This window comes from Engystomops pustulosus, chromosome 1 (genome assembly GCF_040894005.1).
Source record: "Engystomops pustulosus chromosome 1, aEngPut4.maternal, whole genome shotgun sequence".
Classification (NCBI taxonomy): Eukaryota; Metazoa; Chordata; class Amphibia; order Anura; family Leptodactylidae; genus Engystomops; species Engystomops pustulosus.
Window position 1 is genome coordinate 242,673,337 of NC_092411.1, and position 276,599 is coordinate 242,949,935.

The window sequence follows — 276,599 nt, forward strand, 5'->3', positions numbered from 1 at the left end:
AGATATTACAATGATATGAACATGTAAACTGTGAAAAATAAAATTACTACAATATGTGACCTATGTTTCCTTCAAGAATTTTGGAAATGTTCTAATGAGCAAATTTAGATTTATAAGAGCCCGTATACATATTTGCAACGCCTAAAGTCACATGAGACATCCTTTATAGGTAACTGGTGAGATCATGGACCTTTCCCAAAGTACAGCATCCAAATATAAGCACTGTTAGACTTCATGTCTAAGCAATGCTGCAGGAATGTTAGCCTGGCATTGCTGCCGTACCCAGTACAGATAGAGAGACCACTGGTTTCGTACTGTTTTATTCAGGGCTAGGGTATGTGTAAGCTACTGACACGATAACCTTGCTGATACTTTTATAGATAATCATTTGTTGGCTCAGGTTCAGTGGGTTTAAATTGGATTAGAGTGAATCTATAAACAGGTCTCATCCGTCAACACATATCAAAGCAGATTTATCAATAATGTTGCAGGGATGGGTTTGGTGCTCTATCATTCAATTGAGTGATGTTGTTAATAAATTCTGAACAAATGTCTGTAATTTATTCAAATTCTGGTAAATATTATATTTTGTCTTTATAAAATGGGGGCCCAGTTGCAAATAATGTTTGTCCCCTTCAATATCCAAAACTATAACCCTTAAGAAAAAATTAATTTTCTGGGGTCATGTATGTTCTCAAGAAGCCTTGTAAAGGTTTCAAAATTACACAAATGAGATGTTTCTAAACACATTTTCAAAGTCAGCAAATGCTAAGGAGGCAAAAGGCAGTTATACCCGATGTAACCCATACTTTTATAAAGTGAGTGTCAGGATCAGTGGTAGCGCATCCTCTGGACCACTGCGGATGATGACGTAAGCCGACAACTGGGAGCGGGGTCTAAGTGGTACCCTGTTTTCACCAGAGCCCGCAGCAGGTTAGACTTGTTGCTGTGTGGTGCCACCGGGTCACTCCACAGGCACTCCACAATCAATGGTGAGCTGGCCCTTAAAATCCTCAGAAACTGGCGTGTGCGGTGTAGGAGACAGTGACGCGTGCCAGACTGCTGAAGCAGGAGCGAGGATGGGTTAGTTAGACCACTGGGGCGCTGGGACACGGAGGGGAGCATGAGTGAGTCTGCGCCCCGATATGTAGGTCGCGGAAGTAATACTGACATTGAGTTTAGGATCAACCAAAAGTATTTGGTGCAGAAAGGAAATTTATAATTGAAAAAAATCTACCGGTATTCATAATAATAGCATATTAGTTAGAGAATAGTTTAAAAGGAAGCTGTCAAATTAATGCGATTCCAAGCTGATACCATATGTCATATGTACATACTGCTCAGTTGTCATCGATAATCCATAGCAGTTTGATAAGAAGCATGAACCAACCTGCAGGTATAAACCAGCACAAGCAGGGGCAAGCTAACCAAGTTATGTTAGACCTCTTCACCACCCAAAGCCAAAACCCTTTGGGAAAATTAAAATTTAAGGACCTCGTAGGCACTCCAAGTCAAATTGAGTTGACCTGCTTCTATGCAGTAGAAAAAAAGACAAGTGCCTAAAAATAATTCAAGCACCTCTAAGTTTCTCTTAACACCTTTTTTTGTTTCTGTTTTGTCCCTAACTTCAATAAAAGCTAAGAAATATTTAAAGGAATTTGTATGTGACCAGCTCAGTCATATTCCTAATGTTCATGTACTAAGGCCTTTGCTGAGTGTATATGTCTTTTCATCTTGTGTGTCCCACAGTATACAATATATACTGGTCAGATGGAAGCAAAAAGTGCACCTCTGTCTGCCTGTATATTTTTATAAATATTTGGTGAGAATGTAGCTTCACTCCGCATGCAACTCTACAATTCTACAGTTTATATCCGGACCATGCATAAAATGACAAAGTGGGGTCAAAGAACAACACAGATTATGTGTAATGTTGACAGTGTAAACAGGTGTTGCAGAGTTTTGTCAATACAATAGTCAATATTGCGGAACGTCTTTCCTCTCTTAATGGGGTTATCCCATCGTAGCAAGTTGGGCCCTTTTCACAGAATAGGGCCTAGCTTGCTGGTCTCTGTCACCTCCATAGAGATGAAAGGGGCAGCCCATGAATGCGCAACTGGCGCCTACGGTCATCTCGGAGTGAAACTTGGGTACATCGGACCCCATTCTCCTGATCCATGGGGGTCCCATTACTGTGATCCCCACCGATCAGCAGGTTAGGCACCATCCTGTGCATAGAGCCTAACTTGCTACGATGGGCAAGCTCTTTAATAATTTGGAGCACGTGGGCAATTCCTTAAGATTTTCTACAAAAGATATGGAGGACACATGTTAATATAATTTTTTTAAATATTTTTTCTAATAAATCCCATTCCTAAATGATTATCAAAGCATTAGGGAGCGAGTAAATAAATGCACACGTTTCTGCTGGTGCCCTCCTTGTTGCTGCTAATGTCTGAGCAGAAATAATAGGCTTGGTCAGCCTTCACAAAGCTCACAGTTCACTTTGGCTCTTAATGCGCCTAACAACAAAAACAAATAAGCACAGGCAGGATCGCCCATTGTGAGCATGGATGGGAAAAGTTGTCTAGTTATTTCTGGACGATTAACAATGAAAGACAATTTGCGTGGCTCAAGCAAATTTGTATGAGAAGTTTGCCTAGAGCTTACGCACACATTCTTGTTACTGTACATGTATGCCTTCAATGGCCGCATTCTTCAGCACGTAAAATATGACCGCTATTTATTCACTGTTTATCTGGAATCAATTAGATGCAATTAAAATGTGGAACACATGTGACTTGTTCTGTCCTAGATAACTTATAGACACATTATAATGTACTCAAATAATGTACATAATAATATATTCTTCATTATTCTTAATTATCTACTAGAGATACAATAAGATAAAGTAGAATGTTGCAGAAATTATTTATACTTCATATATTAACACGTGATGAATTCATAGTTTATTTCTATTTTGACTTTGCCCCAGTTTTCTATTCATTTTGCTCCCCTGCCCTCAGCGAGGTCCTAATTATTTGCAGAAAATGATTGGCTGTCCTGTCTGTTATGGTGAAAGGGCTGTGTAGTTGGTGAGTGGAGCAGAGTGACATTTAAGAGGGGACATGGGACTTCAGCAATGGGAGTCGAATGGGGTCTATGACTGCACTAGCCCTGTGTGATGAAAATGTTTCTGCTCAAACATGTTGGTACTCAGTGGTAATTTAATGAAGAAATGTAAAAACTTGAATTCTATGTTGCAGAGACCAGTTAATTTTATATGATGACTGTTTACCGGCAGGAAGTCTCTGTGTGAGCTCATCCTGGAATGTAAGGGTGGGGGCTATAGGCTAGAGCTCAGCTGAGTGCAGCATCAGGCAGGAGAATAATATGGCTGCCGACCCTAAACTGAGAAAATCCAGGGTTGGGTACAGGGACAAGCAAAATTGTGCACACCAGGACTGATAGAGACAATTTGGAATTCTATTTGTGAATTGCTGTATTTTTGTTAATAACAGTGAATTAGAGAATGTGTTATTTTGTTATCCTGAGTATATTTAAGAAACTTGTCTTTGTGGGAATTCCCCTTTAATCCAATTTAGATGCTGTGGCATGACCTTAAAAAGAGGTTCATGCTCAGAAATCCTCCATTGTGAGTGAATTACAACAATTCAAGAAGAATGGTTTAAAATTCCTCCAGACCGATGTATAAGACTCATTGGCAGTTATTATAAGCATTTTCTGCTAAGGGTTGATAATCATCTTTCATATGATTTTTTCATTCATTTTTTAATTTGTACCATTTTTTTCAAGCTTATTTTTATTTATAAGAGGCCCCCCTTAACCGGATAAGGACCGGGCCCTTTCCTGTTTTTTCATGTTCATTTTTCACTCCCCACCTTCAAAAATCTATTACTTTTTTATTTTTACACGTAAAGAGCTGTGTGATGGCTTGTTTTCTGCGTAACAAATTGCACTTCATAATGATGGTATTAAATATTCCATGCCATGTACTCGGAAGCGGGAAAAAAATTCCAAATGTAATGAAAATGGTGAAAAAACACATTTGCGCCATTTTCTTGTGGGCTTGGATATTACGTCTTTCACTGAGCGCCCCAAATGACATGTCTACTTTATTCTTTGGGTCGGTACGATTAAGGGGATACCAAATTTGTATAGGTTTTATAATGTTTTCATACATTTACAAAAATTAAAACCTCCTGTACAAAAATTTTTTTTTTTATTTTGCCAACTTCTGGTGCTAATAACTTTTTTATACTTTGGTGTACGGAGCTGTGCGTGGTGTCATTTTTTGCAAAATTTGATAATATTTTCAATGATGCCATTTTATACTTTGGGCGCTATTTTCCGTTACGGGGTTAAACGCATTGAAAAACCGTTATCATATTTTGATAGATCGGGCATTTTCGGACGCGTCGATACCTGATGTGTTTATGATTTTTACTGTTTATTTATATTTATGTCAGTTCTAGGGAAAGGGGGGTGATTTGAAATTTTAGGTTTTTTTATTATAATTTTTTTTTTTTAAACTTTTTTTTATTTTTATTTATACTATTTTTCAGACTCCCTAGGGTACTTTAACCCTAGGTTGTCTGATCGATCCTATCATATACTGCCATACTACAGTATGGCAGTATATGGGGATTTTCTTCCTCATTCATTACAATGTGCTATCAGCACATTGTAATGAAGGGGTTAAAACGAAATAGCCTCGGGTCTTCAGAAGACCCGAGGCTACCATGGAGACGGATCGCCGCCCCCCGATGACGTCACGGGGAGCGGCGATCCCAGGTAAGATGGAGGCGCCCATGCGCCGCTATCTGTTTGAGGCTGCCGGCAGCTTTGCCGGCAGCCCACGCAGTAAAAACACCCGCGATCGGTGCTAGCACCGATCGCGGATGTTACCGGTAAGCCTTTGCTGCAATATGCAGCAAAGACTTACCGGCTATGGAGAGGGCTCAGCCCGTGAGCCCTCTCCATGCAGCGCGACGCGACTGCCGCCGTGAATACACGGCGGGCGGTCGCGAACCGGTTAATGTCCAGCAGCAGAGCCCCCTTTACGTTCTGCAGCAGAGCCCCCATGCCCAGCAGCAGATCCCCCTTTACATCCATCAGCAGAGTTCTCCTAATGTCCAGCAGCAGAGATCCTCTGTCCAGCAGCAAAACCCAACTGTCCAGCAGTAGAGCCCCTTAAAAATAATAAATTTAGCACTTATCTTCGGCACTCACCCCCATTGTCCTCTTCTCTTGGTGGCTTGTCTTCTCCCTGTATCTCTAGCTTCCCGGTAGTGCGGGCTGAGAAAATATAGATGTGTCTCTGCCGCCCTATCCTACTTTTAACTTTTGTGCTGAAAAACTTGGCTCATACGTCAGTATATACAGTAACCTAGTTCCTATCACTGTTCATAAAAACATAATAGATCTATGATTAATAGCTGTATAATTTACTTTAATCTTGATAAGCATCAATAAAAAAAAATCTTAATTTTCTGGAAATGTTATTGTTTATCCATGTTTATTAGTCGTGAAACCACCTCTCCCATGATGGTTATCGACAAGCATATATGGGCTTGGCGTTTCTTGGCGACTGTCTTCACATTGTAATTGCCCAGTGAAGAAGAGTTATACCAGTTCTATAAGAAGGAATGGGCCCCAATTCCTACCAACTATTTTGAGAAGCTTGTGAAAGTATATCCAAAACATTTGACCAAAGTCATACAGTTTAAGGTCAATGGTACTAAGTACTAATGAAATACAGGCAGTCCCCGGTTACATACAAGATAGGGTCTGTAGTTTTGTTCTTAAGTTGAATTTGTATGTAAGTCGAACTGTATATTTTATCATTGTAATCCCAGCCAGAACTTTTTTGGTCTCTGTGACAATTGGAATTTTAAAATGTTGGGTTGTCATAAGAACCAGGATTAACAATAAAGCTTCATTGCAGATACCTGTGATAACTGTTATAGCTGTTTGTTGTAACCTAGGACTAAAGCACAATAAATTACCAATATCCAGTGGTCCATTTGTAACTAGGGGTCGTAAGTCGAGTGTTCTTAAGTAGGGGACCACCTGTATATGTAAACTTTTGACTTTGCAGAAAGCAATTTAATGGCTTAAAATTTCTTTATCTCTCATTATTCTGGCATTTGGCAAATATAAATCATTTTGGTAAGCCTAATTGACCGAAAACAGGAAAGGTTCATTCTGATTACATGTCAGATAGTAAGAAAGACTTGTATATATGACTTTTTATTTAGTGTATATAAACTTCTGCTTTCAACTGTATATAGATAGATCATAGAGAGATGTCCAAAACTACTATATCAAATTTTGCTCATTACCTGTCTAAATTTCAAACCCATTGGGGTTACTTGGAACTTGAAAGCCAATTCCAATTACTTAGTTATTCCCTATTGCCTGTATTTTATTACTAAACCCAGAAGTATATTGTAGCCTCATTTCAGTGCAATCATTGTGTTTTCTAATAGAATACATGGGATCATGTCTCATTATTTCCTGTCACCAGATCCATGGCACTACACACTAAGTTTGGGAAAAGGGACCTTTGAATGCTGCCCTTGTCCACCCTGTTGGTTGAAGTTCATTTCTGTCTAATGACTAAGTCTTTTATATGGACTATGTTCATTTTAAATACTTATTATGAAACAAAGTAGCAGCATTATAGGGGTACTCCCATCGCTGCCGTTTTTAGCCGAGATGAGAATAGCCCTGTCTCCGCCACTTTGAGGTCGACGGAGCTGAAGACAAAGTCAAATACAGTTCTATACATTATATGTAATATCCATAGAGGCCATAAGGAGTTATGGAAACACCATAGCACAGAATTTACAGTGTGTCTCGTTCTGTTATCCTAAATCCGGAACTAAATTTCATCTGCGTTTTAGAGTTTTAATTGTGCAAATGAAGCAGAGCTATAAAAATGCCTCTTAACATTTTATTTCCCTGTAAATGCAGCAACCCAGATAAAATACTTCTCATGTAATTCATTCCTTACAGGGAACATCCCAAAATTAAAATACCCGGGGCATAATGTTTACTTTTTTCATTTCTCCCCAGAAAACATTATTAAAAGTTAATGAATGAGTTATCTTTATCCCAAAATGGTGACATTAAAATTTGAAATGACAACCTCCTCGTGGGAGGTCCGAATCAGCTATGAATTTGCATGTATCTATGGCTAATAGAACCGTCTCATTGCTTGTCATTTATCTGTAGTCAGAACATTTGTGTGTTTGTCTTAGCGTTTTCTGGGTTTTGGACTTGCTTCATTTATCTTACTGGGTGATATATCAGGCATGTGAGTCTATTGTTTTTTTTGCAACTTTTTTATAAAAAGTTGCAAGCCCTTCTAAAATTTTGCCTGCGTCTGCTCGGCAATAAAGTTGGTTTACACTAAAATTGCAAAATTTTCATACGTTCACATCTGGATTTTAAACATAAAATTCTTGAGAGGCTAACTTTTCTAGGAAAGTCGCAAATTTAGTCGAAAATATATCAAATGTAATAAACAAGTCGCAAAAAGACAATTGTAAGATAAATGACCCCCAAAGAGTCATGAGACTCATGAAGAGTAATTTCTCTCAAATCGGAGCTGGATAATAGGTCCCATGATAATCCATCTCTTTAGTAAAATAAATCTGTCACTGTTTAGTGCAGATAGGTCTCTTATCTCATTGCCTCCTAGAGCTGTAATTCTTATAGTCCAATAGTACAATATACACCTCGCCTCCTAAATGTTAAGTCTAACTGCTTCTAAGAGTTTACAGTCTAACATAAAAAATACATCCTTCTTCTTAGAGACCACAGTCAAATATACAATACAACAGGTTTCCAGGCTGTGACTACAAACAGTAATAGATCACATACCCTTTTTCAGTTTCTGACCCAACCGGATCAAAATAGCTGACAACAGAGAATTATAGATTTTGTCCAATTACTTGTTTTGTTTGTACACCAACAATGGAGCTTCAATGAATGGTCTCAACATGTGACTCTATTAAACACAGAGGCGAGAAGCTATGAAGTTATCTCAAACTCTAGAAAACTCAAATGACCAGGTACTACATGGTTGCCCTTTCTTCTGAAAGAAAGTCATGTTACACATTGGTTTGACTCGTAGGGGGACATTTATCAGGGCATGTACAACAGTTTTGCTCTTCATGGCATCATCAATGATGTGGCCTCCTGACTGTTACCGGCCCGCATGAGATCAGTGAAAAATTTGAGCGCCCTGTCATTAAATAAATATGTAATTAAGTTCTCCAAATTTTCATTGGATAATTGTCATGTTTTATTTATGTTTTTTTTTTGTTGGGATAGGTTCTATACTGAATACATCTATAGGCAATGGGTAGAACTGAGTTAAGTGTATTAGTCTGGCCTACTAAAACCTTTCCAATTTCTCATGCCGACCCATAGGAAAATGAATTGCTCACCCCTGATCTAGCCTGTGCCCCCAATTCAGTTGTATAATTGCACAAAACAAAAATGTTTGAGTAATATTTCTGCCGCTACAAAATGGCTCTGGTGATATGAATGTCATATACTTCATTCAGAGCCTTCTTATTTGGTGGAGAAAATAGTGTTATTACAAATGAAGTACCACCATATTGGGTCTCCCCGGTACCAGTCATGTACCAGATCCAGCAAAGTGTTGACACAGAAGTATTCACACACATTTGAACAAAGCCTAAGTGAAAGAAATATAATAGGTAAACATCTTCTGAACATCAATCGTAACGCATTGAGCTATGGCAAGTTTCCATCTTTCGTCATAATTTGGCTGTTGATTTACAGTAACAGCTCAAGTTTAACTGGTAAGACATGTAACTGACTAGAACTCCTGTCTGAACATCCTGACATTGTTTACCAGCTAAAAAGTGCATTTTCGGGAAGTAAGGAAATCCCTTCTTAAGTAAATGCTTATCCTAAGCACAACATGACATCCATGGTAAACTCAGATTCCTATGATATGGTGAGATTGTATTACACATACTGTATACATTATTTTTTCTTGGTTTGTGTATAAAGATTATAAAGATTATTTATATTGTCGCAGTTGCATTATGATTGGTGACTGTAGAGAGCCATGCATATGCAGTACATGTTTTCCATTCATTTCCCCATGGATAAAGGTCAGGGGAGTCCCATTCTGGGGATAGGTGCATGTCTCAGGGGTGGACATCTTTGCCATATCCTGCGTGTATAGTGTAGGGTAAATGTCTAAGATAGGAAGTCGCAACGTTCATAATTAGGGGTATAAATAGGAGAGGCAGAGCAGTGCCCCCTACCCCTAAAAAAATTTACATATTTGTTTACTCATACATTTATACACTCTTACACACATATAGAGCATAATATGTATATAATGGTGCACATCCTTTATTCTTTAGTGTGTCAGGTCAGATGCCAGGGCCCCAGACACTGTGGGCCCCATATCAGCTGCTATGGCTGCTACCGCGGTAGTTACGCCCTTGTTCATACAGGGTCTTTGCACTTCACTATGGTTTGTGTCAGGAAAGTCTCAGTCTAAGGTTTTTAAATTCACAACAGCATAACAAAACCTTTTTAATTTCACTCATATACAAGACTTAATAATACTAGGTAGCAAATTTTACATACTATATATTAAATTGATATCAATTTATTAAGAATTCCTCTGTGTTACCGTACTATCTTGACATATTACAGAATTGATTTATCTGCAATATTCTAATTTTCTCTCACCAGATTCAATCTGCAAATAGAAAAAATCTGTAGGGAAATCAAATTCTCCCTTCAGCCCCTTAAGATCCCGCTCTCCTTAAGCACATAATCGACCAACATAAGTGGGCACCAGGGATATCAATGCAGAATGAATACATGTATAGTCTGTAACTATCATTTTTAAGAACTCAGAATGTGCTTGTCCTGCCACTACTAATATACAAGTTCATAGACATATATGGGAAACCGGTATATAACATGTTACTGTACATATTATACCTTATTTATTAGGATAATTATATGAAATTTCCTCAATCTGACAGAATATTTCATATCCTGTTGAGACACAAGTAGAAAGTCTATGCTAAGTATTCTGAATTAGTATTATGTGGTTAGCATCATGTTTTCTAGTGGGAGAAAGCTGGCATGCAGGAAGAATTCATATAGGGTGATAGTAGTTGTCCTCTGGTGACATGATCCCAGTGGGACAGCATGGCACACTTCCAGATGGTAATATTAGGACTGGCATGGGTCGGGCAAGTGTAATTGTCTCATTTCCTGCATGTCTGAACATGTAATGTATTGGTGACTCAAAGTATGTGGACTTCACTGCACTTTTTGGATTGGCGCTGGTGTGAATTTAACACCTCCATTATTAATTATATATGGAATCTGCTGTGTCACACTTCATGTAACAGAGAGGCTAAATTCACCTTTTGTATCTATTGTGTCACCTAATATAACATGACAGAACAATCATTTTCTTTAGCGTCTGCCTTGGGATAAAAAATGACCCTGGGCAGTTTTCACCTGTGTTACATATACTGTCAGGATTTATTTGAGCTTGCAGCTAGTTCACAGTATAAAAGAGTTTATAAGCCTACACAAACTATAAAGAGCATAATAAAACCTGCCACCTCCAACAATATTGATTTACCTCTGCACTCATGAATGTTGCTGGCGTGCTACTAAGTCATTATCTACATTAATTGGATTTCCAAGAAAATGCACCACGAATTCAGTTTTTCTTGCTACAAGAAAATGGATAATTAACAAATAAAGTAAAGTAAAGGACACTGCAACAATGCTACAACGCTGTACGTTTACTGCCCGTGTAAAGTGGCGTGGGTTCGATTATACATTAACTTAAATTGATTTATATATTTTTTAATTGATTATTTTACATTTTGCTCACAAAAATGTGCTTTTGGAAATTTTCTTGACACACAAACTCACACTTAAAGTGAAAAAAAATGACAATATACAGTAGACATAGAATAAAAGATAGAGCCAGGACAAAGGGTAGGCAAGGCACGGCGGTAGGGATAGGAACATGACTAGAAACAATAGGGTCCAATAGGCAACTTTTTTAGCTTCAGACCCCCACCCCTCATATCGGTGTTCAGAGTGCTATAGAAGTTACCAGGACACACATTTTGCCTTCACTTGTAGGAAAAACACTGTAAAATTCAATCTGCTGAGTTCTTTTAACCTCTTTTATACCAATGAAATTATCTTTAAAAATAGATTTCATGCCTTGTATGGCCAATTCCTTCTCTGTCTAGGGCACCAAAATGTCTCATCCTCTCCCTAATACAAGGTCATTGCATTATTTTATGAAAATACGCCCCCAATCACCATTAAAAACATATACAACAGAAGAACGGTTGTCAAAAATGCCTTGTGCCAAATTTATTAAGGGTTTTAGGCACTTTAGTACCTCAAAAGGGTTGTGGTCTCAGGAAGGGGGTAAAACTTTACATAAAAAAATTCTGCAAATGCACCAGCATTTTAGTGTCGTAAGCTACGCCAACTAATAGTGATAGATCAGGTGTAGCATAAGACTGTAACTCTACAGTTTCTTTGCATTACTTTGGAAAAATCTCCCCGAGTGTGTTAAAATAAGGTCTCAGAAGGAGCAAAACCAATTACAGTAAAACATTCATGTCTACTCATATGTAAATGGCCACATATTAGATTATAAAAATAGGGCTCTGTCCACAAGTCAATATAGATAATTAGTATTGTGGCTTTTTCCATGTGAAGATGGCTCAGACAAAGTTGATTGAATTGGGTATAAAAGTAAAGTGACCAGATTAATAATAATAATAATCTTTATATGGCGCCATTAAATTAGTATTTTGTAAATTACCACTATCAGTGTTTAGTGTAGTAATCATTGTCCATGATTTCATCTTCTTTAACTTTTAATTACATAAGTAAAAGTCCCATTCAGGCCATTCACTTTACTGTATTTATGGTCTCTCAATTCCATTACTATATATAGTAACCCTTATACATCTATTATTCATGGTAAAAGAGCGATCAAACATTCTCAGCCTGGAGCTGAGGTTTAGGGCTGGTTCAGTTAGTGCTAATAATGCTGACTCTAAGGTGACTGTACAGAAATCTCTAAAAACATCTATAAACCCAAAAATGAGTTTTTATTTATCTAATATGGAATGAAAAGACATACGGTATGTTTCTTCGTAAATTCCAAAGGTGAGACAAACTGTAAAATTTTAAACAGTTGCTAACATTTCTTCTCTTCATCTACACAAAATGTATAGGAATCGAAACGTTCTCAGTCTAGAGGCCATGTGTGCACATATTTGCCTCTATAATTTATTGGCCCGTGTGCTGTCACAGTATTCAATTGTATCCGCTTCCTGGAATCACCAGTAATATTGAAAGAAGGAGGGGAGATTTAGATCATCCTTACAGCTTTCCTCCAAGGTGCCACAAACAATAAAAATTAGGGGGGCCCAGAGCAGGAGCTCCAATAGTTCCAATGATAATCCGACTCTGTCTACCATTCCTCACTCTTCCTACTGTCCCGGACAGTGGTGGCGACAGTGGTGGCGAACCTATGGCACTGGTGCCAGAGGTGGCACTCGGAGCCCTCTCTGTGGGCACCCAGGCCTTCACCCCAGCATGAAGTTCACCAGACAGAACTCAAAGTATCTTCCTACAGAATCTTCCTAAAATGATAGGAGAATTTGCCCTCCTCCTTTCAACTGTGTTGGTGCCCTAAGAAGGCTGGACGAGTGCCAGTTGTCAAAGAACAAGGAGAAATAAATTACTGCTGGCACTTTGCAATAAATAAGTGGCTTTTGGTTGAAGTTTGAAGGTTCGCCATCATTGCCCTAGGATGTGGCACTTTCAAATAGCGCTGAGCATGACTGATTGAGGTGACTGGGACTAGAAGAGAGGCCTTGAGGTGAACAGCAGTGATGGCTTGTGTAACTGCATAGCGGGTTCCAAGTACTTGTAAGTTTCTCACTATTGGGGAATAAACCATTCATACTTCTTTGGAGTTTTGCTTCCTTGGATTCTTCATTTAAGATATTTGCTCTTAAATATGTGTGTGGCTAACATAGGGCTTTACACAATCTAAAATCTGCTAAACATCATAGAAGTTAACAGATTTGAGGATCACTTTAATTAATCTTCACATTATAATATGAAATAAGCTTTTTGGTAATGAATATTGTCAGATATTTGTAAGCTTCTTCTCATGGTTTCTGACTCATTTACTGTGCACAGATGCTTATTATATCATTAGGAGATTTGATTGTCTTCATTATTGTGCAATTAATCATCAACTTCAGAAAGTAAAGAGATGCAGATGTTTTATCCTATACCGTATTCCACAGTGGATGAAGGACTCGACATAAAGCCCTATGTTTAGATGAAGGGATTGGTAAAAACATGGCAAAAAATTATGACTTTGAAAACCAAATTCAATCTCCATCCAACTTTTAGCTGGAGACTAAATCTACCAAGCAGTTCATTCAGTTAAGCCTGAATGTCATAATCAATGTTCTTTTCCTGTGATAAGATTTCCATCCAGTGGAATGTAGCATATGGGTATGTGGGATCCAACAAATATCGGACAGTTGGTACCATTAGTCAGTAATGGATTGCAACAGGTTTTAATGGTTAAGAACAGGATTATGCATTTCAAGAGTGACCATCCTCTTCATCAGATCCATAGAATAGGCGTTGGAAAGATTCAAACTGCGTTCTTTTGGGAAGGCAAGTAAAATCCTTTAAAGTCGAAAGAAAATGGGAAGTGGTTCAGTGTCTACACAGCCCACAGTTTTATCATTCAAAACAACATGGCTAGGAAGTGTTTGTCATTTGGACATCGCTGAAATTGAGTAACCTACCCAGATGCCCTTACGATCTCAGATGGAAATAGAAAAGGTGGAGTTCCCATTGGCAGAGTATGAAAAGAGCTCTTGGACTGCTGTGTTACAGATGGGGTTGGGGACAAGGGAGGTGCCAATTGACTGATTGACCCATGACAACAATGCAGACCATAGAGTAGAGCCCTTTAAGACCTTTACTGACCTTATAGAAGAGATGAGACCACCTTCCAGCCCAGAAGAGAATGAACCACCTGAATGCCAATTTATATTTCCTGGTTCTCAGTTCAATTGGGTTATACAATATGAGGGAATGATATTTATTTATTGAAGGGAGTGACTACCCTAATTAAAACTGAGAGAAAGCGTAAGGAGAGCAATACATATTTCCAACAACTGAAAGAATTATGTGTATTTACCTTAAAGTTTTTACCTTAGGTTTCTTAAATATACTCAGGATAAAATAATACCATATTCACTAATTCACTGTTATTAACAAATATACAGCATTTCACATATATAATTCCAATCTGTCTCTATCAGTCCTAGTATGCACAATTTTACTTGGCCTTTGACCCGAACCTGGATCCTTTGAATTAATAATCGGCAGACATCTTGTTTTTCTGTTTGAGGCTACGCTTAGCTGAGCTCCTCTCTCCCTCTAGCCCCCACCCTTGCATTCCAGGACAGGCTCACACAGACACACACACTGACTTCCTGTTGGCAAAAAGCACATCAGATTGTGAGGAGAGTAAAGCTACAGACAGATAAGATCTTTATCCAGGGAAGGAAGGTATACAGCAGAATAGTGTGTGTTATAGGTGAGTTAGCAGAGCTGAGAGTGTCATTGTGTGTTATATGCATCTCATGGATCTCATCATCTATCATCTCTGATCTGTCTCATGGCCATTTCTATATGTCAGATACTAGTACATTGTTCAGAAGCTAATTGAAAGTGTATATGAAGCTGTACCATTATAATTTAAGCACACTGTATCTCACAGCACTAGAGGAATCATGAAGTTTCTGGTTAGAAAGTCCCGCGTCTACATTCTGGAATTTTATACTTACCATCACTGAGTTATAGGAGCAAAAACAGCAATAAAATTGTAAAGTAAGAGGTAAAAAATGATCTTTATTTTGTAAACATCACTAATGAATTGAAATTTGAGAATTTTCTTTCATGGGCTAACCCATGAGCATAATAAACTACGGACATTTACTCATAGATCCAGGCACCGTGACTATGGTAATCTTCTCATATTTGTTATCCATGAGCTCCTTCCTTCTAAAAATCTACTTTTAAAATGATGCTAATGAGTCCAATGGGCTCTGGGGGAGCATTACCAGCCCCTACATGTTCTGCCATTGTGCAAAAATTTGCGACTTTTTCATTCTTCCACATTTGGATTTTAAAGCCATATGAGATGCAACACATAAAAAAGGTCAAACTTTTACTTTTTTTGTAAAAATATAGATAATTAATCCCCAGTGTTTGTTGACAGCCAAGTTCTTAGATGTTTGTACATTAAAAAAGCCCAGGACCAAAACATATATTGGAACATAAAATTTGATACATAAAAAAATAAAATAAAATCTCAGTATGGGGATCAAACAATATAGCAGAAGCACATGTGACAAGGATTGAGTGATAAGATATCATGGAACATCTTACATGTAGCTGTTCATTTATTATTCTGTTGTTCCTTTCTCCTTTTATTTGTGTATGTTATGTGGTGGTATGCTTTATTATGTGTGTTTCCTCTATTCTTTGTGTATAGGTTTCCATAGAGTTCATTAGATGCCACAGCTTCCAATTTCTCAGCATTTGCTGCCCATAACAAAGACATAGTTTTGACATTACTTCCTTCAATCTTGTCCATAATACTTCTTGTCATACTGACATGCATATACAACAATCCCGAGGTAGGGGGTAAGTGTGCCTGGTAAGTTATGGTTTGTACTAAATGTAGTTTGTGTCATTTTGAATTTGTGACAAATCTGCAGAAAATGAAATCTTATATTTTTCTTATATATTAGACTGATAATAAGACAGACATATACACATAGAAACAAGGCACAGCACTATTGGCAATTATAGCTTTAACTCTTTCAGCTACGAATTACAGACGTGGTTTAAGAGATTCTGCTCATCCCTCACCAATCACATTGATGTATGGAAACATAAAGAAGATTAAAGCTAAGTAGAGGCAGGAGTCTGAGACTGTAATTAACTCTACTGTAAACTAGACCGTAAGGGTACATTCACATGTATCAGTTGACATAAGTGTTTTTTAACTTTATTAATAATAATAATAATATTCTCCTGTAAGAATAAAAAACGAATGCAACCGATCCTATACTGTATTTCCAATCTCCGTTTACTGCAAAGTATCATAGTAGTATCACAGTAGATGTGACGGTCCATCAAGTGAAACCTATAAATCCAACATTATTGATGGGAAAAAAAACTTAAAAGGCCTTTTGGCCTGTAATAGAAAAAACTTCCCAACAAGAGTAGAGCAGACCTGTAGGTGTCATTGGGGTCATTTGGCCAAACCAGAAACACAAAACTACGGGTCCGTTCATCTATATTCCCAACTACAAATATATGTTCGAATAATTCCCTGGTTCAATATCAACTATTTACAAAATATTTGGTTCTAATAAATTTTTATTAGAGGATTAAAAATGGCTCTTGTGTACGTGTATTCAGTTCAGGAACAGATGTATGAGGATTTCATGGGTGAAGGTCTGTCTCAGTATAAAATTCAGTGGGTGGTTAGGGTGGTCATGGGCCCCCTAGAAGTTTTGGGCCCTGGGCTACCGCCCAAACTGGCTGTATTATAATCCACTACTGCTGCTCTATTCTGCACCCATTCTAGTACACCTATGTCCTTTGTATACCCTGGAACTTAAAATGATGCACTATGTTTCATGTGAATTGAATTAGCTATACTATGTCTTTGTCTTGAACACCTATACCTCTCTAGATACATCCCATTATTTTATTAGCCCTAGTAGCATCTTCTTGGCTGTGGTCACTAAAATAAGGTTGTGCTTTTATTTACCAGTCTGCTATATACCTCTTCTCTTTTATACAGGTAGGTTCACTGCTATCTTACATGCAGGGCTCCAGCCAACTCTCTGTGGTCCCCTTTAAAAAGATGTAATGATACTTATTACATTGCGGGATCACTCATATTATGGCAAGTAAATAAATAAGAAGGAATTCATAGCAAGAAAACATGAAGACATGGTTCCAAATGCTAACTCCTCCACATACACCTACATACATTGCTCATTCAGTGTGGCACAGATTGTGGATTTGTCTCAGATCACTGATATGACCCTCAATATTGAAAATGCTTTTCATTTTTTTATTTCAACTGATGCACCTTGCTCTGGGTAATGTGCATGGCTTTCTATGTCAGAGCAAAGGTAAGTGACTCTTAAATTAAATGTCAAAATAATACAAAAATAATACAATACATAATAATACAATATACATTATACAGGCAGTCGCCGGGTTACGTACAAGATCTGTAGGTTTGTTCTTAAATTGAGTTTGTATGTAAGTATACTTTATTACTGTAACCCCAGTCAAAATTGTTTTGGTCTCTGTGACAATTGGATTTTAAAAATGTTGGGTTGGCATAAGAACCAGGATTAACAATAAATCTTAATTACAGACACCTGTGATAACTGTTATAGCTGTTTATTATAGCCTAGGACTAAAGTACAGTAAATTACCAAAATCCAGAGGTCCGTTTGTAACTAGGGGTCGTATGTTAGTCAGGTGTTCTTAAGTAGGGGACCGCCTGTAATTCAGAGAGGAGAAAGAAATTGCACATTCTTTGTGTTTTATGTTTTTACTTATTAGGACATACTAAAAAAAGACATCTGGTCCATAGACCCTTAAAAACAAGGGCAGAAAAGGCTCTAAAGGGATTGTCCGGAGGTCGAAAAACATGGCTCAATTTCTTCCAAAAACAGTGCCACACCAGTCCTAGTTTGTGCTAGCATTGCAGATTATCTGTAAAGTTGAATAGGGCTAAGTTGCAATACCACTCACCACCCATGATCAGGTGTGGTGCTGTTTTTGGTAGAAAGCATCCACGTTTTTCAATCGTCAGACAACCCCCTTAATATCCAGGCATTATGTAAAGTTCATTACTTCATTTTGGTGTGCGCTACCATAACATTTTTGCAGCATTTTTTTGGTGACAAATAGGGCTAGTTAAAAATTCACAAATTTGGGGTTTAAGTTACAAATAATAAAAAAAATTTTTGGAATTATTTCGTCATTTCAAGTGAACTAGAATTCAACTTTAAAAACAAATTAACTGTTGTGTAATAATAATAATAATCTTTATTTATATAACGCCGTCATATTCCGTCACGCAATGGTCATTTTCATATATAATATGTAGAATCTTAAACAAACGATATATTTATTTATATTTTATGTGTGTTTGCTTAATATTGAATATGATCCCCATGAGATCATTAAAGACCTACTTACAAATTCTCTAATATTACTGGGGCATCTGTAAGAGCTGCAGTTTGAGGGGGTAATGATCCCCTCTGGAGGCAGGTGTCTGATCAGAACCAGCAGCTTTGTTTAACTCTTTCAGATGCCAGTTCTATAAAGGCTGTGTAGAAAGGGGAAGGCAGAAGCGGTAAAAATACGTTCTCTCTAGGTCTCCTATTGCCTCTGACAGCCGGAGACCCATCCCTGCTCCTGCAATCTGTGCAGGGACTGGAAAAAGTACAGCAACGTCGAAAGACACTGTTGCAGACTTGGAACCCGCACAGGGGTCAGGCGTAAACAAGTTACAGGGGACCTGTCAGAAACATTTAGGATATTAAAACACCCACAGGTGTGCCATTGATAGCACATCATTTTTCTATGGGTTACACATTCAAACTACAGCAGAAAATCCTAACAAATTTGCCAAGTCATGATAATTGCATGATAATTGTTAAAGGGAACCTGTCACCAGGGACCTCATTTTGACTAAAGACAGGTTGCAAAAGCCCTTTACAACTACATTGCATATATGCCTTTCTGCTTTCTCTAGGCTTTTGCATTACAATATAATTGTGTGGTATAACTTACCTTGCATCCTGACAGAATCCTCTGTGTAGTACCAGTGGTTGGGCTTTGGTTTGGATGTATTTCAAAAACAACACATGGCTTGTCTGTGCTGCGGACTTCTCAGCTCTCAGCCCCCTCCTTTGTGCTCCTGTACAGCCCCTCCATCCCCCGCTCCTTCACATAGCTCACAGCCTGGTGACCTGTCATCAGTGGGGAGGGAGGAGTTGTACAGGAGCACAAAGGTGGGGGCCAGGAGCTGAGCAGTCTGCAGCTCATACAAGTCACATGTTGTTTTTTGAAATACATCCAAACCAAAGCCCAACCCCTGGGACTACATAGAATATTCTGTCAGGGTGCAAGGTAAGTTATAACACACAATTATATTGTAATGCAAATGCTTGGATAAAGCAGAAAGGCAGATTTGCACTGCAGCTGTAATGGAATTCTGTAATCTGTCTTTAGTGATAATAAGGTCCCTGGTGACAGGTTCCCTTTATTAAGGGCAACAGGGAGTTCATGTGGACTGCTCCACACAATACTACTTGAAGTTTATGAATGCATTTCCTTTAAATATTCCTACATTTTAAAAAGTTAAATTACAATGTGCCAATAGTCATGAATAACTCTTTGGTTCACATGGTAATATGTAATGAGAGCATTGAAATCATTACTACACAATGATTTTCTAAAAGGGGATTATAGGCACCCACCCAAAATGGCTTAATGACTCATGTATTGTTTCCCAAATCACAGACTTTGGTCCCATGGAATACAATATGTAAGGTTGGGGGTAGTCTATTGAATAGAGCATTGTACTGGAGGAAGCTTCAGCATGCAGCGCCTGAGACAATGGATGTATTACTAATCTTATTACCTCATTTTTGCCTACTGGTAAATCATGTATGGTCATTTTAGACTTCCTGGCCTAATTGTGAAGATAAATCTGTTTTATAATGACTTATTACTAGATGACTTATTCTACATTTGTATAGCACATTGGTCTGCTGACTTGTGGCCTTGTGCTGCTTTTTTAAGGATCTTACTGTATTACTTTATTCTGCATAACTGCATTTATAATCATCAGGTAGATTTCATCTTTTTGCCATGTTGGTAAAAAACAAAATGACAATGACAGGAAATAAATAACTTTCATGTAAAGTGTGAATAGAAAGGTGGGAACAGGGAAAAGATGCTAGAGGCCATCGCAGTAGAGGGGATGACAGGGAAGCACTGGAGGCTACAAACACATATTACTCATTATATAAACTCATTTCATGAATTTACAACTACATAAATGGATTTTCCAGTTAATAAAAATTATGCTCACTGCTCCCTACTCCCTCGCTGCACTCCACTCTCCACTACTACTCCCTACACCCTCGCTGCACTCCACTCTCCACTACTACTCCCTACACCCTCGCTGCACTCCACTCTCCACTACTACTCCCTACTCCCTCGCTGCACTCCACTCTCCACTACTACTCCCTATTCCCTCGCTGCACTCCACTCTCCACTACTACTCCCTACACCAGGGGTAGGGAACCTATGGCTCGGGAGCCAGATGTGGCTCTTTTGTTGGCTGCATCTGGCTCTCAGACAGATCTTTAATAAATAGTGATGGCTGCTGTGTCTCTTAGACTGATGACTGGACACAGGCAGGAATGTTACCGCTACCTACGTCCTTTGTACGACCCAGGTGCCATCACTGCCATTGTCTAAGCCTGGGTCAGAGAGAAGAGTGAGGGAGCGATGAGGGGCACAGGTAGATAAATATTCTTTTTTTTTTTTGCTGTGGTTACCTATCTACTTGAGGGCATGTGCTGTCGCTACCTTTCTACTTCGGGGCATGTGCTGTGGCAACCTATCTACTGGGAGTATGTGCTGTGGCTACCTATATACTGGGGGCTTGTGCCGTGGCTACCTATCTGGTAGCTGCCAGTCTTTATAGGAACCCGGGAAGTGGGCAGCGCCAATCAGCGGCACACTGGCCCTTTAAAGTGCCGGTCGCGCACGCTGGCCAGCCGCAATGGGAGCCGGAAAGTGGTAGGTTGAGTGAGCTCGGAAAGGGGCACAGCCATGGAGAGGGGCATGGGTCTGCCTGCGATCCGGGACCTAGATCGCAGGGGCACTTGTGACTACCTATCTACTGGGGGGCATGTGTATATGGTACGGCTCTAACGGAATAACATTTTAAAATATGTGGCGTTCATGGCTCTCTCAGCCAAAAAGGTTCCTGACCCCTGCCCTACACCCTCGCTGCACTCCACTCTCCACTACTACTCCCTACTCCCTTGCTGCACTCCACTCTCCACTACTACTCCCTACTCCCTCGCTGCGCTCCACTCTCCACTACTACTCCCTACTCCCTCGCTGTACTCCACTCTCCACTACTAATCCCTACTCCCTCGCTGCGCTCCACTCTCCACTCCCAGTTTCTACAACAGGGATCGGGAGCGTCAGTACCAAAGTGACTGGTAACTACTCTTTTTAATATTTTATCTTTAAAATATTTTTTAAACTGTAATATCCCTTAACCCTTTGTTTCTGCGTAACAAATTGCACTTCATAGTGAAAGTATTTAATATTCCATGGCGCGTGCTGGTATACAAGACCAAAAAAAATTTCAAATGCAGTGAAATTGGTGAAAAAATGCATTTGCGCCATTTCATTTTGGGTTTGGATTTTACAGATTTCACTGTGCACCCCAAATGACATGTCTACTTTATTCTTTGGGTCGGTACAATAAAGGGGATACCAAATTTATATAGGTTTTATAATGTTTTCATAGAGTTATAAAAAAATTAAAACCGCCTGTACAAAAAACCCTTCATTTTGCCATCTTCTAGCGTTTAGAACTTTTTCATAATTCAGTGTATGCAGCTGTGTGTGATTTCATTTTTTTTGCGACTATTGATGACGTTTTCATTGCTACCATATTAAGGACTGTAAAGCCTTTTGATCACTTTTCAAAGAATTTTTAATATTTTTCAAAATGGCAGAAAAGTAGCATGTTTGACTTGAGGCGCTGTTTTCCGTTACAGTGTTGAACGCTGGGAAAAAATGTCATTATATTTTGATAGATAGGACATTTTGGGATGCAGTGATACCTAACATGTTAATGATTTTTACGGTTTATTTATATTTAAATCAGTTCTAGGGAAATTAGAATTTTTAGGTTTTTTTTATTTATTTATTTATTTTATTTCCTTTTAAATTTTTTTAACTGTTTTTCAGACTCCCTAGGGCACCTTAACTCCAGGTTGTCTGATTGATCCTACCATATACTGCCATACTAAAATGGAAGGGTTAAATTCAGACAGCCTCAGGTCTTCGTATGACCCAAGTTGTCATGAGACCAGATCGCCACTCGCCAGTGACATCAAAGGGAGCAACGATCTTCACCAAGATGGCAACACCCATGCACCGCCATCTTTTTGAAGACGCCGGTGGCGCAAATACCATTAATCGGCGCTAGCATCAATCATGGGTGGTACCGATGGGTGTTTGCTGCAATATGCAAACATTGCCAGGCCACGTGTGACATACTAATTTAGATGTTTTAAACATGGTATGCAGCCTAAATCCAAAGCATTGCAGAACAAGCTGACCCTCAAACAAAGCTATGTTATATGGGATAGTGAAAGGTAAATATATAGATAGTTACTAGAGATGAGCGAACATACTCGTCCGAGCTTGATGCTCGTTCGAGCATTAGCGTACTCGAAACTGCTCGTTGCTCGGACGAATACTTCGCCCGCTCGAGAAAATGGCAGCTCCCGCCGTTTTGCTTTTTGGCGGCCAGAAACAGAGCCAATCACAAGCCAGGAGACTCTGCACTCCACCCAGCATGACGTGGTACCCTTACACGTCGATAGCAGTGGTTGGCTGGCCAGATCAGGTGACCCTGGGATAGACTAGCCGCTGCCCGCGCTGCTCGGATCATTCTGTGTCTGGATGCCGCTAGGGAGAGAGCTGCTGCTGGTCAGGGAAAGCGTTAGGGTGTTCTATTAGAATAGTGTTAGGCAGGAGTGATTCAACAAGAACCCAACAGCCCTTCTTAGGGCTACAATAACGTTATACTTTTTTTTTTTTGTTTGCTTGTGGCTGGGCTTGCTGGCACTAGTAGTGCAGCTAGTACCATATTGTGAGGAATTTGCAGGGGGACTTGCTACCGTTGTGTTTAGCTCTTAGTGACACACATATCCACCTCAAACACCAAAGTGGGAAAATTTATTAGGGGTTTGATTTCAATTAGGCACAGTCTGCCATTTACTTTTTATTTTAAGTTTATTTTTTCATAACTCAGCGTCATCTCATCAGTGTGCTTTCATACTTGGCTAGAAAATAGCCATAGGAGAATCCAAACGGCTTACTTACGCCTACAGTAGCGTTATATATATTTGATTTCTGGTTGATCTGCTGGTGGCTGTCCTTGCTGCAGTGCATCTACTAGCAAATTGTGAGCAATTTGTAGTGAGACTTGCGACCGCTGTGTTTTGCGCTTAGTGACGCACATATCCATCGCAAAGACCGAAGTGGGAAAATTTATTAGGGGTTGGATTTCAATTAGGCACAGTCTGCCATTTCCTTTTTTATTTTACGTTTATTTTTTTAATAACTCAGCGTCATCTCATCTGGCATAGCAGTGTGCTTTTATACTTGGCTAGAAAATAGCCATAGGAGAATCCAAACGGCTTACTTACGCCTACAGTAGCGTTATATATATTTGATTTCTGGTTGATCAGCTGGTGGCTATCCTTGCTGCAGTGCATCTACTAGCAAATTGTGAGCAATTTGTAGTGAGACTTGCGACCGCTGTGTTTTGCGCTTAGTGACACACATATCCATCGCAAAGACCGAAGTGGGAAAATTTATTAGGGGTTGGATTTCAATTAGGCACAGTCTGGCAGTTTCTTTTTATTTTACGTTTATTTTTTCATAACTCAGCGTCATCTCATCAGTGTGCTTTCATACTTGGCTATAAAATAGCCAAAGGAGAATCCAAACGGCTTACTTATGCCTACAATAGCGTTATATATATTTTATTTCTGGTTGATCTGCTGGTGGCTGTCCTTGCTGCAGTGCATATACTAGCCAATTGTCAGGAATTTGGAGTGAGACTTGCGACCGCTGTGTTTAGCGCTTAGTGACGCACATATCTATCGCAAAGACCAAAGTGGGAAAATTTATTAGGGGTTGGATTTCAATTAGGCACAGTCTGCCATTTCCTTTTTATTTTATGTTTATTTTTTCATAACTCAGCGTCATCTCATCAGTGTGCTTTCATACTTGGCTAGAAAATAGCCAAAGGAGAATCCAAACGGCTTACTTACGCCTACAATAGCGTTATATATATTTTATTTCTGGTTGATCTGCTGGTGGCTGTCCTTGCTGCAGTGCATATACTAGCCAATTGTCAGGAATTTGGAGTGAGACTTGCGACCGCTGTGTTTAGCGCTTAGTGACGCACATATCCATCGCAAAGACCGAAGTGGGAAAATTTATTAGGGGTTGGATTTCAATTAGGCACAGTCTGCCATTTCCTTTTTATTTTACGTTTATTTTTTCATAACTCAGCGTCATTTCATCTGGCATAGCAGTGTGCTTTCATACTTGGCTAGAAAATAGCCATAGCAATAGGATAGCATTGTTTGGTTTTAAAAACTAAAAAACACAAAAAAAAAACTAAAAAACACAAAAAAAAAAAAGTTAAAAAAAAATTAAAGTTATAACTTTCATTTTCAAAATGTTTAACCCGAGGGCTAGGGGTAGAGGACGAGAACTACTGCAGGAATCAGGGGCCGTGGTCCTGGGCGGGGTGAGACACCACCTGCTGATGAGGGAGCAGGGGAACGCCGCAGAGCTACACTCCCTAGGTTCATGTCTGAAGTTACTGGGACTCGTGGTAGAGCACTGTTGAGGCAAGAACAGTGCGAACAGGTGATGTCGTGGATTGCCGACAATGCTTCGAGCAATTTGTCCACCAGTCAGTCTTCCACGCAGTCCACCCATGTCACCGAAATCGGCACTTCTCCAGCTCCTGCACCTCAGCCTCCTCCCCCCCAGTCTGCCCCCTCCCAGGAAAATTTGGCATTTGAACCGGCATACTCTGAGGAACTGTTTTCTGGACCCTTCCCACAGTCACAAACCACTTGTCCGGTTGCTGCTGAGCAATTTTCCAATGCCCAGGTTTTCCACCAGTCGCAGTCTGTGGGTGATGATGACCTTCTTGACGTAGTGGAAGAAGTGTGTAAAGAGGTGTCCGAGGATGAGGAGACACGGTTGTCAGACAGTGGGGAAGTTGTTGTCAGGGCAGGAAGTCCAAGGGGGGAGCAGACTGAGGGATCGGAGGATGATGAGGGGACAGACCCAAGCTGGGTTGATAGGCCGGGTGAACACAGTGCTTCTGAGACGGAGGAGAGTCCTCGACCAGAACAGGTTGGAAGAGGCAGTGGTGGAGCCAGATGGAGAGGCAGGGCCAGACCTGGTGCATCAGCGCCAAATGTGTCAACTAGTGAAGCTCCCGTGGCGAGGGCTCCTGCGGCGAGGGCTAGATTTTCAGAAGTCTGGAGGTTCTTTAAGGAAACACCAGATGACCGACGGACTGTGGTGTGCAACATTTGCCAAACCAGGATCAGCAGGGGTTCCACCACTAATAGCTTAACTACCACCAGTATGCGCAGGCATATGAATGCTAAACACCCCACTCAGTGGCAACAAGCCCGTTCACCTCCGGCCGTGCACACCACTGCTCCTTCCCCTGTGTCAGCTGATAGTCAGCCCCCTGCCCAGGACCCTGCCACAAAAACCCCATCGTCACCTCCACGATCCTCCACAGCATCCACCAGCGTTCAGCTCTCCATACCCCAGACGCTGGAGCGGAAACGCAAATATAGTGCAACCCACCCGCACGCCCAAGCCCTTAATGTCCACATCTCCAGATTGCTCAGCCTGGAGATGCTGCCCTATAGGCTAGTAGAGACCGAGGCCTTTCGCAACCTCATGGCGGCGGCCGCCCCTCGGGATTCGGTCCCCAGCCGCCACTACTTTTCCCAATGTGCTGTCCCAGCCCTGCACCAGCACGTGTCAGACAACATCATCCGTGCCCTGACCTACGCCGTTTCTGACAAGGTCCACCTGACCACGGACACGTGGGCGAGTGCTGCCGGGCAGGGCCACTATATATCGCTGACGGCACATTGGGTTAACTTGGTGGAGGCTGGGACCGAGTCTGACCCTGCGGCTGGTCATATACTGCCGACGCCAAGGATTGCGGGGCCTACCTCGGTCCAGGTGTTTCAGGCCTACTATGCCTCCTCCTCCTCCCACCCCTCCTCCACCTCCTCCTCCGAACTACCATCCGTGGGCATGGCGCCATCAGTCGGTAGCTCTAGGCACAGCAGCAGTGCCGTCGCTAAGCGACAGCAGGCGGTGCTCAAACTGCTGAGCCTAGGCGATAAAAGGCACACCGCCCAAGAACTATTACAGGGCATCACGGCGCAGACTGATCTGTGGCTGGCACCGCTGAACCTGAAGCCAGGCATGGTTGTGTGTGACAACAGCCGTAACCTGGTGGCGGCTCTGCAACTCGGCAGACTGACACATGTGCCATGCCTGGCCCATGTGTTAAATCTGATAGTTCAGCGTTTCCTCAAGACATACCCCAATCTGTCTGATTTGCTCACGAAGGTGCGCCGCATCTGTGCGCATTTCAGGAAGTCCAGCACAGATGCTGCCACTCTCAGGGCAGCGCAGCGCCGCCTCCAACTGCCCGCTCACCGACTGTTGTGCGACGTGCCCACGAGGTGGAATTCAACACTGACCATGTTATCCAGAGTTTACCAGCAGCGCAGAGCGATTGTAGACTGCCAGATGTCAACTTCCACCAGAACTGGTAGTCAGGTCAGTCAGCTTCCTCAAGTCTACAATGAGGAGTGGACGTGGATGTCTGATATCTGTCAGGTGCTGAGTAACTTTGAGGAGTCAACACAGATGGTCAGTGGAGATGCCGCCATCATCAGCCTCACCATCCCGCTGCTTGGCCTGTTGAAAAAATCTCTGATCAGCATGAAGTCGGAAGCTTTGCACTCGTCACAAGAGACGGGGGAAGAAGATTCCCTTGTTGATAGCCAAAGCACCCTTAGGTCTGTTTCTCAGCGCATATCGAAGGAGGTGGAGGTGGAGGAGGATGAGGAGGAAGAGGAGGAGAATGTTGGCGAGACACAAGAGGGGACCATTGTTGAGTCCTTCACTGTTCAGCGTGTATGGGCAGAAGAAGAGGAGTTGGAGGAGGAGGAAATGGACAGTCAGGCCAGTGAGGGGAGTGAATTCTTACGCGTTGGTACTCTGGCGCATATGGCAGATTTCATGCTAGGCTGCCTATCCCGTGACCCTCGCGTTCAAAGAATTTATTCCAGCACCGATTACTGGGTGTTCACTCTCCTGGACCCACGGTACAAGCAAAATCTTTCCACTCTCATCCCTGGAGAGGAAAGGAGTGTGAGAATGCATGAATACCAGCAGGCCCTGGTGCACAAGCTGAAACAGTATTTCCCTTCTGACAGCGCTAGCGGCAGAGTGCGTAGTTCTACGGGACAAGTAGCGAGGGAGAGTAGGCGAGCAGGCAGCTTGTCCAGCACTGGCAAGGGTACGCTTTACAAGGCTTTTGCCAGCTTTATGTCACCCCAGCAAGACACTGTCACCTGTCCCCAGTCTCGGCAGAGTAGGGCTGATCTTTACAGAAAGATGGTGAGGGAGTACGTAGCTGACCATACCATCGTCCTAAATGATCACACAGCTCCCTACAACTACTGGGTTTCAAAGCTGGACATGTGGCACGAACTGGCGCTGTACGCCTTGGAGGTTCTTGCTTGCCCTGCCGCTAGCGTCTTGTCCGAGCGGGTTTTCAGTGCAGCTGGTGGCATCATCACCGATAAGCGTACACGCCTGTCGACTGACAGCGCTGACAGGCTGACTCTTATTAAGATGAATAAAGCCTGGATTTCTCATAATTTCCAATCTCCACCAGGTGAAGGAAGCTCAACCTGAATAATTTATCCACTCCTCCTCCTCCTCATTTTCCTCCTTCTCCTCCTCTTTGTACAGTAAAGCAGAGGAAACTGGGTATTTTTTGACAGGGCCCACTGGCTCTAGCTATAGTACTTTATGCATTTAATTTTTCTGGAGGGCCACCGACCCGGTCCTCTGTTTTAAACAATTTTTGGGAGTGCCACATACAGGCACTCAATCTATTCCATTTTTCTGGAGGGCCACCTACCTGCTCCTCTGGTTTGAAAACATTTTTGGACTGCCACATACAGGCACTCAATCTATTCCATTTTTCTGGAGGGCCACCTACCTGCTCCTCTGGTTTGAAAACTTTTTTGGACTGCCACATACAGGCACTCAATCTATTCAATTTTTCTGGAGGGCCACCTACCTGCTCCTCTGGTTTGAAAACTTTTTTGGACTGCCACATACAGGCACTCAATCTATTCCATTTTTCTGGAGGGCCACCTACCTGCTCCTCTGGTTTGAAAACTTTTTTGGACTGCCACATACAGGCACTCAATCTATTTCATTTTTCTGGAGGGCCACCTACCTGCTCCTCTGGTTTGAAAACTTTTTTGGACTGCCACATACAGGCACTCAATCTATTCCATTTTTCTGGAGGGCCACCTACCTGCTCCTCTGGTTTGAAAACTTTTTTGGACTGCCACATACAGGCACTATCCAAATTAAATTGTCTCCATAGCAGCCTCCACACGTTGTCTCCATTGCTACCTCCAAAAGTCATCCATATAGCTGCCTCCATACATCGTCCCCTTATCAAACGAGCTGTGTCAGGCAGAATTTTGGGTTGTTTTCATGGCTTCCACAACAAACTTGTTAACTTTGTCGCCACCCTGCTGTGTAATCCACAAAATATACTGGCAAACTTTTATCATTTACCAATATTATTTCAGCGCTTCTTGCGCATCTGTTTCCATTCCCCTCACCCGCCATATCCTAAACTTATAAGAACGCTATTACACTTGATCTTATACAAAAGGTTCTTAGAAGTGCTGTTTGGGGAGTAGCCTAGAGACAGGGGCTTGGATTGGCGAAAGCTCGCCTGGCAGCGGAGCGCCAGCTCCATGCCAAGATCCAACTAACATAGTTTTAACTGCAGCACCTTTAATCTACTACTAGTTCACTGCCTCCATACATGGTCCCCTTATCAAACGAGCTGTGTCAGGCAGAATTTTGGGTTGTTTTCATGGCTTCCATGTTAACTTTGTCGCCACCCTGCTGTGTAATCCACAAAATATACTGGCAAACTTTTATCATGTACCGATATTATTTGAGCGCTTCTTGCTCACCTCCTTTGGTTCCTCTCTGCCACCCATTGGTTTGAAGCCTGAGTCCATTTAGGGTATGTCGCCATGCCACTCTCTAGCCTGCCGCTGTTGCCGCTGCCTCTGCATGAAGTCCCCTATAGTGTCAGGGTCAATTATTGGATGTTTTAGATGCTATCTAGCTTCATTCTGTCACTCTGTCATGGCCATGCTGTTGCCCATAATTTTGGCATAATGGTGCGATTAAGCAGCCTCAGAGGCATCCATGCATGCTGCCCCTGCTGTTTCCTGTCCATTTCCGTGGTGTTTCCATCCTTTTCTGAGGTTCCCAGGTGTTTGGCCAAGCTTCCCTGTGCAGATCCTTGGTCCCCTTGAAAAATGCTCGAGTCTCCCATTGACTTCAATGGGGCTCGTTATTCGAGACGAGCACTCGAGCATCGGGAAAAGTTCGTCTCGAATAACGAGTACCCGAGCATTTTAGTGCTCGCTCATCTCTAATAGTTACATATTAGGCATGCAGCATCTCAGCCATACTATGTTCAAGTCCCAGGTCAACATCTGCAAAGAGTTTGTATTTTCTCTCCTTTTTTGTGTGGGTTCCCTCTGGGTCCTCCCACACTCCAAAACATACTGGTAGGTTGTTTAGATAGTGAGCCCCATGGGGACAGGGACCAATATGACCTGCTTTGTGCAGCCCTACGTAGTCTGTAGGCGCTATATAAATAGAGAATTATTATAATATGTAAGACATTATGAAACAAACTCCCTAGTTTATTTGGGAGATGCCATTAAAGGGGTATTCCCATGAAGACAAGATTCTTAAATACACTCAGGATAACAAAATAACACATTCTCTAATCCACTGTTATTATCAAAAATACAGCATTTCACAGATATAATTCCAACCTGTCTCTATCAGTCCTGACTATGGTCGGATTCTTCTCATGAATAGCTTCTCTTATCTGCACACTAGAGTGCTCTCTGCCTCTCCCCCTCCCCCCTGCTTTACATTCCCAGCTCAAAAACAGGCAGTTCCTGCCAGCAAGCAGTGGTGTGCAGAGACTTACTCTACAAGCTACGGACAGATAAGCAGAGCTGATTGTGTACATTATTGCACAGCATTTGAAAGCACAGAGGAAACATGAAGTGTCTGCTTAGAGAGTCCCCACCCACCACTGGATTCTTACAATGATTCTTACAAAACAGCAGTAAAGCTGACTAAAATTGCAATGTAAGTGGTAAAAATTATCTTTATTGTTTAAACATAACTAGGGGATTCAAATGTAAGAACTGAAAAGTGCCTAAAAATTGTCTAAAACCCATGATAAATGTGGTGCATGACATTTCAGAGAGTGTTTAACGCAAATGACTCCATAATTCTGGCTCAGACAGTGTAATAAATCTTCCCCAGTGCCAATATTATTATTTCCTGGGCTCCACTAACCCCGTGTTTGTTATGAAAAGAAAAGGTTATAGCTAACAATGAGTGGACCCGATGGTCTTGTTTGGTGTTTGGGTTCAGCCAAACTGGAAATATTGCTGGACTGGTGGATAAACAGTCAATTTGGAAAATTGACACCCCTAGCAACTAGCCAAACCTATGATTGGCCAGGGGTCTGCCGGCCGAATCCAACCATTGGGTCCACTCATCTCAAGTTACTGCTCCTGGCTAGCATGAGAGAATTCCCAATAACCTTTTATAGGCAATAGCTTTTGAACGGGCAGAAGGACTTTTTTTTTAAGTAATTTGTAAATGTTGAACTCAAATGAGACATATTGGGGCACATTTACTTACCCGGTCACTGGAGTTGACAGAAAGTGCATTGTCCGACTACAAAGCAGCGTGCGGCGATTCAATGAGATCATGCGCCCGATATCCTGCATATGTCGCTTCCCCGCTCAGCTCCGAAGTTCACCTTCTTTTTGTGGTGCCGAAGTTCACCTTCTTTTTTGTGGTGCATCTTAGGGCTAGGGCTTGCGACACAATTTAAAAGTGAAATATCACGCTCATTCTGAATCAGTCGTACAGTCCGATTGCACATCCCCTAATTTGTGTTGCATAGAAGCCTAGCAAGCAAACTTCTTAAATACCTGTCCAAGCTGTTTTATCCCCAAAAAAGGTGAACAATCAGACAAAAGTGCATGTGCGACCCTTAGTAAATGAGCCCCATTATTTGGCATTTTGTACTGAACCTTTGAGACATTCAGGGAGCCTACAACCCCAGCAATCAGTTGTTTGTAGCAATGAGTGAATCTGGTCTATTTGTAATTTAGTCCCATTTAAATGAATGGGTCTGAGCTGCAATACCAAACACAACCACTATACAATTTACGGTGCTGTGCTTGGTAGATTGTGAAGTCCACATATATGTGAGACACAGGACTAGCGGTTCAGACAGGAAAGCATCATCAACATGTAGAGTGTAGGGCAGAGATGTGTGATGGACAGGAGCAAGACACTGGGGCAGATTTACTTACCCGGTCCATTCCCGATCCAGTGGCGCGTTCTCTGTGCTGGATTCGGGTCCGGCCGGGATTTATTAAGGCAGTTCCTCCGACGTCCACCAGATGGCCCTGCTGCGCTGAAGTTCCCTGGAACGCACTGGAATACACCGAGCCGGGCTGAGTGAAGTTAAGTGCAAGCTCCGTGACACATTTTTTGTTTTAAATGCGGCGGTGTTTCCCAATCCGTTAGGTTTTCGTTCGGCCATGCCCCCCGATTTCCGTCGCGTGCATGCCAGCGCCGATGCGCCACAATCCGAACGCGTGCGCCAAAATCCCGGGGCAATTCAGGGGAAATCGGCGCAAATCGGAAATATTCGGGTAACACGTCGGGAAAACGTGAATCGGGTCCTTAGTAAATGACCCCCATTGGGTACAGGTAACACGATTAATATCCATATACATACTCATTGGAGAAATTGTAGCAATACTTTTTCCAAATAATATATATATGTTGTCATTTGTGCTTGTTATGCCTGCACTCCTATAGGCTCATATGACTGTACTATATTTATTGTTGATAAAACACATTAATAAATAAATTTATAATCATAAGTCGAACAATAAATGAGCATATAATAAGTATTTTCTCTGAAAACTGAAAACAATGCATTGTACGCCTTCTATATTATTATACCTTGCTTTTCCTATACTTGATGAATGTATCTTCTCCCCAGTGAGGATGTATCCCTGGAATCCATATGGAAACAAATATCTGCTCCCTGCTATTAGCATATGTGGAAACGATACAATTAACAAGTTAACAGACCCGGATAAAGCTCAGTGTAATTGAAAGAAATTAGCATTCAGGGCTGCTGACCTGCACATGGTCGGCCATGCTTGCCGTGTAAGCCTGTCTGTTGGCTGTTTCTATAGTTACAAAAAGCCAGTGCAACCCAATGAGCTATCGGCAGCACTGCTGGAAGGACCAGCCATTTTCCTCCCAGGCAGCAGTGTGCTGTGTGTTATGCCCGGCTATATCCTTTATTTACAGGATAACATCTCCTGAGGGCTACGCCAGGGCACGAGGACATCACCTCCATAGCTGAGCATGTCTTCCAGCCCCTGTGTGGATGAGGCCGCCTGTGCTCCGAGCTGATTCCAGAAGATGGAATGCAGGCTGATAATGCTGCATATCCTTTATCAGGCGGTGGAGTAGGTTTTTTGTCTTGTAAAGGCAAGGTTCCCCTGCAACGTTATCTGAAGGGCTCAGTATTAGCTGCTCACAAGGGAAGCTTAGTGACCCGAACAAAGGGTGTTGCCCTTTTTGTAATCTCTGCTTCTTTTTTTTCTTAATACAAGAAGACAGCAGTAGTGAAGAAGCAGGTGTATCACTCATCTAGGCTCTCGGCTACAATACACAGCTCTGGTATTACCTTACTCTTCCTGGATACTCTCACCTGGGGACCAAGGTGCACCTCACTACGATTTATACCTACCAACGAACAAGGTAAGAATTTATCCCGTACAAAACATATATATATATATAGTATTCTATTCAATGAATTCCAATGTTCTGCTGTAATGATCTATAGCTTCAAAGATTCCATGTTTTTGATATGCATATCCAAGTGATAAATGTATTAGTATCTGATGAGTCGTATAAATATCATCAGTGCCGCATCATATCCAAAGATACAATGTCTCATATAAAAATTCTGTACAAGTGTCAAAGCACTTGGCCCGGAAGAGTGTTCTCCTGCCTCCCTATTGTTATGCGATTTGGGTCAGGCAAGCAGGTGGCATGTCTTAATATTTAGCAGGGCATTGCGCTACCCTAAAAGTTAATGAATTATTTTCCAATCTGTGGAAATAAGAAAGTGTTTTTCAAACAATCGTAAATGCTGCGGGTATGAAAGGGTTAAACACATCCAGCATACACCCCACCACTCAGCTTAGCACACCCACTGGGCTTCATAGCATGGAGTCAAAGGGAAGAATAGACAGCCGGCTGGGAGTGGAGCACATACAGTGTGATGCTATTATATTATGCATAGCGTCTCACTCTCGCCATAGAAAACAGGATCTATTACACAATGAAATGAGTTTCTTACTCCTCGGATATTCCAAACCGACAGCATAGACCAACACCCACCAATAAATCCTTCTCTACCATCAATGGTCTCTTAGGGACACTCGAGCTGTCAGTATTGGTAAAGGTCAATAGAGGCAGAAATAACAGCAATTGGTTAGTGATTACATTGTATAAAAGGGAAGGGACACAGTTACAGGGACTTATTCGTCCGCAGGGCACAGGGCACAGATCTAAGTAATCAGAAGGCAGAAGGGCGACATTTGCTCAACTAGTTGCAATCTCAATTTCCTCCCTGATAGAAGACGTCTTCTTTGTTCCGTTTCTGTGCAAACATCCACATCTCCATAGAGTTGTCCAGGTGACCTGCCTGATATAACGTATCTGAGCAAACAATGAGGCTCAAGTTCTAATCACAATAGGCACATTGATGTCACTGTCATATCCTTTAGATAAACTTTATTGACATAAATCTCTGTGCACAATGATTACAACATGGTTTTGTTGTCTCAGGGTTCTGATCTCATGCAATTGATATATACTGTTTCCATTTGGATGAGTATTTAGGTCTTTTGATGACCAGGGGTTCTCCTCTCCTCATCTCCCGATGTGATGCTATTGATTCGCTTCCCCCCTCCCCCATTCTGTAATGCTGCATGCTATTTTTCCTCCTGTGCCATAGATTGTCCTGAACATCCTTACATTGAACATGTGAATGCATGAAATGTGGAGAGTCAAATAAGAATATACACAGGTAGCCCAGATTTGTCATCCTATATAAAAGTGCAAATCAAAAGGAGGTGTAAAAATCTGACGCTGGGTGTGTAAGAGAAATCTGCTTTTATTACAACCTTCTGAGAGAAGATGTGAAGGTGACAGACATGAGGCCCACCCAGAAACATGTCACAATGGCAGCACTGAAGGCTTCACTGTTTACAAGGGTTGCACCTTAGCTCTTGTCTGTAGTATTATAATATTCTATCATAATAGCAGCAATGTCCTGCCCTCAATGCTTTTATTAACAATGATCACTGTATGTATAGAATAATAGAACAATTATGACAAACATACTAGACGACTCTCTTCTTAGCAAAATAAGTAAAACTTCCCCGGATACAACATGCATGAAATTAAGAACTCAAGTAGATTTTTCTAAATGGCTCATTTTATGCTATGGTTATAAGGTATGCAATATATGTACCCCAATATACAGTCTGTTTACCTTTTCTATAAAGGGTCACCCCAGTAATACTGGAAAGCCCCATGGCTCCCAGAGCAAGGGTGTAAAAAATAGACTGTTGTGTTGTATCTTGTGGTCCCTTGTTGATATGTGACCACTGCGGCCTCAGTGGTCACAGGAGGGAGTACAGTCACGTCACTGTTGAACATTACTCTTCTCCTTCCTATGACCAGTAATCACATGGTCAGCCAGAGTTATTACTATAGAACCCAGAGGCAGCAGTGGATCATATTATAGGAGGTTTGGGTGGTAGCCCGAGGCCCAAGGCCATCAAAACCATCCACCAAATGTTATAGTCAGAAGGACCTTCAATGCTCTCAATACATGTGAATGGCCTCCAAAGGTCCTGAAACCGCAAATTGAAAGCAGGTGGAAGGGACACATTCTCCGTTCCCCAAGAAGCTTGGTTTTAGTACTACATGTAGAAGTGAATTCCGGACTTTTAAGGGCTATAATATTCATACAGCCCAGGGCCCATGACAGTCTTAATCCGCCTCTACCCAGAGGGGTGCACTGCAGGAATGGGGAGCTGTAACTAAAAACAGACCTTAAAATTTTATGTACCATCCTTAATGCTTTAATAATTATAGAGTAATGTACTGCCCTAAATCACCATAGAGATAGAATAATAAGTGAACCTGCCCCTTATAAAACATAAACTACGTGGAAACTAGAGACTCAAGTAGATTTTGCTAAGTGACTCTTATTGTGCTATGGTGGCAAGGTATGCAAATATATACCCCAATATAAAGTCTGGTTAGCTTTTCTATAAAGGGGTTCTCCAGCAATACTGGAAAGCCTCAGGGCGGCCAGAACAGGGGCATAAAAAATAGACCCCTGCTCCCTGTTGTACCTTCCTTCTGGTCTCTTGTTGACGCGTAACCACCGCAGCAAACCCTTTTAAGCAATGGAATTCTAGAATTATGACCAAGCACAGGCAGATTTATTGCTCCTGTCTACAATTCAGACAAAAGCTAGACAGTCCAAAAATGCAGCAGGCTTATAACAGACGATGCTGGATGATAAATCAGGTGCATCCTCACCTATCTGATACTATTTCACCTTCATGAATGTGGAGCCAGTTCAGAACCCCATAGGTTGTGCGCCAGTTCATTAAGCCTTTGCGCCAATATCGAAAATCCCAGTCTAATAAACTGGACATTTCATGTGCCAAAAAACAGTCCAACTGATGAATACCCCCGATTGTGTCATATGGTTTGAATTTGGCAGTAGAACAAAACATTGAGCAATTTGCTGCCAACAATCTTAAAAGGTTCATAAAGGAAGTGATTTTCTACACATTTTAATAGTTAAATTTTGAGGAACAACCATGGCTTGGAATGATAGTTCCCAATTATTGGCCCAATTATAAGGTTTTGCAAAGACAAGCAACCATGTGTGTTTTCGAATGTAATGTTCAACCACAATTTTGCTATAGAGCCCAGTCTCTCCTGGTTATTCCCCTGGTTATATTTAGCTGCCCTGCCATAACAAAGGTAATGACCGCTTGCATCATCTACATTTACTATGACATTATTGACATACTATGGGCCGGATTTTTCACAGCTTATATGCCTGAAAACACAAGCCAGGAATTGCTAATTCTCTGCCCTCTACGCCCATTGGGCGGAGGGGGGTGGTGCCGGGCCATGCAGTAGACTGGTGCGGGGCATTTCTGCCTCGATATGGTCCTTTTCCAGGCCCATGCCAGAGGGCGGGGGCAGCTTCATACCCTGGGGCACTCAGCACCAGTCAATGATAAATGCGTCCCTATACCTTCTTCTCTTTCAGACTTTGTCATGTTTAATAATTTATAGCAGTGGTGGCAAACCTATGGCACGGGCGCCAGGGGTGGCACTCGAAGCCATTTCTGTGGGCACTCAGGCCATCGCCCCAATTTCACCAAACAGGACCACATCCACAAAATCTTCCTGCAGTCCCAAGAAACTTAAGCGATGCCACTCTCAGCGCTATTTTAAATCAACACTTCATTGGTTGTTTGAAACTGCAGGAAAAGTGAGAAGGTTTTGACTGAACTGCATTGTCTTTGGAGGTCATCCTGATGGTCCCACCAGTCTTCCTGGAGGAAGCTTCAATGATAGTCTGAGTTTGCCCACCTTCTTTCAACTGTATTGGTGGCCTAAGGAGAACCAATACAATTGAATAATTTTGAAGAACAATAGCAATAAGTTACTGCTTGAAATGCCATGGTGGCACTTAATGGTAAATAAGTAGATTTTGGTTGTAGTTTAGGCACTCAGTTTCTAAAAGGTTCGTCATCACTGGTTTATAGCATATAATCACATTTACAGAGATGTAACAGGACAACAGTCCTGCAAAGAGACTATGATCTTCAGTGTCTGCTCTGGGCTTAATGGTCACATCGAAGCCAGGACCACAGTTTTGTTTGGTAAAAGTTAACACTGAGTTAACAAAGTGACTGAAGAGTGACTAAGTTCATTTTCAGGTGTCATTGTCTTTTATAATTGTTATCAGATGATAAGACAGTGATTTATTTTATGATATCCTGTGCTCTGGTTAAAAATTAAGATATGAAAGCTAGTAAAAATTATGATTTATATACCCAAACAGTATAGTGTCTACTATAACCTAAACATAGCAATATCGTCTATTTTGAAGAACGTTCCTTAGTTTTTAATACATAAATGGGGGTAAGTTTCCCCTGGCTGCCTGCCATAGTCTGCCATGGTCTTGAATGATTCAGGAGTTGACGATAGGAACAAGTAATGAGAAACCAAGTCTAACAATCACCTTCTGTATATCATATTATACAGTAAATGGTCCAAAAAAAAGGTCCTGAATACTGATACAGACAAGGAAAAGAAGAATGGAAAGAGCTTTCATGTACATGTAGCTAGCACAAACTCCTCTAATCTGAATGTAGTATACACAAAAGGGACTATAACACGTTTTATAATAATTATGCTGAGTGTGGCTATGGAAGGGATAATGGAAATAGGGTATTGTTACAATGGCTGTAAGCTTTCTTAAAATTCCATGAGTTTTCAGCCTCATAATTCTGCACACAAATTGCAGTTCTCTGAGGGCATAACATAAGGCTGAAAAGCTACAGGAAAAAAATCTTCTGTAACTTAATTTAACGCTTTAAAGGGTTTGGAACTAGTGCATATTGTCGGCAGAGAAATTGCCATGGTGATAAGGGATGGAACTCTTGTCTACTATTTAGATGGCATTAGACTAGATATTATAAAAAGAGGCCAATTTAGTGCAATGTCTTAACCAATTCACGTTGCAGCCTTTTTTCGGTTATTTTTCACTCCACACCTTCAAAAATGTTTAATTTTTCCATGTACAGAGCTGTGGGTGGGCTTATTTTCAGCATAACAAATTGTACTTCTTAGTGACAGCATTTATTATTGCATGGTGTGGACTGGGAAGCTGTGGTAAAATTGGCAAAAAAATGCATTGGCGCCATTTTCTTGGTACTCTATGCTTACTTTATTCATTGGCTTCATACGATCACATTGTTACCAAATTTATGTAGGTTTCATAGTGTTTTAATACATTTTAAATATGTGAACAATGTGTACAAAAGCTATTTGACACTAATAATTTTTTTTTTCACAATTTTTTTAGACCCTCTATGGTACTTTACATTAGACAGTCTAATTGTTCCTACCATATACTTATAAAGACCCAAGGCTGTCATGACAATTGATTGCCGATCAGGGAGCAACAATCAAAAACAAGATGGCAGCTTCCATGTACCACCGTTTTTAAAAAAAATGGCAATGAAATGGTTAACACCCGTGATTGGTCCTAGAAAAGATCGCAGGTGTTAACCATTTGATTGCCATTGTCAAAATCTGGTTGTTAGCGGTGGGTGTTTGCTGCAATATGCAGAAAAACCCACATCAGTATGACAAAGCTCACCCTGTGAGCCCTCTTCGTACCTCCCTGACAGCTCCATGCCATAATAGTACAGCGTGACGCATTAAGATTTTAAAGAAAGAGGGCAATGACTACTGTAAGTGGGAAGTGAGTATGCTCAAATGATGGGGCATATTTATTAATAGTGAGGCAAACTGTAAGTCCCAGTTCCAGGGGGTCATACCTCTGTCTGTATACCTCTGGTTATAGGACATAACTTGTGAAATTCTGAGGTCCGAGCAGACCATTTATTGGCCAAACGGAGTCATTTGACTCCTAGAATTTCCAGCTGGGAACATGCTTTGATGACCTGAAGTCCCGGAGCAACGTCGGAACTGGGAGCAAAATGTGTCTGAAACACATAAAAAATGGGATGCACAGTAGTTTAGAGCTCGGATGGTTTCTTTTTATTAAAACAAGAAAATGCTGGTCCATTGTATAGAACCATTTATAAAAACTCTAAATGTAAGTGTTTAGAATTTGATATAATCAGACTAAAACTAATTTATAAATTCAGGGAAATCCTTGTACAAAGGCTGATCTAAGCATCGGCTTATTAAATGTTAATTATTTTCATCTCAAACGAATTAAAAAGAGTAGTGGAAGATATTTCAGACTGAACATTAGATAAGACCATCAAAGGAATTCACTGTCATTGGCTCTAAGGGATCTGTTTTTCATCCCTATGTCTTTGTCATCATTGTTTTGTAATTCTCCCTGCTTTATATGGGAGTTTGCTTATTCTTTTATGCACACGATTAAGCAATAAAAAGGATTTAGTACACGTTCGGTGAACAATTATTTGTAATAAAGGCTTCCCGCGAGGTTTGCATCTGGTAGCTGTTAATATAAAGTATCTAATGAAACAGAAACACTGAGTAGGGACAAGTTTAAATTATCATAATTCACTACCATAAACTATTTTAAAATTTTAGAAATTTACAGAAATCGAATATAAGAAATCTTGTATGATATCTTATTTATTTCCGAACATTGATGGGGCCAGTGACGTCCTATAGTGGTTATTTACAGCTAATGTGACGTTACTGATGCAGTCATTATATACAAACAGTCTGCATAACTGCAGCCGAGCGGTTCTGTCATCTTGGTGCTTGGATTGATTATACAGCAGCCCTGTTGTGTAAAATTGAGCTATAACTTGCACCAAGAAGCTGAACAGTTAATGGACCAACTCCATGTCCACTTGGCGTTCGGATGGCTTACAAGTGATGATATATTCCCGGCATAGTGCTGACTAGAGGGTAGAAGTAAGGTAATTATTAGGTAATTCGTTATATCCACGCTGCAGTGATTTTTCATTTTGAGAGTATGTAGGGTAGCATCCAACTGGAAGAATCTACAGTCAGTCCCCTTACCATCAAGCATGACTTTCAGGAAGTCTACTGACATGTTGTGGGATTAAAGCTCAAACCAGTGTATCTACACAGATTTCTAACTGTAGACAGCACTGTTTCGACCTTGTTGCATTTGCTCAGTACAGTGTAGGGAATTTTGCAGTATTGGCGTTCAATGGGAAATCTTAAGAATACATTCAGAAATTGTATTCAGATGGACTACACAAAAGCATTGGATAGGGTATGGTATGGGAATATATGGGCCCTGGACTGTATGAAAATGGTTGGCATTTAAACTTGATACTTAGTTATAGCACCAGAACCATACTGTCATTTTGTGCAATGCTTATGCAACATCCCCCACCGGGGCCTAGCCTTTTCTTGGAGCCTAGAGGCAGCTGGGGCCCAGAATACTGGAGTGGCTGGTGGTTGTGGCCATGTCACGGTGCTTGGTATGGGGACCGGAGGGCTGTCCTACAGCCTGGCAAGTCTGGCAAGCCTGGCAAGTCTCCAGCAGGTGGTGTGTGCAAGAAAGATGGAGGGAGAGGCTGATGTACTGGTTCTCTTTGGGGAAACCCCTGATTGTCCGTAATATATGTCCCTGGGTGATGGATGGGGAGCCCTTGGTGGTACAGCTTTATCCAGGCAACAGACGGAGGCAACATAGTGCAAAATAACTCACAGTTCTTTATTAGAACAACTGCAGGCAACAGGCCAGAATGATCTTGGTACAGATTCAGGATTACTGGAGATTCCAGATTACTGGAGTGGTCATGGAGAGTGGTCCTTAGGAATTGGTTCGCCAGCCTGGTAGCAGATGCAGGCTGGGATGGAGCCGTGTCCACTTGTGGAAGTTGCAGCTCTTGTCCTGATGATGCACAGACACTATTCCTCTCCTCTATAACATGATGTGTTGTATAGTGAGAGCTGAGGCCTAAGAGGCCTGTGGTCAGAGCATGTGCTCTAAGATCTGATCTCTCTGGTAAGAGGTGGCTGGAAAGAGGACTTGCCCCTTCCTGTCCATGCGTTTTGTTATCCTGGTCAGGTGGTGGCTAACTCTCCAATCACACTCCAGTGAACATGGTGCAATACAATTGGTGGACAGAATCACATCCACTTAACCCTTGCCTGTTCAGAAAGAATCTACAGCTGCTGATTACCTAATAACCCGGTGTTAGAACTTACTTCAGACAGCTCCTAACCTGGAGAGGGTGCTGTTCGTAACTACTCCTCTGTCCATTTATTGGCAGGGGTGTTGCACTTATTTATGCAGGTTTAGACTAATAGTACTGTGTATTGCTCATATATAAAGGATGAGAAATGTAGTGTCCTGCTGTTAAATATATACAGGTTAATATTAGTAGTAGCTCTGTGCAGCACCCATATATACAGGATGAACTGTACAATGCCCAGACATATTAGTACTGTACAGTGTACAAAAATACAAGTGAAGGGTTGGCACTGTGCAGAGTACTGTACAAGTGCTCCAAGTCTGGATTTACTTCTAGAATATAAATTCATTTTTCACCGTCCTGCTAACAACTCACACAGGTATAGTGACATAGATCTACTGTGCTCCTACCTTGTGCAGCTTTGTGTGGTTAAAACTGCTGACAGATTCCCTTTTACATCCCTTAATTTGCCCAAATGATATCCTGACTGGTAGCTGATGACCTGCAGTGGTGGTAAATTGTTTAAACAAAAAATCCAATTACTGGTCACCTATAATATTATATAATAGTTATTATATACAAGTACCTAGCTTTGCTTTCTGTGTTTCACATTTGTCTTCAGTGCAGTATAGTATTGATCTGCGCTGTGCCATAGAAGGACTGCATTTATCAGAGCTCTAGAGAAAATAAAAGAACATTGTGTGAGATAGCACAAGTTATGGCTTCACACAAAATGATATATGATTGAAGAAAATGTTACATCTTAGTTGCTCCGCAGAACAGAATGTGCACCTGTTCACTGCAGTGTGAGTTGGTGGCAATGCAAAGGGATAAAAATCGGGAAAATCAACTAAAGTCTCAATTAAGTGCAAAGTATCACTTCCATCTCAATCTGTTATTTTACACCGTGTTCCCATAAGCAATGAATGTACAGAGCGGTAATGTACCAGGATTGTTATATTTATTGTCCATTAGTTTGTCTTGGGTGAAAAATGTGCATCTAGACCACAAGCTCGGATCTGTATAAAAGGTAAAACTACAGGGCTGGATATTAGGGCCCCCACCACTTTACTCACAAGGAGCCACCATCAGCAGTGTCCGACAGTCAACTCACAGATGTGAATGTCTCCAGGAGTGATGGGCAGAGGAGATGCACCCATGCAACTGCCTCCAAGCTGGGAAAGTGACTCACTGGGGCATTTATTATTGGTTTTTTTTTATTAGCGGTGTTTTTTTTCCCTTGCTGCATTGTGTCTCATTTATGAATCGTTGTCCCATAATATTGGTGTTTTTCCAACACTCCGGACCTGTTCTATTTTTTTGGGCACAAAATTGTGTAGCCACTCATAAATCTTACAGTTTTCCGGCACTTCTATTTTTCCATCTCTTTTGTGGCCGTAATTTTTGGTGCAAAATTAAAGCGGCTAAAAGCTGGTGTATGGAGTTCTATTTCACCTTCATGAATGGGGAAACAGTTCTAATCCTTTTTATCCATGCACCAAATGATTAATCCCTTGCGCCACAAACTTACATCCACTGAAAATTATAGAATGCTTCCTGTGCTACCCTGCGCACAAATTAATAAATGCCCTCCTCCCCATGTACTCAATCGCAATCTGCATGCAGCATGCTTTTCAGGAGCTGCACTGCATGCAGAGTGACACCCGATCCCCCTCCCCTTAGTACCTAACACTGGTTGGCTGAACTGGTTTCCAACCAAGTCCTAACCAATCGGTGTTAGGTTTACTTCCTCACAGATCACTCGACCCAATCTGTGAGAGGAGGAGAGAGAACGCATCGGGAAGCAGTGGCGCGTGGGACTGGCGTGGCAACTAGTAGTCAGTACTTGCTAGGCCAGAAGCTTGACAAACATGTAAGTAGAAGAATGTGTAGAATATGACTGATAATTTATAATAGTTATTTGTACCACTGACTGGGCTATATTCAGTGGTGGCCCCCATCAGAATTTTGCCCCCCAAGGGGCCTCCACCTACCTTAATCCAGCCCTGACAATATCAAATTCTCACTGCTGTGTCTGATATTTCAAATGCATCAACAATGGACTATACATTTTCTATGCTATTATTGGTTTTACCTTTTATATATATATTTTTACTTTAGCATAATTATTAAAAACACAACCCGTCACACTTTTGCAGTCTCATTTTGATCACATGGGTCACAAGATAAGCAGAGGTAGAACAATAGTGCAATAGTGCATACCAATATCCATAAGATAAGATATACTAATCAATATGTGTCCTAATTCTGCTAATCGCACACAAAGAATCTGCCTGCTGCCACTTGTATTAATTGTTTTAGGCTCTTTTGATACCTCCAGACAGAGGAGTGTGGCTTTGGTCTTAGTTGGTTTGGCCTAAATTGGAGATTGGGTGAATGCCCTGACCTGGTGATGCACTATAGTCTCCAGAGGGGATATATCAGAAGTGTCTTTGGTAAAATTGCTTTAATTAGCTATGGAAACCAATCAGAGCTCAGTTTTCAATGCTGCTGTGGGAAAATGAAAGTTGAGCTCTGATTGGTTGCCATGTGCAACTAGAACAGTTATGCTCTCAGACACTTCTGATCTCCCCCATAGTATAGCTTCATTCTCTGCCAAGTCAGACTTGTTCGAAACAGGTCTGCACCAATGGAGTATGGTTCTGTATCTACTTAAAGACCAAACTTCTTAGTAGATCCAGACTGCTTTGACCTGGCAGGGGTAAAGAATCTACCTGTGATAAATATGGCCTTATATATCCCTCTGCGTTGGCACAAATCCCTCACTTTATTCCCAAATAGCCTAATTGAGTTAAAGCTAGAAATGTCATAAACTCCACAGGAGGTTTAGCCTCTAAGGAGTTTCACAGCCAGCCTGGCACCGTCTGTATCAGAGGTTTCCCTCTGTTTTATTTGGCGACAGACAAAGGATTATAAAAAAATCCAAGACCAATATTTTGGTTATGGGCAGTTATGGTCCATCTCAGCACAATGGCAAATACATTTTTGGATTCGGTATAGCCAGGGGATTGTATAGCTATGACTAACTAGATTCTAGGATTCTTGTACACCGAGATACAAATATCTCTGAATGGAACAAAAACAATTGGGTCAGGTTTGGTATCAAAGTGATCCATGGATTCACCCGGATCCAAAGAGACTAGAACCCTGGCGCTATGACTTCCCCTTGATAAACTAGAATTCTCCAAGGTTCTGGATTTAATATCAGGTAGGATAGTCCTTAAAGCCCTCCTGTGGGTGTGCAGAGGTGTGTCTGAATCTGATATATTCAGAGCACCCCTGAGGCCCCGTGTCTTTTTCTGGGGAACTGTACCATAAAAAAGCACAGGAAGGATCTTAAGTTGTGGACTATCCGTTTCCATTAAGCCCACACAAGGTAACTAACATACTACATACTGATACTTTTAGTTCTACCTGTGTATTTTGCCTGTGTTCTACCTGTGTTCTGCTTAACTGTATATATCCCTATTGTGTGTACTGTTTGTCTAGTGTGCCTTTAAGGCAATTAAATATTAAATGTAAACTGTGTTGCTCTTTTATCTCGATCCACAAATCCCCACGTCCATGTCTCGGGTTAATACATGCTCGGTTCTTTACCCTATATAATCCCGTTACGGACTGTCCTTATATTAAAGGAGAGCTGGTGGTGGCTTATTTGGGTTGGTAAGGTCCTGTTTCACTTAGGCTAGTGAAAGAGGTCTTTCAGCCATTAAAGATTGTGATTTATTGCTATATCCGGAGGTTGTACGGACAACTCTAAATCACTTCCTGCGTCTTCCAGAACCCGCCTGTTCTGGGAGTGTCTATAAAAGGATAGTCAATTGACTTTGCGTACCCCTCCAGGGTCTGAAACGCCACGTTTTCGGCACACCCCCCTTTATATTTAGTAGCAGGTTGATAGCATAATTCAAAGTCTCCTTCATTGAATCCTTCCTCTTCTGCTATTGCAATATACAACAATGATTTACTGTAATGTAAATTCCACTACCTTACACAACTTCTTGATACAAGCTTAACACATCAAAAAACTACTCCAAATTTAACTTAGCCACAGACTCTTCAAAATAGATGAGCCCAGAGAAAGTAATGACAAATACTGTAAATCACAAGTTTTGCAGTTGTGGAAAATTCATATACCGCCTCACTACTGTCGGAGAGGAGCCGGATTTGTACATTCTGGCAACTGTCTTTGGTCTGAGAGTCCTCTTGAAATAAATTTCCATAGTAAAATCTACTTGACAAAACCAGAGTATTGACAGTCTGCTTTCGGAGTGTCATGCTGCCAAAAAGAGGAATAAAACCCCTCTCTACTAGAAACATTAAGCCTTGCTCGTATTCATGACTTCAGGGTCTTGGCATTTTCATGAAGGACTGGCCAAAATGACAAGTATCTTTCGAAGCTACAATTCATTAGCAATGGAAATGCAACGTTGCCAAGATGTTGTTGGGTAATTTTTTTCTTCACTAACTGAAGAAGCTTTGTCAACAGACACCACACAACCCTGGACTTCGTTGGTGTTTGGGTAGAAGAACATATTTCACACTATGTGTCAACAGCAAGCGGTTACATAATGCTGGCAAGAAGATGATGGCTAAGATTTAGGAGGGTAACCATATAACTAATTCATAGTAGAAGAGAGGATTATGTGCTGATAAATGCTCGGCTATGCTATGTATGGGGCTGTGAGTGTGTCTATCAAGTGAAGTGGGGTTTAACACTTGTCCACATTGAAGAGTAGCAAAGAATGAATGTATTCAAGTCTACATACCACTGTCATTTATCAGGAGAGCCTGACCACAAAAACACTGAGGAATTTAGTGAAGTGGAAAGTTGCATTGTACCAATAATATGATCTCAACACATCCCAAAAATAGGTAGAAGGTATGTCATTTATCATTTCCTCCACCTAACACACAGTTATAAGCCTTTGATAGCAAACAATTTACATTTCTATTGTTCAAAAAGGTTTTTGGATGTATCACCATGACCCCACCATCACCAATGCAATGTTTGTATAAATTCCAATGACCTATGATAGATGATAGATATGATATATATAAAAATCTGTAGGTAGTATAATAACCAAAAAATTGGTGGCTGCTATTTGGCACATTAATCCTATTATGTGCAACTTTACAAAAACTCCCCTGGTCCTTAGGTCCATATAAAAAAACATGGCACCTCCTTTTTAAATCACACTTAAAACTTTATTATTGCATATAGGGCATATCATTAGTGAGGTCTAAAAAGTTGACCCTCGTAGCAGTTTTTATAATAATAATAATTCTTTATATAGTGCCTACAGATTACGCAGCGCTCGCAGAGCTTGCCAAATCAGTCCCTGTCCCCATCGGGCTTACAATCTAATCAACCTACCAGTATGTTTTGGAGTGTGGGAGGAAACCGGAGGACCCCGAGGAAACCCACGCAAACACGAAGCGAACATACAAACTCTTTGCAGATGTTGGGACTTGTACCCAAGACATCAGCGCTGCAAGGCTGTAGTGCTAACAGTTTTCAGACCTATTATTATATTAGGAGGATCCTCTATCATATTTATTATGGTTCCTTATCAGGTTCTGATCAGATTTATGAAGAAGTGCCTAAAATGTTAGGCAAATGTTTACCTTCTTTGAAATATATCCTCTAAGACTCAGCAGTGAAAGCTATTTTACTTTTATAAGTGCCATGTAATGCCATCAAATGATAGAAAGTAAAGCATTAATTAATAGTGTTGCAAGGTCCGCTATTTTGGCGTACAATTTGTGCGGTAATTTAGACTTTGAGCTTAATGAATTGAATAGGGTATAAACTCCACATTTTGGTAGACCAGCTTTAAACTTGTTTACTAGTACCCCCAAAATGCATGAATTACCGAGCTACGCCCAAATTAATGGGGTAAAAAGCATGAGTGTCAGAAAAGGAGAAACATTGTGGACCTGACACTCCATAAATATGATGCACAAGGTGCGGCAAAAAAAAAATTGCCAAAAAACTGTTGGAAATCCAATAATAATTGCGCCCCATAGTGTTTAGAAATTTTCATTGGATATGTCTTTACCAAAGTGAATGTTATGTCAGAGTTCAAACAAATCATGATGTCACATGGCACTGAAAATGATTAATGGCATAGCACAGAAAAACTAGAGTGATGAAGTATAATCTAGTGATGCTACAGCACAGTTATAATGCAAATGTAACACTAAGGTTATAGCACCTACAGTACTATCCATGGTGCTCCATAATATAATAATAATCTTTATTTATATAGCGCCAACAACAATACAATATGAATGCGGGCCCTGCTCACAAGAGGTTACAGTCTACGAGGGGGAAGAAGTGACACAAGAGGTATAAGAGCTTATATAATGGTCCAGAAATTCCTTATAAGGTGACTGAATAAATCCTGAACCATCTTATATACAAAGTGCAAGGTTAATGGGACTGCGGAGAAGCCTGGAGCTTGGTATCTGGGGTTTGCCGGATAACACATGGGAGGAGGACACAGGTTGGGTTAGTAAATAGAGAGCTAAAGTTGCACGCATGTAATATAACTGCATGAGACCACATTACATTTCCCCTTCAATAGTCATCACTGATTGGATTTAATTTCTGATTGGGATTGGATCCCTGGAAATTTAGAGCCCCATAGGGGATGCTATGTGTATTAGTCTAGCACGCTTGCCAATGATTTGGTGATTTACACTGTAAAAAAAACGACAGTTATTGATGAAGATCCATTTATTCCGAAAAAAAAGGCCCATGAGCTGAAACCAGTCTTGAGACCATTCTGGATACCTAGTGCTGGATACACTGTAAGGTTGAGTGAATGCGACATGGTCAGTCTGTGAGTAACACATGCTGGTCTGATTTCACGGACCGACCATAGTGCAGGGGACGGATATATATCGCTATGATGAAAGGATATATCACTGTGGTCAGTTTTTGAGTAACACACGGCATGCTGGCCTGATTTCATGGACCGACCATAGTGCAGGGGACGGATATATCACTATGATGAAAGGATATATCACTGTGGTCAGTCTGTGAAATCTGGCCAGTTCATAATCTGTTTTTTTGTGGACTTGTGTATGTGTCCTTACAATGTTATTACTCTGGTAAGCACAAGACTTTGGTGTGTTCACATTCCTATTTGTCTGTCCAGTCACATTGATTGTATACCTGTCCTTGCTATCCTCTACTACTGTAGTATAAGATGATGTACTAAGCAACATCTAATACGTCTAAAAAATCTATCAGGAATAACATAGCTGTAGTAAATGCACAGCTGACATCTTGCATTTTTTATTGGACTTTACAAACCAAGCGAGATCAGCACAAAATGACACCACCAGTAATGTCTGTGTGGCAATAATTAAGTACATCTATTGACCTCCTTCACATTAGCTGTGCATTAATCCAGCAGTCCCCAGCATACTACATTTAGAACATATACAGGTATAGAGTATGTGCAGAGCAATTTGTGTTATAATATATGTGTACATGAGTGTCGCAGGGGAGAGGACATACTCAGACTGAATGTATTTATGAAGGTTCTGTTTGTATTGGATACTTTCTTCAAAAATTCCAGCAAAACATTGACATTCCAATGTCGTCTTACCATCATAATAGTCAAAGGTTCTGCAAACAGTAAATGACAACCACTTCTATCTATCATCAAAAAGGTCATAGTTTATCACCACTGAAAATAGCATTCGACATCTAAAGAGTTCCCCTATGCAAGACTCATGCGGAAAGCATAAAAAACATAATATCGCTCTTGTTTCACCAAATGGTGAATGTTATTTGCATCCAGTCTCTGCCTCATATGCAAAATGTCAAGTTCTTTCTGGAACTACTATTTAAATTACAACTGGTCAGAGAAATTAATATAAAATGATGGTGATATTATAATTTTCCAGTTCAGGTCCCTGATAATAGTAACAGAATGTTGGAAGTATAGATTTAGGTACTAATGTAGTATGATTTCTGATAAATTTGTTATTTTGAAAATCTCCATTTTATTAATGTATAATTTTATTACATTTTATTGCTTTAGATAGTTACAAAGTTCAAGGTTCTACCTGGAGTAGAATTGATTGAGACACATGATCGTGCCTCTTCATATATCCGGTGCATTGTGGAGGAGAGGGGTGGTCAATGTGCCCAGTCTTGATACATTCCCCCCTTTTTTTAAAGTGTCGATTCCGATTCAGAAGGCAAAACCCCTTTAGGGAAGGCAAAACCCCTTTAGGATGGATTATCCTATATGAGGGGGAAATTGCTTCTCAACTCCAAATATTTCATATCTATCCTTTACTTCAAGAAGTTGGAATCCTATGACTCATAGTAAAGAACTCCAACAGACCTTAGGAATCATTCCTACATTAGTTAAAGTGTTGATGCCATTTGTCATTGGAATAACATTTTGTCCTATCTTAAAGGGAGCCTGTCAGCAGAAATTGACCCAATAAACTACTACCAGTATGTGAAGCAAACTAACACCTTCCAGATCATGTTTCTTTCATGGCCGAATGGCGTGGTATCATCCAGAAAAGCAAATATCAATTGTATCGCGCATGCACATTGCTACACAGGCAGCTCAGTCACCAGTAGCAGTCAGCGCGATTCGCAGAGACGGTACCGCGCCACGCGTGTGCTGCCATGTACTGCTTCATACCGTTCCGTGCGCCCTTTGCCGGCCTATTGGGGAAGTATATGCGGTCGCAAGCTTGAGGCCGTGTATACGTCCCCCAACGACCGTGTGAATGTAGCCTAAGATTCATATATTCTTTCTCATGTTTTCGCAATAGAATTTTTGAGGACTCCTCATGGCAATACTGTCTTGATGGCGCGCCAGAAAGCAGTTTGCATTTACACATAATTGCGAAAGAATGGGTCAATCTAAAGATCTCGCTGAATTCCAGCTTGGTACTGTTGAACCCAAGCCCATTTGCTGGCCATATTACACAGACCACAGTGCCACAGACAGGACTCTGAGGATCATAGTGATATAGAGGCTCCGGCCTTGTGCTGTATCTGCTGGCTGGGCTGTGCAGCGTATATATTTGTAAGTCAGCTACTACCTGGCATAGAAATATGCTGCAGTTTGCAAACTTTCACTTCTTGAAGTGTAGCAATTGAGTGGGCACAGGGCATTCCTGCCCACTCCACTGCCGACTGTGTCCCCCTTGTGTCTCTCCATGGCCTCTCGGCATGGAGGTGATAGAAATCAGTAAATAATCACAATTATTGACAGTTCGTGAGTAATTCAGGGCTCGTACACCCAAGGAGTCCATTCTTCTCCTCAAAACAGCAGTGCAAAACTGTTTTAATGATATTTTCCTTGTCACCTGCACATTCAGAGTTATTCTGTTAAATATAACTTTCACGACCTCCTTTTGTCATGTGTTATAGCACATATTTTACTGCACACTTATAAGAACTACAGTATATTCTGTGGAAAGGAATGTCAAGTTTAAATACCAAAAGTACCATAAATTATTATGTGCCCTAAACATTTCTATATAAGGCCTTGATCAAAGGTAGAAAATACTGTGAAAGCCTCAAACCTGATAGTGACCTAGATACGTCACTCAAGAGTCTTATATGCTCTTTATAAGTTACCTGGGAAATAGCATTGCATAAAATTAGAAAAGAAAAATGCAGAACATGCATAGTGTATTCCCACCAGGACATCTATATGTAGTAATGGGGTCCATATGGACCAAAAACCTTAAACTCTCACTACCTGTACATTTTTCTATATAGTCTTCAAATGCATTTGTTTGGTGAACATACACATACAGAGGTGCGACAGTAATGTACGTCACAGGTGAACAGAAGCTCTGGGTTAGTCAAGTATGAGATATTTATTCTTTGAATAGTGCCCTCAAGCCACATATAGCTTTGTAATAATAATAATAATAATTCTTTATTTATACAGCGCACCAGATTACGCAGCGCTGCACAAAGCATGACAAGTCGGTCCCTGTCCCCATGGGGCTCACAATCTAAATAACCTACCAGTATGTTTTGGAGTGTGGGAGGAAACCGGAGTACCCGGAGAAAATCTACTCAAACACAGAGAGAACATGCAAACTCTTTGCAGATGTTGACCTGGGTGGGATTCGAACCCAGGACCCCAGCGCTGCAAGGCAGAAGTGCTAGAAGTGCTATTGCTTTTTCGAACACACAACCCCATTAACAAAGTAATAATAATTCCAATGTACTTATCTTTTCAGTCCATAGCCCTCCTCTCACTCAACCCCCAACTACATATTAGTATCCATATCGCCGTGTGTCGTGTATGTGACTGCATTGGTGAAATATAGGTTACAACATCAGAAAGCAGCAGAGGTCCTCAACTACCAATAAGTCCTTAAAGACCAAGGCACTTTAGGACTTTTGAACCAAGCCTGATTTTTTAAATCTGCCCTATGTCCCTATAAGTGGTTATAGCCTTTAAATCCTTTAACATACCCAGATCATTTTGAGACAGATTTCTCGTCACACATTGTACTTCAAATTTGGAAAAAAAAATTTGGCTGATATCTTTTGCATTTAATTTTTTTTAAAAAATGGAAATTAAATTACGGTAAATGGCCCCCCAAAAAAATCACAATAGATTACCGAGCGAGCTGTGGAGTATCCCAGCTGTTGTATTAGGAGCCCAGCTTTCACACACAGCCGGCTCCCATAGCGGTCTCCCGCGGGCAACCGCTGAGACATACATGTACGTTGGGATGTGGCAATGGGCCGTATTTCCTGATGTACATGTACGTCCTATTGCATTATGGGGTTGATTTGGCTATTTTATAGTGTTTTTTATGTAAAAAAAATCAAGCTTAAATTACTGTAGTTTATATTGGGAACAAGAATGAAAATGACCTTTGTATAATGGCTCATTGAACCTCGGCTTCTCCTAGGGTTTCATTGAGGTTTCTGTCACTGAGATGAAAGTTTAGTTTCTCTTGCCATAAAAAGTAATTTGAGCTGTGTTGGTACTGCAAACTAAAGCCCTATGTACTGTATAAAGCCCACCTAAATACATGGGGATGTGTGCCAGCCATTGAAACAATGGGGCAGATTTACTTACCCGGTCCCGTCACGATCCCACGGTGCGTTGTCCGGCGAGGATCCGAGGAGTTCACCTGCTTCTTCCTGGTGCATGTGAGTGCTTGATCTTGTGACACATTTCCTTTTTTAAAATCAGCGGTTTGTCCAAATCCGGCGGGTTGTCCCGATTTCTGTCGCATGCAAGCCTGCGCCAAAATCCGATCGGGTGTGCCAAAAACCCGGGGCAATTCAGGGCAAAAGAGAAATATTCCGGAAACCTGATGAAAGTCGGACCCTTAGTAAATGAGCCCCAATGTCTAGCAGATGTCCAAAAACAATGTTCATGTGTATGAGGCCATAGAACGAATTGAAATACTGATTGGCATTAAAGGAAACCTACCACCACAAATCTACCTATAAAGGTAGATCGGGTGGTAGGTGAATCAATGGGACGTGAGGATAGCCCTTTTAAGGGCTAATCCTCGCATCCCCACACTACCTTTATAGGTAGATTTGTGGTGGTAGGTGCCCTTTAAGCTATATAATGTATTTACATTATAAATATACCTATGATACGCTATGATGGTGAATATTTGAGATGATTTCTGCTTATATATTGTGTGCTATTGGAAACAGAAAGCAGTAATTTATGGACAGCTTACAGAACGCACCTGCAAATCAGTTTCCTAGGGTTACATTTTAACACAACTTTTGGTGTCAACCTACAACTTTCTAACAGTAAATGTTTGTAATCCACTTGCCGCAAGATTGCAGGAAAGTAATGTGGGTATGAAAGTCAACAGTAAGTTAAACTTTAGGCTTCTTTGAGGTATTCTAAGATGAATGCAGGTGCCTCAGGAAAAGGAAGGGACACACCAATATTTTAGATACCTTTTGATGAATATATTAGGAGACTGGCATTTCAACTACATCAAAACACTATAAACTGTGGAAACATTAAACATGTTATGTAATGAATAAAACCTTGAAGGAAAATTCTGTAAGAAAAATAATATAGTATTTATAAAGTAGTGGAAATTTATGTTCCATACATTCTAATCTATAGGCAATTACATGTTTTTATGCAGAAAATTCTCTACAAAAATGCCCCTAATGGTCCACTACTCAAGCAGAGATAGCTCAGTCTCTGCTTAGGACATTCCTATTGTTGTGAGGTTGTCACTAACTACTATCTAGCTATATATCTAAATAACTTAATCATTGGTGACCTAACAGAAATAGCAAATGACTGCTTAGACCAGCTAATCATGTGAGGTTTGTCAGAAGTGAGGCCAGTCAGTGGCTGTAACATTGGCCTCACTTTAACCAGAACATGCTAAGGAGGTATCATCAAAGATTGCTTAGGACTATAGTCAGTTACAGAATGTCAAACATTTGCAAGTCAGACAAAACCTTTTAGTCTGCCAGAACTTTTACTGAGCCACAAAAGTTTCCAGTCAATGTATATTTACCTGCAGAGACATTTTGTTGTTTAATTAACAGAACTGTAACATCTGTGCCCATTCGGGTTTCGGGGCATTCCTATGCCCGTAAAGTCTTAATTGATTTACACCACACCCTTAATAATAAATAATAATTCCGTTATTTATATAGTGCACACAGATTATGCAGCGCTGCACAGAGCTTGCCAAATCAGTCCCTGTCCTCAATGGGGCTCATAATCTAATTAACTTACCAGTTCTCCAGGAGAATCCAGAGGAGACCCATGCAAACACAGAGAGAACATACAAACTCTTTGCAGATGTTGACCTGGATGGGACTTGAACCCAGGACCTCAGTGCTAACCACTGAGCCACTGCGCTGCACCGATTCTTCTGTCTCCTGTTGAAAAGGACAGACACACACACATTGAGCCATAAAGCTAGGCCCACCCATCTGTTCCTATCTACTTGCCTCACCTAACCTAGACGGTAGATGACAATTGGTTATTTTCCTGCGTAAAAAGAGGACAACGCAGTACAGAATCAAGTTATAACAGATGGTCAGAAGACAGGCAAAAGATAAAAAAATATGAAAGGATATCAAGCTCCAAAGAAGACTTCTTAGAAGCTTACTAGCATTTTGTGTACTTTTTTGATCTTCCGACCCTTATTTTTCTCCTGATCATCCATATGTCTCGGATTCAGTACTGCATTGTCCTCATCATGTTCTCCTATTGTGTCCTGTTGTATCTGTGTTTTCACTTTAGCGCAAGAAGGGAGCGTTGAACAGTTGTCATCTACCTTCAAGGGTAGGATATACAAGTAGGTAAGGACAGTTGGGGGGGGTCTACCTTTAGGGCTCACTCTATGGGGCAGATTTATCAAGCAGTCTGAAAGTCAGAATATTTCCAATTGCCCATGGCCACCAATCACAGCTCCCCTTTAAAATATTCATGAGCACTGGTGAAATGAAAGCTGAGCTGTGATTGGTTGCCATGGGCAACTGGAAATATTCTGACTTTCAGACTGCTTGATAAATCTGCCCCTATGTGTCTGTCCTCTCCCTTTCCATTATGTTATCTGTTCCCAAACAAAACCACTACAAGACCCTTCAGTTTCTTGGTAATTATCTCATAGTGATTGCATTACATCTATACACAGGGGTAGAAACCACCTGTTTCTCCAAAAATAAGACAGTGGGGCACATTTACTTAGGCTTTGCGCCGCTTTGCGACACACTTTTTTAAGATTGTGCCCTATCTTCAATGGGAAAATGGCTTTCACAGGTATTTAAGTAGTGGGTGTGTTGCGATTGTGTCACACGCGACCTTTTTTTTTGGTGCGTTTGCTTCTATACGATCCACTTTAGGAGGTGTGCCGTCGGACTATCCAACTGATTCGGACTTAGCGCGGGATTTAACTTTCAAATTGTGTCGCAAGCCCGAGTACTTACATGCACCAGGAAGAAGAAAGTAAACTCTGTTGAACCTGAGCGGGGAAGCGACACATTCATGATATCAAGCACACTATCTAGGTCAGTGATGGGCAACCTTTTGAGCTTGGTGTGTCAAAATTCGCCAAAAAACCGAGCATAACTCGGGTGGTGTGTCACCTTGAGAAAAAAAAACTAATTTTGTGATATTTAGAGTTTAAATAACAAATACGTATAGTTATTTAACTTACCTGCTTAGTGACTTCTTTGTTAATCTGTCAGTTGGTTTCTTTTGTTGGTCCTGCTGTTATTTAACTTGTGTGGGGTGCCATGAACTAAGATAAGTGAGGGGGAATTCTTCCAGTGATGGCAAACCTGTGGCAGTCCAGCAACAGCTAGTTTTAAGGACATTTGTGTCCTGAGAAGTGCCCCCCAAAGAGTGTACATCACAGCCCAGCCCGGCAGAGCTCAACTCAATAAATTAACTTACCTAACTGGCACAGGCTCCAACGACACCATAAGCCTCCGTTACTCCTCTTCAGGCCGCTTCAGCTCCTGTGTAGATGTTCCCGCGCAGGCACAGCATAGGTTGCGTCTTTGCGAGCTGGGGCTGCTCTGTCTCCACGCTCCACTCTGGCGTCATTGGGCGGCCTCCGCAGAGCAGGACAGGGGCAGCAGCTGCAATCTCTCTGACTGAGATGCAGCCGCTCGCTGCAGACCACATCGCCAACCGACCGCCCGACCGGCCCCAGACAACAGACAACTGCACTACAGCAATTTTTCTCCAGCAGCCGTGTGTCACTGAAAATGGCTACGTGTGTCAGTGCTGACACGCGTGTCATAGGTTGGCCATCACTGATCTAGGTGAATCATGGCACAGTGTTTTAGAGTTGGACAATGCACTCGGTGAACTCCGGTGACTGGGTAAGTAAATGTGCCCCTGTGTCTTACATATATATATATATATATATATATATATATATATATATATATATATATTTGCTCCTAAAGAAACACTAGGTTTTATTTTTAGGGGATTCCTTAAATTCACATTTAATGTTGAAAAAACTTACATCTATTAATATACTGTAGTCATGTCACCACAGACATCAGCATAAGAAGCCAAACTTTGAATTTCATAAAGAATTTCTTGTGACTCTATTTCCATGTACAACAATTTCATGCTGAATTTCTTACAACATAATTTATTTTAGAATCATTGGCCCCAATCACTGATTTTCTCCAATGAATTCTTCACCCATATTATGACCTCTTTAAATGATCTACTAATCCCCAAATATTTTTGGGGGGTTGTCTTATTTTGGGGGAAACAGGGTATATATTTTATATCTAAAATCCAGCTCCCAGCAAAGGTCCACATTAAGACAAGGATTTACATAACTAGACCTGAAGTTAATGATTATATATCTGGTTACATATTAAAGTACAGTCACATTTTACTTTGCAAACAAAAATGACACAAAAGGCTTAGTATTATGAATGTGACCTCACAATTTTCCCCTAATGATTAAAGTTTTATGTGCAAATTACTGTAGTCATTGATAAGCAAAGATAAAGTATAATGAATATATTTCGCATTTTATTTCTAATCAATATTTACATAAATATCAATATCAAGCCCAGGGGTGTAACTACAGAGGTATCAATGTAAGGGGGTTCCAGCATCTGGGGTATTGGGTGTATATATACTGTATGTACGTGTATATGCTGCATGTCTGTATATGGTATTGTATGTATGTGTGTATTTCCTGTATGTTTGTATATATTTGATTTGTATATGCAGCATGGGTGCACATAATAGTGTAAGTATGTGTGTATAAGCTGTATGTATGTACATGTGGCATGTATAAGGTGTGTATATGCTGTATTTCTATATATGAGTATATACATGTGTGTAAATAAGAGTGTATAAATGTGTATGCATTTTTTTTAAGAGGGGAGGAGGCTTTATTCAGAAATCTGCAATGGGGCCTTGCCTCTCCTAGTTTTGCCCCTGAATAAGACATAACCCGTTAAGTGAATTATTAATTGCAACAACTCGTAAATGAGAAAATTGTGGAAATTGTGGCAAATATCTAATGCATTCATTTCGCTTACATCCAAATGTAAAATGTCTAAGAAGAAGTAAAGCTTAAAAATTGCATGATAAAAATGGAAAAAAAAAGGACTAGATGAAATGCACTTGCAGATATTTATAGAGTAGTAGTGTCCTCCTGGGATAATGCAAATCTAGTGAATCGAGGGCAAGAATCATCCAACAAGAATGAGTAACATGAAAAATATTAAGAAGATACCCGGTTATATCCATTTTATATCTTTTCCACTTATTTTCTTTAGCTAGCAAGTTGTCACTTAAAATTAACAGAGTGTAGAGCAGCTATGGTAAGTGTTCAGGATAATTGCATAGAGACTGAAGTAATATTAGGCTGACTTTGCATATTTAGTCCCAAAAAAAATTATTTGAGAATTAGATTAGATTCCGTGTACAGTAATTCCATTGCCAAGTCTTCTACCAACCTAACATAATAGGTTGAAAGTGGACAACCCCTTTAAGTACCTGAACTAACTTCTTAGTTAGGTAGGGCTATACCCACACAGCTTGTTTTTATTTTCCAGGTGCTACTTGCTTCACTTCACTTTAGAAATATTCAAATTAGGTTGAAGTTTTTTGGTGGCTTAGAGCTAAGACACCACATATTGCTGGACCCAGATGTGATGTAGCTGAAGGGGAAAAGATGAGATCAAGCGCTGGGTGGCAGAAGTGTAGCAGGGAGCTTTAATTAATTTAAAAAAACTTTTGGCATGGAAATAGAAACTGGACAAAGTGAACAAACTGAACAAAGGTATAGGTGACATGTGTGGGCATACATAACACTGCAGCAGGGTCGGCTCCAGGTTTCAGAAGGCCCCTGGGTGACAGAGCCTCAGTGGGCCCCTTTGCAGTGAACTCACTTGGCGGCATTTCAAATTCAGAAACTAAAACAGTCCCCTAGTCTCTAAAATAGTCCCTAGTTTATCATACCAAACAGTCCCTTTTTGGTCATTTTATATGAAGCCCCCATCACCCACATGGATTCATTAGATACAGCCGGCTTCACCCCAATGGATTCTTTATGTACAGCCTTACTTGCCCCGGTATGCCTAGTGCTGGCGCCGGCCCTGTACTGCAGTTCAGGTAGGTAAATTGTGTTGACAGACTTTTCAATACTTTCATACAGAAATTTATGTATTTCATGTGCAGTATATAAATACATTCTTTAGCCTCCTATACGACCTACTGTTTGTATGGACAGCATCCAAATCCATCTGTCCTCATGTCACTTTCTGTTATATCTGCTCTTACTAAGGCTGGTTTTACAAGATGATTACAGAAATACTCATGTTTCATGAGAGTTGAAGTTTTCTATTAGTTCAGTGATTCAGTTTTTAACACCAGTTTTGCACCTGGATGCACAGAAACTTACATTGTTTGAACGCAACCTAGGACAATGCTTTTTACATTTTTAATGGGTTTGAAGCTGTAAGATTTTGGTTGTCAGATAGCAGACAGACAGCTCAAGTGATACTCAGTGGAGTGAAGGATTCACTAAAAATTCCTTAGATTTCTTTGGTGAAGTGGATAAAGAAACCTCCCCCTGCCATTACTATAACAGCGAGATTTATAGAGGTCAAAGCCACAGAGAATTTCTCACGTGCCTGAAACTGAAATCTGAAACAATAGCCTCTATTAGATATTGTTCTTCCTTCTTGGGAAGGGTTAATTTGCTTTTATAGCAATATTTACATAAGTAGCAGGGGCTGCATTGTACTGTATGTTGGCAATTTTTTAGCGATTTTTGTCTCAGGGTCGATAAAAACATGAGCTCCTAGCAACAATTCTGGTTTCAGGTTAATTTAGATATATACAACCAGCATGTAGATGGGACTGTGGATTTTTTTTTTTTTAAAGTTGACATATAATAGCTCAGTTTTTTTTTATATCCTGCTATTATTTAAAATGATGCATTTATCTGCAAAATTATCTAAAAAATTATGCTTTCATCTGCAATTTTTTAAAATATTCATGATCACTGATAAAATGAAAGCTGAGCTGTGATAGGTTGCCATGGGCAACTACAAATATTCTGATTTTCAGACACTTGATAAATCTACCCCTGTGTTTTTACTGTTATTTAAAAAGTTTAAAGATAAAATGTTGCACTATTGTTATAGTGGCCTTGATGACCATATTCAGCAGAGCAGTGGCTGTCCTGTCTTGTAAAAGGATGTTACAGTATTCCCATTGTTTGCCATATTTTGGTAGAATTTACAGGACCAGGACCCATATAGTGATTTATAATGCTGTGAGTAACAACCTCCCTGTGGGATTGCTGTCCTGTACTTTAATCATGTCTTTATATAATATAGGCAGTGATTTAGATAATGGGTCTAGATCCGAAAACAATGTTCGGGCCAGGATATACAGCTGTCATACGGCCCATATCTAACAGATTGGATACCCTTGTGTGAAGCTTACTTTAGCCTGAGGAGGTTCCAGTATAATTAAAAGTTCCAGCACTTCCCATTTTACACTCAGCCCTACCACAAGGAGACCACTTGGTGACTGGGGACACATTGGGGGGGGGGGATGTTATCAATCTCTAGGTTAGCACTTGACTTTCCCTCATACTGCAGGTCAATCCAAATATACAAAGAGACTCCGGCCTCTTAGTATATCTGATGCATAGCCGCGTGTCAACATCAAGCAATTGTACTATGACCTGCATCTCCCTCCCCCACTCATGCCCAATCCATGCCCCTCTTTACCCACATGTGTGGAGGTGGCGTTCTGGGGTAGTTCCATTGCATTGCAACACCAATTGCGAGCTTTTCTAGGCTGATGTACTTCTACCTATACCCATACCTATTACCCATAAGTAATTTACATCGACAGCATAGTCATTTATATGAATATCATCCACTTGCTATATAAAAACCTGCAGCATAAAACTTGTTTTTTGTTGCATCCGGAATCTCTGTGAATATTCTGCAGTTCTTCAGTAACATGCCGTCCAGAAACAAACAGCAGCAGATCACAGTGGCAGGGGGAACATAGGTAGCAGCAGTGCTGTAGAAAATATATAGGCCTAAATATATGAAAATTGTCTTAGTTCAGTTTGTTTCACTAATGGGCAGTTTGTGCCAGTGGCAAACACTGTTCAGTTATAGGGAGCAAACAGCTGACCCAGCTGTCGGTACTTCTACTCCCCGAACGCAGATAGAGATAAATATAATGATGGTGCAGAGAACATCGCTGTTTCCCCTGCTGCTATATTAGGTAGAAGGTCACGTATGTTAGCATCACTGCATATGGAAGCAGCAGAGGAAGAAGAGAGGAGAAGAGAAGGAGAGCTGCTAGGGAACGGGGACAGGTGAATATGTAGTGTTTATTATTTTAAATTACAAGAAAAAGAGGAGAATGAGGGTCCACAGGATAGGGAGGTTGGGGTCACAATATTAAGGGGGCCAACAAAATAAGGTAGAGATGAGGGGGGACACAGGATAAAGGGGCAGCTGAGGGGGTCAGAAAATAAAAGTTGACTGAGGGGTCACATGATGAAGGGGTGTGGGGGCCTCAGTGTAAGAGGGGGCCTGCAGGATAAGGTGGACATGAGAGACCCAAAGAAGGAGGGCCCAAAACATGAGGGGCCACAATATATGGGGGAGGTGACGGGGGCCATAATATGAGGGGGAGATGAGAGTCCATATTATGAGGAGGAGATAAGGGGGTGCAATATGAGGAGGAGATGAAAGGAGATGAGGGGGCACAATATGAGGTGGAGAAGAAAGACCATTTGCAGTACCTTAAATATGGCCTAAGAACATACAGGTAATATTTCCATGTAGCAGTAGGTGGGCCCCCAGAATCACTTTCACTGGTGGGCACAAGGCCCCCCAGTCCATCCCTGGTTATTGGCTTGACTTTTATGAAGCCATTGTACTCGGCTCTGTCTGCTGCTGACATTTCGAGGATCTCTGACCTTGACATACAGCTTATGAGAAAAAAGATTAGTTTTTAAAATATAAAATCTAAAGTTTAGAAAGTGAAGAAACTGTCTTACTCAAATGATGTCTTTTGTAGACATTTTTTTATGCCTAAAAATCTATGGAGACTGATTTTCTAAAGGATATAAGTTTCATTGTCTTGACATATCCAAGTTTGACTTCATCCTGTTCAATCAGGTGTGGAGAACAGAGCTCAGGATTCCTTCACATGTGATTAGAGAGGTTTGAGACGAGCAGATCTGACAGGCTTGACAAGGTGTTAAGGTATTATAGCTGCACACCACACCTCCAATAGATCTGTATGTTGTTTTTACAAACTAATAGTAGTTATGTCTCAATGGGGCACATGTATCATAGTTTGGTTTCACTGAGGTGAATTTTAGAGACTTTTGGCGGCTAGTTTTTGCACCTTATATATGATCCTGTCTTTTTACTTGTGATACATGTTCAGTTTTTTCTATCCTGGCAGGCGCAAATTTTGGCTTCTTTTTGAGACTTTTTGTTGCAAATGTCTCAAATGCACATGGACACAAGCCACGTGAGGGGGTTATATACAGGAGAGGACACAAGCCACGTGAGGGGGTTATATACAGGAGAGGACACAAGCCACGTGAGGGGGTTATATACAGGAGAGGACACAAGCCACGTGAGGGGATTATATACAGGAGAGGATACAAGCCACGTGAGGGGGTTATATACAGGAGAGGACACAAGCCACGTGAGGGGGTTATATACAGGAGAGGACACAAGCCACGTGAGGGGGTTATATACAGGTGAAGACACAAGCCATGTGAGCGGTTATATACAGGAGTGGATACAAGCCACGTGAGGGGGTTATATAAAGGAGTGGACACAAGCCATGTGAGGGGGTTATATACAGGAATGGACACTACTGTTGATTTGGGATTTAACATGTTTCATTTTTAATGCATGTTGAAACTAATTACAACAGCTGAGGACGTGATTTGCCTTATTTCATTACTTTTAACATTTGAATTTACAAAACGCATAGTAAACTCAATGTTAACACATGCATTAATGCTGCGTTTATATTGCGTTTTGTAAACACAAATGTTAACAGTAATGTAATTAGGCAAATCACCTCCCCTCAGCTGTTGTAATTAGCTTCAAAATGCATTAAAAAAATCAATTAAACTGCTACGTGTGACCTCGCCCTTAGAAGTAACCAATAAAAAAAAAATGCAAAAATTTAAGAATTTTGACGAAAGAGGTTACTGTGCAAACAGTTAAAGCATGTGAAATAATTACAATTTACATGTTAAAATCGGGTCCATGAAAAAAAAAATTCCTTTACACCTGCCCTGGACCAGGTGCAGATTTGCACCTAAAGTGTCGCAAAAAAGTTGCGAAAAAGGTGAAAAGTCGCACTGAACATCTGGAAAGTTAAGATAGATGAGGCACACTACAAAAGGTGCAGACCGAGGTGCACTTGAAGAGCGCCAACAAAGGTTGCAAAAAAAAAATGCTAAAACGAGCAAAGTCGCAAAAGAAGACAATTTACCTTGCTGAAACTATGATACATGTGCCCCAATTTCTCTCTAGTTGAGCTCAATGAATGTAAACTATTATACCTTCCTCAGTAAAAGTGCCCAGGGGTCTGGACTGTATTGTAACACAATAATGTACCAATAGTCACATTTGTAGAAGATATATTGGAATTCTATTAAAAAGATTATCGTTCGAGGGTCTGGCATAGATGTGATTTAGGGCCCAGTGGCTTCAAGTTACAATTCTAGGACTATTAACTAATACGTTTTTGTACCTAAAAGGTTTGAACCCAGTTTTTTAAGGCAGGGCTCAAGCTCTAAAGAGAATGTCACTAAAATACCTATTTTATAAAATAAAGTTTTATGAAAAATATTTTAAAATGTTCATTTAAAATGATTAATAAGTTAACCCCAATATTCTGTACTGACACCAACAAAGAGTATGCTCGGCATTTTGCATCTATCTATATTTAAAAACAAAAAAAAAAAAATCCTTGCCGATTTCTCTCTGACCACTTATCCTAATTTTAGACTGACACTTGATAATTCTGTTGGGGTTTTCAGAGGCAGACAAGACAGACAGGATTATAATAAAAGATAACTTTTCTTTAGATAACTGCACTGACCCATCCCAGCATCCACTAGTGACAACAGATGATAGCACAGCTTATCTACTGCGTCTAACTGCATAAAGCACTTCTAGAGAACTGTCCCATAGACCGCAATGAGTCTGCTCAGGCCTATTTCTGTCCATGACCATGGTGCTACCTGAAAGCGAATCCCTAAATTATCTTTTAACTGAGCAGATGAGAAGCTCATCCTCCAGGAAAGAAAAATGTCTCATCCTTATTTTATACAACAGCCTCATGTTTCAGTTTTATTCATTGTAATCTGTGTTTCACAAAAAATTTTTAGCTGGTCCTTTTCCTTATATTGATGTGATTTTCGGCAGTCCTAGTTTTGGCAGTTTCGGCAGTTTTGTGATATAATGGTAGAAAATGGGGCAGATTTACTTACCCGGTCATGTCGCGATCTCGCGGTGCGTTGTCCGACGAGGATTCGGGTCTGCCGCCATTCACTAAGATCCTGCATCCACCTGCTGAGGTCCGCCAGAGTTTACCTTCTTCTTCCTGGTGCATGTAAGTGCTTGATCTTGCGACACAATTCCGTTTTTAAATTCCGTGGTTTGTCCGAATCCATCGGGTTGTCTGATGGCCACGCCCCCCCATTATTGTCGCATGGTAGCCGGTGCCGATGCGACACAATCTGATTGCATGCACCAAAAACCCGGGGCAATTCAGCACAAAACGGAAATAATCACAAAACCCGACAAGTGCGGCGTTTGGACCCTTAGTAAATGTGCCCCAATGTGTCTGTTAATTTCTCCCAAGTTGGAGATGTTAGGGTAGAAATACAATATAACTTGTCATCCAGATGTCCTAAAATAAGTAGTTGCATAGGGCATGCAGACAACATGAACACTTACACCTCAGATGGGATGTGCTCATAGATTATTAGCATGGCAGACAATATCAGTCATCTCCACTGAGCACCCATTCGAGAATTAAGCACACATGAAGTGATCAGCTGCAATAATGAGGTAGCAATATAACTTAGGAGTAAATATACCTTCCAACACCTTCAGATTACATCAGGCAGCCTTCATGTCACAAAATAGCCATTGGTTTCTGGTGACAGCAGTAAGGCGCCAATAGCTTCCAGTTACAGAAAGTCAAAAATAGTTGACAAGATGAATGATTAAATGTGAACTAGGAACTAGACAGCGTGGTGTCATAAGTAATAAGAGCCAAGTTGTTTTGACGTCTTCTCAATGCCGGGATCCTAAACACAAAGCTCCCAATCCTGAACAAAGGCAAAACAAAATGGCCCACAGCCAGTTTTTACAAACACTTCCTCAAGAATGTCAAGTATGAAATCTTCCAAGTAATGATCGTACACAATTAATTGGGAATGTTAAACAATTCTTTGCCACGGGAGTAAAGACTATGGCTTGAAACATAAGAAATTCCCACTGGAAGGAATGTTAAAGACTCAGTTGCGAGCTCCATCGGATATTTTTCACATATTAACCTCTTTATTATGCAGAGATATCGCACGCCTTGGGTTGTCATAGCAGCAGAAATATTTTTATACATTTGCATCCTCCCTAAGTAACCTTTCGGAATAGAATGCATGCAGAAACGTAAACCAAAACCACAACCTGTTCAATAGAGAACAGAACAATATGTCAATCCCTTCTTTTATTCTGTGGCTTAGAATCACTGGTAACTTCACTATCAAAGTATTCTTTATTATATTGTGTCTGTGCCATAGTTGGCAGAATAATGCCCAATACTTAGCGCTTTGTAAACATAATTATAGTTCATTGCCAATTCAAAGAAACAGATGACATTTAGGGCACTGGGCACTATGGGAAGAATTAAATGGCATTCTTAATTCTCCCCCGGCGCCACTCTGCACAATAGATATACTAAGAATTACGGATTCTTAGTATATCCACAAATGTACTCCACAGCTTGATAGAGATTTCCATCAGGCTAGTCCATGTCGGACCCAGTAGAGATTTCAGTTACAGTCTCCACCAGTTTTCCTCCTATAGTAAATACGGTGGCCTGGGGTATCCGTGCCAATACTCCATGGAACTAAGTTGCAATACCAGGTACCACCCATGGTTGGGAAAGGAGCTGTCTTTGGAAGAAAGTAGTCATGTTTTTGTAAACAACAACAATATTGCCTGTAACAAATTGTCATGATACAGTAAATTGTGATTTTACAGCTAAGCTATCCTCCAAAGTTGTGCAGAAAGCCCACAAAACTGTTGGTAATAGAGGTTTTTATTTGCATTATCTGCCAGAAAACAGGACATGTTAACAGGCATGTTTAATTTTCAAAGATACAGTGGGGGAATGTACAGTACTATGGCTTCTCCTCCAGGGCAGAGAAGTGGGCAAGAGACCATCGGGAGGGAATGCCCTGGCCCACCGTATAGAATCATTGAGTCTAGTAGTAGACATTAGTTAAAATTGTAGTATATAGTAGACTATAACTCAAATCTTCTTCAGGTCATACGTGGTTTAAACAGGTCTGACCTGGTGGAGATGGCTTCCAGATCTCCTAAGAGGCTAGAGCCTGTGTAATGGCAGGGGAAGATTTAAATGTAGGGTTGGATTAAGATTCCCATTGGCCCTGAGCTTGCTAAAAATTATGGGGTCCCCAAAAGTTTAGTTCACTTCCTACATATGGTACGAAGGTGGGAAAAGAGTTTGGGTGACCCCTACTGCTGGTTTCCAGTTCTCCAGTTTGAGAACATTTTTTCTTTTATATGTTTGGATGAGGATTTCGGGGCTGAAAGATCTCTAGAGGGTAGTATTAAAATTTGCTACTTTGTAGATGTAAGATATTTGTTACTATCCAATGCTAGGTTTGTGCTTGAGGCAAAAGAAGATGCATGGACTGTTGTGCAATGATATTGCCGCTCCTATTAGCATCAATGATACATTTTCAATCCCTAAAGATAAAACCCCTAAAATATATATTTCTTTTAGAGTATAAATTGATCAAAAACATAACCAGCTGCAGTGTTTGGCAAGCGTTGTGCCACTTCAGATGCCAGATGTTACTGTGTGTCCCAGTGTATAGACAGATACTTTCTGGCAAAGCCCATAGGCCAAATTCACACTTGGTATTTCTCTCCAGCTGTCAGATGTCACAAGTATATGCTGCAAAAATCTTATTCACATTACAGACCATAAAAGCTGTTGTTTTGCTGCTCCACAAGTAGGATAATACGTGACGCCTAGATATTTAATGTAATAATATAATGTGGCTGACTGGTTTCCTCTCACATAGTGACGAAAATTGACTTCCTATGTAGATGCCACTGGCGTGTGTGGTATAGAAAAAAGTGTGTGAATAAATAGCTTCCAATAGAATCATGATAGTGCCACAGAAATAAACATGCACTCCCTGAAGTGATGCACAACTCCTAACATCATGAAGCTGCAGAAAAACGTATTGAGCCGTTGATACGGCTGCACAATTTGCACAATAGCACTCACCCCTCTGCCCTCCCAGCATGTGCAGGGGACCTAAGGTGCACTAATCCTAGCTGGCCTTAGATTAGGGTAGATACGCGCAGGGCACTAGTTTGAAGGAAGTGCATATACAATCACATGAGCCTTCCAACTAGTCCCATTCCATTGAATGTAGTACCAGAGATGTCAGCCATGTTTGAAAATCGACATAAAAATTGCATACAAAATAAGCAATAAGCAAATTGTCCTATCACAGTATTTCCAGGGTGATAGGTTTAATCTGATGTAATCTTGTGCTTTGTATCCTTGACCCCCTCCAGTATGTGTGGGTTCTATAGCTGTGTGTGCCTTGTATAGCTGTGTTTGTACTTTGTATAGCTGTGTACCTTGAATAGCTGTGTGTGTACTTTGTATAGCTGTGTGTGTGTGCCTTGTATAGCTGTGTGTGTGTGCCTTGTATAGCTGTGTGTGTACCTTGTATAGCTGTGTGTGTGTGCCTTGTATAGCTGTGTGTGTGCCTTGTATAGCTGTGTGAGTGTGCCTTGTATAGCTGTGTGTGTGTGCCTTGTATAGCTGTGTGTGTACCTTGTATAGCTGTGTGTGTGTGCCTTGTATAGCTGTGTGTATGTGCCTTGTATAGCTGTGTGTGTGTGCCTTGTATAGCTGTGTGTGTGTGCCTTGTATAGCTGTGTGTGTACCTTGTATAGCTGTGTGTGTGTACCTTGTATAGCTGTGTGTGTACCTTGTATAGCTGTGTGTGTACCTTGTATAGCTGAGTGTGTACCTTGTATAGCTGAGTGTGTACCTTGTATAGCTGAGTGTGTACCTTGTATAGCTGAGTGTGTACCTTGTATAGCTGTGTGTACCTTGTATAGCTGTATGTGTACCTTTTATAGCTGTGTGTGTACTTTGTATAGCTGTGTGTACCTTGTATAGCTGTATGTGTACTTTGTATAGCTGTGTGTGCCTTGTATAGCTGTGTGTGCCTTGTATAGCTGTGTGTGCCTTGTATAGCTGTGTGTGCCTTGTATAGCTGTGTGTGTGCCTTGTATAGTTGTGTGTGCCTTGTATAGCTGTGTGTGCCTTGTATAGCTGTGTGTGCCTTGTATAGCTGTGTGTGCGCCTTGTATAGCTGTGTGTGTACCTTGTATAGCTGTGTGTGTACCTTGTATAGCTGTGTGTGCCTTGTATAGCTGTGTGTGTGCGTTGTATAGCTGTGTGTGTACTTTGTATAGCTGTGTACCTTGTATAGCTGTGTGTGTGTGCCTTGTATAGCTGTATGTGTGTGCCTTGTATAGCTGTGTGTGTGTGCCTTGTATAGCTGTGTGTGTGTACCTTGTATAGCTGTGTGTGTGTACCTTTGTATAGCTGTGTGTGTGTACCTTTGTATAGCTGTGTGTGTGTACCTTGTATAGCTGTGTGTGTGTGTACCTTGTATAGCTGTGTGTGTACCTTGTATAGCTGAGTGTGTACCTTGTATAGCTGTGTGTACCTTGTATAGCTGTATGTGTACTTTGTATAGCTGTGTGTGCCTTGTATAGCTGTGTGTGCCTTGTATAGCTGTGTGTGCCTTGTATAGCTGTGTGTGTGCCTTGTATAGCTGTGTGTACCTTGTATAGCTGTGTGTGTACCTTGTATAGCTGTGTGTGTGCCTTGTATAGCTGTGTGAGTGTGCCTTGTATAGCTGTGTGTATGTGCCTTGTATAGATGTGTGTATGTGCCTTGTATAGCTGTGTGTGTGCCTTGTATAGCTGTGTGTGTGCCTTGTTTAGCTGTATGTGTGTACCTTGTGTAGCTGTGTGTGTGCCTTGTGTAGCTGTGTGCTTTGTATAGTTATGCATGTACCTTGTATAGCTGTATGTGTACTTTGTATAACTGTGTGTGCCTTGTATAGCTGTGTGCTTTGTATAACTGTTTGTGGTTTGTATAGCTGTGTGGTTTGTATAACTGTATGTGTTGTATAACTGTGTGCTTTGTATAGCTGTTTGTGGTTTGTATAGCTGTGTGTGGGGAGTTGTATAGCTGTTTGTGGTTTGTATAGCTGTGTGTGGGGGGTTGTATAGCTGTTTGTGGTTTGTATAGCTGTGTGTGTGTTGTATAGCTGTGTGTGTGTGGGTTTGTATAGCTGTGTGTGGTTTGTATAGCTGTGTGTGGTTTGTATAGCTGTGTGTGTTGTATAGCTGTGTGTGTGTGTGCTTTGTATAGCTGCGTGTGTTGTATAGCTGTGTGTCTGGTCTCAGCTCCCTGTCACCCAGTAGTGAGCAGCAGGCTGGCATGTTGTGGTGTGATAGGTAGACCCTGGAGAGAGAGGAAGAAAGGGAGGTCTCTGTACACACTGCTGCATTCCCGTCTGAGGAGGCTGCACACAGCTCCGTGTACTGAGAGCACAGGCTGCCCACAGCCACACAGAGCACAGAGCAAAGCTGGGTCCTGAGGGGACATCACTACGTGACTGGGCTGCACAGAGCAAAGCTGGGTCCTGAGGGGACATCACTACGTGATTGGGCTGCACAGAGCAAAGCTGGGTCCTGAGGGGGACATCACTACGTGACTGGGCTGCACAGCAGTACCTGACAATAACACCTGTGGGACCTGCCTACACCAGGAACTAAGGGACATTACTACTAGGACTAGACATGTGAGAGCAGTACCTGTCACCTGAACGGGACCTGAGGGCAGCACCAGTACTTCATACCATACTGGTACCCGTACTGTCACACCTGGTGGGTATAGCTATGTCACCTTGTTTCGCTGTGTTTCCTGGTGCAGCCTGTGCTATGGCTGAATATTAATAATTCATTTGACATATTTTATTAAACCTATATATTGTGTGCCAATTTTATGAGACTTGTCCTCCTGCTGTGACATCCTTGTAATGTGACCTTTCTAAGGTTATATGGTAATGTGTGACTTCCTTATATCTCAAAGTAACTTCACACACAGGAGACAGGTTTCCAGCATGCCCCAAACGGTGCCCACTATGCCCCCATCACACAGGTGTTAGTACAGCTGGTTGGCTTTGCAGTAGGGGGACCTTATTTTTGGTGATGCGCATTTATTTACATGGTCAACCATCCTGTGACAGGTATTAAAGACCATGTATTACTTTTCAGTATTGCTTCTTACATTTACCTGAACTCTAAATGATTCACAACGCCTTAAAAATATGTCCAACATGACATGAAAATATAGACTATTCTCATATTTATACATATATGTTTACATATGTTTGTATGTTCTTAGCTTTATTGCCTATTGTTTAGGAAGATGTACATATTCCCTTAGTATAAATTTACATTTGTGTTGTTTGTAATCTATAATGTTTCTGTATCTGGTTTTCTGGTGGAAAGTCAATGATACAAGTCCTGAGCATGCACCTACTTACACCTTATTCTATGGCTCAGGTAAGGCTCTGTTCACATTTGCAGCATGAAGTTTCTTCAGATGTTTGTTGGTCTTTCTTGTTTTTCTGGAAGGAGCACATTTGAGTAGAATTGAATTGTGACCACATATGTCAGGTATTTTTCCCTTAATAACTTAAAATATTACTACCAGGGTATTCTGACCATCAAAAAGTAGCAGAAGCCTAAGGACTCATCAGCCGTGTGCACTTAATGCTATGAATTTTTTTTTTTTAAACGCATTTTATTGTAACAGAAGAGTACAAGCACAAAAAATTGCAGCACAGGACATTAGGGAATATGTCGTTAGTTAGAGGATCGTACATCCAATGCAATGGAGTATTAGTACAGAGATACATATGCGTTCTTATGAATAAAATATGCTGTGCAAATACACCAATAAGAGGGCTTGTAACCCTAACATGAGTCCTTGCGAAGAGAACATATAACAGATCAGAACCAAAAGAAGAAAAGATCCGTCTCTGCGCAGAGGTAGAGAACCCTCTCATTGTGCTGCAAACACTCCCACAGTGCTATACCTTTTAATGGATTAGAGCCCACAGGTGTAGCCAAGAACATATCCTAGTCCGACGTATTTTGCACGGATCACTCATAGGTAGTGATGAGCGAACCCAGCAAAAATTAGCTTTTGCTGTTCAACTTGCCATTTTCATCTCCCCCCCCACCTGTTTCCACCAACGATCGGTACTAGCACTTTAAATGCTACCGGCAAAGCATGTGCTTTCCCCATTTTTGCAAGGATTATTGGTTCCCCCAGCACCATTGGTACCCAAACCTTAATGGGCTCGCTCATGCCTGCACATAGGCTATAGTTTATGAGGATTTGTGAAATTCTACATTTGTTCATTGAAGTAATTGTCTGAAATCCACAGCAGAATCTGTATGAAAATTCTCCATTAATCCACATATATTACATATGTTATAAAATATTGGTTAGTAAGGAGGAATACAAGTTCCTTATAGTATCCGAGGACTTTTTTGACTATAGATGTTGAAGCTAGACCTGTGGATTTTGCATCCTATAAATGTTCAGGTGATGTATCTGACAAGGGGGCAGGCCAAGGGAATGTTGCCTGGGAAATTCCTGGAAAACATGACTGCGGGATGTCCTTCACATATCATCTAGCTATTAGTGTCAGCCATTTCTCTTTGTGGCCGAATGTTGTATGCAATGGGTTCGCAGATTATTACACTATCAGTGTGGGAAAGTGGACTGATCCACCAAATCGATTACTTGAACCTGACTGCTGTTGAATACCAACCTCTAAAGACGATACAGTTGCAGTCCAGTTGTCACGAGCAATGGGTGCTATCCAAGCATATATTCCTTCTGTTGAGCACCTTGAAGTAGACAGGGCATAGAGAGCAGTGTTTAATGCAGGTGCCACTGGTGCGTGGATCCTGACAAATGACCATCTGTCAACTCGGCAAAGTTTCTTTTAGTGTGTCATAGAGGCCTGTATAGCAGTCAATCACTCCTCATTAGAGCTATACTAGAGTATCTAGCTACCTCAAGCTCCCAGTTTCATGGTCCACCATCCATACACCTTTACAACACATCACTATCGCTGCCTGGTCTACTTCCCGATCTCAACATAAGGGATTTTCACAGTCCCCATTACATTAGAAACCCGGACTGCTACGGACTGGAATCCAGGTTTAGTTTGGGATCCAATGACAGTCTGGCTTGAGGCCGCTCCTCATCTCCTCACCATATCTGTAATAATTTACATATCTCATTGGGTGATAACCACATTGAGTTTTGGAGAAATCTGACATTATTTTCAGGGGGTGTGATATATCATGCATTTGTGTGTAAAGCCTTAACAGAACACTTCTACGTTCACATCTGTGCTTGTTGTCCCTATAGTTCAGATACATTGTTGTGTGATGGATGCAAATAATGTCTGTGTTATTTTCTCATATTATCTTGACACAATATATGATACATCCTCTGATGTGGCTGTGAATGTAATTCAAAACTGTGTACAGTATGCATCTGTGCTCCCTCTAGTGGTAGCTCTATGCAGCCAAGATATGCAACTATTGTGATATGTTTACTACTATTCATTGATTATAGTTAGACTGCAGGTTAAAATACCATTTTATATCATTTGAAATTTGGTGTTGAAGGCTGATGACAGGGTATCTTTTAGATGTCCTTATACATGTAGCACTGATGGCTTTATCGGTGGTATTAGAGCCACCATTCTTGTCAAACAGACTTTTATTGATGTCCTCTGTTCAAGGAGGCGGAAAGCTGCAGTATACAGTCAAGGGTGGTTAATGATGTAGCAGAGACAAGTCACACACAACCACTGTCTCACCATCTCCTCACAGGGAGGAGGGCAGGGTAGCTTCAATGTATACTGCAACCCCCCCTACTATGTGACGACACCAGAAGAACTCAATAATCCATAGTTGGAGGCGTCAGCCGAACATGTATAAAGACATCTAAAATGTACTGCATATGGGTGGTGACAGGTTTTCATTAATTGATTTCAGTGGCCCTTTTGGATGCAGGCACATATTTGTGCAAGCATAGATTATCTCCAACTTGTAGTAGTGCAAGTCAGACTCCAGGAAAAATCTTTCCCACATGTCAGGATCTAAGTGTTTACATGGAGTATTTTTAGTTTACTAACTTACAAGAATAAACCTCCAGCCTTTCTTGTGAAGGTAACAGGATCAGCCCTTGTTCAGCTACTGTATGTCATAACCTAACCTTACAACCCTCATCATGTATAATGTCTTAAATGTATATCTGCCTTGTAAGACAGAGCTTCATGGTCATGAAAAATTTAAAGAACATTCTTTAGTGCCCGACAATATCTAGTATCACTAACTACTTGAGTCATCCCAAATTATTAATGGTTGGAATCCCCTCTGAAGACAGCAGACGCCGGGCTTCATTTAGGAGGCCTTCCTTTTTTAGACACCTGTCCACCTTGGACTTCCTGTAGACATTCCTAGTGAATAGAGAGTAACGCTGCCTTGTACCTCATATATATAGCAGAATATGGTACCATGAACTGACTAGAAACAGCGAAAGCCTAAAGATTACATTCACACTGCCCATGTTTGTTTCATGTGATGTATATAATAAATGTTTGAATAGCCCCTAAGAAGAACAAAAGATTCCCTTGACTATAGTGGAGTCCTTTAGCAGAAGAAAAAAAATCTAATATGTACAAGTTTTTACTGCAATTTTAAAAGGATTCTGTGACAGACGCTCCCATTGAATTGTGATAAAACCCTTGAAGTGACTCTATGGTTCACAATAATAATAATAATTTCATATTTATGTAGCGCACACAGATTATGCAGCGCTGCACAGAGCTTGCCAAATCAATCTAATCAACCTACCAGTATGTTTTGGAGTGTGGGAGAAAACTGGAGGACCCAGATAATAATTTTGCAATAAAAGCCTGATTCAAGGATAAAATACCTGCTGCCCTTCTTTTTATTCTTTCTGGTGTGTTACTAGGGTTCTCAACGACTCTTTATGACAGCTTCTCAGAATACTTTATGTACACTGTAGTCTGGTAGTCTGACACTCCCTACGTCATTATCCCAGGTTTATCTAAGGTAAGGGGGGATCTCTGTGTCTCATTGTGGGGGAGATTGATCATATAATGCTGGGAAGTGAACATTGGGGGTCATTTACTAAGGGCCCGATTCGCGTTTTCCCGACGTGTTACCCGAATATTTCCGATTTGCGGCGATTTCCCTGGAATTGCCCCGGTATTTTGGCGCATGCGATTGGGCTGTGGCGCATCGGCGCTGGCATGCACACAACGGAAATCGGGGGGGCGTGGCCAAACGAAAACCCGACGGATTTGGAAAAACCGCCGCATTTAAAAAAAAAATGTGTTGCGGAGCTTGCACTTACCTTCACTCAGTCTTGGTGTACTCCAGTGCGTTCCGATGCTCTTCAGCGCAGCAGCGCCACCTGGTGGACGTCGGAGGAACTACCTTAATGAATCCCAGCCGGACCAGAATCCAGCGCAGAAAACGCGCCGTTGGATCGCGAATGGACCAGGTAAGTAAATCTGCCCCATTGTCTTGAGCATGTTGGTCAGATATTTGTATGTTCTAACAATAAAATGCTTTGCCGTGGCCAGTTTAATCCACACAAGTGTTCTAGTCTTTATAGGGTTATGGGGAAGTTTGCCAATTTAATGGATAGTAGTGCTTTCCGAGTGCGTGACCCCCCAAATACACTGCTGTAGTATGTTTCATTGCAGTTTTTTAAACTACCATACTTTTACACTGACTTTTATTTCAATGGGGTCTTCAATGCTAGATAGCCCACAAAATTACATGCAAAAAACTCACGATTGTACCAAATGTAGTTTCAGATAGAATGGCATCTTCACTTTAAGAATCTAAAAAGCTGTGAACATGTTCTTGCTATCCATGTACTGGGTAGACCTGAAAAGATCTTGTGTTATGCTGAATGGAGTGAAACCTGATTTTATTAGTCTGCCTTCCTACATAGTTCTTAGATTTTCTCATGATTGGCCAGGCTTTATTTGGTGTGAGACTCGGGCCGGGCTCAGCTGACCACTGCTTGATAAGTACAGTATTGGGAAGGTCATGGCAGGTAGACACAGGCCATTCATAGCTGCCCATATTCAGCGGCAAGAAAGGAGTCTCATGGGAAAAGTGGAATGTCTTTTATTTGCTTCAATTTACCTCTGGGCTTAGAGCAGCAAACAGTAACATTTTGTGCAGGTTTTGGCGACACAGTAATGCCTTTGTAAACTTTCCAAAAGGTGGTGTCAAGTATATTGGGAAAATAACGTAAAATAACATAGCCAGCTCTCCTTATCCTTGCTTCATAAGATCCACTCCCGCAGAACAGTACGAGCCTTCATCCACCGAGTGACGCATGTATACTCAAGTGGGTTACTGATGTATTCACATTTTGTGTTTTTGTTGGATTTGACAGTGTGGATAGAAATCTAATACAGGAAGTTACTTACACCTGCCCATTACAACTTTATAATTCCGAACATGATAATGTACCAGTATTTTTACTCTTGAATAGCCAGCGAGTCCTTGTCTGTACAGACCAACTTTAAAATAAAAGATTGTAATACAGTAAAAATGTCCGTCGGTCCCTGTGCATATGCATCCTTGGCTTGCCATTAGCCACCGTGATGTCCATTACATAGTGGATGAATAGGACATTTAGTTGAGTAAGACATAGCTGCAGTACCAAGTATGGCCATAAAACGTGTAGCAGTGATTTGAGATCAGAGTCAAGACAGACTAGAGCAGTGGTGGCGAACCTTTTCGAGACCGAGTGCCCAAAATGCAAACCAGACCAACTTATTTATTGCAAAGTGCCAAGACAGCTATTCTAGCATTAAATTATTAAAATCTTCTTGCTCCGTGCTGTACTACAGCTTTCAAGGGTCCTGAGGACACCAATATCGTTGACAGAAGGTGGTAAAATTCAGATTGCCACTGGAGCTTCCCTGAACATGAAAAATTGTGGGGCCAAGAGCAGGAGCTTCAATGGCTCCAATGATAATCTGACCATGTACTCGCCTTCTCTTCCTGCAGTTTCAGGTAGACCAAGATGTTTCACGTTTTGGGCTACAAGTCCTGTCTGGAATTCTGTGCTGGGGCAACAGCCTGAGTGCCCAATGAGAGGGCTCAGAGTGCCACCTCTCGCACCCGTGCCATAGGTTCGCCACCACTGGACTAGAGCCCTGAAAGCAAATTTACGTCTCTGCTCTGTGTGATTTGTGGAATTTGGAGAAAATCCACAGCTCAGATGTAGATCATATTTCCTGATCAATGTGTCCTTTTTATTTAATTACCTTGTGTTTTCATGGCCAGCAAGCTGTTCTTAGTATGTAGCGTTTTCAATTGTGTTCCCTCGATTCTGTTGTTAGTAACTGCAAACACAATAAGGAACCTTGTAGATTAAACAGCGCATTGTGCTAATAGAAACACATTGGAGGAAAAGTTACATCTATAAGGGGTACAGAAAAGGTGTTTTTTATATTTACTAGGTGATGCTTTATAGTCACTGATGTTTTTTCTCTTTACTTTGGTTTGCCATGTAGCATTAGCATATGTGTTGCAATTGTTTAGTATACCACATATGTACGGTATAGACTAATACACATAGAACAAATGGGATGGCCAAAGCTCTTAAGAGGAACCTATTATAGTGTATAAGGCCCACACATTGCCATCAACCTGCAACATGATCACAATGATGTTCTTTTATTATTATTTCCCAGGATAGAAGTATTCACTAAAGAACTAAAATAAACATCAGGGGAGTTTTAAGATCCGCTATGCACAGGACAGGCATTAAAGGGGTTGTCCCAAGTGTGCATGTTATTCCCTAAACACTGGCCAGTAACATAATAAAGTGCACTTGCCTCTTTTTCTTTGCTCCCGGTCTCTGATGTGCTGCATCCAGCATGTGACTGCTTCCACCGATCATTGGATGAGTTTTTTGGGCTCATAGAGACACCCAGACCATATACTATAACTATATTCTGGTAGCTGCCATACCTAACATATTTATTCTAAGGCTGGGTCAGGAGTATTCCAACATGTCCTTACAATGTATGGCACAGACGTATTCCACTGTGGATATGTGGATATGGTCGGACCCCCCCCCCCCTGGAATTCGGTTGGAGGAGTGAACATCGGCTATTGTTCGCTGCCGATGAACGTGGTGTTCCCCCAGTGATGTCACAGAGCTGGCTAGCTGTATACTACTGGGGGCTGGCTGGCTGTATACTACAGGGGTCAGGCTGGCTGTATACTACAGGGGGCAGGACAGCTGTATACTACAGGGGGCAGGACGGGTGTATACTACAGGGGGCAAGCTGGCTGTATACTACAGGGGGAAAGCTGGCTGTATACTACAGGGGCAGACTGGCTGTATACTACAGGGGGCAGGCTGGCTGTATACTACAGGGGGCAGGCTGGCTGTATACTACAGGGGGCAGGATGGCTGTATACTACAGGGGGCAGGCTGGCTGTATACTACAGGGGGCAGGCTGGCTGTATACTACAGGGGGCAGGCTGACTGTAAACTAGAGGGAGCAGGCTGGCTGTATACCACTGGGGGGCTTGCTGGCTATATACTGGGGGGCTGTGACCAATGCATTTCCGGTACATATACAGTATTTTTCTATGAAACCATATTATATTTTTAAAAAACCATGGAGCTGCCATCTTTATCAGAAATGCTCCTTGTTCCTTTCTTCGCACTGTGAACAATTGCAGTTGACTAAGGCTTTCTGGTATGTTAATCCCAACTAATAGCAATTAAACACCATCTGGTTAATGACTTGTTATTCCTATCACACAAATGCTGATATTGTAAGGTAACAATTACCAATGGTTTCATTATTCCGCTAACCCTCTTTGTCCCGCTTTCCAGTACAACTTGCTCTTTTATTTGAAACCTAATCTTTATATAATGAGTGAGATAGGAAATGTCCATTTATAGGATAATAATTTGACGTTTGGGTGTATTTCATGTGACACGGTCACAAGCTAAGGATCACTTGTTCACGCCATCCAAAGATTTGTGCAGGGTCAAGTCGGGTATTGTGGATGCTGTTACGTCACCGGATGCAGGACTTCATTCCTCATAAATTACTAGAAGTAGTCATTGACCAGAGAAAGCCATTCTGTGTTTTCCCGATTTATACCCATTTCCTAAGTTTCTTATTGCCTCATCAGGAGCAATAAAAGGGTGAGCTACAATGATATTGAGTGCAGGTAAAGCTCTGACTGGGGGATTCACAAACTCATGTTCTCTGCTCGGTGATAGAGATGGATTGAAAAAGAAATAAAATCCTAAAGGATCACATTTCCTTAAGGAGAATCTGCTGTTTTTGAGTGACAGTTCCAATATCTAAATAGGAGACTGCTAGAGCTGTCACCCTGAGCTTAGTGGAGAGACCTCTAAGTAGGGACCACCTCCTGGGCACCAGGGTCATCTACATAAGGAATTGTTAGACATGCAAGTAGCATGACCATCACCAGGGATGTTTACACTGCTACTCTCATCCTTAGAGGTACCCTCTCACTAAGGCAACCATTTTTATATGTCTATGTTTATATATCTTTGACTACAATGACGAAAACAACATGTGCCCACAGAGAGCATATACAACAGGTGCTATATGTTTTGTATCAGATGTTACACTGATACACATATTCCAACAGACCCATATTCCAACTCCTGCCCATGTTTCCAGTGTGTCCTTCCATTGGAAGTCTATTGAAACATGAAAAATGCAGATGCCAACCTTCATTTTTTTTTTCAGATCTGCAAACACAGATGACACACAGAGGACACACAGAGCATACACGGGGCTGTGGAAGTGTATTAAGTGGCATTATTGCTGTGGAGCTGCTCTGCTAACGCCCCCCTGAAGCACTACAGGGGTGTAACTAGGAGAGGCAGGTCCCAAAGCCGACCTAGCATCTCACACATGTGAGTTACAATCACTCACATTTATACACTCATATATACATTCATTTATATACTTATACATATAAACACCATATACACACATACAGCATAAGCATACAAACAGTAGATATACGCCACATATAGCACACATTCAGCATATACATACAAACATATAATACCGTGTATACCCATGCAGTATATACACATCACATATTGCACACACATACAGAAAATACACACATACAGTATATACAAACCACACATATACAGCATATACACACCAAACCCAACATACAGCATATACACACCAAATACCCCAGATGCTGGGGCTCCCAGATGCTGCGGGCATCACAGCAGCTGCTATGGCTGTTACTCCTGTAGTTACCTCCTTGTTTGCATATTTCTAAAGTTAACTTTTGGCATGGAAGGAGCAGTTAATAAAAAAAAAAACAAGGTGTACGTGACAGGGGTGGGTATAGCCATATGTAACATAGCTTTTAGTTTGGGTATGTAAATCATGGTGATGGATTCCCTTTAATATGTATCATCTGCTTAGGACCCTCCTGTGTTATCCTCAGCTCTAGGTATCAGTGGAAGCATCTGCACATTACATGCACTGTCACTCACTTACATTAAATGAACCACAACCTTTCCCTCGCAGAGGCCACTAACCTTCTTAAATTTAAAATCTCATTGAGCCGTCATGAACAATGAATGGGAACATTAATATAAATGTTTCGCTACATTAATCTTTTTTACATATCTATATGATAAATAAGGTTGTGACATAACCCAGAGTCTCCTGCACGGCCCATATCTAAGCAGCCATCACTACACGCATTGTGGTAAGCAGCTGGGCTTTTCCTGCATTTGTTTCCCATGAATCATAATCATTAAGAGGAATAACTGTGCAGTCAACAGTGCAAATGCCTTCCCTGTCACATTTCTTGTCAATACTCCAAATTAATTCTCCTTCATTACACCACTGCAATTTTGGCTGAGTATTTAGAGCCACAGTTGTACAGTCTGGTCACCAGAGAAAGTAAAGCTCGGAGACACTCATTATCTGCATGAAAGCGCTACGTGCTGCTATATGGTGCGGGATACTGATATTCACAGCCTGCCAGGGAGGATGCTATAGGGGATTCAGCAAAGGATAGATTAGTCTTTCCTAGCCTGGCCATTGTCCATTGTTCAGGAAATGTTATGTATGTTGGCAAGTGCTCTTTACAGAGGATGTCCCAAGATCAAGTTCTATAATATAAATGAAGTTAAACCTATTAGAAAAGGCTGCTTTACAGCACAGGCACAGTCACTCCTCATTAAAATTCTTTTAAGCGACAGAAGCTTAGAAATAATTATAGGTCACGCAGCGTTAGAGCCTGGCATGTGGCGTGTACACTGAGGAAATATGGATCTGATGGAGACTTTTGACTACTGTGCTTTTACATACTGTTGGAGAAATGCTATGTCAAGCAATACTGGTCAGATGCAGGCCGGATATACACAGCTCTGGTCCATGGCGTATATAAGTCTGCTCCTAGCCAAAAACCTTTTCCCACCAGGAGGGGGTGAAGACACCTGAATTGTCAAAACTTTATCTTCTGCTTCTAGCTCAGGCCAACATCGTAACTTCTCCTAATGACCATGGAGTTTGCTGCCCAGAACATAATCTGACTGTAGGAATACATCCTAATAATAAGGCAACGTGTTAATTAAGGCTAGCAAGAGTTTTACTTAAAGGCTAATGATACAATAGCTATAAAACCGCTATATGGTGACAGCTGAAAGGGAAAGATGGCATATGAGGAAATGCATGACTTTCAACTACAGTGTTAGCTTTATAATTATTTGCATCCCAAAAAATTCTCTATGTAGGCCATGCCTTAATTTATACATATGTTTCCACAAAGTTGCTTTTGTCACTGCTCACAGTAGAAATTGTGTGTTTGGCCCAAGCCCATGGACCCTTTATCTCCCTTATAATCCAACGGCAGCCAGATTTAAGGACAGAACTTAATGCAGTTCACAGGGAATCTGCCCGGTGGAATAGTTGTCCATCCGGACCCACTATGTATATTTTAAGGGGTGTTATCATGGTAGCGTTTCTCTTTAATTACCTTTACCTTTGTAGAATTCTACTTTATACATCATTTATGAATACTGTGTTCCTTTTCCTTGACAAAGAATCAGGCGAAGTAGCAGACATGTATTCAGAATAAAGAAGTAGCTTGATTCATCCCCATGTGAAATATGTACCAAATAAAGAATGTACTTTCTCTCACACACAAGCACAATGATGTCTGATTCTGTCTTTGTGTGAGTAAACCCGTGGAGGTGGGATGTGATCCCCTCTCAACAGTTGAGTGCACAAGAGAAGGATAATAAAGGCTGATTCTCTCCATGTACAGAGCTGCTGTCTGCCTTGCTTCCTGCTCGGTGCACAGCTCGTGCCTTGTACTCCTATTTGTCCCTCTCTGTAGCCTATCGCTCCATGTACAGCTATAGTTGACAACTCTTTTCTAGCTTCTCTCTATTAAGATCCAACCTAAATCTCTCCGTCATCCGTGGCCTTCTTGTCTTGTGGTTCTGATCTTTCAGGTCTGACCTGTAACTTTCTCATGCTCCCAAATCTTTCATCTATTATTAAAGTAAATTTGAGGGTTTACTCAAGATTAGGAAAACATGGGTGTTTATTTAGGCAGAGCACCATACCAGTCCTAGGAATATCTATGATATTGAAGCTTAATTTCATATCTCACACAACCTGTACACAGGGATTGGCAATGATTTTGGAAGAAAACCGTGATATTGTTTCAGTACAGCCCATCTAAAGAAAGTCTACATTAATAAATATTCTTGGTTTTCTGAAGTTATCGTCCATTATCTTTGTGAAAACATATCTTGTTTAACTCATTAGAAAATAGCAAAACGTCTCCTATTCATCCTAATGGGATTCTGTTTTAATATAAAAATACCCATTCTGGTGCCCAACATGACAAAAAAATTAAAATCTTTTCTGAAGGACAGGAAGGCAATAGTTCCTCTACAATGTAGCTACCTCTACAATTATAGATGTATATAAACACAAACAAATGAACAGAAGGGACCCTAAACCCCAACAGCCATAGGAGATTCCTGAAAACCTGTGATATATTCAACAGAAGGGAATTAACATGTGAAGTTGAAGGGAATGAGATGATAGGAGAAAAACTGATGCAGCACACACCATCCACATAAGTTTTACATAGTCAATTGTCATCCGTTTCTTCATGTTATGGATAACAGATATATACAAATTACCCTTGGCCTTACCCATCCTGTTGGGTACCCTAAGGGTACATGCAGACGGCTTGTCTGGCTATGGAGAGAGGAGGGGGGAGGAGCACTCACCCCTTCCATGCTCTCCTCTCGGGCGTCTGCGTGGACCCTTAGTGTCCATTACATTTGCCAATAAACTGCCAATTACTGCACACCTCTGGTGTTAAAAGGCCCCTTCACTAGTGTAGAGATTTGTCTTGTCCTATAGGAAAGGTGTCTATTATGTTTGAACAGCTCCATCCCTTGAATTTGATTCTGGTTCTGTGTTCTGCTCTGTTAACAACCCCAGCTTGACCTGACTTTTATCTGTATCTGTCTGCCCCGACCTCTGGCTTGTACCTAGGACTTAGCAGCCTTGACCAATGGCATCTTGTTCATATAATGTTGGATTATTGCCTGACACCGAAGTCTCCAAACCAACCTGAGCCTGTGGCTATCCACAACAGGACCACCAAAAGTCCAAATCCCTTTTTTGAGGAAAAAGGGTGAAAACCAGAGAGGTCCTGGTTTAACTCCCTTAGTGGTGGCCCAAAGTCAAACAGCACAATGGATGCACATTGTTATACTGGGGGTTATACTGGGGGTTTTTACTACTACATTTTATTTTTTGTAACAAGGAGTTTATAACTTTTTGGTTTAGAATTTTATTATGAATCCATAGTAAGGTTCTTTGGATATTTCTTGAGATCATTAAAACTAAGCACCACTGTGTCAGCTATGCTCAGAGGACACATATGATCGTCTAATAAGGTTAATATTCAATCTACCTTATCATTTCCGTTGTGGAATGTTTTTATAACCATTGTGTGAAGCCACCGTATTAAAGCCTTTCCATTTCCCCTTTTAACACATCTAATATCATGGAGACTTTGTCATGCAGAAATAAAGATTGGCTTTCTTCCCCTGCAAAGTAGTAATGAATGGTTTCTTGGAGCACCTCACTGTGTCATGGATCTGCCAACTATAACCATCCAAGAAGTTTGTCTGCAGTGCAGTGAGATGAAGTCATATTATATCAGGGCTCGCTACTTCTTGTATGCAGCTATTGAATATTTTTTTACTATGATCACTTTTTGCGGTCGAGAGATCACGTCCTCTTTATTCCTTGCCTCAGTACGATCACAGAGGCTATAAATTAATATAGTTAAGTGATGTCTTAGTGCCTTAAATTTCAAAAACCTTGCATTAAATAGTTAGTTAGTTCATCGCCGGGAATTATTGTTTTTATTTTTTTTAAATATTGGAAATTTTAGATTGCCACAATACTTAATGGCCCACATTTATCAAAACTAGTGCAAACTAGAGTGCAGTGTGCAACAGATTCATGAAATGTGTCACACGTTCTTCATGAATCTGCCCCCCCCCCCCCCCCCCCCAACTACTCAGACAAAATGCTCCATTTTTTATCTGGTGCACTTTCTTCATGCTTTAGAATTGCGGCGCACATTGGCCATAATTTTACCGCAGACAGAATTGGGCCGCACAGACCGACTACACACTTACCTGCCCCTTTTGGTGCACATTTTTTCTGTCTTGTCGGGCACAGTGTAGCCGCAACACAAAACTGGCGCAGATAAATACATGTGCAAGCAGTTTGCACGTTCTTTACAGAGTCAGACAGAAAACTGGTGCAAATACTTTGATAAATGTGGTCCAATCTCAGACTGAAAATAGAGGCGTCTGAAGTTAGAAACCATCTGCAGCCTCTAAACTTGACTCATCTCAGGCCAAATATGAATCTTCTCTGCTCATTTTCACATGATTTTAGAGCAGTTTTTTTTAGGAAAAGGGGTGAGATTCATATAAAAGAGGGGATTCTAGAAGGGACATTATAAACCGTGGGAGAGCTTGTAGTATAATGAGATAAAATCTGGTTAGAAAAATGTCACTGATAAAGATTGATCACCCATCCTTAGGTAAGAATACAAGAGTCCGAAATGACATGCCTCTTGGGTGCAGGCCCAAGAATCCTGCAATACCACTTTAAATAAAATAGTTTTTGTTTCTAAGCTCAAGATTAAGATCTTGAATGTGAATCACATCCTTTTTCCCTGTTTCTTGTTATCATTCTTGAGCGGTCCCACAGAAGAGTTTCACCCCTGTCATCAGTCACCTATCAACTTGTGTATCAGTGGTTCTTGTTCTAGAACAGAACACCACAAGCCTTGGCCTTGCCTGCTACTGGTCCCAGGACCTCATTGACCTGCCACATAATCTACTATAACGTTCTGACCAATGTGTCTGAGGACTACAAGAGTATAAATAATTATTTTATATTAGTTGTTGGATAATACTGATGGTATATGTTTCCTGCCCATAAAGCTGTGCCAGATGTTTCTGCAAATTAAATAATATTAGCTATTTATTTTGAGATATTAAGTGTTGAACTTAGATAACTAAACGTTACCAGGAATCTGGTCTGGATAAAGAGGATGTCTTCAGGTGATGATTAAAGGAAATCTACTCATAGATCCAGGCATCGTGACTGTGCCAATCTGCTTATATTTGTTATCCACGGCCTCCTTCCTTCTAAAATCTACTTTTCAAATTACACTTATGAGCCAGAAGGGCTCTGGGGGAGCCGTTATCAGTATCCCTCTGTGCTGTAGTTTCACAGACTGTTACACTGCACAAGAGCACACTGTGTGAGATTAAATCAGGCAGAGGGAGCAGGGCTCCTGCACAGTGCTCATTAGTGTAGTTTTTATCTATGACCCTTGATCTATGAGTAAATGTTCCTGGTTTATCATGCTTGATTGTGATGATAGATTTCCCTTAACTGTACAGTATATTATCTTATCAGTACACATGCTTACAATACATCCCTCTTCCCTCCTTGTAGAAGTTTTCTACAGATTCATTATTGATGTTTTTACTTTTTACTGCTTTTCTGTATAACCTACTTTAGGGATTTATTTAGGTTAGTCACAGATAGACGAGTGGTTTTTATAATGTTCTTCTGAGAGGCTGGAAGGTATGCTTTCAATAATAAATGAATAGAATGCTAATAAAAAAAACTTGTTTAAAGGGGAACATTTGTTCCCATTTTCTTAAAGGGGATCCCTGGGGGAATTAATGCTGAGAGGTGGTTAAAAAATGAATGAGTATGTATTCCCATCTCATTGATCCATCCTTGATCTTTATCAGAGAGGGTTTTGATTTGTGTTATTAATAGTCGTGATACTGAACTTCCAGGAGATTCTGGAATCAGGTCAGCGGATCATGGGAACTGCTTCCACCAATCCATGGCTTCCTCAGACCACCACACATGACTTTTGACATCAGATAAAGTGACGTCATGTGGTCTCAAGAACTATGAATTGGTTGGGTACCGGTGCACATTTTTATACTTTTTATCCTTGCCCGACACCCCTTGATTTCTAGCAAGGACTAAGGCAGTGTTTTATTTAATTATGCCCTATCTTGTAAATAGGGGAAAATTGTTATAACAGGGAAAACCCTTTTAGGAAACAAAACAGCCAACTGGAAATATGTTTAGTTGATTCACAAGACACAACACCACTTTCAAAAGCAACTGGACCCAAGAACCTCTATTTGTGACTTGACACTCATAGGTCTTAACCCTGACATATACATAGACAATCAAAGGTTACATGATCAATCTGATTGCACCTGAATTTTAGGGTGCAGCACAAGTTCAAGCATTTAGTGTTGAAATTAAAAAACCTTTTTAACAAAATTTTGGTCTCTTTATGGTTAAAATAATTTGAGATGTTCCAATGGAGTCTTGGAGCTTTGATGAAGACTTGTGACAATAGCCCTAAAACATCTTGTACAAATAAAACGCTGCTTGCTATTAATCCGCCTTTCCCAAGGCTTAATACTTCAATGGGAATTGTAGATTGAGTCTCAGCAGACATAAGAGATTCCCGCTAAACATGTCTCAGGACCCGGGATGTAACATTCTTTCACTGGATGCTTGAACTCACCGATATATCACTTCACAAGCAAATAGGTTTTCCTTCATGGAATGTCTTTTATCCAGGAGGATCCTTTATCTTCTCTGTAGGCTGCCTGATTCCCACCACTCTCACATTAATGAGTTGAATTGACATGGAGGCCCATTGGAAGTACATGTAATTTAATCTTATGGGTACAGGGTCCCCCTTTGCAGGTCACACTTGACTCCATAATGGTTAATACAGAAAGAACAAAGTTCTGTTATGTGCCGCAACACAAATGGTCTTTACAATGTATTATTATTTAGTTGTATCCTTCTACGTATAGTGCCATAACGTTGGCTTGTATTGGTAGTGAACACATGTACACTACATGTAATTATCTGTGTTTAAAAGATAAAGATATTTTATGTCTAATGTGATGAAATATAAGCAAAGCATGAGCTGATTCTTAACAATGGCCTGTATAAGCTGCCTGATATGAATATATACGGCATCTAAAGTTCCTCGGTTGCCATTGGTACTTTAAGTTTATTAATGCTATTTAAGCAGGGTGCAACATTCCTGAGGCGAGCTGAGCCTCTTGCCTCAGGCAGCAGTCCCTGCAGCAAGATGGGGGGCACAACTAAAAATAGTGTCTCTTCACACCTTATGTTAGTATGGGAGTGAGATGCTGCAAGGAGAACCCACTTACCAAAAATAACCTGATGTATTATTTCTGGAGGGGGTGCTGTTTTATAGCTCAACTTAGGCAGCCGAGAGTTTAATTTTATCCCTGAGCCCTTATAGCTCATTGGCATAATTTTAAAAGTAGATTTTAGAAAGAAGGAGGCCATGGATAACAATTATAAGAATACTACCACAGTCACACTGCCTTGAGCTATGAGTAAGTGCCCCTGGTTTACCATGCATGGCTTTGATAGTATATTTCCTTTTAGAGTGGTATTTTCATGTATAGTATTTACGATATATACACTTGGTACATAATAAATTTGTACCTAATGGAGTTGTTTTAGTTTCCCAGTTTTAGATTGTTGCCTGTAATCTGTGATTTTGTCGGTACATGAACCCTTTGAACTGTTGCTATATAAACAAAGTTTTTACTTTGTTTAAGATCCTCCTTTTACTCAAACATGACACATGGAAGAGCAGATCATTTGTACAGGAAGTGGTATTATAGGATTACTTTCAAAACATCTGCAGCAGTCCAGTATGTGGTTTATATATAAGGAATGTAAATGACTGTACTAGCACAGGTCTATACTCCTAGTAAGCAATACAGCATACAAATAACAAGACAATACAGCAGACAGATACTTATGAATCTCTTATATTGATAAATGGACTGCCCTCCCTGCATCTCCCAACCTGCCTTTCAACCTGTCAGACACTACAAAGTGGCCTCTATAATATCCCAAATATAAATTGTTGTATGACTAAAGAATCCAGTAACATATACTCACAATATCACTTGTAGTTGTCACTAAAAATGAAAAGAGCTCAATGGCAGTATTAATAGTTGTACCTAATGATGATATAAGTAGTAGAACCACCATGCTACATATTTAAAGAGAACCTGTCACCTCATTTTTCACAAATACAGCTAGTGACCAGTTCCCATAAAGCCCTATTAGCTAAATTCCACCTTTCTTTTAGCTAAAAATTGTTTACCTCACGTTCCCTTCCCATCTACTCCTGCCCATGACATTTTCCTCTTCACCATTCAGCACTTCATGTCATGTGACCACAGTGATGTCATCTAAGGTCCTTTACCCAGTAACATTAACATCACCTCATGTATGTATCAGATCACATGAAATCACAGCATGCCTCCATGGATTTCTATACCTCCACATTCTCTCTGGAGGCCTTCTGTGATTTCATGTGATCAGATACACGCATGAGGTGATGTTAATGTTACTTGGTAAGGGTTCAGTTTCAGGAGTGGAGTGAAAATAGAGGAGGAGCAGCACTTAATGATAAGTCCTTCCATTAATCCACACCTGCTTTTGGCTTCAAAAACCGCATCTGAAAAACTGAAAATGTGGTTGCACCCTAAAGCAAATCTTATTAGATTAAATCTTAGATTACATCACCCTGGTGACATGACATGAAGGGCTGAATGATGTAACATGTTCCAAAAAGACAACACCTAAAACATCTGATACATCATTTTCTACCCCTAAAGTAAGCCGAGCTGTATATGTCTATAGTCCCTATGTATTAGTTCCATACAGCAGCATGTCCTAGCAGTGAGACCTGTCAATCAGGAATAAGGAGGCAGAGCAATGCAAGTAGTCAGGGCAATGCATGTAAAATGTAATATGCACAGCCCCATTGATATCATCAGGTGAGTTGCATATAATAATTAATAATAATCATTTTAAAATTAAAAACTGATTTTTTTAAATTGCAGCCATGGAAAAAAAACATTTCCATTATTTTGGGTGGGTTAATTTGAGTGGCAGGTTCTCTTTAAGATGTTTTAAAACTTATTACCTTTTCTGTTCTTGCAGGACATAACCTATCCATCGGACAGACTAAGGAAAGGATAAAGCAAAAGTTTCCTCATTGAACTGCTGTAGGGTGAGTACATCACTTTTTGGAACTATTTAATTTTTGTATTGTTTTTTATATAAACTTACTTGTATTGCAAATACTGCGTGTGTAAAAACTATTTATATTGTACAGTTTTAACAATTTGAATGTATGCTAGAAGATGACTAGATGTCATCGGGACACACGTACCATAAGTCTGGTTTTGTCCGTCTTTGCAAGTTTTTTAGTTAACACATTGGGGGTCATTTACTAAGGGTCCAATTCAGGTTTTTTTCCGAGGGGTTTCCCAAATATTTTCGATTTGTGCCGATTTTCCCTGAATTGCCCCGGGACTTTGGCGCGTCGGCATGCATGCGACGGAAATCAGGGGCGTGGCCGTAAAAAAAAACCGACAGATTCGGAAAAACCGCCGCATTTTTTTAAAAAAAGTGTCGCTTGACACGTGCTTACCTGCACCCAGCGGAGGACGGTGAACTTCAGTGCAATCCGACGAACTTCAGCACAGCAGCAACACATGGTGGACGTCGGGGAACTGCCTTAGTGAATCCCGGCCGGACCCAAATCCTCCGCAGAGAAAGTGCCGCTGGTTCGCGACAGGACCGGGTAAGTGAATCTGCCCCATTTTGTTAGTTCACCCTTTAGACTACAACTGTATGTATAATTTCTGTAAATTCCCAGAGAAGCTTGGCAGATATGACATGGTTAGTTAGAGAGGAATTATAGTGATAGTGCTTTATGTACACAGTCACAGCTTTGGAGCCATGAAACAATGACAGTGTTAAGGATCGTTTTCCATTTCATTAGAAATTAGAAAAATAAAAGCTGCAATTCTACAGCAAATTAGTGCTAAATACAATTTGTTTATAGAAATGAATAAAGCCGTCCACACAAGATGAAATTTTGGCATTGATTGGTGGGTTTGGAATGATATCACAGGGAGCTCAACAATAATTCAATAACAAAGTAATTGGCACATTATTGGGGGTTTGTGCACTTATCTCTCAGCCGCACATGCGGGATCCATCAGAAAAAAGAGGATTTGGGTTCTTATTCACTGCGTCAAATCCCCTCTCTTGCTTAGTGCTTTAATTTGCATGATTGAACAGTGTCCAAGAGACAAATCAGGACAATTGCTGCAGCATATATATACCTAGCATTATAGATCTATAGCTTTCTGTACTTTATACTTGCCTTCATGCATTTGGGGGAAGATGATGATATATACATTTCTATAATATTTGCTAATTAGGGCGATGTTTGCTTCATTTCACATTTCTCATTTGTTATGCTCAAGTCGTTCTGTCATTATCACTATATGTGTTCGCACCAATTGTATCGTAGAAAGGAAGCGTCAGCTCTACAAAACGCTGAAAGAGTAGTATTAATAAGAGAGGCAGTGGACATAAAGAACAGTAACTAGACATAGTGGACAAAGCAACTCCTTATAAAACGTGCCCACATCTTCCTTGGTGGATGACAGTGTATCTGACAAAGGTGCAATATTCTCTCGATTTACTGATTCTCTGTATACATCACTTTCAATGCAATCTTATTATACAATCATCTCTAAAATGTGCTCCCAATAGTATCTGGCATCCATCAGAAGTGCAGCAAAGTAAATAAATTACCAAAGCAATTCATTGTATTAGTGACTATGCAGTATAATGCGTATGCAGCTAAATGGATGACAAATATGATACAAAAGTAATTTTACACAAGCAAATAGGTGTGATTTACGCTGTACTGCAGCAAGTATCTCCACTAACACAGAAATCATTGGTTCTACATATATGTGACCAAATAAATACGGTGTGATTGATCGGATACATACAGTTTCATTACTATCTTCAACCTATGGTTTTAATGTCCACGTAACAGATGTCATTTTCAAACAAACAAGAATTTGCTTCTCGGTCTTCGTATCATAGATATGTTACTAAAGGGGCAGTGATGGAGAAGAATGTTCCTACAAATATTTATTTGGTCAATTGATCACTTTTGTAATTCTTCCTCTAACTATACTACTATACATTATTCAAGGTTTGGTGGACAATTTCTTTGGATTTTATTTATTACTGTTGTACATTGTTTCCCTTATTCCCCCTAGTATCTTGGTTTTTGGAAGAGACAAAATTTGATGTATTCACCTATGTGGAGGTTTTAGTTATATAGCTTAGTCATCAATTTATAAAACACATATTGGGTGTTTAACTAAAAGTAGCCCTACATGAGGGATGATCCATCAGTACCGCTCTGCTTTGGATGCGGATTGGGAGTTGTTTATTTTAAAAAAAGGTAATAATATGTTTCTAGTATCTAATATGTATTGAGTGTAAAGGTGCAGCTGATAAAGATGTTACTAAAATTTGCATGAGTCTATGGGAAAACTGAAGGCAGCAGTCTACAGATCAATGTGAATACAGCAAGAAAATACATTTTACCGGAAGAAATTTACAAGTTAAGGAAGCCTGTGATAACAGATTTTGTGTTTGCTGCTAAATATTTAATTCCTGTTATGCTGGTTGATCCCAAATTATTCTCTAGGCTTAAATAATGCAGCAGTTTGTACATTTGCCAAAAAACTATTTACAGCCAAATGCATCTCTTTCTGTGTCTAGAGATGCCTCGCCAGTCCTGTTTTAGTAACATGCAGGCTGTTGTCAATCGTGGCCCGACATCTAAACCCATGGAGACATGAAGTGCAATTACAGCAATTTTTGTAAAGACTTTTCTAACAATTAAAACATTTTCAATCTGTAACGTGGATGGGAGACAAAATTCACATGAGCGTAGCCTAACAGGACGCCACCTGAGGTACAAAGAACAAAGAAAAGTATGTTCTATCTTGGTGTAGGCATACAATTATACTTGTGGAAAATTGAAAAGTATCTGTGATCTGAACTGGACAGTGCCATTTACTTTTGTTTTACATCAACCCGTGTCTGATTTAAATTAATAAAACAGCACAGCAAACTAGATCCCTTCAAAAATTTCTAGTTGCATGGTTTGGAATCCTACCAGAGCAACTCGATATACTCGGTCGGTATATACTCGAGTATAAGCCGACCCGAGTATAAGCCAAGGCCCCTAATTTTACCACCAAAACCTGGGAATACCTATAAACTTGAGTATAAGCCGAGGGTAGGAAATGCATTGGTCACAGTCTCCCAGTGTATAGCCAGCCCCCTGTAGTATATAGCCATCGCCCAGTAGTATGTAGCCATCCAGTCCCCAGTAGTATATAGCCAGCCCCCAGTAGTATATAGCCAGCCAGCCCCCTGTAGTATACAGCCAGCCCCCTGTAGTATACAGCCAGCTAGCCCCAAGTAGTATACAGCCAGCCCCCAAGTAGTATATAGCCTGCCAGCCCCATGTAGTATACAGCCAGTCCCCATGTAGTATACAGCCAGCCAGTCCCTAGTAGTATACAGCCATGAACGAGTTGGCTCCAAAAGCTGACTCTTTCACGAGAACAACAGGAGCCGACTTCCCTCAGTGAGCCAATGGCTTACTGCCCCTAACCGGATCACCACACCCCCTTTAACCCGATACAATCGGGTTAAAAGTGGTCTAAAGAGGGGGTACTGGCTATACTACGGCTCCCTATTATACATGTAATAGGGAGCCGTTCAGAAGCCAAAAGAGCCGGTTCTTGTTAGTAAGCAGAGCCTAATGAGCAAGCTCACTAAGAAGAGCTGGAATTCCCATCACTACTCCCCACACGCAGCAAGGCCACTAGGAAAGTATTCACAAGGCAGACAGGAAGTCATAGTGCAAGTTACAACAGTTCACATTGTTCTTGCTACAAAGTGCACATAACACAATTGTCCTCTAGGAAGCAAATTGCTCTAAAGGAAAAAAAAACTAAAGAAAACCTTATCTGACCAGGACATGGGGAAACCACAATGGAAAGAAAAGTTAATTGAGTGGGGACATAAGCTATGATGCCAGTTCCTTGTGGTCAGATAACCTTGGCATGTGATAATTACTAATGGAAGCTGATTGTTTTGGCAGGGAATTTCAAATGTGATTTTGAGCTTGGGAAAGGAATTTCTCACATAAGTAGCAACACAAACATGGGTCATATGTCAGATATATATACTGTAACATAGCTTATCACATCTATTTAATCAAGGGTTTAAGCTAGTACTTAATATGAAGGACGTCTCCATAGAACTTGTAAGAGAATAAGTGTATCGTCCACCTATTTATTGGATACAGCAATAAACTGAAACTACAACAGAAGCCTCAGCAGAAAAGATTTGGGCAATACAAAAGACCCTAGTAATAAAATAACAGTCAAATACAAATTAAATACTGATCCATCTTATATCGTAATACATTAGTTTTGTGGCTTGGCTGGAACTATTCAGACTTATCACTAATTTTGTTTACTGTTTTAAAGCAAATCTTTCTACTTTGAATGGTATCAGGAGTGTAACTACAAGGGTAACAGCTGCTATGGGGCCCGCAATGTCAAGGGGCCCTAGCATATTCAGTGTTGGGTGTATATGCGTTATGTGTGTGTTTGGTGTGTGTATTCTGTATGTGTGTGTGTATATGTCTGTATATGGTATTGTATGTATTAGTGTTTCACTAATACCCGGAGAATTATCACAATACTCGATACTGATACAATACTTTAAAGAACAGAAAAAAAGTATTATCTGGATTGAATGTTTAGGGTGCAGTCACATGGGGCATTGACATTGTGTTAAGAAACAAAAACTTAAGTGTCTGGGGACGTGCTCTAGTGTCTTGTACATTTTTATTAATTCAATTTAACTATTAACTATTTAATGCAAAGGATCCATCTCTATATACCTTTGCATTAAGCTTGTGTCACAGTGTAACACTATGGAAGCTCTAGACAGAAAAAACTCTCGTTGACAACCAGTGACCATATACAATCTAGTTGATAGAGGCTCTGTCCTGGATCTCTATGGCAGGTAGAGGGGGGAGGTTGTGAGTTCAGATCCCTGCCTGGGCAAGAAATTATTTAATTGAATAACATGAAATAATTTAGAGACCTTTTGTGTCAGGGAATCCCTGGGAGATGTAGAAACACCATATATGGACAATTCACGATATTTCCCCTGTAGACGTGGCACATCTACACAAAGGATTCTCTTCCCAATGTCTCCTCTGAGGATTCCTCAGCAGACAGATGCTATATGTCTATGTACATAAGTATATAAATCTATGTGATTGTAGCTCACATGTGTCAGTATGCAAATATGTATATTTTTCTAACGGTGGAGCGTGGGCCCCATTCAGAAGTCGGCTATGGGGCCCTGTCTCTCCGAGTTTTGCCCCTAGATGGAATAAACATTACCCACCTTAACAATACCACATATTCCTGTGCCATCACCCCACTGTTCTCTGTATCCTGTCTTACAGTGTTGGAAATGTTATCACTGCAGTTAGTTACCAACAACAGTACCAGCCACCATGGACCCTGCGTCTCAAGCCCAATGTCAGATCAACCTGTAACCTATTGGCACCTCTAGCTGCACATTGGTCATTTTTTCATCTGTCATTAGTATTTACAAATCATTGGCCTGAAATAAAGAAACATTTGATAAGATTGTTTATACAGGTACAATGTTCACATATGGATTTTGTACATTTTTGGGGTGGTTATTACACAAGGATAGGAAATAAAGTCTTCAGTCCCCAGTGACACAGAAACAGCTGCTTGTCCTTATCTAAAAAAATATGCCATGCGGAAGGCTAAACACTGAAATTATCTAAGATTATGTATGGCTGCTAAGGTGATCACATAGAAAACTGATGTGCTCACTATTTCTTACATTTTCTGCACTCCGGTTCCTTAACGCTGGACATGATGAGACCTCGGCAGGGAATCGTGAAATATGCAATTATATAATATTCGGCTGTTTACAGAAGTCTAAGGTTTAATCTCATTACAGCTGAATAATAGTTATTTTACATCCCACAGAACTACCCGCATCGTAAAGGTGAATGGCTTGTTTTAATATTACTAGGAATCTAATTTTCTATGGTTATTTTGCATAGTTAATGTCCCCATTACAGCTTTAACAAGCTATTGTAAGACTGAACTTCTGAACCGGGGAATCTATTCCAATTCATCCTATGTAATGTATAATGGTTAGTTTCATCTATTAGTGTAATGAACACTACAAGCCAAGAAGCTATAGACCGTTATGTGGCTATACGCCTTCTATCATTTACCAATGATGTAGCAAATAAAATGAAAATAATAATACATAGTCCTTATTTACAGCTGAGATGTATAGTGCAAGAGTTCTAGTCATTAATACCACTAAATAAATGCATGCATTAAGTGTCAACTTAAAGAGGACCTGTCACCCTTGAAAATGACACTAGGAGCTGCTTACTAGAGTACTACCCAGCAGTGTTACAATTATAGCGTTATTGGAAACGTCCAATAACGCTAGAAGACACTGCAGTGATGTACACTAGAAACGCCGGACCACTCTCAAAGTGGTTCCAGCGTATCCTGAGGGGGCGATGACTGATGGGGCGATGACTGATGCATGACGCTTGGCAGTGACTGCCGCCCTATGGAGTGGACGGGTGGTCCGTGGAAGAGGCAGCGCCCCGAACTGCACCCTCATGAATACGCCCGGCGTTTCTAGTGCACAGCACGGCAGTTGGAATATCATTGTAACACTACTGCGTTTGTTTTAGCACTAGGAGCTCCATACTTTAGTAAGCAGCTCCTAGTGCAGTTTTTAAGGGTGACAGGTCCTCTTTAAAGGGGTTGTACCAACTATTTAAACTGTGAATATCGGTTACAATGTGTTCAGTGAGTGTCTGTCTGCTGGGTGCCCCACCAATTACGAGGATAGGACCCAGTTATCTGGGACCCTAGTTATATCTAATGGGTGGAGCGACAGGATGAGCATGTCCCCTGCTTCCCCATTCGCTTGTATGTGGTAGTTGGAAATTGCCACGTTCATCGCTCAGCTATCTCTTGCACTCTCTTACAACTGATTTGTGCTGCCCACTAGTGAGAATTGTACCCCTGTGCTTTTGAGTGCTGGAGCTACTTACTTGTGATCAGTGGGGGTCCACACAGTTGGAATATTATTAAAAATAGAGTCCATTGGTTATAGAATAACTCACTGGTGTACAGCACCAAAATAATGATAATGACGTTTACGGAAGGGTGATAATAAGGGAGTTGACTCGGCTTCTTCTTGGGGGCTGCCCCTCCATGTATAAACAATGTTCACACAAACCTATTGCATAGTGATAACACATCACAACACACAAAAGTAGAGAACATAAACTTGTTCTATTTTAATGTTTATTTAATAAAAGTTATATTTTAAATACTCATTTTTTTCCATGTTATCCCCCTCCACACAGTTGGACTGTCACTTTCCTTCTGCACTTTCTCTCTCCATTTGCCTGCTGTAATTTCATGGCAGCAGCACACAGTGGGAGGGGGGAAGTGCTGAGGGAGAAGGGGGTAGCCAGAGCACACAGGGGTTCTACTAGAGGCCTTCTGTCTCATTAGACTAAAAGTTAATTAGAAGAAAGGAGGCCATGGATAACAAACATAAGAAGATTACCACAGTCACAGCACCTGGATCTATGAGTGTCTCTGGTCCATCATTGAATTTGATTCTAGATTTCCTTTGCCTCAGAATAAAGTTAATGTATGTTGGTACACAATAGCACATATGGGGTATGTTAAAGCGCCCTGTATTTTGTGTATTTAGGCAACTATTGTTAAGGGTCACATACAAAATGCCAGTGATGAAATCTGATTCTATTTACTGTGTTTAACCAGACTTAATTTGCAACGACTTTGGCAGTAATTAAAGGAACCCACAAAACCTAAATTACCGGAGCAAAGACCATCTCTGCTAATAAATGCAGATCATAAAAGAATGACAGTGACTAATGCAATAGTATAGGCCAGTGATGGCGAACCTTTTACAGACCAAGTGCCCAAGCTACAACTAAAATCCACTTATTTATTGTGAAGAGCCAACATGGCATTTTAAGCAGTAACTTATTGCTACCTGTTCTTCCTCAATTTTCAATCGTATCAACCCCCTGAGGACACCAATACAATTGAAAGAAGGGCGAATGCAGACTCTCGTTGTAGCTTCTCTCTGGGATCTCTCTGTAGAAGGAGAATGGTGGGTCCAGCAGGAGGACCTCCAAAGACATTGCAGTTCTGTCAACAGCCTCTCACTTTTCCCACAGTTACAAACCGTGAATAAAATGTCGCTTTAAAACAGTATCCCTTACGTTGCCTGGGACTGCAGGATTTGGTTCTACATGGTGAAATCTATCCTGAAGTGATGGTCTGAGTGCCCACAGAAATGGCTCCGAGTACCACCTCTGGCACCCGTGCCATAGGTTTGCCACCACTGGTATAGGCCATAGGCCAGTATCTGTAACCTGGTTTCTGGTGCCATTTTTAGTTTTGAATGGTAGAAGTAGCAGGGAGGAGGGACAGACAGAGCAGGGAAGAGAGTGATACAGTGTAACAGCCTGTGAAGCCAGAGCACAAAGCCCTTCTGTCTCATTAGCATAATTTTAAACGTTTATTTTAAGAAGAAAGAAGGATAACAAATATAAGAAGATTACCACAGTCACGGTGCCTGGATCTATGAGTAAGTGTCTCTGGTTTATCCATGCTTGATTTGATGGCAGATTTCCTGTAAAGTAGATTTGCCTTTAACAATAGTAAGATAGTTGACATACGGCTGAAAGTAAAGTAACATGTCTTTGTAAGATGGATCGGAATATAACACCTTAGAGAAGAGATTTCCCTTTGACCTTTTCAGAGGTCGGAGTTTATTTAGCTGTATGTTCTCTTTCTGACAGGTGAATAGAATGACAAGCTGCTAAATAACTACAGCTCTATTTTCATATCTCGAAAGCATAAAAAATTCTGAAAGGAAAGTGTCAGCTTACAATAGTACTAAGACTTACAGTGTTTCTGCATCTTATCCAATATGTGATGTGCTATAGCTTCTAACCTAGTCCTGTTCTTAGCTTTTCTCTTCCCTGCCTTAATAGAGCTTTCCTTAGAGAGGGATTTACACCTTTTTAATGTGCTCTGAATTTTTCATTGTTACGGCTGTTCAGGGAGAGGAGAGCTGCTTTTGTGTGAGTGACAATTGAATCATTTGCAGAGGAAATAGACATCAACTCATTTTGTCTCATCCAAAAGTAAGGTCCTGGGTAACAACACTCTTAGGATTGCTGTTAAATGAAAAAACAAACTTTAGGGGCTTATTTTATACAAAACACCTAAAACAAAATGTTATGATTCTCGACACATTATGGCTCTCAGATGATACATTTTATTGGAATGGTTTTCGCTACCTTGTATGGCTTACGACTGCAAGTGATTTAATATTGCTGTGGGGCCTTGGCATGAACTGGAAGGCTGGCAGACTGTATCGCTACCAGTGTATTACAGAGTATCGTAAATTCTATGCATAACTAACAAAAAAGCTGCATTTTAGCTAGGGTCTGATTTAGCTATAGCCACAGCTATTTGTCTTCCTGGAAGAAAACCTTTCTAGAAGAAAAAATGGGTCTACTTATATGTTAAATATACAGTGGGTGCTGTGGGACTGAGAGGAGGACAACCACAAAAAGACAAAAGGGGGTGAAAAGTGCACCGCAGTGTTCTGCTTTACCTTCTAAGAGCAAACGCACAAGACTGAAGGTGCACTGGTTGGGAAGAGTCCAAGGTGCCAGACAAGGTGTCTCCAGGTTAAGCTTTACTAGACTTTTAAGGAAGTCTACCAGAAACCTTACTATACCATAAGTAATAACCTATGTTTTCCTATGATGTAGCAGATGAATAAATCATTTTGTACAATCAAGATTTAAAGTGTCATCTAGTCTATTAAAGAAGGCTTCACATCCAGCTGTGATTTTAGAGAATTATCACAGTTCAAAGAAAAGCTCATGATTGGGAAGAACACTCGTATGAATGAACATTTTGGTCATTGTTGTGATTGTTATGTAAATGAGATTTTAAGAGGGAGAATAAATTGTAAAATCTTAAAAGAGACAAGTATAGTCAAATGCTCTAATCCCAACTGAGTAGAGAATCCAATGGCAAAAAAAGGTAATACAATGAGGAGCCATGGATCCGCACACATAGAAGAGGTGTCACAGGGTAGAAAGAGGCATATCAAAGAAATAAAACATTGCACAACCTGATGATTTAACTCTCTACAAACAGTCCCTGGATAGTCCCCTGCAGGGAGTCTATTCATCAAGGGGAATATTCTCCATGTAGGGAAAGAGTTAATAAGTTGTCGCCTTATCTGTCTGAAGTGGACAGTCCTCAGAAGGTTTTCAGATACACTGCTCACTAAAGGAGAAGGAAGCAGAAAAAGGCTCAGAGAAGCTGCTCTAATTAAGCATATTTCAAAGTTTCCTATTAGAACCGGCACTGTTCATATCTAAAATAAAAATAAAAAAATAGCTTCAAAAGTTTGGATGGTTTTAAAATGACTGTGGCTACATTTAGCCTAACTCTCATAATATCTAATGCATGTTACTAAATCTGCTAAAATTACATTAAAAGTAGTAAAAAGTCAAACACATTCACTAAAGTAGCAATGGGTAAGTGGAGATTATACAGTAGAAAATGTTACTGTGTTTCCACTTTGACCTGCACTCCATAGCGTTTTGTAATGAACCTAACCGAAACACAAACAATGAATTCTCCGTTTACACCTACGCCTTCTTCCTGCTCTCAGCTTAAGGAAGCTCGTCTCTCCAATCTGACAGCGCTAGTGTTGAGCCTCAGCCAATATGTGAACAATGTTTGTGGCGCTTGACTTGCATTCAGGCACATCAAACTGTACACAGTACAGAATCCGATCCATACTAACAGCGCTAATGTCAGATGGTGGAGCAGTGACCTTCACAGCCAAGGTGCAAAAAATGTGAGTGTCGAGTGCAGCAGATGTTGCATAGATTTCTTCATACTCCTCTTCTTTATAATTGAGGGGATTTGTTAGTGTTAGCTGAAATAAAACATTGCATAATTCTTGTGTTAATAACTATATATTTCTGTATATGATGCTTTGTTTCTCTTTTTAGCGTAACTATTGTGTTGTGCCATTTAATTGTCAAAATGTACAATTATTCCTTGTTGCCGCTTTTTTGCCTTTTGTTGAAGTTATTCTTTGATTCTAATAGTGGAATTTCCTAGATTGTTTTCTAGTCCTATCTACATACAGGTTCCATCTGGGCAAGATGGTTTTCTGCCAAAATAATATAGCATGGCTAAAGCAAATTTTTTAGTTATGTCCTTCATATGAAGTATGTTTTTAGTTATCAATAGATCACGCTCTGTATTTTGTCACTGTATAACAGGAGAGCTTTATATTTCTATAAAACTCATGAGACTGTATGAGATAACAATAGCTTATGTATCTGAAATGTGTTCTCTTGTTATTATGCAAGGGTATATATTAAAGCAAATTGAGTTGTTTCTTCATTTCGGGACACCATTTTTACATAGCAACAAATTTTTACTTGCGTGGAGATGCTTGGTGATGAGAGTTCTCCAGTGAAACTCAAATTAGGTGAATTATGTGATCTGAAAGAGGAGATTCTTAACTTTAATATAACACCAAAATCTTGTTAGTAGGTTCTATAGAACTGAGGTTACGAGTGTCTGCTCATTTTTACGATTTTCTAGTTTCGCACGGGTAAATGGGCAAGAATTCACATAAAAGAAGGAATTCTAGAAAATACCTACCTATAAAATTCCCTACCCTTCCCGAGAATGCTAGTAGTTTAGTAGGGTAAAATATGAGGATAACATCCCTTTAATGCCCTTTCGCGTTATTAAAATATGCATAAAATAGGTTTTACAGAATTTATAAAAACTTTAAAGCTACATACTGTTGACCAGGGCCGATTCTAGTCTTTTTGAAAAAAGCCGCCCCTCGCGTCCAATGATGCTACCTCACACACTAGTAGTCAGTCAATGACACAGGCATTTATGACATCTAGCACCTTACAGTTGATGATCTGCTCCATCAGGATGAGGACTTCCTTACGATTTCTTCAGGCCATGGTTTATCTCTGCTGAATTCACAGTCAAATGTCTTCAACTCCACACAGAGCCCCTAAAAACAACCATAGTCACTTGTGTTATACTGTAAAACATCTTTTATATATTCCCCCTAATAAATTATAGTATCTACAGCACCCACAATTTATACCTGTACCATACCTGTTTTATTTATATACAATTCCCATAATTTTTTTATAACAGCCCCATATACATACTTTAATATAATATAAAATTAAATGATATACAGTTCTTCCTACAAGGCCACCCAGATTAATTAAATTCCAGCCCATATATACAGATCCCCTATAGACAGTATATAGCACCACGCCAAATGCTATCTATACACAGCCTCCCCCAGCAGCACACAGCCTCCCCCCTTTATACACAGCCTCCCCCCTTTATACACAGCCTCCCTCAATAATACACAACCTCCCCAAGTAATGCACACAGCCTCCTCCAGCAACACACAGATTCCTACATTACACATAGCCTTCCCCAGTTTACACAGCCTCCCCCTAGTATTCACTGCCGCCCTTCAGTAGTACGACGCCTCCCCCAGTGTACACAGCCTCCCCCTAGTATTCACTGCCGCCCTTCAGTAGTACGCAGCCTCCCCCAGTGTACACAGCCTCCCCCTAGTATTCACTGCTGCTCTTCAGTAGTACGCAGCCTCCCCATTGTACATAGCCTCCCAAGTATACAAAGCCTCCCCCCAGTATACAGAGCCGTCCCCATTATATACAGCCGCCCCCATTATACACAACTGCCCCATTATACACAGCCTGCCCCAGTATATACTGCCTCCACCAGTATAAGCAAAAGAGGAGAGGAGGCAGCAATCCAAAGATCTGTAGTGTGTCAGATATAAGGTGCACGCAGTCCGGGGTTCTGGTGCTCAACAAAACCTCGTGGAAACATAGTGATTGGAGAAGACCACAGCACCGGAAAGGTAAAGTTCCAACGATTTCTTTATTTACAATTCATCCACGTAAAAAAAGTTGCGACGTTTCGATTCACATTGAAAGCATGCTTGATAAAGATTCAATGTGAATCGAAACGTCGCAACTTTTTTTACCTGGATGAATTGTAAATAAAGAAATCGTTGGAACTTTACCTTTCCGGTGCTGTGGTCTTCTCCAATCACTATGTTTCCACCAGTATACACAGCTCCCCCCAGTATACACAGCCTCCCCTCAATATACACAGCTTCCCCCAACTACACACAGCCTTTTCCAAGTGTACACAGCTTCTCTCCAGTATACACAGACTCCCCCAGTAATGCACCTCCTCCCCCAGTATACACAGCCTCCCCCCAGTATAGCACAGTTTCCCCCTAGTATAGCACAGCATCCCCCCAGCATATACAATCACCCACAGTATAAATAGCCTCCCCCGGTAATAGTATATATAGTAAATGGGGCTTACCATCCCAGAGTTAGACTTTGATTCTATGAAAACTTCTCTTTCCAGACAGAATTTAGTAGAATTCATACATTTTGATCCTTCAATGTGGATAGCTGTGTGGTCATGTCATCCTGCCTACATTTAGATTTACTACCGTAAGTCTGGGTTCATATTTTGCTTTTGGACTTGTTGTTGGTCTTGTTTTCCTGGAAAGCTCTTGATGTATACGTTTAGCGTGTCTATATACTTCTACTGTCAGACCTAGGCCAGTAGAATATTAATTTGGCCTTTCGTCTGTTAAATAAACGTCGCCAAACAGCTGAAAACACAAAATAGAAAAGTACAATAGACTATTCTTTTTCATCCAAATGGCTTCTGGAAGGAAAAATATCCATTTAACGGCTGCCATAATAGCATAAGGGTGGCGGATGCCACTGTATGTCATTCATCACTAGCCACAGCTAAACGTAGACCTCGTCTTCCGCCTATAATCTAACTGTCCATATATGGAGACACCCTGAAGACTGAAGGTAACGAATCACTGCCGATTGCCAATGCGCACTTCTGCCTGATGCCATTCTGTGGCGCCTGTCACTATCCGCAACTAAATGTAGACCTTGGAAGAAGGCAAGCCGGCAGCACTCCAGTGAATAAGGGTTGTTTTATTTCACAAGTGTCTACAGCAACGTTTCGGCTGACTCTATGCAGCCATTCTCAAGTGAGAATTGTTGCATAGAGTCAGCCGAAACATTGCTGTATCCACTTGTGAAATAAAACAACCCTTATTCACCGGAGTGCTGCCCGCTTGCCTTCTTCCTTTGGACCTTTTTGGGTCTTGGAGTCAGACCCATCGAGCCTGCACCCATTTCAGGATTCCAATCCGTTATCTCACTGTGCCGCCCTTCCCTACCTGTGATTCCAAACGTAGACCTTGGTTGTTACCTCCCTGAAATATGAACACTGTCTGAATGAGATGTAGGTTTTATCATTTGTATTATCTTTCCTTCTTTTCTTGTGGTCCCACCACTGGTAGGACATGGTCCGGAAGGGTAAATTTAATTTCATATGTTATTGTTGATTTGATTTGCATAAGACATGAAGTGACAAATACAGAATATCCTTACTTCACCACACTAGTGATGTATCTATTCACACAACCCACGCACATGTGCTATCCATTGTTTTGATGTGATAGGCAGTCACAATTCTTCTAATCCCTTTAATCATCTCTAGTAGCAGCTCATGTAACTAGATTAATCCCACATAAAAGATACTGCAGATTTCCTTGGAAACAAGATCAACAGGTTTTTGTGTAATCAATCACGATTTGTACCTCTAACTAGGAGCCGAACGGGGGCTAATGATGGTAGTCTTACTCATCGTGTTGTGATTGAGCTGTCAATGTAGCTTTACACCTTCAGAACTTGTTCCTCACAAGGCTGGCTACGCTGCAGCCTCTAATAGTAGCTTCAGTTTTCTATTCCCTTAGCCTGGGGCCTGGTATATTTAGGTCACAACAGTGCTTAGATGTCAGCTTGCTTCCGGCGCAGTGTTATGCCGAACTCAAAACATTAGCCCTGACTATTAGTCAAAATTAAGAAGAAATAAATACAATCTTTCTATTCTATTGGTGATAGGCGCTGGATTTGTGTTGTCTCGAAAAACTTTGAATAAAAGAGTTTTGTCATTTTAAAATAGGTGTGGCAGAAAAAAAGTGTTAGGCACAGGGGCAGATTAAGACTTGCCATGGGCCCTGGGATGTGTGAATATTATAGCCCAGTGGTGGCGAACCTATGGCACGGGTGCCAGAGGCGGCACTCTGAGCCCTTTCTGTGGGCACCCGGGCCATCATCCCAGAATGAAGTTCACCAGACAGGACTCAAAGAATCTACATGCAGAATATTCCTACAATGAAAGGTGAATTTGCCCTCCTCCTTTCAGCTGGGTTGGTGTCCTTGGGAGGCTGAAGGATTGAAAGTTGTCAATGAACAAAGTAATAAATAACTGCTTAAATTACTGTGCTGGTACTTTGCAATAAGTAAGTGGCTTTTGGTTGAAGTTTGGGCACTGAGGCTCTAAAAGGTTAGCCTTCACTGTTATAGCCCCTAAAAGTCTGGAATCACTACCTACATATAGATGAAGAATCAAGCTTCTTAGGGATTAGAGGATGGATCCCTTCTGCCTGATTTCATTATGTGGTTTCAGGTTCTTTGTGGCACCTTGAAAGGTCCTGTACATGTGTATTGAGAGAAGGAACAGATGTACAAGGATTTTGTGGGTGAAGGTCTTTATCAGTATCAAAATTGGTGGGTGGTTTGGGTGGCCCCTAGAAGGCTTGGACTCCAAGCTACCGCCTAAACCACCTGAATTATAATCTACTACTGGTTAGGCCATTGGGGTATGGACTTGGAGATTTATGTTATGGCCCAATGGAGTCATATTGTACCATTCATATTGTTGACAACAAGGCATTGCTTATGTTTGTGAACGGGAAAAATGCAGATATTTCTGTATTTGTACTCTGTTTTTCATTGTGTTTATGTGGGAAGAAATTTTGTAATTTTGATTGTAATACAGGTAGTTATTCAGATTTAGTTTTAACACAATTGCAGAACACACCAGACAATGCTGTGGTAGGTCGAGTGTTTGAGAAGGTGTGTGTCATTTTTTAGTTTTTGACAATACAATGACACTCCTTGATTGCTAAGAGACTCGCTGTCAACATATCATTACATGGTGTATTTCAGAGCACTGCTGTCTTTTATAGTAGCGATTGTGTGTTCATTTCCACTTTTGACTTTTTAGATTTGTTTCTGAGCTTAGTTTGGCGCATTTCTGTTTGTTGTGTCATATCTTACATGGTGAAAAGTTCTCATGAGAAGGATAGTGAATACATCTCCTTGTACCTGTAAATGCACACACCACCAAGAATAAGCCAACAATGAACCTAGTCAAGATAGCCCCTATGTTCCTTTGTTGAGGACTTATTTCTAGAGAACGTAAAAATGGGGCTCATTTATTAAGGGTTGCGTGCTGCACTTTTCAGCACTGGGATTGTGGCATATGCGATCCTTTCGTGGCGTAGCTGCGCTGGCTTCCATGCGACACAAATTAGGGGGCGTGCCATCGGACAGTGCGACTGCTTCGGACTGAGCGCCATATTTAACTTTTAAATTGTAACGCAAACACTAGCCTACTAAAAAGATGGGGAACTCTGTGGGACCTGAGCGGAGAAGCGACACATACACGATTTCGGGCACACGGTCTTGGTGAAACGCCGCACGGTGCATTATAGTCAGACAATGCACTTTCTGTGAACTCCAGTGACCGGGTAAGTAAATGTGCCCCATTGAGTGAGTATTGTATACTGTACTTGACTTTATATAGTTCAGGGAGAGAGAGACGTCTCATAATTTATAGCCCCTGAAAGATTTCCGCAGCTGCCTTGTTGTCTGGAGAGGTCTGCCATCACCATGACTCTCATCCTTGTTTTGCAGTGTGTGTAGATTTTCCTGTTTGCATATATGTAGGTTCACGTCCACCCTCTGTAAAATAGGGCTGAGCAGTGATGGGTGCTGATGGTTGCCTTCACACATGGTAACGATGTTGGACTGGGATGCCAGGGGCGCAACAGTAAAATTCCATATTGGGACCAACCATTGCATAGCTACATGTACAGTTTGTTACATAGTCTGCCCATGTATGATTACATAGGATGGTTGACATTCTGCATATCTGTATGAGATTAATTGAGGATACCCTGTCCAGCATTTCTAATGCAGAGCCTGGGGGACCACCAATGGATCAACCTGTTTACCTGTGGGTCAGTTATTATCAGTGATGGCAGTGTGTTTCAAAGTAAAAGTGCCCACATATACTGTACAGTACTGCATATATAAAAATAATGAAAAATAAGAATGCTTTCAAAATTAGAAGTATAATACTCGAGAAATATATATTTGAGTATAAGCCTAGTTTTTCAGCATAGAAAAATGTGCTGAAAACCCAAAATCGGCTTATACTCGAGTAAAAAAATAGGTAGTTACGGTAGTTATACGGTAGTTATTAAAAATGCAATGTGTGTGTATTGTATTGTGTGTGATATGCACTGACAACAGCATCAGTTCTTCTAGGTAGTCATGCACATAGTTTTTGTTTGTAAGCCTCCCATCCCAAATATTGTCGGGGGCTAACCACAGATTTATAGCCTCATGTAATCCTAGCAGACTGAATGATGTTGAGATCAGGGCTCTTTTGGAGGTCTCCTTGTTCTCCACTACATCGGTTGTATGTTTAGGACCATTTTCCTGCTGCAAAATTCTGTCATAGCTCAGGGGTCTGTTGTCATCATGGTGCCGGTTAGCCTACAGTTGTCTTTTCTAAGGGCTAACCTCATATTGGTCCACTTATAAAACAGGCCACCTTTTATACAGTCAGTGACCAGGTTACGTACAATATAGGTTCTGTAGGTTTGTTCTTAAGTTGAATTTGTATGTAAGTCAGAACTGTATATTTTATAATTGGAACCTCAGTGAAATTTTTTTTGGTCTTTGTGACAATTGAATTTTAAAAATGTTTTATTGTCATAAGAACCAGGATTAACGATAAAGCATCATTGCAGACACCAATTACCAGAGGTCTGTTTGTAACTAGGGGTCATCTGTAAGTCGAGTGTTCTTAAGTAGGGGACCGCCTGTGTTGTGTTTGCATATATATTTTATATTTACAAGTCATATATATGGGGCATGAAAGTACCGTAAGCTCAATCAAAAGTCAAGTGAACTGCTAAACAGCCGATCAAAACAGTGGTGTTCCATGAAGACCTTTTGCATATTTTACGAAGATCAGACAGTTGCATTGGTGCTAGGTCGATCATCCCTGATTCCAGACGTGTTTTACTGAGTGTTTGTAGTACAGTCCTGAGTCAAGGCTGCTACTCGTTTCCTGGGGCATCATTTGGCTTCATGACTTTGTTGTTTGTAGGATCCATGATGAATAGGACAGATCTGTTATGATCTGTATACATTTTTCCTGTCATCTTATAATAAATCTGTCAGGTTTGCTTGTTTTTCCTGGATTGAATAGAGCCGGATGACAGTCATTTAGACAGTCTAAAACAAACTGAAACCTGATAAGTGTGTGCCATATATATGTATACATATATTTGTGTAACAAGAGGTTGGGATTATGACATGCTTGCAAAATTCCCTAACCTCTGAGATTCTTGGCAGTATCTGATAACTAAACAAACACTCCCTCTAAAGGAGAATACATGGCCTGTGTATAGTAACGGCTTGCTCTACCATTAAGTGTAATCTGAATGTGTTAGAAAAGTGTCCATGTTGTCCCTGTCACTCTATAGGGTTTTCTACTGTTTCCAAAAAAAATGCATCAAAGTATATGTAACCAGCACATTCTGTAAGTGGAGTAAAATACTTCCTTCTGTACTCAAATAGTTTCTAGTCTAGTGATATTACAGAAGCATGAAATCCCAGGGAGAGTGTTTTTAAATGTCACAGAAATCCAGGGCAAACTGGAAATCCAATCTACAACATTAGATTGTGTTAGTCCCAAAGATATCTAGATACTGAAGCAAGATAGATGTTATACTAACTCCTCTGTGACTTTGGTTCTGTTTCTAATTTACAGAAAAAGAGACATTATTGGTAAGTTTGTATGAATACATATAAAGAATGTCACCTGCTGTGACCCCCAATTATTATGAGCATAAAGCATCAGGATAATGTCCTCTCAATTTATATACATATATTGGCTTTACAACCCAAAAGAGAGCCGAAAAAAAGCCATCAAAGGTTTTTTTTCGGCTCTCTTTTGGGTTGTAGATCGGATATTGTTTGAGAGTTGTAGTGATATACTATTGTATCAAACTGGGCTTCCCCCTCTGTTTGGTTTTTGTTGTCCAATATATTGACTTTACTTGGTTTTCACATGGACCGCAGATCTCCATTGATCGATTGAGAGCAGACTGGGAGCAATGATGTTAAAGGGGACCTGTGGAGATGATATGCCATCCACCGAAATCGTCAGATGTGAGTCCGATGTGCCTCACGGAGTTCTGTCGTACAGGTTGATTTTGTATGCTAAACCAAAGGTTCATGAACCTATAGTTAGTTTAGGGTACCATATTGACTTGGCAGGTTCTTTTTAAATACATTGTGCATGTGACAGCTGAGTCACTCCACGGCTTCACCCTTCGGTATGAGAGTTCAACATGTTAATTCAGGTGTGACTCAGCCATACCATGAATATTGTAAATGAGATTATCACTCCCTTTATGATGCGACTGAAAAGTCTAGAGACTAAAACACCAGGACTGTCATGAGTATGTGAGGTCCACTCATACACTCATGACTGCAATAAAGACTGCTCAAGACACTGGGGCACATTTACTTACCTGTCCCGTTGACGCCGCCGATCCGGAATGTCTGATGAGGATTCGGAGCTGCCATGATTCACTAAGATCGTGTGTCCAATTTTCTGCATGTGTCACTTCCCTGCTGAGGTCCGCCAGAGTTCACTTTCTTCTTCCCGGTGCTTGTGACTGCTGGCATATCATTGATCAATAGTGATCGGCAGTGTGTACATCTAATGCTACATTCGCACGATGATGTGCCCGCTGTACTGTAGCACGGCGGACACACGGCGGCGTCTGTTAGAAGAGGAGGGGGTGAGCATCTCCATAGCGATATATGGCGCACAGCACCGTGTTAGGGGGAAAGATAGGACATATCTTTCTCCCGGCTACTGAACGGCTCCTGTCTATGGTCGTCCATGAGGGACCTATATACAGTGTTAATAAGTCGGCTGTATATACGTCCCCCATAGGGTCATGTGAATATAGCCTAAGACACACACAGCGATGGTCACTAGAGGCAAGCAGTGATGGGACCAAGGTGCCATCACCGCAACGTTGCTTAGGTGAAAGCGCCTGTGTCATAGAGTAAAGCGGCATCTACTCCTCTCTATGACCCAGGCGCCATTGCGTAAGCAACATTAGCAGCGGTGCCTGGGTCATAGAGAAGAGAGCGGAAATGATGAGAAGCTGCTGAAGGGAGAGCAGGTAGGTGAGTATTCCCACAGTACCTATCTACTGGAGGCATGTGCTGGTGCTTCCTATCTACTGGAGGCCTGTGCTGTGACTACCCATCTACCTTGGGCATGTACTGTGGCTACCTATCTACTGTGGAGCATGTGCTGTGACTACCTATCTACTGGGGGCATGTGTCTGGGCTACCTTTCTACTGGGGGCACGTGCTGCGGCTAACTATCTACTTGGGGGGGGGCATTTGCTGTGGCTCCCTATTTTCTAGCAGGGGTGTGATGGTGCTACCTATCTACTGGGGTGTGTGTGCCATGGTTACCAATATACTGGGGGACATGTGGCTAACTGTCTATTTGGGGGCATGAGCTGGGGCTACTTTTCTACTGGGGGCATGTACTGGTGCTACCTATCTACTGGGGGGCATGTGCTGTGGCTACCTATTTACTGGGGGCCATGTGATGTGGCTACCTATCTACTGGAAGCCATGTGCTGGCTAACTAGTTACTGGGGGCCATGGGATGTGGCTTCCTATCAACTGGGGGGCATGTGGCATGGCTATCTATCTACTGGGGGGCATGTGCATATTGTATGGCTCTCACAATATGTGGTGTTCATGGCTCTCTCAGCCAAAAAGGTTCCTGACCCCTGGTCTAGAGCCACATAGTGAAGTGAACCTCCTCCCATTTAAGTATTTACTTATATTTTTTAAATCAATATCTGTCAGACCTCTTTATTAACTGCAAGATTATTTTGTTATAATTGCTATATTTAGCGTTGAATTACAGTTCAGAAGCTCTTGGTGGTTAATCTATGTTCTGTTTAGTTTTATGTTTTTGATTGACAAGTTTCAAGTGGTTTCTGCTTTAACTCTGGAAAGATGTTTGACCTTGTATCGCCTTTGATCAGAAAGCAGGGAAAAGGGTAGGAAAGCTTTCTGCATTCTGGTACATACAGAACTGAGGCTACATGAGCGAGATAGGACTACACGTTACTTGTCCAGTACTGGACATCTGTCATTGTGCCAACAAGCTGGCATTATAACCTGAGTGCTGTTCACTTTTACTTGTCACCTAGTGGAGGCTGCATTTTTGTGGACTGATCAAATAGTCATCCCATTCTTTTAGTCATCCCAAGAACAAAGTGTCTCATGTCCCAGTGACCCTGCTGAGTAGATAGCTGTATCACGGTGGTTTGGATCCCCAGTCTGATGCATTTGGTACAAGCTAGCAGATGCTCTGCTTTATGTATAAGAGGACTTATCTGGTAATTAGAATTTATTGCATAATAATAAAACATTATGCATAATAGATGCTGGGAATGAAGTAGCTAGGTTTCCTTCCATGCTCTTCACACACAATATTTTATTTAAAAAAGGGAGTGGTTTCAAGAACTGCTGGGACCTTCTACTGATTTTGGAAACATTTTTTAACTTGTGCACTAAAAGCAGCAATCATCAGATATGTGATCCGTTGTTGTGATCGCAATAAAGACTGCCCTACGCGCAATCACGGACATTCATTTTCCCATGGGGTCACATGAGAAATTGGAATGGTCTTAGAGGGCCACACTAATCTACTTAACTGAGTTCTATCCAATACCTATATTGTATACAGTAGCTGTACTCTATGCCCAGCACATTGGTGCAGCAACTCCACTAACACATGAAGCGCAAGCGGACCAAGACTGGACAAAAAGTTGCCTTCAAAATTAAAACAGTGTAGTTGTATTTCGTCAAGGTCCTCGATTTTGTGCACCTATCACTGTCTGATTGATGTTGTTGTTACACATTAGGGCAGATGTATAATAAGCCTGGCTTTGTCCATTTGTTTTTGGGGACTTTTCTTGGCTTTTCTACTGGTCAGATGTATCTTAGCGGTTTTTCCTTATTGGTACATATGGGGGCACATTTACTTAAAATGGTGCAAACTGCACTACGTGGGGCTTGCCTGTGCATAATGCACCAGATTCATGATTTCTGGCATATGCTCTTCATGAATCTGGCGCTCCCTGAACTGACCCTGAACTCTTTTTTCTGGTCTATCTTTAACATGGGGCGTGCAACACACTTCTGTCGGACTTGCATATTAAATCTGGATCACGGTTCGATTGAGCACCGAAATGGCCCCTAGTTTCTGTCGCATGATGCCTAGTGCAGCTGTGCCGCAAAAGTGTCACTTGCGACAAACAGTGGGGGCCAAAAGTATTGGCACCCCGACAATTCTGTCAGATAATACTTGTTTTGTTTCAGAAAATGATTGCAATCACTAATTCTTTGGTATTAATATCTTCATTTATTTTGCTTGCAATGAAAAAACACAAAAGAGCATGAAAAAAATAGTCAAATCATTAAGTTGAGCCAACTTTAATCCATTTCAACTGGCTGCAAGTGTGATTTAGTTATTGCCACCAACTGTTAGGTGCCACAGGTAAGTTACAGGCGCCACAGGTAAGTTACTGGTGCTGTTAATTTCACAAATTAGAGAAGCATCACATGAGTTTTCAAACAGTCCACCCCCTTTTTTATGTTTGGTGTGGAATTAATATATAATAACAATACAGGATAGAGACTCTTACTTATCATTAAGTAGTAGGCACTGTGATAAATCTAGTACAGATTAAGACATTCAGACAGTTCGGCTGCAGAAGGGAGGAGGGGTGAGCGCTCTCCATAGATCTCCAGAGGTCACAGTGCGTTGAGACAGTGGGTGCTCTCTGTACCATGACCCGATGCCATAGACCTATATTGGGCTCGTAATATGGCCACAAAGTTTGTGACTAGATCACGGCCCACACAATAGCCGTGTGCATGAAGCCTAAGACTGTCTTGCTGTGAACTCTCTCCTAATAAATCCTCCCCGTTGTCTATAGGCATATCATAATAGAGAGCAATATAATGATGCGGTGATCCTGCTTACAGGTCTTTACTGGCACAGCAGTAGATAGCATTATGTTGCCATATTTCCGATTTTACATTCCCCGCCAGACCTATCTGAGAATCAATATACTCTGATGGTTGACGTGCTCCAGCATCAGTACTTCAGCTTATTCAGTATTTTGTGAAGATCATTTCAGGTCTGTTTGCTCTGTACCTGGAGAGCACAAGAATAAATCAGAGACATCCACCTGAGACATTTTAATCCTGAAGCTTCATAATATGGGATTGTTTTATAACATCGGGGCTAAGGTGGGAAGTAAATCCGTTATGAACATTACAATATGTCTTAAAACTGACAGTGAAGTTAATGAATTCTACCGGCGCCTAGCCCTGCAAGGATTCTATCTCTGTAAATTTCAGTATATCTTTCTTTCCCCTTAACTCCTTAATATGATTTTGTAAATTATACACACAAAGTCACCTGAAGGCAATGACTGGTGTCTGTATATTTACTTTGTTCTTCTGCTATTTCAAATTTATGGAGCATGTGGCTTTTATACGTTTAGAAGTCATTGGGTCCGCACACTCTGATTTTGTTTCAAGGTTTCCACTTATTTTATGTGATTATATTATATGATTATATGTGAATTGCAGGGGAAAACTTTGGTGCCATGCCTACTGTGCCATATTCTAAATATTCATGTATTTTAGATGCATTGTTGGAATGGTGTTCCTTGGGTTTACCAGATAATATTCTTGGGGCCCATCTTTCATCCCAAAGGAAAAAGACCCTACTAGCCTCCAAAGAAGGTTGTTTTCTTCTGTATCTATGGGGTCCAATAGTAGGTTAGCCATTCATAAGTTCCATCTTTTATATGCACCTTGTATCCTCTTTTTTTTCTTTCAGCTAATAAGCATTATATTAAAATTATTAAATTAAGCATATTATGTATCGGAACTCTTTAATTTTTTCACATGTAGATTTTTTTCTTTAGTTTCTTTAATTTGCTGCCGCAGTAAATAACTTTCCCATGCTACAGGCTAGATGTCCTTCTCGTCCTGATTTCTATCAGATTTATCCTAGGAACCTAATGTGTGTTGGGGGAAAAAGCCATAAACACAAGTAACAGTCAGGGGTAAATGTTTAGTCTTATTCTCTTAATTTTTTCGGAAATATTATTGTTTATAGATGGCAGGGCCTCCGGAAGTTCAGCATCAAGTTCTTGTTGTGCATGCCGGAAAATCGCTCTTACTTTGATCCTGCGCGTTGATTTTGTGTTTTGAAGGATGTTTATTTTATTCCTTAACTTTGATACAGATTCCTATCATTATTTTACCCACTGCTACTGGAATTATATGTTGGTTTCCTAGATCTTAAGTTGTGTTTAGTACTTTCAGTACATAACTCTGTGCCAGTGTGATATTCCTATTTTATTATTAAATAGGTCATCTTCTTCTGAAAACCCGGACTGTTAATATATCAGCTATTAAGGTGCACTTCACAACATTGCAGAATCAATAGTCAAGGTTGTGGAAAATACAAACCAGCCTGCTTCACAGGCAGATATGTTGTATCCTCACTACAAAAGGCAGCAGCGTATTCCTCTGCATAGGCACACGGCCAGTGTTTCTGGTGTCTCATGAGTGATGCTTGGTGTAGGCCAGAGATGGATGCCACACAGTTGAATCCGTCCTGCAAAGCCTCTTAAGGCCTCTCCTCTTTCCCTCAGAAAGCAGGATGAATAAATGCAGATTGCTGTGGTTTTCCACCTTGTGTTTCCTGATAGGTGCAACTTATACTGAGCAGAGAGAGACAAAAATTAGACCTCTACCTGCAAGTAGTCTGTGGACACATGTGAGCTTTCCTGGAACATGGGCTCAACATTTTTAACATCTGTGCCTGCATCATCCTCTGTACTTATGGCTGAGGACATGGTGATGATATTATTTTGTTTCACTCTGTTTTTGTTAGTCTAAACCAGACCCATCTATCTCCTGCAAACTCTTCAGTAGTTAATCTGCTATGAGTGACAGAATTTCTACCCACTCTCATCGCTTCCCTGCCTGATTTCAGAACAAATCACCTTCCGGACCGGGACCTTTGGATCTCATAAAAGGTCTTGTGGATCCGTGGTTTGTCAGCTTTAGTATCGTACTTTGTGTTTCTGTTTTCTGGTCTCTGACCTTTACTGATCTCTGACCTTTTTTGCCTGATTCTGTTTGCCTAGTGATTTTTTACCACCCTCTTGATTCTGACCTGTATTTGATGACTATCCTTCAGTGTTTGTATCATCTTGTCTTTGTCTCCATATTATCACTTTGGCACAGGAAGGAAATGTAGCCTGTTGTCTGCTACGCTTAGGGTAGGTAGCGAAATTAGGCAGGGAGAGCTGGGAATGGGTGTAGTCTCAGGGTACCCACTGTCTGTCCGTTTCCCGACCCGCATAACAATATATCCAAAAACAAGGTGCAGTGTTTTTGATGATTGTGATTTGATCTTCATTTTCCAACAGTCCATCTGAAATCTGTATTTTCAAACCTCTTTGTGCTGGTGGGTGGAGACCCAGCTGCTGTGACCCACTGCTCCATCTTCCCTTCTTCATAGAGCTTCTATGTAATCTGACTCATCAGTGAGCTACTGTTCATGATACTCATATTCTGAATTAAGCCAAGATTTTAGAGTAAGAAACAGAATAAGAAGGGAGTGAGAATAGGCATTTTGCTGTGATAACGTATACACGTATGATAATTTCTTACATTCACTCTTTAGTTATTTAATATTTGTTGAAAAGTTTGCGACCATTTAAGGACTTTTCATGCCGTACATGAACAGTTAATTCATTTATTCCATGCTACATTTGCATTAAATACAGATGAAGGAAAAAAATAATATATGTAAGATTGACACTTATCAACTCCCCCTTCTGATGACCTATGAGAAAATTGTAGAGTCTGTTCTCCTTTTGTGCTTAATTCATGCCCCTTTTATGACGGACTGGATTGTGCTTGAGCCCCTGCTACTATTAGTGTCATGTCACCTGCACGCACTTCTAGATATTGTTTTAGTATCTCTTCGAATGAACAGAATGAAATACATTATTTCTGGGTGCTGTGATACTATATCTATAGCACTAGGATGCTCACACATGTGACGTCCAGGCCTGTTTGGTATATGGCATGTGGTATAGCAGATGGACATCTCAAAATAGAGCAGAAAGCATCTTGATCGCTGCATGGCAATTGCTGTGTGTTTTACAAATGATTGCTCACAGATTGTTTAATACAGATTGTATTTTCTCATATTTTACCTTCAGTCAAGTACACAGATTTACCACAGCAATGTACTTACTGTTGTGTGTATTCTGATACATTACACCTGTGTTTCAGACACTCTCAATTATTTCACATTTTGGCATAGTTGCAGCGTATTATAGTATATTAAGAGAGGTCTCAACACTTAAATTGAACCCATTATTATGAAAATGCAGGTAGCATGTTGTAGCATATCAGATGTGAGGTAAATTGTACTTAGTGCCCTATACGGAGGCAATATACATACACATATATACACACTACCTACAGATAGGACACCTAGTATGTAATCCTGCTTTATAACATACTGCCTACTTATAGGACCAATGTACAATCTACCCAGCTCCTCCTGATCTATAACATACTGCCTACTTATAGGACCTATGTACCACCTGCTCAGCTCCTCCTGATCTATAACATACTGCCTACTCATAGGACCTATGTACAATCTACCCAGCTCCTTCGTTCTTTATAACTTACTTCCTGCATATAGGACCTATGTACCACCTGCTCCGCTCCTCCTGCTCTATAACATACTGCCTACTTATAGGACCAATGTACAATCTACCCAGCTACTTCGTTCTTTATAACTTACTTCCTGCATATAGGACCTATGTACCACCTGCTCAGCTCCTCCTGCTCTATAACATACTGCCTACAAATAGAACACCAAGTACAATCTGCTTAGCTTCTCCTGCTCTATAACATACTGCCTACAAATAGGACACCTTGTACAATCTGCTTAGCTCCTCCTGCTCTATAACATACTGCCTACTTATAGGACCAATGTACAATCTAGTCAGCTCCTTCGTTCTTTATAACTTACTTCCTGTATAAAGGACCTATGTACCACTTGGTGATCTGTATCATGCTGCACCACATTGTCATGGATTTGCATGACTTAACATACAATTGTCCATTTTGGATCCAAAAATTTTTCTTATCTTTTAGAGATCTATTACTTCATGTTACTACTGCTACATGTAGATATATTGCACAAAGGATTTGAGGTTTGGCACATTTACCAATGTGTTATCATTGAACTATTGCGGCTCATTATCTGCATAACAAGTACCTAAAACTGGAAGTACCGTATGTGCATTTGTCCCATGTACATGGCAAGCCGTACTACACCACTCTGAGTACACTGTGTATTTGTCAGAAAATAAACCAGACATCCAGAAATACATGTTTTGTTAATCACAGTTCAGCTTGTAGCTAAATTTATTAGATGCTTTTTTAGCCTGCAGTGCAGTGGAACGATCAAATAGTTCTCAGCTATTTCTTGGTGGGAATCATCGGGCCACAATAGTCCCAGGAAGATCAGCTACATTATAGGTATGTCTACCATTTAAGGGTATGTAGTTATCCTTTTTCTGTGTTCACTTGGTTATGGGGAATATAAGAAATATCTTATATTTCATGTAAAGTATAATTCATTTCGCTATTATTCGATTGAATGACATTTTAGTCTTTTTTAGTCTTTTCATTTTAGTCTTTTTTATGTGAATATATTTGAAAAAATTCAACATTGCTTGTGTATTACTAAGGGGAGCCTCACAGCCTGTTTTTTTAACTAAACAGAATTTCTAAATTATAATTTAAAAAAAAATAAATTATATTGGTACTCAAAGGGAACCAGTAAGCAGAAACTTACCTAATAATCCACAACTAGCAGCTGAACACCTTTCAGATCATGTTTCTTTCATGACATAGTGTGAAGGCATCATCCTAAAAAATCTACTTTGAAGTGAGAAGTCAGGGGGGTTGAGAGTTTAGCATTGAAGTCAAGCTCTCCCTGCTTCAGTGTGCCCTTTCAATTGTGATTTGACATAATTCAACAGACTTAGAGATAGCTGGTTATGATGCATCTGGAAGCCAGACAGTCTATTAAAGCAGTAGAGGTCGGGAAGAGCTTGACTTCAGTGCTAAAACCCCACCCCAATGACATTATAAAACCATTTTATATCTGACTTCAAAGTTCATTTTTTGGACGATGCCACCGCGCTGGGTCAGGAAAAATGAACATGACATAGTACTGGTATTGGATTATTAGTAAAATTTCTGCTGAAAATTCCAACACAATACGCTTAGGGTTACTACCAATTTCTTACCCAACCCTCTGAAATGTACCTCCATATCTCCCCCTCCAAATAAATAGAGGGGAAAACATTGCCCTGTGAAAACCACCTTCCCTAGTACTGAGTCCCCCTTTATGTATAAACCCTTATGCATTAATTTGGCAGAAAGTCTTTTATTTGTTTAGAACATGAGTTCAAGAAAATTGGACATATTTGTCTTTATGAATAACGCCATTCTCAGTCAAGCCGAAGTATTTCATGTTCAACAAGAATATAATAGGGAGAACAGAACGATCCAGCCATCTCCTAAATAATTAAAAAAGCTCATGCTCAGTTACCTTAGTGTTTCATAAAATATGTAAAAGTACCAGCGCCTGTATGTGCTCTGAGAGGGCTGCCACGGAGGCAGTGAGGTATCAAAATAACTCGGGAGAAGGAATTTTAATGAATAGATTGTGGAGGCTATAAATACAGCCTGGCAGATAATGCTGGTTTACTGCCCGGCTTGTTGTATTAATACCTTCACAGCACTTAAAAAAATATCCTTATCCATGCCTCTAGCTACCAGTCACCTTGACTTTCCTTACATAACTAATATAGTAAACATAAGCTTCTCAGGGAAGTTCTTCTATTCTTGCTGTATATTATGTCGCACTAGAAATTTGCACAGTTTTCTATGGCAATCATTCAAAAATCCATCTATGGTAAAACAAAAAGCTTCATTGTCAGTGGTATAACAAAACTACATTGGGTCATGGTGTGAACTTTTGGATACATACATTCCTAAACTCACGTATACGCTACACCAATATATATTCATATACTCACAGCACTATACTCATACACCTTATATATAGAGTCCAGCAGCAGCCTCGCTAATTAACCCCTTCCTGAAGAACGCCATGCTATTACGGCATAGCACTGGGCTATATACAGCAAATGCCCACCCTGTATGGACAGGGCTCTGTGCGTGAGCCCTCTCCATACAGGGTGGGTGTCTGCTGTATATTGTGAAGACAGAGCCCCTCCAGGTACTCTGTCTTCGCATGCTGTAACATTGCCTCTCCCTCGCACTATGCGCTGCTGCTGTGAGAATGCAACAGGAAGAGGGAGGGGGAAGTGCTGAGGGAGTAAGGGGAGCAGGAGACATTGTAAAAGCTTTTGAAACAAAAGAATGGAGGGGCTTAGGTAGAGCACTTTTGGTTCATAAGCATAATTTTAAAAGTTGATTTGAGGAGGCACCTGGATCTATGACGAAGTGTCCCTGGTCAATCATGCGCAATTGTGATGGTAGATTTCCTTTAATTAGAAACTTTATTAGTAACTAATAAAATTGGAACAATTGAGACAACAATACACAACAGGGTGATTGATTAACAGGTACAACAGATGTCTCCTAGTTAAAACTAGAGAATGGGAATTCACCCACCTACAAACTATATAACTCCCATATGTACGGTAAATTACAGACAATAAAAAACTATTTTTTTCCAAGAAAAAAAATATAACTTGCAATAAAAAACTGTGATTATTCCATAGCAGCAGATTATTTGGATGGACTAGGGCAGTGATGGCGAACCTTTTAGAGACCGAGTGCCCAAACTGCAACCCAAAACCTAATTACTTATGGCAAAGTGCCAGTACGGCAATTTAACCAGAAAACTGACGGTTTAGTTTAGAATCAATTTACACAGGACTGCCTGAGCTCGGATTCCAGCAGTCCTATACACACTGAAACGCCACTTTTACACCATTTTACATCACATAAAAGAGTAATAAAAAGTTATCAAAAGGTTACACAGTCCTCAAAATGGTAGCAATGAAAACAACGGCTCATAAAGCAAAAAAACCACACCTCCCCAGCTCCGTGCACTAAAGTTATTAGCGTCACAAGATGGCGAAACTATTTTCTTTTTCGTACACTGTTTTAATTATTGAAAAAGTATTAAAACACAATAAAACCTACAAATCTGGTATCACTGTGATAGGACCGAACCAAAGAATAAAGGAGACAAATGATTTGGAGCGCACAGCGAAAGTATTAAAATCTACAGCGTCCCAGTACACGACATGGAATAATAAATGAGAAGTAAAATATGTTACGCAAAAAATAAGCCCTCACACAGGTATAAATATATAAATGCACATATAAATATATAATATAATATGCATATACATAAATACATACATAGAAATACATGTTACTTACTCTTTGGTTGTCCAAGGTGGCGTCCATGCTGGCGGGCAGAAGTTCAGGTGTCTGTTGTTCCTGGGGGGTCAGTAGGGTAGATGGGCAGAGGGTGGGCGGCCAGAGTTAGGGCTGGGGGGGGGTGTAATGCAGCATCTGGAGTTCGGGGCAATCGGGTTATGAGGCATGAGTTCCAGGGGAGAGGGTGATGCGGGGCAGTGACCGGAGTTGGGGGGGGGGGGGGTAGTGAGAGCGGCCGGAGTTCGGGCAGGCAAATTGCAGTAGTGGGCGGAGTTTGGGCGGGGGGGGGGGGTTGCGATAGCGGCTGGGGTTCGGGCGCGGGGGCTTGTGGTAGCGGTGCAGTGAGTTTTAGGGCCGGTTGCTTAGCGGAGGGGAGGGGCGGGAGCAGGCAGGAAATCAGCCTCCTGCTGATCTATGCCCCGTGGATGCGCTGAGTTAAAAAAAAAAAAAAAACTCACCTCAGACTCGGCGTTCCTCCGGCTGATCACTGCAGCGCACACGGAGTAAGGTGCCCAGCGCTGGCAGCGTAATGACATCATTTTGCTGCCAGCGCTGGGACGCTTACCGTCCTGTGCGCTGCTGTGATTGGAGTGACAGAGCAGGAAGTGTCAGCACCCTGATCTGTCATGGCCGTTAGCAGTATCGGAGCGCAGCTCCGATACTGCTAGCAGCCATGACAACCAGGTGTGGACAGTGGTTGTCCGCACCTGGCAGTGGTTAGGAGGATGGGGCGCGTGCCAGCAGTCAGGGCTCTGCGTGCCCTCTCTGGCACGCGTGCCATAGGTTCGCCATCGCTGGACTAGGGAATGATCTGAGTTTACCAGAGACCAGGTTTTGCCTAAATACAAATATTAAAGGTTGTTAACGCTTTCTCTCATAATGTTTCATATCAGGATAAGGGATTTATAGATCGGAACATAATCACATTGTATTATCCCATTGTATACATAAATGCTGTTGACTCCAACATTAGGGTACCATAATTATAATTTTACTACTTTGAAAAATAGGTCACCTTTTTACCATAAGTAAAATTATGGTTGGCTTCCTCTGACACAAATTTATAATAAAAAAACAGAAATGCTCAGGACACAAAGGGTGTACAATAGTCTTATTGCTTCTTCCTATGTAGATATTCCCTTTGGAATTTCCTTTGTGTCCCTCCTCGTCCCCCTGACATGTCCTCTTTGGGCACAGCACTGGTGTCACTATGATGGAAGTATCACAGCTGAAGCCACACAGACTGGCTGCAGCAATGACCTTATGTGTCGTCAATATGGATGTCACATCAGGAGACACAATGGAAAGTGGAGAGACACAGAGGAATTGATAATGTTATTGAATTAGTTTATTATTCTTATCATCTAACTCGCTTTGATTTGTCATTAACTTGAGGGACAGGAGAGACACAGGTACAGACAGGGGTTGATGGAGCTAAACAATATGTTTCTGGAGCTTATATCTATGAACTATGAGAGCCTGTGTATTCCCAATAACTAAGCTAACATACATAGCTTTCATGAGCAGGCTATTCCTGACCTTTCACAAACACCTCAAACAAAGCCCATAATATCCTGCACTTGTCTAAGGTCTGGGAAATGTGCTTTAATACTAGTCACCAGACGTACTTAACTCCCTTTAAGGGCTAAAGAATGGGTATTTTTACTTCCTTCTCTTGCGCCCCACCCCTGAAGCCTCATCGCCTTTGGGACTGTCCATCGATTCCCACCTTACTAATTTTATACTCCCAGACCCAACCTGGGATATATTTTGTTATGTGGACCCAGATAATATAACTGCACGCCTGGTGGTACACGCCTCCTACTTATATTGGCCATTTTATAGATCTTGTCCAACCCCAAACAGCTTTATGTCCACCAACTGGTATCAGAAACAAACCCTCCAGGGTCCACTCAGGGTCTTCCAATGGAGGTGTTTCTAGATCAACTCCCTTTCTTGCTTTTCTGGACTCATGCTTTTCTCATGCTTATACATGTCAATATCTTAAATCACAGGTCCATTTGAGATTGTCTGTTTACTTTTACTGAAAATGTTCAATTTATATAGTTAAAAAATAAATTGTATGTTTCTAATTCACATATGCTTTATTCCAAAGCACACAAGTCATTACTTCTCTATAACATCCTATATGATCCTTCTGCTGCTTCTAAAAGAGACTGAGATGAGCAGATTTCCCTTCACTTCCTGTGTGAAGTGTAAGGGAGACATCATTATGGCTGGTCTCCGATGCCTAGATTGGGGAGAACCGAGAGTAAGAGATAAATCCTGCAGGGAGAAAAATCTGTTAAAAATACAAGTCACTTAATTGTCAGAGAAAGTGTTATTCCTCTTGTGCACACATTGGAATATTCATACCCTATTTTTCGGACTATAAGGCGCACAAAAAATCCTTTGATTTTCTCAGAAATCAAAGGTGCGCCTTATAGTCCAGTGCGCCTTATATATGAACCGTACTTACAGACAACAGCTGCCTTGAACTGTGCACAGGTCTGCCACCCGCTGGTCATTCATTCTTATAATCAGGTGCGCCTTATAGTACAGAAAATATGGTATGTGCAAAGTCTTTCGAAAGTTTAAGTATCCACATATGTGGGGGGACAATAGCGGGGAATTTGGAGCTTAGGATAAAAATAAAATTCAGGCTTGCCAACTATCTTTAAATTCCTGGACAATTCATAAAAATAGTGTACATTTGGCCAGTGCCCATAATAAAAAAAAATAAATGATATGACATTAATCAGTACAGAATACAAATATAAAATACCATCAACTGTAGATGGAGCGAGTAGTGCATATGATATTATAGAAGGATGTATAATAAGCATACACCAAACCTGAGGCATCCATTCTCTATAAGCAGGGTATTTTGCATTTAACCCTTTAATATACCGTACTTTAACTTGGAAAAGCCAGAGACTGGGGCTGATAATCCCTTTTTCCTTAGCAGTGGTCGGAGGATGCTTTAAGTAAGCTCCAAGTCCAGCCAGCACATGCTGGAGATCATCCCCAATGACTGGGATGAATTGGATCAGTGTTGAGTTCCACAAGCTTTTTTTCATGGATGCCACTGCTGGTTAAATGACATTGTCTGGAAGAATAGCACTTGTGCTGTCTCCATTAGCAGCCTGCAAACACTCCAAGAATGTGGTATCCTCAATAATAATTTGTAGCTCTTTTACTTGGCTGAGGTTGAAATCAAAGAAACTTTATCAAAACAGAACAGAAATGATTGGACTCGCTCTAGTTTTAGATGGTTTAAGCAATGTGAGCTGCGTATAAATGAGCCTCCGCCTGAATGCCAGGCATTTTACTCAAGACCATTAAGAAAGCTGTGTGGCCGGAGCTCTATATGTGTATACTTAGATTTATGGGTCTTAAAAAAGGTGGAATTTAATGTAAAAAGCACTCAAGACAGGTTAAGTCTGTGGTTAATATTAGAGATACATGTTCTGTTTAAGACATAGAAAAGATGGTTAAGACTTCTTAGATACATTTTATAAAATATGGGCAACACGGCGATCAACATCTGCAAAGAGTTTGTACGTTTGTTCTGTGTTTGCGGGGGTTTCCTCCGGGTACTCAGTTTTCCTCCCACACTACAAAAACATACTGGTAGGTTGTTTAGATTGTGAGCCCCGTGGGGACAGGGACCAATTCAGTCATGCTTTGTGCAGCGCTGCATAATCTGTGTGCGCTATATAAATAAAGAATTATTATTATTATTAAATATGCTACCACTGTATCTGATATATAGAATTGGATGAATACAGGTCCCTTCTGTCGGGCTCTGGTTGGGAGCAAGGATGTGTCTGCAATAGGCAAGTTTTGCCTACTGCAACAAAGTGTGTATTTTCACCCATATTTTCAGCATAGGTGGAAGACTGTATCTAATAGAAAAATAACACGCTATTGGACGGGATGGAAAGCAACAGAGTTAAAAAAGTGTAGGCAGCACTCCAAAAATACAAAATTCCAAAGGGTGAGGTTTATTGAAACCTAGTTAGGCAACAGAGAGGCTAGCTTCACCTCTGGTTGGGAGTGGGATGTGAAGTGCAACCCCTTTCCCAGACCAACCATCATTTCCCACATTTTTTTTACCCAACCTCCTTCACCTGGAGTGACTGCCTCGGGGTGATTCTGGGATATATTACGGCAGAGCCTGTTAATTTTCTCTTACCGTTGGAAACAATATTAAAAGATGTCACTGCTTTCTGTTTATCTATCATTCTGCCAGGTGATTGACTGCTTGGTCTGCAAGTCAAATTGAGTCTATGAATACTTTGTTGTTTAAGCCTTTCTGAAAATCCCAATAAATGTAGAAGATTTTTTTAAGACACTTAAAGGGGGCCTGCCTGTTGAATTATGCCTAATAACCAACCAACCTGTTGGAATAAGGGTAAGGTCAAAATGGTGCCCATCAAGCAGCCAATACCATGCTCTGTTCTGTGCTTCAATTAATGCCATAGAACAAAACTAGAGGCATCAGTTAACGCCAGGTGGGAGATACTTTGAAGGACACATTTAAAAGAGGCTGCCTTGAGGCTGATATTTTAAGGCTGATAACTTTCAAGTTAATTTATATATAGAAATCATTTTTTTATTTCTGTGCAAGTCTATCAATGGCCACAAAGGGGTTGTACCAAGTATAGGGTAGGGGTTACCAACCTGATCTTCGTCAGTCTGACTGCTGGTCACCTACAGATCATGAGAAAAATTGAATGAAGTGGCAGATGAAACATGCATCCTGCCACTCCATACTGTATGGGGGTGTCAGAATATGCCCCGTGGTATGTGGTAGTCCCTTTCACTGTCTATGAGCGTTCCAGAGACAGCCAAGCACTGTACACTGCAATTTCCTGCACCCCCTTGTAATGAATGGATCATTTAATTAGTGAAAACTAGGCCCCAATTCTCATAGCCGTAAGATATCGATTTCCACGACCCCCACTGATCAGATTGTCATCCCCTATAAAAAAAAATACCACATACCTACCACATGCAGCATGTGACTGTACATTTATACTTGCTTTTTGAATTTTTATCAGTGTCTTTAATTCGATGTAGATTCCCCACATTCCCTGGAATAACCTCAGTGTTGTTCCAAGTGTGAAATGCTGCAGATATGTTTAAAGCTGGTTAGATGCAGCAGATGGTGGGGAATGTGTATTTTATGCTGTGATGTTTAACAGGTAAAGATGTTTGGCACAATCCTATGCCAATGCCATAAAAGTGACAGCGAGACAGTTAAGCAGAGCTTCCCCTTAAATCTGTGGTGGTAATTGTTTCACTTCATTACATAGCGAAGGGACTGTGTAGATTAAAAGTCGCTGTGCGGAGAGCAGCTGGATGTGGGGATTAAGTCACTATGAGATTATAACACCTAGATTTTTTGTTCGGAGCATATGCACAATGCTGTTTTTGGATATGGTTTATGGAGTTTGTAGTTTGAACTGAATATCCCCTATATATTTTAAACAACATCTTAAGTGAATTTTTTTTTTGAACCATACAAAACTATCATGCCATCTAACCTTTCCCATCTCAGCCTTATTGTTAATATCCACTCTTGGAAATGTTTGGCTACCTATATATTTTTAAAGTCAATTTTCAGAATTCCAAATCTTCTGCATAGCTCTGAATCTACATGATGAAATTCTGTTAACTTTAAAGTCATAATTCTGGAATTTTAGGAACCTTATGCTTATTGTACTATACTTATTCTTTTGTTTCATTTGTGAACCCAATAATAGCTCAGAAGTGCCTCCTAGTGATGGCTGTAGCCAACCTGAATTTTATCCTTAAAAGGCAACTACCACCAGGATGAAGGACTGTATGCAAATGAGCCTAAGGGGCTCCAGGCTCCATATGTGTTAATGGAGCCTGGAACCCCTTAGGCTCATTTGCATGCAGTCTTTCATCCTGGTGGCAAATGTCCTTTAATGGCAGAACATTTCAATGAACATTTCAATTTTCAATGACTTAAAGCTATAAACCATATGTCTATTAACATTATGACTGTTGTATCCCACAGGCAAACTGAAGTCTGTTTCTTTTAACTACGAAGACTAAAGATGAACACAGGTATGATTTTCCTCATATGTATTTATATTATACACCCACATGTATCACCTCTATGCATATCATATCATATCTGATGCTTCTATATATATCTATATATAATGTTACAGTACGGCCTTTTACGCTCTTTTACATAACTATAAAGAGATTCTCGTATGGCGGCCGCCGGCCACAATTACGTTTGGTACCACTTGGGGCATAGAAAAAAAGAAGCTTATTGGACTGTAACTAATATGGTAAATTTTTAGCAAAAATAAAGTAACTTTAATGGTGGAGCTTAATATAAAGGAAATCTACTATCAAAACCAATAATGATAAACCAGGGACACTTACGCATAGATCCAGGTACCAGGACTGTGGTAATCTTCTTATATTTGTTATCGATGGCCTCCATCCTAATAGAATCAACTTTTATAATTATGCTAAAGAGGCAAAATGACTCGCGGTTGAGAGCATTACCACTGTTCTACAGCTTCACAGGCTGTTACACTGTGTCACCCTCCCCTTGCTCCCTCAGCACTTCACCCCTCCCTATGCCTGGTGTAATTTCACACTGTAGGAGGGGGGAAGGGTTCCTGCATACTTTTGTTTAGAGTGAAAGACTTGCCATTTGTCTGCAGAAGAGTGAGATTTGTCATTGTTCCGATGTCTGTTTTGTCTAATGCAGCTTACAACATGTCAATTATACTTCCCTATTCAATACTTTTGTCAAGCATGCAAGAATTCATGAAATAGTAGTCTAAAATAATACGTTTAACAAACAGTGAACAAGGCAATGTCTGTATATAACAAACGGGATAGATCCAGTCATTTTGAAACGCGGCTAATAAAAATCATCTTTTTAGGCCGACCTTAATTTCTACTTGTCTCGTAAGTGTACAGTGTAAGGCTCCATGCACATAAGCTTATTGATCTGGACGCATAACCCTTAATGAGGTCTATAACACCCAAATAGGGTGCGTTAAGCACAAAATGGCTAACCGCACCGTGACCAAGCCGGATGGCCACACGGCAAAAGATAGAGCAGGTCCTATAACTGCCCGTTTTGTGGAGGAGCCCCTCTCTATGTAGATGGAGGGGGCTAGGAGTGCGGCCCAGTAAAGCACACAATCGTGTCCGTGTAGAAGTGAGAACTGGAAGACGTATATTTTAAGGCATTATTTAGATTTCCCCATACTATGCATACCTCCCAACTTTTGTGGAGGAGAAAGAGGGACAAAATGGCGGCGCGCGAAGCGCGCCGCGGCGATTTTTTTACCCACAGAAGCCACACCCTAGCCACGCCCCCTAACCACACCCCCTGGCCACGCCACTGCTCATACCTTCAACGCATCCACTGGCACCAATGTATATTTATGTATATAATTGGGGGGCATATTCCACTCCCCCTAGACAACGAGCATGCCCTCCTAGACAACGAGCATGTCCTCCCCTAGACAACGAGCATGCCCCCCCCAGACAACGAGCATGTCCTCCCCTAGACAACGAGCATGTCCCCCCCTAGACAACGAGCATGTCCCCCCCAGACAACGGGCATGTCCGCCCCCAGACAACGAGCATGCCCCCCCCTAGACAACGAGCATGTCCCCCCCAGACAACGAGCATGTCCCCCCCAGACAACGGGCATGTCCGCCCCCAGACAACGAGCATGCCCCCCCCTAGACAACGAGCATGTCCCCCCCAGACAACGAGCATGCCCCCCCTAGACAACAAGCATGCCCCCCCTAGACAACGAGCATGTCCCCTAGACAACGAGCATGCCCCCCCCTAGACAACGAGCATGTACCCCCCCCTAGACAACGAGCATGTACCCCCACCTAGACAACGAGAATGTACCCCCACCTAGACAACGACCATGTCCCCCCCTAGACAACAAGCATGTCCCCCCCCCTAGACAACGAGCATGTCCCCCACCTAGACAACGAGCCTGTCCCCCCCCCTAGACAACGAGCATGTCCCCCCCCTAGACAACGAGCATGTCCTCCCCTGTGGCTGCGTGCCCTTTTTTGTGTGTTTGTGTTATTTTTGTCTTCCAGGACCGTGCCTGCTGTGGACTGCTTCCGATTCGAAGGATTACATCGATGACCGACAGTTCTAACAAATAAAATGGTCAACGAGGGTGTGTCTGCGTTTTTTGTTCAATAAAATTTTCTGAAAACGGTGTGATTATTTATTTTTTTGCGACACTCTTCATAGTTTGCCGTAGTAGTGGTGCCGGCTAGGTGACGGTGCTCATTACTAAGGGCTGGCCTTAGTGTTTGCCTTAATTTTTTTGGCAAATTCACACTAACGCCCATACCATTACCCCGGTACCCACCGCCACCAGGGGTGCCGGGAAGAGCCGGGTACAAACCAGTACCTGACCGTCTATAGATGGTCAGGTGTTGGGGCGGCTGCAGGCTGTTATTGTTGCGCTGGAATAGCCCCCTAACAGTGACCTATCCCAGCTCAGTAATGGCAGGCTGCTGCTGCTTTTTTGTATCAGGCTGATTTGAAAAATAGGGGCACCCCATGCCGTTTTTTCTTCAAATTTTTGACAAAAATATGCGTGGGGTCCCCCCTTTAAAGGGGGCTCCCAGGCTGTTTCCCCCATTTTTACAAAAAAATGGGGGGGAAAAACGGCATGGGGTGCCCCTATTGTTCAAATCAGCCTGATACAAAAAAGCAGCAGCAGCCTGCCATTACTGAGCTGGGATAGGCCACTGTTAGGGGGCTATCCCAGCGCAACAATAACAGCCTGCAGCCGCCCCAACACCTGACCATCTATAGACGGTCAGGTACTGGTTTGTACCCGGCTCTTCCCGGCACCCCTGGTGGCGGTGGGTACCGGGGTAATGGTATGGGCGTTAGTGTAAATTTGCCAAAAAAATTAAGGCAAACACTAAGGCCAGCCCTTAGTAATGAGCACCGTCACCTAGCCGGCACCACTACTACGGCAAACTATGAAGAGTGTCGCAAAAAAATAAATAATCACACCGTTTTCAGAAAATTTTATTGAACAAAAGACGCAGACACACCCTCGTTGACCATTTTATTTGTTAGAAATGTCGGTCATAGACGTAATCCTTCGAATCCGAAGCAGTCCACAGCAGGCACGGTCCTGGAAGACAAAAATAACACAAACACACAAAAAAGGGCACGCAGCCACAGGGGAGGACATGCTCGTTGTCTAGGGGTCAGGGGTAGACATGCTCGTTGTCTAGGGGGGGGGGAAATGCTAGTTGTCTAGGGGGGGGACATGCTCGTTGTCTAGGAGTCGGGGGGAGACATGCTCGTTGTCTAGGGGGGGGAATGCTCGTTGTCTGGGGGGGGGGGACATGCTCGTTGTCTAGGGGGGGGGGCATGCTCGTTGTCTTGGGGGGGGACATGCTCGTTGTCTAGGGGTCAGGGGGAGACATGCTCGTTGTCTAGCAGGGGGAAATGCTCGTTGTCTAGGGGGGGAAATCCTCGTTGTCTAGGGGGGGGACATGCTCGTTGTCGCAGTAAAGGGGAGGGGTCCTATGGAGCGCAGTAAAGGGGAGGGGTCCTATGGAGCGCAGTAAAGGGGAGGGGTCCTATGGAGCGCAGTAAAGGGGAGGGGTCCTATGGAGCGCAGTAAAGGGGAGGGGTCCTATGGAGCGCAGTAAAGGGGAGGGGTCCTATGGAGCGCAGTAAAGGGGAGGAGTCCTATTGAGCGCGCAGTGAAAGCCATAAAAAACACATTTGATATTTTCCTTCCCGCTTCCCAGTACAGGGCCTGGAATATTTAATACTGTCACTAGGAAGTATAATTTGTTACGCAGAAACAGGCCGCACACAGCTCTGTACGTGGAAAAATAAAAAAGTTATTGATTTTTGAAAGTGGGGAGTGAAATATGGAAACGCAAAAATCGTTCCGTCAGAGTAATGGAGCAGGCGGCCGTGTATGACCATTCTGCTCCATTACCGTCATAGAGCGATGACATGGACCTTATGTGGACCCCAACAGACCCCTTGTTTTCATGATCTATGGGGGTCACATCACTGAAACCCCCACACATCAGCAGGTTAAGCCCTGTCCTATGGATAGGGCCTAACTTGTATTTGTGGGAAAACCCCTTTAACCCCTTAACGCTCTGCGCCGTAGCTCTACGACGCAGAGAGTATAAGGAGTGTATGAAGAGGGCTCACGGGCTGAGTCTTCTTCATACAAGGTGGGGGGTTTTGCATGTTGCAGAAAACCCCCACCGCTAATAACCGCAGTCGGTCATTGTCGCCGGCAAAGTCTTTTTTACGATCGCTGTGCCCCCGAACGTCATCGGGGGCGGCGATCGTTTGCCGTGGTAGCCTCGGGTCTTCTTTTGACACGAGGCTACATGGCTTCTGCAGGTTCGTTACAATGAGCCAGAAGTATTGCAGTATATGGTAGAAGCGATCTGACCATCTAGGGTTAATGTACCGTAGATGGTCTAAGAAATAGTGGAAAAAAAAGAAAAAACAGGTTTTAAAAATAAAAAAAATTTATAAAATATTAAAAATTCTAATCACCTCCCTTTCCCTAGAACGGATATAAAACATAATAAACAGTAAAGATCACAGACATATTAGGTATCGCCGCGTCCCAAAATGCCCGATCTATCAAAATATAAAAACGGTTACGGGTGGCGGTGACCTCCGAGGCGGGAAATGGCGCCCAAATGTCCGAAATGCGACTTTTACACCTTTTTACATCACATAAAAAATGAAATTAAAAATGATCAAAATGTCGCACAGACCTCAAAATGGTAGCAATGAAAACGTCGGCTCATTTCGCCAAAAATGACCCCTCACACATCTCCGTGCGCCAAAGTATGAAAAAGTTATTAGCGTCAGAAGATGGCAAAAATTTTTTTTTTTTTTTTTTTGCACACATGCGTTTAATTTTTGAAAATGTATTAAAACACAATAAAACCTATAAATCCGGTATCACCGCGATCGCACCAAACCAAAGAATAAAGCTGAGGTGTTATTTTGAGTGCACAGTCAAAGTCGAAAAAACTGAGCCCACAAGAACGTGACATGTGCGGTTTTTTAAAAAAATTTTTCCACATTTGGAATTTTTTGCAGCTTCGCAGTACACGGCATGTTAAAATAAATAACATTACGGGAAAGTAAAATTTGTTACGCACAAAATAAGCCCTCACACAGGTCTGTACACGGAAAAATGAAACAGTTATGGATTTTTGAAGTTGGAGAGCGAGAAATGAGAGAAAAACCCTGCGTCCTTAAGGGGTTAAGGGATTAAGTATATGGTACAATAAAAGCAGAATAGAAGGGCACTGGGGGGGTTAGGGATGGGGGCAGGGGGTCTATGGAGGAAAGTGTTTAACCCTTTAGCTGCTGCCTGCAGTCACTGTAGAGTACCTGTTATCACACTGCAGCAGCTGCACACACTCGGCTCTGCTTCATCAGACGAACTTCAGTGAGGAGCAGGAGGAGGTGGGGGCAGGGAGCCATTGATGTAGCAGTGCTGGAGAGTTCCTGCCTGCACGGAGGATGATCCCCTGGGGCTGCTGTGCAGGGGCAGTGCAGAGAACATGACACTCTGCACTGCTCCATCCATCCATCCATCCATGTGCCTGCAAGTGGCAGCCTGAGGACAGGGAGGGCTCTGCCTCCCAGGGGAGGGGATGGGGGAGGTGCCGGCTCTGCAGCAGACAGCCCGGGAGCTGGAGAGGAGGAGGACGCTGTACCCCGCCCCCTGGCTTCTCTGTATCCTGAGCAGGACGGGGGCGGGACTCGGGGGCGGGACTCGGGGGGGGGGGCGGGACTCGGGGGCGGGACAAAACGGAAAAATCCGTGAAACCGCAAAAAAACCGGGACTTTCACTTAACGGTCCGTGCAGGCGGGACAAGGGTTAAAAAACGGGACTGTCCCGCCCAAAACGGGACGGTTGGGAGGTATGTACTATGTCCTGTCCAGAATATCCTGAATAGAAGTACAGGTTACACACAAAAACTCTGGAGATTTGTTATGTTGTCACATTTATCTTGGCTTTATCATTTTCAGCATTGGAAGGTAAGTAAATGCAAAAGCAGCTACTCACTACTACTTATAATAATACTACTGGTGTCTATTATGTGACTCATAAAGCGATGCTAACAACATGTACAGGTACAGCCGTTGTACTGTCCATGGCTATGTGTATACCTGTTCCTCTCATGTTCCTGCTCTGTAATGCCTCATATTTCCATATTGGTGCTAAACATTGCATGTGCTTGCGGTGTCTGCGTTTTGCTTGCATTACTATCACTTTGTGTGCTTCCAGATAGCGGTGGATGTGCTCGCAAACGTGCTGCAATGTCTGTCACACTAACAGCTGTGAAGAGAGTGCAAAGTTCTCCAAATCTGTTGGCTTCAGGTATAGCAACTAACCAAAACAACAGACAAGTGTTGAAACTTTTTGCTGCAGCTCTCGCTTTTCCTGACTGCTGTAAAACACCTCCGTATCCAGTTTACTGTAACCTGGTTGAGTTTTCAGGTTGAAGTATCACATTGTGTAACATTTCACTCTGTATTGTTTAATACAGCTAACATAATAAAACGAAACCTTTTATTATGGAATACAACGCTTTAGTGGTGTGTTGTGTCCATTACTCCATCCCTAAAGGTGGTCCAATAGTACTGATACAGTGGATTTATTATTTTATTACTGTATTATTGAAAGGATTCAATATAACTGTATGTTCCAATTTGCTTTTAGGGCATTAGGACATCATAAAACAAGCCATGATATCACACGTTCTTTTTGAGTATAGTATTTTATGGTTGTAGTTAAGAACATAACAAACAGAAACTGTTGCATGTGGGTTATGATAAATTTAAAGAAAATCTATCACAGTTTTTAGCTCCATAAACCAAAGTAACATCCTTGTAGCTATTTATACAAATAACTTGTGCATACCTTTTTCTTCAGTCTTCCAGGTCAGCATTCCCCCAAAAATCAGTTTCATAAAATATGCTTACTACTCCTATATGCTTCTGTGGGCGTTACCATAGCTTCTCTTAACGATAAGCTGTGTGGGGCGGTTCCCAGAGTCTCTCCTCTGTAGAGATCCATCGGACATCTACCGTGCATGTGGTCTTGCCAGAGTCGTAGGAGAAGGGAGGCAAGTTCAGAAGAGTAGGTGGGAGTTTCATGTCTGTACCACTTGACATGTGCTGGAACCTGGAAATAACATCGTGATAACACCCCCGACCAAAGCACTTCAAAATAATGGGGGAGATTTATCACTACTTCTACACCAGGAATAATCGCAAATTTTTTGCAGTTCAAGAATTTGTGATTAAAATACGCCACTTGCCCGCCATGTGGGGGTGGAGGGGGCAGTGGCCGGTGGAGGGGTCGCCATGACGAGGGCAGGCCACTATGATAAATGTCCCCCAATGAGCGTTTCTTTTGAAGAGCGATTTTCAGAGGAATACTGACCTGGAATATTGGAGTAAAAAAAATTTCCGAGTCATGTGTAAAAAGAGCAACAAGCATTGTGTTTCGGTTTGAGGGGCAAAAATATTGTGATAAATCTTTAATTTAATAGCTGATCTTGCATCTGATACGTATTTTACTAAATATATATATATATATATATATATATATATATATATATATATATAGCTTGAGAAAGGCTCCAGGCCATGGGAGCCGAAACGTAGCTTGGCACATGTTGGAATAAACTACCACTTTTTTCACAAGCCTTTGGAGTGCTGCCATTTTTTCTAATACTAAGTATCCTGGGACCTCTCGTCCTGGCCCCTGAATGTGCACCAATACCTGAATTTTTGAGTGCTGCAACTACCTTTTTTATATATATACATGATAGATGCAATTGAAAATAGTGAAACTTTCGTTAACACATCAGTACTTTAAAAAAAATGAATCACAGGCTATCTTTAAACATTTAGAATATTTTTCCATCCAAAATGTCAAAAAAATGAGTCACTGAGTGAAGAATGTTATGTTGGAGAAATAACCTTACTTTTATTCTCATTGTGGTAATAATTTATTCTTCAGAAACCAGTGCCGTCTGTTTTCTTAAAGGAAATGTACCATTTGCTTTTATGAATTGTGAACCAAACATACATTGAGACTGCTGTAGCTACACTGATGTAGGGACATATCTTGTTTAATCCATGGACTGAGTGGTTTTGCTGAAAACAGTATTGTAAAATTATGATAATGGGTCTCTCCTCACCCAAATTATGCACTGCTCCAGCCTTGTCCTGCAAAGCATAAGCCAAGAATACATCATCCCTGAGTTGTACCTGACAGGCAGAAGTAATCAATCGCTGCACCATCCCCCAGCTGCTTTGTATGAGTCATCCAGTCATCCAGGACCCCTTTGTTCTTCTGATTGTTGGGATCCCATTCTTATGATAGATGGGTGTCCGGCAGTCTGACTGTTACCAAACAGTTTTTTTGTCCCTAAAGGATAACTTACAAACATGGCTGAACCCCTTTAAAGAACATGTTGGAGCCTTTTCACCATATTTTGATTGATTATGCTCATCTACAAAAATTAAAATTAGGGCATTGTGGCTTTAGGGCAGGGGCAGTAAAAGTTGATAGATGCATTTTCAAAATTGCTTAATTCTCTTTTTGCCTTACCTGTTTACAAATTGCAAAATGTTTTTCAAAAAGTAGAACTACCACTACTACCAAACGCATATACTGTAATAGTACTCCGTTTGTATGTATTACATTCTTGTGTCTGAGAGTGATGTAGGCATTTTTGAGAACAAAATGCCCTTAAATTCTAAGATTCTTTTGATAACATCTTTTACATTACATGGATTGTCTGATAGTTGAAAAAAAAGTCTGCTTATTTTTTTTTGAGCTGCTGCGCCATTTACACCTACAGGATTTGCCTGGAAATGCCGCTTAGATTAAATTAATCTGAAAGGGATGAGTTATAATAGCAGATGGAGCCCACAGATAGGCAGAGCGATGATTACTAAGGAAACTTTTTTTCTAATCTGAGACATCGCCTTTAATTGTAAATGATTTTCATTTTCAAAGTTTGCGAATTTTTCTAAGTTCGGGTTATGAGGTTGTTGCCTATTGGTCATTTTAAATAAAAAAAATTAACATATATTAACTACCAATTAATTTTTTTTTTTTAGGGCAGGACTCTCATTCGCCTGATTCAGGTACTCCGATATTCCTCTTTAGTATTTTTTGGTCTTGTGATTGCTCAGTATTGGTTAGTGTTGTTGGGTATAGTTGGCTATAGAGTAGCTGGGCAGACAACTAACCTCACATTTACCATAGTAATGATAATGGCACTGTACATATGGTCTGGTTTAACTCTAGATATCTGGAGGTCTTACAATGATTGTGTGAAAGATGGTCTCAATGGTGATTCAAGTGGTTCCTCCCTTGCAGCAAAAGGCTTTAGAAGTGTCCGGCCGAACTTACAGGACAGAAAATCCCCTACTCAGGTAAATTATATGATTTCTGTTTAATATTCCTTCAGATTTCATAACCAATCAGCGGATGTGCAGCTCTGTATGTTTAACAGGTTTAACATGGAATTGGAATTATCTATACAGTTACAAAGCAGGGCAGAGATCTTTAATGTGTCATAAGTTTAATGAACATCAAATTGATCTTTTCTCCACTTTTTTACGAGATTTGGTCTCCTATGCCTACGTATAGACTGATGTAACAGGTTGCAAGAAAGATGCCTTGAATACAATAATGATCTCTTGAAGAATGTAATACTCTACCTCAAGCTCCAAAGAGTTACAATATGCAAAGGCTCAGATATATATCTTGTCGTTAAGAGAGGGGGTGGTCCTGTAACTTAGGTAACAATACGATACTGGAAACCTCCACTGTAAAGCACATATATATTGTGATATTAGTGATACAGAAGAGGCTTCTGTTATTGCTCAGTTGCCTTGACTTTGTGTTAGCCCACTCTTCCGGCAACACTTATAAAAACTTGGGTGGGAGTTATTAACACTTTGGAAAAGGCACAGAGATTCCTGTTGAACCCCCCCCCCCCCCCCCAATTATCTGCTCACACCTTTAAAGCACACATAAAGGAAAGATGGATGAGATGTATGGACATCTAGTTGCAATTCAATACTTAAATGGAACTTGTCAACAGATTTTATCCCAGTAAACTACTTACCACTCGGGTAGGGTGGTTATTAATTCTTTAGAAACACTTGTCATATGGGGACAAGTGTTTCTAAAGAATAAAAAAACGTGAAATCATAGCTTTGGCTCCTCCCCCCTTTGATGACATATTGGTGATGCATGACAGAGATGCCGGTTTATACGGTCTAGCATTTTTCCACATTTCCCCTGTTGAACAGCCTTTGTTTAGTACAGACCACTCCCCCGTTTTAACTGCGCTCTACTTCTCCCCTTTATTGACCCTTTTATATGATAAAACTGCACAGACACTAGTCCATGTCATCATACCGTAAATTAAATATGACACACAGCATGAACAGACCCGTGCTGTGATTGGGGGTCAGTGAAGTCACAGGCGCTTGTTTAAATGGTCCATTTTTTTTTACAGCTGTGGACATGTGATGTCCATATTGTATCTGCATCTGTTTTTTTCACCTCCGTATGTCATCCGTTTTTTTTTTTCCACATCTGCAAAAAAAATGAATGGGTTTCTAACTTACTTTATGCGCCGCCTTGCTTAGAAACATTTGAGAAAAAACAGACACAATACGGATGTCATCTGTGTGCCATCCATTTTTTTTTGTGGATCCATTGACATCTATAGAGGTCTGTGCTCTGCATGTGAGAAAAAAAATAGTGCATACTGCAATAACTTTACTCACTGGGGTATATTTATCATACGCAGGTGCTTGTTCATTTTCAAAGTGGCATACATCAAGAGGCGGAAGCCTATTGGGGCAAGCGGCTGTGCAGTGTTTATTCTACGCCAAGCAGGGTGTAGAAAAAACTGCAGCCAGTGACTTTTCACGTATGAAAAGTTGCCAGCAGCAGCGAGTGCGCCGGCACATTTTTGCCTACCACTCCCGGCCGGCCAGCCGGCCACTCCCTCCGCTCGGCAAGCCACGCCCCCTCACTCCCCTTCATGCCCCACTAGCAATAAGCTAGTATTTGCAATTATTTCAGGGCACAGAGGCCCTGATAAATATGCCCCATTGTTTGCACATCCTTGAAAAAAACTGACTTTTGAACAGACCCATAGGATTCATTGGGTCTGTATGCAATCCGTATGACCTCAGAAACGCCCGTCTGATGAGCCCTAACATTGCCTTAATACCTCTAACTAGATCACATTCACATACACTCTGCTCTCTCATTGCGATGGTTTATTGAAAGCTCCATCCTTTCCTTGCATCGAGTCATTATTCTTAAGCGAGAATTAACACAGCAGCTTGTGGTGAACCATCTGCAACAATGCATAATGCTGTATAATGGGGTTTGGGGTTTATCCGAGACTCACAATGTTCTTACCAGATGGAGAGACTTCATCAAGGATTCAGCTTCAGATCCATTGTTTGTGGTCCATACATTGTTTTATATATATATTAAGAGAGAAACAACTTTCGTTTGTATCCCACAAAACCTAAAAGAAGAAAATGAGAAATATTATTTACATGGACTTTCACAATTTACTGGTAAATATAACCCTGTGAAACGTTCTTATGACTGTTCAGCCGTTTCCTCGTAATCTGTCTCTTCCCGTTTCGTAATAAGTGGTCATACACGTTAAACAGATCCCTGATTTCGGCAGAACAGGCCAATTATTAGATTTTGCTAAAAGAATTGGCTGCTCCTTTTCTTCTCTTGGGACGTAAGCGGTGGCCAGTTTTATCTGCCCATCGCTCGTTTCCTGCTCCCTATTGAGAACTGAAGTGTGCATGTATATAAAGAGGTCAGGAAGAATAGCTCTAACATGTTAATGGCGTATTTGCACCTTAAAGTACATTTTACCGCTCCCATTAGGACTATAACTTATTAGCCAATTTTTTTTTACTGATTTTGTGTTGTGATTCTACATAGTGCACCAACTTGTGAGAAGTTATGGGCTAGCCGACACCTGTGCTTAGCCATTATATTTACTTCAGTTAGAAGCAGTGACCTCTCTAAGATGGCTTTATTTGAACCAGCCCTGAAGGAAAGGGGTTGTATGTTTTTTGTAGTATTTTATCACTAGATGTAGTAAAATAATTTATTACAATACTGAGTGTCTGGAATTTTTAATCAGTAAAGCTGCAAGAGCTATGGGGAAATTATTAAGGGAATCAGCTATTAAGGATCACTCTTTATGAAAACATTTTTTTTATAATTTTTTAACTATTTTTTACTATTTACCATATAAAATGTGTAGACTATTCTCCACAGGAAAACTAGAAATCAAAGGGTGATTCCACACATATATTCCAAAATTCCACTTCCAATATAAATAGGTTTAGTCTGATTTCAGAAATTGATTAAAACCTGCAACATTTTACTTCAATTTAAATTATAGTTTATTGTTGTGAATAAATCACTAATATTTATCCAATTAATTTAAAAAAAATTGTAAAAAAAAAATAAGCTGAAGATGTTCATTAATTGTCTAATAGAGTAAAATATAATGGTATCTAGATTCCTCCAAAGCTGCCATTGATAAAATATAAACCTTACTGTTACAGTAAAGCTTCAGATTATAGGAACTGGGATTGAGTATAATGGATTTACCACATGACCGTAGGCTAGTAAACATCTTGAAAGAACCAGCCGTCTGTTCATCTGTCTTAGACCTAAGGCAGCAGAGTTATTAGGTGGATGATCCCTTCGTAGACCAGCTAAAAGTACAAATTGGTCAAAATAATAGATTTAATTGATTCATTAAAAGTTTTAATTATTCACTGTGTGGTCTTGACTGCAGACTTCACATTTCTAAGTATCATATTTTAATACCATTTTGCAATGAATGTCACATTGCTCAATTCTGCCCTTTATCATTTTGGCTGCTTGAAACAACCTAATGGATAAATTAGAAAGAAGCCGTGTTATCAGCACCATAATAAATACAGAACTACTTTGAATTAGGTTTGGTTTGTATGATATTGACCAAAGTTTTTTCTGTTATAGTTAGGCAATGTTTTTTTAGTAATTGTGCTTTTTCCCCTATGTACAGGGTAGGGGACTAGACATCTTATAGCAGGGATACAACTGCTGGGTTCTGCAGAACAGAGGACCACAATAACCCCTGAGCTTCCATGTAATGCCACCTTATGTAATGTGCTGAAAGTTGGCATCGCAGTGGGACTTCTGCAGGGTCTATGGGAGATGGACCCCTCACCGTCACACATTTATACCGCTTATCTTGTGGATAAGGGATAGATGCAGTTTTTGGGGAAACCCTTTTAATTTTGCATGTGTTTCATAGTGAAATGGATTATGCAAGATCAGATTATTGGTTAAATGAATATATCATAATATATAATATATATATATATATATATATATATATATATATATATATATATATACTGCTCCAGCATGTTCACTCCGGTGGTCCTGACCTTCAACTGGACATAAATGTGTTGTAAATGTGTGTTATGTTATCACTGTAAGACCAACTGGGACCTTCAGAGCTGCAGGGATTTTAACAGGTGAGTATAGGTAATTTTTTAAATTGCTGTATCATGTTCTGCCCTTTAAATGTAACATCAAATACAGTTACTAAGCATTTAACATTTTCCTTCATCTAAACATGCTAATATATGCTTCTTCTTTTGTTTCTTTCCATGTTCTCTTCTGTTCTACGGTTCTATATAATTAACAGGCCCCCCCACCCCCACCTAGAATAGGCAGTTATCAGAGGTCATCCACTAATTTCCATCAGAGCGAGATAAGTGGGCATATACTAAGCCCAACAGGTGGACATCACAATAAGGAAAGCCTCCTGTATTCTGCTATGACCAGCACGGGCATTCAACAAACCACTACTAATCCACAGGCCTCATTTTCTAATGAAAGTAAACTGCTGGACCGTAAGCAGGATTCAAAAGAACGTAGAGTTTCCACCCTAAAGCTCATTTTAAAAGAATATTCTTCAGGGAACTCTCCATCTAACACTCTGCCCAGAAAAGCCCATCCTTCTGCCCAACTAGACTACTCACCCCACCGCTTGCCCCGTAACCCTGTTTCAGAAAAACACACCGCCTTACTGTCTGTAGAGATAGCATCAAAGCAGGGCACCAAGGGAGAAGAGAAACCAGGATATCATGGACCTCCTGCGGCAATGTGTTTGGACTCTTTGAAGGCCAATGCTAGTATTTCTGGACAAAAGAATACAACAGCAAGACATGTGGTATAATAATAGTTTCAAGTGTCTTGTCTAACAAGGAATGCAGTGCCGTGATCTAGTGCTTTAACCTAACCTAGTAGTACATTGATAAGAATGGGACCTAGAATTAGTGAATTGATCAAGTAGCATGTGTCAGCATGTTGAAATGATGGGTCTGTGTATCAATGCAAAGGTCTCCTCTTTATTATAACCTCTCAAATATATAATGTTACATCAGAGAACATCTAAATTCATTCTAATATTTGCCAAAGCTTTCACTTTCAAATGGTGATCAACGATTTTGGCATTGATGCAAAGACCCCAAAAGTGTTACTGTTTGTATTAATTTACTATATGTTTTATAGCGTCATAAGATGTATGTGTATATTTCTATATATTTACCCACTAGCAGTTGTTAAAGGGATCATGTCATCAAGAAGGCAGTTTTTCAAAGGTGACAGGTTCCAGTAGGCAATTGTTTGTTGATTTCAAATATGCTTTTGTCAAAATCCAGAATTATCTTAGTGCTTTATAATCATTTATTTTATCTTACCTGGCTTCCTGCTAGCAGCTTTTGTTAAGTCCTGGGGGGGGCAGTTCAAACTTGAGTAGCCACTTAGCTGTTTACATGTAAATTTCTCTTCAATTCTGTGTCCGCCTCCCTCAGCCTCTCCCCAGCCCACCATCCCCCCTCTTCGTTCAAGCAACTCACCCTCCTCCCTTCACTTATCATCTCACCACCGCAGGCAGTTTTTACACTTTTGCGGTGAGCTGTAGCTTTCAGTCATACACAATGAGAAGTTAAAGGGGTATTCCCATCTAGACATTTACATTTAATTAAATTAATTTGCCTTATGTAAACATTTCTTCCATTGGATGTTATTAAAAAAAATGTTCCTGTGTGAAGATAATTTCTCGTAAAAGTAGTCATTCTGTCCCTTAGAAACGAGATAGCTTCCTCGGTTACGACCACGTCACACTCTGGCAACTGTGGCCAGACATGCGCTGTAAAGTCCTGCCGGACCACCAGGATTTAGCAATCATTACCACAGGACAGCTGCAGAACTCCCGGACATTTTATATACAATAACCTTTTGTTTCTTTGTGCAATCCCTCCAACAGACGTGGCCGTATCCGAGGAAGCTATCTCGTGTCTAAGGTACAACATGGCTACATTTACAGGAAATTTTTTTTTAATAACATCCAATTGAAGAATTGTTTATATATGGCAGATTAATAAAAATGAATGTGAGTGCCCAGACGAGAATACCCCTTTAAGGTGGGGCATAAGTGAAGGGGGGGGGGTGAGTTAACATAAGCAAAGGAAGGTGGGGTGCTGGGTCGAAGCTGAGGGAGGCGGAAACAGCATTGAGGAGAAAGTGAGGCGAAATTTAAATGGCTACTCAAGTTAGAACCACTCTACCCCCCTCAACAGAACTCAACAGAAGCTGCTAACAGGGAGCCAGGTAAGATAAAATACATGATTATAAAGCACTAAAATAATTCTGGATTTTGACAAAAGCGTATTTGAAATGAACAAACATTTGCCTTTTGGAACTTGTCATCATTGAATAGATCTTATTTCATGATTTTAAGGGGCACAGGATTTCTTTCTACTACTGCTACATCAGATTATTAGCTCCGATGTCTTGAAGAAGCTTCGATATCATGGGCATCATGTCACATTGAGGAAATTGCATTTTTAAGGAAATCAACCACTTCTCTTCAGTGATTTTAAGCAGCGATCATGTACATAGTTCCGCGGTGCTCTTGGTGAAGAATCTTAAAGCTGAAAAGCAGCAGAAAAAAAAAGAGGTTGAAAAATATTTTCTCTGCACTCAGCAGACCTGGAGCACCCGAAGAAGTCGGAGAACACCTCGGGAGCTCACTATATGCACGATTATGCAGGCCTCTCGCAGCTCGAGGGGCGTTTCTTCTCTCCTCCTCCCATTCCCATGTACAAGACCTGGCTCGAGCTGCGAGAGGCGTATAAAGTATAGATAGAACTATCCATGCTCTCAGCTGTAGTCATTTCTACCACTTCTTTATCAAAGTTTATCTTAGAAATTTCCATTGTGATTTTCCTATGTTATTCCTTAGAGAAATCCAGAAATAGACGACTGATTATTATTAGTTGGGTTCAGTCTCTTCAGATTTTGATACACAACAGTCAATGCTGGCAATGACACACCTCTATGACAATGGGAAACACCCAGTTGTCCAATAATTTAAAAATAATCCAATGGCATAACAGAGGAATGGCACAATGCCTGAGTAGATATTCCAGTACTATTATTTTATGTGGAATACAGGTATTTACCAAAACAGGAAATTGATTAGACATTAAAAAGATCTCTGCCTTCACGTTTAATTTTTCTTCAATTACGAGTGAACTCTACTAAAATGTCGGTAACCCTAATGGTATAATTACAACATTATAGCAAATGACTACATGTTTATGGTAAATTCAATTTATACATCAATAGGAAATGTATAATTACACGTATCCAAGGGTGATCTGCAATTTAATATTGTCTTTGGAAACAAATCCTTTCCGTCTTCAGGAGGTCAAAGAATAGTATATAATTATTTGAAGGATGACGCTTTAAGATCCTTATGTTTTGATCTGTAGAGGTGATGGTGTTTTCTGTATAATTACTATCATCACTTTTACCGTAGCACAAACAAGCCCTAAGCTTTGTAGCCTACAATTAATCTATTCAACCCATCCATTGCAAAGCAAGGGTTAGGTAATTGTGGGTTAATTTTATTTTTAGCTATATTCTGTTCATTTTTTAAATTGTGTTTGATGGTTTTTATTTGCAAGAAAAAAACATGGAAATTTTTCACATTTTATAAAGCAGGGAGTATGGCTACACATAATCTATCAACAAAATGGAATGTCATATAACCTTGGCATATTGAAAATGGGGGTACATATCCATGATAAGTCATTACATAAAAAAATAGAAGCTTTGGTTAAAGAACCTAAATGGGAAAATAAAATCAAAGAAGCCCAAAACAAATAAATAAAAGAATGGCATCCCCCTTCCCCGCACCAGTGTTACCCCTTTATCTTTTTTGGGCTCATATTGCAATTAAGCCTGATAAAATTATAAAGAAATCTTTCCTGGAGAATATCCGTTGCCTCATGCTAGTAGCACAAACGTTAATAAACTTTTATTAGGAGGCAGTCCTTTTTTTTACATTTTTATCTTTTACTCCTCTCCTTCCAAAAGCCATAACATTTTTCTTTTTCTTTTTTACGCAGCTGTATGAGGGTTTGTTTATGGAGTGCCACCATAAAATATTCTGTGTAATTGGACACTGGGAAAAGAAAATGATGGAAAAAGCGGGTGTGCCATTTTCTTAGAGGCTCCGTGTGGTTCAAATGACACATTCATATTATTCTGTGGTTCACTACACTCTTAGAGATGTCACATATTTTAGTATATGCATCGGCATAGTCTCATTCATTTTGGGAACCGTCCAACCATTTGATCCCTTTTTATTCAAATTTTACTTGGCTGGCATTCATGTTTGATCGACCAGACATTTTTGGATGTAGTGGTACCTAATGTTTTTATAGATTTGTATATAACATACTGCCTTTGATAGGGTGTAATTGTGATGGGAGAACTGTAATAAATGTAGTTGCTAACCCAAACCCCCATTCACTACTGAAGACGTCATGGGAAAAGACAATCCATACCATAGTCAGTGCCATTGCCGATTGCAGTTGTTCACAGCAGAGTTCTCTTGTATAATTAAACAGACACCCATGTGTCCTCTCCATACAGGGTTGATAACTTTGTTATAAAGTTCTGCTCCTTTGAGATACCCAGCTGAATTGGAGTAGATCAACAGGCGATCATCCCCATGTTTTCTGTGGTACTGTGTCCATTTGTGTCAGGAGCATGCACAAAATATAGGAGATTGACAAACAGTGAAAATCTAGGTTTGGTTACTATGAAATTAACCTACAAAGAAAATAAATTGTCAATCTGCACAAGATGTGTGAATAGAGTATAAATACATGTTTAGGCTATATTCACACGACCGCGTGCCCACCGCACTCTAGCAAGGCGGACAAACATCGGCGCCGCTCACCCCTCCCCTCTCCATAGCGATGTATGGCGCACGATGCTGAATTAAAGGGGAAAGATTGGACATGCCCTATCTTTCTCCTGGCTAATGAACGGCCCATTGTGTATATACGTTGGCCGTATATACGTCCCCCATACGGCCGTGCAAATGTAGCGTTAGTGACCATTCTCAGATAATATGGAAAAAACTGCAACAGATACAAAACAATCACAGATATGTTATGATGGTAAAGTCATCCTGAGAACATTACTGTTTTTGTGCTCTAAAACAGTAAGATAAATTCAATAGTAACAATAGGTCCAAAAGTAAATAAAGCAAGTAAAAACATATATATTTTTTGTTGGTGATATAATAAACAGGATGTATCATAATGCTGGTGCTAGCGAGATCAGTGCAGAACAAGAATACATTACTCATATATTTTGTATAATGGAGAAATGATAACATTCACTCAAATGATGTGACGTGATATTCTGTGGCCTGTTTGCTGCTGTGCTATATTTCCAACTTGTGAAATTGTAGGACTGCTCAGAATTAGAGCACTTATTCAAGCATTGAAAGTCAAATATATCAGATTTCAGATTAGTCTTCACATTTTCTTTCCTTTGTGTCTACAAAACTGAAATGTTGAGTAAGCTTTATCTAATATGGTGTATCTTCATGCAGAAATATTTGCAGAAATAAAAGTCAAGCGATATTTGCAGAAGATATTTCACGCGTTCATGCAGGAAAATCTGCTTTCTAATATGTTCTTCTTAGGAAGTCAGAGGAAGATTTTATTTGGCACTTTCTAACTATAGCTCATTTTTAAAGTACTGGAAGTCATTGTAATACTCATCATAGAGAAAGCTACTGTATAGAGCAGTGATGGCGAACCTTTTAGAGACCGAGTGCCCAAACTACAACAAAGACCCGCTTATTTATCGCAAAGTGCCAACACAGAAATTCTATTTGTGATTTATACTCCCTTCTCTGTCACAGTTTTCATTGATACCAGCACCTGAGGACACCAATAAAGCAGAAAATAGTCCCAGGTAGAGCTGTCACTTTAAAATACCTCTGTGCACAGCAAGTCCTGGGCTGTCTGGGACTGCAGGAAGATACCTGGAGTCATCTCTGGTGATGGCCTGAGTGCCCACAGAAAGGGCTCTGAGTGCCACCTCTGGCACCAGTGCCATAGGTTCGCCATCACTGGTATAGAGGAACCCAGTCCAAACTGGCTTTATCTTTTATTTTGGATAAGAGAACTTTAAAGGAAATCTACCATCAAAATCAGGCATGATAAACCAGGGACACTTATCATAAGTCAGCCTGCAGTATGCTCAATTATTGTCCAAAAACAAAGTGTACTGTACTTTTTATCTAGCATGTAAATTTGGCTGTAAAGGGAACCTGTCAACAGCAAAAAAATAAAAAAATATAATCCCAGCTACTATTCAGCAGTTTCCAATCCATCTTCATCCACAGTAACGCTGCCTTTTCTTAAAGGAAATCTACCATCACAATCAAGAATAATAAACTGGGACACTTACTCATAGATCCAGGCAGTGTGACTGTGGTAATCTTCTTAATTTGTTATCCATGGCCTCCTTCCTTCTAAAATCAACGTTTAAAATTATGATAATGAGCATAAGAGGTTACCTAAGCCCTTCTTTACAGACTGTTACACTGTCTCACCCCTGCTCCCTCAGTACATGCAGTGAGCTCTCCCTACTGTATTCTTTGTGCTGAGTAAGCAGGGGGAGGGGGAGACAGTGTACCAGTTGATAAGGCCAGATCACAGAGAAGCTGGGGAAGCCCCTCATGATCATAAGCATAATTTTAAAAGTAGATTTTAGAAGGAAGAAGACCATGGATTACAAATATAAGAATATCACCACAATCACATGTCCCTGGTTTATTATGCTTGATTTAGATGGTAGGTTCCTCGGTGTAGGGGGGGTTGGAAGTGGGTCTGGGGAAATAATCAAGTATTAATGAGCAGATCTCTAATTTATCTCACATCTCTGTTATTTTAATTGCAGGATTTAATGTCTTTAATAACAGAATATCACACTGACAAAATAGTTGTGGAACTTTGTCGGGCCAATGGAGGGAAGCGACAGATACATGATTTCTGGCGCATGTTTTTAATGAATCTGTGCTATAGAGTGTGACACTAAAGGGATCACAAGTAATAATCATTACTGTTCTCTATGTGCTGAGTACTCCTGGTTGAATACTCAACCATAGGGATTTGACATTTCACTGCTGCGACATGTTTGTTTGGTTTCACCAGGCCTCTACATAAGAAATAAGGACATTTTCCGCGCATTGATAACTGCTGAGGTTGAAAGCACAAAAGCTCATAAATGATTTTGCAAACTGTGTGCAACACAATGAATGCTATAACAGCTGCGGGAACAGCAAGCGATTGCAGCACATTGACCCCGCCTGCCGTTATTGTTAATTGCTTTCCGTCTGTGGGGATATGATCATTCGTCAAGGAGCCTGCCGCATATCCAGTTATTAATTGTACTGCATCTATCAGCGGAGGCCATACTCCACTTCTGTTGGTTGCTGTGTTGATGAGGATGAATAATTGGGATCACTGATATCCTACAGTCACAATGGCCCTACACATTGCTAATAAATGCTGTATTTTGTAGTATCAAACTAGCAGGAATCATATTTTTTGTTTCCATACTTTGTAATGTAGACGTAGAATGTTAGGTACCATGTCAGCAAAAACTATCAGGTGCATCAACTATGCAGAGAAAAAATGAGAGGTTAGATCATGTTTTTTACAGGAGAAGCTAATACCACCATATATTAGGCCATCTGCACACAGTCCATGAGCATGACACACGTAGGCTAAAAGAACTGCTGCAGAAACTGATTTTCTCTGTGGATTTAGAATCTATAGGATGTACAGTGTGAAATTCTAGCTCCACAATGCAGAGGTTGAGCTATGCCTTCCTGCTACATCATAACACAGCGTAAATCCTTAAAGGAATCTACCATCAAATCATATAATATGGTAAACCAGGGGCTCTTACACATAGAGCCAGGCACTGTGACTCTGGTAATCTTATATTTGTTATCCATAGCCTCCTTCCTTCTGAATCACCTTCTTAAAATTATGCTATTGAGCCAGAAGTGCTAAGGGGGCATTACCATAGCCCCTTTAAACTGCACCTTCAGATTCTGTTACACTGTGAAGGAGCATGTCTCAATTCCCTTGCTCTCTCTGCACTGCTGTAAAAAGGGAGTTTTAGCACAGTGGGAGGGGGGAAGCTCCTGCACAGTGTAACATTCTTTAAAACAGATCCACTTTAGGGCTCTGGTAACATCCCCACAGCACTTCTGTCTCATTAGCATATTTTAAAAAGTAGATTTTACTAGGAAGGGAACAATGGATAACAAATATAAGAAGATCACCATAGTTACAGTGCCTGGATCTATGAGTAAGTGTCCCTGGTTTATCATGCTGGATTTTGATGGTAGATTTCTTTTAACCCTGTTGTTTTCTGCCATTGATGGAACAGCTACAGATTGAATGCTCTAGATATTCCACAGCCATCCCGAAATGTGTGTAGATGGCCTAACTCTGATAGTTTTTTCCTAGAGGTATGATTGTAGACGGTTTAAGGGGCGAATGCACACAACAGTCTGCCGTGTGCCCCTTATAGTTCATGAGGATCCGTGAATAGTGGGTGACAGACTGATGTAAATAGGCTGTGATATATCGGGCTTTGTGGCTTGTTTTTGCAAAGTTTGTGTGCAGATAGCCTAACGGCTAAGATCCGCAACATTATAAACATGTGACCCTTCAACTTCCATCATAGTGAACAGCAGATGCATAGAAGTGTGACAGGCGTATGATGTAGGATGACACAATAAATGTGCAATAATTGGATGGGATCAAAGTCCTCAAAATGTTTTAGGTTGCCGGAGACATTTACAACACAATATCCACCAGAACTGGTACTTAGTACGCTATATAACACATTTGTGTAGACGGTGGTTGGGTATTTTGTATCTGTTTAAAATTAACAAACTAACATATGTTTTCCCTAAGTAGTGAATATAGGGAGCTAATTCAATGATAGTTTCATGGTTTCTTTAGCTGACTTGATTATTTAACATTAACTTGTTACAATATGCACATAATTCTGCCTCCTGAACGTAAAACTTTAAGACATGCCCTTTAAACTAACCTTTTTTTTCTTTTCTTTTTTTGTAGACTCCAGTCACAGTTAATGGCAATTCAGGGAGCCCGGCCAGCCCCATGAGTCACTTTCAAAGACCATTCTCTCCAACCTACCCCTCCCCACCATCACACAACTCTTTGGTCATGCAACACAACAGAACATTAGGTAGGTTTAATCTAAGGTTCTCCTAATATATTTAACGGATAAAAAGCAAAAATACTTTTGCAGATAACTGATGCTTGGTATTTGTTTTCTGCTTTCTTAATTTCATTGTATTTCTTTCAAGTATTCTTAGTTCTTTAAAGGTCACCAGTAATGTGATGTTTTGGGGGTGACAGGTTTGAATAGCCCATGCTGTGCTGATATTAAGAATGCCTTTGACAGCATACTGAATCATGTGGGGTGAGTCCAGGGGGGTGAAGGGCAGCTGCAGCCTGTGTGTACCTGTGGCCCTGTCTCATCTCCTCCACTACTCCTCCACCACTTCCCACTTCCAGTCATGTGCATTAAGCAGACAGGAGTGGGAGGGGGATGGTGTGAAGGTACAGGAAGAATCCATTAGGAGATACAGGCACATAGCCCCTCCATCTCCACAACCAGGACTCACCACACGCCGCTGGCAAGGAGCCAGATAATGTAAAATAAACTCTTATAAACTACTGAAGTGATTCAGAATGCTGACAAAAGCTTTGTTAAAATCAGCATATTGGGCTATTGGAACCTGTCACCAGCTAAAAATCATATTCTGCTGACAGGTTACCTTTAAGTGATGATAGGACTAGAATGATAAAATGGAGACTCAGGATTTACATAATTTGCTTTGTTTTATATTTTTATTGTTAATATATTTATTTAGTGAAAGGAATTATATAGGGTATAGTACAGTGTCCATCATACCACTATATTCCGCATAATGATATTACCTGCATAGGGTGCACCAAGCAGATATTGCTCCTTACCAAAATGTCATTGTATACAAGTGAACTATTCACAATCATTTGATGTACTAGATATTGTTGTCCTATCCCACATGCACTCTAGTCTGATCTTGCAGTAATGCGTCACTTTGCTCCATCGTACACTTCTCCTACTGTCCATAAACAAGCATGGAGAAAAGGTGAGTAACATCAGAAAACTTAGGGGCAAGATCAGACAACATAGCGGTTGTTTGTAGTCTGTTACCATGGAAACACATAGCAGAGAAACTGTAATCACACAATAAACATCATAGGAAGATACTAGTTGCTCAACATTTTGCACAGAACTGTGATTCTTTGTGGTATTTAATTTCCTATTACAGTTTAGTGTGAAGTAGTAAGTGCCATAACGAGTGTGGATGGGTACAAAGAGGTGTGTCGGGAGGCTGCTCCTATGTGAATATGTCCTGTGTGCCGCATCAGGAATGTGCTTAATTTCAGCGTGACTACAAAGAAGAGATTGTGAAACAAAAGAGACCTCTGATATTCTGCCAGAATCAGACAATTGGCTTCTGCGTGCGCTATTTGAAACACTTATTGTTCTTGACGTTGCTTTTCACTGGCCTCCAGGGCCCACCCTAATTTGTATAACCTTTTATACTCGTGAGCTGAAAAATGAAATGCTCCATTGTGGAGGGGAGGATGCTGAGTGATTATTTGGGGCATTGAATGATGGGAAATCTTTATTATCTTCTTTTAAGTCGGGCAATAAAACAGATCCCGTGTCAGGACTCCAGTAGAGTAGTAAAAACTATCTTAACATCTTTGGTGTGTGTGAGATTTTGTTGCAGCGGTGATGTTTGATGTCTGAAGCCGTGTGTGGAAACACTGCAAAAGATTATTTCATTTTCTCTTGACAGTTCTATCCAATGTGCAATCCTGAAGGCATCTAGTTATCTGTGTGATGGGAAATAAGAAGCTAATGTGCGACAGGAATCCCTTGACTCGTTTTCTATTATGTATTTTAATATCAGGAATTTAAATAGAGATTCCTGGTGTACATGAAGTTCTCACTTGTTATTAAAAGCCAGATGAAGAATATGACTTCAATTCTTAAAGAGGATTTGTCACCCTCAAAAAAGGCACTGGGAGCTGCTTAGTAAAGTAGGCAGCTCCTAGTGCTACAACAGATGCAGCAGTGTTACCCTTCTAGCATTATGGGAAACCTCCGATAACGGTAGCAGACACTGCAGGACCACTCTCAAAGCAGTCTGGCGTATTCATGAGGGGGTGGGACTAGGGGCGGTGACAGCCGCATGACCTCTGACCTATGGAGAGGGCGGGGCTGTCCAGGGAAGAGGCAGTGCCTCGGACCGCCCCGTCCTCTCTATAGGCCAGAAATGCCTCATGTTATTTCTAATGTGTGTGTAACTGTGGGGGCAGGATATTAGGTGATTTACCAATATACATAGTATATAATTGTTCTGCTCCGCTTTATTTATATGTAAAGCAAAGCCTACTTTCTCTATCTGTTTGCCTATTGAGGCTTTATTGGGCCCTTTTGACTTTTTGACATTAGGTTTACTTGTGTTTTTTACTTTTTTGTATTTTATCCATGTCAACTACTAATTTTTTGTTGTGGTACAGACTCTACGGAGTCATTCTCCCAGCAGTACCAATCTGAAGTAATCCGGAGCAGCAGTACTATCCCAATCTGCAGGACCTCAGAAGAAGAGAAAAAAGTCACTGTTATTAAAGCACCACATTATGCAGGGATCGGACCTGTCGATGAATCGGGAATACCCACAGCTGTGAGAACGGTAGGAGCATAAACTTATTGGCTATTTTTTGTGGCTCATGAATGCTGTATTTTCTTTGCAAAAATACCAGTTTATTAAGCATGTAGCAATAACTACATGAGAACCTGCTAATTTCTTAATCAGTTGTTATTTTAAGTGAAGCTATTGTAAAATATTTGGTCTGTGTGGCTTGAAGGGTTGGAAAGTGCAGACCAGCAAGGGACTCCGAAAATATTGGTAACGGAGTGGTAAAGTCTTCCAAGATGAGCATGGCTTATTGATTATTTTATACTGTTCTGCGTCTTTTTTTATAGCCTGGCCGACCCCTTTAACTAAACTGTCTCAAAAATATTTATTTTTATATCACCATCATAGTGGAAGTGAGAGACAAAGCTTGGTATAAAACACAGTCATTTTTCCCACACTACAGCTTGCTAAGTGTCAGATTTTTTTGTAGAAATCAATACCTGTCAGGTTTTTCTCTAGGACTATGATTCAATTTTTCTAATCCCATGATCCGCTTTTATCCTGAAATATCTGTAGGGAATACAGTGAGGATTTCTTTTTTTATTCCACTTGGTTTAAGATTTTATATACACTGGAGAATATATTCATATGAATATAAATATAAAATTCCACAGGCAGCAAGACAGGCAGTATGGCAGAAATTGTGCCAGAATAGGTAGAATTAGATATTAATCATGTAGTATGCTCAATTATTGTCTAAAAACTAAATGCACTGTACTTTTTAATCTAAAGTGTAAATCTGGCTGTAAAGGGAACCTGTCATCAGCAAAAAACATATAAAATCCCAACTACTACCTTATCCCAGGTTCAGCTACAGATGCAGAGGGTGCATGTACTTCTGCAAAGAGAAAGTAAAAGTCTTTCCTGCAGCTCCTTCTCCATTCTGCCTTCAGCTGACCGGCTGGAGGAGGGAACACTTCAAGCGCTTATATCTCCTGAACCCTTGCACCTAGAAACAAGGGTGGAAATCTGTGGTGCTGTTAAGCATCCATACACAATCCATACATCATATTAAAGAATTCTTCTGTTTAACATGACATAAAAATTGTGTTTCTAGAAGTCAGGGTTTAGGAGATATGGCCGTTTGAATTTGGCCACTGTCATGACGATTATAAACGTCCTTTCTGTATGTGCAAGTAGGACGTGTATAGCAATATGGCAGTTTGCAGGGGCTAAAAGGAAATCTACTATTTAAAGAAGTAAAAAATGTGTACAGATACTTCCCTATACTCGTCTTGACACGCCGGGATCATCTATAAAATAAAGTTATAATTAGTGGCATGGAGTGCGGGGACAAGATGTCCAGCGTTCCAGGCTGCTATGCGGCGCACACACTATGACGTCATCAGGCTGCAACACCACCATGTCATAGTGTGTGCACGGCAGAGTGTCACTATCTGGAACCCAAAGACCAGAAGAGGAGATATAGGGAGAAGATGATTCGGGGTAAGCACGGAAGGTGGGTACTTTTTAATTTTTTTTGAGGGGGCACAGCTGGACATTTCAGTATCGGTTGGTGACAGGTTTTCTTTAAGTTTGCAGTAGTATTGTACCTATTAGACAATTTTTTGCATCACTGAAATATAGTTATGTAAATAGTATTTATTGTGAGTGATTATTTTATGTAGAAATATCTGACAAACAAGAGACTCTGCTCTCTAGCTCCCTCTTCCTCACTCCTTTACCTTGAGGAGGACATTATACTGTGATATGAAACACATGGAAATGCACTAGTTCTCTTCAACAATAGTCTTTTAGTCTTTCCAACTTTAACAGTGGCCCCCCTCCCTTCTCCATAGGCTTCAGAGTGCTCTGCCTCTTGGGAGACTATATACACAAGAGATATAAGAGTGAATGTCCTTTAGCAGTGAAAAGGGTATTGACCAAGTTAGCTAGAAACCACAGCACATCAACATTAGCTGTCAGAAAATGGTTATGATGTCACTTAGGAGACACATTCATGGCATCTAAAATCTGTGACAATGACTTACATTTTAGAACCGAGAAGGATGTTGCCAATTACCACAGTGTGTGCCAATGCTAGTACCAGTTATTCTCCCTGCCAATTGCCGTAATCTCCCTCAAGGCAACAAGAGTAACAAATGAACTTCATTACAATATCATGAAGCCATATGTGAGTGGAAATTACTGTACTAGAGAATCATTTTGTGATGTGAACAGCAGGACGTAGAGCTGAAACCATATATAAAAAGACATATATGCATGTTTCTCATCTGACATGATATTTAAGAATAAACCTTTCCCATTTAAGGTCAGTTAGGATTACCAACATTATTTATAGTTGACAAATGCCAGAATAATGACAGAGAAAATATATTAAGGCAATTCTATTACTTTCTGCAAAGTCAAAAGTTTACATAAATTTCAATAGTGTTTGGTACTATTGTCCTTAAACTGTAGGATTTGGGTCAAACGTTTTAGATATCCTTCTACAAGCTTCTCACAATAGTTGGTAGGAATTTGGGCCCATTCCTTTGAACTGGTGTAACTGTTGAGTTTGTAGGCCACCTTGCTCGTACTTGCATTTGCTTTGCACTTTGTATTAACTTCATTATCCTTCAAGGGGTTTCCCACTTTAAGGGATTTCCAGCAAATAATTAATATTGTTTGTGTAATGAAAAGTTTTACAATTTTCCAAATTTTTCTGTATCAATTCTTCATGGTTTTCAAACTCTCTGGTTGTTGTCGTCTTGTTGTCATGCAACAGAAGGTTTCATCATCTACTTCCTTTAGAACATTGGTCCATGGTCATGTGATGTTCCACAGGTGCACGGCTTGTAATAACACACAGTGTTCTCGGGCTTGCAAGCTACTTTTTTCTCCAAATGCAAAAACATGGCAAAACATTTAAGTTTTGGTTTCATCAAACCACAGGACATGTCTCCAAAATGTGTTGCTTTGTGCATTTGCAAACATAAATCTGGCATTTTTATGTTTCTTTTGGAATAATGGCTTCTTCCTGGCAGAGTGTCCTGTCATTCGATGTCGATACAGTTCTTGTTTCACTGTGGGTAATGACACACTCTTACCAGCTTCAGCCGACATCTTCACAAGGTCTTCTGCTTTTGGTCTTCGGTTCATGTGCACGTAGTAAATGTATGTAAACTTTTATAAGTAATAAAAAATACCTTCAAACATTCACTGTCTCACATTATTCTAACATTTGTCAAATGTAAATAATTTTGGAAATCCTAACTGACCTAAAACAGGAAAAACATGCATATGTATATTTTTTTATATGGTGTATATAAACTTCTGGTTTCAACTGTACATTTAGTGTTTGGTTCTAACAGTCAAATTCTATTTAACTGCATAATGAGAGGTGAGCTGAAAATTTTATCAAGTGGTTGTCTGACAATTAGAAAAATGTAGCAGGTAAAAAAACCTTTACTCCCCGCCTCCGGCTTTCCTGGTGTCCCGTGTTGCAGACAGTCCGAGCCAAGTCCCTGTTTGCTTACAGGGGTATGCCAGCTCCACTCCACAACTTTCAGCAGCCTGGCACGCCCACCCGTCTCCTACACGGCGCATGATACAGTGCTGGGACGTAGGGACGGGTAGTCGTGCCAGGCAGGCAGAAGCTGTCAATGCGAAGGTGCTGTGCCCCGTGTAAACAAACAGGGATATGGCTCCGGCATGGGACAGCAGGAGCGCCGGAGATGGTGAGTAAAGGTTTGTCTTTTTAAAGCCCTCCCCAGCCTGCCTGCTAAATGTTTCTAATAGCCAGACAATTCCTTAATTTATCTGCCAAGTAACCTTAATTCAGCACATACTAAATACACAATTGATATCTTACAGTATATGTAAATAAAACTAAGTATTATAGTCCAGGTTTTGTAGCCATTGGGTTTTTGCTATGTTCTGCAACCTGGACCATGTGGTCGCAGCTTGAGGCAAGTGACACCTAAACGTAATTATTTTTTTAGCTTTTCCCTTTAAAGAAATATGTTAAAATTTGTGTCATCCTTGATTCCGTCATATGAACGCACCTATTTCAGACCAGTCAAAAATTGAATGAGCCTTGCACCCCTTCCAACCGTACCCAATGCCAGATCGGAAGACGTTAGGACTGGGCTTTTAGGATTCAGAAAATCTGACTGCTGGATCTAGGGGTGCAGCAGCCTCTTACCTGTTTATGACACTGATTGACCACACCCGGTGTGCATGTGTATGGGGGAGTCTGGTAAAATATATGTACACGGCTACTTAGTTTTAACGCAACTAAGGCTGTTGTTTGTGACCATGTGCTTGCCATTATTTCAATGGCGGGCACATGGTCCCATGTATTTATGTGGGTTTATACACACTTTTACAAATACACATTTATAAAAAAAAGTTTATACAAAACTTAAAGCAGGTCCTATTCAAGCCAGAGAGCAGCCCCCATCATGGGCATGCAGCCTAAGTTAAATACCGTGTTTCCATAAAGTATAACATAGTATTGTAGCAATTCTAGAAAAAAATCTTTCTTAGGCTTTGTAGCCTCGTAGCCTTTGCACCAACTTGACTGCTTGTCAATAATGACATTGAGATTTCCACAGTTCTCAAAGTAATACATATCCATAGACAGCTTTCGGTCAAATTCTTGGTACACCTTAGCTGCGGGGGAAAACCCAGCCTTATCTTTCCAATAAAGTCCTAATTATGTTCTGACTAATTGAGCTGTATGTATCAGAAGATTATTAATAATTCATAGTGGTGATGTAACTATGAGCTTTGAAGTGTTGTCTTTAATGGCTATATTAATAGCAGACCAGCTCGCTCACATACTCAATGTTATTGATCCTGGTCTGAGTGCTGATACAATAAGAGTTTATTCTCGTGGGCTGGTATTGTGCTGTGTGTACTATACTATCCCACTGTCACAATCTTTGCTACATTTTACCGTAGTCTAAATCAGTCCTTGCGCAAAGACCTGCACAAGCTCTCATGGTAGAGAAGCTAAATTATTAGCAATTTAGCACTTTAGAAGGGACAGTAAATAATACTGAATATAGTCGGGTAATGATAGTTCCACCATGAAGTTTGCAGTAATAATAATAATATACAATTTATTGTCCCGGGGGGAAAAGATTGTGTCACATCCAATTTAAAATACACAATACATAAAATACACAATACATAAAATACACAATACATAAAATACACTATACATAAAATACACTATACATAAAAACACACAGCACACATACCATTTATTTATTTATTTATTTATTGTGTGTAAAATTCAGCATTTTATTTTTATCTTTTATACAAAACATATTACAAAAAAGAAAGTCAAATCCACCCATAACATGAAGTGGGTGGTGATTCATGAGGGGGGAATGACAGACGGGGGGGAGGTGGTGGATGAGAACATACACTGAGCAGCGGGAGGAGGACATCATACAGTACACAATGACCGCAGCTAAGGTTCCTCAGAACATGTTGACCCGCTCCCGGCGACTGGCCATAGATCCGTCCACTGCTGGAAGAACCAGTCCCAAGCAGAGCAGAGTCAATAGCAATATGACGGGGCAGTGCAGTGTGCTGGGCTGGCTAACATGTAAAACGTATAAATAAAAACATAAAAACAAAAAGATAGCACATACAAAATAGCAGTTGTCTTTCCTTACTTAGATTCTGATCACCATGGGTGTTCATCAAATGGAGACTGCTTGGCACAAAAGATTCTTTGTACGTATCAGTGCAACATTTCATCTCAGTGCCTTGGTAAATGCCAGGTAGCTCTGTTGTAAAATCATTGAAGGAGAGATTTTTGCATACAGGGGATTGAGATTTCTATTTTATAAGTCAGTGAAGTGTGCAGTCTAGTGAGACCAGCAATTTAAAAAGTAAAAAAAAAAGAATGTTATTATTTATTTATGCAGTCAGGAGATTGCCTTTACAGGCCCCCTTTATAGATGAGTCTTCTAGTCCATGACTGTTCCACCAGGAATTCTGCAATAGAAATATGCTAATTTCCTTAATGGAAAAAGAAAAATGTTGCCTCTTTTGCCTTTTCATAGAAAGAAGTTCCCCCTTTGAAGGGCCCATTGGGTCTACACATAACACACAAGGTGTACTTTCCTCTCAGCCTGCTGTCACCAATGGCTTGTGTATTTGAGGCTGTGTTTGGCTGTAATATGACGTCATTGTTGAACCATTGTGTACAAACACAAGGGTGACAAGAAGCAGTATGAGTATACTTTATGTTTTGTTAAAAAAAATGGATCCCAACAACCCTTTTATATTTAGGAAGCCTAGTACCATGAATTGGAATTAAGTCTAACCAATCCCATCTGCAGACAACCACTGTTTCTAAGTTTTTGCTTTTCATCATCGCAGAGCACCAAATTGAAGGTTTTGTTCTCTTTCTGAAAGTAATTGATATTATTTGTGGTAATGAAAAGTTATACAAGTTTTCCAGTATACTTTCTACATCAAATTCACCACGGTTTTCTAGATCTCTGCTTACTGTCATTTAATAGGAAGCTTCAGTGTTTACCAACATTGCTTATTATCCACAGGAAATAAACAATAAAGCTTATTCTTGACTGCCGACAAGCATTGCTCTACAAAAATGTGAGAAATTGATACAGAAAGTATATTGGAAATTTGTCTGACTTTTCAGTACACAAACACCATAAATTATTTGCTGAAACTAGACAACCCCTTTAAAATATATGGCTGGGGGGGTGAAAAATTATGAAATGCAAATACTTACCTCTCTCCCCACTCCCATTCAGTTATGGTACCAACTGTCCCTGCCACATCTCTATTTGTTAACACTTCCATGTCTCCGATACACACTAAAACTAGTGCTTTAGCAGGTGAGGATCAGTTGTCGCACCCCCCGCCCCACAGCCATATATTTAAAATGGTTCAAACCTGTACAACCCCCTGTACAACCCCATTAAATTAACCCACCCCAAATAAATACTTAATCAAAAACAATGTTTAAAAAGCATTTCCCTCATACCTAAATGGTTTGTTTCCACGGCTGCAATGTTGTAAAATCAGTTTGTAAACTTAAATGCAACTCACTAAAACATGCTGCAGTGTGGAACATTGAGAGAGAGCTTGGTTACATCATCGGGCACTTCATATTATGTGACCGGATTGATGTCATCTAAGGTCCTTTACATTTGCACCTCTACCCTATGTATGTATCTGATCATATGAAATCACAGTATGCCTCCATGGAGGATGGGGAAGTGTAGACATCCATGAAGGCTGCTGTGATGTCATGTGATCAGATACATACATGGGGTAGACGTTGCAAATGTAACTTGGTAAAGGACCCTAGATAACATCAACCTTGTCACATGAATTTAAGTTCTGAATGCTGAGAAGAGGCAGGGGACATGGGAAGGAGTAGAGAGGAGGGGCCAACCGAGCAGGACACCCCTCTTTCATGAGACTTAATATAACATAAAGTTGATATATGGAGATGTAAGAGAAACATTTTTATCTAACAGAAGGGAGTTAATAAAACTCTGCCTATGGGAGCCTTTCTTTAGCTGTATTTGTGAAAATCTATAGTTTAAAAAATAAAAAATGTGTATTGCTATAAACCATTGTGGCTATGCTTTACAACTTAGAATCAACAATTTACTAAGAATTGTTGCTTGTGACTTACTACCATGGCCTGTGAACCCTATAATTTAGGTGTTAGTACCCTTACCAGACACAGTATGCTTCTGGAAATAACAACCTACATTGTGCGGATCGCAGATGGATAAAGGTGAATGGTATTGTGGTACAACAGGTTGGATTAGTTCTCTGGTATTGTACTATGGAAAGATATTATTCTGCCTATAGTACGGTCACCCAGATGAAGAATTAATCTCGCAGGAGGCAGCGAGTGCATCTATGGCAGACATGGATTCTCTAACAGATCATTCACAGTCAGTATCTAGCGATCTGGTAGCCCTACTGAGCAGACTGGTAATTTGGTGGATTTTTATCCTTTTGGATGCTTTCTTATTAGTATTTGTACTTTTAGAAATAATGTTATTTTGTTCCTTTTCTCTCCAGACTGTTGACAGACCAAAAGACTGGTACAAGACAATGTTCAAGCAGATTCACATGGTCCACAAACCAGGTACGTGAATGCTCTGTGTAATGTGAAGGGATTGTTTCATGGCCCACCTACCTGTTATCAGATTTTGCATTGTTTCTGAACATTTTTTTCTGATGTGACATTTTCACAAGCCCTGACAGCTCATTTTATAATAAAGATAGTTCACCAACTTATTAGGGTACAGTCATATATGTTTCCCTCCAACCCCAAAGGCTGCATCAGATGTACAAGTATACAGCATTGGATCAAAAAACATTACATGCAGCAGTTTTGATCTGGCTATACTATTCCTATTAGTGCTGTACAGGTGGATCCAGAGCACCATGTGATCATCAGATTTGTGAGACTCTGACATAAAACAGCTGGATGGACATAACTCTTATATGTGTATTCACCCTAACCTGTGTTTGTAGAATTTATTGAGAAATGTATTGTAGCAAACAGAGGCGTATTTACAGCAGTAGCAGCCAATATGGGGCCCACAGTGTCAGGGGGCCCCGTCATCTGACCTGACACTAAATAATGGAGGATGTGCGCCATTATATATATATATATATATATATATATATATATATATATATATATATTGTACAGCATAATATGTATAACACACATGTGATGTATAATATGCTGTATATATGTGTGTATCTGTGATGTGTATATACTGTATGTGTATATGGTGTATGTTGTGTATATATGCTGTATGTCTGTATGTGGCACAGTATATGTGTGTATGTGTCATGTGTATAGGCTCTATATGCGTGCATATATGTGTAAAAGAGTATAAATGTATGTGTGTATAAGTGAATAACAGTACGTTTATGTATATAAATGTGTGTGTGTATGAGTGTAATATGCATATTTTAAAGCGGGAAGGGGGGTTTCTTTTAGAAGTCTGCTATGGGACCCTGCCTCTCCTATTTACGATCCTGGTAGCAAATAATTTGCACCTAATATCCAATATCTCACAATATGTAACCTCCATTAACAAATCCTTCATATAAATTCACCAGACTTCATTGAAATTCAGGTCATGGATCAGGGATGTTAAAATTAGAGTCACAAATCACCATTACATTTGTGAAATATTAAACAAGCTCTTAAGAGCGTCATTTCTGCAGAACTCTGCAGATATTTATGTGCACAGATTATCATTGGGACTTGAGTATAAAGTATGACCCCCGATAAGAGCCTCGAAATGCAATAATATGACAAGGACAAATCTCCAACAAGGAGAATGTATGGGAACACAGTCATTTTAAGGTGAGATGAGCTGTGAAATGAGCTGAACCATGAGACATAAAATAGAAGGTGGAAATAATTCTTGGTTTGTGCTCCGGGAATCAGAATTTCTGTTTGTTTTACAGACAATGACAGTGATTATTCCAGCCCAGCCTACGCATATAATACAGGTGAGTTACTCAATCCATACACATAGGTTGACAGTAAATAAGAGATTTATCAGTAAGAATGGCTTGTTATGGAAGGCGTTTATTAGCACGTATTTCAGTACATGCTTCTATAAAGAATTTACTAAGCGGAAGTTATCCGTACATAGGATTACTAAGCGGAAGTTATCCGTACATAGGATTACTAACCGGTAGTTTTCTGGCATAGGAAAGGTCCAATTTTCGACACTATAAAAAAGTTTCACATGGTCACATCCATCCAAACATTACAAATTAGGTTATACTGGAGTTAAATTGGGCTGTGTGCCCTAAATAAGCCCTTATTTTACACCCTATTAGGATTTAATTACATGAAGCACTCGCTGATTCCAGTTTATACCTTACAGTGCTTTTCTTTCATCCTTGGATGGCCATACACGTTGTCTGCAAAAGCTTTTTTTGCCTATAGTTATTCCCTCCGAGGGTTTTAACAATTTCTCCATATTAGGCTACATTCACATGAGCGTGTGCTTGCCATACCGTAGAACGGTGGGTACACGTCGGCATCCAGGAGAGGAGGAGTGGGTGAGCGCCGCTCACCTCCGCCCCTCTCCACAGCGGTGTATGGCACACAGCACCGTATTACGGGGGGAGATAAGACATGTCCTGTCTTTCTCCCTGCTATGCAACAGTACAGCCGCATGTGTGCAGCACCGTACTGCTCCAGTACGGCGCCGTGAGCCCATTGCTGTCTATGTAGGACATATATACAGCATATATGCGTCGGCCTTATATATACGTTCCCCATACGGCCGTGTGAATGTAGCCTTAGGTGTATATTTGATATCACAATATAAGACACAAGGCTATTACCATGGTCACTATTAAGAAATGAAATGATAGGAAATTATAAGCAACAATATTTCACCCAGTGTAATATTGAATCATAACTATAGACTCTGATTTACAGTATGCAATAGTTTTCTTCTTTGTTTACTTGGATTTATTATGGTCTGGACGGAGATGTTTCTTTTTATGTTAAAGTTTGTATTGGATGAAGACGTTACATTGATTTGTCGAAAGGTAGGATCTTGTGCAGACATTTGCAGGATCTCCTGATTGGGGAATTCACCCAATACTTTGTTTTGCAATCTAATATACAATACATTTTACCACAATTTTCAGAAATGTTTCATTTTTTGCTGGAATATTAGCAGAATAAAAATTTTTTGAAAGTGTTGGTAGAAAACTGTAACATTCAGAGAGGTTATTTTTTTGTATGTTTTATTTGTTTGAGTAAATGAACATTCCTTTATAATAGTTCTGCCACATTTATCAAGGGTCTAAGAGAGTTTTTAGAAACGTTTACTACTTGTGCAATAAAAGGGCCATGGCCTTGCAAAAACTGCTCTACATTGCTGTAAAAGTGTGTAATGTGAAGATGTGAACTATGCATACCGTAGTTTTTTTTGTCTTTTCGGTAACAGATAATTATAGTTCAGCAATGCCAGCCTATTCACACCCTGCTGCAAAGACCCAAACATACCGGCCTCTATCTAAAAGTATCTCTGACAATGGCACAGATGTGTTCAGAGCTTCATCCCCATTGCCGCCTCCTCCTGTACCTGTTCTTCCTCCCTCCGTGCCTCAACGCATGCGGGAGCTGACCTCTCCAGAAAAGTAAGTCCATAAATATTAATGTTCCTTCCGTTTCTTTTCTTTTTTGGTAAACTGTATTAAAAAAATAGGTTTGGGTTTTTTGGGTAGCGCCACCATGCAGCTATTCATTTATGTTTGGTTTATAACATTTCCTACAACATTTTCTAATAAATCCATTTGTCTGTCTATCATGTCTATCTAGTCCAACCTTGTTGATCCCAATTCTCAAAAAACTTTATTATTGCTCCTGAAGACAAAAGGTATCCCTGGGTCACATTATTCTGTCCTTTATGATTAATAATATTTTTATGTCATCATGTCTAAATCTGATTTTTGCAATGTAAAATGGTGCCCAATAAAATAGAATTTGTAGCCTCAAATTTGCAACTTTTTTTTAAAGTGAGTGAACCCACTCCACCTTTCAGTCCTCTTCAGGCAACTTCTGATTTGTCATGTGTCATGCTCAAATCTACTCCAGTCCCCCAGGGGTAGTCCAGGAAACTAGAGTAAGATATTTGCCTAATCATCAATCTGCTGCAGTAAACTTCACTATCATCCTTAAAGGACCTTTACTACTAGGATAAGGATTGTAAGCCTAGCCCACATACATGCTGGTGGCCATTTCTGACAAGATCCTCTTTTCTTTTGGCTTCTTAAGTCCTTGTTTTTAGGGAAAAAAGATTTTAAATATTATGCAAATTAGCCTAAGGGTCTCCAGACTCCATTGACATCTATGGAACCTGGAGCCCCTCAGGTTAATTTGTACGATTTTTAATCCTACCAAGGTGCCTGCCTTCACAAGGTGGTCTTGTGAAGGCAGATAAATGCGCAGTTTGGCAAAAAAAATCTATTTTTTCCCTAATCCAATGACCCATTCGGCGCACCAGGACGCTTGGTGCCTGGTCACAATCATGATAATGCACGCGCCTTGCGTGTGTGAAATTGCTCCCCCCACCCTCCCTCCCGAGAGACGGTGACATCACCAAGCTCTCGGAAAGCACTGGCGCATACGCACAATACAAAGCAGACGGCCATGCGAAATTAAGATACAGTGCGCATGCGCCAGTGTGCCAGTGCATTTAGAATAATTTCTACCTTCCATTAAAGAATTTTCTGTTCCTACAGTATAGCCAAGTGCCCCAACCCAAACATACAAATAGTCCCACCATACAGATTCTATTTAGAGGTCTACAGGCCAGAAAGTTATTACAGGATGGTAAAAACAGAGTTCTTTACAGATGATGTCTCAGACTATATTTGATCACATTCCTATCTCTTTCATCTGACCAGAGCGCTATGACCACTTCTACCAGACACACTTTGGGGGGCATTCATCAATTCTGGTGCATGGTCCATTTTTTTTGCGGTATGTTAGACTGGGATTTTAGATTTTGTTGCGAGAGCTTAATAAATTAGCGCATGATCGAAAAGGTTCTGAACTGACTCCACATTCATAAAGGTGTAATAAAACTTGGCAGACTAATGGCGCACGAGGCACAGCAAGGAAAAAATATGTCGGAAAGCGACTAATAAATGCCCCCTTTGTATCTGTATAGTTTGCAATGCATATTTGGCAAAAAAATTGCTTTCGGGAAGTGTTCAGTTTTTATCCATTAATCTGACATTTTAATGTTTGATGTTGTAATCCTATTACAGATTAGAAAAAGGACATTGTTGTTTTATATTACATTATGCAAATGTGCCTGTTAGTTTTTGACCTTTAGGCTCATTCTTTCAACAGGGTCCAGTTAAGACTACAATGTGTTATGATTGGCTGAAGACTGATATCATTAGTATTATTATAATATTTATATGGTGCTAATGTACAGTATTAAATGGAACGGTATTAATAATTGTAAGATAATTTTATCAAAATAAATTCTCTTTATGTGCATTTGTAAATTTCAAAATAACATCCATGTAAATCTTACATAGTGGCAATGGCAGATGATAAGTCCTCCACCCTGTGTCATCTGTACTAATATTTATATTTCCCCTATCAAGAAATGAATGGGAGCCACCAGACAGAAAAGTGGATACTCGCAAGTTCCGTTCTGAGCCACGGAGTATTTTTGAGTATGAACCAGGCAAATCCTCCATCCTTGAGCATGAAAGACCGGTAAGAGCAATGTGTGAACTAGCAGTCCACAACAAAGGGCTGGTACCATAGCAAGTACCAGGGCTCAAGAAACTCAATATGGTACATTTTACATCAAAATGGCATATGTTTATAATAATTAATAGATGAGTTTGCACTTAGGCTAGTTTTGAAGTTTGAGTAGTCTAGTAATTTCCAACCCTTGACTTTCCACGACATGACACCGACTACAAATCTTCATAGCCCTTTAATAACAAATACCAATGGTTTGTGTTGTCATGTCTTATGTTATCCTGTCATAGTGGAAGGCATAATTTGCATACTGAGCAGTTTTACAAGGTGTGGATGATTGTACTTTTTTGGCAAGGGAGATACTTTGTGCTTTTGGCAGTATAATAGACACCTCACATCATAGAACAATGATTCATTTATTGCTGGGTCTAGAGGTAGAAAATGGTTGTCATTTTCAGAATGACTCAATACGTGCATCTTAATTTTATATGAAAAAAAAAATCATTTTGAATAGACAATGTACTACTTCTCACTACACAATAGGGTATAGTGCCCCTTTGCGAGGCTCAACCAAGCAGGCAATGATCAGGAAAAGACATTTTTATGAAGAGTCATTTTAGATGAGGGGTGCACAACCTTTATCGCCCTAAGTCTACATTTACATGAACATATGCCCCCGCATAAGTCCAGCGCAATGAAGAGGAGGAAGGTGACCCCTCTCCATAGAAATGTTCTTCGTACGGGCTGCAACACAGGGAAAGATAGGACATTATCTTTTTCCTGTGTACAGAGCGGTATTGGTCCGTGCAACCATTGCTGTCTATGCAAGCTTGCGGCCGTACATACGTCCCCCATACGTTAGTGTGAAGGCAGCCTGGTTGCACATGTAACCAGCACCATATATGTGCTAACTACAACAGTATAGTAGATACAAGTAGATATAGTAGATATAAATACCAAAGTACAGCACTAAATACCACCAGAGATTCTGCAAATACTGCATTCAGACCGTATCTAACGCGTAACCCAGACCAGGGGCGAACCCAAACCCAAAGCTATAGAACGGTGATGTAATGTAATGTACCAGGTTATTTTTTTGGTAACAGGGTTCTCTATACAGTGTCTCATACCCATGTTGACATCAGATGTGAAGAGACATTTATTTATTTATAAGTGGCAGATCCTGCTTTGTAGGAGTTGACTGTGTCCCTGATTCTGCCTCCTATTTTGTTGTAGGTGGTGCTGCCTGATGCAACAGGCTCAACTCACCTCATGGTTGGTGCATCACTGCCCCAGACCATGCAATACATTATGGAGACTCCAGAAATTTTTTTAATGGTTTGCCATTTACTGCCTAAATACATTGCCAAATTTCTTGGGAAAGTAGGGGCTCCCTTCTATCTACTTAAAGTTCTGCAGTTCAGGGATCTTCAACATTTCTGGAAGAGCCCTTGTATATGAGCCAGCACACATATATAGGAAGATTTTAGGGCTGGGGGTCCCTTTCTTTATTATATCTACAATGCAGTATTATTGGCCCTCTAGAGGCCCTGCTGCTGCCCAAACCACCCGTATTATAATCCACTACTGGCTCATTGGTGTCTGCCTGGTAGGTGGGTGCAGGCAGTATGTACAGGTTGTGCACCCCTGTTCTAGATCATTGTCTGCTGGTTGCCTGCATTTACATGTAGCAATAATTGTTCTATTACTATAGGTGAATTGTTCATCCCTATCCACATTTTTGGGCATATTTTATGCTGCAGCACAGAGACATCCCATTTCTAGCGACAACCTGCATCTTCATAAATGCAACGCTATTATAAAGGCTGAATAAATATCAGATAAATTATACAATGTACTGTATTTGCTGAGCTGCTAATGTTTTAATGTGACTCAATGTGACTGCTAAACTTTTGCTTTTAGTAAGAAAAATGTAACAAGCATGGCCAACAGGGGAATATCATATGATATGTATATTATAATCTTATACTGTGTGTATGGATTGTAGATTGTATAAAATGTTATCCCTTTGAACTGCAACTTGAACTAACCATATATACTGTAATAATCTACCAGGAAATACTGACTCTATCTGTATCTATGTTGCTTATCAGCGACCACATTTACAGAGCAACTCATCAAAGAAAATGAATCCAGGCATTAAATCTTTACAATTATCACAGGGCACAAGAAGTGTTTGTACCAATTTATATGGAACTAATGTTAACACTATGATCTAAGAGAGTCTTGACAGCAAAATTGAAATGATGTATTCTGTACCATTTATGTACTTGGTAATAATTAATCAAAATAGTATTAGTTGAAAATGGGATATTCCAAACGCTAAGGGAAATACATTCCATAAATCATCTGGGACTTCTGGGAAAATGCATAATTAAAGGAATAGTGCAGTCTAGGTCTAGCCTGGTGGGTATGCTATGTTATTAGGCAGGAATAACCAGGGCTTCTTGCCAGGCAATGTTTGCTGCAGCAGTTGCATAAGCACTACATCAAACCCTGTATAAAAACTAAATGTGAACTCTCTGACAGGATATAAATCATGGAACAAATGCCAAAGATTTCCCATACCACAGATACAGTCCATCTTATGTGGAAGCTTAGACTAGAACAAGAAATATTTACTTATTTCAGCAAGTTTAAGGTACATCTGCGATATATATAGGGTATTTGGACATCTTTATTATTATAGCAATGTATTATTTGCAGAATGTACAGAATTATAGATTTATTCCTTTACTCGCCATACTAAATAAACAAGGCATAGAAAGTAGGTGGATTCATCAGGGAGGAGGATCCAGGTTACTATGTATCTGCTGCTTATATATATCCAGTGTCAGGGTTATTGTAGGATCGGATAATGCTGCTACTTAAAGGGGATTTCCATAGGCACTCAGCTGCAGTTCCGATCTCAGCCACTATGAGGAGAATGGAGCTATATCCATCTCTGTTCTCCAAGCTAGCTGATAGGATATTGATAACCTTTCCTATGGATAGATATGCAATAAGATTATCATGGAAAACCCTTTAAACAGGTGTTTTTTACTGACACATATGCCCTATCCACAATGTCTGCAGTGTGACCCTAAGCAATCAGAAATGTGAATGTATCATAACACACATGACACAAGATCAACACAAGGGAAAGTTATTCAAAGTATTTATAACACTACTTGACCTTTCATGTAGATGTGCCCTTCTGTCTGCAGGTAAACCTACCCTTTTACATTTTATAGTGAATCAGTGTTGAGCGCTGGCTCTGCTAATAAACTTATTTAGCATCCCCCGCACTAGTGTTTTATGCTTTTTACTGCTATCATTTTAGAATTTTTGCACCCTTTTTGAGTACCTTTTACCTCCCCCCTCCTTGCTTCCTACTCCAGAATGGTCGTATAAATCCAGATGAGATAGATTTAGAGAATGAACCATGGTATAAATTCTTTTCAGAGCTGGAGTTTGGACATCCGGTAAGTGAGGTTAGATACTAATGCTTACAGTAGGTGTTAGGATAATCTAATCCTGTGAAGTTTATGGTTTATTAACTCCCACTTATGCACCATGTAGGAAAAGTGTATGCTGTGCACCTATTTGTAGACGGAAGCAATCCCTACATAATCCTAACAATGTATTTAATTTGGATATCACAGGATATATATACGTTACATCATAGAGCCTCCTGTAAGCCATGAAATGACACTTCTGAATGTCTTATGTGGATATACTGTGCACCCATTTCTACAATGGACGGAAGATGTAAAAAAGCTTATTACAGTACAAATCACAGAAACCATTAAACCCAGTGGAGACTACTTATACAGCTCCAGTGTGGGCTGCTGCATGAATAAAGTACCACTTCTAACTGTGATCAAAGCACTCATGAAAGCTCACATCTAGAGATCGGAATAAAATGCTGCCCTATTACAAGAAAACCATTACGTACTTATTACTTTGGATAACAAGTGTAACATTAAAAAAAAAAAATAGATTAAATTTGAAGATAACATTATTCAAAAATAAATAATATTATTTTTGTAAGAATTTTTAACCCCTTAACGCCAGGCCCTTTTTTTTGTTTTTTTGCGTTTTCATTTTTTCACTCCGCTCCTTTAAAAATCGATAACTTTTAAATTTTTCCATGTAAATAGCTGCGTGAGGGCTTGTTTATTGTGTACCAAATTGCACTTCATAGTGATGGTATTCAATATTCCATGCCGTGTACTGTGAAGCAGGTAAAAAATTCCAAATGCAGTGAAATTGGTGGAAAAAAAAATGTATTTTTTGCGCCATTATTTTGTGATTTCATTGTGCCTCCCAAATGACATGTCCACTTCATTCTTTGGGTTGTTACAATCAGGGTGCTGATCAAACCTGCTGTTCAAAAAAAATAATAATAATAGTAATTTTGCCATCTTCTGGCCACTTCTCTCCCATTCCCCCCCCCCCCCCGGGTACTTTAACCCTTGTTGTCTGATTGATCCTACCATATGCTGCCATTCTACAATTCTACAGTATGGCAGTATATAGGGATTTTTCACATCATCTATTACAAAATGCAATTCTCACATAATTGATGGTTTAAAACGAGTCTTTGTATGACCCGAGGCTGTCATAGCAACAGATTGCTGCCCCCCGATTACCTTACAGGGGGCAGCGATCCAATCCAATATGGCAGCACCCACATGCCGCCGGGACTTAAATTCCTCTGGCAGCTTTGCCTGAGGCATTTACATGCCGTGATTGGTTGGACAACCTGACTGATTCCTGACGTGCACCATAATATTACATGGCGCGCTGGGAAGGAGTTAAAAAATTGTTTAAAGTGAACCTGGCACCAGAAATGCCATTTTGAGCAGGTGACAGGTTTTCATAGCATATGCTATACTAATTTAAAAAAATGCCTTTGTCCACATTCTGTACAATGCTGTGAGGTAAAATGTTATTTGCCATTACCTGGCTCCCAGCCAGCAGCGTGTGCTGAGTCCAGGGGAGGGTGGGGGCAGCCTGTGTGTGCCTGTGTCTCCTCATGCATTCTTCATCTACTCCACACCCTCCACTCCCTCCCCTAACTGCTCAATTCACATGACAAGAAGTCAGGAGGGGAAGGGAGCTGGTTGAGTGTGGACGAGTGGAGAGTGACCCAGGCACACACAAGCTACTGCAGCTTCCCTTCCCCAGGGACTCCCCACACTCTGTTGGCCACTGGCTAACCAGTTAATGTGAAATAAAGTTTTATAAAGTAGTGGCAGTATTCAGGGTGATGACAAAGGCAGTTTTAAAATCAGCATAGCAAAGGCTATTGGAACCTGCTAAAATGACATTGCTGCTGACAGGTTCACTTTAAGTAACGATCATTGGTGCCTCTCTTAGATCTAGTTTTACCCGTGTCTGCTGTTGTATATGACTGTGATATAGTATTTCATATTACTCCTTTTCAACATAGTTCTATGGTACTATTGTCCTTACTATGTAACTTTCTATGATACTGTATGTCATATATGAGCATATACATAACTAAGCTAGTATCCATAAAGGGAATCAGATGACAAATGAGATTAAAGGAACATTTAGCGCTACATCAAATAAGTTTCCTACTCTCCAAATAAAAAATCAAAATAGAATTGAAGAGTTAATGTGGACAATTAGACTATAGTAGCCACAATTCCCTAAACAATTCTGTATGAGTTAAAGAAGCAAGAGGGGAATTGTATTTAAACGGCTAGTAGTAACCAATTCTGAATAGTGAAATTTTCAAAAAATATAACTTTTATTTTTACATTTTAATCTCACATATAACAAACATTTAAAAACACTTAAAACCGCACAGTAAGGCCCCTTCTCCACTGGCGTTTTTCACGCGCGAGTTCTGCGCGTGCATTTGACGCTCAGAACTCGCATTGCACTCTGTCCCATTGTATTCAATGGGTCTTTCTCCATTTGCGTGGTTTTCAACGCGCGTGCTTGCGTTCGTTTGCACGCGCGTCAAAATCGCAGCATGCTCTATTTTTGCGAGTCACGCGCAATTTTCACGCCCCATTCAAGTCTATGGAGATGCATCAAGAACGCATTGCACTCGCAATCATTGCAAGTGCAATGCGAGTGCAATGCGTTTTAAACGTAAGGGTTGCTAGGTGACCAGTATAACAGTATTTCCCCTGCTCGCGAACGATCATTTAATTAAAAAAACACAATGAAGAACAGTGAAGAATAGAATAAAACCAGTGAACACAGTGAAAACAGTGACCACAGGATCATTTAAGATAAAAACACAGTGCAGAACACAGTGAAGAATAGATTACAGATGTTCGGCACATCTGCTTACTTGTCGGGAGATACGCGCGGAGCGCTGCGAACAAAATAGCATGTGAAGAACAATATATATGTGTGTAAAGAACACATTGCAGATGTTTCCATACATCTGCAATGTCTTCTTCACACATATATATTGTTCTTCACATGCTATTTTGTTCGCAGCGCTCCGCGCGTATCTCCCGACAAGTAAGCAGATGTGCCGAACATCTGTAATCTATTCTGCACTGTGTTCTGCACTGTGTTTTTATCTTAAATGATCCTGTGGTCACTGTTTTCACTGTGTTCACTGGTTTTATTCTATTCTTCACTGTTCTTCACATCTGCTAACTTGTCGGGAGATAATATACGCGCGCGGAACAGTGAAGAATAGATCGCAGATGTTTGCAACTGATCAGAAGACATTATTTTTCAATTAAATAAAACATTTTATTCCCGAACCTTGGTCCCTTTGAAAAAGTCCCATGGACTTAAAAAACGCGCGTGAAAAACGCACCGAAAACGCAAAAAAACGCGAACAAAAATGAAACAAAAACGCAGCAAAAACGTCAGTTTTTCACGCATTGCACCCTGACGTGAAACGCAACGCTAGTGTGCAAGAGGCCTTAGTGTGTGCAATGTTCCAGGCATGAACTGTTTTAATGTGTCTCCAGTTCATGCAATGCACAACCTATCCCTTAGCATGTCTATAGGCGGTGGTGACCTATGCATGCTGTGAGGTATGGTGTGAGCATGAATTGTATGTCAATAGAATTGAAGAGATTACCCATTTTTGTCCCAAATAAATATAAATTCTTCAGTACAAGAAAACACAAGTTTAAAGTACAAGCACAGGATAAAAAGAAACTAGACAAACACAAAACTAATGGGAGGGTCCCCGATTTTATCTCTAATTCGGTACTGCACACACAACCCACTGCTATGTGGTGGCACCAAAACATTTCCTAGCAGCCCCCAGCAGAGAGGCACACTGCATATCTTATATTAAGTTACAGTTACTATATTTTACAGATGGTAATTCTCTACTTCTTTCAATAATCTTCTGGTTTTGTCTTCAAAACCTGCATCTAAACACTTGAACGTTCAAAAAGAGTTGCACAAATTTGGGGTTGTTCACTGTAATACAGTAGCTGTTGATGCACCTCTCATTTTTAACAGAACCTGTTACCACATTTTAACCCATTAAGCTATAAGCACCTTCAGATTTTATGTCCTTTCTAGAATTTCCTCCAAAGTCATGTGAAAATGAGTTGAAAAAAGGTCATATTTTGCCTGAGATGAGTCACATAGGCTGCAGGAGGAACGTTACCTATCTACACAGCGCCCCTATCTTCAGTCTTGTAGTACCTAGAAACATAAGGGCACATTTACTTACCCGGCCGCTGGAGTTCATCCAAAGTGCATTGTTCAACAGTCATGCACTCTGCCGCAATTCACTAAGATCGTGCGCCCGATATCCTGAATGTGTCGCTTCCCCGCGCTCAGGTCAGCTGGAGTTCATCTTCCTCTTCCTGGTGCATGTAAGTGCATTGTCTTGCGACACACATTGAAAGTTAAATCCTCCGCTCAGTCTGAAAAAGTCAGATCATCCGATGGCCCGCACCCCCAATTTCTGTCGCATGAAAGCCAGAGCAGCCACAATCTGATCGTGTGCTACACAATCCCCTGTTAAATCCCTGTCAAAGCTGTACAAATCCTGAAAACCATGAACAGTCCGACGAAAGTGCGATCCACGACCCTCAGTAAATAAGCCCTATTGTGTAATATTGAAAATAAGAATCTCATCTTTCATATCATACCAGGCTTGGGGTTCTGTGAGCTACAGAACCAGAGATACAGACAAAGGTGGGAATTAGATCTCTATCGGTATCTTGCACTTCTTATTATATTTTTAGCTGTCTATATCTCCAGTTCTGTAGGTTATGATACCAAAAGCATGTTTCTAGGTGCTATAGGAACAAAGATTAACAATGCCTCTGCTGCCATAGGGACTCATCTAAGACAAATATGACACTTCTCAGCTCATTTGCATATGACTTTATAGGATATTTCTTTTATAGTTAAACAGGTGATATTTCACATAAAAGAGAATTCTAGAGAGGATATTTCCCTCATCACATGAGGAGGCTGATAGTTTAAAGGGGGAGAAACAGGTGACCTATTCCCTTGAATCTATACTGAACTTGTCCAAAAAGAAAACAAGGCTTGTCCAGCTACAAACAAAGTGTAGTACAGAATAGCAATGCTAGCGTGTCCCATTTCATACTGACAGGCTTATCCACATTAGTCAGGCTAATATTTTTCGTAGTAAGGTCCATTATGGTTGCAGGGGTAAGCTTACTGGTATATGCTGAGGTGTAATGATTGCAATTTTATGACATAACGTGGTTACACAATACAGTTTTTGCAGTAACGCTGGGTTCACATCGCCTTTTTTTGTGTACAAAAAAGCTCCCAACCTATACGCAGAGTGTATAGATTGACATATAGTGGCAGACGGAGGCAGGATGAAAACATGCAGCAAAACTACATCTTTTCATCCTGCTCTCTCCTGCTGAGAGATGTATGCTCTCAATGGAGGCAATAGAAGCCTATGGGGAGGGGATGCAGCGTATTGCAGGAAGGGAGGACCTGGGGATGTCCCTGTCCATATAAGGAGAGTGACATCACTGGGGAAACACCCCTGTACATCAGCCTCAGCCAATCTCCATCTGCTGTCTGCTGATGTACAGCCCCCCCCCCCTTCCCTAAAGCATTCAGTAAGGGTTAGGGGTCCCCGGGTGAGGTATCCAACTGTATAAGCATACAGTGGGATAGGTCTGTACCATACGTTGTAAGGACAAGTCAGAATCCCTCCTACGTGTCCTTAAAATGTGGCAAAAAACATGATGTGACCCCAGCCGAACCTGCACTGGTCATTGTTCCATTGTCTATGTATTAGCTGCCAATAAAAGATGATATGTGGGGGTGCTGGGTGTTGGATCACCACCAAACTGATATTGAGGGCCCATTCTATAGATATGCAAAACCCCTTTAACTTTTTAACCAAAAAGTCATAGACAGCAATGTCAGTTTGGTTACTGTGGTAGCATCCTCTGAAAAAAAAAATAAATGAAGCCAAAGGCTCATTAGTACCTGTAGTAATAATACTGTCAATGCATTAGCTAGAACAGTATGTGTGGATACCTGTACTACAGGAAAGAGGTGCACAGGAGAAATGGTGCAAAATAGGGAATTGTCCCGAGTGCTGGGCCTGCATGTCCTCCTCCTGTAGATGTGTGCTGTGTGTGTTCTTTCCATTGCTGTCGGAGTGACTACCTGCATAGGACAATAGTGGCTCTAACATACCCCCAGCACTCAGCAGTGGTGTGCTTATTGCTTTGTGTGGCTTGCATGTACCCTTCACATCTTTTCACTAATTTTCTCTTTTTTCCTCATGTCAGTAGTTTGCTTTTCTACCCTTTGAATCCCTATTTTTGATTAAAGTAACCCCAACATTCTCCATCACTATGGTAATGGTCTACTATCATGATTATCCATTTCACCTCTGCATTTCTGTTCTGTGTCTGCCGCCAGCCTCCTAAAAAACTATTGGATTATGTGCAGGAGAGTCCCCCTCGTGTGTCTACTGAGGTAAATTTTATTCATTGTTTGCATGGACTGTTCTATACCATAATATGTTTTGAGTTCTTCATCTTTCAGTGTGTGGGGACGGTAAAGGGTTAACAGTTCAATATCGTTCGTCGACATACAATAAAGCCCTCCTCTGCGGACACATCATGGGGATTAGACCTCGTGATATATCAGTGCTGCGCTGGCGGACGAGCTTTAAATAAAAATCAGCGAAAATTCAACAGTAAATGTTTGCAGATTTTTAAAAAGAGCGCTGGCCTACTCCGACGGCAGCCGTGCCTCTTCATGCCTCATCCATGCTCACATGGCTAGAAGGTGGCGTGGTCGCAAGAATAATCACAATTTGTGATTACTTCAGTGTTTCTACGCCAGAAAACTGACTAATGTCTAGGACAGGACTCTGAGCACCATAATGATATATGATACACGGAGTCAGACAGCAACATCAAAGTGGTAACAATTCTGCGCTGCTTCTTTGATTTTCATTGAAATAAGGTGTATGCTGTATACATTATATAGGCCATTGTTATCTGCCCTATATGTTCATATATATCTTGTAGGGATCTTCCCGGGGGATGGTGTGTTAGGACACAGTTCACAGCAGACGTAGATGTATAAAAGATGAACTTGGCGTTTATTTTTAGCATAAACAGTCCAGCAAACATAAATACAGCAACACCGTGCCTTTAAAAAATTCAAACAAAAGACCTACCCGTCTGGGCGCTTACTAACAGGTTGTCTCACCTATCTGACACTCACAAACGCAGCGTCTTTAGCCTGGATATCGCAGGGTGAGTTTTAGCTCCCGCAGTGGCTGCCTTCGCAACTTCCTCCAAACCCACATAGGCTGTTTAGTGGCTGAGAGGGGGGGGGAGGACCTGTAAGCTTTGGAAAGCTTTTACCTTCACAGGCTGATTAGGAGGAGAGCTCACCTGATCCAAAACCCGAACTGGATCGAGGGGAGGGAGTGGCAAGTCCCACTACCAAACCTACCTGCCACTCCCTGTAAATCCAGGCCCGGCAAGATTAAACAACAACTCAGCAGCATAATATTGCTGAGCAACAGGTCAATCCTGGACTTACCATCTCACACTACGTAGCAACCTAGGTGAGATGTACACCCCCTCGAGCACTTCTCCAGTGAGATGTCTACATATCCCCCCCCTCTTTTTCAGACCGGAGGGCTGAGCATTTTGTCCCCACAGACAATGTACCCTTGACAGTGCATCAGCATTCGCCTGTAATTTCCCTGGTCTGTGTTCCACAGTGAAATTGAAATTTTGTAGGGACAGAAACCATCTAGTCACCCTTGCATTTTTCTCCTTGTTTAGTTTCATCCATGTTAGGGGGGCATGGTCTGTCACTAACTTGAATTTCCTGCCTAGCAAGTAATACTTCAGGGATTCTAGGGCCCACTTCACTGCCAGACATTCACGCTCCACAATAGCATAATTCTTCTCGGCCGGGGTTAACTTCCTACTCAAGTACATCACCGGATGCTCCTCACCATTCACCACCTGTGAGAGAACTGCACCTAACCCTGTGTTAGAGGCATCTGTCTGGACCAGAAATTCTCGCCTGAAATCGGGGGTAACTAGCACAGGTTGTTGGCACAGAGAAGACTTAAGGCTTTGGAAAGCCTTCTCGGCCTCTGGAGTCCACGTCACCATTGCTGACTTTCCGCCCTTTGTCAAGTCAGTTAGCGGGGCTGCAACTGAGGCAAAGTTCGGCACAAACCTACGGTAATAGCCCGTAATACCCAGGAAAGCTCTGACCTGTTTCTTTGACAGGGGTCTAGGCCAATTCTGTATTGCCTCAATTTTATTTAACTGTGGCTTAATCAAACCCCTCCCAATAATGTAACCTAGGTACTTGGCCTCTTCTAGGGCTAGTGCACATTTCTCGGCATTTATGGTCAACCCTGCATCACTTATGGCATTCAACACAACCTGTACCTTACAGAGGTGACTTTCCCAATCGGGACTAAAAATGACCACATCATCGAGGTAGGCAGCTGAATAATCACGATGTGGACGCAGAATTAAGTCCATCAACCTCTGAAAAGTCGCAGGTGCTCCATGTAACCCGAATGGCATCACTACATACTGGAATAACCCCTCAGGGGTGGAGAATGCAGTTTTCTCTTTAGCCTCATCAGTAAGGGGAATCTGCCAGTAGCCCTTTGTGAGATCGAGGGTGGTTATGTACCTGGCATTACCCATCTTCTCAATCAGCTCATCTACCCTGGGCATAGGATAAGCATCGAACTTGGAGATCTCATTCAACCTTCTGAAATCGTTACAGAACCTCCAAGTTCCATTGGGCTTTGGGATTAGCACAATCGGACTGGACCATTCACTCTGTGAAACTTCAATCACTCCTAGGTCAAGCATACGTTTCACCTCAGCCGACACTGCCTCTCTGCGTGCTTCTGGTATCCTATAGGGCTTGAGGTTTACTCTGCTTCTAGGCCCAGTTTCAATGTGATGACGGATGAGGTGTGTACGCCCTGGAAGGTCAGAAAACTTGTCTTTGTTTTTCTGCAAAAACTCCTTAGCCTCCTGTTTCTGTGACCCTGATAGGGTATCACCAACCTTGACCGAAGGGATTGGTTGTGACCAATTATTACCAGGATTTGTTGCCACCAAGGATTCCCTGTCTTTCCAGGATTTGATCAAGTTTATGTGATAAACTTGGAAAGGCTTCCTTCTACCTGGTTGGTGCACCTTATAGTTTACCTCACTGACCTTTTCAACAATTTCATAGGGACCTTGCCACTTCGCTAGGAATTTACTCTCTATAGTGGGAACTAGTATGAGAACCCTGTCACCTGGGTTAAATGTCCTGATTCTCGCAGAACGGTTGTAAATTCTACTTTGGCTCTCTTGCGCCCTCTGGAGGTGTTCCCTTACTAGGGGCATTACAGTGGCTATACGGTCCTGCATTTGTGCTACATGTTCGATAACACTTTTGAATGGGGTGGACTCACTCTCCCATGTCTCCTTTGCAATATCTAATAGACCCCTAGGGTGACGACCATAGACCAACTCAAAGGGAGAGAACCCTGTGGACGCTTGGGGAACTTCCCTCACAGCAAACATCAGGTAAGGTAACAAGTGATCCCAATCACGACCATCTTTTTCTACCACTTTCTTCAACATATGTTTGAGGGTTTTATTAAACCTCTCCACCAACCCGTCTGTCTGGGGGTGGTATACAGAGGTGCGTATAGGTGTGATTTTAAATAGCTTACATAGCTCCTTCATCACCTTGGACATAAAGGGCGTACCTTGGTCCGTCAGGATTTCTTTGGGAATCCCAGTCCTAGAGAACATATAAAACATCTCCCGGGCAATTGTTTTAGATGCAGTGTTTCTTAAGGGCACAGCCTCCGGATAGCGGGTCGCATAGTCTAAGACAACCAAAATGTACTGGTGTCCTCTAGCCGATTTTACAATGGGACCCACTAAATCCATGGCAATACGCTCAAAAGGCACCTCTATAATGGGGAGCGACACCAAAGGACTACGAAAATGAGACACTGGGGCGCTAAGCTGACATGTGGGGCATGACTCGCAGTATTTTTTAATGTCATCATAAATTGCAGGCCAATAAAACCTCTGGAGGACTCTCTCCCGCGTTTTTTCAGTCCCCAAGTGTCCCCCAAGAACATGGTTATGTGCCATGTCAAGCACCTGACGCCGGTACGGCTTAGGGACCAGAAGCTGTTCCACAAGTTCATCATTAATTTTAGTGACTCTATAGAAGAAATCATTAGTCACGGAAAAATGTGGAAATTTATTCTCAGCATCTGGTTCCTGAGGTACCCCATTCAAAACAGTAACCTGCTCTCTCGCATTTTTAAGAGTGGGGTCCTGCATTTGTGCAGTCCCAAAATTAACCCTAGACACCTCTAAGTCTGGTATATTTTGCTCAGTGGGAGGAGCTTCCTCCTCCTCTCCAGCCAGGACCTGTAAAGGAAAAGCATCACTTTCATCCTGCACAGTTTTATCATTTACAGTGGGTAATGCAACATCCTTAGGGGTATTCTCACTCCTTTCGGGGGTTTTTCTTTTTCCCCATAAAGCCCAAAACCACGGAAAGTCTCGTCCCAATATTACATTATGCATGAGGTTTTTAACCACACCCACTTCAAACTGTACGGAGCCTAGTTCAGTCCCGACTTTAGCCAGCACTATAGGGTAAACTTTTGTATCACCATGTATGCAAACCACACTCATGTGTTTTTTTGACCCAAAGTTCCCAGCCACCAGGCTGGCATGCACCAAGGTTACAAGGCTTCCTGAGTCCAGCAACGCCTTAACAGGGAAGTCATTAATGGTAATGTTGCAGACTTGCGGTTCAGTCTCTAGTCCAGGAACTGCAACACAAGATGGTTCCGCAAATAGCGACTGACGCCGGCTAGCGTCACACTCCATTGGCTCAGAGGTAAGGGGGCAATGGGCAGACACGTGTCCCAGCTCATGGCATCTCCAGCACTGGATAGGGCCTGGTCTCCCTGGCAGGGAGTCCTTTTTAGGGCCACTTGGCCACCCGGGTCCAACGCCAGTCTTTTGCCCCTGAGCTACCTCTTGAGCCCTTTTCCCTCGATCAGCACCCCTCCACACTCCCCCAATCGATGGAAGTCTCTTACCAGCTGACGGCACAGACCTGGCACTCCGGGGAGGTGAAGAAGCTGCAGGAACATCACGGAGGTAGTCCTCAGTCGCTTGGAACCTCTCCACAAGGTTGACAAGCTCGTCTGCATTCTTAGGATCACCTTGTCCCACCCAGCGTTGCAGGTCAGCAGGCAGTGCTCGGAGGTAGCGATCCATCACGACCCTCTCTAGGATCTGTGCAGGAGTAGAGGTGTCTGGCTCCAACCACTTTCTTGCCAAGTGGATCAGGTCATACATCTGGGACCTCGCAGATTTGTCCAGACTGTAGTTCCAGTTGTGTACCCTCCGGGCACGGACAGCAGCGGTAACTCCTAGTCGGGCAAGTATCTCTGCTTTTAGCCGAGTATAGTCCTTGACCTCCTGCTCACTGAGGTCATAGTAGGCCTTTTGAGGTTCACCTGTTAAATAGGGCGCAATGACCTCTGCCCACTCAGCAGCTGGTAACTTCTCTCGCTCAGCCACACGCTCAAAGACAGTTAGGTAGTCCTCAGCAGTCATCTTTTGCAGCGCTCGCTGCACAGCCCGTCTCACATAAAAAGTCTCTGGAGCGGCTGTCACCGCTGGCTGTGGATTAGCCTCTGCAGACGCCTCTTGCTTAGCTATCAGGAGCTCGATGAGTTTTTGTTGTTGAGCCATTGCTTGTTCATGGCGCAGGTTAGCCGCTGTCTGAGCCTGCTGCTGTTGCAAATTCACTTGCATAAACTGCTTCCACATCTCCTCCATGGCGCTTGTCTGTTTTTGGAGTGAAGTAGCAGTCTTCACCCAGGACATAAGCAGCTGTAGCCAAGTTGATACACACCGTTGCCCCTAGCAACCGTTTTGCCCGCGTCCTCCACCAATTGTAGGGATCTTCCCGGGGGATGGTGTGTTAGGACACAGTTCACAGCAGACGTAGATGTATAAAAGATGAACTTGGCGTTTATTTTTAGCATAAACAGTCCAGCAAACATAAATACAGCAACACCGTGCTTTTAAAAAATTCAAACAAAAGACCTACCCGTCTGGGCGCTTACTAACAGGTTGTCTCACCTATCTGACACTCACAAACGCAGCGTCTTTAGCCTGGATATCGCAGGGTGAGTTTTAGCTCCCGCAGTGGCTGCCTTCGCAACTTCCTCCAAACCCACATAGGCTGTTTAGTGGCTGAGAGGGGGGGGGGAGGACCTGTAAGCTTTGGAAAGCTTTTACCTTCACAGGCTGATTAGGAGGAGAGCTCACCTGATCCAAAACCCGAACTGGATCGAGGGGAGGGAGTGGCAAGTCCCACTACCAAACCTACCTGCCACTCCCTGTAAATCCAGGCCCGGCAAGATTAAACAACAACTCAGCAGCATAATATTGCTGAGCAACAGGTCAATCCTGGACTTACCATCTCACACTACGTAGCAACCTAGGTGAGATGTACACCCCCTCGAGCACTTCTCCAGTGAGATGTCTACAATCTATATTGGTTGAAATGAGAATACAGAAAATTTTGAGTTTTGTTTTCAGCATTGTAATTGAACAACCAAACCACTTGCAGCGCATACATTGGGGCATCCAATTTGTAGCAACTCGACTTTTGTGGTATTTTGTTCTGTGATTTTTCATTGTGTCTCAAAAAATTGACACTCCACATTCAGGGATTGGTTTAGAAGTTGGAAAACTTGCTTTTTCTAGTTCTAAATGTGTAACAAAAATTTTAAAAAATGTACATTTACTCCACATTTAAGTGTGTAAGCAATTCTATAACTTGCATAAAATAGGAGCATAATTTTGTAGGAAAAGGGACACAAAGGCATAGAATAAGTTGCATCAAAAACGTGGAATGCGTCAAAATTTTTGCACATTTACTTGGGGCATAAACACGGCCATTTATTTAAAGGGAACCTGTCACCAGGGACCTCATTTTCACTAAAAACAGGTTGCACGAGCCTATTACACCTGCATTGCAAATATGCCTTTCTGCTTTCTCTAAGCATTTGCATTACAATATAATTGTGTGATATAACTTACCTTGTTCTCTGACAGAATCCTCTTTGTAGTCCTATGGGTTGGGCTTTGGTTTGGATGCATTTAAAAAAACAACAAGTGACTTGTCTGTGCTGCTCACTCCTCAGCTCTCAACCCCCACCTTTGTGCTCCTGTACAGCTCCTCCCTCACCCACTGATGCCAACTCACTTCCCTGTAAGCTCTGTGTAGGAGCCAGAGGGAGGAGCTTGTAGGGTTATAACACACAATTATATTGTAATGCAAATGCTTAGAGAAAGCAGAAAGACAGATTTGCACTGCAGGTGTGATGGGCTTCTGCAACCCGTTTTTAGTGAAAATGAGGTCCCTGGTGACAGGTTCCCTTTAATGACTCATTTAATAAGTTACATAGATGACATGCAGAACAGTATATCATTCAAAATACATATTTATGAAGCTTGATACAGAAAAGAGGTGTTTTGGTTATAGAGGATCTCTATTATTTATATAATTTCAACACAGGGGTTAAGCAATAGGTTCACTTAAAGGTGTTGTCCTTTCCCTTAAAGGATGTTTGTCAAATTGGTCTCCAAATTAGACAACTGCTTTAAGCAGGACCAGAAAATACAGTTCCCTAGAGCAGAATTACTGGAATATCCAGTGTCTCCCAGTCCGTTTGTGTCATCACTTTGTAGACAGGCCGGTTAGAGAAAAGCTGAGAATCTGAAATTCCAGTGGAGCCCGGCTTCATAGTTTTCATGGCTTCTGCTGTCACTGATGTAATTGTAGCTTCAGATCTTGTAATATGTAATGTAAATCACTTCTAACATAGTCAGCTCTGACAGATAATGCTTTCTTCAGGGTTATGGACCGCAGTTGTTTCAAAGCCTGTGTTAACCTTTCCATTCATCGATAGTGTCCGAATTCATCTAAAGTTTAAAAAATGAAACCATTTTGCATTTGGTTAAATATTATAGCAGTCATACTGTATATACTGTAGATTACAAATACGTCAGCATCACCATGTTTATAGACCACAAACCACCCCATTGTTCTTTATATACGTGTTGTGTAAATTGGCCGAAAGCAAATTTTTATGGCTGCAGGGACAGACAATACAGGATTAGTCCGACAGCATATATCCGTGGACTCTCCATTAAAATCCTACCACTTTTATTTCAGCCCTATCCTACTACAAATGAGTGTGTTCTTAAGACGCAAACACTGGACCTATGGTCCGCTGTTTTGGGCTCATGTGTCATTGGTTTGTGAGGTTCGTGAATGTACCAATCACAATAGAAAGAGACAGATCGAGCCGCACACTCGGGAAAAGGACTTGCTCTAAAATTTTTCGGTCCAGACATTTGGCTCATAGAAGGGACCATGGAGCCCAAAGAAAATCATTTGCTTATTTAATTTTTTTGGCAGATGCCACACAGACATATTGGGCTCATGCAGATAACCGTGTTTTTCATGGATCCGTGTGGAGGCTTTAGAAAAGTCATAGCAGATGATGACATCATCTGTCAGCCTACTGCCTTGGATATACAAAAATGCATGACATATGGAAAACACAGAGCGTTTCGTTTGTGGGGACATACATCTCAGAAAAAAGATTACACACTTATGACACAGGGACTGAAAAAAGACTACAAATTCATTCTTTGCGGCCTAGGAGCAGCACAAGTTTATTTACAGCTTAACTGTTACCGTGGAGATGCAAAAGCATGCATAGGAGCGTAACACATCTCCTTTTGGGTTTTGGAACAAACTGGAGCAATAAAGATTGTGTAGTATATTTAATTGAGATGTATACAAAGCCTAAGATTTCTCGGCTCAATATCAGAATGCTGAATATGTAAAGAAATTTACATATTTATAGACCTCAAGGCAAAAAATGTATGAAGTGCCTGAGCCTCTCTGGTCACTATATATAACTACGTGATTTTGTTATTTTCCATGAGTCTACAGCTGCCCCTTACATCTCTATATCCCATCTTTACCTCATATTTCTGCAACAGCCCGGGTGTCAGAGAACATCATTGGACGAGTAATGTGTTATTCCTGAAGACCGTCCTCTATACGACTACTGTTTATTTAGCAGGAGAACATGTTCCCCACTTCGTCATGGAAACTGTTCAACTATTTTTTGTGTGCAGTGATCAGTCAGTTAAAATAGTTGCTTAATAATATATTATATACCTTTTTATGACGGCTTTGTTTATCCACTATTCTTTTCGTCCTGCAGGTATCACTATATCAGCCATCAATAGACAGAGGCAATGAAAGACCTTCCAGGTAATGGAACCACAATATATGATTATATGACTTGTGCACTGGTATTTTGGCTGTCAGCCTAGACTTCCAGAGTCGATGACATCTCCCTGGCTGCCACTAATATCTGTGCTTTATGAGTACTGGTTTATAAATATTTATTTGGCATTCATAAAGAAAAGCCTGTGACCTGTCAATAAAGAAATTATTATAACCTACACATGTTTCTACAGTCATTCTAACCAATCTAAGAAAATGATCAAGTTATGTCTGTGGTCCAATATCTGTTTACACAGTCATACACGGGGGCTGTGATTCCCTGTTAGGACCTCCCCATGGCTAGATGACTGCTTCTTAGCATACAGAGAGGTTTTTTATATAAATTCAGTATAAATCTATAAAAAACTATGGGGCTCATTTACTAAGGGCTCCGCGGCCGCACTTTCATCGGGTTTCCCGACTTTTTCCATTTTGCGCCGAATTCCGTCGGGATTTTGGCGCACGCGATCGGATTTACGGAGCATACACGCCGGCTGTCACGCGACAGAAATGGGGGGGGGCATGGCCGTCGGAAAACCTGACGGATTCGGAATAAACGCAGAATTTAAAAACCGAATTGTGCCGCAAAATCAATCACTCACATGCACCGGGAATAGGCTGGTGAACTCCGGTGGACCTTGGCGCAGTAGCAACACTTGGTGGACATCGGGCGCACAACCTTAGTGAATCGCCGGAAGACCCGAATCCTCGTCGGAGAACGCGCCGCTGGATCGCAACAGGACCAGGTAAGTAAATTGCCCCAATATTTCAACCTGCTCAGCTCCTTGACCTCTATAACATGATGTTTGTAGGACACCATATACAACCTGTGCAATGTGTTCTTACTGCTCTGTAACATGCTACCTGTAGATGGGACACTACATAAAATCTGCCCAGCTCCTCCTGCATTATAAAATTCTACCAGCAGATAGGACACTTTGTGCAATATACTCAGCTCCTCCTGCTCTACTCGCTGCTTGCAGATGACAGTATGTATGTTCTACTCAGATCCTCCAGCTCTATAACATGCTACCTGCAGATAGGACACCATACACAATCTATCCAGCTCATTCAGTAGGAAACTTTTCAATATGTTCTACCCATCCTACCCTATAACACGCTGCGTGCAGATAGGACACTTCATACAATCTGTTCAGCTCCTTCTGCTGTATAATATGCTGTCTGAAGATAAGAACATATATACAATTAGCTCAGCTCTGTATATATATATATATTTATTAGTAGTTAGACTTTAGAGACACTGTAAAAGAAATATATACACACCACAAAAGGGGTAACATTTTAAAAATTTGTTTTGCAGCCACCATATGGTAAAATATTCTTACATTGTACGCCTAATACACAGGTACCATTAGAATTTTTTATCGCTATTGAATAATTGGAATAGATTTTGATGCTGGTTGTGTTAAATGATTGCTGGCAGCTAGAAAGCTGTAGAGTTACACCCATATTAATCTGTAGGTATTTGTGGGAGGCAGATTTGATGTAGGTAAGGAAGCCACTAAATGCTGGAACACTTATGATGTAAAAGAGAACAAAATGTACACCACGCCTGAGAAGACCTATGACACAGAAGAACTTTTGGTGCAAAAATGTAATCAATTTAATTTATTTTTCAAGTTCTGCAAGTGATTACAGGAAAAGACGGAAGTCTGAGCCCAATGTAGGTCATCAGAGAGCCAGCAGTGACCAGAATGCAAACAGACACAGCCTTGGACGTACAGGAATACAAGGCACAAGTACCACCCTGCGAAAACCTTTCATTAACTCCTCACCTCCATCTCCTTCTCGGACAAAAGGTAGGTACAATGTTAACAACATGAAAAGTCATACAAAGTCATGTAACAGCAATTGCTGCGCACACGTTTTAACCATTGATTTCCAGCACAAAATACAACATCGCCATCTTCTGGTCTTATTATGAATAACATCATTTCTCAGATACCCAGTACTAGGAAATAAATATACAGTATATATACTGTATATCTGCTTTCTAAGACAGGATAAGCAAAACTTTGCCTCAAAGCTACCTTGATGGCACTCCTCTTAACATCAAGCATGACTTCTCCAAGAAGCCTTGTTACATGATGCAGGATAATAGCCAAATATTATTAAATATTATAGCCTGTATTATTAGGAACAGACTCCAAGTTTTGGAATAAATATTCTGGTTTGGCTATAATCCTGCATAATGTTATTAGGCATCTTGAAATTCATGCCTCATGTATAGGGAGCTGCCTTCAATGTAGCTTTGAGTCAAAGTTTTCCTCATCCCACCCTGGAAAATGGATTTGCATATTTATTTCCCAGAATCCCCATGGGCTTTAAGTCTCTATACATCCACAAAGGTAACTTTTAATGAAAAATCCTCCATTCTTCTTCCCTGATCTGAACCTTTATTGCTGCTGCCTTTTATTTACATTCAGAACTGGTGTGAACGAGAGAAATGTATGTATTACTTGGGATTGTCTGGTGGATGGAAACATGTTTTTTATAACTATGCTTGGTGTTACATGATCACCCGTAAATATATACCCTGCTTTACATATATATTACAAAGCTGCATTAAAGGGGCGTAGCAAGTTAGGCCCTATCCACAGGATAGGGCCTAACTTGCTGATCTGTGGGGATCTCAGTGATGGGACCTCCATGGACCATGAGAACAGGGGTCTGATGTACCCTGAGAACCCTGAGAAACGAACCAGCTGATGGAAATAGGCCAGCACAATACTCTGCATTCTCTTCATCATCTTCCCATCACTGAGATCCCTAACAATCAGCAACTTGCTACAATGGGACAACCCCTTTAATAATTCTGTTCACAGTCTGTAAAACAAAATTTCCCCAAAATGTAATTCCCCACTTTACTGTGTAATAAACTGTGCACTGAGATTTCAGCCCTTATTCCATCTATGAATATAGCTCTGTGCTATTACACCTACTGTAAGTCTAAATCAATGGCAGCAGAGATACATTAGGTCACAGGGTTTCTCAACTTTTCATTGTTTTATTTGTCAGAAATCTGTTATTCATACGAAAGAGCTTTTTTTGTATGTGCTGTAGACCGCATTAACATGATGTGCTTGAATTTTGATATTTATAAGGATAGTTTATCAATATCCGATTATTGACTGCCCAACCAGAGTCCATATCCCAGAGCCCATACAAAGAGATTAGAACAGTAATCTGACAGCTCTGTTCTCTTTGTAGTTGTTGAACCGAGTCACTGACCTCTACACAGAGAACGGAGATTTATGCTTCCTCTTCCATTCTCAGCTGATCTTTAGGGGGCTTGGTGTTGTACACCCACCATAGAATAGTAGAGGAAATCTACCATCAAAATCAAGCATTGAAATCATGGGCAATCACTAATAGATCCAGGCACTGTGCCTACAGTTATCTTCTTATATCTGTTATCTATGGCCTCCTTCCTTCTAAAAGCAAGTTTTAAAATTATGCTAATGAGTCAGAAGTGCTATAGGGGTGTGATCAAAGCCTCTCTGTGCTGTAGCTTCACTGGCTGTTACACTCTGCAGGAGCACTTCCCCCTCCCACGGTGTGCTAAAATGCCCTTCTGCTGCGAGATTACAGCAAGCAGAGGGAGAGAAGTGCTGAGGGAGGGTGAGACATGTACCTGCGCAGTGTAAAAGCTTGTGAAGCTATGATATGGAGGGACTCCTAGAACCCTTTGACTCATTAGCATAATTTTAAACATTGATTTTAGAAGGAAGGAGGCAATGGATAAGAAATATAAGAAGATTACCACAGTGACGGTGCCTGGATCTATTAGTAAGTGCTTCTGGTTTAATTGTAGATTTCCTTTAAGCTGCAAACATTTGGATATTATTAGCACAGAAAATGATATTTAGAATAATGAGTCGTGGTTTATTGCTATAAATCTGAATTGGTTTCCAGCACATGTGGATATAAAAATGGATAATGGTAATTATCCATGTCCTGTCCAGCTTCATGTGTGCTGGTAAGTTTTCTGAGGTTACTTATACTGTCTCTATCGATGCCTTTGCTCTATATTTCTTACTGTTGTCGATTCTCTTTTGCTATCAATCTGTTAATTTCTGGAAATGTCTCTCTCTTCCGTCATGCTGCTCTTTGGATTCTGAAGGTGGGGATGTTAGCAGAATGTATCCCCCCTTATTCACTTATTCTGTACATAAACCAAATGCCTCAAACTCAATAGATTACTGTAGTGGCTATAGTTACCACTTAGCTGTGCCTGATGATACAACACGTGCCATCAGCTTTAAGAACGGCTGGCAGAGTAATCGACAGAACGCAGAGGTGTGGAGCAGCACAGAGGAAACAGCATCACCAAAAATGAAGTCTAGGAGTTGTGATGATTTATTAACAGACGATCACAATAACTTCTCCAGCAACCAGACTAAATCTGAGAGCATGGGGTCCTTGTTATGTGAAGACACCTCTAAGCAGGGTAGCCGGACAGTGTGGGGCAACTCGTATGCATCTGAGGGGTGTGCGCAAAACAAGTCCAGGGTCCGTCACCGCTCGGCACATGACACTCCAGGTTTCCTTAAGTTATACAAAAAAATGCATCGCATCAATCGCAAGGACTTAATGACCTCTGAAGTGATCTGTTCTGTGAAGTCACGGGTTATGCAGTATGAACAGGAACAGCAAAAAGGGATATTTGCAAGTTGGAGGGCAGATTCCGAAGAAGTGCCAAGAGATATGGTCCCAACAAGGATATCTGAGTTTGAACAGCTTATCCAGAAATCCAAATCCATGCCTAACCTTGCAGATGAGATGCTGTCAGCAGTCAGCTTAGATATCTCCACCAACAGCTCCTGCCCTAAACGTAGGTTTTCCATAGAATCTCTTCTTGATGAAGAAGCCCAAGAAAGACATATATCTCAGGTACAGCACAATGGGAAAAGTAAACCTTTAGTTCCCGTCCATATTGAAGTGACCAGTGATCAGATTCCCAAATCCCGCGTGGAGTTTTCTGATAGTGACCCTGAGGCGGTCGTTTCTGACCTGAGTGACTTCATACAAATAGAAGGATCTTCATTTTGCAGCGAGAGTGATTTTGACCACTATTCCTTCACCTCATCTGAAAGTTTTTATGGTTCTGGGCATCACCATCACCACCACCACCATCATCACCACCACCATCGGCACCTCATCAACTCTTGCAAAGGAAGGTGCCCGGCATCATACACACGCTTCACCACCATGTTAAAACACGAGAGGGCTAAGCAGGACAAGAGTGAAACCCCAGGAAATAGAGAAACCGATTCGGGTCTATCCAAAATTGCATTTCTTGTGAGCCCAGTGCCTTTTCGTAGGAAAAAAAGTTCAACACCTAAAAGGCAGTCCGAGAAAAGCCGATGTAAAGCCTCCGTGTTTGAAGCTCTGGACTCTGCTCTTCAGGATATCTGTGAACAGATCAAAGCTGAGAAAAGGCGTGGGAGCTTGCCAGACAACAGCATCCTGCACAGACTTATTAGTGAGCTTCTACCAGATGTTCCAGAAAGAAATTCTTCACTAAAAGCATTTCCTTTATCCACCCCAAACCAGTCCTACTACCAGCTGCCTCAGGATGGTGCTATTCGTTACCCACCTTACCAAAATGATTGTGAAAGATTGCCTATCAGTGCCTCTTACCAGGATGTGGATGCAACCAACAACAACTCCCAGGATAGCCCATACGCTTTCCAAGGTGCTCTGCTATCATTTCTCTAAATTTCCTCATGTATCCACCTCATTTCATTCATGCAAAATTCTCAAATTGTGGAGACGTCTGACGCAGAGATGTTGTAGGAAGACGCAGATTGGCTTTTGACAGATATATTGGCACAAAATCTGGCAATGCACTTCACCTCTCCAGTATTGAGACTAGATCTTTCCTGCTTCCTCTCCATCTCTGTTTCAAAGAATTTGTCATATAAACCATCTATTGTCTTTCCTTTCATTCCGTATGATTCCGTTTTATAGTTCACTTATAAATTACATAAAATTTCTATACTTGCACCACAGGTTATATTATAGAAAATTACCACCTAAGCTTGCATTTGGGGGTTTTAGGAAATGTATTAAATTACCATTTTATTCTTGCAGGTGAGAATATTTTGTAAATTTATTAGAGAGAGGAAATGTCCGGAAATCCCTACATCTTTAATGCAGAACCAGTAGCAGAAGTTAGACTAGTGTCAAATATACACATAAAAGCCTGCTATAACTATTAAAAAAACAATTAATCAACAAATTTCAGTACTAATGCATTATAGCTGAAAGTAATCCCAGCAGTCCCTGACTTATGAGCACCCAACTTACAGACAACCCATAGTTACATACAGACTTCTCTGTTAGCTGTGACCTTTGTGATGGTCTCTGCATGCTTGTACTTTACTCCCAGACTGCATTGGTAACCCAACAATTATCAAAAGTTTCTATAATTAAACTTCATTGCTACACTTACAAAATAGAACTTTTGACTTGCATACAAATTCAACATAAGAACAAATATTTATCACAGACTTTTTGGCGTTAAAAAAGTGGCAAAAAAATTGCAAAGGGGTTTTTCCCAATTTCTTTGGGGTCAAAAAATCACAAGCACCTTTTTCCCAGAACTCAGAAATAGTGGTTTAAATATAGAACCACTGCTAGCGTAACGCCGCACAAAGACAGATTTATGATTTGCGCTTTTTTTTTAAATAATTCCAAAAAACTTGCAAGGTCACTCCACTCCGCTCCTGGCGGATGTGCTGTTGCAATTATTTTACTTTGCTTGCAATTTTTTTGTAATTATGATTATTATTACAGTGTGGTGAGACACATTGGGGCACATTTACTTACCTGCCCGAGGAGTTCACCCGAAGTGCATTCTCCCGACGCTCATGCACTGCGCTGCGTTTCATTAAGATTGTGCGCCCGATATCCTGCATGTGTCTCTTCCCCGCTCAGGTCCGATCGAGTTCACCTTCTTGTTTCTAGTGGATGTAAATACATTGTCTTGCGACACAATTTTAAAGTTAAATCCCGCGCTCAGTCCGAATCCATGGGATCGTCCGACGGCCCGCCCCCGATTTCTGTCAATTGAAAGTCAGTGCAATGCGCCAAAATCAGATTGCGTGCAACACAATCCACTTCTATACACCTGTCCCAGTGGCGCAATCCCCGAAAACGTCGGACTATCAGAGGAAAGTGCGGCTGTGGGACCCTTAGAAAATAAGCCCCATTATGCTAACTGTACCATGACCAGTTGCCATAGAAGTTTATGGGGGCTGTGATCTGGTCGCAAGCCGTGCGGCCGCATCACAGGTCCCCATGCGGTCATCTGGATGGGACTTTAAAAGGGTTTTCTGCGAATTGAATTGTAGATTACACACCCCATAGTGAGGTATATCCATATATGTATATAACATTTTTAAAAGTTCTATATTTCATTTTTAATAATTAAATGTAGAACCCACAAAAATATGCGAATGTTGTATAATAAGCACATACTGATACCAGGTAAGTGTAGCTACATACGCTAGAAAGTAACCTATTGCCCAGTTTAGCATTTTGCAATATTATGAATAAAAATCATGAAAATCTCAGTTGAGGTATTTATGGAGTAACTTTGTATTGCATGCAGTTCTGTCACGCATGTGTATGACGCATGACATTGTAGGTGATCCATCCATCTGTGTCTATCTGTGTCTGGTGTCTGCAGTTTCAGGTGTCCTAATGTTTACAACACATATGTGAAAGCAGAAAATAGCGTATGATGGTATTAGATCACCATGTTTCTGATAGATGAAGCTACAGTGAAGTCACTGCTCAGCAATGCAATGAATTCCCCAGCGCTGGGATCAGCATACCTATATAGCAGCCGAAGGTCTGTGCTTCTGTCACTCAGCTAGAATAGACTGCATGCCTGACATATATGTATGACAGGATAGCACTAGACAGTGTCACAAACCATAATGCAATATACATAAGAACACGTCTGACTTCATAATATTCTGTTTTTATAGCTGATCAAGAATCTCCCAGAAATTATTCATCAGCCTTTACTGATGTAAGCAAGAGTTCTGCAAGGAAGGTCGTGCAGAAGGAGGTAACCAGTTAGCTGTAATTTATGTTATAATTCCATCACCAGGGGCCGGGATGTGATAAAGATACTGAAGAATTCACTACCTTCAGGTTTTACCACTTAAATTTAAATTCATATCAAAGACAAGCTGTTAGCCCCTCCCATTTGGCTGTTTTTGTCAATCATTATAATCCCCATTATATAACAATTCAATCATAATCAATTCATATTTAATTCAATTTCCTAAAAAAATACATGATTGTAGTGGGATTACATGGCAACAATAGGTCTGATGTGTAAGCATTTTGGCTCTACTCTCTCCTCCTGTATCATCCCCTGGGTCATGCTGTTTTTCCTACTAGAACTGTATAAATTAGTTAACCAATGGGTGTTACACTGGGGAATAGGAAGGGGGATGGTAACACCCAGTTGTCAACTGCACAGCACAAAGTTATCAGAACAGTGCTGCAGAATTCTTATTTAATTGGGAATTCAGGTATTTACTAAATATCTGTCAAGCTTGGCAATCTATCTGTATAGATAGGTATAACATGACATGAGATTTTAAGGTCCCATTCCCTTAAAGGGGTTGTACCAAATCACTAATGGTTGGAGAGGCAAGATAAGCATGTGTTGTGCTGCTTCTTTCAATGTTATGGCAGTGTCGGAAAGTGCAGAGCACAGCGCTTGGTTACCACAAGCACACGTGTTCACTGTCTAGTTGAGGGCCGGAGATAGCGAAGTGCTGTGCAATTGAACGGAGCAGCATGGTCCATACTCATCCTGTTGCTCTACCCATTACTAGAATGGGATTCCGTTCTTCAGATGGCTGGGAGTCCCATTTTTGTTATCAGTGGGGGTACCAGCAGTCAAGTCATGTACATTTCAACATATGCTTTTCTTTTTCTTTTTCATGTCCAGGCTGCTAGGGCTGTGTATGACTTCAAGGCTCAGACACCAAAGTAAGTGCTTTTCAATTACTTTAACGCAGTATCAGAATTTATCCAGATAGAAAGTCTTGCTCTTCTTATGTTTTCCATATTCTGTCAAAGGGAACCTGTCATCAGGAGCCCTTTTTCTGGATCCCCCATGACCCCATAGAGAATAGTGTGCACATTGCAAAAGTGTTTTTATAATAAAACTGGCGTTTTTTACAATAAAAAGAAAAGTTAGATGAAAGTTTACCTTTCTCTCTGCAGAGAAGTGTCCCATGGGAGTGGTCACTGAGAAGTGGTCCCCCTCCACCATCGGAACACCGCAATGTTATGCGTCTATTTCAGCCATCTCCCTCCTATTTGAAATAGGCGCATGATGGAGCAGTTTCGCAAGGGTTGGGGGGGGGAAACATTTTCTCACTGGTCACTCCCATGGGACACTTCTCAGCAGAAAGAAACTTTTATCTAACTTTTCTTTTTGGCAATGTGTACACTATTCTCTATGGGGGAGCCAGAAAAAGGGCTCCTGCTGACAGGTTCCCTTTAAATGGGCAAAAATGCTCCTCTGTGTCAATCTGTATTGTATTTCATGGTAGTCACACTTTGTATGTAATTGACACTTACTTTACAGAGAGCTGTCCTTTAAGAAAGGAGATACTGTGTACATCCTCAGGAAAATAGACAAGAACTGGTATGAAGGAGAACATCATGGAAGAGTGGGAATATTGCCAATTTCTTATGTTGAGGTTTGTGGGACTCCTTTATTTGTATTTAAAATGAGCCACTGTTGAACATCACCACTCCTGGTACTGTCACTACGAAAGCCATAGATTGGCCGCAACAGTCCTAAGACCTCCAGTACTTAGACCCCAAATAGAAATGTATATAAAGATACCAGGACCAATACCTGATCTGTAATAAAAGTGAATCAATGCATAAGTATTGCTGGGGTTCAGTTGATTGGAACTTACTCCCATTAACTGAGTTTTCTTTTTAGGAGTAACCCAACTATATTAAGCCCTCAATGCTGTTAAGTAAGGCGTTGAACCACAACCACCTTATAACCATGGAGAAAAACAAGTTAGGTGGTAGTATTGTCCCTAAGGATATTCTGCTGCCATCACTATTCATGGTTACAAGTGGTTTTTAATTTGATCAAAGAATTGATTCTAGAATCTTGTCTTGTATTCACTATTACTTAAATTAAAACCATCATTTGAGATAATATTTTATATTATATGTGTGGGGGATCTTTACTATACTCAAACATATTGGTCATTGCTTATTAGCAATGTTGGAAGCCATAATCCCAAATCAACTAAAATGCACACAATAAAAGAGTGTAAACTATGGTCCTAATTCACAGCAGCTTGTGGGTTATCATAGTCTGATAACAGATACACTTAAACCTCCCAATGATAATTTTTAAACTGCTTTTATAATATTTTCTTTATGGGATGTTTCATGGTCTGTTTCTTTCTTTTTTAATAAGAAAATAAGCCCAACCGAGAAATCTCAGCCACTACGACCCCCACCTCCTGCACAAGCTCGAGAGATCGGTGAAGCAATAGCTAAATATAATTTTACTGCTGACACAAATGTGGAGCTAACCCTGAAAAAGGTGAGTTCCTTTGATGTATAAAGCCGGCAGTGTGGCGGGACATGCTTTCGCTAAGGTGTCCTTGCTGAGTTCTTACTTTGAAACCTCACACATTTTGTTTCAGAAATAGAGTAAAATATATTTTTATGGATATGTGATAAATGTCACTTGTGGGAAAACCCTGTGAAATCACTCTTCACACTTGTTGTCTGCAACCTGAAGAGGTTTGTGTCTAATAAATACTCGCATGACCGATGAGGGACGTATATACGGCCGCAATCTTGCGGCCGTATATATGTCCCCCATAGCCCAGCAATAGGTGCATGGAGCAGTACAAGAGTGGTACAGTCTCGCGCACGGGCTATGGCACGGGGGGAACACGTTAGTTTGAATGTAGCCTAACATGTACTAGAGTTAAAAAACAAAGGCCCACATTTATTAATAGTGAGACAAACTGCACTACGAGCAGTTTGCCTCACCATCTTGCAGTGTGCAACCAATTCATGAAGAACTGTGCACGATCTTCATGAATCTGTCCACCGCTTTTTTTCTGGTGCACTTAGTTAGTAATGGACATGTTCCTAGTGCTTTGGACTGGTTAGTACTTTGTCCTTATGTTGTATATGAAATGGATAGCAGACAAAGAGTGGGAAAGAGAGGGGTCACAGGGTAAATTTGTAATGGTGAATTAGTAATAAATATGTGTTTATAAACTGCTCACCTAGAGTGGGTGTGTACGACATAAGCTACAGCTCTAGTGGAGTCGTGTTTAGCAGTTTTCTATGGGTGCAGCCGGCAGCTTATACCTTGAGTCTGAATTGCTAGACTGTAGACAGGAGTGGAAGAGGATGTAACACACCAAAAAGTAGAATTTCATATAATCAGTTACAGATATGTAATGGTGTATTAGATTAAGAAAGGCATCAAAAACAAAACTACAACGTGTTTCGGGAATATACCATTACCCTTTTTCAAGTGGAAATTTTTCTGTGAGCAAACAAGATGACAGACCAGGACAGTCATTGCCAAATAAGGAGGTGTGGACTGACAATGATGACTGTGGTAAGAATATATACATATATACACATATGACTTATATATAACTGGAGCAGTTGTAATTTATATGAATAATTATGAATAAGCACAGTAGATGGTGGTAGCAGCAATAAGTACAAGAAGAGATGGTGGGCTCATGAATCAAAATGCATAAATTGGAAACTTGCCCGTCATCTTATGTGTGTCCTGAATGTGAAGAGTCTTTAGAACAGGACGCAGAGAGAGGCAGAGGCCTGCAAAACCGGGCTCGGGCAGCTGATAAGCTGTGCATGTGCACTGATGATGGGAGCCAACGTAATGGCATCCCATAGGGGAACGTCAAAGTGCCTGGATTTGTTATGGAAGGATTCAAGACATCATCTTTTAGTGTGCGTTGGCTGCGTGTTTCTAATCAATAAGCATGTGTGCACATCATAAGAAATTAATTCAAACCACATTGTGGTTTTGTTTGTTGCATTTTATCTTAATCTATTAAATCATTACATATTGGCAACTGCCCATTTGGAATTCCACTATTTGGTGTGCCCCATCCTGTTCCACTCTTTGGGGCACATTTACTTACCCGGTCCTGTCGCGATCGCCGAGTCGCGTTGTCTGACTCTGATTCGCTATCAATATCCTGCATGTGTCCCTTCCCTGCTGAGGTCCGCTGGAGTTCTTCTTCTTCTTCTTCCCGGTGCATTTAAGTGCTTGGCTTGCGACACAATTAGAATCAGTCCGAATCAGTCGAGTTGTCCGATGGCCATGCCCCCCATTTTGTGTCGCATGAAAGTCGTCACGATTGCGCCAAAATCTGATCGCGTGCACCCTGTTAATAGTGCAAATAGTCGGGAAAACCAATCGAAATGCGGTGTGCGGACCCTTCTTTTGAGAATTGAATATACAGATTCTTCTCTTTCTTTGTGTAGTATATGGGAGACATTTTAACAGCTTGTCACCCACCATTTCTGAGAATCATCGTCTGAGAATTAGATAAAGTTAAAAAAAAAGATGCTGCCTGTCTGCTGATTCCCGTTGTGAACCCAGTTCCGTTCCTGACCTTGACTCCTTGCTGCCTGACCTGACCTCCTGTTTTTTCCCTGACGTTGAACCTGTGCTGCCTGTCTCGACCTTCCGTCTGTCCCTGACCACGATTCTGCCTCATGACTTTGTACCACGCCTTGGCCACCACCGCGGGCACCGCTTGTGGAGCGACCTGGTGGTACCCTGCCACAGCAAGTCCATCCTGATTTGCGGCCAGTGTCAGCTTATGCCATCGCTCACGGTGGTACGGAGGATCCACTACCTCAGATCCTCACATTGGTCTTAAATATAAAAAGGTAACATTTAGCACCAGCAAACTACAACTTAGGACGCTGTGGAGATTGAAGCAAGGATTGATTTGATGAAGGTATTCAGTTTATTATTATAGACCTATATCAACCTCCTGATATCAATGCCCACAGAGACACGTAGAGAAGTAACTAAAGAGGATTACCTTGTTTTCCAGGGTGAGAAGGTGACACTTCTTAAGAAGGTTGATCAGAACTGGTATGAAGGTAAAATCCCAGGAACCAATAGACAAGGCATCTTCCCTGTGTCCTATGTCGAAATTGTAAGAAAGAGCCCTTCAAAGAGTCCCGGTATATCTCCAGAACGGTCACTTCATCAAAGTTACTCCACGGAGAGGATACATAATTCAAGCAGCACAGTAAGTCTTTATTTACTGAAATATTATGCTCCATGTCACTATACTTTGTTCTGGAAGTTCTTCCTAGGCAATACTCCTGTTTCATTCAGGCGGTGTACATGTATGTACGGCTAGAGTTTTAATAGAAAAATTTTAAAGGATCTTTTTTTCTGCAGTATGCTGTAAAATACATACATATATGATAGTAGGTTTTTATTTACTAGTCCACAAGTTACAATGTCTGCCTTCAGAACAACGTCTTCACCGGGGTCCTAGTAGTCAGATAGTCTGCAGATAGAAGGTAGACAGACAGATATTAATACAAAGAAAATTAAACCAACTTTAAACAACATCATCATTTGTCTTCTATCCACAGCAAACTTCCAGATTAAAGATAAATGACCCCCAATGTTTATAATGTAAATCATTAAAATGTAAACAGTATATAAAGTACAATATTAGAATATAATATTACTACATCATGTTGCATATTACATACATAAATGAACCAACCAAAAATGTATAAATATGTTCAGCACAACCTTTGCAAATATAGACATGTATCTCTCTGACTCGGCAGCCAGATGGAGCCTGGGCGCAAGTTTCTCTTAGCTCTGATACCTTGTAAATCTGGCCATACTTATAAGGTGATGTACAGTAATGCCTACGAAGTTCAGGCACTGTGGAATTCAACATTGCTGACATAGTTATAGAGGAGAGATGCTGAGGCCTTATGCTCAGATGAATGGACAGCTTAAAGGTCTAGTGTTTTTTTGTAATGAAGTTTCTGGTCATTTTTTTAATCTTGTTTTTATTAGTAGAAGTACAAAACAAACGTTAAAAAATATGAAGTAGCAGAAAACGGCAATGGTCACAATCCGTCACAACATGCAAGGAATGTTCTATAATGTGGAGAAGTTTCTGGTCTTTTAACCAAAAAAGCCTCACTATCCTCAGTAAATCTAGAAGAAAAACTAAAATGCTTCCGTCCCCATACTGTCACCTATAAACCCAGTCTGGTGTCTGGTGTCCTGCTCGCCTGCCATGACTGCTATGAGTTTTCATACTGTTGACGGACATTAGGATTTCAGACTTCTAAAAATATAGCCTATACTTAATGATCTGTTACCACTTCACAGCTTTACTTGTTTGTCAGTAGTAGAAACAGAAGGGTCTAGGGTGCGCCTGGAGTGTCACATTTGGGAAATGGTCACAAATGTACTGTTATTCAGAAATGTATACATTGTATACAGCATACCATCAGTGGACTAGCAAATAGTTGTAGCGTTCTTGAAGTTCTTTATAACCAATACTGTCCGTGTTTAAAAGGGCTGTCTGAGAAATATATTACTTACCATACTTCTTCTATACAAATATAGCTTATGGCATCCTGACCACTTCTGGGATTCGATTCAGTTATCATACAAGTAATGACTTCATGTGACCTCCCTGACCTATACTGCTTGTCATGGTGGTGTCCTGGCTACAGTCATGTAACACCGTCACTGTAACTGTAACCCCGATACAGCAGGGACCAGGAGCGACTTTCACAACCTTTATTTTTTGCAGTTTCTGCAATGATTTCAGCTTTTCTTTACAGAACAGAAGATATTATGTCTACATACCTGCTGAATATAAAATGGGCACATCAGTGGATGTGTGACCCAATGTAATCATATTCTATACACAAGGTTTTTTTTACTTAATGTACATCTACATAATAGTTTATTGTGATTTTCTAGATTAGTAACTACAGTTGCTTAAGTACTGGAAGGATTAAAGGGGTTGTCTTGCAGGGGAAATGTAAAACTATAAAAAAAAATGTATTGCTCACCCTGAAAGAGTTCCGATTCTGCTTCGACCCTCCCTGATCCCCCGCTGGTCACTGCTTCCTGGTCCTTCTTGACAGACAGAAAAGGGCCACTCGGCCAAATATTTTACATAGGACTAGGGAGTAGAGACCAAATGGGACCCGGTAAGTATCAGAATGATTAAGGAAGTAGCAGAGGGGAATTGGTGATACACGCTGCTTCTTTTGGCCCACTCTTAGCTATATATTTTCTTATACTAGAAAACCCCTTTCAGTCTATTTAGTACCTGCTTCATTATAGTGCCAAATATTTTTGTGACTTACCAGTGCAGCAATTTTAGTATTTGTACAGAAGAAACCCATAGCTCTCTCGTGAAACTCACACTACTGCTGTGAATAGGATGACTCAGGCTTCTCTCAACGTTTGACATTTAGAACCCGGTCTATCAGCAGATGCCATTACACTTTTCAGATAGCTTTCTGTCACTCATGTGGTTTCATGTGCTAATAGTTTTTGGTATGTGCACCTGCACCTTTACTACCCTTACAATTACTTTTTCATTCTGTTAACATATTATTTGAGTATTTGTTTTCTTCTGTTTCCTTTGACTCTTAACCTATCTTTTATTTCTACCTTCATCTAAGAGACTCCATACTCCACCCCTTACTCCATCCTCTTGTACAGACTCTAGTAAGGGGAACATAGAAGCTGTGACAAGTGAATGGTTATCACTGACTGTTGGCTTTTCACCTTCAATCACACCTATCCCAACTCCACCACCTTTTCCTAACCACTTTCTTCCCGACGTAGAGATGCCCACCTCCTTGCCATTAACTGTTTTACAGCCTGAACAGTCATTCTCAAGAGATATAGCTTCTCGAATTAAGGATGGTCATTTTGTTCCTATTACATCACCAAAGACCCTTTCAAGTTGTCATCATCCTACCATATCTTCATCATTTCCTGACCCAACACTTTCCTCTCCTATAATTCAGCAGCTTGAGGTCCCTTCTATGCCTGAAACTAATTCTGATAACGGTCTGACTGAACAGAGAAAATACTTGGACCAGACACAGTCAAAGGGGCAAATAAATGTGAAACAAGCCACAGAAAATTGTTCTGACCATATCAATATACCTGAGGCTTCTGGAAAAGAATGGGCTCTCGTAGAGTGTGCAACAGGGCCATCATCGTCAATAATCATGACATCTGTAGATGAACAAGAAGAGGAAATTTGTCAAGAGCTAATGTCCATCATTCAAGGAGGTCAGCGGGCATGTCAAGAGTCAGGGTTTTCTAGGTGTGAACCTAAAACGGAGCAGCATCCCAGACTCTACATTGAGGAAGAGGGTGAAAGTGAAAACCTACAACCAACAGTAGAAAACATAGAGGAACCAATTGTATGTCTTCAAGAGTATTCACCCGGTATCAATGCAGAGGTATTCAAGTTGCTACGATCAAGCTACTGCATGTTGTCTTGTCTGCCCAGCAGTTTCCTGTTACATTTTTGTACTATTAGTCTAGTATAAAAAAAACATAATAGTCTAAACCCAATGGTAAATGTATCAAACTATCATATTACTCTCATGTTAAACATATGGTAGACTTCATTTTTCATAACATAATGGATGTCTTCTAGAAATATAAATGAGACCACAAGTTAATTTTATTGACTTTTAACCACCACTGACTTGAATTCATAAAAAATGAATGAAACATTTGAAGCAAAAACACAACAGATTTAGTATCTGCTCTATAATTTGCTGTATGGGCAGTCGGCCATGGAAACCATGTCCATCTGTGTAAGCCCATTGAAATACATGGGGTTGTGTTCTAGTTGTTGCAACAATGGAGAGTATATACCCCCAAAAAACACGTTTGTGTGCATGGAGTTTGTGTCCCTTTCACCGTCCCGGTTCTATGTCACTTGCATTGTATTACTAGTATTTGCACAGCCATTCAACACAAAATGTTTTCACATGTTCCGTTTGCTATCATTTTTGTTGATACATGAAGGTTATTATGGTGTTTTTTGTTTTCTTCACCATTCCTTATTCTCACACCCAGCTCTATTTAATTAAGGACTATGGGGGGAGGGGGGTATATATCATACACAACATTTTTTTCATCCTACCCCCTATAAGTATGAAACTTAGCTACAAGGAAAGGTGGGCTATTTTGATTACTTCATTTTGCAATTTATTCTTTTCTAAATATTTAAGAACTCCTCCATTTCTTCTGGAAAGCAAAGGTTTCCTGCACATTCTCCTCCCCACATTTCTTCTAGTCCTCCATATCATGTTGACTGCGTATCTCCACCCCGACTATGTCAATCCACTGTATCACTCTCCTCGGCACTAACGAAATCTCCATCCAGGCAGCAGTCACAATCACCCCGGTTAAAGGTAACACCAACCTGCATGTGGTTGTCACTTGTTTCCAATTTATACTAATCCTGGTTTATGGTATTGTAACTTAAAGAAGGCATGGAAACATATGGTATTGTGTTGAGGGTGAAAATACTAATTTACAACTAAAGCCAAACCCTTCTACATATCTGTTTCCTTTAATGGGTGTAATGTCAGCCATTAAAGTGATAAAATATTTAAAGAAATGGCACGATAAACCATTAATATCACTTCTGGCCCCAACACAGATTGTTGTGTTTTTATAGGCCATACAGCTGATCATCCATGGAGCAAGACAAGCCTTTTAAGATAGGATAATCAAGGGGTTGTTCCAAAATAGAGGTTTAAGACCAGTGTTCAGCTGGAATAGGTAGAAGAAGTTGCAGACACCCACTTAAATTGAAGTAGGCATCACTTTAGTCCTAGATAAGGTTCCCGGCAAGCACCTCTCCCCCTGCTCTCTATGTCTATTCGCCTCAGAAGACTGTTCCTTAAATTATTTTTTAATTGAACCTTAATAACTTTCACTGAAATCATTAAGCAAACTGGGTTTAAGCACAACTGTATATTTGAAGTGCCTTTCATTACTACTAGTAGTACACGGTAGCATTTCATTAATTAAATGTAGAATTATATTAATTCATAGACTCTCATAGCATATTCCATAGCACTTTAGGATTTAGATGGAATGCCAACAGAAAAAAAGACTTTAAATGGTAACAAACATCTTCAAAATATAAACATGAGAGAATTTGCTATTTATGAGATTGAAAGATCTTCCATACCGTAAATAGTTTTTTACATTAAGGGTGTTAGTCGCCTACGGACAGGAAAGGCAACAAGTGTCTGATTCCTGGGGGACTGACAAGAAAATTGGCCTGCAAGTCACTTACGGGAATGGAGCAGTGATGCACATGCTCAACCTGCAACCCAATCACTTGCAAGATATCTGAAATAGTTGTCCATGGGTCCCTTAGATCCTGGTCTCCCAATTGTGTGGCCCAAAAGCATAAATACCTTAAATTACTGTCAGTCAAACTAACTCATTTAAAGTTTGAGGTTGGTGTCCTGGTGATAGATGTTAGAGAAAAGAAGGACTAGCTACCGTATATTCCGGCGTATAAGACGACCTGGTGTATAAGACGACCCCCCCTACTTTCCTGTTTAAAATATAGAGTTTAAGATATATTCGCCGTATAAGACTACCCCTTTTCCAACGCATACAAAACACTGGTAAAAATTTTAAAAAAAACTGATTTGAATTTAACATGGTCCTTTTTTTAATTTAAATTCTTATGACATGCAGGTATATAGCAGGAAAACTGTCGCTCATAAACATAAGGCATACAACAACAACATTACCATTACAGCACAGCCCCCAGTAGTATACAGCACAGCCCCCAGTAGTATACAGCACTGCCCCCAGTAGTAAACAGCACAGCCCCCAGTAGTAAACAGCACAACCCCCAGTAGTATACAGCACAACCCCCAGTAGTATACAGCCTGCCCAGCATTAAAAAAAAAAAAAAAAAACTTATATACTCACCCTCCGGTGGCCCCGATGTGCTGCTCCCCCGTCTTCAGTGTTCCGCGCTGTCTTCTTTCTTCTGCTGGGCGCTGCCATTGATCTTCCCCGGCAGGCGCCTAGTATGACGCGCCGCTGCTGGGAAAAACATGGCGGCGCCCAGCAGAAGAAAGAAGACGGCGCGGAAGACTGAAGACGAGCCGCGCAGACATCGGGGCCAACGGAGGGTGAGTATGCGCCCCAATGTCTTTTTGAGGCTGCCAGCAGCCATCGCTGTGAAAACACCCGCGATCGGTGCTAGCAATATGCAGCAAAGACTTACCGGCTATGGAGAGGGCTCAGCCCGTGAGCCCTCTCCATGCACCGGGACCCGACCGCCCGCCGTGTATATACCGGCGTATAAGACGACCCCAGAGAAGACAGAAGATTTTTCTGTCTTCAAAAGTCGTCTTATACGCCGGAATATACGGTAAATAGAATTGAAGTGTTCTCAGCTTCAATCCTATATTCTCTCTCAAGATAAGCAACCACCAGAGGTGTCTAACTGTTACCTACAAAGAAAGAACTTGGCACTCCATTCAATGTGTTTAACGTTTTGGTCAAATGACCTTCTTCAGAGACTGATTGCTTGAAGAAACATGTAGTCACAATTTTTGTGGTTGCAGAATTGCCGTAAGTATCACGAAAGAGAAGTCCACTTCTTCCCCTGTGATTGGACTCCGTGTTATAGTCTTGACATCAGCCTATTTTTGCTTTTTGATCAAGCAATCCGTGTCTGAAGAAGGTTGTGTGACCAAAAAATTACACACAATTTTGGATTGCAGTTTCAAAATAATAAATGAATTTTACTAACCTTGGAGTTCATCATTGGAGTTCTTAGTTTTTTAACTTTTTATATTCAATATAGTTTATTCATGGAGTAATGAAGTTCACACACATAGAAAAATGCAAAGGAAGGATGAACAATCCAATACATGTAGAAAATACAGGTCAATATCAATATAGGTCGCGCAGGACCTGAACAGAGTAGTTGAGAGGAAATGACCATCCGACAGAGTGGGGATACCACATGCCCATGTTTATGGACATAGTCAACATGAAACGCGGAAGTCCCGTGGGGATATCGTTGGAACATGAACAAGTATAAGAATATGTGAACTGTATTATATAACTAGAAGTGAAGAGGAAGAGATGAAAAAGAAGAAGAGAGAAACCTGAAAAGCGGAAGAAGATATAAAGGTGAGTAGTAGAAAAGGAGGGCCGAAGGCTGCATGGGGGATGGGGGGGGGAGAAGATGCAGGGGACGGAAAGGAGACATCAAGGAAAGGGAGGACACGTTACGGTTGATCAGCAAATAACTGAGTGTAAGCAGGGGTGTTCTTAAACAGGAACCAAGGTTGTCATATACGTGTAAATTTTTCCATAGACTGATGTACCTCAGCATTGAGTTCCTCCATACGGCTTAGGTTAGAGAGTTCGTGAACCCATTCTGTGAAAGAGGGAGTAACCGGGGATCTCCAGTGTCGAGGAATGACCGCACGGGCGGCCGTGAGAAAAAAGCGCAACAAGTCTTTCTTTTGTGTCCCAATCGTGCCTGGGAGGATGGAAAGGAGACCTATTTTGGCTGAGGGGGAAATGGAGCGGCCCGAGACCATTCTATAGGTGGAGAACACTCTGTCCCCAAAGGGCCTGCTTTTTTAACTTTTTAATAATAAGGAGGCACCATCTGTTCCATTAGGAGTGACATGTAATATCCACTATCTAGCAGTTACTATAGCCACCTTCACTTAATTCTGGTGGAGTTGGAAAGTCATTACATATATGATCTTGATTATTCCATATTGGATATCTAGGAATCTGGGCAGCAAATGAAGCATGATAAATCAGGGACACTTACTTGTAGATCCCAGAACTGAGACTGGTAACCTTTTTATATTTGTTATCCACGTATTCCTTCCTTCTAAATCAACTTTAAAAATTATGCTAATGAGTCTGAAGGGCTCCTGGGGGTGTAACAGGCTGTTACATTGTCTCACCCATTGCTTCCTCCCTCTTCCTACTGTAGTCTCACAGAGTGGGAGGGGGAAGTGCTCCTACACTATGTAACAACCTGTGAAGCTACAGCACAGAGGGCCTCTAGCGACATTCCTCATCAGCATAAGTTTAAAAAATTCTTTTAGAAGCAAGGAGGCCATCGATAACATATATCGGAAGATTACCATAGTCACGGTGTCTGGATCTATGAGTAAGTGTCCCTAGTTTACTATGATGGATTTTGATGGTAGATTTCCCTTAAATTTTAGATATCCTTAGGCTAATAGCCTTTAAATAATATTATTTTGCTAGTTTTTCTACCCAATAGATCAAGTTGAAAATGTCAAATCTTGTTTTACATGCTGTACATGAGATATTAACATTAATAAACCTGGTTTCCCATGAGACATAGTCCATATGTAATTTTACCTCCAGTGTGTGCTATATCTCCTTTAGAGACTTTATTAACACATCAGTGGTCCTGGCAGCGGTGGATTTCGTGCTTCTAGAGCTCTCCCTGTCAAGCAGTTTTTCTTACTTAATGTTCTGTTAGACAGAACATTGCTTCAGCTGTCGTACAATCTGCATCAGTGACTACAAATAAACCAGTCATCACACGTTCAACTGTGTTCAGCTGTTTTGCCTTTTGGTAAAATTGTATCTTAAGGAGAGTAACAAAAACCTAATTTTATATTTGGAGACTCTGACTACATTAGTTTATTAAAGGAAAAAGGATAAACTGATGGGCCCTGTTATATGGATTGTTCACTCGAGAATGCTGGAGAATTTCCCTGCAGACGATCTACAGATTTTCCGCTGTGTGTATTTCAGCAGGCTTTCATAGAGAATAAAATCTGTATTTTTATATGACTTTTTAATGTAAAAAAATTCAGTTTTGAATGATTATGTGATCCCAAAAGTCGATCAATCTGTAAGGGTATAAAATAGTTCTGTATCTTAAACTGAACTATGAAACTACAACCTACTCTCCCGGATTGCATTGCATTCTGGTAAGAAGAATTCTGCCATTCCCTTTTTAGTGTTAATACAGAAAAATATCAGATTACAGGTATTTGAGTCCAGTAATTTCAATTGCTTACAAAGATTTTCCATTAAATTGCAATAAAACAGTCTAATAAACTAAGCGACTTAATAACATTAGCCTTACTAAAAAAAGAAATCCCAGACAAAATGATTGAGACAATAAGCCATGAAGTTGCTACATGGACTCAATGCTCGAACAATTTGTAATACTGGACAGGTGGTTCTGTAATTGACTTATATTGTAGAGCAAAGGCAAGGGTGAAGGGTACCAAAGGTCATGAAGCCACAGATTGAAAGCAGACAAGAGGGACGTATCCTCCATTCTCCAAGAAGCTTGATGTTAGTTCCTTATGTAGGAAGTGATTCCAGGCTTGTAGGAGCTATAATATTCATACAACCCCGGGCCCTTGGCGGTATTAATCCACCCCGGGGCGTACAAGCCCTTAAATAATTCCAAAATGCCAGGCATTGCAATTATCACCAAGTGTGTGTGGAGGGGCATGAAGAGGGGGCGACCTGCACACTCGCTACAGTCAGCCATTGTTCAAGCTGGTTGCTGGTTAATAGCGCAGGATGTATAGCCCCTGATGTATTCGGCTGCGCTGCAGTGTCAGGGATTCATCATACACAGGTACACAAATCTCCCTCTATGAGTATAAGTTCATTGCAGAGGGGAATGTGGGGACTATTGTGGGTGGTTTTGGTGGTAAGGGTGGGTAGTTACCTGATCTGCCACAGGAGGAGTCAAAGCATTTATGCTCCTTACACATTTCGCTGCCATCCACATCCTCCTCCTGCAGCATGTAAATCTCTCTGCCACCTTAACCCGTCGTCACCTCTTTAGTGTCATTTGGAGATAACCCTTTGTCCATCCATCTATATGTAAAGGCTCATACACAACTATGATTTGGGAATGTGAGCTAGATATTTTTTCTACAACTAGCCCATGTCCTATTCCTGCCCATATTGGGGCCCGTGCAGTTTTTTATTAGTGTCATTGGTTCCCAAGTGGCAATCACCCACTGATGACTTTTGTGTAGGATTTTTTTTAAGATCTTGTAATAAGTTCGTAAATGATCAGTGATTTAAAAAAATCTTCCTATAGATATTACAGTGGAACCGTATGTTGTTGTTCCCTACTGGCATAAAGGGTGACAGGTTGTAATGTGCCAAAGTCCTCTTATTTAAAGGCATAACTAGGAGAGGCAAGGCCCCATAGCAGATTTCTGAATAAGTCCTCCTCCCCCCTAAAAAAATACATATTTGTATACTCACAGATGTGACTCACCGATCACAAACATTTATACACTATTATGTACACACATTTATATACTCATATATAGACATACAACGTATGTACATACATACAGCAAATACACACATACATACAATACCATATACAAACATACAGCATATACACACACATACAATATGTAGAAAATCACACATATAGAGCATATACACGCCCAATAACCCAGATGCCGGGGCCCTCTCACACTGCGGGCCTCATAGTGGCTGCTATGGCTGCTACCCCTGTAGTTACACCCCGTTCTTTCTTGTTTTTTTTATTGCAAGACTCACTGCAGGCACCTGTGCTGAATAAAAATAGCTACCCTTTGTTCTCCAGCCAGGCATATTGGGACCTGTCAGTGCCAGCAAACCAACAGAAAGGGCAGACTGATCCACTTACAGTCAGTAAGTTTGTACCAAGATTGACTGAATGAATTTAAAGGGAGTGTACCACCTGGTAAGCATCTGAAATGTAGGGCACTTGAGATACTTACCAGATATACCTTACCTGGTCCCCAGTGATCTTCTATTTTATAGAAAATTCTGTTTTCATACAAATTAGCCTTTCAGTGCACGAAGGGAATGGTTATGCTTATAGCTTCCCCTGTTTTCTTCATTTTATGCTGCCCAGCACCAAGCAACACCGCTTTACACAATGCCAGAAAGAAGGCGTAGAAAGAAGAAGATATAGCCCTGACCTCCTGCACCAAGAACATAATATGCATAAAAATGAAATTTTCTCTAAAATGACAGATCACTGTGTAACAGGACAATTCCATTAGGAACATTTATGTCCTACACAATGCCGGGTTTACTTGTGGGCGAGTTGAGAGGTGGGAGACCGTTAAGTCAATAATGTACCCACTGACATGGACAATACAATTACTAAACAGTCACAGGTCACAGAATGGGCAGGGGGGCTCCCTGAAGTGCTTTCACTGGTTTTATACTATCCTATGGCTTCAATGGAAAGGAGTTGTGCATATGTAGCTAAATTTCTTATGTTGTGAGCTCCAAATTTAGGAGATAGACTTTGTTATTCAATTCCCCAAGTTCAAACCATGTTGTAACCCTGTTACATTTGTATAAATATCTACCACCCATGTTCCTTCTGTCCTTGTTAGTATTGTCAAAGTTTGGTTGCTTTTCTTGAGCCCTGGATAAGAGGCCTGTCCCCCATATAAATGTCCCAGTTCTGGTATCGCTATGTCCTGTGAGTCATTCCGTTCTTAAATGTCAGAGCATTTGGCTGCTTCACAAAATAACATAGTACTTTATGGGTATCAGCAGTAAAAGCAGGCTGTCCCCTGAGCTGGTATTCACCACTGTAGCAATAACATCTGACAATCCATGTTTATCTAGAGGCACACGAAACACTCATAGGAGTCAAGCAAGACTTTAACCCTTGAATTCAGTTACGTGAAGGTGGCAGCTGAGGTTGATCAGCTGTTTCTCTTTAGAAATTGCTTACCTAGTATGTGTTCTGTGCTCTAATACATCATGTACTTCTTCCGATTACTGATGTGTCCTACGTTTCCTGCATGTTAACAGCTGTGTGTGTGGGGTTTGAGCATGTGAGAAGATGAAAAATGATTTGGTGAATTTAGAAACTGATTTCTGTATTATGGTTTTTCAGAATATTTATAAAAGTGATCTAGTAGTTGTTGGTAAGCCTCCTCGTAGTCCCGTGATGTCTAGAAAAGCCTGCAGTTCACCAGTGAAAAGCCCCAAAACCATCCAAAGGGTAGAGTAATTTCAATCCACTTTGTCAACTTTTTCTCATGAAGCTTGTCTTAGGCGAGAGCCATACAGGTCCACATCAAACACTCTGCAGGGGACCCAAACATCTGTGTCCGTAGTCTGAAACGGGTTATCCGGTCACTACAAGTTTTCCCCTATCCACAGGATAAGGAAAGTGGAACGTAGTACTTGGCTACTTCTGACAGTGCCATAGTTAGAGAATAGTGTGTGTAACCTACCTCTCCATTCAAAGCCCCTCCTATGGTTAGGGGGAGACTGTCAGTGCCTGATCGGACAACCCTTTTAAGGGAGTGTCTAGGATAACAAAAAAGAAACAGCGCTACCCTTGTCAGTGGCCCTGTCTGGTATTGTAACCCATCACAGGTGCATGAACTGTAGCGCATTGCCACACACTGCCCATTCACAAAAGTAATGCTGTCTCTTTAAAACCTTGAGAGCCCCTTTTAAAAATTCTACATACCAGAAGTGTTATTGTCTCCACCGACGACCGGTCTAATATGTGTAATGTATGAGGCTGAATTGAAAACATTGTACACATATGTTATCATGAATGTTTTTTTAGATTCAAAATGTATACATATATATGTGTGACATACATTACTTGTATTCATAAGTCCTGCATAGCTTTACTGCATCAAATTATGTTGTGTTTATGTGCCGCTGTACATAACAAGAATCCATGCTGTATAATTTATATGTGTGTGTGCTTGTTGCTGCATCAGAATATTATCAGCTAAAACCAGATTCTTAAAGGAACACTTATCATAGAAATGCAAAACAACACCGAAAATTGGAATTATTATGGACAGATATGTAGAGGAATATTCTTAGCTGCCCCTTCTGCTCATGCCTGTCATGTATATACAAGACTATTTCCTACAGCAGGAACCCTATGCTGTGATAAATAAATGGTTAAGACCTGCCCCTACTGAAGTCCCGCTCCCTTAGTTGTCACTTGCTGAAAATGGAACAAAGAACTGGAGTAACCGATGTGCAAGATTTAGGTAATTGTCAACTTCTGGAATAAGCAGAAAATTGTAGGGGCAATATTATTTCCTGTTAATACCAATGACACTAGCCATCTTTCTGTAAAGTAACAATCCCTATACTATAAATAACTCATTATACCAACCCCAGTATACAGGATAAATGTGGTGACAGGTTCCCTTTAAGAACCAGGTCCTACTGAGGCCAAAACAAAATCTGACAATATAAAGAGAACAGGAACTATCATAAAAGTGTTCCCCTGCCAGGCGTTACAGTAAGTACAAATGCAGTGAAACTCCAAGGCAAACAGTCAAGTTTTCTTCATTTTTCTGATCCATGTGAATTTAGTATAAAATAAAAGTGTAAAATATAAAAGAATGCCATGTCCTTTTGAAAGGTTGTGACTTGGTTAGATATTATGGTACATATAGTAAAACTTACCACAACATAAACCCACAAAGGTACCTGGTTATTTTGCAATGCCACCTTACCACACATTATATAGCATGGCATTGCAATAGCAGACATATGGAGCATGTTGCTTGGCCTATTTATGCATCAATGTTGTACAACTGTATGTGCATATAATATGCTATTTATTTTCTGCCTGGAATTGTACTAAATCGCTATGTCCCTGTTGCTGCAGTGTTTGTTTAAAATGAACTATGTGTCTGTCAATCTCAAAACACATTACCCTACTATAGTATATTGTCCTATTTCAAAGATAATAGAAATGCAATGAGGAGTATAATTATATGTATAAGTATAAATATATGTTATATACCATTTATTGCAGCATCATAGTTTATACTCTACATTTTGATGGCAGTTTAGGAGAATCCCAATTGAAAAGAACAGGGAACCATTCATATAGTATGTGGATGCACCCAGATGAGCTTGTTTGGCATCTTTTTTAAAAAGATTCTTTCTTTTGGGGGCTTTTCTTTTGGGCATCCTTTTGTTGCTATAAAAACCTCTTCAGGTAGGGATCTTTGTAGTGTTTCTGTCAGAATTTGGTCCCATTTAGCCAAAGGGCCCATATGGAATCAGATACTTGTGTTGGGCATAAGGATGAGGCTAGAAAATTACTATTTCAGTTCAATAAAGGACATTACCACCAGCATCAAGGGCTGTAAACCCTGCACACTGACATGCTGGTGTGTGCCCCCTCTGGCAGGATCTGCTGTTCTTCTAGCTTCTTATGCCCTTGTTTTTAAGGAAAAAAAGGTTTTAAAAATTCTTCAAATGAGCCTGAGGGGCTCCAGGCTCCATCAACACTTATGGAATCCAGAGCCCCTCAGGCTCATTTGCAGAATTTTTTTTCTTAAAAACAAGGGCATAAAAAGCTATAAAAAAGAGCGGATCCGGCCACAGGGGGCACACACCAGTATGTCGGTGTGCTTGGTTTACAATCCCTCATCCTGGATAATGCCTTCATAGAGGGCGAAACATCATTTTTTTTACTATAGTGGAATAAAGAAATATTTTTTTAAGGAGTGCTGTTTCACTGCTATTTTCTTTTGGTTAACTTTTGATGCATCTGGGTCAGACATTTTTGAAAACTTGCACCCTAGTTTGACCTACACTAGTTCTGCTCCAATCCTTCCTCTTTTTTGCTCATCCTTGTGGTGGATGTCCTTTAAAAAGATGTTCCAATTGGTTGTGGTCTGGGCTTTGTGCAGCCCCCAGGGATTCTCCACATCATTGTTTTATAGAGCTTATTTTGTGAACTGGGACACTGGGGCTCATTGACCTCTAACGGATAAGCAATTTTATAGCAGTTCACAACAGAAATTTCATAATTGTCCGACTGACAATTGTAGACCATATAGAAGTTTAGTCACATTTAGTTGCGGCTTAACTTCATATGATGCATCTGCATTGCGTATTGAAACACATTGCATCAGGTAAAATGCATCATCAAACCCAAATATGTTTTGTAAGGAGCCATAGGTGTTTTGCATTGTTAATGATTTTTCATAAATAATAATTAACCAGGCAAAATATATGATACTACTTTTAAAACATATGTGTTTCATCACCCAATGCAGAAATGCAGCCTGCAAGTCTGAGCTCTTCCTTGGAAACTGAATAGCTGATTGCTTTAATTTATGCCTCCGTTTCCAATAGAATGGTCTGAAATTCCTGAATTCAATCCTTAGCCAGGGTGTCCACATACAGTGTTATTAACCATAAATTGTATATGTCTTTGGTGAGGGGAGTCCCCATATACACTATCACAGACCACATTTATCTAGTGTCAATAGGTGTGTTCATGAGAGGTAACTAGACAGTCCCCGGACCTAAAGACACATCTGTTATCTGTATAACATAAAGCTTTGTCTGTAGAATGGTGACGTGTACTCTGCTTCAGTTCATTGCAGCGAAGTCTTGTATATGTTTACTGTAAGTGTATTGTTATCCATGTACTGGGGCTCACGGTGAAGAACTAGATGTAATTCTAATAATGACTATATTTTTCTTCAACAGCGAGCCGTATTCACCCATGAAAACATCCAGGCTATGGGGGAACCGTAAGTGTTACCTTTTCTCCATGTATATCTACATCTAGTGAGTTGTCTGTTATTACTATGTGCAGATTTAACCCTATAGTCTAGAACTTATCAGCCTGTGACATATATAACCAAGGTGGTCCCTGTGCTAAGCATTTCGAAGTAATGTGGTGTACGACCATGGCCTTGTGAGGACTTTGATAGAATTTATCAAAAGAAGGATTACCAGGAATACCAAATCCAACCTTTGACAAAAATATTCCCAATGGCAGGTCAGGGGAACTCCCCCTCCTTATTCAGGAAATTAGTAAGTGACTGGCCCACTACAGTAGTAGAGGATAAAGTGGGGGTCCCAAGCTATAATACAATAAAGGCAACCCAATTTGTAGAATATTAGGTTATGGAAGTAACTACCACTATAGCCATAGCAGCAGCTATAGGTCACCAAGGATTTTGGGGGGCTCAGCAGCCTAGATTAGTTGGCACATATTGATGAGTAGCTTTACTATCTTCACTACTTCCTCCACATTCCTCTACTTCTGGCATAAAGGGTGGTTATGAAGACAACCTTATAAGCACCCTCATAGTAGATTCATCAAGCTGTCTTCGCCAGAATTCTGAATTGCCTTGCGCCACATTTATTTAAGGACATCTACCGGCAGGATTGTAAACCAAGCACACTGGTGTCTGTCCCCTCTGACGGGATCTGCTCTTCTTTTAGCTTCTTATCCCCTGGTTTTAAAAAAAAAAACAGTCTTTTAAAATAATGCAAACGAGTCTGAGGGGCTCAGGGCTCCATAGGTGTTAATGGAGCCTGGAGCTCCATAATGTTTTTAGACCAATTTTGGCCACTTTTAATACAAGTATAATAAAGAAGTGTGGCCACTAGAAAAGAGGTTTCATGACTAAAAAAAGTACATGTACTAAAAGTCCATAGACTAAACTAAACTAAAGTCACTAGGTCTAAACTAAGACTCCACAGTTTTATTCTACATCAGATTTATCATCCATCTTGACAAATGTGGCGCAGAATAAGACTGCATAGTCTGACTCACACATGTGAATTATACCTAATGTCCAGGCTACAACTATACTTACTACTGCTTAAATATCAGCCTTATAAAGCATGATTATAGCAATGGTATATAATTATAGCAATAGTATAACATCTAAATATGGCTTCTTTTAGCACAAAATATACCAAAAATATTATAAAGAAAAATTAGAACTTGTGTCTGACGAGTGACAATCTAGACATGTATAAAACATCATCATGTTGTACTTTCTATTTTTTTCTAGATACCAGTCCTTGTACAATTATACTCCACGAAATGAAGATGAGCTAGAATTAAAGGAAGGGGATGTGATAGATGTCATGGAAAAATGCGATGATGGATGGTTTGTAGGTATGTATTCATGTCGCATCTCTTTATAGATGTTATTCATTTACAGTTTTAACATCATACAAAGGATAATTTCAATAGAAATTAGAAGTATTGTGCAGTCAGCAGTATAAGGATTTTGTCCCAAAGCTATTGTCTTTTTTTGCCGATGACAGCAAGTTCTGTAGTGTGATACAGTCTACGGAGGATGTTCATAGGCTGCAGGGTGACTTGGACAAACTGTGTTTTTGGTTATCCACTTGGCAAATGAGGTTCGATGTGGATAAATGTAAGGTTATGCAATTGGGGGTTAATAATCCACATACAACATATGTCCTCGGTGGAAGGACCTTGGTGACTAGTAGATCATAAATTATATAACAGCATGCAATATCAATCATCTGCCTCTAATGCCAGCAAGATCTTGTCATGTATAAGAAGTGGTATGGACTCTCGTGATAGGGATGTAATATTACCACTATACAAGGCATTGGATAAGCCTCACCTGGAATATGCCATCCAGTTCTGGGCACCGGTCCATGAAAAGGATGCCCTGGAGATGGAGAGGGTACAACAAAGAGCCACAAAACTGATAAGGGGTATGGAGGGTCTTAGTTATGAGGAAAGATTAAAACAACTAAATTTATTTAGTCTTGAAAGGAGACAGACGACTAAGAGGGGATATTATTAATTTATATAAATATATGAATGGTCCACACACAAATATTGTGTGTTCCAGGTTAAATCAAATCAAAAGACAAAGGGGGCGCTGTCTCCGTCTGGAGAAAATAAGGTTTAATCACCAGAGGCGACAGGGCAGTGGAATAGCCTGCCTCATGCACTAGTCACAGTAGGGACAGCAGAGAGCTTCATGCCTATTTACATCTAAACAACATTGCAGTTATGTATTCTAGAATTGTTCCCCTAAATGCCTTTCTCATCCAATCCCCTGCTTGGTTGAACTTGATGGACATGGATCTTTTTTCAAACGTATAAACTATATAACTAAAATGGGTACAGGAACAGTTGTTCTCAATTCATGAAAGTCTCCTTTGTAGTTGGGGAGATGTGCTACAAGTACTATTATGCGAATATCACCCATGTACTTTGACCATAAATGACTGTAGGTTGTCCGGACATCATTTTTAACTCACCCTTTTCTCTTTTTTGCAGGCACTTCTAGAAGAACAAAGTTCTTTGGAACTTTCCCTGGAAACTATGTCAAGAGGCTGTGAATGCAGTTTGTTTTGTTATCACGTGTAATGCTAGGAAGCACGCATCTTTATTTTTGCCCTGAACCAGTTCATGTGTAGTCCTGCAGCCTGCCAACATTGTCTAGCAGTATTAGAACCTTCTCAGGCCCGTCCTGTCACTTCTGCTAACCTTCTAGCACCAACCATTACCTGTTACCCTTCATCAGGCTGCCGTTTCATAGGATGCAAAGTCTGTTTGGAAGCTTATTTTCAACAAGTTAGAAACATTGTGTAAGACACGCTGAGAACACGAGGTATTGAAGATGTTAGTCTGCTTAGATACTGGTTCATAGGGGTGGATACATGTGGGTAACAGGATTACCACTAGGACTACTCTCCGATACATCACAGGGTATCTCACAACCTGTTGTATCAAGAGGGCAGTGAAGTCTTGCATTAAAGGCTCTGTGGTGAAAGTTTTTCCACCAACCATGACCAGAGAATGGCAGATGAAACATTAGATCTCACTAAAGTCACGTTTATGTGATAAGAATAAAACAAATGAGAATATACTTCTTTGTAGTTTGTCATTACACGTCTATTACACAAGTTGTAACATAAATTGCTCAAATCTTATATAGAAAACTAAGAAAGTAAATTATGATGTAATTCCAGGGATGATGTTGGAACACAACCTCCCCAATACTAAGGCAGAATAAAAAGCAGATGCCCAGAAAGAGCCAACCACAGTCCCACTGGGCAGCAGCAATCGGGTTGGTTACTCTTTGAAAACTGCTGCACATTGTGAATATTCTGTGTAAAGACATTGATTATTGAGTCACAATAAGTCTGAGCAGTTGTCTGTCTATTCTCTTTCATTTATGACTGTTGCTTAACCAAAGAACACAATGACAAGTATCCGGAGTGCCATATTCTGCATTATTAAGTATTCATTTATTATGGCTCCATTCACTCCTGCATCAAGTGTTTTGTTGAAAACTTCCTCCAGGAGATTCCAATTATTTTTTTTTTTAAATCAAAGATTATAAGTACATGCAGTACTGCTTTTCGTGCCCATATAGTAGGACCCCATTAGAGATCATTTTGGTTTGCAGGAAATTTGGCCACATCCAGTGCAGTACACGGAAGACTTTTACTGTATGTCACCTAAACAATAGCAACATTTCAGCACTGTTTAAAGTCCAAACCTAGTGCCTCACTGAACTCCAAGCATGGAATTTTAAAAGGGTTACATCATTTAAAAAATAACCCCATAGAAATAGCCTGAAATTAAAATGAAGAATAAAAACTCAATCATTACTCATTCCTATTCCCCCGGAGATCCAGTGTTCTTCATCGCTGCTTTAATTCTCTTTTTACATGTATACAGCACGTGACTTCTATCAGCAGTTCTATAGTCATGTGCAGTATTACTGACCTAATGGCTCCCATCCCCTCCATGTCTACTAATTGGCTGCTGTGATCACATGTTTTACACATGTAAACTGAGACCAGGATTATGATGGAAGATCTGGATTCCTAGGGAAATGGATAGGTGATTTAGGAATCTTTTGTTTTAGTTTTTAGCTACTTGCCAAGATTTGAATTAGGTCATTGATAAAACAATCTATTTCTAAAAAAAAACCTTGTAAGGCCTCGTTCACACAACAGTCATGAAGAGGATGCATCAGTGGCAAAAAGGAATGCTTATAGGATGATTTTCAGGAGTTAGAACGCTCCTGTGGATATGGGCTAAATTCTGTATCATTCCCCCAGCACCAGTCGTGTGTGCACCATAGAATTTAGTCTAACTATAACCCGGGTAACAAATTATAACGCGCCGCAATGTTCAAAGAAATGCACAAAGGAAGCCTATACAGCAAATCTCTATTAGGAAGGCTTACTATAAGTAATAATACTACAATAAAGTGTTGCCTTTAGTCTTCGAATGAGCAACAGTGACAGCCACATACTTCTGGGCTTCAAGCTACTGTTTTTGATAAAGAGGGAATGTCCCGCACTACACTGAAGATGCCTCATGAGAAATCTTACTTGTGATGTATACAGAAAGAACTAGAATATAAATTATTTATGCATTATAAATTATAAAGTAGGTCCATTGTATACATATAACCCCCTTTTTTACTTTTGGCAACATCTATCACCATTATATGTGTCCCACTAAGTCAATGGGAGGCATTTTATCAATTATGTTGCACAAAAAGTTTGCTGGAATTGGTGTAATTTTTAAAGGATTCTATGGCATGACCCAAATTCATGATTAATTTGCCCAATTTTTAATAGTGAAAACTCATCCAGATAACCACACAAATAATATGCAAAACTGGTGTTCTAATGAAAGGGGAAAGGATGTAAATCAGTATATAACATATAGTGAAACTCCGTGTTGGACTGGGGGGTTCCTTGGGCCCATCAGTTAAAATTATTCTTAGTATGCACTCTTATCACCATCCCCTAAAAAATAGACCTTACCAGCCTCTAAATTAGGTTGCATTTTTTCTGTACAAATGGGGTCCAATAATAGGTTAAACCCTGAGCCTACCGGAGAATCCTCTGATTCTTTGGTGGGCCAGTCAGGTAAAATTACAAAGCTTTCCACAGGAAATCTTCTTTAGATACAGTACATACAGTAGATATAACTTTTGCATTTTCATTAGCCATGTCTACTGAAGGAACCTTAGCAGTTTTCTTCATAATGGGGGAAATCTCTAGAGACTCCCAAATCTTGTGTCAAAAAGTGGGGAATGGGACATTTTTAAAAATTGCACCACTTTTCATATTTACACCACTAACTCCACCTGTGGAAAACAGATTGGAAAACTTTTTAAAAAGTCACAAAGATGGAATGAAGAAATAAAGCATCTCAGGACCTAGTTATTAGACTTGAAAGTCCTCCAAATTTATGGCTTTGTAAAGTTTACTAATATGTTATAAATCACAGATCCTTCAAAACTGACTTTAATCATTCCCTTCATAATTGATCTCTTCCATGTGATATTATGAAGACCATCTCTAACAGTAGGTGTATTAGCTCCCACTTGTTATCTTTTTTATATTCAGGAGTCCTGCATCAGAAAAAAAACACTCTAACCAATATACCGTTATAGTAGGAAACTTTTGAGAATTTTTTTTTTAATAAACAATGGTTTCCCAGGAGGACATTCTCTTTATAGATGGCTGAAAGAATGTTTTTTCACAAACTACTGTAAATAAGTATAAGTAAGAGAATGTCAGATGATCTCTCCTGCCATGCACATGTTTTTTTCCATGCACATATCAAACATTAGCTTTGGTTGACCAGTGTGTTTACTACACGTGTATAACATTTGGTTGATATTCACATTATGATATACTGTAGGAATGCGGCACTATAGGCCATCAAGTTACCAAAATTAACTCTAACACTGATTTCCAAATTGTGTATGTTACATGTGGACATCATTTATTTTATCAGTGATGCTATAATATGTAGCGCCACTTATGAAACCCAACCTTTGAAAGCAGTACAGTATTACACAAAGGATTGTAAGATAGTTTTCTGGCAAACAACTCAAGAAAAAAGTTGCAGAAATGGTGACTTTACCCCACCCCCCATTCCCCACCTCATGCTAAGTGGGTAGTGGTGGGGATCGGCGAGGCTCGGACACCATGGCACGGTGCACTAACTATAGCCTGTGCCAGGACCTGCCGTAGAATTAACCCAGACCCTCTTAGGATATCCAGTGCACGAAGCTCCAGCTCTTGATAAATTCCTCTCAGTGTCTTTATAACCAACATGTAAATCCCATGACAAACCATAAATATATGAATGGCAGGGGTTATACTCAGTATTTTTACCCGCATAAAGGTTACATTTTCACATTTTGCTATAAAGAAATGTAAGAAAATCTGGCTACAGACATTAAAATGGAACTGATCTCCAAAACTAGGCACAACCTATGGACACGAGTGGTGCTTATTCTTAAAACAAAGCAAAAGAATAGAATAACCCACAAATTTAATACCAGTAAATAGGAACCATGTAATTGTAGATAATAATTGCCAATAACAATAGCATTGTGGAAGACTAGATGTATGATAAGATATTGGCCCACATTTACTAAGGTGCTTGCGCCAGTTTTCTGACTTTGCACGTTCTATTATGTTTGTACTGCTTGTACAGGTATTTAAGAAGTGTCTGCGCCAGATATGTGTCACACATGACCCTTTTGTGGCGCGGCTGCACTATTCTTCATGCAACAGAAATTTCTGCACCGGCCGTTCCAGTGCTCATTCGGCCACATTTATCATGCAAAGTCTGACACAAGTGTGTTGCATTCTTTATGTTGAAGTTGCACCAAAAAAGGTTGGTGCACTCTGTCGAACCAGTGCAGGGAGCGCCAGATTCATGAAGAATGGTCACCACTGGCAAACTGCACATGTTTTTGGTAAATGTGGGCCATAATCTTTATCAGTGGCGTCTGGTTAAAATTGTGGACATATCCTACAAGCTTATTTTATTTTTAATAAAAAGCCCAAGGGACTCCATTATTATCTATTGGATCTTCTGATTTTGTAACATTGAGAGTTTCTTGTTATCTTTCTTCTGCTCCTATAATAGAAAACACAGATGTCAATGTAGCCCAATTCAAGCTGCCTGTTAAGTATCATTAAAAGACAGGGGCGTAACTTGAGGGGGTGCAGAGGTTGTGGTCGCACCCGGGCCCAAGAGGTTTAGGTGTCCCTTTCCCATATGAGAAACCATAAACCATACATTATAGTCGGGGGCCTGGCACAGACTTTGCACTGGGGCCCATCAGCTTCTAGTTACACCACTGTTAGAAGAGTCGGCCAATGATCACCATTTATCACAGAGGAAATCATTCTTATCATATCATTTGGTCTCCAATACCCCCCCCCCCCTAGTGATCATGACAAAAGAGTTTCCAGAGTTCAAGTGTGGCCACTACTACAACAACTGCATGTTAACCCCTAGTGACCACACATTAATTATCACATCTCCTACATCACTTTATGGTTTAACCAGTAACTTTATTGATATGCAAATGTGAGAATTCTACCTAAAATATTTCATTTTAAAAGCCATAATTTGTAGTTTGTATGTGGGTGATGTTAGCGCTGAGATTGACAGATAAAATAGGAATATAACGGGAGGGGATCCCGTTTCCTGCTAACATCTCCTGTATCTGGCAGGTTGCTGCAGAGAACGTGTGGTGTGACTTGGTGCCTGCTGCAGAGCTGCATGTCCTGTAAGTGACTGCTAGTTCACAGTGAATGAATGGGCCACTTTGGGTCAAGGCTAAAGAACACTATTCCCCAGGGTATAACCGTGTCACCGGACAGTGACCACACCGTTTTTCAGCACCTTATTTAACAATGTTTACTATATCTCTCCTTAGATACACTCATGTTTTATGTAGTATTTTGTACATATATTGCCTGACTCCGTTGTATAGAGCCTCTGTCCTCTGTTATGCCAAGTTGTAAATGGGGTTACCCATCAGCATAAGGCTGCCAGCTTTTCTCTGCTCTCTGCCACACTAGCCAGTCCAAACCTGTATAATAGCCTTTTATGGACAATTTTGTGAAACAATGAACTTGTTTTACTAGTGGTATCTAAATGTACATATTTATTTGTTACCGAGAAGTGCTATAAAATAAACCTCCCTTTTGCAGTATAAAGTATTCCCTGTTGGAGAAATAAAGAAGCTTTATATTTGGAAGGTTTTGAATTTTACAAGTTGTTCTACTGCATGCAGCTTTGCTATAAACACCTACTAGGGGGAGTATAGTGTCATGTATGGGTGTCCCTCTGTATTCCGCGCCTTCTGGACCACATCTCTCATGGGCAGGGCAGTAGAGGGACATGTGGCTCTAGAACAGCTGGAATGGGTCGGTTCCCCATGCTTGGTTTGATGCCTGTATTATTTTAAAGCGCATTGTTTCTACTCTGTACCTGAAAAAGTGTTTCATACCTGGCTTCCAGATAATTACTATGGATTCTTACAAGCAAACAGTATATGTGTTATTTTTCCTTGGTTTGTTATTTTTCTTCAATAGACATCCAATAAATTTTGCCTGGAATAAGCTATGACTCCGTCTTTATTTATCACATAGCCTTAAGAAAATTTGCAGGGGGGATGGGTCAGTTTTCTGGCGTTCAAGGTATGAAATACTTACCAAGTCTTGGTGTACAAGCAGAAAGTAAGACTTTTTCCCCCTTTACTAAAACGTCATGCCCAGTGCATATGGAGGGGTGCGGTGTGAGCCATGGCGGTCCATGAAACCAGGACCTAACGATCATGCACAGATATACTAAGGGGCCGGACCTGCGATCAATCCCTCCCTAGGAGTAGCTTTTCATGAAACTTTTTATAACAAGCGTTGAACTCTAATTAAAATATATATATTTTTTTTTTTTGCTCTCTTAACTCTTCTCCTGCTGCTTTTCCAGCTATCCTAGAGCAAAATGGAATCTTTGGATATGATCAAATGTACCCACCTGAGATATAACCCATTCAAGGAGCTGAGCTGCAGTTCCCAAATATGGCCACTACAAGAAAGGGAGCTGTACTTCTGGCCTCATAAAGTCATTTTGTCTGGAATCAGCTGATTAGTGGGTGTTCTGAGTGTTGGACCCCAACTGATACAATATTATTGTCATATATTTAAAAAATTTTCAGCGGAAAAAATATCTTTCAATGCACTTAAATACTAAGTTATATAATGAGGAAATAATTACTCAGTTTCTGATAAATGTCAAGGCATAGAAGGTTCTGGTCACATGAAATCACAGCATGCCTTCATGGACTTCTACTACTCCCCATGCTTCCGGGGAGACATGCTGTGATTTCATGTGAGCAGATACATACATGGGGTAGATTTTGAAAATGTGAGTGGATAAAGGACCTTGGATGAAATCACTCTCATATGAAGTGTTGAGTGGTGTGAAGGAGGCATGGGGAGGAGTAGACGTGAGTGGGAACAGAAGGACACACACCCTCCGACTAACTGCACGATCTGTCTGTATTTGTGAAAGGCCGGTTGAGTATGGATTAATAGATTGCCATATCAAAGTTTGTCTTTGTTTTGGATATCTGAAATAAGAAGCAAGATGTCTATTAAGCAATGTGGATTGTTTCAGCTTGGCTTGCTTCATCTTCGACATTAATAATGTGGACAATGTGAAGGAAAAAGGATTCAATACAGTTTTGGGGCTTTTTACATGCCTTATTTGACAGAAAACAGAAGAACAAGCCATCATATATTTTCCTGCATGTATTGTAAGGAAAACCAACACTGCACATCACCCTGATCATTTTAGTTCTCTTAATACTCCTGCTTTAGTTCACAATATTTACAACCAATATGGTGGCAATAATATTATGGCTTTAAATACTGCATATACTCAAGTATATGCAAAGACCCCTAATTTTAACACCAAATACTTGGAAAACCTATTGACTCGAGTATGAGCCGAGGGTGTAGTATACAGTCAGCCAGCCCCCATGTAGTATACAGCCAGCACCAGGGCCGCATCTGCCATGAGGCGAGATGAAAATCTCGCCTCAGGCGGCAGAATGCGGGTCCCTGTAAAGGGCGGCGAAATTTGCCGCTCTAAAGTGGGCGATTCGGGCGTCTATTAACGCCCGAATCGCCCACCAGCTAAATAAATCGCGCCTGTCTCTTTAAGACACAGGCGCGATTTATATGCGGAGCGACGCAGCGCCTTTCCGGCAGCTGCGCGCTCCGTCCTAAGCAGTGACACAGGCGTCATGACATCATGCGCCTGTATCACTGCGGAGCCGCGGCACACAGGAAGACCGGAGTGAAGGCCGCGTGTAGACCGGAGCTGCGCCGAGGGAGCAGCTGCCTGCAGGTGAGTAGGATTTTATTATTTTTCAAGTACTTTAATTAAATGTAGCTAATAATTAATACTGGGGGGGGTGCTATATAGGGCTAGAAAACGTTTAATACTGGGGGAGGGGGGGACGCTATAGATATCATATGGGGCCATAATTATTTTATACTAGGGGGGGGGTGCTATATGTATTATTTGGGGCCATAATTATTTTATACTAGGGGGAGGGGATGCTATATTTTATTTGGGGATGTGGGGTCATAATTATTTTATACTAGGGGGGGGAGGGGATGCTATATGTATTATATGGGGCCATAATTATTTTATACTGGGGGGGGATGCTATATATAATATATTACTAAGCTGGGGGCTGTATATGGGATATATGGGTATATGGGATACAGTATATTACTAAGCTGGGGGGATGTATATGGGGTACAGTATATTTCTAAGCTGGGGGGCTGTATATGGGATACAGTATATTACTAAGCTGGGGGGAAGTATATGGGATACAGTATATTACTAAGCTGGGGGGATGTATATGGGATACAGTATATTACTAAGCTGGGGGGCTGTATATGGGATACAGTATATTACTAAGCTGGGGGGATGTATATGGGATACAGTATATTACTAAGCTGGGGGGATGTATATGGGATACAGTATATTACTAAGCTGGGGAGCTGTATATGGGATACAGTATATTACTAAGCTGGGGGGATGTATATGGGATACAGTATATTACTAAGCTGGGGGGATGTATATGGGATACAGTATATTACTAAGCTGGGGGGATGTATATGGGATACAGTATATTACTAAGCTGGGGGGCTGTATATGGGATACAGTATATTACTAAGCTGGGGGGATGTATATGGGGTACAGTATATTACTAAGCTGGGGGGATGTATATGGGATACAGTATATTACTAAGCTGGGGGGATGTATATGGGATACAGTATATTACTAAGCTGGGGGGCTGTATATGGGATACAGTATATTACTAAGCTAGGGGGATGTATATGGGGTACAGTATATTACTAAGCTGGGGGGATGTATATGGGATACAGTATATTACTAAGCTGGGGGGATGTATATGGGATACAGTATATTACTAAGCTGGGGGAATGTATATGGGATACAGTATATTACTAAGCTGGGGGGATGTATATGGGATACAGTATATTACTAAGCTGGAGGGCTGTATATGGGATACAGTATATTACTAAGCTGGGGGGCTGTATATGGGATACAGTATATTACTAAGCTGGGGGATGTATATGGGATACAGTATATTACTAAGCTGGGGGGCTGTATATGGGATACAGTATATTACTAAGCTGGGGGCTGTATATGGGATACAGTATATTACTAAGCTGGGGGGCTGTATATGGGATACAGTATATTACTAAGCTGGGGGGGGATGTATATGGGATACAGTATATTACTAAGCTGGGGGGCTGTATATGGGATACAGTATATTACTAAGCTGGGGGGCTGTATATGGGATACAGTATATTACTAAGCTGGGGGCCTGTATATGGGATACAGTATATTACTAAGCTGGGGGGATGTATATGGGGTACAGTATATTACTAAGCTGGGGGGATGTATATGGGATACAGTATATTACTAAGCTGGGGGGCTGTATATGGGGTTCAGTATATTACTAAGCTGGGGGGCTGTATATGGGATACAGTATATTACTAAGCTGGGGGGCTGTATATGGGATACAGTATATTACTAAGCTGGGGGGCTGTATATGGGATACAGTATATTACTAAGCTGGGGGGCTGTATATGGGATACAGTATATTACTAAGCTGGGGGGATGTATATGGGATACAGTATATTACTAAGCTGGGGGGCTGTATATGGGGTACAGTATATTACTAAGCTGGGGGGCTGTATATGTGGGGCAAGATTTTATTTAAGCTGTAGGGGATCTGTATATGGGAGCTGTATATAATTTAATTGGGTGGTGAATAACGAGGCCTTTAAATATATGAGAGCAGGGACAATGAAGGGATGTTTTATATGTGTGGAGCGTGCGGACAGTTGTGTTGTGAGGGGTATATATTATTTAGGAGCGCAGTGTTGTTATCCAGGAGACTTTATACTGTAAGTGACTGTGGTATTTTTAGGGACCCCGGGTGGAGATGCTGCACGGAGCTGAAGATATCCGGCTGTGACCTCAGCAGTGATACGTCATGGATTGGAGAACCCGGAATAAAGTCCTCCTGATGGAAGAGATTGTCATCTATAAGGTACTAGATTCCACTAATGCCTCTCAGATCCTGTAGTCAGTCACACAGTGTCAGGGAGCTCTCTGTAGGGTTGTTAATTGTTAGTAAAGTTTTCCACATTTACTTAACAGGGAGCGGGGGGGGGGGGGCAGCATTTTAATATTCGCCTCAGGCAGCAAAAATGCTAGAATCGGCCCTGGCCAGCACGCCCCCTGTAGTATACAGCAAGCACCATGTAGCATACAGCCAGCCTGCCTCATGTAGTATAGAGTCAGCCCCCTGTAGTATACAGCCATCCCCATGTAGTATACAGCCAGCCCCATGTAGTATAAAGCCAGCCAGCCCCCTGTAGTATACAGCCAGCTCCCATGTAGTATATAGCCAGCCAGCCCCATGTAGTATACAGCCAGCTCCCATGTAGTATATAGCCAGCCAGCCCCATGTAGTATACAGCCAGCCCCCATGTAGTATACAGCCCACACGGCCCCTGTAGTATACAGCCAGCACATGTAGCATACAGCCAGCCTGCCTCATGTAGTATAGAGCCAGCCCCCTGTAGTATACAGCCATCCCCATGTAGTATACAGCCAGCCCCATGTAGTATAAAGCCAGCCAGCCCCCTGTAGTATACAGCCAGCCAGCTCCCTGCAGTATACAGCCATCCCCATGTAGTATACAGCCAGCCCCATGTAGTATAAAGCCAGCCAGCTCCCTGTAGTATATAGCCAGCCCCATGTAGTATACAGCCAGCCCCATGTAGTATACAGCCAGCCAGCTCCCTGTTGTATACAGTCAGCCCCCTGTAGTATACAGCCTGCTCCCTGTAGTATAAAGCCAGCCCCCTGTAAGCCAAGCACATAAAAAAAATAAACTTAACACACACCCTCTGGCAATACTCACTCCTGATGCTCGTCGTGGCTCCCGATCCTGGCAGAGTCGCAGCCATGCAATCTACCGGCAGGCGCACACTATGATGCGGGGGTGACTCTGCCGCATCGTAGTGTGCGCCTGCCGGCAGATCGCATGGCCGCCGGGAACCGCTCCAAGGATCGGGAGTCGCGCCAAGGATCCGAGCGCTGAAGGGTGAGTATTACGTTTTTTTTTTAATTGACTCGTGTAGAAGCCGAGGTGAGGTTTTTCAGCACATTTAACTCGGCTTATACACGAGTATATACGGTAAACTGTGATTTAAGAAAAAACTGAGGGGTCATATTTTATAAATACTTCAGATGGGAATAAAAGAACATTGTGGATCTGGTAGTATAATTCCTTATATACAGATAACTGTTAGAAGTTTATTTTTTAAAGAAATCAACCATTTCAAATTAACTAATTTACATCATACATATGTACCTGTGATTATTACACCAGTAAATTAGTAATTAGCTATTCCACACACACATTGACAGCACAAGTTATTGGTATTACTAAAATTCAACTAAAAGTATACCATCAACCAGGAATCCAACCAGAAAACAGCAACGGATCCAAATCTGCCTCGAGTCTTAGCTCGTTTATGTTGTTAAGGAAACCAACCATTGCAAATTAACTACATTACACTAAACATACTTACCTGTTGTCGTCTTTACAGCGATCCTGTGATGTATCTTCATAAAACACATGTTGGGTGCCTATAAAGAAAAAAGACTTAAAAAATATGTTAATCACACAGGTGCTCCAGACTAACAATCGTGCACACTTTCATCGCTATACTCAACTCCACTCCCCTGCTGGATCCCAAAGACACCATGCAGGAGGCGTGCATAATAACACAGAGCACCTCTCGGCTCATAATTATACGCCCCGGGATCGCTGTAAAGACGCCGACAGGTAAGTATCACCAAATGATTGGAAAGGTAAGGTAAGTATGTTTAGTATGGGCGGCATGGTGGCTGAGTGAGTAGCACTTCTGCCTTGCAGAACTGGTGTCCTGGGTTCGAATCTGCAAAGAGTTTGTATGTTCTCTCCATGTTTGCATGGGTTTCCTTCGGGTACTCCGGTTTCCTCCCACACTCCAAAACATACTGTTAGGTTGTTTAGATTGTGAGCCCCATGGGGACAGGGACCTATTTGCTTTGTGCAGCGCTGCATAATCTGTGTGCGCTATATAAATAAAGAATTATTTTTCTTTATTTAGTGTAAATGAGTTAAATTGAAATGGTTGATTTTCTTAAACAACATCATAAACTAGTTAAAACTGGAAGAAAATTTGGATTCGATACTGTTTTCTGGTTGATTTTATACTTTTATTATATATATATATATATATATATAACAACTTCTGTTGTCAAAATGTGTGTGGAAAAGCTAATCATTAATTCTCTGGTGTAATAATCACTTCAAGTGGCGGAGTGCTAGATGATCTGTGAGTACAGTCTGGTCTAGGACTGAGTATTAGCCAGCTGGCAGCCCTCTCCTCCACAGCACATTCCTGTTAGAGGGCTTCACACACATATTGTACATACTGGACTTATACAATACCATCCTCTCCTGATCCAGACTAGATATACAGGTAGTCCCCGGGTCACGTACAAGATAGGTTCTGTAGTTTTGTTCTTAAATTGAATTTGTATGTAAATCGGAACTGTATATTTTATAATTGTAACTCCAGAAAACATTTTTTTTTGGTCTCTGTGACAATTGGATTTTAAAAATGTTGGATTATCATAAGAACCAGGATTAACCACAGAGCTTAATTACAGACACCTTTAATAACTGTTTTAATTGTTTATTGTAGCCTAGGGCTAAAGTACAGTAAATTACCAACATCCAGAGGTCCGTTTGTAACTAAGGGGTCCTCTGTAAGTCGGGTGTTCTTAAGTAGGGGACCGCCTTTAATTGTAAATGAGTAGTACAATAAATACCGAATGCTATTATACTCTAGCCCTGTGCTTTACCTGAGCAGTATATGGACTGAATATTAGCTTAATCCATAACATGAAGACACTGCCCACCATGCCCCATATGAGATTTCTACTCTGAGATCTTAACATGAGAAATAAGCAAATTGATTTGAAGATTTGTACGAATCAATTTTTCAGGCAAGTATCAAACCTTATGACTCTTTCAGAAATTAATTTATCCTATAGCTAAGACAGGAAAGGATGTGGGAGGGACAATTTGAAATATTCTAAAAAATTCACAATACAAGATAGATTGAACACACATAATGCTTTACAAGACTAGAGGGGTTTAAATACCGATTTCCAGGACAATTGGAGAAACAGTTCAGGCCAAATTATTTCCAACCCAAATCAAATCTGAAAAATTTGCTAGCAACTAGTCTTGCAAAATGTGCTCATCTCTATTCAACATGAATGCATGAGATATAGTTTATTAATATGACATACAGGGAGATGGAAGCGGAGCTGCCCGGGCTGTCGGAATCGTGAGTATTGAGTTAATTTTTTTTATATACTCGAGTATAAGCCGAGTTTTTCAGCACAATTTTTGTGCTGAAAATTCCCCACTCGGCTTATACTCGGGTATATAAAAAAAATTAACTCAATACTCACGATTCCGACGGCCTGGGCAGCTCCGCTTCCATCTTCATGCACGCACGGCCCGGCCAGCACACAACAGTGACGTCAGCAACTGTGATGTCACAGTTATGTGCCAACTGGGCCGTGCGTATGGAGACGTCGCAGTCCTAGCGCTGGCCTGAAGGAGAAGAGGCGCTGCAGACGCAGCTGCCGCGGACCCGCCGCGGACATGAAGATGGAAGCAGAGCTGCCCGGGCCAATGGAATGGTGAGTACTGAGTTTATTATTTTTAAGGGCTGGCAGGCTGTATACAACAGGGAGCTGGCAGGCTATATACAACAGGGGTCTGGCAGGCTGTATACAACATGGGGCTGGCAGGCTGTATACAACAGGGGTCTGGCAGGCCATATATTTGAGGAGGATGGCAGGCTATATATTCCAGGGGGCTGGCAGGCTACATACAACAGGGGTCTGACAGGCTGTATACAACATGGGGCTGACAGGCTGTATACAACAGGGGTCTGGCAGGCTGTATACAAACGGGGTCTGGCAGGCCATATATTTGAGGAGGATGGCAGGCTATATACTCCAGGGGGCTGGCAGGCTATATACAACAGGGGGCTGGCAGGCTGTATACAACTGGGGGCAGGCAGGATGTATACTACAGGGGGCTGGAAGGCTGTATACAATGGGGGACTGGCAGGCTGTATACAACGGGGGGCTGGCAGGCTATATACTGGGGACCAATGCATTTCCCACCCTCGGCTTATACTCGAGTCAATAGGTTTTTCCAGTTTTTTTGTGTTAAAATTAGGGGTCTCGGCTTATACTCGGGTCGGCTTATACTCGAGTGTGTATGTATATATATTATATATATATATATATATGTATATATATATATATATATATATATTTCCTTTCACATCAACAAATCCCTTCTCCATGATGCTTTATATAGTAAATATAGAACTTTAATAGTACATATTAGTATATTCTATTAGTCAAGAAGGCGGTGGTCTTTGATTATCATAGACACCCCCCCAAAGAAATGTATGGTCTTGAAGACACCACTAGAGGCATTGTGGGATCTCCCTCTATTCTACTTGTATCCCTTAAACACACATTTTTGGTACAGTTGTATGATATATTTTCTTATGTCTTTTTCCTACTCATGTCTTCCCGTGTGACATTTTATACATACTATAATTTTTACCCAATATATCAATTATTTTATTAATCTTCTATGTGTTATGCATTTAAGCAACTGTTACCAGAGACGTTCTTGTCTTGGTTATGTCATCCACACAAACAGTGACAGCTGGAAGGCAAATAAGGTATTGTCTTCTCCATGTGCGGCCGCTCTACATCAACTCTTACAGTAGGAGAATGAGTCTGGTGTTTACATGACATAATCAGGCCGGAGCAGAGCGGCTGTAATGTGTACAAGTCATGTACCGTGTGCAGACCCTAGGACTGGGCCTCAGTGACTTGTGAGCAAGGGGGGTCAATATATATTGTATTCTGAAATCCTCTTCCCCAATAACATGAAACTCATATAAAGTAATCAGAGAACTTATTTAATGGCTTAGGGTGAATTCACACGACCATTGGAGGATGTATGTATGGTCGCTGTATATACGTCGTGTATACATCCCCCATAGGCCGGCAATGGGCACACGGCGCGGTGCGGCGTTCCGTACCTGGGAAAAGATAGGACATGCCTCCATGTTTACTTTTGATGAATCATTATACCGTATATACTCAAGTATAAGCCGAACTGAGTATAAGCCAAGACCCCTAATTTTGACACAAAAAACTGGAAAAACCTATTGACTCGAGTATAAGCCGAGGGTGGGAAATGCATTGGTCCCAGCCCCCCCAGTATATAGCCTGCCAGCCCCCTGGAGTATATAGCCTGCCAGCCTCCTCAAGTATATGGCCTGTCAGCCCCCTGGAGTATATATCCTGCCAGCCCCCTGGAGTATATAGCCTGCCAGCCTCCTCAAGTATATGGCCTGTCAGCCCCCTGGAGTATATATCCTGCCAGCCCCCTGGAGTATATAGCCTGCCAGCCTCCTCAAGTATATGGCCTGTTAGCCCCCTGGAGTATATATCCTGCCTGCCCCCTCGAGTATATGGCCTGTCAGCCCCCTGGAGTATATATCCTGCCTGCCCCCTCGAGTATATAGCCTGCCCGCCCCTCCTGGTCCGTCGCAGGCACCATGACGTCAGCCGCAAGCTGACATCATAGTGTGTGCCGATGCGGCTGACGTCACGAAGACTGTGACGGACCAGGACCCGATGTTGGACCCGCGATGGATGCCGGGGAGGGTCAGAGGGTGAGTTCACTTTTTGTTTTTTTCCTTGACTCAAGTATAAACCGAGTTAGGGTTTTTCAGCACATTTTTTGTGCTGAAAAACTAGGCTTATATATGGTACTTCTTGTTAGGGGTAAATATTGATAAATACATTTAGCAGAAATATGCCAACTATGTCCTGTTATTATGTTGTGTCCAAAGACATGTACTTCAAAAAGTTTTCTTGGTTATCCCCGGCATTGTCCAGTCAGAGAACCTGTCAGAAACCCCATTTCAGTTCTCTGTGACCTTGGAGAAATTACACTCTAATCTTAGTTAAGCTTCATTGAGAACTTCATAGTTGTGCCTGTTACAGCCTGTATTACATCTAAGTCAAATTATGAGTCATAGAAAACAATGCAGATTTAGTAACAAATGGCATGAACTATCATCTGTCTCATCTATTACAATGAACTAGCCAGAAAATTAATGTAAGGTCACTCAGTAGTTCAGGAGGACCATCTTCTGCTGCTCCACAAGTAATGTGACAGATGCCGAGGACTATGGATGAAATGTTCGTGTAGAAGGTGTTTGGCAATATTCACATTTTGACTGGACGTATTTAAGATCCATTGTTTTCCATGTAAAACTCTTATAACTGTTGTACTGTCTTCTGGATTACAGCAGCTGCTGTATCAGCTTGTAAACAATGGTAGAATGTTACTTAGTACCAGGGCCGGCGCTATGGGTAGGCAAAGGTGGCAATTGCCAGGGGCCCCCTGAAAGAGTAGAATCTCTTCTTTCAAATGAATCTTGAATTGTGTTTCTAGGTGCTATGGATCCAGAGATATTCAGGTTTAAAGTGAGAATATCAGGTGCCATTTTTAAATAGAAAAATTACTCCCAACAGCAGTTCAACAGTTATTATCTCCGTTTTCCTAAAACATAGAAACACAAATTTAGATTCATATAAAAGAGGAGACTCTCTTCTTTCATAGGAAAATAGGAGGTTCCATGTGTCACAGAGTAAGAGATACAGCCCCCTGAAATTAACCCCCCCATCCAGATTCTCAGCCTTCAAGCTTCAGGGAGAATTTGCTGCACACAGGAGCTGCTGCACCTCACAGATAATGGAAATATTCACTTTATATGTTACTACATTTTGAGAAGGGATAATATCAACTAATATTCATGTTTTTAACCCTTCTCTATGCAGAACTATCTAAGAACACACTTTCTCTCTTATTCACTTTTATTTTGTGATAGTTTTTTGTTGTTGGGAAAATTGACTGATACGATGAACATTCAAACCCAGAACATGTCCATAAAGTTATATGTAACACCAAAAACACTCACATGTTCTGGAATAAAGTTTTTATTTCCCACCATCCTCCATTACTTACACCTATGTTATGAGGTTCTCCCTCTCATTCCTATGAAGCGCGGAGGGCTCTGTTATTGTGCAGCTAATACAATGGCGACATCTAAACATGACTTTATTATCTCATTAGCTTGGTTTATTGATATATAGTTATTTATTTGGGTGACCATTGTGTAAAGAACATTCAATGATAGATTTGTGTGAATTTTCTAGCTGAAAAGCAGATATCTAGTTATTACAGTGTTAATGATATTATGTGGATTTATTTATGTGAACGTATCAATATGGGACATTTGTGAATTCTACACATGTCCATCTATTACATTTAGGAGATGTGAAGGGAAATATTTTCTGTTTGGAGCACATTTTTTGCCATCAAAGTCAAATTTTAAGTATTTTTTTGTAAAATGTTTCATTTCGAATCAAAGTTGCATGAAGGCGCCTATGTCTATAAACTCTTTGATGCAATTTTGAAAATGGGGCAAGTGTCTGCTTTCAGAAAATATCGGTCCCTCTTCCCAATGGGCCTCACAGTCTAATCAGCCTACCAGTAATTTTTTGGAGTGTGGGAGGAAACCGGAGGACCCGGAGGAAACCCACGCAGACACAGAGAGAACATACAAACTCTTTGCAGATGTTGACCAGCGCTGCAAGGCTATAGGGCTAATCACAGAGCCACCATGCTGCCCATAAATCTCCCTATCAGCTATCCATCTCCTATAAAATTCTCCAAAATTACAGTTTGTTTTACCATACTAAAGGGAGCCTCTTGCTGACTGTGACTGATCATAAAATAGTTTTATTTTGGGGCCTCACTTTTAGTTTTGCCCAGGGCCCCACTTTGTCTAGAACCGGCCCTGCTTATTACATAGTGTCCTATCTGCAGGAAGAATGTTATAGAGCAGGGAGAGCTGAGCAGATTGCACATATTCTCCAATCTGCAGGTAGAATGCTACATAATGCATAGGGTCCTACCAGTCGACAGCATATTATAGAGCAGGAGGAGCCAAGAAGATTGTACATAGTGTCCTACCTGCCAGCAACATATTATAGAGCAAGAGGAGCTGAGCAGATTGTACATAGTGTCCTATATGTGGGCAGCATGTTACAGAGGAGGGGGGTTGGCAGTAGATTGCACATATTGTTCTATTTGCAGGCAACATATTATAGAGCAGTGGGAACTGAGTAGATTACACATATTGGGGCTTATTTACTAAGGGTCCCGCAGCCGCATTTCCGTCGGGTTTTCCGACGTTTTCGGGGATTGCACCGCGGGGACAGGAATTTAGAAGGGGATTGTGGCACGTGATTGGATTTTGGCGCATCGGCGCCAGCTTTCATGCGACAGAAATTGGGGGGCGGGCCGCCGGACGATCCAACTGATTCAGACTGAGCGCGGGATTTAACTTTAAAATTGTGTCGCAAGCCCAAGCACTTACATGCACCGGGAAGAAGATAATGATCTCCAGTGGACCTGAGCGGGGAAGCGACACATGCAAGATATCGGGCACGCGATGTAAGTGAATCGCGGCAGAGTGCATGAGCCTCAGACACTCCGGATCGGGGAATGCGCAGGACCGGGTAAGTAAATTTGCCCCATTATCTGTGGGCAGTATGTCATAGAGCAGGGAGAGCTGAGCAGACTGTACATAGTGTCCTACCTGCCCGCAACATATTATACAGCAGGGGGAGCTATCTGAAGGCAGTATGTTATAGAGCAGGAGCAGCTGAGCAGATTGCACATATTGTTCTATCTGAAGGCAGTATGTTATAGAGCAGGAGCAGCTGAGCAGATTGCACATATTGTTCTATCTGAAGGCAGTATGTTATAGAGCAGGAGCAGCTGAGCAGATTGCCCATATTCTCCAATCTGGAGGTAGAATATTACATAGTACATAGTGTCTTAACTGTCGACAGCATGTTATAGTGCAGGATGAGCTGAACAGATTTTTGTAGGATATTATTAACTCTAACTTTTCATTTATATAAGTATTGTCACTACTATTCCTGAGCTAAGAAATAGTCATCCAATCAGGAGGGGTTGTCTTGTTAATGTTGACAGCTATCTCTGTATACATAGTCATACATAGAGGGATGTCACTCACAGATAGGACTGATATTTTATCCTCTATGACTGTGCATACAGAAATAGATGTCAGTCGTTGAAAGGACCACCCCATGACGGATGAATGTGCACTCAGAGACAGCTATCTATCCCACATAGGACCACCACCATGACTAGATGACCATACATACAGGATGTGATACTGTGATAGCTATAACATTTGACTTGATGTCTGCATCTAACGATAAATAGAGAAAATGAGTTACAAAAAAGTTATACTTAAAAGTCAAAAGTCGAAATCATAGAAAGGATCAGCCTGACCTGGTGGTGACATGTACCCCAATCACAGATACCTACAAACATATCTCGTGTTACAGAAGTCATCACCACATACGGCATTAGCCATGTTGCTCATATATTTATGCCTGTGACTCATTGGGCCTGGATCAGGGATTGTACAAATCAGCACTTGGTGTCCTCATTATGTAATGGGACACAACTGCAGGGAATTGGATCCGGCTACTGGATGAGTTTACACTTTCAGGGTTTTATACAGTTTTGATGCACCATCAGCAGTGGATCACAAAAGGAGAGGACGTGTTTAGAGCTGCAGTTAGAAAGTTCCCCACTGTTGGAGACCTCCTAAAGAGGAGATCATTCTCCCTAGGCAGCTCCTAACATGGAGAGGACGTAAATCGCAATAACTACCTACCCTATACATCGGCAGGGTTGATATAACATTCTGCCTATGTTTATGGAGACTGCATTTATCAAGCCTTTTTCTAGGAGACCCACAACACAGACTATGGTAGAAATCAGTAGGTTTGTGCCATGTATCCTGTAAACCAGAGACAAAACCTATGAGTTCCCAACTTTCATCATTCCCACATCATATACAGTAAATGTGCCCCTTCAATCCCTCACCAAGGGCAGTTCTCCTTGTCCCTAAACTCTACTTTATGTAACCAGCTGGGGGTCCTATATACCCTGGGGATAAGAAATAAGTGGCCAAAATATAAAGAGGATAGAGCACAATATAAGGAGGAGAAGAGGGGTACAATACAAGAAGGAAGGCGCCCCATTATAAGGAAGAGGGTGCCACAATATGAGCAAGAGGAGGGGGCCCAATATAAGGCAGAGGAAGGGCCCACAATATAAGGAGGAGAGGAAGAGTACAATACAAGAAGGAAGGTGGAAGTGGAGGTGGAAGAGGAGACAACAATATGAGGAGGAAGAAGTGGTGGGAGAGGGTGTCACATTATTTGCAAGAGGAGGGGGCACAATATAAGGGGGAGAATAGAGACACAATATAAGTATGAGGAGGAGGAGGGGACACAATATGAGCAGGAGGAAGAGGGTGCCACAATATGAGCAGGAGGAAGAGGGTGCCACAATATGAGCAGATGGAGGAGTGGTCACAATATAAAGGGGAAGGGAGGGGCCACAATATATGGAGGAGAGGGTCACAACATAAGTATGAAAAAGAGGAGGGGGTACAACATAAGAAGGGGGCACATTATAAGGAGGAGGTGGGGGCCACTATATAAGGGGAAGGAATGGATCACAGTATAAGGAGGAGTATGGGGAAATAATATAAGGAGGGTGTCACATTATGAGGAGGAGATTGCAAAATAACAGCCATGAGAAACTGATCCATTAAAAAGTATTGCATGTAGTGCACCCCTGAGCCTTCTGGTGTGCATTTGCAATTAGGGATTGTTAGCATGTATGTATCAGCTCAAAAATGTTTAAGAAAGGAAATTCTGTTTAGGGTACTACATGTAGTTCGGTGCTAAACATACTTAAAATATGGATATAGTACCAGTAAACACCAAAAAAATAATAAACAGTAACCAATCCATGTAAACCGCTCCATGGAATCTGCCACCATGATCCTGGACACAGATTCGGACTTCTAGGAGTTGAGGTCGGGGCAGCGCAGGCCGGCAGATACACTCCCAACACCTCTGAGCATTCCTCACATTTATTGCTATCTCTTCTATTGTGTTTACAAATCAGCAAGTCCAAAGTGTCATCAAAATCCCCACACAGGCAACATAAATAACCTTAATATCAAAATACAAACAATACAACTTGATGATTTCTAATTTATGTTTCACAAATCAAATCTCTCAAATCCGCTGATCAGAAATGCACAAAGCTTTCCATTTTTTCCTCCCAGTTCACGGGTAAGAAAAAAGTTAATGCTTAAAAGGAAAAACTGGAAACTATAAGCTTGTTCTGTTCTGGGACACATCTTTATTTTGGGAGAAGCTTACAAACAAATTATCATAAAGCTGATTCACATCATATTTTTAGAAATTCTGTTGCAGTTGGGAAACTTTCCAACCCTGTTATTAGCGTTAGATTATCCATAATCACAAAGGAAATGGTAAAAATAACACATGAATTGCCCATTGATGGCTGTTCTTAACCACTTGAGCACCAGAACAATCTTTTTTCTGCTTTGCAGTCGGTAGTCAGTGGTGGAACAGCCATCAAGGGAATTGAGCGTCTTGCCTCAGACAGCACCACTTACAGCAAGATGGGGGACAGCATAAGGGGTGAAGTCAGTTGCTACAAAGCAGGACCTGATAATAATGTGAGACACTGCATGGAGAACGCACCTACTAAAAAACATAACTTAATAAATGTTAGATAATCTGCTGGAAGGATGGCACCATTACATAGCTCAACTCAGACAGCAGAGAGTTAGGTTCACCCCTGTGTGTAGTAATAACATTTAAATGATTGGTATCAAAAATGTTACGTTTGATTTATATACAATTCATGCAGAAAAAGGCAATTATGCAATTTATTAGAATTTTAAGTGGTAGAATTTTAAGTGGTAAACATTGATCATCATAAATAATTCAGCAAATTTGCAAATCGGTTGTTGGAGTTGTGACAATGCCCAAGGATGTGTATATTATATTTTACACACATGACACTTCCATTATTTTTGTTGTACTGCTCCTATAATTACATTTCTCATGGGGTAGACTTTATTATGAATCAAGGGAGCATTCAACTCTAAAAGCAAAAATATCTGGGCACAAATATCTGTAGAATGTACTCGAAGACTGAGTCATAGCATCTCCATAACAGCAGGTCATATGGAGTGAACAAGACAACCAGTGACTTGGTGACAGGGTCATGGCCACTTAAATGTCAATGATGTGAGTGGTAGGGAAAATGCTAGCACTACTGGTTTGGGCCCACAGGGCACTACAAGAGGAGAAACTGCTGGGGGGGGGGGGCAAAAATAAGAGGGGAAGCTGATGGGTGGCACTATAAGAGGGGCAGCTGCTGGAGGGCAAAATAAGAGGGGAAGCTGATGGGTGCCACAATAACAGGGGACAGGGGAAACTGCTGGGGGTATAAAATAAGAAGGGAAGCTGCTGGCGGACCCTATAAGAGGGAGAGCTGCTGGGCAGTGGCAAAATACGAGGAGGAGCTGTTGTAGCTTTACAATAACAGGGGCATCTACTGGGGGGTGGGCACAATAACATGGGGAGGTGCTTGGAGACACAGTAAGAGGAGGGCACAATAAGTGGGTGAGCTACTGGGGGTGCAAAATAAGAAGGGGAGCTGCTGGGGGGGGCTTTAATAACATATGATGGATAGCTGGGGGTACAATATCAGAGGGGCTACAGTGTGATAGGAAGCTGGGGGGGCACAATTTGAGTAGGAGATTGAGGGCATCACACAGAAAATTATACTATTTGTGGATGGATTAAGGGGCGGAGCAAAAGGCATAGGCATAGGGCACAAAAATATCCGCTATGCATGCCACATCTTTTGCCCCCCTTTCTCTCCTGCAAAAGAAGCTCCCACTCTATCTGCCATCAGAACCTACTCATATTGGCAGGGTTGTATGGGAGACATTTTTTCAGCGAATACACTTCATTGTAAAAATGTATATGGATATGGAATACATTTTTATAATGCAGAAACCTCTTTAAAGGGGTAGTCTGAGAGCATTAAAAAACCAAATGGTGGCACTGCTTTCAGCTTCCAGCCGGACGAGATGGCCAGCCGCGCCCACCTGTCCCGCATGATACAGCGCTGGGAATAAAGTTGTCCCTTCTACAATTTTTTTCTCACTAAACATAACTTTTTAACTTAACTCACCACTTTGATGATGTATGGATTACAGCAGTACTCAAAGGTTGCCTTGAATTATAATTCTGTATATATACAGTGAAATTTCTTTGCAGAAACCGTCCTATTTGGCCTTTTAAGGGAGTAGTCTGCTCATAGGGGGGCAACTTCCATGCAGTAAAATCAGACACTGAAAAAAAACAGTATTTTAGGGAGGGGGTCTTCTCAAAGAGGTGGCCTATGTATATAGATTTGCTTTGCTATATACAGTCTATATCAATGTACAGTCAGTCCCCGGGTTACATACAAGATAGGTTCTGTAGGTTTGTTCTTAAGTTGAATTTGTATGTAAGTCGGAACTCTATATTTTATCATTGTAATCCCAGCCAGAACTTTTTTGGTCTCTGTGACAATTGGATTTAAAAAATGTTGGCTTGTCATAAGAACCAGAATTAACAATAAAGCTTCATTACAGACACCGGTGATAACTGTTACAGCTGATTATTGTAACCTGGGGCTCAAGTACAATGAATTACCAACATCCAGTGGTCCGTTTGTAACTAGGGGTCGTATGTAAGTCGAGTGTTCTTAAGTAGGGGACCGTCTGTATTTTATTATATGTGTCTTTTTATATACATTAAATATATGTATTGACTAGTTTTAATTACAGGTCAAACAGATCAACATAGAACCTTCTTAAAATGTCTTTCACCTTAAGGTCTGCAGTTATATTTAGCTTATAATTCCCATCCTTTCCTGTGTAATGGTTCTTCATATTCACAATCTGCGGCACACTTAAGGACTATAGTCTTCCCTTCTCGTTTCTTTCAGTATGGGCACTGAGCCCAGTTGGAGACCTTCCAAATAAACTCTCTCGGAATGAGGCTGCTCAGTTTCCATTTGCCAGACAGGGATTTAAGTTCAAACCAAATATGGAAGCGTCCTGCCAAACACGAGGGTGACGTACGGCTGAAGCTATTGAGCAGGGAGCTGAGCCACTGAGGACCAGCCACAGAATTGGATTTTTACCTTCTAGATTTCGGTGCTGACAGGTTTTTCTGAAGGGGAAAAAAACTAAAACATGTTGTTTAGTAAGTAGTTCAGAAATACTCATCTGAGAAGTACACAGGGACACATCATATGAAGAGCAGCTGCTTAGATTTTACTGGTAGTTTAGTTATATTAAAGAGAACCTGTCACCAGGTTTTACCACACAAAACTTCTAGCCCTATAGGTAGGGTATAAAAAGTCGCAGGAATACACTTCATTTCATATAGATGTTACATATCTAATCTCCTATATAATATCTCATGTAATAATATCTAACCCGCAGACTTTTATCCTCTCCTATTCACATATCATTGTATGCCTTTAATAAATTATTAGTCATTAGCTGGTGCTGTTTTGCAGAATCACTCCTATAGTAGGAGAGACAATCTAACCATGTGTATAGATATAGCAACAGAAACTATAATAAAGTGCATATTACCTGTGCCCACCCAACACCAGCTTCTGCCCAGACGATTGACACCCCGACGCAAGTTTCGGAACTCTTCCTTCATCTGATGAATATAACCAAAACCAACAAAACCCCTAAAGGGGAAGGGAAAGTGCAAGACTAACAATATAGTTAGTGGGATTAAAACATTATTTTATTAATGACATACACAAAAAATATATATTGAAAACATACAAAAACATGCAACAAGAAAGTGGCCCCATGGTAAGGTATCCACAATGTGCAGTATAAAAAGGATGGTGAACTACAGAGAAAGATGGCGGTCACACTCTGGACAATGTGGAGCTATCGTATATGACAAGTAGTAATTAAGCAACTGGGCAGATGACAACAGGCATATGGTGGAGAGCTGTCAATCAATACGGTATATAGACAGCTTGGGGAGATCGCTCAGCCGTACCAAAACATGAAGGGAAAGCCTCACCCCATACATCCCAGGTCTTACCTAGTGGAGAAAAGTAAAGTTGTTCCACTGCCCGGGGAGACCGGTACCCCTAGGGGGTGGAACCTATGACTCTGGCACCCATGCCATAGGTTCGCCACCACTGGCCTATAGTATAGTTTTGTGAGGGTCAGTCACATACTAACTCCCTCTTTAGTCCCTTTTAGCCCCTCTTTCTCACAATTTCTAGAAGTCACAAAATGTCTAAGTGAGATTTTATTAGGAGGCCCACTCCTAAAAACCATAGCAACAACCCAGAATTTTCTATATATGTAGAAGATTTCATAAAAATTTCTTTTGTCTTCAAATTTGATTACCATTCACCATTATTCACATTTGTCAATAACTAGGTGTTGTGTGCCTGGATTTAAAACATGTGAAACCATAACTTCTCATATAATCAAGGGAAATGTCTTTTGAAAATCAGTTTTTTTTTTGTTTTGTTAAATAAAGCTTTATTTAAATGTTATACAGTGAAAAGTACATGCAGTCCCCGGGTTACGTACAGGATAGGTTCTGTAGGTTTGTTCTTAAGTTAGATTTGAATGTATGTGAGTCGGAACTGTATATTTTATAATTGTAACCCGAGTCAAAAATGTTTCTGGTCTCTGTGACAATTGGATTTTAAAAATGTTGGGTTGTCATAAGAACCAGGATTAACACTAAAGCTTCATTATAGACACCTTCCTGTTTATTGTAGCCTGGGGCTAACATAAAGTAAGTTACCAACATCCAGAGGTCCGTTAATAACTAGGGTTCGTCTGTAAGTTGGGTGTTCTTAAGTAGGGGACTGCCTGTATTGCAAATACAAATGAGAACAGTGGCGTAACTAGAAGCTGATGGGCCCCAGTGCAAAGTCTGTGCCAGGGCCCCGACTATAATGAATGGTTTATAGTACTAATCTTCTCATGTGGGAAAGTGACACCTTATGGGCCCCCAAAGCCTCTTGGGCCCTGTTCCGACTGCACCCTCTGCACCCCCTCAAGTTACGCCCCTGATTGAGAACATTTGAAATGGAATAACATTTGGACTATCCTGTAAACGATAAAATTGCATGTACATAAACAACGCTGGTTACTTCCAGCCATAATGAGGTCTGGAGGTCACATTGCAAATCAAATATGGGTTATCAAAACGATCCTCTAAACTAGTAGGGTAGGGAACAAGGGGGCAGACAATAGACAACATAAGGAAAAGGTGATCATATACTTAGGGGAAGGTACAAAATGTAATGTCAGAGGAGGGGGGATAACCGTCGTTACCATGGTATTAACAAACTTTTTTTCCCACAAATCAGTAATTTTACTTAGCGCTACAATATTGGTGTTTTCTGACACTTGACTTTTTTTTCTATTTTTGGGTGCAAAATTTGGGCGCCGCTTGTGAATCCAACAGTTTTCTGCCGCTTCTATTTTTCACCACTCGTTTTATGGCGCAATATGTGGCGCACAAAGAGAGCAGCTAAAAGCAAGTCTAGAGAGTTATAAACCATTTAGTCCAATTCATTAATCCCTTGCACCACAAACTTACATCCCACTGAAAAATTTAGCACGGTTCCTGCACCCCACTGCACCAAAAATAATAAATGCCCCTCTGTGTCTCAGGAAGCCTATTTTTAATAGAGGATATAGAGGCAGAGATCACAGAGAGGAGAGTCATCTCCAGTATTGCAGGTATAGAGTCTGACAATAATCTATTCTATAGGCCAAATACCACATTCCCAAATTCCCTCACCCCTGGATACTCCCACCAGACATGTAGCATGGATGCCGCCGCACCCTTACAATGCCAACATATATCGGATACTTTCATTTTATGAAGTCTTACAGGGGTAAAATACCATCTGGAAAGGATCTTAAAATCTGTTTCCTGGATTAGTGCTGAGAGCTTATGAGTCCTTATCCCATTCCTAAGGGGTAAATTCTTAACTTAGCTCCTATTCCCGACTGAGTCTATAAGGGACTGTTGATTTTTTCCCCTGTTGTCCAGCAGCCGCCTGCAGATAAAGAGGAGCTGTTGAAGCAGTAAGCAGGTGTCTAATGGTGTGAGAGGGAATAAAACCACAGGCAATAAGATTTTTGTAAGTAATAAACACTTGGGTTCAATAATTTTTCTCTCTACACTGCAGATATTTATTACATTATTACTGAGCAAGGCTGTCATTGTCAGAAGTTTATAGAATTGTCCATTTAATAATATAGTTATTCTATGTAATATATCTGACATTTTGGCAGGTTTAGCAGCCAATAACAGAAGAGACCTATCTGCACATGTTCCTCAGTAAGCAGCCATGAGGCTATGGAAGTAGGAGCAATACAGCCACAAGACACATCAGAGCTGCGAAAACATCATTGATAACTTGTTCTTAAAATACGTCTCTCCGGCAATTAACAGGTTGCCACATGTCTGGTTACAGAAACCATCAGCTGTCATTATGAGGCTGCAGGAAGCAACACAGTAGTAAGGTCAAAGTTCAGAATCCTTTATAAAGCAGAATTTGCATACTAAATTCAGTTCAGTCTTTGTTGATTCATGTTTCCTTTGTTCTAACACCCTACACAGGGTTATGAAGGCAAAAGCAGCTGTAGGGAGGACCTCATATACTGGTGGTCCTAACAGAGGCAGTTCCATTATAGGAAACATTCCATTATAGGGAATAATCTATTATATGGAACATTCCATTAGAAGGGAAAATTCTATTATGTGGAACATTCCATTATAGGGAACATTTTAATAAAATGTTCCCTACTGTATCATAAACTCTTAAAATAAAAAGGAAATTTACTCAGTTGTTTTCCCTTCTACACACTCAAGTAAATTGTAATTGAGTGCATCTCTACTTTCTTGACCTCTATAACCTCTTACATTTCTTATTACATGTTACAGTATTTCTCCCAGGAAGGTGCAGTTCAGTGATATATTGCTCCTCTAGCAGTGGTATTGTGGTGTGATACAATAGGCCACATTTATTAAAAAGTTTGCACCGGTTTTCTGTCTGACTTTGCACTGTGAGAGTTATATTTCTCTCAGACGCCATCTTGTTCACTGTCAGCATTTTCATGATTCAGACTTAAGATCATCTTGTGTAATCTGTTTAGAGATAGTATTTGTCCCTGACTCCTGTTATCTGTTTTTGGTTCAGCGTCTTGTTTTGACTAGTGGCGGGGTCTTCACAGTACATTTAGTGATAAAGACCCTGTTCCCTTGAGAACAAGGTTTCTAGAAAAAATGATACTTAGAGTTAATCAACATTATTTTGGGAAAAGTAGCCTAAGGGGAGATGCTCAAAGTATATTGAAGCTAGCCTATAATATTTCAGTATTCTATAAACTTTGCACGCCCTTTGCAAAGCATTTCTCTTTTCTATAAACGTGGCTGCGTGCCTTGAAGATTCGCCTGCAGCTTTTGACCTGTGTGTGTATTTCTGTTATACTCCATCAGGGCAGCCATTTTGTTTTCCCTTATAACAATTAATTTGGAGATCACCTTACTACTGAAGAAGAGTTGTTGGACCTCTGGATAAAATCTCGAACAGCACTAAAAAAAATGTGCAAACTGCTTGAACATGTATTTATGAAGTGTCTGCGCCACTATTGTGTTGTGGCTGTACTATGCCCAATGCGCCCCAAAAGGTGCATATTCCCAGACAACCCCTTTAATTCAATGACTAGCACACTGACAACAAATACATTTCTATGGGCTCATGCAAACAGCCGTGGTGTTCACTGAACCATGTGGAGCCATCTGAGTGTAACCCACACTCTGGTGACTGACTCACATGCCATAAACAAAGGGCCATAGATCCATTGGGAGGTGTTCACGCCAGTTTTTTTGTGGGCTTTTTTGCCTTACTGCACCTGTTGCGCCTTATTTACTAAGTATTGGCGCCAAAATATTTGTCCTTTCCGTCATTATTTGGGGTGCACACAATTTGGGCACAACCTTGATAGCTATTCTGTGATAGCTATTGAAGAAGAAGCAGGATTCTCTAAAACGGGTCTAGCAAAGAGTCACAGTGTATACAACAATTGGCATAGTTATGGGTGGCCACCTATATCCATTGTGTAAACTTCCATATTATAAGTACGTATAATCATTGCAGAAGCTGCAATACATGGAGCTCCTACTAGTTGGTCTAGTTGTATCTCCTATTAGTTGGTCTAGTGGCTGCACCACAATAATGAATGTTTTGGTTCTCCGACTAAAGTTTTCATACTTTTTCCCCATGAAGCCATGCCCTCTTTTACCGAGGTCAAGTTCTCTTTTGAGACGGTAAAGCGTCTAAAAGCCTTAATATTTGTGGCGCAAGGCATTTCAAAATGTTTTGTACTCCAGAATTCTGGCGCGGACTGCTTGATACATCTCCCCTAATATTCATTAAAATTTGTTGAATTTCTTTGTAGTTCTTTTTTCATAAATGAAAGGAACTTGATATCATAAATATTTATTTTTTTATTCCATGATTGTATACATTAGCCCTTTCATGGCCAAGAGTCATTGGTGCCTGAAAGTCCATGTACATTTTTGTAGTTCTGTTCTGCTTGTCTTTTAATGGTGATATCTTTGGAACCGCTTTAAACATCACAACATTTTTTTTACTTTTTTTGCAATGTCATGTTAGACTGTAAATTAAATTATGGTAAACCAGGGGCCATATCTGTGGCACCTAGAAACACAGTTCTGCTGTCATTTTAAAGATTAAATTTCCCTTACCACCCCACCCCCTTTAATAAACTATACATACTAGACATTCAGAGTTGAAGTTACGGCCTAGAGTGGGAATCACTCTCCCAACTGTAACTTTAACATTGCACTGTATATCCCCGGTTCTGTAGCACTTCAAAAAACAACACAGTACACAGCAGTATGGCAGTCATTTTGATGAAAGTCAAGCAACAAAGTAATTTCCACAAGATTGGTCAACTATCTCAGGTGGAAAAGAGTGTTCCAACTCTCTGTAATGAAAGATGCTGGGGGACAATAGAGTTAAACAAGTTGGTTTTCATTTTACAGGCAATCCCCGGGTTATGCAGGTTTGTTCTTAAGTTGAATTTGTATGGAAGTCGGAACTGTATACTTTATCATTGTAACCACAGCCAAATTTTTTGGGGTCTCTGTGACAAATGGATTTTAAAAATGTTGGATTGTCATAAGAACCAGGATTAACAATAAAGCTTCATTACAGACACCTATAACAACTGATACAGCTGAGGATTGTAGCCTAGGACTAAATTACAGTAAATTACCAACACCCAGAGGGTCATTTGTAACTAGGGGTTGTCTATAAGTCGGGTGTTCTTAAGTAGGGGACCGGCTGTACCATGTGTTTTGTCCCCATGGGAGATATGTTGTAGGTGTCTAGGTGTTAATTGTTTTACACTCCCCATTGACAACAGATGCATACGTAGCCTTGCATGTACTGTACATATGGAATCAGGGCAGATGCACATGACAGTGAAAAATGGCCATGTGCCACCTGTTTTTTGCCCAGTCGGCACATAACTCTAATACTTTTTATTAGATCAGTTCCCACACATGTAATTATAATGGACTTTGCGATGATCCATTAAAAAGTAGAGCATGTCCTAGTCAGAATCGCTGTTCACAGATAACTCATAAATTATAATTTATGAGGATAAAGTTGGCTTTGAAATTGTTTGTGAAAAACAAAAGGTGACAAAGATGTGTAGACCCTTTATTATACACTACTGTAACCTCGGACAGCGCAGGACTGCACCTGACAATTACAGGGACAGGGTCCTCTCTAAAGGCCAGACATTAGAATAACTAGAAAGGCTAAAATTAGCAGTACTAAAAATATCACCATGTTCACCTTCTCTGTCTATAACTAATATACAAAATCATATGCGTAGGTACAAACACAGAGGGGCATTTATTAATTTTGGGGCAGGGTGGCTCTAGAACCACGTTATAACTTTCAGTGGGATATAAGTTTGTGGCGCAAGGGATTAATGAATTTGTACACGGACTGAAAGGTTTAGAGATCCCCAGACTAGCTTTTAGCAGGGCTATTTTTGCACCACAAATTGCCCCAAAAAATGTGCCTGAAAAAAAAGAAGCGCCTGAAAATTTGTGGATTCACAAGCGGCGGCAAAATTTTGAGACCAAAAATAGAACAAGTCGAAAACACCAATATCGTGGCACTGACACTTCATAAATTCAGGTGCAGGAGGCGCAGCAAGGAGCAAAAAAACACCACCAGTTTTCCGTTTGAAAGACCATAATAAATGACCCCCACAAAATTCTGGAACCTCTACAAAGTTTGATCCTATGTATCTGCTGAAAATGACTGCAGGGAAAATTGTACAGTAATTTAGCAATGAACTAATGTTAAAATGAAACCCAGGATAATCCAAAGCATTAACAGATGTAGAATTATACAGGTTCTGGCACAAATCACAATAGTGACCTCATCGTTAACATGAAGTCACTAACTATGCAGATTGAGTGAACATGAATGAGTGCAAGCTGCGAGGCCAAGCTAAGAGTTTATCCACTATAACTGTTATGCCTAGTGTCCTGAGGATTGCCAGCTCCAGAACACATCCCTCGGCTGTGTTTCTTTCCCCCTCTCTTTATACTCCTCCCCTCATACTCTTCTCCCTAGGTCTCACTGCAGCCTGTGACGTCGTTCTCAGGAAAAGGATAAAGAGAAGATCATTAGGCATCAGGGAGTTGGGCTGTTGGAGCTGCTGCTTGAAGGAGGTTATACTCATCGGATTTGGGATCTAAGACTTTTTCTTTCACGTTTCTTCTCACAAGAAGAGAAAATGCCACAGAATGTGGTCCTACCTGGACCCGCTCCTTGGGGATTCAGGTTGACTGGGGGCATAGACTTTAATCAGCCTTTAGTTATCTCTCGGGTAAGTAAATCACAAAACTAATAGTTAACAACAATATGTAAACTTTTACACTGTTGTCAATATTGGTGAGCTGTAAACTGGGACAAAACTATTGGGGTGAAGAAGAGTTTCCGGTTACACCTGTGTCGGCCTATTGTATGTTATATTTAAGGGTTCGTGTCACAGATTGTACATAGATTCACTGTAAGAAGGAAACAGTCTTTGGTTGTACAACAGGTGACTGGAAGTGTAAAACTGTTAAACTTAGCTTCTTGTGTTCATTACACCTGTTGGTAAATGATGTTTATTTAGGTGGCTATGTGCTATGTAGTATCCACTGTCTGGGAAATGTTGTGTCTAGTATCTTATGTGCAACACTGAAACTCAACATCGAAAAAGTTCTCCCTTGTAGACCTTGATTGAGTTTTCATTTTACACTATAGAACAGCAGGGAGTACTGTACTGCATCTTTCTCAGGTTCCTCTCCTTAGTCTCATCCTGGCTTCACACTTTTTGGTCCCAAGTATGGCTGCTCCATCATCATAGCATCTCATTGTACGCAGCACGGCTAAATACTAATGACTCCTTTCCTTACCAGGTTCACATGCAGCATAACTTCTGCTGCAAATACATTTAGTCAGCTTACTTTTCTCAGGTTCCCTTCTGTCCTTTAAGTGTTGACTTGCTCTCCTGGACTCCTTTCAATTTGGGAACCTGTCTCCCTTGGAGGGGTAAATGAAAAAAGTGACACAAATCTTTTACAAAAATGATGGTCAGCGGACAAAATCAGAAGTTAAAGGACATCTACCATCAGGATTATGGATTATAAACCAAGTACACTTACAAGCTAGTGTGTGCCCCCTTTGTCAGTATCCACTCTTCTTTAAGCTTTTTATGCCTTCATTTTATGAAAAAAGGCTTCAAAATGAGCCTGAGGGGCTCCACGCTCCATAGAACTTAATGGAGCCTGGAGCCCCTCAGGCTCATTTGCATATTATAAAGCATATTTTCTTAAAAATCTAGGACACAGTAAATTAAAAGAAGAGCAGATCCCGATAAAGGGGGCACACACCAGCATGTAAGTGTATTTGATTTATAATCCATATTCCAGATGGTAGATTTCCTTTAAGGGCCACTAAACACAGAATATTACATAGTTGCAAATCAGGTACAGATACTTTATAGGGTGAGGTTCTGCTAAAAAGGCAGTCTTTGGTTAGATGCACACAACCCTAAAAAATGGCTGAACAAACAGAACATGGCTGCACTTAAAGGAAATCTAACATCAAAATCCATCATGATAAACCAGGGACACTTAGTCATAGATCCAGGCACTGAGACTAAGGTAATCTTCTAATATTTTTTATCCATGGCCTCCATCCTTCTAAAATTACCTAAATTGCACTTCCCCCTCCCACTGTGTTCTGAAACTTCCGGTGCCACAGTGAGATTACATCAGGCAGAGGGAGGGGGAAGTGCTGAGGAGGCAGGGGGCAAGGTGAGACAGTGTAACTGCCTGTGAAACTTCTGCACGGAGAATCTCTGGGAACCACCCCAGTAGCCTTTCAGGCTCATTATCATACTTTTAAAAGTTGATTTTTGAAGGTAGGAAGCCATAGATAACATAGATAAACATAGATAAAAAGATTACCACAGACATGATGTCTGGATTACCAAGTGTCCCTGGTTTATCATGATAGATTTTGATGGTAGATTTCCTTTAATGCAGTACTTTTCAGTGAACATGACCTATAATTGTGCCTGATCCATTAGATCATGTCGTAGTCAGAATCTATTTCGAAGATCACTCAAATACTTAAGTTTATGAGGATCCGTAAAAAAACGGATGGCAGACTGAAACAAATCAGCCATGAAAAAAGGAAGAAAGCGTCAGTAATTCACAGATGAGAATGGGCACATTCGTGTGCAGGAAGCCTCACTGGGAGTTTTACACAATATACTGTACATACAAACATTTAAACAATTTTGACCAGGACTATGTGACCATCATATTCTCACTTGGATTGTATTTAGAATACTATATATGCAGTTATTCTTTTAGGCTCCATGCACATGAACGGATATCTGGCTGCTCAATTTGCGGTGTGATATCCATCCCCATAGACGCCCGGAGCAGGTGTAGGATACATTGTGCGCATGAGGCCTTAAAGAGTATTTCAAGCCCTGGGATTTATCACTCAACATAATAGTTGATAACACTTGGATTATTAGGGGTCCGTCTTAAGTCTCCTTTTTCCTCATTAGGACAACCACAGCTCCAAGAGTTGAACAGACCAGTAACCGAGCATGATTGATGAGGGTCCAATGCCCAGCACCCCACAGATCAGCTGTACTCAGCAGCAGATAAAATATAGACCATGAAGCAGACAGCTACATTCTCTGTGTAGTGGTCAGATTCATTACTGCAGATAAGCTCATATTTATTTGAATGGAGCAAAGTGCAGTGACTCGGATCAGCCACTACACACAGAACGGAGCAGTATGATTACAAGTTCCATTCTTTTACCGGCTGCTAGGAACTGATGCTCTGTGGGAATTGTAATGGTTGGACCACAACAAATTGTTATGATACATATTTTAAGTTTAAAAAATACTTTTATTTCTGAATTTTAGATGCTTTTTTGTGTAAAAATAATATTCTGTTTAGCTTTTATTATTGATATATTGGCTTAAGGGGAATCTTATTCTTTAGCATATGGGAAAACGTTTAGCGAAACTTAATATTTGTTTCTTAAAATCTCTGACTATTCTGGCTTCTGGAGTTAAGCAGGTGGTCCTCATTGGTGATTGACAGCCCACTGGACCTTAACCGGGATTATAAAAATATACAAAACTATGCATCAGTCTGCTAGGCTGTATTCAAATCAAAGTCAAATACAACTTTCCTTAAAACTGAAAAAATGTACTGCATGTTATTTTTAGAGAGTAGGCTGCATAGTCCTGGGGTATATGTTTGGCAGCACGATTCAACATTTGAAATGATGACTCCTCATATGTCAAATGGTCCCAATAATATGTGTAAATCATTTTTAGGCAGAGGTGGAGATATATAACGCCATTGCTGGGGCCCCAGGATAGTTTAATACAGCTGAATGGAGATACATGCATGCAATTTTTACACTAAAATAGATGTACTGAACGCAACTGTCTACGTCAACTCTATTGATGTTTTTTAATATTCATTTTTCATGTTGCATAACTCATATCTACATTGACATTGATGCTTCAGATGTTGCAAAAAACTTGTGGAATTTTCCTCAAATTGTTATACAAATGAAGCATGGATAATAGAGATGAGCGAGCACTAAAAAGCTCGAGTGCTCGTTAATCTAGTCGAACTTTTCCCGATGCTCGAGTGCTCGTTTCGAATAATGAACCCCATTGAAGTCAATGGGAGACTCCAGCATTTTTCAAGGGGACCAATACAATGTGTCATTTTATTGAGAAATAAGGGAGTCAGTCCTGTTCCTGTTTTTTTTTAGTCGATGGAACATTCGTGGAACTTCAAAAAACTTCATGATCCTAATGATCCTGTGTTCACTGTATTTCAATAACTGCAGGAGTTTTAATTAACATTTCAAACAACTTTTACATTTTTTTGTATTAGTTTCCAAAATGATCCAGGACTGACAGATCTCAGAGGAGCCGTCTCTGGCCAGTGGTTTTACTGGGAAAAGCTCATGTAGCTCCCCCTCAAACGCAGAAATCTAGATCTGTTTACACCTTTCAGTACGCAGATAACATTTCACAAACAGGGCTTGCCTCTGAGCGGATCAAGTAGACTATTCCAACTTAGGCGGGATGCCCTTGTCCGAGGAATGAGGGGTGATGTTATCATAGATCTGTGCTATGTATTCAGGGAGCATGAGGAGGTCATCTACTCATGTGCACCTGCTAAGCAGCTGACAAGGACTGCACATTATATCTATAGTCTCTATGATGTAAATGTATACAAGCAGAAAACCCAAACAACAATGGGGCACATTTCCTAGGAACATTGCAAACTGCACTATGTGCCTGTGTATTGTGCATGGTGCGCCCGATTCAGGATTTCTGGCGCTCCCTGTACTGCTCCGACAGCGTGCATCACTTTTTCCATGCAACACACTTCTGTCTGACTTTGCATGATCCGACTGTGTACCAGAACGCCCATCAGTGCAGAAATTTGTGTCTCATGAAGAATAGTGCAGCCGCGCCACAAATCGGTCGCGTGCGACACATATGTATTCTTAAGTACCCGTGCAAGCAGTTTACACTGAAAAGAAAATGCAAAGTCCAACAGCATGTTAGTAAATGTGCCCCAATATATCAGCTTTTAGGAGGTTTTCACATTTTAAACTGCAGTTACTGCTTGACAATCAGTTCAGTCATTTTTATATCAATGCAAATGAACTTTTGTGGCTTGCGCAGCAGTGCAGTCTGCTGGGAATCCTGTCGATTTCCAGAATCAAGATTCTGCCCTACCATTTATTTATATGGGGGTGTCAGAAATTGTCAAGAACATTACTTGCTTATGACAGGCACAGTTGAAAGGAGAGCCAGAAATAGACAGGCATTTTGCTCAGCATTTTCTCACCATACAGTTGGTAGAGCCGCTCCATCCACTAGTGAGAGCAAGACCAATGTTGTCCAGATTGCTGCAGGTCACATTCTCATATTTGGTGGGTCCCAATAATTGAACTCACACTTATCAGCTTGCAATCCCCTATTCTCTAGAAACCCTCTTTAAAGAAGACCTGTCGGGTTAATTTGGGACCCAAAACCAACTACAGCTCCTTATGGCCCTAAATGGACCTGTATGAAGGGTGTACAAGGGCACAATTTAAAGAAAATAAACATTTTTCACTCCTCAGCACCTCCTATTGCATTGTGACAAGTGAGGCCGGCATAATATCCCAGCTTTACTGCACAAGCACCGCACCTTCATCGCTTGCGCAGTGGAGCATAGTATCATAGTATATAAGGCTGGAAGGAGACTCAAGTCCATCAAGTCCAACCTTTAAGAATTAAATAAATGTTTTATCCCCATAACCCGTGATATTTTTTCTCTCCAGAAAGTCATCCAGGCCTCTCTTGAACATGTACATAGAGTCGGCCATAACAACCTCCTGCGGCAGAGAGTTCCATAGTCTCACTGCTCTTACAGTAAAGAACCTTTGTCTATGGTGATGGTAAAATCGCCTCTCCTCTAGGCGTAGAGGATGCCCCCTTGTCCTGGTCACAGGCCTAGGTATAAAAAGATCTTTGGAGAGATCGTTATACTGTCCGTTCAGGTATTTGTACATTGTAATGAGGTCTCCCCTCAGTCGTCTTTTTTCTAAACTGAATAATCCCAAATTTTGTAATCTGTCATTGTATTCTAGTTCCCCCATTCCCCTAATAATCCTGGTTGCTCTCCTCTGCACCCGTTCCAGCTCTACTATATCCTTTTTATACACTGGTGCCCAAAACTGTACACAATATTCCGTGTGTGGTCTGACCAGGGATTTGTATAAGGGCAGAACTATGTCTTTATCATGAGAATCTATTCCTCTCTTGATACATCCCATTATTTTATTTGCTTTAGCAGCAGCCGCCTGGCTCTGGTCACTAAAATTAAGTTTACCATCCACCAATACCCCCAAGTCCTTTTCAGCTTCAGTTTTACTAAGTAATTGACCGTTTAGAACATAATTATACTTTTTGTTTCCATGGCCCAAGTGCATAACTTTACATTTATCTACATTAAACCTCATCAACCATTTCTCTGCCCATCCCTCAAGCTTCCACAAATCCCTCTGTAATGCTAAACTATCGACCTCAGTATTTATTACTTTACACAGCTTAGTATCATCTGCAAATATTGAAACTTGACTGTGTAAACCCACTACAAGGTCATTAATAAAAATATTAAAAAGAAGTGGCCCCAATACTGACCCCTGTGGCACTCCACTGGTAACATCAACCCAATCTGAGAATGTGCCATTAATGACTACCCTCTGTTTTCTATCACTAAGCCAATTACTTACCCAAATACACAGATTTTCTCCTATTCCCAGCAGTCTCATTTTATATACCAACCTTTTATGTGGCAGAGTGTCAAATGCCTTTGAGAAGTCCAGATATACAACATCCACAGCGTCCCCCAGATCCAGTCTTGAACTTACCTCCTCGTAGAAACCAATCAGATTAGTCTGACAGGACCGATCTCTCATAAACCCATGCTGACGCTGGGTTATAAGGTTGTGCACAGTGAGATACTCCAGGATAGCATCTCTAATAAACCCCTCAAATATTTTCCCCACCACAGCAGTTAGACTTATGGGTCTGTAGTTTCCAGGATCGCTATTTGATCCTTTTTTGTATATTGGTACCACATTTGCTATGCGCCATTCCTGTGGAACATAACCAGTCCTCAGTGAATCTTCAAATATTAAAAATAACGGTCTGTCTATCACCGTACATAATTCATGCAGAACCCGGGGGTGTATGCCATCTGGCCCAGGTGATTTATCTATCTTAGTGGTTGCGAGGCGGCGCCGTACCTCTTCCTGGGTTAAACTGTTGACATTATAAAAAGAATTTACATTATTCCTCATTGTGTCTTCCACCAGGGGATTTTCCTGGGTAAAGACAGTTGAGAAGGCGACATTCAGTAGATTGGCCCTTTCCTCATCTCCTTCCACCATGACCCCCATGTTATTTCTAAGGGGACCCACACTCTCTGTTTTTAGTTTCTTATCATTTATATACTTGAAAAATAATTTGGGATTATTTTTGCTCTCCCTGGCAATATTTCTCTCAGTCTCTATTTTTGCAGCCTTTATCTGCTTTTTACATGATTTATTTTTCTCTCTATAATCCTGTAATGCCTCATCGCTGCCTTGACGTTTTAGCACCTTAAACGCTTTATCTTTCTCGCTTATTGCTTTCCTTACAAGACTAGTTAGCCACATAGGCTTTTTCTTGCTCCTTTTATGCTTTTTCCCATAAGGTATGTGTTTCTCACAGGACTTTTTCAGAATATATGAGAAAAAGTCCCATTTTTGGGGGGGGCTTTTGTCTTTGAGAGCATTATCCCAGTCTATGCCTTTAAGGTCTTCCCTTAGTTTCTGAAAATTTGCCCTCCTGAAGTTTAGAGTGTTGGTTGCCCCTTCACTAACACTCTTAGTAAAGCGTAATACAAAATCAATGATATTATGATCACTATTCCCCAGGTTCCCCCCAACCTGTAGTTTTGATACCCTATCAGGTCTGTTGGTAAGGATAAGGTCCAGCAGTGCCCCCCCTCTTGTTGGCTCCAGGACTAGTTGCGACAGGTAATTGTCTTTTGTTGTTGACAAGAACCTGCTACCTTTGAAGGACCTGCAGGTTTCTGCCCCCCCCCCCCCCCAGGTGTACTACACCGGCTTCACTTGTCGTCAACCCACAGGCACCGAAGGAACAAGGAACAAGGCAAGGTTAATGTTTATTTTTTAAGACGATCCATAAAACAACATATGGGGCAATTTGGGACACTAAACCACCGTGTCCCAAATCGCCCTGACAGGTTCCCTTAAAGTGAAGCTGAATTAAAACTGGTCATACCCACGCAATAATCCTTTAGAAACATATAAAAACTTTGATCAAAACTTACATTTACACAACGCTGGATTTTGTGAGGGGGTGAGTATTCCCCTGACCATTTATTATACCAATGACCTATCCTGAGGATATCAGTATGCGAAACGGCCAGAGGACCAGGCAACCATATAAAAAGTTTGATTTATGATTCATTACAGTGGCAAACTATTAAGGGTCACAACTGTACCCTACTGATAATTTATACATACATACAGAAGATCAGAGGAACACTGCGTTATATAACGCTCTAATTTATAAGACAAGAAATAATTAGAACAGACATGTTAGGAGAGCTGACAAGTGCCCATTAAAGAGATGCAATCATTTGAGATAATTTTAATTCTGCTTAGTTTGTAAAGAAACAGGCTGAAAAGTGCTTCTCAGTAATAACTTTTAGCTCTCTGATGATAAGGAAGATCTGTTCCAGCAAGACTACAAGTTATTCTCTGCTCTCCCTGTACTTATACAGCTCTGAGCAGCGGCTAACAGCGGCTATGAGCATTATTTTTTATTCCATTTTTATTGAATAGTTTTTAAAACAAACATATGGCATTTAAAATAGTCGACTGTAGAGTACACCGGTAAAAATATTGATAGACTATATGACAATCATGCATAGTTGTGTAGTGTTCATTACCTGGTGCTATGAGCATTATTTTCTAACAAAATCGTTTTTCTTCCTGCCTCTGACTTTCACTTTTGGTTACCTCAGAAGGACTGAGCAGATATTGACAAAATCTTCTGTTACAAAATAATACCAATAGAACAGTTTTGGCAGGCAAAGAGCAGAAAGGGTTAATCCGCACTACTTCACAGCCGTATAAACACAGGGAGATGTTTTTACAAAGTGAGCTGGAATTTATAACAGAGTATATTAGAAGAATGTTCACAACTAGAGATGAGAGAGTATACTCGTCCAAGCTTGATGCTGTGAAGATGCAATGGGGCACATTTACTAAGGGTCCGCAGCCGCGAATCCGTCGGGTTTTTCCCAAATATTTCCACTTTGCGCTGTATTTCACGGGATTGTGGCGCACGCGATCGATTTTTGGCGCAATCGCGCCGACTTTCGCGCAACAGAAATCGGGGGGCGTGGCCACCGGACAACCCGAAGGATTCGGAAAAACCGCAGAATTTAAAAAGCCATTTGTGTCGCAAGATCAAGCACTCACATACACCAGAAAAAAGCAGGTGAACTTCGGCGGACCTCGGCGCAGCAGCGACACCTGGTGAATATCGGCGCACGGACCTTAGTGAATCCCGGCAGAACCCGAATCAGCGTCGGAGTACCCGCCGCTGGATCGCGACTGGACCGGGTAAGTAAATGTGCCCCAATGTGTTCTTCACACATTGGGGCAGATTTACTTACCCGCTCCGTTCGCGATCCAGCGGCGCGTGCTCTGCGCTGGATTCGGGTCCGGCCGGGATTTATCAAAGCAGTTCCTCCGACGTCCACCAGGTGGCGCTGCTGCGCTGAAGTCCGCTGGAATGCCTCGAAATACACCGGCCTATCCAGGATGAAGGTGAGTGAAATTTTCGTGACACAATTTTTTTTTTTAAATGCGGCGGTTTTTCCAAATACGTCAGGTTTTTGTTCGGCCACGCCCCCCCATTTCCGTCACGTGCATACCGGCGCCGATGCACGAAATTCCGATCGCGTGCGGCAAAAACCCGGGGCAATTCAGGTACAATCGGCGCAAATCGGAAATATTCGGGTAAGACTTCGGGAAAACGCGAATCGGGCCCTTAGTAAATGACCCCCATAATGTTCTTCACATACTATTGTGAAGAACACCGTTCGGCGCGCGTGTTTTCCGATAAGTTAGCAGATGTACGGAACATCTGCAATGTGTTCTTCACTGTGTTCTTTCAATGTGTTCTTTCAGTGAAAACATCTTCAATGTGTTCTTCTTTAGTGTTCTTTCAATGTGTTCTTTCAGTGAAAAATGCTCGAGTCTCCCATTGACTTCAATGGGGTTCGTTATTGGATACGAGCACCCGAGCATCGGAAAAAGTTCGACTCAAGTAACGAGCACTCGAGCATTTTAGTGCTCACTCATCTCTATTCACAACTCATACCCCCCACATCACAAATTACATATTATACCTTATAACAGTTTGCTTTAATAGGGTATTTCTATAATTTAAATTACCCACTAAGGAGAAGGGAGTGCATAATATCTGATGGTTTGGGTCCTGACCCTGTGGACACTAAGAGAGGTCCTTTAAACCACTGGAATGAATGGAGTTGGCTGAACATATGTAGCGACCTCACTGAAGGGGCTAGTGGATATAGCAGTGATCATCCCCTGGAAAGTGAACAGTGCAAGTATGACCGGTCACTCCATTCTCATGTTCGGTAGCAGTTGTTTTAGTCACACCACCGCCAATCAAGTAATTCCCTATTTTGTGGATTTTTAACATATTTTACTAGTAAAGACAACATTACAAAAGCACTTGCAACTTTTTTTAAAAAAAAACCTTATTTGCACATCCAGATGTGTAAAATGCAAGGCAGCGCCCCTATTGTGTAAAAATGTTAAATGACAGTGGATCAAATAAAGCACGTAGCAATTACAGTCTTGTATATGGGTGAATAGGGAAAGTAGCAATAAAACTGGCAGGCTTTAAATTGTGATTGAATTCACTGACACAAATCATATAAGTGCTACAAGTTATTAAGGAGTGTCTCAAAAAACACAAAGGTGAGCAGTGAGAGAAGATAAGTGCTTATACTATTACATCTAATAACTGGCATGTTATTGCTGATGAAACTGTCCATTTTAATACCGTATTTTTCAGACTATAAGGCGCACAAAAAATCCTTTGATTTTGCGCCTTATAGTCCAGTGAGCCTTATATATGAACTGTACTTACAGACAACTGCTGCCTTGAACAGTGCACTGGTCTGCCACCTGCTGGTTATTCATCCTTATAATCCGGTGCGCCTTATATATGAACCTAGATGTTGTAGCAGGCATTTATTGATGGTGTGCCTTATAATCCGATGCAACTTACAGTCTGAAAAATACGGTATATCAAACCTGATTTTATGGTTTTGAGGTTTAAGCAAGCATTCCCTATTATGAAAGCTAAGGCTTCATTCACAAAGGACCCTCAACCTACACAACAAGCATCTGCTGCTTTGTATATTCTGTATATTATATTCACAGATAAAGAGCGATTCCGGTTTTCTTTATTTTTGTTCCTTAAATCATTTCCTAAAGATGGAAATGGAGTACGCTAGTTCTTATGACCTTGCCCAGATGATCCTGTCATCAAGACTTGGGATAGGAATTATGGCATCCTCATGGGTGCTGTGACGGATGGTACAATCCTTCGGGTATGAACACGAAACTGGAGATGGGGAACAGATCCATGAATTAACAATCCTCACACATGTGGGAAGAATATATGAGTGTGCATGCAGATTCTTTTTAGTTCTACGGTTGCCACATAAGTGTTTCTTTGCTGAATTCCAGTCAGTGATCTATTAGGGTCCTAACAATCTCAAAAAAATAAACCTTATGTGAATACAGCACCGGTGCAGGTCCATTCAATTCGATGAGATGTTGGGACTCCTATAGAAGTGAATTATGGGATCACTCAGATTTCTGAGCACTCACGGGCTATTGACGACCACTTCCATAGACATTACTGGAGCGACAGATTATATAATTGTGATCCACCTGTTCTACTGAATAGGTCCCAGCAATTATATGGATGAGGGGTAACTTATAAACTTGGGATAAACCCTTGAACCCAAAAATAGGCTATTCATTAAGGGCGGCAATAAAAAATTCAGAAACTAAAACAATCTCCTGTTCCCTAAAATATTCCCTAGTTTATTATACCAAACAGTCCACTCATGGTTATTTTATATAAACCCCTCTCAATCCCTATGGATTCATAAGATAAAGCCCCCCTCATACCCATGGATTCATTATGTACAGTCTTATGTGGGGCCCCCCAGCAGCCCTAGGCCCAGTGCTGGTGCCGACCCCGTTTATATATTTAAAGATGTGGACTTTGTTGTAAGACTCACATATTATGTATCATTATTTCAGATAACACCGGGAAGTAAATCTTCTGTTGCTAATTTGTGTCCTGGAGATGTGATACTTGCCATTGATGGATACAACACTGATAACATGACACATGCTGAAGCCCAGGATAGGATTAAAGCTGCCACGGACCAGCTCTGCCTAAAGATTGACAGGTATACATTTCCTCCAGGTTCCATTATAAGTACCCTGCAGGATATACAGGGGTCAATTTACTAATGTGTGGCTGGAGCTGCTACTGCTCATCACAGTGAGAAGTTTTCTTCAGTGCACCTTTAAATAAACCCCTGGACCAGTCGTGTTAAATATATGACCCATTTTGATCATCTCTTGAGTCACACACATGCGATTAAAAATCGAAATCAATGGAAATACATTACACTTAAAGGGAACGTGTCATCAGCAATTGATCTAATAAACCACTACTAGTATATTGTAAGGCAGTGTATCACCTTTTTTTGTGTTTCTTTTATGGCCCAGTGTGGTGGCATCATCCAGAAAATCAACTTTGAAGTAAGATGTAAATTGGTTGTATAAAGTCAAGCAGGCGGAGAGTTTAACTCTGAATGCATCCACCTCTGTGATTGACATCATGCATCGGACTTCAGGAGATCTTGTTAGTGATGTCTGTGGATACAGGACCATCAATTACATAGAAGGGGGCTATCTGAGGAAGAGAGAGCTTGACTTCAGTGTTAAACTCTCCTCCTCCTTGACTTCATACAACCAATTTAAATGTCACTTCAAAGTAGATTTTCTGGATGATGGCACCACACTGGGCCATGAAAGAAATAGAATGGGGCTCATTTACTAAGGGCTTTCGTTGGGTTTCCCGGCGATTTCCGATTTGCGCCGAATTGCCCCAGATTTTGGCGCACGTGAACGGATTTTGGAGCATCGGCGGCGGCTTTCACGTGACGGAAATCGCGGGCGTGGCCATCGGAAAACCCAACGGATTCGGAAAAACCACGGTATTTGAAAATAAATTTGTATTGCTTGACACGCACTTACAAGTACCGGGAAGAAGATGGTGGACTCCGGCGGACCTCCGTGCAGCAGCGACACCTGGTGAATATCAGGCGCACGACCTTAGTGAATCCCGGCAGGACGCAAATCCACGTTAGAGAACGCGCCACGGGATCGCGAATGAACCAGGTTAGTAAATGTGCCCCGATGTGTTCAGCTGCCTGACAACATACTGGTAGTGGTTTATTAGGTCAATTTCTGATGACAGGTTGCCCTTAAAGACTTATGAATTGTATTTGTGTGGTTCTGTTTTTTCACTAGAGGTTAACAATTTTTACATACATAGCATAGCTACATAGATAGTACAGTTGAAAAAAGACATAGTTGATGTCCATCTAGCTTTGGGTGGTATTACAACTGAGTTTATTGTTCTTATTGAAGTAACAGACTATTATCATCCTCCTCACTAGTTTCTAGATTTAATATAAAATCACTCTCAATTCTGCTTTGGTTTTCCCCAAAATACGATGTATATTATAAAAGTATGTGGATTTGTAAATGTATATATTTGTCTCTAGAGCTGAAACTAGAATGTGGTCTCCACAAGTCTGTGAGGATCCTTACAGAGTAAACCTTGAAGCCGAACCCCAGGTGAGAAAAACTTTCTTTGTCTTATGTGCCCTGTTAATAGATGTGGTCGGAGTGATAGATTTCGTTATAAACATTTACAATTTAATAATACAGAGCAAACGCTCACAAGCACAGGGGGTGATATATCTATGTAGATGCTGCATTACTTGGCTATAATTTCAAGGGCTGCCAGCTTGGACACATTGTAAAAATATTCTTTAATATAGCCTGACGTCTCTTCAACCATCTTTTCTGATAAGTCTTAACAGCATGACAGTGCTACTAAAAGTGCTTGCAATCATTAACCTCAAAGAGTGACAATATAATACTATAATAACACTACACTGTGCCAAAATAATGTAGTTTTTAAAAAAAAAATCATAAAAACTGTAATATTCTAACACTGTTTCAAAGTAACAAGTAAGAAACTTTACCGATGTTTATAAATAGCATCATGACTATAATTCCACCATATCACTCAGGTGTCCAGTCACCATAGAAAATCCCTTCTTCATCTAGGCACTGGGTACTGCATTTATGCTCTTGGTTAGTCACATGGTAGACACTTTACATTGATACTAATAATATTTACATCTTGACTATATAGAAAAAAAAAGTTGTAAAGGGTTTAAAGAAAAATATATGGAATGTCTCTACACTTGTAGATGAATATATTTTTCACTTGGCTTTCACATACTAACATAAAATATCTAGATACAGTGGATAGAAGAAAGTATTCGGACCCTTTACATTTTTGCTAAGTTATTAAACAAAAAAAATTAAATATCAAATGGTCACAAGTATTCAGACCCTTTGCTGTGACACTCATATTTAACTCACATGCTGTCCAATTCCTTCTGATGCTCCTTGAGATAGTGTTTATTAAACTGATTGGACTTGATTAGGAAAGGCACACACCTGTCTATATAAGACCTCACAACTCACAGAGGATGTAAGACTACATGAGAATTATGAGGTCTAAGGAACTGCCCAAGGAGCTCAGAAACTGAAATGTGGCAAGGCACAGATCTGTCCAAGGTCACAAAATAATATCTGCAGCACTCAAGGTTATTAAGAGCACAGTGGCCTCCATAGTCCTTAAATGGAAGTTTGAGACAACTATAATTCTTCCTCAACCTGGCCATCCAGCAAAACTAAGCAATCATGGGAGAAGAGCTTTGGTGAGAGAAGCAACGGAGATCCCCAAGATCACTGCAGCTGTGCTCCAGAGATGCAGTAGTGAGATGGAAGAAAGTTCCATAAAGTCAACTATCACTGCAGTCTCCACCAGTCAGGACTTTATGGCAGAGTCTGCCGACGGAAGCCTCTCCTCAGTGCAAGACATATGAAAGGTGCATACAGTTTCCTAAAAAACACATGTAGGACTCCCAGACTATGAGAAATAAGATTATCTGGTTTGATGAGATGAAGATTGAACTTTTTGGTGTTAATTCTAAGCAGTTTGTGTGGAGAAAACCAGGCATCTCCTGCCAAATACAATCCAACAGTGAATCTTAGTGGTGGCAGCATCGTGCTATGGGGCAGGGACAGAACCACTGGTTGCAATTCAAGGAAAGATGAATGCTGTCAAGTACAGCAAAAACCTATTCCAGAGTGCTCTGAACCTCAGACTGGGCCGAAGGTTCACGTTCCAACAAGACAATGTTTAATAAATTAGCAGAAATATCTTCATTTCTGCTTTTTACTGTTAAGATGGAATGCAGAGTGTACATTAATAAGCAAAAAAATAGCTTTCTTAATCATACCGATTGGCTGCAATGAAACAAGGAGTGGAAAATGTAAAGGGGTCTGAATACTTTCTTTGCCCACTTTATATTATAAAATGGAAATGGAGAGGTCCGGACATAAGGTTTGTCATGTAAAGTGAGCTGCCTAGGAATGTAACACACAGTCCATTTTTTCCAGAAACAACATCACCCATGTCTATATTTTTAGCTGTGGGAGTACACATGTTTGTTTAGCTGGAGTTGGGAATTTTTTTCTTCTCCCTTGACAATGAAGCATTAGGGGTCACAACACAAGTACAGCTGGTCCTGTTAATCATTTGCCACCCTCTAAGTGATGGAGTAGGTTAAGGAGTGGTTGCCTTATAGATCGATACAGTCCTGCATTATCCAGGTCTTAATATCCAGCAACCAGAAGCGTATTGTTCCATCTATCAATCTCCATCAAGTGACACATTATTGTGATGTCACACATTATTGTGATGGCTCATACTCCTACCAAAAGGTCCTTTTCTTAAATTCAAATTATGACCATCAATTTCAAGTTATTTGATCAAGACAGCACTCAGGACCAAAACAATGTATATTGATGACAATGCATGGGGGTGCTCAAACCCCAAAGAAAACAACTTTGTGATATACAGTAGTGAAGAAACGGGAGGGCACTCACCAACTCGCAGTCTAAGTTTCCAAAATGTAATTATATACCAGGGGAGAGGGAGTGATGCATGCAGTGCACAGCAAAAGCGATGGCCGTTTCGCCAGGTATGCGGTTCTTCCGGCTTGCTAATGATCATGTGACCACCATACTACCCTGTTATATGGGAAACTTCCTCCGCCCTTGCTTCTCCCACTAAAGATGAACACAATAAATAACGGCAAATTACCTAGAGAAATGTGGAACTCACATCGCTATATTTCGCTACATTTCTCTAGGTAATTTGCCGTTATTTATTGTGTTCATCTTTAGTGGGAGAAGCAAGGGAGGAGGAAGTTTCCCATATAACAGGGTAGTATGGCGGTCACATGATCATTAGCAAGCCGGAAGAACCGCATACCATGCAAAACGGTTGTCGTTTTTGCTGTGCACTGTGTGCATCACTCCCTCTCCCCTGGAGAGAAGAGTGGCAACATACTAGACATGGCTGAATACTACCCCATAGGATCAATAAACTAATCTCTAAGCTACAGGGAAATCAACATATTAAACTTTCTGTAAACCAATGAGGTTTGGGGATTCCTAGATATTCTTGTTCTGCTACTTTATGGTTACAGAGGTTCTTAAAGGAAACCTACCACTTCGGATAGGGTTTATAAGCAGCACATGCCGTGCACCAGCTCAGGGTGAGCTGGTGCCGGCGCTTATCTTCGTTATGTTTTTAAACTGTTTTAAAGCGTTTTAACACTTTATTAATGTTTATATCCGAACTAGCTTCCCTGCACCGAGTTCCGCATTCAGCGCACCATGCGCGCTACCACTTGCGCCGACCTCGGTGCAGGGAAGCTAGTTTGGATATAAACATTAATAAAGTGTTAAAACGCTTTAAAACAGTTTAAAAACATAATGAAGATAAGCGCCGACACCATGAGCTGGTGCACGGCATGTGCTGCTTATAAACCCTATCTGAAGTGGTAGGTTTCCTTTAACCTTCTGAGCTTTACAAGACTGAGATTTTGGACACAAATATCATTCTATGATATTTACCACAACAAAATCTGAAAGTATATGGTGACTGCTATTACAAGTCTCATTTTGCTTACATTGATAGTTGAAGAAAAAGTTGAACAATTCCTTATCCGGATGTGTAGAAATAAATGTTACTTCCAATTCATGTTCACATAAAGGCTACTAAAGGACTACAAAATAAAACAACTACAGGCAGTCCCTGGGTTACGTACAGGATAGGTTCTGTAGGTTTGTTCTTAAGTTGAATTTGTATGTAAGCCGGAACTGTATCTTTTATTGTAACCCCAAACAAAATCTTTTTTGTCTCTGACAATGGGATTTTAAAAATGTTGGGTTGTCATAAGAACCAGGATTAACAATAAAGCTTCATTACAGACAGCTCTTACAACTGTTACAGCTGGTTATTGTAGCATGGGACTAAACCACAGTAAATTACCAACATCCCGTGGTCTGTTTGTAACTAGGGGTCGTCTGTAAATCGGGTGTTCAATATTAAGTAACCTGTTTTATGCATGTAATGTATGTGTATGAAATATAAACTGTGTTGCATTTGCTTGTGTGTGATTAATCCGCATGAATTGTGGTTTGGTGTGTTTTATCCAAATGTACGCAGGAGTTCAAGCCTATTGGTACGGCACATAACAGAAGGGCACAACCGTTTGTAGCTGGTGCAAATCTGAGTGATAAAAAGCAGGTAGTAAGCTCTTCCTACAACACCCCAATTGGGTTATACTCATCTGGCAACATTAAAGATGCCTTCCATGGACAGATGAGGGGTCTTATCCCTAATTCAGATCAAATGTAAGTAGAATAAATGCATACTTACAGCTCTGCTATACCTGGAAAAGAAATGTAACCATTGTGACAAATGTTTTGTATCTGCTATATGTACTTTTATGTATCTAATCTGTTTTGCATTCGATTTCACAAACTTGTGCAAACAATATTCTGGCACATTTTGCCTAGTAAATCTCTAAGGAGTTTAATACCCTTCCATGTCTAAGGCCTCTCACCTAACCAAGCCACTCTGTACTGCCATAGAAACAGCGCTGTCTGTCTGCGGTTGGGTGAGGTCTCCTTTTGGAAGAGAATTACTTTTTTGGCTTAGCTCCCATTTAATATCACGTGACTCCATGAAAGTTAGGTATAGTTAGGTATAGTTTTCTATGCTGGAAAATGTATTTGTACATGTTGGTCAGTAAAGGATGGACATGTTTAACAATGATAACTGTCTGAATTTAATACATTGATAACCCCACAATATTTTGTTTAAGGTTTACAAATAACCAATCATTTTTATCCTACAGGATTTGGGATACTTTGAGCACAAGCATAATGTCAGGCCTAAGCCTTTCATTCTTCCAGGCAGGACCAGGTTATGATCATTTGGATTATTTGTGTTGCATGCATGCTACTATAGAAAACCTAGTGATATCTGAGTGTCAGCTAATTTTGGAAAATAGCCAGATATAATGATATAGTATATATAATACAAATCAAACATTCAGTGAAACAATGTTATAAAATATATATTGAGGAGAAGTCAAAAGTCTAAACAAAAGGGAAAATTACATACAATGAAAATAATGGGTGAGGGTGCCTATTTTAAGGTTATGTCCAGAATATGGGCGCAATCCTAAAAAAAACACTGTATTGGAGCCAAGAGGATGAGAATTATTTCCGAAATTGAAAGCCACAATCTGACTATTTCTTGTCATTCAGAAGTTAGCAAGAAAACAAGTTGCAACAACTATTTTTGCTCCCTTAGATACACAGCTTTTTGACATTTTATCCATTGTGCTGAGCATAGAGCCCAAAAGTGTTGGATCCATTGATAATGAACCTGTATGAAAATCTGTGGAGAATCTCTGATGAATTTGAACTTTTGAACCAAAAGAGACAATAAAAATCTGATTGTGGCAATACATTTTTGGATATACTACATGCATATTCTCATTGGAAAACTTTGGCATTGATTCAATAAGGCAGCTTTCAACATGGGGGTCATGCATGTTCCAAACCTAGCCTACAAGATGGAAACACTGTGACCTGATATTAGTTCTAGGAAAACAGAGAATATAAAATACATTATGAGCAGCTTGTTGTTTTTGTGTTGTTATGGTACAAATTTTGGGAAGTGGTGCAGCATGCTTGAGGTCTGGAGTTTTTATGGGAATAATAATGTGTCCCTTGTGTATTGACGATTTCAGAAATATAGAATATTCTATATGCATTTGAGTCATTGGTGCCCTTAAAAAAATCCATAGACAAAAAGGTGCTAATGGGGACAAAGCCATCAATGATGATGTGAATCCATGTTGATATGGAGCTGTATATAGGCATCATAGGGTAACAGTATGTATACTACAGTTCTGTAGTATAGAGGCAGAGCCACGTTTATGCAGTCAAGCTGTAATAAAATATAAATGAAGATTTCTCTACATTGAGGCCCCAGATTTTCTCAAGAAAGGTATTCTCATGCTGCACTTCACCAACAAGATTGGGGCATTTATCAATATAGGCGCAGGGTCTGTGTTTATAGTGCTTGAGTTGTGCATTAATATACTCAGGGATGTAAGATTGTGGCGCAAGTAATTCATAAATTGCTGCAAAAACCCAAATTGGTCAGAAAGTGAAAAGGTGACTTCATAAAAAGGTGCTAAGAGGTAAGAAAAAGAATATGCCAAAAAACTGGCTGAAACACAATAATAAGTGCCCCCATATGTCATTGGGATGACACTAGTATTCAAAGGATTGTAAACCAAGCACATTGGCATACTGGTATGTGCCTGCTCTGGCAGTATCTGCTCTTCTTTTAGCTTCATATGCCCTTGTTTTTTGTTTTGTTTTTTAAATAAGCTTTAAAAATTATATAATGAGCCTGTAGTGCTCTGAGCCTCTGAGGCTCAAAGAACAGTAGTTCCTGCCAGAGGGGGCACAATGTCCCCCACCAATGTCCACTGGCCAAAATGGACCACAAACATAGCCTGTGTGTAATCCATCATGTTCACACGTTCCTGTGCACGAGGCCTTAGACACAAGCTTTTGTTATAGCATTCTGCTCTGTATCACCATAACTAAAAATATATAGGCCAATTATTTATGCACGCCATCTATGCATGTGAAACACTACTCATATATGTCAGGTATCCATATACATAAACCTTTGATTTACTATATAGTGTCAAAATGGCATCCGATGGACCGTGCCAAAATTGTTTTCAAATGGCAAACTATCTAGAAGATGCCCATCTTAAAACATTTGATCGCACAGAGTTATGGGAACTTCCATTTTATATCCTTAGCACCACAATCGAAGTATCAAATCCTAATGCATGAGGCCTAGTTTACTCTCTACTTGCATGTCTTATATCACATACTTCACTGTAAATGAATGAACCCCTAAGCATGCCACGTAATCTGTACCTACACTCTCTAATACCTTTGCACTTCTTATCTCACTTTTCTCTCCTGATATGTCACTGGCTGTGCTATACAGTGGAAGCAGCACCCCATCAGGCTTTGACCCTGGCAGCGGACGCAGCACCCCATCCACAGTGAGCACTGTTAGCACTATAGATCCCTATGAGCTGAAAGCTGCCTCTAGAATTGCACCTAACATTCCTCTGGAAATGGAGCTTCCTGGCGTGAAGATTGTCCATGCACAGTTTAATACTCCGATGCAACTATACTCTGATGACAATATCATGGAGAGTCTACAGGGGCAAGTCTCCACCATCTTAGGGGAGAAACCTCAGATGAGGTATATAGTATGCAAGCTTTTTGTGTATCGCTGTGATATTCCACTAAAATAAAGAAGGCTTCAGCCGACATATGTGCACAGATCCTTAAAGGGGTTGTCCAATTTACCTCTTGTAGTTTGTAATGTCTGTGTGAGGGCAGGATATTAGGTAATTTACCAATATACATCTATTATATACCTCTCTATTGATATGTAAAGTGAAGCCTCCTGTCTTTGACCTCATCAGCCGCACATTCCTATCCATAAAATGGCTGAAGATGGAGGGTCATGTGATCTCTAACTGGGAAATTGTTCATGGACAGATAGAGATCACATGACCCTCCATCTGCGGCCATCTTATGGACAGGAATTTCTGGCTGATGAGGTAAAAGACAGGAGGCTTCACTTTACATATCAATAGAGAGGTATATAATAGATGTAAATTGGCAAATTACCTAATATCCTGCCCTCACCCTTACACACACATTACAAACTACATGAGGTAAAGTGGCCAATCCCTTTAACTGCAATGCTTAGACTGCAAAAATGTATCTTCATAAGGTTTACGGCAAATTAGAGTCCTGTGTATTAAAGGGGTATGCAAGGAATCTATATCGGTATCCAATCTGCAGGAAAGGTGGGCAGCCTACTCCTGACCCACATACCAATCAGCACATCGATATGTATTTTTGGCTAACCCTCGATGCACACATTCGAGTCAGCTTATGTGTGATGTTAGACGAAAACCGGGTGGACAGGGGAGATTCTCACTATCGGACATCAATATAAATTTCTGGTTAACCCCATTAATGCCCCAAGCACACGTCAGTGGGAGTGGACAGGAATAGGACATGCACTCTTACAATGTGATCACCCGGCTCAGTCATGCACAATGCATCTCTAGTCGAGAGCTAGTTGCCATTTTTGTGGTTATCTCATGGAACCTAAGTCTGTATTGAATCCAAGATATTTTATTCATAAATACTGTTTTTTAAATGTTTGACTTTGCAATACATGATGTACAGTAATTTTACGAAGGGTTCTACCTGTAAATGTAAAGAAATAATGATTCGTGTTTATGATCAATGCATTAGGCCCTGTTCACATTATGTTTTAACCTTAAAGATTAAATAAAGCCTTTTCTGCCTCTTTCCCCTGCAGTGAGCACCGCACCTGAAAGCCTTCCGAGGTCTCTACACCTCAGACTAATAATGAGGCTAAAGATTAACACTTCACATACATAGAGAATATTTCCCTTGCTGATTTAGCTCTAAAGGGAGATGTGACTATCTACTGTAAAGTCTCTGTAAAGAGTTAAGTCATTAGATATATTATCCAGTTCCTTTATCTCTCAACTGTTAGTGGAAACAGGACAGAATGCTCATTTACCCAAACTGCTGTCATCAGGATCACACATTTTTACCAAATAACATTTTCCCTTGGCCTTTTTTAATACTGCTTCCCAATCTCATTTTATAAATAACATTAACGGTTCAACTTACTTTTAAAAGTAGATAAAAGAGTAACTGGCACTCTACCAGCAAGCTGCATAGCGTCGCAGTAGTGTAGTAGTCCCTGCTGTCATCATCATTATTTGCTCTCTCCTCTGCTAGCTCTCTGCCTAGCAGAGAGGAGATAACAATGATGATTGCAGCCTTGTAAAAGACGCACCTTAATGATAAAAGCAGATTGGGAATTAGTATTAAAAAGGCTTGGGGAACCTGTCATTTGGTGTGATGCTGTGATCCTGATGATAGATTCCCTTTAAAAAGGATAGAAAATGGAAAGAAATGGAAAGTAAAAAAGAAGGAAACAGGGAAAGATTTCTTTAATAAAGTAAAATAAAATGTTTAATATTATCATCAGTACTACTGATTTACGGTATGCAATTTTGACAAAAGTTTTGTCAGGCCTCATGCACATAAACGTGTTGTGTGTTAACCAATCTATCAGCGGCTGGTACATGGCCCCATTACATTCTATGGACTCCTGCACATGGGCATACATTTGATGGCCCCATGCATAAGCTAACTGCCTGGGCTGCACTGCATCCATGTGCATGTGGCCTTGTGCTTATGTGGCCTGTAAGCTTGGAGTCCACAATAAACTAATCATGTATAAAGCTTCCTATTTATACCTGTCTGTATTCTTCTATTACTGGGCAAATGGATTATCATAGTGAACTCAAATATTCCACATAAAAATGTATGAATTTATAACATGCCATAATAATCTGTGGTTTATGGATGTCTCTGGAATCCTTTTACGTGAATACCTCTGGTGGCCCCAAGGACACCGCTGTGTAGAAGTAGTAAAAGAAGTAGTGGTTTGCAAAACAAAGAAAGTACAATATAACATTGGTAAATGCCATGCAGGAGGATTATACTGTTGCTAATGAGAGGGACAGGGGCATGTTTGTTATGTAGTTAAAGCATGATGTGAACAGAGCCCTATACTAACATGTATCAAAGTATAATGAGTAATAGATACTGTTCAGCTGATAAATGTATTATGTTACAGTGATCCCATACCCTCCGCTGTGCCACAATCAGATGTATACCGGCTCCTTCATGATGACACAGAACAGGAAAGTAGACCACGGCAGTCCGGTTCCTTCAGGGTCCTGCAGGATATGGTGGATGATGATGCTGGTTAGTATGTGGAAAAAATTTGTATCCGTTACAATTTGTAACCGAACCTGTCACCAGATTTTTGCTAATAAACCAAATGACAGGTTCCCATAGCACTATAATAACTATTGCTCACACTGTTTTTAGTTATTAAATGCATACTTCCTATCCCCAGAAAATGAACTTTGTAATCCCACCTGACACGTTTTACAAACACATCTAAATAAATGCATCACTAAACGCATTGGAGCATTGCCCAAGACACAAGACAACGCAACATACACATTGCTAAACAAACACATGCATGGGATATGTAATAAAGACCTATATATTGATTGAGCCACATATACACATGTCTTCTTTTGGTGTGTTTATATTGGGTATCTTGTGCATGTATTGGCTTTGCACATACAGTGCATATATGGTGTTTGTCATTAAGAGGCCGTGTATGTCATACAATTATTGTGTAACCATTTCGCTCAATACGCTTGCAGTATGTATAAAAGAGCAATGCAATCATCGCATCATCAAAGTGCAGCCTAAACCTTAATGATTACACGGCCTTACATATACTATAATGTACTTATAGAGATCATTGTTTGGTAAACTACCAATATTTTCTATCACTAGTATACAAAATGTACACGTTTTATGTACAAAGAAAATCATTATTGCTTATAGGTCAAGATTTAGAATAAAGAGACAATAACAAAAACCAATGTAAAAACTCTTGTTGTTTCAGACCGCCCGACAGGCACAAGAAGTGTAAGAGCCCCAGTGTCTAAGCCCCAAACAGGAGGACCTGGGGTACAAAAAGTTCCCATATGTGACAGATGTGGGAATGGGATAGTGTAAGTATAAGATTCAGTACTGTATCTATGTCCTGCAGGTGCACAATCTGGATGTTATTAAAATTCATATAAAATGTACCGTATATATCATCTAAAAGGAGTATTCTCATCCAGGGATTGACATTTAATGTATCTGCCTTGTCAATCTTAAAGGTCATCTACCACATGGATGAAAGACGTATTCAAATGAGCCAGAGCCTCATTTGCGTACAGTCCTTCATTCTGGTGGTAGATGCCCTTTAATCTCATCATGCTGACTTTTCATTTGCCCTTGACTTCCTCTGACTCCTATGCAGCCCCTCTAACATAGCAGACAACGTCTATTATAACGGAAGTGTAATGGAAGGCAATGAGGAACGGAAGGTGCACAAAGACTTTCCCTTCACCTTCTCTTCTTATTTTGCATTACACTCTCAGGAAACCCCAAGTTTGAACTGAGTCTTTCATGATTTTATATCATCAGACTGTATCTCAGCCCCCCAGTTGCTTGGTTATTGTGTCTCTGTTGGGCAAACTTTCCACTGTTAAGACTTTTCTTTGCCTTTTAAAACTTTTTCCTCTGTGAATTATTCCTTTTTACTACTCCCTTTTTGTAAACTAAAAATTCCAATAACATATATATACATGGCAATGAATACTAAAACATCTTTTTTTCCCCCAAAATATAGAGGCACTGTGGTAAAAGCCAGGGACAAGTTCCGCCACCCCGACTGCTTTGTCTGTTCAGACTGCAACCTGAACCTGAAACAGAAGGGATACTTCTTTGTGGAGGGCCAGCTGTATTGTGAAGCCCATGCGAGAGCACGTATGAGACCACCAGAAGGATACGATGCGGTCACAGTCTACCCAAAGGCCTAAATGGAGCCAGCTTCAGCCACAACTTCACTCAAGACAGCTTCACTGATGCAGAGACTTTCAAGTGGTGTAAAAACCTCAACCAGAAATGATTATTTTTATACGGAAAATAGTTTTCACCTGGGTCATGGATATGATTCTCATCATTTGAAAGAAGACAGAGGAAAAAAAAAAGCTATTGAGAAACTTTTTTTTGTAGCATTTAGCATAGAAACGTCATATCAGGCACATGGAAGCGCTGCACCTTCACTAAGACTACTTCTACTATTACACCCGCAGAATCTGCTTTCCCTAGCTACACTATATACACTATGTACACTATATGAGAGGTGACTGACATACTATTAGAATGCTGAGCTGATTGTTTTCTCAGCTTTGTGCAATGCCGAGCTACAGCAAAGTAAAGCAACAAAACACATACCATTATTTTCTACAGAAAGTAATTGTTTTTTTTTGTTTTTTTACCAAAACCATCAAAATCCTGTGTAGTAACTAAATATTACATAAAAATTGTGTACACACAGGCCACAGGACTAGAGGTTAATGTTCCTCTTTACCAGGGTCTGCTCATACAATAACTTTCACATTTTTCCCAAATGTGTCTAAAAACACTAAAAGGATTGTGTGCTATTTTCTTTTCAAATTATGCACAATTTGATGACAACTACACCTCCCCGGTTAATTTTTTGTTTCTTTTACTTGAAGTCAAAAGGACAACATACATGATATATGAAATGGACTGATTATTTGTTAATAGAATAATTAATATTGCTTTAGACAGGCTCGGACTGGCCCACAGGTGAACAGGTGGATCCACCAGTGGGCCCCCAGGTCCTGCATAAGTAGCGCTGGACAAGGTACCCTCTCAGTAATTTATACATATGTTTAGCATAGAGCATCTCAGCTATCCTATGTATTTATATGATTATATTAATGGAATATGTAACAAACGTATAGTTGTGCTGTGCCCAAGAACAGATTTTACTGGTGGGACAAAAGTATCCTAGTCCGACACTTGTTTTAGACAAAGGTTTGTCTTTGAATCAACAAATAGATGACACTTCCGCGTGAATAATTACTATTGATCTGTACAGCGCTGTACAAATAAAGCTTTATTACTGTGCTGTTCCATAACACACAATACTACCAACATGTATGTGACCGTTGGAAATTACTTATATCATAACCGTTTTCTTTTATTCTAACGTTTTATCATTCTACTAAAGCGTCTATGTCACAGTTTTATATGCATTTTACATTGAATGTGCAGAATGCTGCAGTTACTACGGCTTTAATGTTTATTCTGTTTTATTATGTGAAGAACCATAAGGTACAGTAACTAAACATCAGTCTTTTACTACCGTACTTTTGATGCAACGCCATTTGGATAGAATTTTGGGGTTTTTTTTGTTACAGAATGCAAATTACCATTAAATAAATCTCCACAAAAATGCAGATGAATGAGTTTACTTCTGTTTTTACTTCTGTTTTTTTTTTCATTAGCAGTTATATATTGTCATAATCATGTTACATAAGTCATGTTACATAAGTCATGTTGAAAAACCCTTCAGAAACTGCTCTTCAGAATTATACTAGAAACACACATCTGTAGTGGTCCTATGAATCCTGGACCATGCACCGGCTAGATTTCACAAAGATGGAACATAAAACATTGTGATATATGATGCAAGTGCCACACACTATCATCATAATACCGTCGGGTCGGGTCTGCGAGGAAGAAGGAAGCCCTTGTATCATATATCACTTGGCACTGTACTTGGTCTGTGAAAACATATATCTCATTGTCTGTGAGTCACATGGCGATGTAATGTAGCCAATAGGCATAATTCACAGTTCAATTGAAAGACTGGTCATAAGTGAAAGATAATCTTTAATCTGATGCCGGGGGAACTGAACTGTTGTCAGCAGGCTGTGCTTCTTTTATATACTGTTTTAGATGCAGCCTCTGGAATGTTTCAGGGAAGCAACCAATTAGGGTGATGGCACACGTGGCGTTTTGAATGCATTTTTGGCCCGTTTTTCGGTCCATCAATAAACGCATGCATTTTTGACCAGTTTGAATTAAGATAATTGGTCAAACCTGTCAAAAACGGGTGCGTTTTCAAAAAACAGATGCGTTTTTGACAGACTGCTTAAAAACTGACCAAAAATGCGTTCAAAAAGCCACGTGTGGCATCAACTTTCAACAGCCTGCATTTTCCCGGGTTTTTACATAAGATAAACACAAATTGAATATACAATTACTTAAATGAGATACATTACAGAGAGTAAATGCCCACTTTTACCACTATACAAGAGGATATCCAGAACTTACTTACGAAAACTGTGTTATATTTTGCAGAAAAGCTGGGTGGTGTCCTATGGGGTCCACTCCAACAGGATTACCAGGCAGAAAAAAAAACTGTAAGGGCCCCAACCCATGGCAATTACCTCTGTATAGAAAGCAAATAATAGGGGTACAATCTCATAGTGTAGTTTCTTCTCCTGACTTCTATGGTTCCTCTCTATGGTCTTATAAACAATAAAGTGTGAATAAGACCATAAAGGGGTTGTACCAAGTTAGTACCAAGATAACAAGCAGATTAATGAGGGTCTGACTGCTGGGGTATTGCCGCTCCATTCACTAATATGGAAGTGTCAAAAATTGTTGAGCCCAACACTTGGATATCTCCTTCCTTCACATAGACTGTGATTTGAAGTACCAGAGATCCCTAAGGGCTGTGCTGTGCAGTTTCCAACACTCCCATACTACTAAGGCTATATTCACACTGCCGTTGCCCACCCGTACCGTAGCGGGCAACGGCAGTGTACGGGGAGAGGAGGAGGAGGTGAGCGCAGCTCACCCCCGCCCCTCTCCATAGGAATTAATGGCGCACGGCGCCGTACTACGGATGAAGATAGGACAGGTCCTATCTTTTTCCGGGTACGGAACGGAACGGCGGCCGTATATACGTCTCCCATACGTCAGTGTGAATATAGCCTAATAAAGGTGATGGCACAGGTGGCGTTTTGAACGTGTTTTGGGCCTGTTTTTAAGCAGTCCGTCAAAAAACACATGCATTTTTGACAAGTTTCAATTAAGATAATTGGTCAAACCTGTCAAAAACGGATGTGTTTTTAAAAAAACCCATGCGTTTTTTAACAACGGGCCAAAAACGCCACGTGTGCCATCACCCTAAATGGTGTGGCAGAGCACTTTCTAGTCCTGCCACTCCCTGAATTAGTGGTATTGCTTGGGCTCTGTTCTCATAATTAGTGGGGGTCCCAGCAGTTGGCCTTGTGGATAGGAGATAATCAGACATGGTACAAGCCCTTCATTGTAGCAACAGAAATAATCAAATGCTGTGATGGATCTAACCCATGAAGGAAAACAATGGCACCTGAAAGATATATTATAACAGGGCTTTCAAATTCCTGTCATGATGGTGATCAGTTAACTAGGGAAAACAAAATAAAGTATTCTGCTCTATTTTCTTCTGGCAAGTATGTGATTTAGGCCGGCGCCACACAGGGCGCTTTGTCTGCGCTTCCAAACGCAAACGCAGACAAAGTCGCGCCCACCGGGGCGGGCCTCGGCCCGATCGCATCGGCGTTTCTATGGAAACACCTGCGATCGGGAACGAGCCGCCGGTGTTTTGCGTTAATTTAACGCGATTTAACGCGAAACACCGGCGGCTCGTTCCCGATCGCAGGCGTTTCCATAGAAACGCCGATGCGATCGGGCCGAGGCCCGCCCCGGTGGGCGCGACTTTGTCTGCGTTTGCAAGCGCAGACAAAGCGCCCTGTGTGGCGCCGGCCTCAAAGGAAACCTACCACTTGTAGTGGCAGGTTTCCGATGGCAATACCGAGCACCAGCTCAGGGTGAGCTGGTGCCGGAGCTTATTTTAGTTAGTGTTTTAAACTGCGGTATCACGGTTTAAAACACTTTTTAAACTTTATAGCCGGCGCAGGCAGGTATGCGCTCGGCACTTACCATGCGCGCGGCTCTCATTCACTTCCTATGTAGCCGCGCGCACGGTAAGTGCCGAGCGCGTACCTGCCTGCGCCGGCTATAAAGTTTAAAAAGTGTTTTAAACCGTGATACCGCAGTTTAAAACACTAACTAAAATAAGATCCGGCACCAGCTCACCCTGAGCTGGTGCTCGGTATTGCCATCGGAAACCTGCCACTTCAAGTGCTAGGTTTCCTTCAATCTCAGACAGACAGAGAGAGACAGACAGAAAAACAGAGACAGACAGACAGAGAAAGAGACACACAGACACAGAGAGAGAGACAGACAGTCAGAGAGACAGAGATCAATAGATATAGAGATGGATATAAAATGTTTTACTCGGCCGGAGGCACACTTAGCATTTTGAACCCACTTTTTGGGCTGTTGTTAAGCAGTACGTTAAAAAACATACGTAAAAAAAAAAGCCTGCATTTTTTGAAAACACATACGTTTTTGCCTGGTTTTACCAATTATCTTAATTAAAACAGGTCGAAAACGCATGCGTTTTTTAACGGACTGCTTAAAAACAGCGCAAAAACAGGTTCAAAACGCCACATGTGCTGCCGGCACTGTATCCAGAAATGTGCTTCCAAGGTCTTTAGTGGGAGATTTTCAAAACAGAAACTTTGTCACCAAAAAGTTTAAATTCTGAAACAAACCTATTCCCCGCAATATTATTTTTTTTTACTGTAGAGCAATCTACAATATAATTTCATACAGAAAACCAATGGCCAACCTGTCTTATACTGACCAAAGAGAGGACAAAATGTTGTCCTCTATCTATAAAAGATGGATCCAGAGGGTTAGCCTAA

At 40.8% G+C, this 276,599-nt stretch overlaps 2 protein-coding genes across 32 annotated transcripts; both read left to right on the plus strand.

Moving 5' to 3' along the window:
* The first annotated feature begins 32,749 nt into the window (after window positions 1-32,749).
* SORBS2 (sorbin and SH3 domain containing 2) lies at window positions 32,750-220,810 on the plus strand. Of its 29 annotated transcripts, none has more exons than XM_072122669.1 (30): window positions 32,750-33,291; window positions 88,782-88,851; window positions 116,810-116,904; window positions 125,909-125,958; window positions 132,221-132,313; window positions 135,073-135,099; window positions 135,263-135,390; window positions 139,728-140,255; window positions 148,564-148,696; window positions 151,096-151,268; window positions 159,312-159,378; window positions 160,725-160,769; window positions 162,233-162,425; window positions 164,409-164,523; window positions 167,916-167,999; window positions 174,415-174,471; window positions 183,350-183,399; window positions 185,056-185,234; window positions 187,559-189,133; window positions 191,436-191,518; window positions 192,416-192,456; window positions 193,061-193,175; window positions 193,922-194,050; window positions 196,575-196,775; window positions 199,561-200,004; window positions 200,788-200,970; window positions 208,503-208,610; window positions 212,105-212,148; window positions 213,427-213,533; window positions 214,683-220,810. In XM_072122669.1, the coding sequence occupies exons 4-30, from the start codon at window positions 125,949-125,951 to the stop codon at window positions 214,742-214,744; spliced, it is 4,974 nt and encodes a 1,657-aa protein (XP_071978770.1). In that variant the 5' UTR covers window positions 32,750-33,291; window positions 88,782-88,851; window positions 116,810-116,904; window positions 125,909-125,948; the 3' UTR covers window positions 214,745-220,810. The 29 variants fall into 29 exon arrangements, with proteins under 29 accessions (XP_071978770.1, XP_071978750.1, XP_071978756.1 ...); XM_072122649.1 differs by lacking the exon at window positions 116,810-116,904 and having other exon boundaries at window positions 32,750-33,018; window positions 33,147-33,291; XM_072122655.1 differs by lacking the exon at window positions 116,810-116,904 and having other exon boundaries at window positions 32,750-32,996; window positions 33,144-33,291.
* A 25,951-nt stretch (window positions 220,811-246,761) lies between these two features.
* Window positions 246,762-272,016, plus strand: PDLIM3 (PDZ and LIM domain 3). 3 transcript variants are annotated; one of them, XM_072122864.1, is made up of 8 exons: window positions 246,766-247,003; window positions 258,673-258,824; window positions 260,214-260,286; window positions 265,005-265,072; window positions 267,197-267,460; window positions 269,960-270,090; window positions 270,812-270,920; window positions 271,589-272,016. In XM_072122864.1, the coding sequence occupies exons 1-8, from the start codon at window positions 246,911-246,913 to the stop codon at window positions 271,776-271,778; spliced, it is 1,080 nt and encodes a 359-aa protein (XP_071978965.1). In that variant the 5' UTR covers window positions 246,766-246,910; the 3' UTR covers window positions 271,779-272,016. The 3 variants fall into 3 exon arrangements, with proteins under 3 accessions (XP_071978973.1, XP_071978982.1, XP_071978965.1); XM_072122872.1 differs by lacking the exons at window positions 265,005-265,072; window positions 267,197-267,460 and adding an exon at window positions 264,311-264,498 and having other exon boundaries at window positions 246,762-247,003; XM_072122881.1 differs by lacking the exon at window positions 267,197-267,460 and having other exon boundaries at window positions 246,764-247,003.
* Window positions 272,017-276,599: the final 4,583 nt, after the last annotated feature.

Bases quoted from the DNA above. Each gene is read 5' to 3' on its own strand.
- SORBS2 (XM_072122669.1), top strand. The intron at 194,051-196,574 runs GTGAGTTCCTTT...CTTGTTTTCCAG, and splicing joins TGGAGCTAACCCTGAAAAAG to GGTGAGAAGGTGACACTTCT. The intron at 200,971-208,502 runs GTAACACCAACC...ATGGTTTTTCAG, and splicing joins CACAATCACCCCGGTTAAAG to AATATTTATAAAAGTGATCT.
- PDLIM3 (XM_072122864.1), top strand. From the start codon at position 246,911: ATGCCACAGAATGTGGTCCTACCTGGACCCGCTCCTTGGGGATTCAGG. The intron at 258,825-260,213 runs GTATACATTTCC...ATTTGTCTCTAG, and splicing joins CTCTGCCTAAAGATTGACAG to AGCTGAAACTAGAATGTGGT. The intron at 270,091-270,811 runs GTTAGTATGTGG...TTGTTGTTTCAG, and splicing joins TATGGTGGATGATGATGCTG to ACCGCCCGACAGGCACAAGA.